This window comes from Lissotriton helveticus, chromosome 10 (assembly GCF_964261635.1).
Source record: "Lissotriton helveticus chromosome 10, aLisHel1.1, whole genome shotgun sequence".
NCBI classification, from domain to species: domain Eukaryota; kingdom Metazoa; phylum Chordata; class Amphibia; order Caudata; family Salamandridae; genus Lissotriton; species Lissotriton helveticus.
Window position 1 is genome coordinate 1180313461 of NC_136071.1, and position 288358 is coordinate 1180601818.

General features: G+C 44.1%; 1 protein-coding gene, 1 long non-coding RNA gene and 1 pseudogene across 2 annotated transcripts; 2 read left to right on the forward strand and 1 right to left on the reverse strand.

Moving 5' to 3' along the window:
• Positions 1-21071: 21071 nt before the first annotated feature.
• On the reverse strand, positions 21072-133485 carry LOC144785671 (uncharacterized). The gene is made up of 3 exons (XR_013602014.1): positions 133393-133485; positions 79264-79441; positions 21072-23544 (listed from the first exon to the last, which is right to left on the reverse strand). It is a non-coding gene; the product is annotated as an uncharacterized LOC144785671 (long non-coding RNA).
• LOC144785300 (uncharacterized) lies at positions 36401-54213 on the forward strand (annotated as a pseudogene).
• An 8251-nt stretch (positions 133486-141736) lies between the features above and the next one.
• LOC144784199 (vomeronasal type-2 receptor 26-like) lies at positions 141737-187088 on the forward strand. Its single transcript, XM_078662857.1, has 4 exons — positions 141737-141913; positions 142248-142388; positions 149887-150049; positions 186181-187088. Exons 1-4 carry the CDS (start codon positions 141737-141739, stop codon positions 187086-187088), a joined length of 1389 nt encoding a protein of 462 aa, XP_078518983.1.
• The last annotated feature ends 101270 nt before the right edge of the window (positions 187089-288358 follow it).

The window sequence follows — 288358 nt, forward strand, 5'->3', positions numbered from 1 at the left end:
CCTCCCTGGGTCCTCCCATAGGTGGGACCCTAGAGTAAGTCCAACCCCTAAACTTAGTATAAGTATAGGAACCCAATCCTTAGGGCTTTAGATTATACCTGGACAAATCTCTGCAACATATATCCCGGAACTTCGACATTCTATTTCGACTAGAAGGCGGAAGAATCTCCCTTGGGGTCAAGGAGTGACTCCCCAGTTCAAACAGGCACCAAGAAGCATCTTGCCGGTCTGCATTTCCGAGGCTCCCGCTGGACCCCGAAGTATCTGTGACTCAGGACATCCAGACTTCTCCGAGGCCGACGCGAGATCCCAGCAAAGCTGAAACCCGCAGCCATCACGAGGGACGTGGGACCGGAACTCCTGGACACCGTACATATTTGCTAATGCATCAACTTCCCGAGCTTTCCTGAAGTTGTGCATTGGACTACTTGTAGTCCAAGCCCGAGCACCATATGCACCAAAGATTGGGGGCCTACACTCCATGAGTGTTCCGTGGGCCCAATTCTAGCATTTCAGCTTGAGGCTCCTTTGCGATCCCTGGTCTGTCAACTGGTGGGTCCCCACAAAGGTAACTCTTCTGTTTCTTGGGTTTCCCTGGTTGCTCCAGATGTACTCTGACTTCCCTCCAAAGGGTGAGTCCCTTAGACCTTACTGGTCTGCACCAAAGCCAATCTTTGCTCTCTGCGTGGGTTGCTGTTGCCAAGGCTTGTTGGGTCCCATCCAGAATCCGACACCGCAGCACTCGACATCCTTTGTGGGACAGCTGGAATCCAGCTCCTGGTCATCGTCAACGCCTCCTGGTCATCGTGGCTGAAGAGTCAAGCTTCACCTTCTTCACCTGAAATCACCCGACATTGGTTCTCATCTTCTCCTCGCCTTCCTGGTCACTGGCTAGTGACCCATACTCTGGCCCCTCTTTCAGGTTCTTCTCAACTCTGATCCATGCTTGGATCCATCCGGACACGTTCGACTTGGTCGCCTCCAGCACTTTTCAGCAGCTCGCCATTGAAAACGACGACGAAACCTGACACCAAAAGACACCTATGCACCCGGCTTACCTGGGTGAGGTAACTCAAGTACTCCAGTGCTCCCTAGACTCTAGAACTGCCTAGTTCTAAAGGGGTTTGCTCCAAGTCCTCTTCTAAGTGTCCTTCCTTTGTAATTCTCCAAACGCGACTTTCCCCATAGAAGTTAATGGTGATTCGCGGCTGTGTTTAGACAATGCACGCGTCCCCCGTGGGACCCCTGTGAAACTACCTTGGGTGGTTCCTGGTGGCCCCAGCAGTTCTGAAGGCTCTAGGCCTTGTCTCTATGACAGTCATGGTTCTTATACCACTTTCTTAATATATGGTTTGTGATGCCCCTAGGGCCAATCATATATTGTGCTAATTTACTTTGTACTAAATAAGTTTACTTTATGTACTTTTGCCTCTAGCCTCATAAAGAGACTGGAGGGATGTGTTTAGAATAAATACATATATTTTATATATATACCTGGTGTGGTTCTCCTTTCATTTGGTCATTCAAGAGATTATAGACTGGTAAAACAAGCTGCTTTACATTCCTTCAAGACTTAGCCTGAAGGCTGCTCCCCACAGCTACCACTAGGATAGCTCTCTATATAAGTTGTCTAGGGAGAGGTGTGGCGCCGCGGCCAGGGCGACTGACGCTTGAATCTGGGGATCACGCTTCGATCCCCGGCTCCGGCGGCAGGTTAGCCCAGCACCATGTGACTCTGGGCAATAGCTCGCTTAATCTCCCCGACGGCCCCCAGCGCCTAGAGACCCTTACGGGTGATTGTGCGCTTTACAAATGTGTATTATTATTATTATTATTTAAACCTACCATCAATAAGGGTCGTTTGGACTGGTGCAAGGTGCCCACTAGAATAGTGGACAGCATATGCCAGGCCAACTTCTCACAATGTTTTTACCAAACGTCGTTGCTTTGATGAATAATAAAGTAATAAACCATTGAACGCAACTGTATATAGGTGTGGTTATTGTCTTTCACTTTCATTAAGGATCTTTTATGTACATTGATGTATTGAATACCAGCTGTTGACCTCAGAGTCAGCACTAATTCATAAAATTCCACTTATTCACTTTGAGATTACTGAAGTGTATATACTTCTGAGGCCTACAGGGCCTGTTGCTAAGGCAAGCAGGCAGAATGCAGTAACATGGAAATGTACTCTCTTGCACAAGCCTTGCTGTGTGTTGCGTTACCAGCAGCTTACTGACAGAGTACAAACTGTCTATCAGCACTGTTATGTGAGCTCAAGCAATGGCCATACATTTGTCTACAATTTCCATCATCATTAAATTATCATAATGTCAAGTTATACAACATGGACGCCATCATTGCTATCTAAACCTAGCTTCCACAGAGTGTGGTGCGATATGACTAATAGCTCATCTCTTTGTCTTCCTTAGGTCAGACTTAGGACCATGGATTACATTTTTAATGTCAGGCATCGTTTCCTATCCTTTTATCGCACTGTCCTCAATCAGATCTACAAGCCATGCGCCATCGGCCAGTGATGCACTTTAGTAGAGTATGGTGGAATATGTCTAATAGCTCATGTCTATGTCTCCCTCAAGTCAGCTATGGTGTCATGGATCTAGTCTTCAATAACAGGCTTAAGTTCCCATCCTTATATTACACGATCTCTAATGAGATCCACAAGCCACATGCCATCGGCCAGAGATGTGCTTTAGTGGTGTGTGGTGCAGTATGTCTAATGGCTCATGTCTGTGTCTTCCATAGGTCAGCTATGGTGCCATGGGTCCAATCTTCAATGACAGGCATTGGCTTACATCCTTTTACCGCACTGTCTCCAATGAAATCCATAAGTCATGCACCATCGGCCATGATGGTGTTAGTGGAGGGTGGTGCAATATGTCTAATAGCTCATGTCTATGCCTTCCTTAGGTCAGCTATGGTGCCATGGATCAAATCTTTAATGACAGGAGTCAGTTCGATCCTTTTACAGAACTGTCCCAAGTGAGATCTACAACCCACGCACCATCAGGCAGTGATGCACTTTAGTGGTGTGCGGTGCAATATGTCTAATAGCTCCTGTCTATGTCTTCCTCAGGTCAGCTATGGAGCCATGGATCCGATCTTCAATGACAGACAACAGTTTCCATCCTTTTACCGCACTGTCCCCAATGAGATCTACGAGACACGCGCCATCGTCCGGCTGCTCAAGCACTTTGACTGGACCTGGGTTGGGATCCTGACATCAGATGATGACAGCGGCAGGAGGGCTGGTGAGGAGCTGGAGAGAGACATCACCAACAGTGGGGGCTGTGTGGCCTTCTTACAAAGACTTCGCAAGCCCCCTCACACCGGGATGGGATACATGCAGCAAATTGTTAAAACAATCCACGGTTATTCTGTCAATGTGGTGATAGTTCACTGTTCCAGAGCTTACATGGATCCAATCCTCATTTGGTACTTAACAAAGCTGCCTGCCAAAGTTTGGATCGCTTCTGCAATCTCATCACATTTGAAAGATTTTAGTTATCACACTGGAGGGAATGTTTTCAATGGCTCACTGGAATTTTCCATTCCTAAGGGACAGATTCCTGGACTGACAGATTTCCTATACAGTGTGAAACCTTTAAACTTCTCAGACAATTACATGTTTGTGGACTTGTGGGTGCTAATATTCATGTGCACTCCTGCTTTGCCGGATGGGACTTTTGCCTATGAACCCTTCCTTCCTCGGTGTAAAGAGAATGAGACGATGAGAACGTTGGACCTCTTTGTATATGATGCCTACAATTTCTACAATACGTACAGTGTTTACACTGCGGTCTACGCAGCTGCTCACGCTTTACACAACATGATCTCAGCCAAAGCCAACTCAGGACATTCCTCAGTTAGTGAAAGTCTGAGGAAGGACTTCCAACCATGGCAGGTAGGAGAGGCACTTTTTTATTTCTAAATATATAAATATATATCAACCAAATATAGTTAGACTCAAATAGTGCACAATTGATGCAATTTCCCAAGAGATAAAACTAATTGACATAATTGCCATTCGGTACAGTGCTGCCTGTCACGTTGAAGTCTCTTCTTGATGTCCTCGTGCCATCTACCCCTGCTACTGGTCTCCTGTCCAGCTTGCCCGCAGTCTGTTATTATCTGCTGCCTTAGGTTTGTGCCTCCTCCTTTCATTTTCTATTTGCTTTCTGCTTTGTTTTCTGATCTCTCTCCGCTAATTTCCTGCTCTCTATTTTTGCCTCTCTCTGCTCGTTCTGCCTGTGCTTTTGCCTCTTTCTGCTTGTTTTTTACCTTTATTTTTACTTTTGCTAGTTTCTGACCTTTTTTTTTCAAGTTTCTGCTCATTACTGCCCGTTTTTTGCCTTTACGCTTGTTTCTGACCTGGCTCTTCGACGGAGACGTCGCATCCACAGCACCCAGATACCGCTAGGGGTGACAGTGCTGCGCTATACAAATGCTGATTGATTGAGTGATTGACTTCTTGTCCCAGCCCAACTGGTAAACACAGGTTTATGATTTACAGAGAGCTCATCAAGCCTTTCCAACAGCGCTGCGCCACAACGAGTGATGCAAACTGGAGCATGTGGTTGAGGAGGGATTACTCTCCAGTGCAAACCTGGACATGAGTTGAAAAGTTGTCCTAAAGTTAGTGAGAGTAGCACTTTGTATGAAGGTGGCATTGCAAGGTGGGACCTGGGCATTCCCATCAAACAACCCAAGTATTTATACACATATAGAAGTTTGTACCATAAATGCATGCCTCTTTCTTCTCGAGGCAGGCATAAAGTTTAAGAAAAGTTTTCATTTCTCAAACTTTGTTCAGCTTTGCATGTGTGCTGCACTGTACAACACACACACAAACTTCAAAAGAGTGTTCAACTTGGCAAAGCACAGTATTTTGTACAGGTAGAATCTCCTTCCAGTATAAACTGTGCTTGACATTAGGCACCAACCCTCAAGAGTGTGCGAGTGTGCACATTGAATTACAGTACCACATGGAGAAAGGAGCAGCACCACGCCTTAGTACATTTAGTGCAGTTCTGCTCCCTATCTTCAACACAATGAAGTGCAGCAAATTTGGTTGCTGGACTGGATGCATGAAAATATAGTGAATCTACTCCTTCCAGTCCAGTCAGTTGGTAGATATACTCCTATGGCCTTCTATTCCTGAATATTTTATGGAATCTTTACATTTTGAAATGTATTTTTTTGAATGTTGGTCATTTAGTGGCCAATTTATAAAATGTCACGCAGCGCAGCAAAGCAAGTCACTTTGCTGTGCTGCGTGCCAGGGAAAGGGCAGGAATGTGAATATCCAAGACAATATGGCACATTTCAGCCTTTTCTTCTGCACTGCTGCCCTTTTGGCAGCCTAGTCTAAATACATGGATTCTTGCATGTTGGTGCATGGGTGCCTGCACTGAATGCAGGATTGTCTTTGCGCAGGAATGAACACCTTCCTGCACAAAAACAATCCAGAGGGGCACATTCCTCCATGTTTCTCAGTCTATGTGTGCAAAGAAGACAAACCTAGAAAGAGTAAGTAATGAGGAGAAATAAAGATATTTCCCCTCGTTACACCTCTCCTAGGGAGGCGAATATTGTTGGGGCATTCCCAGGTTTACCAGTTCTAGTAAACCCGGCAGTGTGGAGTTGAGTAGGATAACCCATGCAATGCCAATGGAACCACTTCCCAGGGCAGAGTAAGGCACTGCAGCAATTTACACTGCGTTACATTACTTCAGATTGATGGAGCCGCTCAGGTCCATGCTAAGTGGCGTGTGTGGCTTCATAAATCTAATTTAAGGTTTGCGTTGCTCTTGCACCACATTGTGTGCTCCAAGAGCGATGCAAACCAGCTGGTAAATAGGCCCCTTAGTTTAGTCTTACCAACAGGAAAAGGGAGTTGAGGCTCTCGACTACCAATATACTTTTGCTTGCTTCAACCATTTGCAGGGGGTTGCTGGATAGAATGTGAAGTTGTGCTCTGTTGCAAGAACGGGTAAGGTGCTGACCATAGCAGGGATACCAGAACTTTGTTCCAGTCAATCTAGACTAAAATGCACTGTATTGTAAACTTGATATTTGATTCTGCCAGTGATGGGCTTTGAAGGCTTTGTTATTGTCAGATTGGTCCATGCTCTCTATTGTCAGAAGGTTCATGCTCTCTAGGAACTTGATTTATATATTTCTGAAGTTGGTCAATGGATTTTTTAAATAGACGCAGAGGTGCAACATTTTTCCAAAGCATGGGTTCTTGCATGTTGACACCTGGGAGTACAATGTTGATGTGAGGATGGCATGAGCTACAAAGCAAAGGTCTGCTTTGAAAGTGATTCCTAGGCTCCTTTCCTTCTATTGGGTCACAGGTGGGGTGTCCATATCTCTTTACTGCAGGGCACATCTATATGTGAGCTTGAGACCCTACGGGTCACAAGGTTTGTGAGATATGGCTCCACTTTGCTGGCAGATACCCATCTGCCTCAGTTGGAAACCCCTATCTTCTAGCTACGGTCCCATCAGCAGCTCCTCTATAGGCTCAGTGAAAATTTTGAGCATGGGCCAAGTTGTTTCGAACCCCACTCAGCATTTCTGTCTGCTCTAGATAAATATACTCCCAAAGTGGGAATTTGTGTAAAAAAACCAACAGCCCAAATGCACAATGACATTTTTTCCTGCATCTTAGAGGGAAATTGATGGATTTCCATACCTGCGACCATCATGATTCCCATGGGAGTCAGAAGAAGGGAAATCTAATGATTGTTGCCTGATCCTAATCAATGGATTCAAGCACCAATAGGACAAATTGTAGACCAAATGTTTAGAGGAACCAGCTGAAACTCCACTGATGGAACCGCAGAGATTTGCTCACCTCTATATATGGTGGCAGAACAGTGAGTTTGGCAGGTCAGAGAATTGCAAATTTATGGCATTCCACTTGCTTCCCCAACCTTTAAATGACCCCCAGTCACAGATCTACCTATGAACTTGTTAGCTCGATTACTTGGCCTCTCCAGTACTATCTTTTAACCTCCCTTACTGCTTTGATAACCCTCTTACATGCTCAATGATCTGATCACTGACTCACTTTCTACTAGCTGACTCACTTTCCACTCACTCACTCACTTACTTTCCACTCACTCTATTTCACACTTGATTTTTACCCTTTATTTGTCTAGATATGAACCCTTCAGTGGGATCAAACCAACTTAGATTTGAAGACATGGCATCATTCAGTGATGAGTGTAGGAAGCTGGCCCTGTATATACTATACCAAAGTGAGGTATAGTATGCACAGAGTCCAGGGAGTCCTCAGAGGGATAGCGGAGGCTAAATTAGACACGTACTAATAGCTCTCTTTGTGGTAGTGCAATACAAACAAGAATATCCTCTACCAAATGAAATAATGCCTCTAGATCAGTATGAATATATCATTTACACTGACGGATCTGCTCAACTGGCCATAGGAAGTAAGCAACAATATAGTGCAGCATGTGCAATCATTAAAGGTCGAATGCAGGATGGAAGGTTCCATCCGAGTTTTACACAAACACGATCTGTAGGAGACTGCACAGCACATTTGGCAGAGTTAAAAGCCTTGATACTGGCACTGGTAAATACGGATTGAGAATTCACCACACTAATTGTGTGCGATTCCTTTTACTGTTTACAGTCATATAATGAATACTTGCAATCAATCTACCCTCTAATTTTTTTCCTCTGTGTGCGGCAGTGGAGGGTCTCTGTGCGCTGCAACCATGGCTCGTGTCTGCAGCGCCAAATGGCACTCAAAACGTTTACAAGTGAAAAGATCATGCATTTTCACACACACAGCACCACAATAAGGGTCTTAAGGGCAGTTTGCAAATTGGATAAGCACGCCATGACAAGTTGTGCAGGAAACCATTACAGAAAAAAGTTCAAAGTTAAAGCAAAGTAGGTTGCTTTATTTTAATGTTAACATCACGGACTTCCCCGACGTATCATAGCGCCCGATTTTAGGAGAGGCTGACCAGCGCAGTGTGTGCTTACAGAAATGCTATGCTTGCATTAAAGAATCCAGAAATACCTCATCCATTCCTGTTTGGAAGCCGGGGACCCCCAAGCAATTTGTACAACTTCCATTTCTTTTTAAAAACGCCTTTTGAAGCAGAGGCAATTTCAAGAGGGAGACAGCCTGAATTAGGTCTATTGGCATGGACATGTATGCATACAGCAGTGTATTATTTATTGGTACGCAAGGGCTTGTGGAAAGTGAGCAATCAGACAGCACGAAAATCAGTGCCCGTTTTCTTCCCTCTGTTCCCCTCGCTGTCCCCATGCTCTTTCTGCCAGGTCTTTCCTTCTGTACCCCTCGCTGCCCGTGTCTCTGCCCAGTTTTCCCTTCTGTTCCCCTTGCTGCCCCGTGGCTCTCTGCCCGTTCTGCCTTCTGTTCTTAGCTTCCCCTATATTTCTGTATTCTGCCTCCTTGCCATTCGTTTTTTGTGCCCGTCTGACCTCTGTGCCACTCGTTTTTCCACCCCTTTTGCCTACTGTTCCACTCGTTTTCCCCTCGCTTTTTGTGCCCTTCTGCCCTCTGTTCCACCCGTTTTTTGTGCCTTTCTGCCCTCTGTTCCACTCGTTTGTAGTGCCCTTATGCCCTCTGTCCCACTTGTTTTGTGTGCCTTCCAGCCCTCTGTCCCACTTGTTTTTTGTGCCTTTATGTCCTCTGTCCAACTCGTTTTTTGTGCCTTTCTGTCCTGTGTTCCACTCGTTTTTGTACCTTTCTGTCCTCTGTGCCATTTGTTTTTGTGCCTTTCTGTCCTGTGTTCCACTCGTTTTTTTGCCTTTATGCCTTCTGTCCCACACTTTCTGCCCTCTGTCCCACGCGTTTTTTGTGCTGTTCTTCCCTCTGTCGCACTTGTTTTATGTGCCTTTCTGCCCTCTGTCCTACTCGATTTTTGTGCCTTTCTGCCCCACTGGTTTTTTGTGCCTTTCTGCCCTCTATCCCACTCATTTTTTGTGCCTTTATGCCCTCTGTCCCACTTGTTTTTTGTGCATTTCTGCCCTCTGTCCCACTCATTTTTTGAGCCTTTATGTCCTCTGTCCCGCTCGTTTTTTGTGCCTTTCTGTCCTGTGTTCCACTCGTTTTTGTGCCTTTCTGTCCTCTGTCCCGCTCGTTTTTGTGCCTTTCTGCCCTCTGTCCCGCTCGTTTTTTTGTGCCTTTCTGTCCTGTGTTCCACTCGTTTTTTGTGCCTTTATGCCCTCTGTCCCACTTGTTTTTTTGTGCCTTTCTGTCCTGTGTTCCACTCGTTTGTGCCTTTATGCCCTCTGTCCCACTCGTTTTTGTGCCTTTATGCCTTCTGTCCCACTCATTTTTGTGCCTTTCTGTCCTGTGTTCCACTCGTTTTTTGTGCCTTTATGCCCTCTGTCCCACTCGTTTTTGTGCATTTCTGTCCTGTGTTCCACTTGTTTTTGTGCCTTTATGCCCTCTGTCCTGCTCTTTCTGCCCTCTGTCCCACTCGTTTTTTGTGCCTTTCTGCCCTCTGTCCCTCTCGTTTTTTTGTGCCTTTCTGTCCTGTGTTCCACTCGTTTTTTGTGCCTTTATGCCATCTGTTCCACTTGTTTTTGTGCCTTTATGCCCTCTGTCCCACTCATTTTTGTGCCATTCTGTCCTGTGTTCCACTCGTTTTTTGTGCCTTTATGCCCTCACTCGCACTCGTTTTTGTGCATTTCTGTCCTGTGTTCCACTTGTTTTTGTGCCTTTATGCCCTCTGTACTACTCGTTTTTTTGTGCCTTTCTGTCCTGTGTTCCACTCTTTTTTTGTGCCTTTATGCCCTCTGTCCCACTCTTTCTGCCTCTGTCCCACTCGTTTTTTGTGCCTTTCTGCCCTCTGTCCCACTCATTTTTTGTGCCTTTCTGTCCTGTGTTCCACTCGTTTTTTGTGCCTTTATGCCCTCTGTCCCACTCGTTTTGGTGCCTTTCTGTCCTGTGTTTCACTCGTTTTTGTGCCTTTCTGTCCTTGGTGCCACTCGTTTTTGTGCATTTCTGTCCTGTGTTCCACTCGTTTTTGTGCCTTTATGCCCTCTTACCCACTCTTTCTGCCCTCTGTCCCACTCATTTTTTGTGCCTTTCTTCCCTCTGTCGCACTTGTTTTATGTGCCTTTCTGCCTTCTGTCCTACTCGATTTTTGTGCCTTTCTGCCCCACTGGTTTTTTGTGCCTTTCTGCCCTCTGTTCCACTCATTTTTTGTGCCTTTATTCCCTCTGTACCACTCGTTTTTGTGCATTTCTGCCCTCTGTCCCACTCATTTATTGTGCCTTTATGTCCTCTGTCCCGCACGTTTTTTGTGCCTTTCTGTCCTGTGTTCCACTCGTTTTTGTGCCTTTCTGTCCTCTGTCCCACTCGTTTTTGTGCCTTTCTTCCCTCTGTCCCGCTCGTTATTTTGTGCCTTTCTGTCCTGTGTTCCACTCGTTTGTGCCTTTATGCCCTCTGTCCCACTCGTTTTTGTGCCTTTATGCCCTCTGTCCCACTCATTTTTGTGCCTTTCTGTCCTGTGTTCCACTCGTTTTTTGTGCCTTTATGCCCTCTGTCCCACTCGTTTTTGTGCATTTCTGTCCTGTGTTCCACTTGTTTTCGTGCCTTTATGCCCTCTGTCCTGCTCTTTCTGCCCTCTGTCCCACTCGTTTTTTGTGCCTTTCTGCCCTCTGTCCCACTCGTTTTTGTGCATTTCTGTCCTGTGTTCCACTTGTTTTTGTGCCTTTATGCCCTCTGTCCTGCTCTTTCTGCCCTCTGTCCCGCTCGTTTTTTTGTGCCTTTCTGTCCTGTGTTCCACTCGTTTGTGCCTTTATGACTCTGTCCCACTCGTTTTTGTGCCTTTATGCCCTCTGTCCCACTCATTTTTGTGCCTTTCTGTCCTGTGTTCCACTCGTTTTTTGTGCCTTTATGCCCTCTGTCCCACTCGTTTTTGTGCATTTCTGTCCTGTGTTCCACTTGTTTTTGTGCCTTTATGCCCCTGTCCTGCTCTTTCTGCCCTCTGTCCCACTAGTTTTTTGTGCCTTTCTGCCCTCTGTCCCTCTCGTTTTTTTGTGCCTTTCTGTCCTGTGTTCCACTCGTTTTTTGTGCCTTTATGTCCTCTGTTCCACTCGTTTTTGTGCCTTTATGCCCTCTGTCCCACTCATTTTTGTGCCATTCTGTCCTGTGTTCCACTCGTTTTTTGTGCCTTTATGCCCTCTGTCGCACTCGTTTTTGTGCATTTCTGTCCTGTGTTCCACTTGTTTTTGTGCCTTTATGCCCTCTGTACTACTCGTTTTTGTGCCTTTCTGTCCTGTGTTCCACTCTTTTTTGTGCCTTTATGCCCTCTGTCCCACTCTTTCTGCCTCTGTCCCACTCGTTTTTTGTGCCTTTCTGCCCTCTGTCCCACTCGTTTTTTGTGCCTTTCTGTCCTGTGTTCCACTCGTTTTTTGTGCCTTTATGCCCTCTGTCCCACTCGTTTTGGTGCCTTTCTGTCCTGTGTTTCACTCGTTTTTGTGCCTTTCTGTCCTTGGTGCCACTCGTTTTTGTGCATTTCTGTCCTGTGTTCCACTCGTTTTTGTGCCTTTATGCCCTCTTACCCACTCTTTCTGCCCTCTGTCCCACTCGTTTTTTGTGCCTTTCTTCCCTCTATCGCACTTGTTTTATGTGCCTTTCTGCCTTCTGTCCTACTCGATTTTTGTGCCTTTCTGCCCCACTGGTTTTTTGTGCCTTTCTGCCCTCTGTTCCACTCATTTTTTGTGCCTTTATGCCCTCTGTACCACTCGTTTTTTGTGCATTTCTGCCCTCTGTCCCACTCATTTATTGTGCCTTTATGTCCTCTGTCCCGCACGTTTTTTGTGCCTTTTTGTCCTGTGTTCCACTCGTTTTTGTGCCTTTCTGTCCTCTGTCCCACTCGTTTTTGTGCCTTTCTGCCCTCTGTCCCGCTCGTTTTTTTGTGCCTTTCTGTCCTGTGTTCCACTCGTTTGTGCCTTTATGCCCTCTGTCCCACTCGTTTTTGTGCCTTTATGCCCTCTGTCCCACTCATTTTTGTGCCTTTCTGTCCTGTGTTCCACTCGTTTTTTGTGCCTTTATGCCCTCTGTCCCACTCGTTTTTGTGCATTTCTGTCCTGTGTTCCACTTGTTTTTGTGCCTTTATGCCCTCTGTCCTGCTCTTTCTGCCCTCTGTCCCACTCGTTTTTTGTGCCTTTCTGCCCTCTGTCCTTCTCGTTTTTTTGTGCCTTTCTGTCCTGTGTTCCACTCGTTTTTTGTGCCTTTATGCCCTCTGTTCCACTCGTTTTTGTGCCTTTATGCCCTCTGTCCCACTCATTTTTGTGCCTTTCTGTCCTGTGTTCCACTCGTTTTTTGTGCCTTTATGCCCTCTGTCGCACTCGTTTTTGTGCATTTCTGTCCTGTGTTCCACTTGTTTTTGTGCCTTTATGCCCTCTGTCCTACTCATTTTTGTGCCCTTCTGTCCTATGTTCCACTCTTTTTTGTGCCTTTATGCCCTCTGTCCCACTCTTTCTGCCTCTGTCCCACTCGTTTTTTGTGCCTTTCTGCCCTCTGTCCCACTCGTTTTTTGTGCCTTTCTGTCCTGTGTTCCACTCGTTTTTTGTGCCTTTATGCCCTCTGTCCCACTCGTTTTCGTGCCTTTCTGTCCTGTGTTTCACTCGTTTTTGTGCCTTTATGCCCTCTTGCCCACTCTTTCTGCCCTCTGTCCCACTCGTTTTTTGTGCCTTTCTGCCCTCTGTCCCACTCGTTTTTTATGCCTTTCTGCCCTCTGTCCTACTGGTTTTTTGTGCCTTTTTGCCCTACTGGTTTTTTGTGCCTTTCTGCCCTCTATCCGACTGGTTTTTTGTGCCTTTATGCCCGCTGTCCCACTCGTTTTTTGTGCCTTCTGCCCTCTGTCCCACTCGTTTTTTGTGCCTTTATGTCCTCTGTCCCCCTCGTTTTTTGTGCCTTTCTGTCCTGTGTTCCACTCATTTGTGTGTTTTCTGTCCTCTGTCCCACTCGTTTTTGTGCCTTTCTGTCCTGTGTTCCACTCGTTTTTTGCGCCTTTATGCCTTTTGTCCCACTCGTTTTTGTGCCTTTCTGGGCTGTGTTCCACTTGTTTTTGTGCCTTTATGCCCTCTGTCCCACTCGTTTTTGTGCCTTTCTGTCCTGTGTTCCACCCATTTTTGTGCCTTTATGCCCTCTGTCCTACTCTTTCTGCCCTCTGTCCCACTCGTTTTTTGTGCCTTTTTGTCCTCTGTCCCACTCGTTTTTTTGTGCCTTTCTGTCCTGTGTTCCACTCGTTTTATGTGCCTTTATGCCCTCTGTCCCACTCGTTTTTGTGCCTTTATGCCCTCTGTCCCACTCGTTTTTGTGCCTTTCTGTCCTGTGTTCCACTTGTTTTTTGTGCCTTTATGCCTTCTGTCTCACTCGTTTTTGTGCCTTTCTGTGCTGTGTTCCACTCGTTTTTGTGCCTTTATGCCCTCTGTCCCACTCGATTTTGTGCCTTTCTGTCCTGTGTTCCACTCGTTTTTGTGCCTTTATGCCCTCTGTCCCACTCTTTCTGCCCTCTGTCCCACTCGTTTTTTGTGCCTTTCTGCCCTCTGTCCCACTAGTTTTTTTGTGCCTTTCTGCCCTCTGTCCCACTCGTTTTTGTGCCTTTATGCCCTCTGTCCCACTCGTTTTTGTGCCTTTCTGTCCTGTGTCCACTCATTTTTTGTGCCTTTATGCCCTCTGTTCCACTCGTTTTTGTGCCTTTCTGTCCTGTGTTCCACTCGTTTTTGTGCCTTTATGCCCTCTGTCCCACTCAATTTTGTGCCTTTCTGTCCTGTGTTCCACTCGTTTTTGTGCCTTTATGCCCTCTGTCCCACTCTTTCTGCCCTCTGTCCCACTCGTTTTTTGTGCCTTTCTGTCCTGTGTTCCACTTGTTTTTTGTGCCTTTATGCCTTCTGTCTCACTCGTTTTTGTGCCTTTCTGTGCTGTGTTCCACTCGTTTTTGTGCCTTTATGCCCTCTGTCCCACTCGATTTTGTGCCTTTCTGTCCTGTGTTCCACTCGTTTTTGTGCCTTTATGCCCTCTGTCCCACTCTTTCTGCCCTCTGTCCCACTCGTTTTTTGTGCCTTTCTGCCCTCTGTCCCACTAGTTTTTTGTGCCTTTCTGCCCTCTGTCCCACTCGTTTTTGTGCCTTTATGCCCTCTGTCCCACTCATTTTTGTGCCTTTCTGTCCTGTGTCCACTCATTTTTTGTGCCTTTATGCCCTCTGTTCCACTCGTTTTTGTGCCTTTCTGTGCTGTGTTCCACTCGTTTTTGTGCCTTTATGCCCTCTGTCCCACTCGATTTTGTGCCTTTCTGTCCTGTGTTCCACTCGTTTTTGTGCCTTTATGCCCTCTGTCCCACTCTTTCTGCCCTCTGTCCCACTCGTTTTTTGTGCCTTTCTGCCCTCTGTCCCACTCGTTTTTGTGCCTTTATGCCCTCTGTCCCACTCGTTTTTGTGCCTTTCTGTCCTGTGTCCACTCATTTTTTGTGCCTTTATGCCCTCTGTTCCACTCGTTTTTGTGCCTTTCTGTCCTGTGTTCCACTCGTTTTTGTGCCTTTATGCCCTCTGTCCCATTCTTTATGCCTTCTGTCCCTCTGGTTTTTGTGCCTTTATGCCCTCTGTCCCACTCGTTTTTGTGCCTTTCTGTCCTGTGTTCCACTCGTTTTTTGTGCCTTTATGCCCTCTGTCCCACTCGTTTTTGTGCCTTTATGCCCTCTGTCCCACTCGTTTTTGTGCCTTTATGTCCTGTGTTCCACTCGTTTTTGTGCCTTTCTGTCCTGTGTTCCACTCGTTTTTTAGCCTTTCTGTCCTGTGTTCCACTTGTTTTTGTGCCTTTCCGCCCTCTTACCTTCTGTTCCGCTCGTTTCCCCAACCGCTGTTGCCTTTTGTTTAAATATTGCTGATAATCAGAGCCCCTTCACGGGCTCCGATTAACAGCAATACTTAAACAAAATGCCACAGTCTGCCCCGCGCTTTACTAACAAAAGTGTAGACACTTTCTAAACACAGCGTGTGCTAAAGTACACGCTGTGTTTGAAAAGTGTCAATGCTTTTGTTGGTAAAGCGCGGGGCAGACTGTGGCATTTTGTTTAAGTATTGCTGTTAATCGGAGCCCGTGAAGGGGCTCTGATTATCAGCAATATTTAAACAAAAGGCCACCGTCTGCCATACTCCCACATAGCCGCAAGCGCCATAATCCCCACAGTCCCCACGAGCCCCCCGCCTCCTAACCTGCACTCCTCACGCCCGCTCTGCCGCCACCACCACTAATGGAAAAGTGCCTCATGTTCGCGCTGCTCGCTTTTTAAAAGCGGCAGGCGGCGCGACTCTCTAGCGACGTCCTGTGTGCGCGCTCCACGCTAGGTGGTGCACGCTGACGTCAGGGAAGGCGCGTGCGCAGCGCGGCCTAGAGGGAATGGTGATTGCAATACTGGGTTCAAAATGGGTTCAAAGACGCAAAAGGTGGCACAATTAAGCATAAAATGCTATGGGAACAGGTAGTGGAATTGAAATCGGACTACTGATGGCTCACATGATATATACTGAGTAATCAGCGCAATGGCGTTCACGTTGAAGGGAAGTAATTGGCTGATGAAGCTGCAAAGGGGGTTGTACGCAAGGCTTCCATAGCTGCAATCACTCATTCTAAAATGAGAATAGACGGTGAGATTATGGTAGCTGTTATTGCTTCACGCAAAACAGTGCAGTACCAAAAAGATTTCCACTCAAGTACTCCTACAAGTTAGAAGCCGATAACATTCCATTTGCTAAAATTCCTGGAATGGGGATTGAGTAATTCCAAATGTGTATCGTAGTTTACTTTTAATTCTAGCAGCGCACAAAGGGATAGGTTCTGCACATGCAGGAGTTACGGCGACAGTTTCTTTATTGAAACAATGCTATTGGTGTTCTGGATTAACCAAGCAGAATAAAGAGTATGTCTTGAAAGCAACATCTACCAGCAGATGAAAGGTTCCACTGTAACACGTCCAGCACAAATCTCATTATTAGAAAGCATCAGACTGTCCGTTTGCATGCATCCTGCTCGAGATTCCTATGGGTGTGGCCCCAGCGCTCAGCTGATGCTCAAACTGTTTGCGAGTCTTCATAGGGACATACACAATTGGCACATTACATTCTGACCAGAACCCTGTGTTTAGCTCGTGGGCTTACGCGAGGATTGGGTGTAGCATTGCGGTAGTTCTCCCCATACCATCCCTAAGGAAATTCCGGTGTGGAGAAGAAAAAACAAGATTTAAAGCAGTCTTAAACAGCTAGAGTATTAGGCATGGGTGAGAGCTGGGTACATCATCTGTATGAGTGCAGTTGGCTCCTAACAATATGCCAAGAAGTTCTCTGGGGGGGTCACTCCATATGAGTTCCTATTTGGGACAAGAATGTGGGTACCTGATCTTGATTGTGAAGGCGCAGTGGCGAATGAAAAACCTTTTGACATCCATGATCGTTTGGCTGTTTTACTGGATGTAAAAGAATCCAGGACGCAACAAAGAAATGTCTGTCACTGGGGAAGTCAAATCAATCATGGCAAGACCTGTCTGGATCACAAAAGTCGGGGATCTGGTCAGAGAGAAAATGGCGGACAAAAAAAAATTGGGGCTGTCTTATAGAATGCCTGTACCGGTCCTAGCCATTGAAGGAACAAGAACTGTACTTCTACCGTCTCTTGACGGAAAAAAGGAGAAAACATTTGTCTCAATCGACCTAATCAAACCACACTATGTGGTCGATACTAAGTAGTAGGCCACGTGGACTCCAAAAGTAGCAGACACCCTCCTCTTGCTCCAATTCAGGAAGTTCAAAAGGAAAGACTCGTCACGTTCGAAGAGCCTTCTGTACTGAATGATGGCCTATGCAACAATGCTATAGAACTCGTTCAACTTGAGCCTGGAGCTCAACTTCAAAATCAAACTCAACAAGATGGACAAATTGCTATTAGACCAAATACTGATGTGTAGACAACATGCCTAGACAAGACCAAAGTAAGATTTCAACAAATCCTGATGCAATTCCAACAATTGATTGAACTGCTTCTGGCTACTTCATAAAGTTTGATACGTTTTCTTTTGATCCAAGTGAACCTGGAACAATGCTAGCCCAAAAATCACGCAAGCAGCAAGTTAAAGAATTTCTGAACTTTGTTAAAAGAAATTACCTGGTCTCACCTTGGGAACAACTATGGATGATTACCGGGATACTTTTAGTGATAGTTTTTAACATGCTTATTTATGGACCATATATTCTGCAAAGCTCTGCAGCCCAAAAGGTGAATTTACTTTTAACCCTTTCCATGCTCATGACGGCTCCACGCCGTCATGAGCCACAGGTGCCGTGTGCTCATGGCGGTGTAGAGCCGTCATCAACTGCGGCTCCGCCCACGCTCCGCCTGCGTGGCACTAATTCCCCCCCTGTGCAGGCGAATTAGTGAGTGGGCGTGGTCATGACGGCTCCAAGCGGTCATGAGCACACGCTGCCCGTGAGTCATGACAGTGTGGAGCCGTCATGAGTAAGGGAGCGCCACGCCTACTCCCTAGCCCCGCCCGTGCCACAGCCGAATTTGTGCCGCGGCGAAAGAGTTTAAACCACATCAATCGTCTCATCGAGACCAAAGAGACTTGTCATCAGTGAACATTACAGCAGTTCCTATACCTGATGGTATAGCTTGATACAAGGTTGATTTTGACATATTCGGCAAGACCTAACTTTTACAAATTCCACATTTATTTAAAATATCATTGAGTGATATCATTACCTCAAGTACATTTTACGATGATTGGGATTTTGAAACTCTTAATAACATGTTGTCTGATTTGTAAAAATCAGTGATTTCTAATAGTGAAACATTGGATGGCACATCAGATTTCGACAGCATGTATTGTTATCAACATTATGGTCATCACTTTTTGCATAAATCATCTAATACTAAAAATATGTTCACATACCACCGGTGGGAACATTGTCCAACACCGTCGAAGGGCAGTTCAAAAACATTTGAACAGAAATGTCCATATTTTTCAGGGTTTAATATGTTTGACCCAGCCTCATAATATTATCAGGTTGCACCAACAATAGGACATACAAACATGTTAACAAATAACAAACAGATCTACTCTGCATCCTTTATTGCCCAGTTGTCTGAACAAGATTAGGACTTATGGAAAGACACCATAGACTTAAAATCAGTCGGGGGTACTAGGGAATGGCAAGTTCAGGGGACAGAAGCTTTATCTAGAGCATGCCTTAGCCCCCAACAGATCATGTTTTTGAACGAGACAGTGCAACAAACATCTAGCTTTGGACTAGCCAAGAACAACGTTTTGAACATACCTTGGTTGCCGAGTCCATCACACACCGAGAGTAACATAACATCACAGGAAGAGATTACACTAGATGACATATTACAATACAACAGTTCAGACCCCGATTGGAAGAAATGGTTGAGTTGGCCCAAAGACACCAAAGGAAAGATTCATGGGTAAAACCGAAGGGTTCACAATCCATACGCCAGATCCTTGCTATGTACAGAGACAACATCCAGGGGTAGTGATGTCATACAGTGTTGGGAAGTTGTACCTCGATTGGCTAAGAACCTCAACACTCACACAGGTGAAACAACACTTATCCTTACTCACACAGGCTATAGATCTTAGGGATTTTCTACTAGGTCCCAGGAAACCATGTCAGAAAAGTTTCATATATGCTGGCATTTATGCTGCCTACAATGAAATATGGAAAATATCCCAACAGGAGGCCACAGAGATTCTATGGGAAATAGACCGTATAAATGTAGAAAAATCTCCGGCTTTGGAAGACAATGGGTTAACTACATTGACCTCCAGGATATATTCCTTAGGGAACATTGTATCTTCCGCATTGACTACTAGAACAGGATTTAGCCATATTACAACACAGGAAATCTCAGTTATGTTATATTATGTTGTTGAGCTGGACACTGCAATCTTTGTGTGCAGGCTATGTACCTTGGCATTTTATCAACAGCACGTCTCTGTTTTCAGAATACAATCCAACAGATAAACAGATAGAAATAGCACAAAGGGTAGCAAAATATACAGTGCTGCGTATCAAAACACTGGATAGATTACCATTTGCAGTGGCAGAATCACCATCCACAGAATGGCTAATCCATGGCCACATAAGTCTACCGGTCACTACTTTTCAGTTTCAATATTGCCTTGAACAAAAACAGGCAGGCAGATATGAGAAAATGGGTAAGAAATACATTAAGGAATCTTGGGAATTACCATACAGATTTCGATGCTGGAGAGGGAATCGAGAAGTGTTTCTAAGCAGTACAAACTGTAAGAATGCTTTAAGTGGATCACTCATGTTCAGGAATTTTTTCAAAACCTTAGGGCGCCCTGAATTTTTTAATTCACCTTCGACTTTGTTTTTAATCACCAGAAAGGCATTAAAGGAATCTTGCCTTGCCCCTCTGGAAGATCGACGCTGGTGCCTAGAGGGGAAAAAGGCCTCTGTTATTCATCACCAATTTCTGCTTCAGCGTTCTGGACTACAGCTTTATCACCCGACCAGACAAGCTATAGCAGAATGCTTTTAGCCCGTTTGAGAACTGGATGCTTTTTTAGGATGTTAACCTTTCCTAACCCAAATGATTGGTCCTCACAATTAACCACCTGTCCATGTGATGATTCTTCTATCCAATCAACCATACATTGTGTCTTGTTCTGCAGATTCTATGAGTGGGGGAGGAAGAGATATCTTATCTATTACCCCTATTTAAGCTCTGGAACTTGAGACAATGTAGACCAGCATTATTTAAATTACTTACTTTGTCTGATGAAATGACTATCATCGCTGTGTCTAGGTACCTGAAATTTGTGATTAGATGTAGATCTACTATGGTATAATTGCAAAACTATATGAATATTAATGACTGTGTTGTTATTTTTTTTACTGTACTATCCTATGGGAAAGGGTTAACTGAAATCGTGATTCATGCTCCTTTGTACACACCTTTTTAAACATTTATTGTAACTGTTTTTCTGGATGTATTCATTTTTATCTGCTTTTATGATTTTATCACAAAATCGAATAAAGCTATCTTTTATTGATTGATTGAAGTGGATCACTCATATGTCAGGATATAATGCTGCACGGGGCTTGTAATGGTTCTGTAGCGAACTTGTCCTGCCATCTGAGGGGTGCCCCAGTTGCAGTGATTACTCCAGCATTTGGGCTACTTTCAAATGGAAGTTACTTGATGCTGAAAAGTCAAGGCTGCAGCGGAATGCTTCTCGGCATCGCATATCTAGTATCCCTGAGCTCCAGGGTTACTTGTTGTATGCAAGTATTGTTTCCACCGACACATACAATCAGGAAGGTGCCATTATGGCCTTCACTGAATGTTTCCGTAATACGGTTTGATACTCTAAGCAGAATGGTAGCCATGGTTTTACAGAAGTCTGTGCCATTAGCCTCTACTCGAGTGACTTTTGTTCTCCAGATCGCAAGGTCTTTGGCAGAGATATAGGCGCTTATTCATACAAACTCCCCTTTCCATTTTGCAGAAATGGTAAATCGTATCTTTAACATGTCTGATACGACAGGCATAGTCCACCTATTTAAGACCATAGGTTCAGGACTTCTAGGCACCTTTCAGATGGTACTTGGAGTTATACCAAACTTCATACACTCCGTATTCGGAAGCATATTTGGAGGACCTCCGCTAATCCTGTTTCTAATAGCGGGTATCCTGATTGTCTTCTATCTGCTATGCAATGGACATCCCAATCACCAAGGAGAAAGCACTCAGGGAGCGTAAATACCGTGACCACTTGGGTCAACATCTAGGCACGCCTCTCCTAAGAGAACTAAGTGCATCTTCGTTCTTGTCATTTCAACCAGTCTGGATAGACTGCATCTTACCTGTCCTCCAATGCATGTTTAGTGGAGAAGAATGCATGTTATACCTTTGTTTAACACTCCCATCATGTGCGCAATCGAATGCGAATGCGTTACTGGACCCAATAATGGCTTATTATCTGCAGTGTTCACAGGGTATCCAATGTTGATGGTGGCATTCCTTGAGCACCTGTTGGTATAGACACCGGCTCTTCCACAGACACCCAGGCTTTGGACGGCAGACCGGCTGCCCCAGAACTGGCTGCGGACACTGTGGAACAGCATCTGGGCTCAATTGACATACTCTGCAAGGTGCAACAGGGGCTGTCTACTGCAAAACCAAGGAATGGAAATGTTGCATCTACCAGCCAGGACACATAAGCAATTGATTTATTTGGGTCGTTGTGTGCTGGAAGAAATTCGCCCTTTTTTAAATAATCTTGATTTGGAACTGAGACAAAAAATTGACATTGACATTCCGTTCATTTAATGGGCATACATGGCTTTCAAATGCTTATAGTGGTTCGGACTATAGCTACGAACACTTTAGAGCTATGGCTTGCACATTTCTTTTCATATTTTAAAGTTTTTTAGACGTTTTAAACATTTTAGCAAAAGAAATGTTTTTAAACTTTGTGCGTACCAATATCTATTTAGGATGGTAGTACAATAATAGGTTACATATGTCATCCAGTCGGAAGAGGAGAGGGTGTTATATTCCATATAGGTACCCTATATAGGCGCAGGTAAAATTGCAACCTTTCACCTATATCCTTCCCTACATCACATACATAACGGTTCATAAGGACTGACCTTATACCTAGTTACGATACTGCATTCAGAATGCGGTTTTTCCTTAGTTCGAATCTCATACATTATTCATGATACTTCTTGGAAGCACAGCAGGACTAACAGCAGGGCTGGTATCTCCTGTATAATATCTCTGTACAAACTTCAGGTCCGACGTCATCCTTTAGGCCGACACAGTAACACAGCAAGGTAGGACCCTTTGAAGCCCTGTGGATATATATGCATCATGTCTTACTTCTAAAGACAGAGGAGAAAGTGACTTCCCAGCTGACACACTGACCAGAGATGCTGAGGTTCCTGCATGCAGACACTCCAGCTCGCAGTGGTCTAGCATCACTCGCTGTGTGTCCAACTCGATGCCAGGATGGGTCCCATATTCTTTCATTCTCAGGTAATGGGGTTGACTAGATCCTAGAGGGATTCTTGGCATAACACCTACACAGATGCTAGGTACATTTAGGTACATCTAGTTAGGAAGGCATAGTAGGAGTACGCACTTTTTATAATGTATTCTATGTACTTGTATATATTCATGATTATTGCAAAATGGTAGAACTGTACCACCCCTTTACTTTCATAGTACTGCAAATCATATATCTATGCTGTTGTCTAATGGTTGTTACAGATCATCTATTCTGTGCTAGAATAACTATTCAATAAATTCTTATTGAAACATGCAGTACGTTTATTCTGTGTATCTCTGAGACAAACTAAGCGAGCACGAGTGACTGAGCAAAAAGCAGTATATTGTTTCCACAATCCTGGGGGATCAGGTTTGTCATGTTCTGAGGTTGCCAAGAACTATTCTCTCCCCAATAAGAGGAGATTCTAGTGGCACTGTGAGCTAGCTGATACAGACAGGCTAACGTTTCTGGTGGGGGTGCATGGAATCAGTCTGCCACCAATCTCACAGTTTATGTTATCCGAACGCACAGATCCTGTATAGGTAATATAGGAACTACATGACTCTATTTGGGATGGGGTAATGTTGGTCTCCACTGGGGTGGGGCTAATGTCCATGATGACTAGCTCGTCATCATCCTCTTCTTCTACATCTAACTCCATAATTCTAAGGCTTTCTAGAAACGTCCTTTTCCCGAGCCTTGTCTCGTGGCATGTCTGAGTCTGAGACTGAGGTGGGATCCAAGTGGCATCTAGATCATCAGAAGGGGCTTGCAGAAGTCGCTGGACTCGCCCTCCTTTTCCTTGCTGGTCATATGGATGACAATGGCTCGCCTGAAAGAGTGGCTTGCTCTTTTTCTTCCTCAGCAAGAAGCTCAATATCTTGAACTACTACCATTGGGGGTCGTTGGGGCTGTTGTTACCCACTTATCTGAGTTCCTTGCATTTATAGGGTACTACTTTGCGATAACGATAAGTCAATTTCAACATCACTGCTCATCGACGTTGTCGTGATTAGACTGGCTGTCTCTGTGACAGACATGGGCTTGGCGTAGGTTGGTGGGGTGGGTCCAGTGATGCGGGGGTGCTGCTCCTATCTTGCTCCCCAGACACTGCTGCTGCAGGCACATTTTTTTGTTTCCAAAAAAAGGTCTTGGGTGACATACCAGTGGTGGCAAGTGGCAGTACCTTCTTCTCACTGGCAACTTTGACTTTCTTGGTGCTGGTACCTTTCTTTGGGTACATCTTAAAAATGTCAGTTAATATGCAGCAGCACTTGTCTTAGATTCGCAATTTGAAGAAATGTCTGTGGTTATACTTCATGTGACATCGTGCGCAGGGTGTAGTCCTTCTGTCTGGCAGTACAATGGGTGATGTTGTCTCCTCTTCTTTTGTGCACCTAAAAGCAAAAAAACAAGAATAACATCAGTGAAATGTGGCATTGTTGTGGCTCAATTACTAGTACAAAGAAATATAATATAATTTACTGTGTGTGGTCACACTTGTAAGTGTTGTTACCTCAGTTATTAAAAAAATTAACACCGTTTGTGAGACTTTGTCAACAACAAGGGCTTTCATGGAGCACTGTACGGTACACTCAGGAAGGATAGGAAAGAACAACAACTATACAAATGTAACAGTTTGGCATTGTGCATCACGTGGGATGCAGCACTAAGGGTTCTGCAGCTGACAAATGACAATGGAAGCAATAAGGCAAGGCAAACAAAGGGAAGACAGACATGCAGGCCTAGATGGCAAAAGCAGACTGACTTCCTTCAAAAAATGGCCACCAGCCACATGTTCACAGCAACAACAAGCAAGAGGCCTGAAAAACAATGAACTCAAGCAGACCTATATGGACACAGCCTTTACAATATGGCCCCCCGGCCACATGGGGAGACTCAGCCAAGGCAAATGCTGGCCAACTATCACAAACACAATCACACAATGTCCAGACAAATTAGGCATGCTAAACAACACATCTTTAATGCAACAATGCTAAAAATGAAAATCCACAGGGCAAAAAGGTTTACAAGGTACTACCACACAAATTCAAAAAAGGCATTTAATTTAACACACATGAAAAAAAGGTGAAATGCCACAAAAAAACATTTTGTATTTTTAATCCAATGCCATCCATGGCCAACATGATGTTTGATTTCAACAGACACAGCAGAAACAGTTGTTTGTTTCATGCACCCATGAATAGTTCTGGGGCTATTGGTTGGAAACACCATTGGCAGACTAGGCCAAAATGGTGAATCAACTCAAATCAATATTGCAAATGTATTTAAAAACATGGAGAAAATGTAGTGAACTGCGCTACATTTTTGTTTACTAAAATAAGAAAAAATTGCATGCAAAACAACAACCAGCAAGAAGACATGGCCACCGCAAAGAAGGCATACAGGACCATGGCAAAAGCACACTGGCGCCCTCTACAAAATGGCCACCAGCCGCATGGTAACAACAACAAGCAGGAGGCCTGGAAAGCAATGAACTCAAGCAGGCCTATATGGTCACAGACTTTACAAAATGACCCCTTGCCACGTGGGAACGCTGAGCCAAGGGAAATGATGGCCTACTATTACAAACCCACTCACACACTGGCCAGACAAAGGAGGCATGCTAAACAACACATCATTAATGTAACAATGCCAAAAGCGAACATCCACAGGGCTAAAAAGGTTTGCAAGTTACAACCACACACATCCAAAAAAGACATTTGATTTAACACACAAAGGTGAAATACCACAAAAACAGATTTTGTATTTTTAACCCAATGCCATCCATGGCCAAAATGATGTTTAAATTCAACAGACACCACAGAAACAGTTGTTTAATGCAGCCATGAATAGCTCTGGGCCCACTTGCTGAGAAAGGTCCATTTTTGACAGACTACTGGGCTACGAAGTGAATTAAATAAATATTGCAAATTGGTTTCTAAACATGGATAATAATGTAGTGAACTGTGCAACTTGTTTCCTTTATAAAAGAAGAAAAACTACTTTCAAAGAAACAACTATTCCCCTACTGAAACTACAGGCCACCCACCACAATAAATAAAAAAATAAAAAATGAAAATTACAAATATATAAATCTTTATTGCGTGATTAAATAAAATCATTGCAATTGTAACTACTTTATATTACTCAGTATCTAACAACTGTACCACAAGAATTATTTTAAAAATTAACAATTCAGCCATAGTTATGTCACAATTCTGGATCAATTCACTGTACATTGAGCATATAAAGATAGATTATAAAATCAGTCTTAGCTAATTACATTGGTAACGCATATAAAAATACATCAATAATTACTATAGCAAGATATTGTTCATATTACAGTTTGAAGTGCCAATGTTCAATAACTACTAATTACAATAATTAAAAACAAAATTTAAATGCAATAAAAATGCATATAGAATGTAATAACAAGGTATTGCACCCATTGTATTTTAAGGTGCCAATGTGCAATAATGAATCCATTGTAAAAAACAATAATAGTGCATGGCACCAACCAAATAAATAACACTAATTTTCCAAATTACTTGTGAAATCCTCAAATCCAATGATATATTAAGCAGCAGACACAAAGAGTGATCCTTCAAGCTCCAAATCAAAATGAAAAGTGACCAGGAGATGGACAAAGCACTGGGAGGAGCATGCTAGACAGGAACAGGACGTTGGAAACTCTGGGGCACTTCCTTCCTCTTGAAAAATAAAGCAAAACAAGAAAAAGGACAACTTGCACAAAAGCAAAGCTAAATGTCAATTTGATGATTTTATCACTCCAAATCTTCATTTCAAGAAGGTTTTCATGCTGCTCGGGGAAAAAACCTTCTCAAGATTGCAGTCCTGGTAGATCCTGCGCGTTCGGGATTGCGATCTTCACAACTCTGCTGGTGTGCTCGACTGACTTGTTCGCAATCGCAAACTCTTGTGGGACCATGTGGCTGCCTAGCAAATCTCATGGCACTCGCAAACGGCTTGGGAAATCTCGTCGGCAATCGCAGGCACTAAGTAAGTTGCTCCTGCGCACACAAAACCACATTTCGGGTACTCAAGCACCAAAGAATTCCGCTCCGTTGCTGAATGTGGAGTTTTTCGGCAAAACGGCGTTCTACAAGGAACGCAGAGTTGCCAAATCTCCACAAACTCTGCGAGCGGTGCAGAGTTTTACCACCAGGATTAATGAAGGACCCAAATAAGGGTATTGACCGCTCCTGGAGGGTGTGTCAAGACAAATTACTTGATGCTGTGGGCCCCTTACCAAAATAGTAGACCTAACTGAACAATCTAAGCAACCAGGGAAACCCTTCCCTGCAGATACCTTAGCTGGTTGGGCACAACAGCCAATGTGCCTTTCGGGCAATGCCAATTGAGATGTTCCCTTCTTTTAAAATAGACCTGAAGCTAGGAGATCTCTCCTCATCTGAAGCGGGAGCCATAGCAGAGGGTAACTTCTTCAGGGACCCTTTTGTGAAGGAGCTGGGTAAATCTGTAGCCACCTTTTCAGCCCTTGATAAGGCCCAGTTTTCCATTGAAAACATTCTTCCCTGGGAAGGTTTTCGCCAGAAGAGTCAGGGGTCGCTGCTCCAGCCGCGGTTCCCAGACATACTCCTACAAAGGCAAGACCTGCCGAAACACTGGCTGGAATGAAGGCAGAGAGGGCACCTTCTACCCTAACAAATGAACTGGAAGAGGCAGAGCTAAACAAGCCAGAGGTGGAGCTAATGCCCTAGGAGATTTTAATGGTAAGATATACCCTTTCTTTCCCTCAAGATTTAGGAGGGAGACTAAACTTGTTCGCTCACAAGTGGGAGGAGACGACATCGGACCCGTGGGTCCTGGAAATGATGTGAGGATATCACATAGAGTTCTAGAGAACTCCGATCTAGTCATCCAGGACGCAACCTTTATTTTTTTAGATGCAGATATGGCGTTGATTGACTCAAGGTACAGGATCTGGAACCCACATTGCCCGTGTTGTTTTTATTGATTAGTCTGCATGGATTTTGTATTCACCACACATGAATACCTGTGTGTAATGTACCGAAACTGACTTTTGCAGTGTTCCCTCTTTTCTCCCCCATTTTTTCCTGTGTGTTTCTTCCTTTGTCTCCAATAGGTTTGAATTAGAGCATACGAATAAGACGCTGCTCTCTAAGACTTCAGACATCCTCACGGAAGGCATGGTAGGATAATAGGGTTTCTTTTTCCCTACTCCTTCCGTTCTTTACTCTTGATTCACGGTCCTGAAGAAGAGCTCTGGGATCCACTAGGGTCCACTAGATAGCGCAAAACATGTCGACCACTCACTTTTAACACACTACACCATATCATCACACGGGTTGAGATAAGTGGGGATCTATTTGTTTTTTCCCACTCCACCAGCATAAAGAGCATCTCCATCCCCGTCCAGATTTTAACCTAACCCTGAGGACCCTCTAATAAATCTATTGGGCACCAATGGGTTATTATACTCTCACTCACTACCTTCACTTGGCCCACACACCCCCATGCACAACTGCGGCAACTCCTAAAAAGATCTCCATCAAAGAGCCCTCTTTGAGGGCCCGTGAGGGACTGCAGTGCCACCCCCACGAGGAGCAGTGCCCAATGATGATGGTTTACAGTCGCAAGTACCTAATTTATGGAGCCTCCTTGCCTTATTTTGCAACCACAAAAGGCTGCAACCTTTCCACTCCCCCTTTGGGAACTTGTACCACCATTAATAATGATCAGTACCAGATTGATGGCATTGGCAGAGATGGAGAAGGACTTCTGGCACTGCTGCCTAGAATGACAGATCTCTGTAACTGCGGAATACCTGCTGGGTTCCCTAAATACGGCGGTGGACCGGAACTCCAGACATTTCACGGATACCAGCGATTGGCAAATGGACCAAGTGATCTTTCAAGCCCTGATGGGATGGTTGGGTCCCTGCTCTGTCAACCTGTGTGCATCCAGACTGAACACCCAGATTCCTCAATTCCTCATTACATTTGTTGGAGACTGGACCTGGGAGCTGCAGCAGTGGATGCTTTCGTGCAGGACTAGAGGAGGGGGCAGGCTTAAGCGTTCCCACCTTTTCCCTTAATACCCAGAGCAGCAGCGCAAGTCCAACGTCCGAAGACATCTTTAATTCTGGTGGCACCAATCTGGAGATCTCAGGCATAGTTCCCCTGCCTTCTTGAACTCCCAAGGATGGTACTACTTTGACTTACATAATTCCCCGTGATCCTGCAGGTTCCCCAGGGCTGTCCTCACCCTTTGGCCACCTTCAGCTAATGGCGTGGAGTATTTCAAGTGATGCTGGCAAGAAAGGCAGGCTTTCGGATGACTCTGAAACACTCATCCTGCAGGCATGGGCCCCAGGCACCACCAAGCACTACAGATCAACTTGGAAAAGATGGATTAGTTGGTGTGTGGAGAGACAGCTGGATCCCATGGGGGTGCAAATTACAGACGTCCTGAATTTTCTCTCTGAACTGGTTCACTCTGATCTAGCTTATTGCACAGTCAATTCCTTAAGCTTAAGACCGGTTGGGGATCACCCCTGGGTGTGCAAATTGATGAAAGGTATCTGAATGTCTCAACCCCCAGAGCCTAGATACTCAGGTTTGTCGGATGTGAACCAGATGTTGATCCTTTTGATGGGCTGGCAAGATAACCAAAATCTATTTAGGAAAGAGATTTCTGCAAAGCTGTCATGCTTCTCTGTCTCATCTCTGCAAGAGACTATCTGATGTCAGAGCCCTAGATATCACAGCACGAGTATTTATCCCAGAGGGGGTGACATTCATCATCTCTAGGAAGACCATGACTACTACCAGGTCTTGAATTATCCTGCTTTTGAAGGGGGTCCTAAGCATTGTGTAGTAAGGTGCCTTAAGGCCTACGAGGAGATGACGGTGGAGGTTAGACCTCTGGGTAAGAAACAATTACCGATCGCCCTCAGGAAGCCATTAGGGCTGTCTCTTCTCCTTCCATTGCCAGGTGGGTACCATGGATGTGGCGGATTGGTATTCATAATCCACCCTTGATAGGTTTAGTTTCAAACCAATCCATTTGCACCGAATCTTTGGTGATAAGTAAGCTTTAGACATGCATAATCCTCGCCTCTGGTCCTGATATAGAATGAGAAATTTCCTAGCTCTAGTCATCTGCGGCCCATGCAGGTAAGAGCGGTGGGGCCAAGTGGGGTGGATTCTGACAGACGACAATGATGGAAAACAAATTATTTATTTCATATTCCCTCGTTGCTGTCTTTTGAAAGACCCCCACCCAGCCCCACTGCTCCCTGCTCTTACCTGCATGGGCAGCGGCTGGCTATAGCTCAGGAAACTTTTATGTTTAGAGTTTTATATAGCGCAAACTCGACCCGAAGATATCAGGTATCAGAGCGCGTTATATGAGCACCACTTTCGTTACAGTTGGACACATTCGTTTTTTTTGTTAGGGGCAGGCAGATTAAGTGATTTGCCCAGAATCACAGGATGTTGAGCGTCCCTGCCGGGTCTCAAACCCAGATGCCCAGTTTTGAGGTCGACCACGCTAGCTGTAAGACTACATTCTCTCCCCAGTTTTAAGTCTATTAAGGAGGCAGAGGCAAGGATTAACCCACCTGGTACATATTGAGGATTTGCTGCCTGCCCGATGGTCTGTATTACAGTAAGTATCTCTTTATTACCTGGGTATTACTGATGGAACCCCACGTCTGGTGGCTAACAGGAAGTATCAATCTGATGATAATTTTTCCTTGATATGTATTGTACTGGTTTCATTATGTTTCATATGTTATATATGGCATTCATGACAGGTCATGTCTGTTGTTATCAAGCTTTTGAGTAAATGTTCAAATCTGTTTATCACGCGTAGATGGTATTAATGGATATGTGAATAATGATCCTCTTAATGAATTAACGTAATGAATTTTTTAATCATTAAACTTTTGTTGTTCAATTTTCTTAATATTGTTACAATATACTAACAATGTTAAAAGAAAGAAAGTTAAAATCCCATGCTTGTTACTAAAGCCTGGTAGGGCATAAAACCTTAAAACTAATATCACAGTCTAGTAATACAGTACAAGTGCAAAATTCATTAGACTTAAAATGGAGGTTTGTCCGGGGCTCCCTTATTTCCTGGCCAACTGTTTTCTTTCTGTGGCTGTGTTTTTGGCAACAGTGCGGCTCGAATTGATTCTATAAATTTCCCCAGCCGTGCAACTATTTGAGCTGTATTGGAAGAGAAACACAAGTCTGAGACTACTCTGCATCGTACAAAACCCTGATATTTTCTTAGCCTGTCTCTTCACTGCTCTTTTCCATGCTGCTACAGGAATATTCAAACTGTCCAAATTTTGCACCTCAATTTCTAACAATTGTGTGGCCGCTGTCAATTGCACCTGCCATGGGGATCCATTTTCTTAAAAAATTGTTTTAATTTGCGCTTTTAAAGATGTTGCTGGAGCTCGGAGGATGCTAATATAGAATTTCAAAGTGTCCCCAAGGCAGGTGATGTGTGGACGAGTTAGACCCAGCTCCAGCCTTACCCTTGCTCTCCTAGCTTGTCGTGGGATGCCTAATACTTTCTTATATACCGGGATTTGGTGGCTCATAAGAAAGTTGGAAAGGACACCGGGAAAGATTAGGTGGCCGTAGTTGATGGAGGGCACTACTTTTGCTTTTAAGACTTTCAGGATAGGTGCAGTGGACGGGCTGTGTAGTCTTCGATTGAGTCTTCTCAGGCTGCAGATGATACCCACCCCCTTGTTTCTTAAATGTTTCAAATGTGCTGACTGTTTAGCACCTTCCGAAAGCCTGATACCCAAATAATTATAGCTTTTGCAAGTTCTGATTTGCAAGTCACCTAGGCGCCATAGGGCTGTCTTCTTTCGGTGATACTTCCCAAATATTATTATCTTGGTCTTCTCCTGATTTACCAGCAGGATATTCTTTTGATTAAATCTGTGCAGCGCTTCTAAGGCTTGCTGTAGGCCTGTCCTAGTGTGATCCAAGATAACAAGGTCATCAGCATATTGGAGAATTTGAGCCGCACGTTCCCCAGCTTTGGCATGAGTAGATTTGCCCCCTCCAGGGCTTGTCCCAAGTCAGCTGTGTAGATTTTAAACAGTAAAGGGGCAAGGACGCACCCTTGTTTGAGGCCATTGTTCGTTGGAACCTTAGTTGTTACTGACGTTTGGCTGGTTTTAATACGCACCCAGGTCCCTTCATAAAGAGCAATTATTGCCTTTAACAGCTTTTGGGGAATACCCCAGTTGATAAGTTTTCCCCATAACTTCCAGCGATCAACTCGGTAAAAAAAAAGCTGCACTGTAGTCCACAAAGCAGCAAAACAAAGGTGGTTGTAAGGGCTGGATCGCGTGTCGGTAAAAGTGTCCCAGTGCTAGGATGTTGTCGTTGGTGGAGCTTTGGGGCCTAAACCAGTTTGGAAGAATGGAAGAATATTGTGATCTTTTACCCAGGTTTCTAGTTCCTTCAGCAACACTCTGGCATATGGGCCCAGAGGCAATTGAGGCCATTCTGAAAGGCCTCTATTCGACCAATGGGCCACTTTCAATTCTGGTAATCAATATTTACCATAATCCGCATGGGTCAATAGCTAAGGACAACTTGCCCACGCCAATAAACCAGCTAGAAGCCCTGCTATTACAATACCCTTTACTGGACTGTATTATTCTTGGTGACCTCAATATACACAACATAGGGGTCATGGCCACAAAAAACAATCATCCTGGGGCCAGTAACGCATTGAACGCCATAATAAAATCTTACAATCTGGCAACAGCTCACTCTGTCCACTTAAAGAACAAACCCGGGGCTTTAGTCGCCCCTACATATAATAATCAAACAACGATTGACTATATTATCCTGAGTGACAAACTAGAACTTTTGATGTCAGATTATACAGTGCATCAGCGAAATGAAAGCGATCATGCTGCCTTAACTCTCACACTGAATCGGACTGCAGAAATTCGGCATAGGATACAATGTATTGGGGCCCCAAACGGGGACGAATTGCTAAAGCTACCTAGAAGTATAAAATGGGGGCCGGTATCAATAACCAAGTTCAACAAATGGACAAACACTTGGGCAGGCTGTGTCATCTAGATATTGCTTACCTATATACCGTGTTAAGTTAGCATGAGCTTATTAAATGTTTAAACGCCATTTTACCTTTTGCTGCTTCTGCACACGACACATAATTGTTGTTTTAGCTTTCAGCCTAGAAGGGCGTTGTGATTTACATGAGAATAATGTGTTATTGCTCCGATATCAGCTTTGCTTGGTACACTGTCTGCACAGTGAGTGCTGAAGCCTTCAAAGATAACTCGACACAGTGTTGATGTGAGGTTTGATCTTCGCACCTTCCTAGACATAACAAAAATGCAGCTTCTGCCAAAATCTGGCTTTACGCGCGTTTTATATTGCTTTGCTGAGGGCACACGTTACAAACTTGATGGTGCTTCGCATGCAGAGAGCTGGTGGAAGATGATGTGATCCTCTGCCACTGAGATCTTGAGGTATGGTCCGCCCTGCTAAAACCCAAAAGAGACCTTCTTAGATATAATATATATTAGATAAGGAGGGTGAGAAATAGGTGTTGTTAACTCCTATGCATTTCAGCATTTTAGCATGCTGTCACCTTTCGCATTTTATGGACTAGTAACTATGCTGATAACTTTGCTTCTTATAATATGTTTGCTTGTATTATCTAAGATACTGCGTTTGAGAACCCTGTATTAGTAAATAAATATTTCAAATGTGCACGTGTCCTCTTTTACTCCACGTTCTGGTTTGAAATGATTGTATAACGAAAGAGTGTTCATGTGTTCCACGATACCTGAGGTGTTCTAAGTTCATGTTCTGGTTTGTCTAAACATTGGGAGATTGTTATGACCAATGAGACACTGTAGCTAGCTCGGTAAGGGGATTTTGGGTACTGAGGTTAGTTTTGGGTCACCCTAATTCACCGAGGTTCCAAATCTCTATGCACAGTTCTGTAGTAGAACGGAATCCCTGCTACATGGCGCCCATACGTTGGTGGTCTTCTTTCATGACACTCGAGTAGTATATCATTCAATCCTTAACCCCTTCACTGTCGTTTCCGGAAAACGGTGGTGTCGGAAAAAACCTACCTATTTTTGAAATAGGTCTTTTAAAGCTTGAATCTTTCTAAACGGTTTCCTTGAATTACTACCCTGTTGTGCTACAAAGTTTACTTTGTCTCTTTTCCTTTCACTGATATCATGGCCGCTGCCGTGGACATTCCGCAGCATAGTCGCATTGCGGTGCGCAATCATTTGCAGAATTATAATGTCCCGGTTGATGACATGGCCGTGATAATGGTGGCGAGTGCGGAAACTGCTTACCCGTACGAAATATTTTATTCGTGGGTGACATTTCCGGCTGTGGACGGAACTTCGGGTGTGTTCCACACGTACACTCCCTCCCTTGTGCCAGCTGTCTATACACCGTATAGGGCACAGGAAGTAACTATTGATACTTGGCAGCATAGCGTTTGGTTTGATGGTGCCCTACCCCATACTTTAACCGCTCCTAGGTTAGGTCGTTTGTCCATTCCAGGCGCTAATTGGCTTGTTTTGGCTGGATTTACTCCTCATTCTCAGCACGGCAATTGTACCCTTGCTGAAATCCGTAGACTACATGTAGTCTCTATTGCCGTAATCCGCGCGTTAGTGCAATACATAACCTGTAATCTTCCGGGTGAGCCCCCTGGGGGTGCGGCGCTTCTGGCCGGACAGGACGATTTGAAGCTCAGTCCCGTGATGGTCAATGCTGTAATGGGCAGGCGTCCCCAGGATAAGGATGATTTTCCTTTCTGGCTTGCCGAGAAATTTGACCAGCAGGAAGCTGTATTTCCTAACACGTCTCCTGGTGAGAAACACAGCATTCTGACAATTAGTTTGCCCAAAGACTTGGCCCCTGAAATCGGTGACTGTGAGACCTGGGGTAAAACGTTCACGGCGGTCTATGTGAGGTGGTACGGCACTCCGTCTATGGCTGTCTTGCCTATGGTCCTTAAACGTGTTCAGGACGAGCACGGAACTGAGGCTGCTGTTGAATTGGGTATGCGCCTGTGTGGCACCTTTGATGTAGTTTGCGATCTCATTCTTGCTAATGTCAAGGGGGATGCAGTGAACTTTCAGGTAGCCAATGCTTTAGCGGCGCTTCCCGATGTCGAGAAACCCCGACAGTTGGCGAGGATTATAGATGCGGCTTATAAAACCGTGGGTCGCAAAAGCAGGGGTCTCAAGCCTTTTTCTACCAAAGAGAAAACGCAACCCCAAGGGCAGAAGTCTGAAACGGACGTTCAGCCCAAGTCCAAGAAACAAAATTGGCCTAAAAAACAGAAACAGGGAAAGCAACAGCAACAACAACAGACACAGGAGTCTCGTCCTGCGTCTCCATTGCCTGCGCCCATAGAACGTGTTTATGACTTGCGTGATCGCGCGAAGATTAAATCGCCTGATCGATTTCAGGTTTCTGATCAACGCTCTCCTCGTTCCTTTCAGGAGTCATCGGCCACGGCGACCGGGGGTGGAGGAGGCGGAAGGGGTCGGGGTGGCCAACAAGGACGTGACCAGCCCCGCCCGAAAGACGGTGCAGGAAAGCAGGACGGTTCTACTCCGAAGAGACCACAGTTTCAAAAGAAGAAAGTCGCCGCTTTAACACCACACAGATATGCCACAGATAGTGAGAACGCAGCTTCGGAATCTGACATGGGCTCTGACCTTGCTGGACAGCGCGGCGGAGATTACCATTGTGAGAGAAGCGCTGGGTCCACTACTGAAGGTGACAGCGACTGACCGTTATGTTGTGATAGAAACAGCTGATACTAGAGTTGCTCCCCCTGATAGACTTTATGAAATTGTCCTGTTAATCGAAGGTGACATACAATGTACCATAAAAGGGGTGTTTTGGGAAAATCTTTCGTCTACGTATGACATTTTGCTTTCAGAGGCTGACTGGCCCCCACCTTTTGTTCTCGCAGCACCGCGAGAGGAGGAGGTAATCCTCCCCAGTTTCGCGCACACAGTCTCGAAAGAGCATACGCTGAAGTTTGCAGAAGAGTGGACTAAGGCTCTAGCACTGGCTCTGTACTGTAACCAATGTGGTTGGGAAAAATTTTCCCCAAACCACGAGATTCCTTTACGGTCTCAGCCGCAGCCTCAACCTCAATATCCCATTCGGCGTGAAGCCAAGGCTTCCGTCGCGGCAATCCTTGAGCAATTGGAATATCAGGGAGTAATTGAAACTTGTGTGTCACCAATTAATAACCCTCTTTTTACTGTGACCAAGCCAGATGGTTCATATCGTTTGGTATTGGATTACCGGCATTTAAACTCGCACTGCCGTAACTGTGCAGTGCAGAATACTCACGGCTCTGCCTTAGTGGATAGTCTTGTGCGTAAGCGTTTTAAGACCACGCTTGACTTTTCCAACGGTTTTTATGCCCATCGATTGGATGGTCTAAGTTCCCAATGGACCACCTTTACTTGCGGCGGTGTGCAAAAACAATTTCGGCGTTTGCCTATGGGATATAGGAATAGTCCTTGGAATTTCTACTGCCCGCATTGTCTCTCTTTTAGAGAGAGTAGACCCAGATGCATGCTCGTATGTGGATGACATTTATCTCACTGACGACGAACTTTGGGAGCATCTGTGTCACGTTGACCGCCTAATTTGTAGTTTTGCAGACATGGGTTACAAATTCAATTTTGCAAAATCGCACATTGCAGAATACACAGTGTTGTTCCAGGGCTACGAGCTCAACAATGAAGGTAGAGGCTTGGCTCCTCACTTCTTGGAGAAATGCGCACAACTGCGCGCTCCGACAACGCTGAAAAAATTACAGTCTTTACTGGGCTTCTTAAATTTCGGAAGGACATACATTCTGGAATATGCCCAGCTTATCAAGCCTTGGTATGCTTTGATACAACCTACTTTTACCAAATCATGCTGGCTGCCTGAGAATTCAGCTAATTTGCAATCCTTGCAGGCTGATCTGCTCGCTTCTAAATTCTTACTGACTCGTGACAACCACACCAACCTGGTGATAAGAATCATCCCTGGGACGGTGGGTTTCACGTACCTTACTTTTAATGAAGGAGACACAGTACCTATTGCTTACAAGTCACACTTATACACTTCGGCTGAAATGCGTTTTTCCACTGTGGAGAAAGTTTTAACAGCTGTACAGATGGCGATTCTGAAAGAACGTGCCCTGTCACAGGGAAAACGCATGTTGGTTGTTACCCCGTGTCCTGCTTTAGAAGCAGTTACGAAAGCCAGTGTACCAAATTCAAAAGCTTTGCACCCTCGGTGGATTCAATGGGCGGCTTCACTGACGTCTTCGGATGTCACATTTGTGTTTGACGCATCCTTACGGTCTCAGGAGTACTTACAGTATGAATTTGTTCATCCAGCTCCTTTAGCTATGCGACCTTTGGAGGATTTCCATTGCATCAGTTACACTGATGGTTCGGCGCAGGTTGCGCATGGCTCTAAACATGCCTACGTTTCCGCATGCGCCATTGTGGTTGGTGCCATGGTGAACGATGAGTTCAAGTCCAGAGTCGTGCAAACGCAGACTCTAGGGGACTGCACCGCACAACTAGCGGAGCTTCGTGCTCTGATGCTTGCGTTGGAGTACGCAGCTCCGAGTGTGACAACTCTAATTGTGAGTGATTCCTATTACTGTGTCCAGTCTTACAATGAAAACTTGTTCTTTTGGATTCAAAATGACTTTTGTGATTCCAAGGGTAGCACAATAAAACATAAAATGATCTGGATTCGAGTGGCTGAGCTCAAAGAGCAGTTGCCACTCGTGTTTGTGATTCATACTCTCGGCCATCAGCGTGTTGGAGTCCACGCTGTGGGTAACTCGCTTGCTGATGAGGCAGCGAAATCAGCGGTATCTACATATTTAGTTGCAGCAGTTACACGGTCCAAGAGTAAGATTGATGATAACATCTTGGCGGCAGTTGCTGCCACTGAGAAGGGAGGTAAACATCCTACGGGGTTCCCTTCGAAGTACACATACCACTTAAGTCCCGATAAGGTTCCTTAGGTGAAAATTCCTGAAGTTGGAGAACGGTTGATTCCCAACTCGGATCGCAGGGCTACCTTGATTACAGCGGCGCATGAAGGTGTGGCATCTGCGCATGCGGGCGTCTCCGCCACTGTAGCTCAATTACAACAACGTTTCTGGTGGCGGGGACTGTACAAACAGACGCGCGACTATGTCCTTCAATGTGACATTTGCCAACAGATTAAACCTTCGACTGCTGCACGTCCGCCCCAGACACAGTTGTACATATCTAATAAACCACTAGGATGCGTTTATTTAGATCACTGCGGTCCTTTTTCTTCTGATACTGCGTATGAGTACATCTTAGTAGCAGTTGATTCATGCACACGCTTTGTGTGGGTATGGCCCCATCGCAGCGCTGATTCACGGACTGTCATAAGAGATTTGCGTGTCTTTGTAGGGATTTTTGCCTGTGGCACCTTCCATTTGGATCTGGGTCCTGCTTTCGCCTCTAAGGCGTATAAGGATGCTATGATTTCGTTGGGGGTCCAAGTCAAGTTTTCGTCTCCTTACAGACCTGAGGGTAATAGTGTAGTGGAACGAATGAACCGTGACTTGAAGCAATCTTTGACAGCACGAGTTATAGGCACTGGCAGAAACTGGTTGGCCCATCTCAATGGCGTGCAGCGTGCTCTAAATAATCTCCCTAGAAGGTCTCTGGGTGGGCGGACCCCATACGAAATGCTCTTTGGTATCAAGATGTACCTCCCGGACCTTGGCGGTCTAGACGGCGTGGCCCAAGCCACAACCTTTGACGTAGATGAACATTGCAATGTTTTACAGGATCTACCAAAGACCAGAGACAGTCTTGCAAAGAAACATATGCCCTCCATATCGGATGCGGAGTTGCAGATCCCGGTAGTTGGCTGGCTACCCCAAGTTGGAGAACTGGTTCGAGAGAAGATCGATAACAAGAAAGAGTTTGGTCCTTCCTATCGAGCTCCGGTTCCCGTGCTTGGAGGGAAGGGCACAAGAACAGTCATTTTACCACCACTTTCAGGTCGTAAGGAAAACATGTTTATCTCTATTGACAATGTCAAGATACACAGAGTGGCCGATTCTTCTTAGTATGACACCGGCGGTCTCCTGTCCTTCGATTGTGAGAAATTCTGTTTTGGCCACTACGTCTAATGCTGATCCTGAAGTGGCCCTCGAGATGCCTGCTGTTTCCAGTCCCTTATTAAGTACTTTACCTGGTGATAATGTTGATGAACTTGATTACACTTACCCAACTGACTTATCTATGCCTGATTTGCAGACATGTTTGGCCACAGAATCAAGATTTTCTTTTGACACTGTTTCACATAATTCAAAGAAGCCCTCACGTTTTGCGGTTTATGCCAGTTTATTTAAAACAACATTTTTTAATTCCCCCTTGGACATATATCTGGCTGGTACTTTTTTAAATTTACCTTTTTATGTCAATTGGTTTTGTGTCTTATTTTTTTCGAATCGTCAATGGACACTATGTCGAAGAGAGAACATACATTCGGCATCTAAATGGAACTTTGGCCCCCCCCTTTCCTCATCGCATTCAGCACACAGACTGAAGAGAGACTTAACTTTTGTTAACATCACTGCTTGGCCTGTCCTTGATGGGATTGTGTGGGATGCGGTTCAATTTCAAATTCATGGCCCTACTGAGGTTGTTAATGTCCCTAATGTGCTCAGGGTAAACATGGGAGATGTGGTGAAAAAAAACATACGGTCTGATGATTGGGATATTCAGGCCGTAGAGGCATTGTTTTCTGATTTAAAATATTATGCGGCCTTTGATGCTGAAGATTTATATTTAGATTCTGCTAATTATGGTGAATTATTTTGCTTCCAACATTTCGGCAACCATTATCTGCATAAAACGAGATCCAGAAGAGGTACTGTAAATTACACACAGTGGGAACTTTGCCCAGCCCCTTTACAAGGCAGTTCGAGTACTTTTTTGAAAAAGTACACTTATTTTACTGACTTTAATCAGTCCAATCTCGAGTCTTTTTATTTTAAAATGACACAGAAGTCCATGTCCAAGCTTAGACTTACCGATACTAAATTGTTGTATTCAAAGTCCTTTCTAGACAAGTTGGCTGTAGAAGGCTACGAGCTACGGAAGGACACCATTGACCTTAAATCAGTTTGGGGTTCTAAAAGTTGGCAGGTACAAGGCACTGAGGCTTTGCACCGAGCATGTCATCCCAAATCATATGTTGTTTTTGAATTCTAGCATTTCACAAACAACATGCTTTGGATTAGCAACTTCTAAAAAATTAAATACACCTACCATCCCTGATTTAGAAGAATATTCTGGTTGGAGTAATATTACACAGTTTTCCAATAGGGAACTTCAAGCTCTATTGCAAAATTCGTCCTTTAACATATCCAGTTTGGATCCAAAAGGTTGGCTGATGTGGCACACAAGTTCTGATTCATGCCAACGTTGTTTTCTGGGTTTAGCTGATGGATTTACACAAGTCAGGCCTGATCCCCGTTTTGAAACTGACCATTCTGTCACCACTTATTCGGTAGGCAAATTATGTCAGAATTGGCTGAAACATTCTACCTTGGCTGCGGTTAAACTGCATCTATCCAAGCTGACTGGTGATGTGGATTTAAATGATTTCATAAAAGGCCAGGCTAGTTGTAGGTCTAAAAGATGGATTTATGCGATTTACCATGAAATCTGAAAGACTTCCCAGATTGAGGCTGCTACACGCCTTAGAGCTATTGATCAAGCTAATTTGGAAAAAGTGCTTGCAGTTGTGGATAATAGTATTAACCCCATGGATGCTCAGCATATTCCCCTGCTGTGCTGAGAAATCGTAAATGCCATAGATCATGACGAGCTGGGCTCGTCATCAGTGTAGCAGCAGGCTACTTCATGACGAGCCCAGCTCGTCATGAGCGTGGAAGGGGTTAACATGCTTTCTTCCCGCATTTACACATTAAATATTATTGTGTCTTCTGTTGTTGATATTGTGCATGATGAAGTGTCTGTGTTATACCATGGTCAAAATCAATTACGTTCCATTATGCAATTTGCGTGGACCCTACAGACGCTTAAGGCTAGTAAGGTGCCTTGGAATTACATGAACGTGTCCTCCCTCTTTGCCCCTTTTAATTTGACTGACAAGCAGCGCATGCTTTCAATGCGAGATGCATCTTTTTCCATGTTACACATAGAGAGATTGGAGTCTTTACCGTTCTCTGTAGCTGAAGCCACTGCTGCGACGTGGCTTATCCACGGGTTAATCACATTACCATTTGCTTTGTACAAATTTACAAATTGTATGCAATATATTGCGATAGGACGATATGAACCACTGGGTAGTTCGTTTCTCCATGAGGCGTGGTCCCTTTCATTCACCTACAGAAGCCTGAAGGACAGGAAAGAAGTTTATCTGAAAGGGGAGGAGTGCACAGAAACACAAGATCACTCGTTAATATGTAGACACATTCAATTGCACGGTTCTTGTAACTAGGAACGGCCAAACTTAGCCTGTGTTTTGAAAGGTACTCCGGTACCCGCAATCGTCTCCACTTTCACATTACTGGCAAACGGCAGGTATTTAGTTTTGAATAACGAAGACTGTTGTGGGTTAATTAGAGGTATCGCTTATGTGGTTACAGTATCAGAACGTGTTGTGTGTTGCAAAAACGTTCTGTATCCTCCTACACATGGGAATTGAGATGTTTCCATCTGGCCGCGAATCCCAACCTTGATGGCAGAGTTCAATGGTATGAGTAGAATAAGAGCCCTTTTGTCTCAAAAAGAGGTGGCCCTGAGTTCGGCTCGTGAAACATTTGTCCTTCACGTAGCAAACACACGCACAGAGGTGCAGGCGTTATTAAATACTGACTTGCCATTGCATTTCAGCGAGCTGATACATTCAATCTTTAATGCCTCCTCCACTTCTGGCCTCGCACACTTCTTTAAAATAGTTAGCAGTGGTCTTGTGACTTCCTTCGAGAAAATATTTGGAGTCATTCCTGCTTTCTTTCATTCTATATTTTCGATCCTGTTTGGTGGTTTTCCTGTTTTGCTGGCGCTGGCTGCAGGCGTTCGGGTGATATTTTGTTTTATTGAAAATGGATGCCCATCCTGTGTTACACGCCGCACAGCCCCGCCTGGCACTGTTTCGCAACAGGATGCTTGACAACTATGGCACGCTGCCGCTTGCGACCTTAAGCACGGCATATGGATTAGTGTTTCGATTTTCCTATTTCACATGTGTCCAGCCTGTGTTTCATTGCCTGAGCTGCGATTTCGACTGGGCCCTTGATTTGTGTCTCTGCAATACGGTGTCTCCTGACGTCGATTTTAATCATCTGATGAGTCCCATAGTTACTCAGAAGTTGGTTTGTTCTGGCAAAAGGATTATGGCCTTGGCAGCGATGCATGGACTAATGGGTCAATGGAACATACTGGCAGCAGCGCAAGATTTCTTGGCACACAGCTATATTGAAAACCCGCCGAGTTGTCCTCTGATGATGCTAGAGGCTCCGGTGCTGGAGGAGCACGTATGTTCGTTCCCACTATTAAATTGGATGGCTGAACTGTTTTCAGATGATGACGGTGACTTCATGCTGGAGGCTGTTGCTGCATATTTTGCATATTCAGTCCTGTCTTAAAGGCCTTCGGAACTTTTGATAATACCCCAGTTCTTACTTACAATTTGTTTTGAAAATAATAGGTACATTTTTCACAACCCAGACCTATTGACTTGAGTAAAAGTGAACAATGGATTGGCAAGTTGGAATTTTTTCAAGTTGACTTATGAAAAGGTATTTTGACCCAATTTTAAAATTTGACCTATCTCATAGTTTTTGAACTCTGCTTTCATACTGTGCCCCTTGCCTTATCTTATCTTATCCGTGCTTGGATCATGGGGGGATGTCATATAGATATTGCTTACCTATATACCGTGCTAAGTTAGCATGAGCTTATTAAATGTTTAAACGCCATTTTACCTTTTGCTGCTTCTGCACACGACACATAATTGTTGTTTTAGCTTTCAGCCTAGAAGAGCGTTGTGATTTACATGAGAATAATGTGTTATTGCACTGATATCAGCTTTGCTTGGTACACTGTCTGCACAGTGAGTGCTGAAGCCTTCAAGGATAACTCGAGACAGTGTTGATGTGAGGTCTGATCTTCGCACCTTCCTAGACATAACATAAATGCAGCTGCTGCCAAAATCTGGCTTTACACGCGTTTTATATTGCTTTGCTGAGGGCACACGTTACACACTTGATGGTGCTTCGCATGCAGAGAGCTGGTGGAAGATGATGTGATCCTCTGCCACTGAGATCTTGAGGTATGGGCCCGCCCTGCTAAAACCCAAAAGAGACCTTCTTAGATATAATATATATTAGATAGGGAGGGTGAAAAATAGGTGTTGTTAACATGCTGTCACCTTTCGCATTTTACGGACTAGTAACTATGCTGATAACTTTGCTTCTTATAATATGTTTGCTTGTATTATCTAAGATACTGCGTTTGAGAACCCTGCATTAGTAAATAAATATTTCAAATGTGCATGTGTCCTCTTTTACTCCACGTTCTGGTTTGAAATGATTGTATAACGAAAGAGTGTTCATGTGTTCCACGATACCTGAGGTATTCTAAGTTCATGTTCTGGTTTGTCTAAACATTGGGAGTTTGTTATGACCAATGAGACACTGTAGCTAGCTCGGTAAGAGGATTTCGGGTACTGAGGTGAGTTTTTGGTCACCCTAATTCACTGAGGTTCCAAATCTCTATGCACAGTTCTGTAGGAGAACGGAATCCCTGCTACAGCTGGCCACCGAGCTCCCATAGGAAGGGCGCAATACAAGTATGGGATAGAACCACCGGGAACTTAGCATCTCTACTTCGAGGAGACACAGCAAGCATAAATCACTGGCATCCACCATCTACACTGGGATTTATTCCGGCAATCAAAGAATGCTCTAAACATCTCAGCGCAAAACAAAAAGCATACCGGAACAATGGCACAGCACCGGACAAAAAACTACTACAAGAAGCAGCAAAAAGCCATTCAAAGAAAGTGTGGGCCGCGAAACGCGAATATTCCGAGGGACAATGGCTGAAAATCTTTGATTTGCTGAGACCTTGCAATTCGCAGGAGTTTTGGAGCTACTTAAACAACCTAACTCGAGGAAAAAACCACAGAGAGAACTCCCTCGACGCACAAACCTGGGTCGCCCACGTTAAAGCCTTATACGAAGAGGATCCAAACAGACCTCACTTAAAGAAAGCAGTCGCAGAAATGGAAGAGTTAGATCTCACCGCTCACATGAAGGCCGCTCCTGGAAAATTCTTAGTATCCAAAATTAAAAATAAATAAATAAATAATAAAAAAAAAATCGGACAAAATGGTGCACCGGGCCTCAATGGCCTCCCGGGCTCTTTGTTCAAGGCGAACGTAGAATTTTGGTCTGAAAATCGGACCCATCTATACACGTAATGCTGGCTCCGGGGGGACGTCCCAAACTCCTGGAGATGGTCGCTTCTGCACCCAATCCACGGCCTAAATCAGACCCGTCCAATTATCGCATGATTGCCCTTCTGGACATCGAGGGCAAGGCCTACGCGAGTACCATCTTGGCGGACCTAGCAAATTGGGCAAGCACAGAAGGACTTTTGACCCTCTTCCAAACAGGATTTAGACCCGGGTCTTCAACCGTGGACAATATAACAGCATTTTCTTATTTAGCCCACCAAGCACGGTCACTTAAAAGTTACCCCCTATTCGCTTGCTTCATAGACTTTTCTGCAGCGTTTGATGGGGTAGACCGTGCAATTCTATGGAAGAAGCTGGCAGTTTGGAACATCAACCCCGCCCTGCTGAAAGCAATCCGGTCGCTGTATCAACGCACGTGGGTCAGAATCAAACTTTCGAGCGACTCCTCATCAGAGAAGATCAAAACGGACCGAGGTTTAAAGCAGGGGTGCGTTTTAGCACAGCTGATATGGACCAAGCCTTGACAGGAGCCGCTTTAGCTACACCTACAACGATAAAAACAGGCTTGTGGCCAACCAATCCAAATCAAAAATTTTAATCTTCGGGCACTACCCGAAAAAAAAACTAGCCAAATGGAGGCTAGGCCACTTGACCCAGAGATGTACGCAGCAATACAACTACCTGGGCATCTGGTACCATGAATCGGGCCTACTTGGTGCTCATCTGAGGACAATTCAATGCAAAGGGAAAACAATCACCTATGCCCTTTGCAAACTACAAGCCACCTTACACAGTCCCACCACAATGGCTATCCAAAAAGTACTAAAGGCAAAACTGATGCCAGCCCTTAATTACGCCCAACAAGCGTTCCCTGGTAAATTAAACAAGGACCTGGAAAAAAATCAACTGTAGCGCATATAAGAGACTATTCCATCTACCCATGTGCACTAGAAATACTCTTGTACGACTAGAATTTTCTTTGAACCAACAAAAGCTGGAAGAGATGGCTGCCTTGAGCAAATACTACTACCTTACAACAGCAGCACACGAGAAGACATTGAAGGCAGTCTTAAAAAACATCTTCCTGGAACCTAGGAACCCTTGGTCAGCGACTCTAAATACGGCAAAGGATCTCTTTAACTTAGCCACGGAGAACTGGGGCTCTGAGCTAGTGAATTATTCTCCAATCAAAAATGCAATCAAAAAACAAGTCCGCATCTGCTCTCGTGCATTGGATTTGGAGTCACTGGCAAAAAGAGGCCTCCACGAGTCCCGAAGTCTGCCGCAAACAGTGCACAACTCTAAATTCCATCTGAAACAGGCAGTGGGCCACCCAGCTCTACATAAGATTTTAGCCTACAGACTTCACCCCCTGCCCCTCAAAGAATTATACACCACCAAAGGGGCAGGTTCAGTGACCAAGGAATGCAGGCTCTGTAAATATAAACAGGAGTCTCTGGCCCACCTCCTATTTTGCTGCCCGGCCCTGCGCACAGCTTGCAGCCTTTACCTTAGGCCTATCATCTTACAGCTGGGGACGCGCACCGCAAAGGAGGCGGTTCATCAATTATACACACTGAACTCAGTAAAACAGATGGCCACATTTGGCAAATTCATTTAACAGACTCGCACTAAGCTGATGGCCACCCTGAGCTAAAACGACTAGAGACTTGGCCGAGGTATGCTGGCCTGCAAGACTTTAGACATTACTCCTCTCAGCTCACAAGTACACAGACTTTAATCACATGGACTTGCCTTAAAGAAGATGACTCCTCTGTTTTTTAACTTTTGTAATTTTTGTACCTTGGTTTTACTGTATTGGTTTTGAGTAACCAAACAATAAATATTCATTCATTCATTCACTCTGGCATATGCTTTTGCTTCTATGTCTTAAAGAGCCACAAGACGATAATTTTCAGGTTTAGTGCGGTCCCCTTTTTTAAGAATCAGGGAAAAGTATTGAGCCTTTCCATGATGATGGAACAGTGGAGGTTTCAAATGCATGCTTAAAAAGTGGAGTTAGCTGATCCACCCAGAACCCGTATGTGGCTTTAAACACTGCCGCTGGAACTCCATTGGGACCTGGAGCGCCGTCTGACCTCATTCTTTTAATCAGGTTGGTTATCTCAACCTTGGTGATAGCTGGACTCCAGTAACGAGGAGCCCCCGCACCGGAACCTGTGACCCGGAAGTAGGAGGGGCTTAACCCGGACAAACAGAATCACAGGAAAACAACTAGAACGTGAAGCACCCGCGCATCAACAGCGTCTTCCTTTATACCGCTGACGACTCCGCCCCCGACTCTCCACCTGCAGCCGCACTGGACTGGGCACAACCTTGACAGTATATCCCCCCTATCGAACCCCCACTGATTTGATTTTCCTGTGGTATTTACGATGAAACAACCTCACCAGACGGGGGGGGGCATGCACATGACCCACTGGTTCCCACATCCCATCTGCGGGCCCATACCCTTTCCAATGGATGAGGTATTGGCGATTAACTCGTACTCTTCAAGAGTCTATAACGGCCCCTACTTCGTATTCTTCTTCCTCATGAACTTCAATAGGTACGGGTTGGACTGGCAATTCAGTACCCGGAGTAACAGGTTTCAATTGGGACACGTGGAACACTGGGTGTATTTTCAAGGTGTTGGGGAGCTCCAATTTCATAGCCACTGGCTTGATTACCTCCACAATGCTGTAGGGACCTATGTAACGAGGTTTGAATTTGCGAACACCTTTGATCTGCACATGGCGTGTTGTTAACCAAACCTTATCCCCCACAACATATTCGGGGCTTGGGCGGCGATGAGCATCTGCACTTCTCTTATACACCAATTTTGGCTTTTCAAGGTTCTCTATAGCTGCCTTTTGTGCTTCTTGAATTTGCGTAATAAACTCCTTAGCCGCTGGCCCAGGTACCAAAGATGCAGTGTGGGAAGGCAAGAACCTGGGATGGAATCCATAAGAAACAAAGAAAGGGGAATATCCTCTAGAGGAGTGTACTGTATTGTTAAGGGAGAACTCAGCCGCCCACAAATACCTATCCCAATCTGCTGGTGTTTGTAACAACTGACATCGTATATATTGTTCTAAGCACTGATTGACTCTCTCTGTCTGTCCATATGTGATGTGATGTGATGTGATGGGGTTTTTGTAAAGCGCAGGTTGCACTCCAAGGAGCATCTTTGCGCTGTAGAAGAGATTAAAGAAACGCCTAGTACATATGGTGGGGAAGGGGGGGAAGTATCTAGACTAGTTTTTTACATTGTTCTTCGGAAAGAGTGAAGATCCAAGTTTTAAGGGCCTTTCTGAAGATAGCTTAGGTGGGGATTTGACGGAGATAAAAGGGGAGAAAGTTCCAGGCTTTGGAGCCTAGTACCGCCAGGGATTTTCCTCCTTTAGTCTTGAGTCTGAATTTGGGAATGGTGAGAAGATTGGACCCTTGAGATCTGAGACATCGTGTGGGGCTGTAGGGTTTGAACATTTTTAGTATGTAGTTGGGTCCCTTTCCATTGAAAGCCCTGAAAGTGATCAGTAGGATTTTAAAGAGCACCCTTTTGTAGATGGGCAGCCAGTGTAGGATATTTATTGCTGCCTTGGCCGAGGTTCTCTTTTTCCATCCTAACACTAATCTGGCTGCAGCATGCTGTACCATCTGTATTTTGTGGCAGACTTCTCTATTGGTCCCTGCATATAGACTGTTACAATAGTCGATGCGGGAGGTGATGAGGGCTACTGCGACCGTTTTCCTTGCGGAGATGGGAATTAGATCGAAAAATTTCCTGAGCCCTTTTATAATTCCGAAGCAGGTCCCTGCTACTGCTGTGGCTTGCTGTTTGAAGCTCAGGGAGGGGTCGAATTTGATCCCTAGGTTGCGGACTGAGGAGGCAGTACTTGGGGGGGCAATGGCGTCCTCAGGCCACCAGGATGTGGGGTTGAAGGTATTTCCTTTGCCGAAAGGTAGAATTTCAGTTTTCCCAGTATTGCACTTGAGATGATTTAGATTCATCCATTTGAACGTGGCGGTAAGGCAGTTTTGGAGCTCTGTTTCGGCTTCACAGGTGTCATTCTCCATAACCAGAATGAGCTGTGTATCGTCCACGTATGCAATGGTATCTATTACAAAAGATGAGATGAGGGTGATAAGTGGGGCCATATATATACTGAAAAGTGTGGGGCTCAGACATGAGCCTTGGGGGACTCCAGAGCCTACTAACTTTTCTTCTGACCGGTACTGTCCTAAGACCACCACTTGTCTCCTATTTGCAAGGAAGCTTTTTATCCAGCTCAGTGCAGTTCCGGCAATTCCTGCCGCGGCTAGACAGTCCAACAGAATGGTATGGGACACCGTGTCAAACGTCGCGGACAGGTCTAGCAGAACCAGGACTGCTTTCTTTCCCTGATCTAGTGCTGCACGCAGGGTTTCAGAGGGGAAGATTAGAGCTGATTCTGTTGAATGTTGGGATCTGAAACCTGCTTGGTTGGGGTGCCAGATGTTGTTGGCTTCCAAAAAAGCGGTAAGTTGTTTATTGACTGCCTTCTCTGTAAGTTTGCAGAAAGCTGGAAGTAGAGAAAATGGGACGAAGATTTGTGAGAGTAGTAGGGTCCCTGTAGTGTTTTTTTTTTGCAAGGGTTTAACTGCTGCGAGTTTCCATTCTTCGGGGACCAGACCGTTGTTGAGTGAGGAATTTATGATGCTATTAATGAATGGGTTGGCAATCTCTATTAGTGTATGGAGAACCAACGGGGGGCAGGGGTCGAAGGGGGAGCCTGATTTAATTTTGAGGATTTCTATCTGAGATTCTTCTTGGCTGACAGGTTGGAAAGAGGTCAGGGTATGAGTTTTTACGCTGGAATTGTTTGCCGTGCTCTCCTCATGGTTATGAGGTTGAGGGAAGTCTTTGGTCAGTGTTAAGATTTTACCCTCAAAGAAGTCTGCAATGGTGTTGCAGAGGGTCTGTGAGGGGGGATGTCTTTCTGCATGGTTTTAGGGTTAGTAAAGGTGTTTACGATGTTGAAAATTTCTTTTTGTTTGTTATTACTTTTATTAATGGCTTCAGTATAGTATTCCCTTTTGGCTGTTTTAATCAAACCATGATATTGGCGACGGGCGATTTTATACATGTCTTTGTCAAGATCTGTATAGTTAAGTCGCAACCTCCGTTCGAGCGCCCTAACCTCACTTTGTTCCTCTTTAAAGGTGGGAGAGAACCAGGGGGCAGTGGGTCTCTGTTTTCTCCTGGTCCTCAGGCAGAGGGGGATAGACTTCTGGCCCTTAATGAGTGTGTTGATCCATTCCCTAAAGGCCTGGCTGTCTTAATCAGGGGATGATGTCCTGAAGAAAACAGAGTATCTATGTGCAAGAGTTTATCCCCCCATCCAAAAGTTGGACACGAATTGGGACTCCCTATCAGAAACTAAAACATTGGGCAAACTGTGTAACCTGACCACATGCTGCACAAATACCCATGCTAACTCTTGTGAAGAGGGAAGTGATCTCAAAGGGGTGAAGTGGGTCATTTTAGTCAACATATCTACTACCACCCAAACTACTGTATGTCCTTTGGCTGTTTTAGGTAGCTCTGTTATAAAGTCCTTAGAAACAGTGTGCCAAGGGCTGGGGGGAGAAGGCATGGGAAGTAGGAGTCCAACTGGAGCTTGATGTGAGCTTTTACCCTGTGCACATACATGACATTTTTGGACATAGGACTTAACATCAGCCACCAAAGAGGGCCACAAGAAGTAATGGTGTACTAGGTTCTCAGTCTTTCTATAGCCAAAATGACCCACAAGTACATGAGTTTGACACCACCTCAAAACTTGTTCCTGCAACACAGAGGTAGGAATCACAAGATTACCTTGTATGTGTATGAAGCCATTTATTTTGATCCCTTGATGCTTCTTTTTCCAAATCTTGAGTTTCTCCAGGTTTTGGGCATTTCTTGCTTTCTGCATAAATTCCTCTCCTAAAGTTAGTGCTCCTAATATGCGTTCAGAGGCTATAATAGGGGGTGGATCAGACGCCTGCTCATCCGTCTCAAAACCCAATTGGGATAATGCATCAGCTTTCCCATGTTTTCTACCTGGCTGATATTGAATAAAAAAGTCGTATTCACTAAAAAATGAAGTCCATCGTAATTGTCTTGTGGACAAGGCTCTGGCAGATTTTAGAAACAACATGTTCCTGTGAACAGTTAAAACAGTAACTGTATGTAAGGCTCCTAACAAATACTGTCTCCATTCTTCAAAGGCTCTTTTGATGGCCAGTAACTCACGGTCCCCTACGGAGTAGTTTTGTTCAGCGGTGTTAAGTTTATGTGGGAAGAAGGCAACCGGATGTAAACACCCAGTGGAAGGGTCTCTTTGAGACAGGACACCTCCGATCGCCACCTGGGATGCATCAGTTTCAACTGTAAAAGGACGAGAGGGATCTGGATGCTTTAGAACAGGAGCCTGCATGAAGGCTTGCTTTAAAAGTTCAAAAGCGGATTCTGCTTCAGAAGACCATAGAAACGCTACATTCTTCGTAAGCAATCTAGTAAAGGGGGATGCCAATTCAGAAAAGTTATTGATAGAAATTGGCGAACCCCAAAAAACTTTTTACTTCTTTCACGGTTCTGGGGGATGGCCATTGTGTAATTGCCTCTACCTTCTGTGGATCCATACTGACCCCAGTAGGTGTTAGAACAAATCCCAAAAAGGCTACTCTGGTCGCATGAAACTCGCATTTGTCTAGTTTGACGTACAAATGATTGGCTCTTAATTTTTGCAGCACTGATTCCACATGTCTTTTGTGTTCTTCCATTGAGGAGGAATATACAAGGATATCTTCAATGCAGGCAATGGCATAGACGTCCAACATTTCTCTCAGTACCTCATTGATAAAGTACTGAAAGGCTGCTGGAGCGTTACAAAGCCCAAAGGGCATAACTAAATACTCATACAGTCCAAACTTAGTACGAAAGGCTGTTTTCCACTCATCGCCTTGTTGGATGCGTACTAAGTGGTATGCCCCTCGTAAATCAAGCTTTGTGAAATGTTTTGCCTCCTTGACCTGGTCTAATAAGGAGGATATCAACGTCAATGGGTATCTGTTTTTTATGGTGTTATTATTCAGGATGCGATAGTCATTGCAACATCTGAGACCTCCCTCCCGTTTAGGGATAAAAAAAAGTGGAGATGACGCCGGAGACCTGGAACGACGGATAAACCCTATGCGTAACATCTCGTCCAAGTATTCACGTAAGTACAAGTTTTCCTTTCCCGTAAGAGCATATATTCGGTTGCAAGGAATATGGGCTCCAGGAATTAGATCGATTCTACAATCGTAGGGACGATGTGGAGGAAGAGTCGTGGCTTTTTGTTTATCAAACACATCTGCCCATTCCGAATAACAGGAGGGGAGTTCAGGTTCAGAATGTGAACAGGGTTCCAGCAAGGGAGCTACTATTTTTAATGGTACTAGACAATGCGTACTGCAGAAATCTGAAGAAAATTTGATTGTTCTATGTCTCCAATCTATAGTTGGATTGTGCTGTGATAACCAGGAAACCCCCAACACAACAGGAAACTGCGGGGATTTATTCAAATCAAAAACCACTTTCTCCGAATGAACCTTTTCAATGCACATGCACAAGGGGATGGTAGCATGTGTAAACGGGCCAGATTTGATGACACTGCCATCTATGCTTTTCACTTCCTCTATAACTGCTTTGGCTTCAACAAGAATACCATTCTTGGTGGCCCATTGGATGTTCATGAAATTACGAGCAGCACCGGAATCAAGAATTGCACTGACTTCAATATGCTGACCTTCCCACTTTAACAGTGTGTCTATATGAAAATTAGTAAACAGTGTACATCAGTTTTCTGTGACTGTGGGTTGGGAGACTACTAAACCGGAACTGCCTGAAATTCTAGTCTCCTTAAATCCCAGGCTACTTAGTTTCCCTGATCCTTTGGCCTCTTTGGTTTGATGGGACATTCCTTCAAGTACTGACCCTGTTTGCCACAATACAGACATAACCTCTGATCTCGGCGCCTCTGCCTTTCCTCACTACTAATAGTACCCCTTAGGCTTCCTGTTTGCATTGGTTCACTGTCCACCACAGGCCTCTCTGTCTCAGTACGCTTTTCTCTGTAAGTTATGAGCCATGCCTCAGACCTCCCCTTCTCTCTCCTTCTCTCATGTAGCCTATTATCAAGTTTCACTGTCAGATCCATGATAGCCTTACAATCCTCAGGCGAGTGGAGAAGCGTGGCTCAGTGGTTAGAGGCGGCAGACCCGGAAGCTGAGATCGGCCGTGGACCAGGGTTCGATTCCCCGCCTCAGCGGGTCTCGGGCTCAAAAATTCCACGGACTCGACAATTCTCGCTCCGGTGCCTACTCGACTCACGGGGTCACACTCTGCGACTCTGGGCAATAGCTTGCTTAATCTCCACTACGGCCCCTCGCGGCGGGATGCCTGGCTTTCACCTTGTGGATACCCTGCCGGGGTATCTCACAGGGGAATACCTTGAGCTCATCTTTAAGCCCTCTATAAAACAAGGCACTTCTTTTTTCTTCAGGCCATCTAGCTTCCACCACTAGATGATTAAAGTCAGCAATATAAGTTATTAGGTCCTTTGAACCTTGCTTCAAATTCAACATTTCTGGGTCTACAGATTGCAAAAAGGAGTGTCTATCAAACAACCTCTTTAGCTCTTCTTTAAACAAACCACAATTATACAAAAGAGGATCATTTTGTTAGACCAACGAATCGACCATGTGGCTGCGACCCCACCCAAGTATGATAACACAAAGGCCACTTTGTCTTGTTCAGTCGGAAAACAAGCAGCCTTGAACATTAAGGGCAGCTGACATTGGTTAATGAAGGCAGCAAATCTGGAGGGATCTCCACTGAATCTTTCAGGGGGTGCCAAAGGTATAGTAGGGGGAGTGGTGACCTGTATAACAGGACTACTGGCTACCGCTGAGGTCATAAATAGAGAGGGACTACCTCCTTCAGCCCCCTTTGGGGCTTCTTGGGCCATGCTTCTTTGTAGTGTATCTACCCTTATAGAAATAGCCTGTGTTTCCTTTTACAAATTCGCTAACATGTGCGCTAAATCTGCTAGAGTAATCTTGTTCTCCTCCATCTCGCCCGGGCAGAGATTCAACGTGGGCTTCGCGTTCTGTCAAGGCTCACCTGAGGTCTCTGCAGGGACGAGAGGCAGGAGATAAGCGAATAGATCCCAACTTCCCTCCACCACTGATCCGCCCAACAAAGTCGAAGCAGAACCAGTGAATGGGGGAAGTGGGGGAGACAAGGGGAAGACGAAGAAGACAGAGGCAGGTCCAGCACACGTCCCACACCACCGAAGAGTCACTGGGGTCCAGAGGAATTCCAGTAAACAGAAGGCTGAATCAATAGGTGACTCTTCGTAAGTGCAACAAGGAATATAACTAGTATTCTATGCATATTTCTACCGGATAGTCCCCCCTCTTCCTGTTGTGTTTACATGAAATAAATGGTGTAAATAAAAGGTGAAGCTTCCTAAATCTAGACAAAAAGAACAATTAACCATTACATTCAACAATACAGGGTTGTACGATGATGGAGTGGTGTACTTAAACAGCTTACCCAAACATATGAGGAAGGTCGTTATTAAGGTGACAAAATAAGGAAACATATGTAATGAGTTGTTAACATCACAACTCTGATAGAAAAAGAGAAAAGCTAAAATCTTTGCCACCTAATTCAGTAGAGCAATGCTGAGGGAGAAATAAAAAGCGAGAATCTCTGTGACCCAATGCTCTCCCAAACACAGCTATGCTCCTAATCAAGGAGTAGAATGAAGCTGTACAATTGATGCGTGAAATATTTTAGCAGTCTATAACAATGTGCCACGTTTCCAAGACCTAAAAAATGACACATCAATTACAATAAAACAGGCCGACAAAGGCGGATCGATTGTGATATGGGACACAGAAAAATACACAACAGAAGTAATGAGTCAATTGAACAATCCTAGATGCTACAGAAAAATTCCAAAAGATCCAACAACAGAATTACAAAATCAACTGAACCACATCCTGGAAAAAGGGTTTGAGGACGGAATTATTGGGAAAAAAGAGTATGAATATCTAAAACCAAAAAATCCACGAATTCCGCTCTTCTACGTCCTGCCAAAAGTCCATAAGGATGCCACTGCACCGCCTGGGAGACCAATAGTCTCTGGTTGTGATTCATTACTAGAACCCATATCTAAATGTGTTGATTTCTTCCTAAAACCCTTCCTCCCCAAAGTAAAATCATTTCTAAGAGACACATCAGATTTTATCAACAAACTGCCGACAATTCAATTTGAGGATAACCAAGATCTATTAGTTACACTGGACGTCACTTCACTATATACCCAGATTCCTCAAAATGATGGACTAGATGCCATACAATACTTTTTGGAAGAAAGAGAATAACCAACTAGGGTACCGACTGAATTTATAATGCAGCTAGCAGGTTTTGCATTAAAGAAAAATTACTTTAACTTCAATGGAGATTCTTTCTACCAAACAAGTGGAGTAGCCATGGGCTGCCCATTTGCTCCAGAATTGGCTGTTTTATTTATGGCACTATATGAAGAGAAATTCATTTACCAAAATAACCCATATTCGGAACAGATCACTAGCTGGAGTCGATATATCGACGATATTTTCATGACATGGAAAGGAAACATAGAGGAACTTAAACAATTCCACGAATGGCTAAATTCAAGAACACAAGAAATCAAATTCAGCCTCAGCTACTCTAAAATCAAAATGGCTTTCCTCGACGTCGAGGTCTATCCAACAGAAGAAGGGCTAGTGACTACACTATACAAAAAGAAAACAGATCGCAACAAGGGATTACATTTTAAAAGTAATCATCCTCGCAATTTAAAAGAAAATCTGCCATTCGGACAATATCTTCGGATCAAAAGGAACTGTCATTTCAAGGATGAATACTTGTTTCACGCAAACAACCTCACTGACAACCTAGCAGCAAGGGGCTATCCTAAAAAGCTCCTTAAAAGAACGATGAAAAGGGCATGGTGGGTACCAAGAGATACCCTCTTGGAAAAGAGAGAAAAACCTGCACTTAAGAGAATAGTCTGTGTCTCAACATTTTGTGCAAACTCCAATCAGTTAAAAAAAACGATACTTCAAAATTGGCATCTGGTGGAAAATGTTGATGACTCTCTGAAAGAGAAGCCCTTATTTGCCTTTAAGAAAGACCAAAGCGTGGCAAATCATCTGGTGAGAGCAGCCATAAAGAAAAAAGAACAACCAACAGTCTGCTCCCTCTTAGGACTGCCACCTGTACAAGGACATCACAAATGCGGCACCTGTACTTGTTGTGCAAGCACAGAAGAGGGGACCCTCTTCTCACATAATCTGATTCATTGGAAACATGAAAAATTCACCAATTGTAAAACACGATTTGTTGTGTATGGGATAAAATGTCCTTGCAATAAATTGTATATTGGTAAAACAAGCCAAGAGATCTGAAATAGAATAAGCCAACATAAATCACGCATCAAAAACAACGTAAATACTGCGCCATTGGTAAATCACTGGATTTCTAACAACCATACGGTAGACGAGTTAAAATGGACAGTCATAGCCAAAATTGAGAAAGACCAACGTGGCGGCGACATTGAAGAAAAACTGGCACGGCATGAGGCTCTATTAATTGTGAAATTTAATACAGCCATTGATGGATTAAATGAAATGTCAGAAATCTACCGACTATAAGAAAAGTGTTTGCTTAAAAATGGAGAGGTTTCCATTGAGATCTCCCAGAACGTGAACACAGAAACGGCTGCACTTCCACCTCCTCAGAGACTATATCCTAATTTGTAAATTTCGACAAAAGATACTACAATGGATACATTCTGTCGAAAAGATATGACTATCAAAGCTTTTTCCAAAAAATAAACTTCGAATCCCACAATTCCCCACAGAACGAACCCACTTTTCCTTTTAAATGTATACATCAATCCAAACACACGTACAAAAAAGGGACACCTGGCACGCCTAACGGAAATTATGTGCGACATAGCTGCGGAACATCCCAACTCAGATTGCATTGCCACGGGGGATTTTAATACCAATCTATTTCAGGGGGAACTAGCAGACATCAACGGGCCCTTCTTATTCCCCATCACTGAGGCCGCGACACAAACCAAACCAACTAACCTAGCCCACTGTGGTCTGGGTGAGATCTGTGTGACGAAACTTTACAGCGTCGGCTACCTGGTAATGAATGGTAGGTCGGCGGGGGATACTCCCCTGAACTGGTCCTGGACAAATGGTAGCAAACACTCCTATCTGGACTATACCATTTGCAACGCTGATCTGCTTCACTGTTTGTCCGACTTTCGTATTCACCCACGTCCTGAAAGTGACCACAGGCCTCAGGTCATATCTCTTAACATAAACCCAGTGAAGCACAAACCCGCACCTCCAACGTGTCGGGGAACATATACGGAAAATCTTAAGCGCCTCAAGTGGAGCGAAGACATCAGCCCGTCCATCTTACAGGTATGCATGGAACGTATAAAAAACGGAAACGAACATGATGCCTCCCCCATTGTAACATGGACGACACTGTGCACCCACCTGACTAAATGTTTTCCAGTAGAACAGCAGGCCCAAAGGACAAACCAGCGCTACAAATTTAAACTCTCACTACAGTCAAAGGTACTTAAGAAAGCCAGGAATAACGCCCTGCGGTCACTTGCAAAACACCCTGGGAACAGTGAATGTTTAAATCTTTATAATGCTGCCCAAAAGTTATTCAGGCTGGCGATCATCAAAGACAAACAAATACACGAAAATCAATTTTGGTGCAAATTGGTGTGGGAGAGTAAGAGCAAAAACCCCCAAAAATTCTGGGCCCTAGTTAACCACACCAACCCGAGTACCTCAAGCTTTGGATCAGCAAATATACAAAAGTCTGAATGGGCATCATACCTCACAGAACATTTCAGGTCCTCAGAACATCTAGGTCCCACAGGAGGTGGCCCGCCAAGAGTGACTGATACTGAGGCCAGCATTAAGTGGAGTGCACCCACTAAGCTGCCAAGTCCTCTTAATATGGGCTTTCAGGTGTCCCAAGACAGAGTAGCGTTGACTATGACTAAAGCAAGATCAGACGGAGCACCAGGCCCAAATGGCCTACCACAGAACCTCTTTAAATCTGATATTCCTTTTTGGTCAGGAACCCTAACAAACCTATTCAACTATGCCCTGAGAACCGCAACTATCCCAGAATCATGGCGGGGTGCAATAATACACCCAATTTATAAATCAGGAACCCGCGCAGCCCCCAACAACTACAGACTCATTGCTCTTTTGGACATTGAGGCTAAGCACTATGCAGGCCTCCTTCTGGAGGACCTAAAGCTATGGGCAAAGGAACACAACCGGATTCCGATTAATCAAACGGGGTTTGTCGCCAATTCAGGGACTATGACAAATCTTCTAGCAGTGTCAACCATTGTCGATAAAGCTCTTTTAACATCTAGGCAGTGCTATGCTGCTTTGTCGATTTTAAAGCAGCATTTGACAGGGTTCCCAGGGCGGCCTTATGGGAAAAACTTAGGAATTGGGGGATTCCAGACAAACTATTGGAGGCAATTATCCAACTTCACTCTCGCACCTGGGTCCGAGTGAAGCTAGGGTCCGGCACGCATCTCTCGCGCAAAATTATGACAACGAGAGGTGTCAAGCAGGGATGCGTGCTGGCCCCCCTGCTCTTTAATCTGTTCATAGCAGACTTGTCGTCGACCCTGGATGAAACCAATAGTCATCCCCCAAAGGTGGGAGGCACGGCACTTAGCAATCTGTTATACGCCGATGATCTTGTTCTTTTCAGTCTTACCAGGGTCGGGCTGCAAAGGCTTCTTGACTCACTGCTTCGTTATACATTGGCGAACCAATTAGAAGTCAATTTAAAGAAAACCCAAGTAGTTCCCTTTGGGAAAAAACGATATGTTGGTGGTGGGTGGTCCTTTAACAACATAAGCCTCGTGATAGGTCAATCGTATAAATATCTTGGCGTCCACCTGGATTCAAGGGGCAACCTTATAAAACAGCGCCATGAGATAGCAATTAAAGCCACGACTCTTGCAGTATCTCTAACTAAGCTTTCGAAAAATCTCTCAGGTCCAACTTTTTCGCCACTCTTGGAAGTCCTGAGAGCGAAAATCGGCCCCACCCTATCATACGGGATAGAGACATTCAAGGGCAAACTGAATACGGCCCTAAACCAACATACCACCAAAATCTATAAAAAGGTCCTCCAGTTGCCAACCTCTGCATCTGCCGCACAGATAAGATTGGAGATGGGGCTACCAAACTATGAGGTTTCCCATATTGGTGTATACCTTAACCTGTGTCACAAGCTGAGACAGGCTGACCCAGATTCACTAGAATCCTTAGTCTGGCTAGAAATCGCCCAGAAAAACCCAGGAGGAACGTTTGGTCGCCTCTTCAAGGACTATATCCAACAAATGTCAGCAGGAGACCTATGGGCTCTTAACCCTAGTCAGACAGCGTTTAAAACTGCTATCAAAAAATGTGTAAGAATGAGATCACTCATTACAGACAAAGGACTCTTTTCAAAACGGAGCCATTCTTGGGCCCTTGTAAACTCCTATAGTCGGCTAGTTCCTGCCGCTTATCTCTCTTGCACATACCCACTGTTTCTAAAACGTAGCTTTATAGCCATTAGAATGGGTGACTGGCGGTTCCTGCAAGACTTACCCCCCCCTGGAGACGCACGGCGGAAGATCTAACATGCAGAGGGTGCGGTACAACAGCCGAAACACTGTTACACGTGGTTTGCCTTTGCCCAGCCTTCAACTCCCAATGCAGGTGCAAACTAAAAGCAGAATGGAACAGGCTGGGCGCTCGAACCTGCAGGCAAGCCATTATTGTGGCCTTGAACCCTGAAAACACTGACTTAAATATAAGACTAACAAGGTTCATTCTGCAAGCATATTGCAATTTTAAGTTAAAGAAGTCCTGTTAAATCCTCTCTCTTATTTTCTTTCTCTTTTACCACTTAACGATCGTTATGATACACGCCAAATTTCTAGAGGGATGAATTGAAAAGAATACGAGCAGTACCCCTAGGAAATTTGGGTCGTCTTTTAAATGTATGATATACAAGTCAGTGAGAGTAAAGAAAAAGGAGTGAAGTTCCTTGTATATCAGGTTTTAACTTTGGTATTATATTATTATTTATTTTTATTTTATTTTATTTTTTCTTGGTTTTTATCTTTCTTTTATTATTCTCACTACGGCTGACTTACCGACTGTTTTGCTGTCTTCATTTTTAACAAGTTGCACATGAAGTTAATAATGTAACCCTCTTTTAAAGATATCTATGTTATATCTAAATAAAGAATTTTCTACTTCTACTACTGAACCCACTTTAGAGTTGCCACAGAAAAAACTACGAATCCCACAACTCCCTGCTACCAGGAAGCAGCAGGACACGCAAAACGTCAAAACGACAGCAAAGCGTTGCGGTAAGCAGTCTCGAGCAACAAGAGATTGAGACAGATGGCGGTGTTCTCCGTTCTGCTTCACTGATCGGGCAAGTCAGGTAAGCCCAGACATTGAGCACAAAATAGCAGCGCCAGACGCTCAGCCCTCGCGGACGGCTGACTGACCTCGTCTCTCTTTATCCCTGACAGGCGTGACCCACGCGCGCCCTAACAATCAAACCCCAGGTTGTGGACTCCGCTATTCTCACAAGTAAGAACAATCCCGCTCATGTTCCGCACACACGTTGCTTTCAAAAAAATAAGTCCATTGGTTTCTGATACACATTAATTGTTTCCCCTTCACAGATTACTCTCTTCTCGACAAATAGGCTGATTTGAATGTGAAGCCTGTGAGTATTTTTCTGATTACTTTAGTGGGCCGACACAAGATGTGTTTTGGGAAGCTACAGATACTAAGTAGAGTTTGTTATTGTTCTGTTTTCAGATTTCATTCCCCAAGAAAAACGAGCACCTTTGAGGTAGGAGTAGAACCCTTATGCAATATATGAAGAGTTAGAGGGTGGGTCTTCTAGCAGAGTGACTTATTCCTCTTCTTTTGCATTCGCAGCTACGTGGTCCTGACGAGATTTCCCTAAACCAACGGTCATCGAAACGCGTAGACCTTTTGTTCCACAGTATTAGGATTCCTATTTTGAAAAAGAAAAATTCTCCTAAATTTATTCCTTTGCTGTTTATTTTTCAAATTGTGAATTGTAAATATTTTGTATTAACTGATGTACAGCTTTCTTCATGTTTGTGAAAACTGCAGATGCCCACTCGCGGTATCCAAACATGTGCCCATGTGGATTTATCAGCAATGACATCCACAGAGATGCCAATGCACACAGCGCAAGCGCGTTACCACCCAGATACAAGTAATCCGAAGATAAGAGCCAGAAGGAATTTCAGGGCCAAGGAAGATCCCCATGCCCCAACAGGATTGCAGAGGCAGCAGCACAGAGGATCACCATGGCGCCAAGCGAGGGCCGGCGTCAGGAACGCGACCAAGGAAGACAGACTCCAGTAACGAAGAGCACCCGCACCGGAACCCGCGACCCGGAAGTAGGAGGGGCCTTACCCGGACGAACAGAATCACAGGAAAAAATTAGAACGCGAAGTGCCTGTGCGTCAACAGCGTCTTCCTTTATACCGCTGAGGACTCCGCCCGACTCTCCGCCTGCTGCCGCACTGGACTGGGCACAACCTTGACAGTCATTTTATTTGTAGACTGATTCCAAAATGGAGTAATGCCGCATGACTTAACTTCCTGCAGCAAGAAAGAGGAAGAACTGCTGACCACAAGGAGTTATATGCTGGGACAGACTGCACTGCTATTGTCTCATGGTTGCCATGGACTCCTCACAAGGACTCATGAGAGTTGCAGTGTAGACAGTGTTTTTCGTTCATTTAACTTTAAATCTGCTGTGAATAAAAAGTGAAGAAATTTATGCATAATCCTCGCCTCTGTGTCCTAGAATTAAATGTTTCCTTCACTATAGCTAAGAAATTTCTAATTTCCATCTGCAGCCTCTATCAGCTGATACCCAGTGTACTACTTCAGCCTCCCAGAGTGTTCTAAAAAACAACTAGAGCGCTGACAGTGTAACCTATGACAAACGTGTGGCCCACCTGAAGCCATTTTGGGTGAATTAAACTGGTAAAACATAAAACATTTCATTTGGAAAGAAACACAACATAGAAATGATGGTTTGTGCTGTAAAAAGAACAATTAGGACATGTTGTAAATGAGTTCTCAAATATCTTACTCTTCTATTTAATTAAACCATACAGAATGAAACAGGCTCTTTCATCCCCAGCAGCAGACTGCCAATTAACTGCCTGGTGATCAGCAGCTTTATCATAGTGTTCTAATGAGGAACTAGATTAGTAACATTCTTAATTTATGCTGTGTGTGACAAATCTGATAGCTATCTTGATGGAATCAAAGTGGAACGCTGAAAGCATTTTCTACTGAGGATGCTGCAGTAAATGAGGAAATTGACTTCCAATTAAGGCCCCAGAGAAAAAGAGCCCAAATGTAGCAAACATATTATCCAACTGTAGCTCAAGTATGCCCAATGACAGAAGTGTGATAAAGGCTTTCAAATAGCACAGACATGACCCAAAGATATTGGCATGCTTTACTTGAGTATTGGTTACATTATACAAATACGCATTTATTCTGTTTTAGGCATGGGTAGATTAGGTGATTTGCCAAGAACCAGGATGTTAAGCTGTAGTGTAGTTCCTATTATCCCAATAGGCTCTGCGCATTGGAATAATACCTTCAATAGTATAGGCCTAGACCAGACGTTAACTAGGTCTTCTATTGTCGATATTAGACTTAAAGTTTTGGGTTTGCCAGCTAGCTCAGAGTTCACTAGAAACTTTCTCGAATAGGCAAGGAGGAGTTGAACCTCCCTGGATAGACAAGAAGGGATTTAGTTTCTGACAACCATAGAACATGACAACTTTGCTCTCCCCTAATCAAGAGTGTATCTCTAGAGTCGTGTGAAAACAAAAGACAACTTATTTTACTCAGTCAGTACGTGCATTCTTAGTCTCACCAGATTGTAGAGAAAAGGAAGAGACGGGCGTGTTCAATAAAAGATGGTATTTATTGATCAGTCTCTTTTCTCATACAAGAGAAATGAATCGATATTATCGCAATACTTATGGTTAAGTAAAGTGCATATAATAAAAGCAGAAGTATAAAATAATACTGTAAAAAACATTTATATGGTTTCTAAGCCATAAGGTGTTTTAAAATGGATAAAATAGATACATACATATATACATTTGACTAATCGTACTCAACTGGTGTTTCTAACTACGCCTACCCCAGTGTACCTGACCTAAGCCTAATACGTGGGCGGGAATAGAAAGTAGCAGTTTAAGTTAAGTTTGTTTTGCCAAGTGATTGACTTAAGAATTCTCTGCAAGGGGTTATTCAGTTCTGTACCTGGAATCTAGGATGAATGAGGGATGGTATCTCTCGTCTCTGGTCTCGATATTCCAAGCTGCCTGTGAGGGCTGCTCGGAAGCGCCGGAGCTGGATTTCTCGGCAGGAGTAAGCAGCGTCTCGTTCTCAGCGCGTCAGGAAGGCGGGGCTGCGCCAGCGGGGTCTGCTCTGCTCTGGGCTTCGGCAAGTCTGGCTGCTCCGATCTCGTCACCACCGCGTGTGTTTGCTTAAGGCAATACCGGTAATATTTATACCTGTAAGGTGCCGAGATTGACGTAAGGATGGACATAGATACGTCAATAAGGATGTCATACGACTTGGTCGTTAGCACATTCTTTTGCTGAAGTTCTCGATGAAATCAAAACAATGGCCGCAGGGTTTTTCCCAGGTTGTCATAGGTTTGATTTGTTTTGAGAACTCCGTATGCCTTATCAGGGTCTGGAGGAATATCGCTTGTCTAATTAGATGGCAAGCGTTATGACCTAATCAGATAACACGTTCCTGTGCCGTGGTGTGGCTTAATCAGATAACGGTTTCTGCATCATGGGATGGCTGCTAGTTAACTTGTTAACCAGAACAGGGTCAGGAATAGGGGGATCGATACAGAACCTATAGGAATACATCACACCCACTCCACGCTAACTATGGCCATGTTTACGAATCTAGGCATAGTAAAACATACTGTAGAGTATCGTGTATACCTTACCACCCCAAAATACATAAAATGCATTTTGAAATTATCTAATATACGGAAAAAACAGTCACATGTATTATATGCACTCAAGCTGTAGAATAATGCTAAAGTAATCACGCATATGTATACATTATTGCTAATTGGTATATGAGAATTTACACATGAAATGGCTCTTAATACAGAAGAAAAAAGTTCGAGACCATTTCATCACAGAATAAAAATAATTATGAACATACCAGCGGGCAGCTAATGTCTATAAAGTTTCTAAAAATAGAAATGTTAGTTCTCTAAGAATAGTTCTTACTTTAAGGAGAAGATAAGTGTCCCGAAAAAATTGTAAAAATATTTTGGGGCTGCTGAAAAAATTACTGTCCGTGAACTGGAGGGGAAATTGTTCATGTTATTATGCTATTCTAGTTGAAGGCCAAATTCAGGGAACGCCGTGTGCTAGCTTGCTCAAAAGTCTTTATTTTTGCTCTGGTGAGAACATCATATCATTTAGACTGTCGAAAAAGCTGTCAACAGCTTCCTGGGAGAGTTCCACTAACTCGGAAAAAGGTGTAACCATGCATTCGTGCGCATGATTGTCTCCATTGACGTTTTGATTAGTATTGCTGACAGAAGGTCGTACCTGATCGATGCTGCTTTCATCTTGAACTTCACTACCCCTTAATCGTAGTGGTGAAGTTTCCACGAATGCCGTCATCAGGATTGGTAGCCGTTGAGGGCAGCACAAAGCATGAGCCTTTATCGGACTCAACAATGTTTCTGCATCCATTGGCGCATCTGATTGTAGCGTCAGACAGGTGTCCAACACGCATTCTTCTCCGCACAGCAAGCACCTTAATACAGGTAAAACACATCGATGCCACATTGGTCGAAATGAAAGAAACCAAGTCATGTTCAGGTCTCTAAGCCGGGAAAGTCCCAGGATTTTTGATATCCGGTCCCGGTATCCAATGGCTCGGATTGTTTCTTCCCTTGTCGCAGGTGTTTTGTCTGTGACACGGTTTGCCATAACGAAATATAAGGACTAAGAATAGGATTCCTGCAATTAGTCCCAAAATGAGGGGAAGTCCGCCAAAAATCGAATGGACGAAGTCTGGAAAAATACCCAGTATGGCTTTGAATGGTGTTAATGCCATTGAAAATACTGTCTTAAATACTTTTGAGACTCCACTGGTATCAGAAATATTTAAGATTTCATTCAGGATTTCTGCAAAATGTATGGGGGAATTAGTTGATAACAATGAGTGAATCTCTGCAGTCGTCCTTGCGACTAGGAGATCATACGTTTCTTTTGATGACGTGAGCCTGGTCGGCGTCTGAAGAAGCACTGTTTTCATTCTGCTTAAAGTATCTACTCGAATAGAAGTAATTTTCAAGTTAGGCCATGCCCTTGCCTCCCTGTCTGGAAAGGAGCTGGGGAACAATAAGCGTCCACAGCACTTGACCTTCGCAGTCGTAGTTACGAGATAAGGAGTCCCGGGCATAAGACTACAACATCTGCGATCCACAATTAGAATGTAACTCCCATTATAGAGTCTTTGAAAAAATGGTTCTATCTCTGTTGCAGGTGTGCCTAGCTGGTGACATGAAAGGTTATTTGAATTCCCTTCACAGGCTCCATGCAAACTAATTCCGTTACACAGAAGTGTACTGCTTAGTGACATCGCACAATTATTGCCACTAAGAAACACTTTCTGTCCTTTATTACTGACACATGCATGTGAATAGGGCAAGTTCCATGTTGTCTTAATGTACCCTTTTCCCAATTTTTCGTACATGCCAGCCTGTATATATTTTTGGCAGTATTGAAACCTGAAGGTTGATATTGGAATATTAATTATCCCATGTATTATCCATTCACTGACAGGTCGTTCTGACATTGTCACTGGTAATCTCTCGAGTTTCTCAATGCTCAGGATTGTATAATCAGCACCCTTTTGTGCCATACTGATTTGTTTATCAGTAAGGTTAAAGATATTGAATAGTGACGTTGTGTTGATTAAACGCCAAGGCACATAGCCTGAACGCAGATTTTGTAACGTCCAGCCAAGCTGTACAATAGAACGCAATTGAGACTGACCGTGTTGTAACAACAGTAAGTCTTGCGATATTATGTCGATTGCTGAAGACACAATGCTGTCCAAAGAAAAAATTCTGGAGGACAGAGTCATTAACCCATTGTCCACTACAGAAAGTGATTTTTCCAAATTAATACGGTCAATTTCCCGTATACTTTCTGCTGTCTCAATTTGAGTCACCTTCCAGGCCTCGTTGTAAGCTGCATATACAGAGGCTGCTATGAAGCGTTTTTGACGCTGTTTGCGTGGTCCCATAATGAAATCACGCAAGTCAGCACCATCAGTAAGTAAAGTTAGGTGTTGCTTAATTTCTGCCAGTGTGGAAGTTTGTAGCCATTGAAGGCATAATTTGCCCACACTGTAGGTGGTTATTATCCCTGGGTGTTGTCTTTGGGAATATCTAGGGTCTGGCCTGGTCAATTTGAACCCCTGTGTTTTGTTCAGGAATCTGTCTTGACAGTTATTAGTATCTGTGGGCCAGATCAACCACTGTTTCCAATCAGGATGTGTTCTGTTTTGTTTTAATACATAGTTCACGTCTATCTCTTCATCTGTAGAACTATTGCTGTTCATTGTTGGCTTTGGAATAGACGGTTTATTTAAGTCTTTGATTTTGGCTAAGCCAAGACAGGTAGTTTGTTGAACAGTGTCATTTAAAAATATAATTTGTTCTGGGATCATGCAGGCTCTAAACAATGATTCTATACCTTGTACTTGCCTTTCTTTTGTACCCCAAACACTTTTTACTTCAACATTTTTGTCCCAATAATCAAAACCAAAAGTATTCATTCGTTCAAAAAATGAGTCTGAATATATCAATTTTGTGTTTGTTAGCATGGTCTTTGTCCCTGTCTTATTTGACAATTTGAAATAAAATGTTTCAGCATTACTTGTGTTGAACCCTGAAAAGTATGAATATTTGTCATAAAAGGTTCTTGAGCTTCCTTTTGGAGGGGTTGCACAATGTTCCCATTGATTATAATTTAAAACATTTCTAGGTTGTGCAGATTTATGTAGAAAATGGTTACCATAGTGGTTGTAACAGTACATACTATCATAATTAGACGAACCCTGCAAATAATCATGTTTGGTAAATTTAGCAGACATCACTAAGTCAGACATCATATTATTTATACTTTCAAAGTCCCAATCATCAGCAAATGAGCTTCGTTTTACAAAGTCACTCAATGAGATCTTGATTTGGTGTGGATATTTCAGGATTTCGACCGGACCATAAATTTCATAGTCAGTATTGTCCCATGCTACCCCACCCGGTATAGGATTGGCTGTGAAGTTGACTGAAGAAAGTTCTCTTTTCTCGACGTGTGAAGACGTGTGTGGTTTGAGGATCAAGTTGATTTTCTGACTTGCTGTGTCCATTTTAGCATATTTTCCCTCAATGAAGCGTCCCAAAGTTAGTACCATGATGAGCCAAAGTATGAGGATAAATGCACCAAAGCCCACCCAAAATTCAATCCATGGAGAAATCAGATAGGTTTCTTTCAGTTGTTTCAAAAGTTCTTTAGCTTTATCTTTAAAGGTTTTTGTTGAGGGCTGTGTTTTTGATTCACTGAAGTCTTCAGAGGAATCATCGAAGTTTATGAAGTAGCCGGATGCAGTTCTGTCAATTGTTCCAATTGCTTCAGGATTACTGTTTCTTGCATATTCGTTTGTTACTTCATTGTAGGTTGGTGTGTCTTTACTAAATGTTTTTATTTGGGTTTTCAGAGGTTTAAGTTCCATTGCATTGTTGCACAGTCCTTGTTGTTCTTCTGTAGGCGTTTCGAATGTGATTAGCCTCTTAGTTAGGACCTCTGTATTGGTAGCAAACCTTGGTGTTCTACTACTTATCGGGAGTCCACTTGGCCTACTGTTTGTTATCGGCCACATGATTGTGGTTTTACCAGGTCGATGGATACAACTCGGTTCTCCTTTTTACCAGCAAGCGGCGTTAGTACAACTGATCTTGTCCCGTTGATAGACAAGACAGGAACTGCTTTTCTGTAAGAAGGCCCAAATTCCTTCTTTACCGCTATCTTTTCTCTGACTAGATCCCCGACTTTTGGAATCCAGACAGGTCTTGCTGGGACAGGTGGTGGTTCTTCAGTGGTTGTTGGCTGCTGTTTCAACTTTATGTTGCTCAGGTCTCTTCTTGTTTTGTTTAAGTCCTGCAAAATAGCCAAACGATCTTTGATATCAAAGCTTTTTTCCTTTACCACTGAAGTCTGACTGTCAAGATCTAAGACTAACATCCTAGTTCCAAACAATAATTCGTACGGACTGAATCCCTTCAGAGAATTTCTTGGCAGGTTATTTAGACTACGTTGGACACTTATTAGATGTTTGACCCACCCAGCTCCCGAACCTAATATCCTTTCTGTTATAGATAGCTTTATGCCTTGGTTTTTTCTTTACACCATCCCGTATCCCTCAGGAAGGAAGTGAGAAGAATCCCGCATCGCTATGCTCATTTGGCCGTGCTTCCCCACAAGCTTGAGGGCTAAAGTGAAAACATTGGTCAAACGTAGCATGCTCCTAGCGTATATGCCATTTAGACTCGCAAATCTTTGTATAACAGTCCAGACGTCAGCCGAGTGCTGGGGATCTACATTATAAGTGGAAACTAGCCTGTATATGTTAATCGGACGCTTTGCTTTTTACTGTTGATCCTTTCTGGAGTGAAACGCCACGGTAGTATACCGTTTCTCTCGCCACTGCGATCTCTGTTGCAGTCCGGGCATTTTTTTACAAAAATGTGATGCTGCAGGCTCATGCCTGGCCACCAGTACATTGATTGTAATTCTTCCAGAGAATCTTTTAGTTTGAGGTGTCCGAGACCCTCACCCATATGTGCGTCTGCAATTAACAAGGTTCTCCTGTCCATGTTTGGAATTACTCTATCCCCCACTCCAGGGATTCGAGCAAAAGGGACGGAGTTTGCATCGATTATGTATGTATAATTGAGTGGATAGTTGATCGGTAGCGCTGAGCAGTCGCCTTTTGATTACGTTCTCACCGCCAGCGCTGTTTCACCGTCAATGTATTTTATTGTACGCTTTTTTCTAGCTACGGAAGCCGATTTAGTTGCTACCGCTGTGGCTGTCTCAGCCAATGAATTCCCTGCAACGTGAACGCCATCACGCTGATGACTCAGTGAGTGTGTCACGTGAGTCTTTGGTAGTTCTTTTTGTAACAGAACTATTTGTTCCCAAAGCAGTTTTTGCTTTATTGTTGCACCTGTGTCATCTTTGTAACCGTTTTGAATCCATTTCTGCAAATCGTTGTTATATGATTTGACGCAGTAATATGAATCGGACACTATAAGTGTCGGGAATTCGCGATCCGCATTATCTAGCGCCATTTTCAATGCTATTATTTCAGTCTGTTGTTCTGAATTAGTTTCTACTGAGTGTGTTTTTGTTAATAGAGGTCTTAGTTTACCTCCGCGCCACACTTCTTTTGTAATCTCACATGTGGGGTTGTATGCTTGTTCTCCCCAAACGGAGGGTTGAGCATGTCCGTCTGTATAGATTACACAAGCGTATTGTCGTAAGGGCAGAATGTCGATTGGCAGAGGGAATGTTCTTTCATATTCTAGATTTTTTAGTTCCTCTAGTTCTGGATCAAAGTAGTAGTTTACTTTGTCCATTGTAATGGAATTCACCCATTGTATCCATTCCGGATTCAATGCTGTTGTTGGTAAATTACACGGTGTTGTTAATGCCTCAAAGGCTGATTCTGCTGTTCTGGCTGTGATCCGTCTACCGTCAGCTTTATCTTTTTCTCTAGCTATTGCGGTTTGAACTGCATGAACAATGTTTTCTTTAATGCTGAACTTCTTTTCAGCTTCTGTGTACAAGTGTGATTTGAATGCAATTGGTACCTTTTCTCCCTCATTAGAGGTCAGGTATGTGAATCCGCATCTTCCTGGGATGACTCGAATCACAAGATTGCGTGTGTTATCACGTGTTCCTAATTTTGTTTTAATTAACATGTCTGTTTGTAAGGATCTCAAAATTTCTGTGTGTATTTGAGTCCAATTGGTTCTTTTAAAATCTGGTTTATTAGATCATAAAGGGGCTTGACCCTTTCTGCGTAATTTGCAATGTATGTTCTTCCGAAATTTAGGAAGCTTAGAATTGACTGTAGGTTTTTTAGTGTTCTAGGTGCTTGGAGTACGGCACATTTCTCTAGGAAATTGTCAGCCAGGCTTTTGCCTTCACTTGATAATTCATATCCTAAGAACAGGACTGTTAGATGGGCAATTCTAGATTTTTTAAAGTTGAATTTGTAACCCTCTGCTGCGAACCCAAGTATTATGGTGTTCACTCTCTTCAAGTGAGTATCCAAGTCATCATCTGTTAGGTATATGTCTTCGACATAAGATAATGCTTCGTCATCATATGTTTGTAGTAACTCTGTTACTCTCGCTGAGAATAATCCTGGGCTGTTCTTGAACCCCTGGGGTAACCGACAGAATTGTTTTTGAGCGCCATTTATTGAGAACGCGGACAAATATCTGCTCTCTGGTGCTATGTTTTGACAAAAGAATCCATTAGAGATGTCTAATGTTGTTTTGTATTTTTTGCGCACTATGTTATTCATTAGTGCTGCACTATGCGAGTTTTGCACTGCAAAAGTTTTGCAACATGAGTTAAGGTGTCTGTAATCCAAAACTAGACGATATGAATTGTCTGGTTTGGAGACAGGAAACAAAGGGTTGTTCATTTGTGAGGTGCAAGTTTCAATCACCCCCTGGTATTCTAGTTGATCTAGGATTTCTTTGACCTGTTTTTTAGCTTCTTGCTTAATTGGGTACTGTCTTTGTGCAGTAGGTTGTGATTTTAACTGGATTTTGTGAGGAGGAGAGTCCTCATCCCATCCTACATGATTTTTATATAAAGCAGGAGCTTGAGCTACTGCCCACTTTCTTGCAAGTGTATATTTTTTATGAATTGGGATATGATTTGAGAAGGCAGGCATAATTATTTCTTCGCCATGAGCGCAGTCCCTGACAAACTCTGGTGGCCAGTCTTTTTCAGCTAGAAGGATGTCATAGCCCTTGGAGAGATTATCCCAAAATAGTCCCCTTATTTTTCTAGTCTTATCCCCTTCTATACGTAAAGTTATTTCATATATTTTGTGAGGTTTGCTAACTCTGGTGTCTGCAGTTTCCACTTGAAGGTATTCATTCGTGTCCACTGTCTCCAGATGATTCATAAGGACTTTGCGAGCTATGCTCACTTCTGCTGCGCTGTCTAGCATTTTCTGAGCCCATTCTCCGTTTTTCAGTTGTGTCCTCAGTATTCTCGGCATTGTTAACTACTTTAATACTGGCTACCTTTTTTTTTGGAAATTGTAATTTCTTTTTTAGATGAGCAGGTTCCTTGTCTTTGGACTTGGCGTGCTCTTCTCTTTGTTCTGATCGTCCTCTTCTTTCCGATTTCTGCGAGGAAGTCTGAAAAGATTGAGAGGGGCGTGTATCAATTTCTTGATATCTATCAGGCTTCTTTATATTATCCCTATTTCTAAGGTTGTATTTTTTCCCAGAGGGCTCACTTTGGGGAGACCTGTGTCCTTGGTTTGGAGATATTTCTCTCCGCCGAGGAGACCTTCCTCTGGACTGGAATTTCTTTTCTTTAGGATTGGATTGTTTGTTTCCATCCCAGCTCTTTTTTTGTGATGTTAAATTATTATTAAAAAATAGTTTTTCAGGACTTTCAATCAGTCGGGGTTTTACTGGTATTCCACCTAAACTATCTCTACCTAGTTCCTCATAGGATTTTTCTATGATTATGGCAATTTCAGCTGGTTGGTCTGCTATATCTGTTTCTTTTAACCTCTGGCGGATCGCCACGTTTGCTGCTTCTCCCTTTATGTTGGCTAGTAATATAGCCGAGACCTGCTTGAAGTCTTTCAGTAATTTCATACCAAGAGTTAAAGCGGGTTCTGGACCGTATTCATCTTGAATTTGTTTTAGCACATCTGGTATTACCGAGATGGATGGAACACCATGCGTTTTTGTGTAAATGGAAGCAAAGACTGTACCCCAAGTGTCACAGTCCTCCACGTGTGGTGCGATTCCCATTGGAAGACAGATAGTCAGAATCCTATGTTTTTCTAACGGGGTGGTGTCTGGAAACACCGCCTCTATTTGGGTGATTTTTTGTGCTAACCAGAATGGTATTTGTTCCCGTTTAGTTGGTACTTTACCCAGGCAGGATTGTATGTTCTGTGGTGTAATTTTATTTGTGTTCCCCTGATGAGGGGTCAGCTGTGGAATTTTAATTGCTGGTTGGATTGTTGAAGTCCGCATTACATATTGGACTAATTGTCTATGTACTTTTATTAATTGTTTTAGTTGTATTAAAAGGTTTGCTGCAGACATCCCATCGATGTCTGGATGTGGTGTGTATCCGGCTAGGACCGGCCACGTTGCTCCTGGTCTACCTAGTGGACCGAGCCTGGTGATGTGATTATTATGTTTTAGGGCGCCATTAAACAAGAGCAGGTGCTCTTGAAATTTAAGTGGTACTTCCACCTCCTCGAAAGGAGTGTACTCATTAGGAGGTTCCTCTGTTTTGTAATAGTGGAAGACCTTTGTTACAGCGTTTGCTGCTGGAAAGTGTATCCATGAGTAGAACACCTCTGTCTGCCGATATTCGTGTGCCTCTATTACGAATATGACTGTGCCACCTCTAGGTGTCAGTCCATTTTCTATAAGTTTTAAAGTTATAGATTTTCTTATGTTGACCGCGATGAGTATTATATTCGGGTCTGTTTCTTGCATAGCATTATCAGCTGCTACGAGTTCAGCTGCTATTCTAGCTGCCTCTCTTTCTCCTTCACTGTCTGACATTGTACTGTCCAGAAGGTTATTCCGTTTGTTTGCAGATCAGGTTTCTTATGGAAACAAAGATTAGATGCACAATATTTTGGAACAGTGTATCCTTCAACGTTGACTAAACCAAGAACCATACATAGGAGTTTCCTCCTGCGAGGTTTGGCGGATATTACCTTTCACCCACTCCAGACGTCTTTGGAGTATTATGGGAAAAAAGGGGTCTGAGTGAAAAAGCACGACTGAGTTACTCTAATGTCTTGCGTTAGTTTTATCGCCTTTCCAAACGTTTGGGCGCCATGTAGTGTAGTTCCTATTATCCCAATAGGCTCTGCGCATTGGAATAATACCTTCAATAGTATAGGCCTAGACCAGACGTTAACTAGGTCTTCTATTGTCGATATTAGACTTAAAGTTTTGGGTTTGCCAGCTAGCTCAGAGTTCACTAGAAACTTTCTCGAATAGGCAAGGAGGAGTTGAACCTCCCTGGATAGACAAGAAGGGATTTAGTTTCTGACAACCATAGAACATGACAACTTTGCTCTCCCCTAATCAAGAGTGTATCTCTAGAGTCGTGTGAAAACAAAAGACAACTTATTTTACTCATTCAGTACGTGCATTCTTAGTCTCACCAGATTGTAGAGAAAAGGAAGAGACGGGCGTGTTCAATAAAAGATGGTATTTATTGATCAGTCTCTTTTCTCATACAAGAGAAATGAATCGATATTATCGCAATACTTATGGTTAAGTAAAGTGCATATAATAAAAGCAGAAGTATAAAATAATACTGTAAAAACATTTATATGGTTTCTAAGCCATAAGGTGTTTTAAAATGGATAAAATAGATACATACATATATACATTTGACTAATCGTACTCAACTGGTGTTTCTAACTACGCCTACCCCAGTGTACCTGACCTAAGCCTAATACGTGGGCGGGAATAGAAAGTAGCAGTTTAAGTTAAGTTTGTTTTGCCAAGTGATTGACTCAAGAATTCTCTGCAAGGGGTCATTCAGTTCTGTACCTGGAATCTAGGATGAATGAGGGATGGTATCTCTCGTCTCTGGTCTCGATATTCCAAGCTGCCTGCGAGGGCTGCTCGGAAGCGCCGGAGCTGGATTTCTCGGCAGGAGAAAGCAGCGTCTCGTTCTCAGCGCGTCAGGAAGGTGGGGCTGCGCCAGCGGGGTCTGCTCTGCTCTGGGCTTCGGCAAGTCTGGCTGCTCCGATCTCGTCACCACCGCGTGTGTTTGCTTAAGGCAATACCGGTAATATTTATACCTGTAAGGTGCCGAGATTGACGTAAGGATGGACATAGATACGTCAATAAGGATGTCATATGACTTGGTCGTTAGCACATTCTTTTGCTGAAGTTCTCGATGAAATCAAAACAATGGCCGCAGGGTTTTTCCCAGGTTGTCATAGGTTTGATTTGTTTTGAGAACTCCGTATGCCTTATCAGGGGCTGGAGGAATATCGCTTGTCTAATTAGATGGCAAGCGTTATGACCTAATCAGATAACACGTTCCTGTGCCGTGGTGTGGCTTAATCAGATAACGGTTTCTGCATCATGGGATGGCTGCTAGTTAACTTGTTAACCAGAACAGGGTCAGGAATAGGGGGATCGATACAGAACCTATAGGAATACATCACAAAGCTGAAGTCGAAACTCAAACCCGGTTCCCCAGTTGCAAAGTAGGTAGCTCTGGCCGTAATTCCATATCCTCTATCCTATGTGCAACAAGTAATCAAGTGATCAACTGGAAACAAAAACATTGATATACAAAATAATTTAAAAGCGCTTTGTTGCTATTTGAGAACTCAGAAAAGTGTGCTCATATTAGTTCTTTCGAGGACTAATCATAATTTATATTTGAAAAGACGCCCTGATGGTTGTAATTTGTAAAGGAAATGGTTTAGGTATTACAGTTTTGATTTCATCAAGATGACATCAATGCATACCACACTTTTAGAATAAACATAGAATGTTAGTGATTTACTGGCGGATGCATCAAAGTAAATACCGGGAGCAAATGGGCAGATTCTCAGAATCTGCACTTTTGCTCCCGGTATTTTTCCATTTGGGATGCATCATCCCATATGCAAAAATCGCAATTTAAGGAATCTCTAAATTGAGATTCCCAAATTGCGATTGCATTTAAGGAATCCCAAATTGAGATTCCTTAAATGCAATGCATGAAAGTAAAAAAAATAGCGAATTCGCTAATAGGGGGAGCAAATTACCATGAAGTTGGACTTCATGGTAATTTGCTAAAACTTTGAAAAAAGCACTTTTTTGCATTTTTCAAAGCTTCGTGTTGCGCACACACATGCCCTTAGGGCATGTGTGTGTGCAACATATGTGCATAGATCAATTTCAGGGGTGCAACAGGGTGTCATTTTGACACCCTTGCACCCTTGAAATTGCATGAGCAATTTGCGAGTACCTACTGGTACTCGCTAATTGCTCATGCAATCGCCAATACATTCCTGTCCATGGCCACGACATGGAAAGTATTGCCCACACAACTCACACGTGGCTTGGGAACGCAGCAGATGTTTGTCTGCCTCCTTCCCACTTTAAAGGCAATATTCATCGCCCCCCAGCTCCGTGGTTTAACGAGTCTCTGACAATGGAAAAATCTAAGTGTAAAGCCCTTGAAAGGCAATTGCGGAAAAACTATGACCCCATAAAGAAAGAGTTATATCGAAAGGCTAGGAATATTTACCACACTGCCTGCATCAAGGCCAAAGCCCTCTACGTAGCAAATACTATTAACTCAGCTCCCAATATGGCCTGGACGCTTTTCAATACCGTTAAGGAATTGGCAGGTGAAAAATCTATTGCTGCGGCCTGCCCACTAAACACCCAACAATGCCAAGATCTGGCCTTCTTTTTCACAGAAAAAATTGAGAAAATCATTACCGACGTTAATAAGAATATCCCAGTCAATGACCCACAAGAAGAAGATACCACTCCTGTGATAACAGAAGGGTGCATGTTAGAACACTGGCCTTCTATCACCCTCGAGACTCTGAGGTCCCTCCTCAAATCCATCAAGTCAGGCTCCCCTCGTGATACGATTCCCATTAGTGTCATAAATCAACTGGACAATCCTTCCTTAAGCATCATTGCCGACACGCTTAATTCTTCCCTCCAACTCTCTACGGTCCCCTCGCCGTGGAAACACGCCATGGTCAGCCCACTATTAAAAAAACCAACAGCCAATACCGAGATCTTAGCTAACTATCGGCCCATATCCCTTCTCCCGGTTTTTTCGAAAATTCTTGAAAGACACATCCATTCTGCCCTCACCACATTTACTGAAGACAATTCCCTCCTACGCCCTTCTCAATCGGGTTTCAGGGCAGGCTACTCCACCGAAACTGCTCTTCTTGGAGTAACTGAGAGGATTAGGAAACTCCTAGATGATGGCCAAACGGTCGCACTCATTCTGTTAGATCTGAGTGTGGCCTTTGATACCATTTCTCACAATAAACTACTAGCCACGCTCAGGAGAAATGGTATCGGTGGTGCGGCACTCGAATGGATCAGGTCCTTCCTTTCACAACGTACGTTTCAGATCGTTTCTTCCCTCGCATGTTCTGATACGTTTGGTGCCCCACATGGAGTGCCCCAGGGCTCGATCCTGAGCCCTTTGTTTTTTAACCTTTACCTTCGCCCATTAGCTGATTTAGCAGAAAGGTCTGGACTCACCCTAATGACTTATGCGGATGATTCGCAAATCATTTTTTCATTATCAAAGTCCGATCCCCTTGCCCCTTCTCTACTTAAACAAGGTCTCCAAAAAGTCTTCTGCTGGATGTCTAACAACAAAGATTTATGGAGTTCTTCACACTAGCCGCCTATCTTAGGCAACCTCCCCACACCAGCCACTCAAGTTAGAAATTTTGGGGTTACCATCGACAATGCACTTTCAATGAAGCAACAAGCAAACAAAGTCGTTGGCCTATGCTTTACCATCATGAAATGGCTGCGTAAAATCTTGTGGATGCTGCCCCCTGCTACGCAGAAGACCGTAGTCAATGCACTCATTACATCTCGGCTTGACTACGGCAACATCATTTACCTGGGCTCAAAATCAGGCTGTCCTAAGACGGCTTCAACTTGTCCAAAATTGCGCCGCAAGATTACTGTGTAAAATCCCGAAAACCGCCAGGGTATCGAAATACCTTAGGGAACTTCACTGGCTCAGGGTCGAGAACCGGGTCAGGTTCAAAGCCCTGAGCTACATGTTTAGGATCAAAGCCGGCTCGGCACCTAAATATTTGCAAGAGCTAGCCAGTCCCTACCTTCCTACACGAAATCTGCGCTCCCTATCAGCAGCCAACTTTGGGGTGGCCAGATTTAAACTGGCAAGAATGGGAGGGAGGTCCTTCTCCCATCTAGGGCCCACCCTATGGAACTCACTCCCTTCTCACATCCGTAAAGAGGACAACTATGCAAGATTCAGGAGAAACATTAAGACCTGGCTTTTTGAGAAATGATTTGTCCACTCTTCTGCTTTCCATACCTTTTGCTCAGCTATAATGTCTCGGCGCCGGGAAACCCTTTGTGGGTAGCTGCGCGCCTTACAAATGCAAAAAAATAAAAATAAAAATAAAAAATAAAATTCCTATGGGCCTGTAGGCCCATAGGAATGAATGGGACAGCATTCCTAGCGATTTGTGAGTAGCAATTAAGGAATGTTAAGGAATCGCTATTTTAATAGCAATTCCTACATGCATAGGCTTTTGCTATTCCTAAATAGCGATTCCTTAAAAATCGCTATTTAGGAATAGCAAAAGGCTACGTTGATGCATCTGCCAGCTAGTTGTGCATTGGAACACAGTGGGGATGCATAGGTCAGGGATTTGCACTTGGACAATTGAGGACAGGGAGAAGTGGCAGTGGCAGCAAGTTGACCATGCTGGGCGGGCGGGAGGGGTAGTGGCAGCCCAATGGACCATGGAGGGCAGGGGAAGGAGGACAGGGGCAACAAACCAACATTGTAGTGAAGGCAAGAGAGACTGCGGCAATACCATTGAGTGGACCTAATTCAGGCTGGAAACACAAAATGTTTTAAGCCCAAAATGGACTTTATTTTCGTCATCTCCTGCCTAAAATCTCCTCTTTTTCAACCTGAGTCAATGGAGAAAATCAATTCTCCATATTGTTTTTCAAAATCATCCTCTTACCAAGTTCATGTTGTCAGACTTTAGAGGGCAGAGGGGAAGTGTTCAAGGGCACCATACTGACCTTACAGGGCAGTCACTAGGGGCTGCTGCAGCACCATACAGACCAAAGGACAAGCGAGAGGGCAGTGCAGCCCAACGGACCATGGGAAGCAATCGGGATAGGATGGGGTGCCAAATGGCAAAAGGAGGGCAGGGGGCAAAGTGGTAGGGTCGGTGAACCAACCTGACAATGCAGGGTAGGCGGGATGAGCATTGCAAACACAACACACCATGGAGGACAACAGGGAGACTTTAATAGCATTCACACAGACAACTTAGGGAAGGCGGTACAAGTCAGGGGCAGCAAGCTGACCGCACAAGGAAGTTGGGAGGGGCAATGACAGCACTAAAGACCATCCTTGGAAAGCGGGAGGGCTAGTGGCAGCACAACTGCCATTGTGGGAAAGAGGAAGGGGGCAAGACCATGTGCAAAGGACCTTGGAGGGCAGAAGGGAGAGAGAGGTAGGGGTTTGATACAGACAAGTGAGGGCAGGGGAATAGAGCAGGCACTTCCCAACACACCACACAGTGTGGGCAGGAGGAGCAGTTGCAGCACAACTGAGCATGGAGGGTAAAAGGGAGTAGCAGCCAAATTGAGCATGGAAGACAGAAGGAAGTGGATAGGGTCATGGAACTCGGTCAATGGAAGGAAGGGTGGAGGGGTCATGGATAGGTGACAGCCATCTTCCCATTCTGGGCAGGCAGGAGGGCCAATGGAAGTTCAATAGGGGTTACTAAGAGTATATAGGAGGGGGAGTGGAAGGAGCAGGGACATGCACACAGACATCAGAGGGCAGGGGAAGGAGGGTAGGGGCAGCAAGCTGAGCAAAGAGGCTAAGCAGGAGGGCAATGATAAAAGCATAGTCTCTGGCAACAGAGGGAGGAGGAGTGGGCAGGGACACCAAGCTAACGGGCACGCAGTGGCAGCACATTGGACCATGCAGGACAGGAGGAAGGGGGCAGATGTATGGACTCAGACAGCAGAAGGCAGATATAAAGTGGGTACTAACATCAAGCAAACTGTGCAGGGCAGGTCAGAAGGACAGTGGCAGAACAATGACCACACAGAAGTGAATGAGGGTGAAGAAGTATGGACTTGGACAATGGAGGACAAGGAAGAGGGGGGTAGGGGCAACAAGCATTGACAGGGGCAGCACAACGGACAATGTCATCCCAGACCCTGCATCCAGCCCCCCTGCCGTGCATTACAATGGACATCTTATTTTATATTTAAAAAAAAAACAATTCACTAAAAAAACAAGGGTTAAAGTGGCATTATAGTTCAAAATTTTAAAAATATCTAAATTTATGTAAAAAAAATACAAAGAAATTAACTAAAGAAACCAAAGGTTAAAGGGATGTTATAGTTCGGTGCAAAGGACATGTTAAACATACCATTTGAAACTAACAAAACAACTGAAATTCAACAGTTATAGCTATCTCAAATAACTATAATTCCAACCCAAAAGCAACTGTAATTTGCGCCCTCACCATGCACTGCTTTTACCCTTCCATATTAAATCACTAATGGCATTGTCATTGACTACATTTATAACATCCCTAATCACATCTTAAATGCCTTCATTGTTTTTTTGTTATTGTCCTCATTCACCTCGGAAAAAAAAAAGGAGAAGAATGTCCATTTTTTCTGCCCGTATCATTTGTGAGGGTTACCGACCGCCAACGAGCATACTCCAATAGACCCCAACTTTACTGCGGCTATGTCTCCAACCCGGTATTATACCGGCACTGCTTTGTTTTCAAAATAATCTGTGATGGCCCTGAAACAGTCCAGGAGTATTAGCCGGTGTAATCATTGGACATGAACTGCTACCAATATCACAAGTCTGGTCTCCATCTTGCTTTACACACCCTCTAACCAAACGGTTAATGGTTTCCAGAAAGCTTTCTTTTTGGACATTCTCCCCAAGAGATCCATTCTAGACATGTATATTAGGGATTCTAGCCAATCCGAGTGTTGTGGAATTTTATATTGCTTACCCATTTACTGCACATTTCCCTTCTGGCCAGCAATACAGCATAAAACAACAAGTCTCTAGGGATTCCTGTTAACTCTTCATCCACCCCAAAGATGACCAGAAGAAGGCTTACCTTTATTAGCCGATCCAAAATACCTGTCATAGTTGTTTCTTCTTTGCTCCAGAACTCACTGATTTCTGGACATAGGAAGAACATGTCGACATCGGTTGCCTTTTCCAACCCACATTTCGCGCAACTGGTTCGGCTTCCTTTCCCCATCTTAGATGGTTTCCCAGGTGATACGTAAGCCCTATAGAGTGAGAAAAGGTGGTTTCTTTTTTAAAAAGCAGGTTTAACTGTGTTATAGAGTGCGCACAGATACTTGCCAAATATTCTGCAACTGGTCGCCAGGCAAGTGCTTTCCCCACAACTCCTCCACCAAAATGAATTCTCCATCCATGCTGTTTTGAAGGTGCCAATACCACAGAGATACTTCTTTACTTACCAGTGGCTTACTTATCAGTTGGTCTTCCAAGATGTTACTAGTGCCCAATGACGATGCCTTGCTTTCACTGTTTTTCAACTTTAGTCTGGCTGGGGCCCTGCTAACCAGGACCCCAGCCTAGCTGCTTCCTCTCTAAATTGATTGCATGTACATTAGGTACACTCCAGATTGGTTACTGGGTTACCTTTGTGAGTTCCTAGTATATGGTACCTTAGGTACCAAGGGCATAGGTACCCCAGAGGCCTACCAGGGGCTGAAGCATGTATTATGCCACCCCTGGGAAGCCTTCCAAAATGGCACCATAGGTCTGCTACTGCAACCTGGGTAAGGTGGTGCTTGCACCCCTTACTAAGATATAGGCTACCTATATCCACCTTATATCACTGACACATATCTATACTACTATTATAAAGGAAGAACTTTGAACCTTGGAGGTGGGTAAACTCGGGAACCACAGCGCCAATTCACACACCCGATACATCGTTGTAATGGTCAGGGTGTGCAGATGGACATAGGCTATATAAATTAAAAAAAGAGAAGTTATTTAAAAAATTTACGAGAAAAAAAAAAGTAGTCCCATGGAAGTAGCGCCGGCCGTGACGTGCGTCCTGACATCAGGAGCGCGGGGAGGAGCGGCGTCCAGGAGCACGAGGAGGAGCGGCGGACATGATCGCGGGGAGGGGCGGCGGGCAGGCGGGGAGGAGCGGTGAGGAGCTGCGGACAGGCGGGGAGGAGCGGCGAGGAGCGGCGGACCGGTGAACTCAGGAGCGCGGGGAGGTGCGGCGGATGAGGTAAGGCTCCGGGGGACCCACGGACAATGTCGGGGCGGGCGCCCTGAAGCCAAGGTCGGGACGGACTGCTACTCCAGGGGACCCACGGACAATGTCGGGGCGGGGGGGGGGGGTCCTGAAGCCTGATTGCTCCCGGACAAGGTTGGGACGGGCTGCTAGTAAACCTATAAGTCACTCCTATGTCAGGCCTTAACAATCCTGAAGGCAGAGTGCTTGGTTTTGTGTGAGAGTGTGCCCAAGCATGAGCTGAGCCCCTCTGCAGCTTTCGGAATCACTTCTCTGTATCTGTTCTGTGATGCAGCCAGACCATATACTCTTATGTGCATTATAACCTCGAGGTAAATGCTAACTTTGGAATGGCTGCATGGAAACATGTCATGTTTGGTGTCAAACACTTTGGAATCCTCCCCCCCCTCCCCCCCACCAGTCCTGGTGGCGGGGGCAGAATTCCACCCTTCTAGAGGGAGAATACTTGTACATACTTACTTAAACGGTAATAGTTTAACCCCTTGGGCGCGGCCACGATTCTGCGCCTGTGCGGGCAATTTAGAGAGTGGGCGAGTTCATGACGGCCCTCAGCCGTCATCAGCACACGAGCACCATGATGCATGACGGCCGGGGGGCGTCATCAGCATGGAAGGGGTTAAAGAGCCCTGGCATCACAAAATGGATGCCACAACCACAGACATGGGTCTGACCTCCTGCTGCTGGATGAAGCTCCGGCGGGGGAGGCCTGGTCAATAGGTTTCCTGTCACAGGGAGGTTGTAACCACCTCCCAGACAGGCTTTAGTGTATTGGGGCTGGGTGGGTGCATTCATATAATGCTTTTTCAGACAGTGCTGGGGGCACACTTGGTGTCCCTGTGCATACCCCAGTTCAAACCGGTTGTAGGGGCACTCAGCACCTGCTCTGGCGCAAAACTGGACAAAGGGAAAGGGGTATAAGCACCCCACCCTGGCTCCTCCCATAGGTGGGACCCTAGACTAAGTCCAACCCCTAAACTTGGTATAAGTATAGGAACCCAGTCCTTAGGACTTTAGATTACCCTGGAGGAAACTCTTCAACATATATCCTGGAACTTCGACATACTATTTCAACTACAAGACGGAAGAATCTCCCTTGGGGTCAAGGAGTGACGCCCCTGTTCAAACAGGCACCAAAGAAGCATCTTGCCGTTCTGCATTTCCATGGCTCCCGCTGGATCCCGAAGGATTTATGACACAGGACCCAGACGTCCAGACATCTCTGAGGCCGACACGAGATCACAGCAAAGCTGAGACCTGAGGCCATCACGAGTGATGTGGAACCGGAACCCCTGGACACTGTGCACATTTGCTAGTGCATTGACTTCCCAAACTTTTCCAAAGTTGTGCTCTGGGCTACTTATTGTCCAAGCCCCGATGCACCATTTGCACTGAAGATTGTGGACCTACACTCCACATGTGTTCCGTGGGCCCGCTTCTAGCATTTCAGCTTGAGGCTTCTTTGCAATCCCTTGTCTGTAGACTGGTGAGTCCCCACGAAGGTAACTCTTCTGTTTCTTGGGCTTTCCTGGTTCCTACAGACGTGCCCTGACTCCCCTCCAAAGGGTGAGTCCCTCAGACCTTGCTGGTGTGCACTGAAGCAAATCTTTGCTTTCTGCATGGGTTGCTGTTGCCAATGCTTGTTGGGTCCAATCCGGATACCGACACTGCAGCACTCAACATTCTTTGTGGGACAGATCGAATACAGCTCCTGGTTGTTGTCGACGCCTCCTGGTCCTCATGGCCGAAGAGTCAAGCTTCACCTTCTTCACCTGAAATCACCCAACATTGGTTGGCATTGTCTACTTGCCTTCCTGGTCACTGGCTAGCGACCCAGACTCTTTCCACTCTGCTTTCAGGTTTTTCAGATCTTTGATCCACCTTTGGATCCATCCGGACACTTTCCACTTGGTCGCTTGCAGCACTTTTCAGCAGCTCGCCATTGAAAACTACGATGAAACCCGACACCAAAAGACACCTATGCACCCGGCTTCCTTGGGTGAGGTAACTCGAGTACTCCGGTGCTCCCGTGGGTATTGACTCTAGAACTGCCTACTTCTAAAGGGGTATGCTCCAAGTCCACTCCTAAGTGTCCTTAAACTGTAATTTTCCAACCTTATATTTTCCCCTTAGAAGTTAATGGTGATTTGAGGCTGTGTTTAGACCCTGCACGTGTCCCCCGTGGGTCCCCTGTGTCACTACCTTGGGTGGTTCCTTGTGGCCCCAGCGGTTCTAAAGACTCTAGGCCTTGTATCTATGTCAGTTGTGGTTCTTATACCACTTTCTTAGTATATGGTTTGTGACGCCCCTAGTGCTAATCATATATTGTGATTATTTACTGTGTGCTAAATAAGTTTACTTGTATACTTTTGACTCTAGACTCATAAAGAGACTAGAGGAGTGTATATAGAATAAATACATATATTTTATATATATATACCTAGTGTGGTTCCTCTTTCATTTGGTCATTCACGAGATTCTAGACTGGTAAAACAAGCTGCTTTACATTCCTTCACGACTTATCCTGAAGGCTGCTCTCCACTTCTAACACTAGGATAGCTTTCTATAACGTTGTCTTTAACCTACCATCAATTAGGGGTCGTTTGGACTGGTGCCCACTAGATTAGTGGACAGCATATGTCAGGTCAATGTGGTGTCCTAAGTCAGGAGCCTAGCACAAAAGCAGACAGGACACATGTGGCTGTATAGTGGGTGGCTAGCAACAGACTAGACCACACCCAGGTCCCTGGGCTCTTTATTCAGTTCCTTACGTGCTGGCCGAGCATAAGCTGGGCCAGCCTAACATAATAACGTTGTTGGGGTTACGGGCATAACACCCCTCTCAACAGTTGCCGGGTGGGCCGACCCATTAAAGGTAACATTACATTCCTCCTTTACCCAAAGAACAAACAATCAGGCATCAGGAACATTACCAACAACTGGAAACATTTGTCTCTAAAGAATAAAGTAGCTATGGAACAGTCTTACTTGGTCTGCAGGGATTCACCAGGCTTCTTCCCACAGGTGGCTGACAGCAGGCCACAAAGTCCTGGTACTTCTGAGATGTCTTGAGGCAGGGCCAGAGGTTGTATCAGCTCTGACGGTTCCTGGCAGAAGGGGTCAGCGACACTTCGGCCTGGCAGTCAGTCTATCCTGCTGGCTGACCACTTCGAGGGTCCTGGTCTTGCGTAGTTTCTGTAGCGGGAGTGGTCGGTCTATTTCTCCACTGACGTTTGTAGGATGGTCCTCGTTCCCTCCTTGCTTGTGAGGGCTGTCCGGTCCCACAGCTCCAGGTTCGTCGGGCATGGGGAACTCCTCTGCATCATCAGCTGGGACCCTCTTGAAGAATGAGACATTGCGGGTTACTCTTTCTCTTCCTCACTCAGCTGTCACCATTGTGCCCTTGACTTCTGTCACAGTCCAGGGATCTATCTCGAATGGCATTCTGAACTTCCCGCCAGGGTGGAGGTCTCGCACAAGCACTTGGTCGCCAGTGGTGATTGGGCTTTCCACTGCGTGTCTCCTCTGGGATGCATCTTGGTTGGTTTTTATCCGCCGTGCTAGTGACTGGTTCGGAAGGATCGGGGACTCGGCCCACACTGTATGGTGCGGGATGGTGTCCGTCACAGTTCTACCAAAACACAGGCGGCTCAGAGCGACTCCGGTGGTACAGTGAGGCGTGAGGCAGTATTCCCGAAGGAACTGGTACAGGGCTTGTTCCAGAACATGGCCATCGGTGAGAGCTATTTGGATTGTCTTGTTTAGTGTTCGCATTAGTCGCTCAACCTCTCCGTTTGCTTGGGGTCACCTGGGAGTCACCCGGCGATATTTGATCCGATGGGACGAGAGGTATTCGGAGAGTTCTGTGTTGGTGAAAGGTGGGCCGTTGTCCATTTAGAGCTCCCCAATGAGGCCGTGTGTTGCCATTATTTTTTCGAGTTTGGGAATGACATCTCCGGCGGCTGTGGAGGAGAGGATTTCAACTTCCGGGTATCTTGAGAAATCTTCGACGACGACTAGCATCTATTTCCCTCCAGGGAGACTGCCGAAATCCGCGCTGGCCTTTTCCCATGGGGCATTGGGACCTGCTTCCTTGATGACTGGTGCAGGTCAGCTGGGGAGGCTGGTTGCTAGACAAACAGGGCATCGCTGGATGATGTACTCGACTTGCTGGTCTGGGCCTGTCCTGTTTGGGAGGTTTTACTTCTGAGGCGGTTCTTCGTATTCACTACACTTTTGTGTGCTCTGTGTTCCAGGAGAGCGGCCCGGTGGGTCAGGCGCCCTGGTAGGACAAGGCGAGGGCCCCTCAGAAGGCAGCCATTGGTGGGTACTGACAGCTCGTGGTGAACCTGGTGTAGAGCTTTCAAAGTGGTCTGTGCTTCCATGGTGGTGGGTTTTGGAGCGGCTTCCAATCTCCTGAGAGTGCTTGGATGGTGATCTGGAAGCAGTCGTCTTCTTTGGTTGCATGTATTAAATTCTTCTAGCGAGATTGGGAGAGGTCTGGACCTTTCGATGTTCATCCCCACATATTCCTCGGTGGCTGTTGCTTCTGCCGCTTCTGGCTCTGTGATCGGTCTGTCGTGCCTGGATAGGAAGTCGACTGGGTTGCGGGTGCCAGGTCTGTACTCCACAGGGAACTGAAACTCATAAATTTGTAGTACCCACTTCTCTATCCTTGGGGGAGGACACGACGATGACCCTTGAAAGAGTAGAATGAGGAGTTTGTGGTCAGTCACCAGAGTAAACAGGTGTCCGTACAGATACAAGTGGAAGTGGTGACTACCCCACGAGATCGCGATAGCCTCCTTCTCGATTTGCTCCATGGGCATGAGGGTCCTGCTGGCGTAGGCGATGGGGGCCTGTTCACCACAGGCCTGCTGCTGGGCTAGCACTGCCCCTAGACCCGTGGGGCTGGCATCCACCACCAGCTGGGACTCGTGTCTGGGGTCGAAGTACACCAGAGTCGTGTTAGCAGATAGGGCGGCGTTTGTCCTTTGGAAAGCTTCTTTATGCTCTGTCTCCCACTCCCAGTGGCTGGCGGTCTTGGTGAGGTCACATATGGGGCCCGTCAGGTCCGACAGGTTTTTGATAAAGCATCCGCAATACGTGACCATGCCCAGAAAGCTGCGGACTCCGGACACTGATGTCGGGGCAGGAGTGTTCTGTATGTCCTTTACTTTGTCCGGGTCAGGGCCAATGCCTTTGTCAGAGAAGCGGTAACCAAAAAAACTGGATGTCTCTCCTGAGAAACTTGCATTTTTCACGATGGAGGGTTAGTCCACTGTCTCGGAGTCGGGTGAACACAGCTTGGATGCATTGGATGTGCTCTTCCAGAGTGAGCGCATGCACTAAAATGTCGTCGCTGACAATGAGGATGCCTTCCAGCCCTTGGAGGATAGTCTTGACTATGTTTTGGAAGACTTTAGTGGTGCTGGAAATTCCAAAATTGAGGCGAGTGTAGCACCTGAGGCCTGCATGGGTGGAGAACGTCGTGATTGGGTGAGAGTCTGGATGAAGTGGTATCTGGTGGCATCCAGAACGGAGGTTCTTTTTTGAAAACCATCTGGAACCAGAGAGTTCACAGATGATGTCGTCCACCGTCGGGGTCAGGTGGCGCTCGCGCTTAATGGCGAGGTTCAGGACCCGCATGTCCACACAGATGCAGACTGCATCAGGTTGTTTCAGCTTCTTGGCGACGACGAAGGGCTACACCCAGGGGGTAGGGCCTCGCACCTGTTTGATGATTCCGGCTTTCTCCAGAAGACGCAGCTCTGCTTCTACTTTGGGATGTAGATGGAAGGCAATCCTCCGGTGGCGGAGGGTGATCAGAGCGACAGATTTGTCGATGTGTAGTTGGATGGCAGGGCCTCTCAGGCATCAGATTCCTTCAAACAATGTCCCGAATCCATGCATTAGGTGGTCCAGGTCGTTGGCATGTACGTTGAAAGAAAAATGAATCAGGTTGAGGTCCTGTGCAGTCTGGCAGCCTAGCAGAAACCTGGAACCTTCTTGGGACACATACACTTTGGCTTGCTGGTGAATGGCTTTGTGAGAAAGATCGTCCTGGAATACGCTGCATAGCCTGAGTGGAGACCTGGTGCCGTAGGGGTAGACTTGTACCCTGGTGGGGCAGAGCGTTGAGGGATTTGGCAGGTTCCTGTAGACACTGGCTGCCATGAGGTTGATGGTGGCCCCTGTGTCAATGAGGGCTGCAACCGCTTGGTCTTGGCTTGTACTCTGACGTTGCACATGGGCATGGCAGGTTGAGCGGCCAATAGAGTGTTCAGCATTCTGACCACGTGGACGGTGGCGGCATCAGCTTCATCGTCATCCATGTCGCTGCTAGCAGGACCATCTGTGGTTTGTTCGATCGTGAAAACTCTTCGAGGCGGACTACTCTGTCTTCTCCTTGGTGTAGAATGGCATACTTTTCCGCAGGCACTGCAGGTCTTGCCTTGAGCTGGGCAGGCACTGTCATGGGGAAAGGGGTCCCCGCACCATCCGCAGGGGCGACTGTGAGCGCTCTGTTGGGACGCTGTGTTTTTCGGCCGGGTGACTCTTGGTCGTGACTCATGGGCATCGGTGTGAAGGATGCACTCGGGTTCTTCTTTGACGGAGATGCCTGGTTTGGGGTCCATGTGTGCCACCCTGGCCTTTGACAGTTCCTTGGAGCGTCCCTCATCGACATGTTGTGTTCCTGCAGGACTCGTTCGCGTAGTTTGGATGATGCGCAGCCTTGAATGAACTGGGCCCGGCTTCGTCGTCCTCGTCTGGGAGGGTGCAGGTACTTGCTAGCTCTTTCAGCCTGGCATAAAATACATCCACTGACTCTTCTGGAAGTTAGCGGGCTTGGCGGAGCAAGAACCGTTCGTAGTCGGGGCTGGCTCGAAGTAGGCCGTAATCGCGTCACAAATCGAGGCGTAGTTCCTGGGGCGACCGGCCTATCTTACCCTTTTGGAGATCTTATGGATGTCTGCTCCACCCAGGTGGAGGAGCATGGGCCTCCTCCGTGGGGCCGGGATATCAGCAGCATCAAAGAAGCTCTCCAGGCGCTCTACCCACGCTTTCCAGCGTGCCACTTGGGACTTTGGACGGCCAGTGATGGTGAATGGCTCAAGAGGGGGGACCGTCATCATGTTGGTGCAGATCTGGGTGCTACTGGGAGAACTGGGCTGTGGCGTCGGTGTGCCAATAGGCACAACACATGGTTAGAGGCAGTGCTGGATGGCGTGCTGCGCAGCGATTATCAGGGGCGGCTGTGAGCTGCAGTGAAGAGGTCTGGCTGCTGGATGCGTGCCACTACAGGGGGGCACCGTGCGGGAGCACACGCAGGCTGGACTGCTGCCACGTGCTGATGCTGGGAGCAAGCACGCCGTTTCAAGGAGCCACATGGGTCGGACACGGGCCTGCTGGCGGCCTCCTGCTGGCGGTAAGGTGTTGGGCACTGCGGGTGTTAACAACGGTTGCTTGTAGCGTTTTTTAACCATTTACGTGAAATTTGGACATCGTTTTGAAACTTTGTTTCAGGGGGGTTTCTAACTAGAGATTCAACTGGGAATTACTACAGGCACTCTAACACTCTTAACACGCTTGATCCTATCTTTCCTACCTCCGTTTTCGAACAGCTGCTCAGCGTCTGGCGGCGGTGGGCACCATCTTGGGGGTAGCGGGGTCAGCGCTCTAGTCGCGCAGGACTCCCGCCCTCCCAGTATACTTAAGGCAGGCTACCCGGTGGCCGCATCGCCTTAGTAGCTCTCCCCTGTGATTGCTACAGGGGCTGCGAGCTAATAGCTTGTCATCAATATATCAGAATTGAGATTGCACTAATTTTAATAGCGTTTTTTAACCATTTACGTGAAATTTGGACATCGTTTTGAAACTTTGTTTCAGGGGGGTTTCTAACTAGAGATTCAACTGGGAATTACTACAGGCACTCTAACACTCTTAACACGCTTGATCCTATCTTTCCTACCTCCGTTTTCGAACAGCTGCTCAGCGTCTGGCGGCGGTGGGCGCCATCTTGGGGGTAGCGGGGTCAGCGCTCTAGTCGCGCAGGACTCCCGCCCTCCCAGTATACTTAAGGCAGGCTACCCGGTGGGCGCATCGCCTTAGTAGCTCTCCCCTGTGATTGCTACAGGGGCTGCGAGCTAATAGCTTGTCATCAATATATCAGAATTGAGATTGCACTCATTTTAATAGCGTTTTTTAACCATTTACGTGAAATTTGGACATCGTTTTGAAACTTTGTTTCAGGGGGGTTTCTAACTAGAGATTCAACTGGGAATTACTACAGGCACTCTAACACTCTTAACACGCTTGATCCTATCTTTCCTACCTCCGTTTTCGAACAGCTGCTCAGCGTCTGGCGGCGGTGGGCGCCATCTTGGGGGTAGCGGGGTCAGCGCTCTAGTCGCGCAGGACTCCCGCCCTCCTCACCTAGCTATAGAATGTGCGTTCCCCCCAGACGGCGCAGCGGGCTGGCGCAGCGGGCGCGCCGGGCGCGCGCCGAAGCCGCGCCTAAGCCAAGCCCGTCTGCGCCCGTCCGAGCCTGGACCGAGCCCAGGGCCACCCCCCTTACACCTGAGTCTACAAAAAGGTTAGTCTACACAGCAAACGACCTGCACTACCTAAATAAAACCCTACATAAAATACATGACCCCCCCATATGCCAAATATCTGATCCTACCGGAGGGCCTTTTCTCTGCACTCTCTGCACAAATAGTAATTTGGCTATACCTACACCACAAAAATTGATACATGCAGCACTACTTAACGCTCGCTCGCTTCCATGTCACAAAATTGAAATATTAGAGTTGCTTAATACCCATGCCATCGATCTCCTATTTCTTACCGAAACATGGGGAGACGATGCATCTGGACCAGATTTTAGAGCTGCCATGCCAGAAAACTATTGTGTCTATAGACAGGACCGCTTTTCTGTACATAAAGGCGGAGGGATTGCAATTATATACCGTAACAGCCTCCGCGTCAAAGCCATCGACCTAAAGCACAGGTGCTGTGAGGCACTTGCCTTTACGGTTACTCTTACCACGAACCAATCTTTCACAGGCACTCTTTTGTATCGACCTCCTGGCTCACGCACTACTTTTCTCTCACAACTCCATCAATTGAGTGAGTTAGCCGTGGATCATAAACACTTCACAGTTTTGGGAGATTTTAATTTTCATCTCGAATCCCAAACTGACAAAGACACTGACCAGCTTATCAGCGATCTGCTTTCAGTAGATCTTGTACAACTGATAACTGCTCCTACTCATAAGGCAGGACATACGCTTGACGGTATTTTTACCAACAATCCTTATATCATCAAGAACAAAATTCTTCCTCTAACATGGTCAGATCACTTTGCCATTCTATTTGATATTAAAACCAAATTGACAGCTTCTACAACTTCCTCTCAGAATTCCTACCGAACTGCCAGAGATTGGAAAAACTTAGATTACAATCAGCTCACTCAGATTCTCACTGACGCTTTCAGGGACATGGACAACGAAACTGACCCCAATAATGCCGCCACCAGATACACCTCCATTCTTGAAGGGGCATTTTCCGTACTCGCACCTTCCAGGACTTCCAAACATAATAGAAAGGTCCCTTCAGCCCCATGGTTTACTGAAAATCTTAGACTTCAACGACAACACTGTCGTAACCTTGAGCGCCACTGGCGCAAACATTACAATTCTTCAGACAAAATAATATACAAAGCTGCACTTCATAATTACAAGCAGAGCATAGCAACTGAAAAAAATATCTATTACACCACCCAAATAGATCAAGCTAGGTGCAGCATGAAGAAATTGTTTGAAGTCGTAAACCACCTTGCCGAACCTTCCAACCCTCCCCCTGAAACATCACAAACACTTTGTAACAATTTGGCTGACTTCTTTTCCGATAAGGTCACATCTATATTTAAGGATTTCACTCCAAATTTCAACAATACGGACCCACTAATCACTCAGACAAATTCGGTTCCCACTGCCCTCACGGAATTTACTACTATACATCCACAACACATTCATAAACTAATTCTGTCAATTAAATCTGGTTCCCCACTGGACCCCTGCCACCCCTCCATACTTAATACTATTCCAGACATCATCACTTTACCTCTGACACACATTTGTAACACTATGTTTTCAACAGGTTCCTACCCCACTATTTGGAAAAACACTGTAATCAGGCCACTTCTCAAAAAACCGTCACTTGATCCTTCATTGCCATCCAGTTACCGTCCTATTGCATCCCTACCCTTCCCAGCTAAGATCTTTGAATCCGTCATGAATAAACAACTGTCTGACTACATTCAAAATAATGACCTCTTAGATGACACCCAGTTCGGTTTCCGACAAGGTCACGGGACAGAAACTGCCTTGATCAAGGCGGCAGATGAAATAAGGACCACGATGGATAATGGCGGACAGGCTGTCCTGATTTTGCTGGATCTATCGGCGGCTTTCGACACGGTCGATCATGCTACTCTGATCGGCCGTGTCGAGGCCATCGGTATCAAACACATGGCCAGAGACCTTATTTCATCTTTCCTGGCCGACCGCAAACAGGCAGTTAAGCTAGGTACCTTCACGTCTCCTACTTTCAGCCTTCCTTGTGGAGTCCCTCAGGGTTCCTCGCTAAGTCCGACCCTTTTTAATATCTACGTTTCGGACTTAGCGAGGGTAATCAAATCTTACAACATCAACCTAACAACATACGCCGATGACACCCAGTTGGTACTATCCATACACAGAAATGGACTCGAGGTTGCAGCAAACTTTAAGGACGGCATGAGGGCCATTAGCAGTTGGATGGCATCCAATTGCCTAAAACTTAATTCAACTAAGACAGAGGTCATGCTTTTTGGAAGTATTCAGCCTTTGTGGTCCCCCTTATGGTGGCCGGAGGAAATGGGAACTCCACCGCAACCTGTCAGCAAAGTCAGAAATTTGGGAGTAATATTTGATGATAAACTCCTTTTCCATCATCACGTGAACGCGGTAGTATCATCATCATTTAACATCTTAAGGAAAATAAAAAAACTGCTCCCATATCTACCCATGACTGCTGGAAAAACACTTATATCTACATTGGTGTTTTCACGCACTGACTATTGCAACACCCTTTTCCTCAACGCACAAAAAAAGATCATCTCTAAACTACAAATGGTACAAAATGCCTCTGCCAGAGTTCTTCTGGGCATCCCAAAATCTAGCTCTGTATCGTGTTACCTGGACCAACTGCACTGGCTTCCAGTCAGAAGTCGTACGAAGTTTAAAGCCCTCTGTATTGTCTATAAGGCAATACACAATATGGGACCTAAATTCCTTACAAGTTCCCTTAAGCCTCTGGCTTCCTCCAGAACGCTTCGATCCAACACGGCCCATCTGCTTCAGATACCCAGAACAAGGAGAGTTAAATGGGGAGACAGATGTTTCACCATAGCAGCTGCAAAGCTATGGAACTCCCTTCCTTTGAATATAAAATCTAGCCCATCTCTTATCACTTTCAGAAAACAGCTAAAGACATGGCTGTTCTCTCAACGATACGATTAATCACTTTCTTTCTAATTGCTATCGAGAGTCCTGATTGTTGGCGGCAGCCCTTAGCCCTCAGCGCCGAGACACCCATGGGTAATTGTAGCGCTTTAAAAATTGCATAAATAAAATAAATAAATAAAATAAGGACTGCCTGGAGGATGCTGGCTGCAAGCGGGCCCCCGCGCTCTTACCGGTGCAGAGTGTGAGCCTGGGTCCATGGTGCGGGAAGACTGGCTGCTGGCAGGCACTGGGCCGGATCGCATGTGCACATGTGCGCATGCGTGGCCGGCAAAGCAGCGGACGGCTGCGTCAGTTGCAGGCCGCACCACGAGGATCGGGCAGCTGTAGGCGCGGTATCGAGCACGCCGCTGGACGTGCTGCCGGAGCGAGGGTCTCGGCAGGAGGGCTCCCGCTGTGAAGGTGCGGGTGCTGGTGACGGGCACAGCAGCTGTGGCAGAGATCGGTGGGTGGGTAGACCACCTCGTCGCTAGTGTGGTGTCCTAGGTCGGGGGCCTAGCACAAAAGCAGACAGGACACAGGTGTCTGTATAGTGGGTAGCTAGCAGCAGACTAAACAACTTCCAGGCCCCTGGGCTCTTTATTCAGTTCCTTAGGTGCTGGCCGAGCGTATGCTGGGCTAGCCTAACATAATAACATTGTCGGGGTTGCGTGCATAACACCCCTCTCAACAGTGGGCGGGTGGGCCGACCCATTAAAGGCAACATTACAGCCAACTTGTTACAATCCTGATGATTAAAATGTGTGCAGTAATGTTTTGGTGTGGGGCTATGGGCTAGGGAGGTAGTGTTTGGAGCCTATAGTCATGTTCTAATGAAAAAAACCTGGAGAGGGCATTGGGCTTCAAACTGTGCATTATAAAGTCCTACAGGAAGAGTACAACACGTGGCCCTGCTGCACACTCAAGGACCCCACTACTCAAATACTGTTCCTTCTGGAGGAACCCTTGTAGTCTTCACAGCTTGCCATCATCATCATATTGTCTTTCATTAAGTGGTTCCCTTGACACCGAAGGGCCTTTTTAACAGCCTTTAGTGTAGCCAGCGAGGTCTCAGTCTCTGTGACCCTTTCACCCATTTTCTTGATGTCAGTCTGCAGTAGAGAGTCTATTCCTCCATGTCAAAGAATCTATTTGTGAATCCAGTAAATCCTGCACTCCTTGGACAGGCACCATTATATAAGTTATGGAGGTCTTCATTTCTTGCTGTGGTTCTGTTGTTTAGAGATGGGGTGCCTGCTCCCCCTGATGTGAAAGAAGTGCCGAGGATGTAGTAGACATTGCGGGCCAGATTGACAGAACTAACTTAAGACAAAATCCTAAACTTACTACTTTTGGTATTCACAGAAGTTAGGATTTTGTCTTAAGTCTGTCACAAGTCTGTCTTAAGACAAACTTAAGACAAAATCCTAACTTCTGTGAATACCAAAAGTAGTAAGTTTAGGATTTTGTCTTAAGTTAGTTCTGTCAATCGGGTCCACTATATTTATTCATTTTGTTTTAGTTGGTTCCCCGTTCCACCCCTTACGCCATATATTGTAGTCCCTACGGAGGCCCCTCTAATAAGGTCCAGTGTGCTTCTACAACCCTCCATAATACCCCCACCTAAAAATCTCAGAGGTGGGATTCACTGTTGCCTGCCAATAGCACTGGAGGTATCGGTGTTGCACCCCTGCAGCCTCCCAGCCTTCCTTATGGCGCCCTAGACCTCATTGTCCAGTTCTGGTGTGGCTGAGAGTGTAGCTTCCACATCTTGGCATTTATTTCATAGTCTTATCATGGTCCACACCCCAAATTTGTCAGCGGCATCTTGGCAGGCCGGATAATTAACCTGGCTGCCACAATTGGTCTGACATTTGGAGCCTGTTGTCAGCAGAACATGTTGACCCTGTGAGCCCGGGCTCTATGTAGCTTTTCCTCCAATGGCAGCTCCTCCGCTATGGTGGAGGTGCGTCGCTCCACTACTTTTAGGCAGTGCAAAGTAGGAACATATTATGAAACTAACTTTGAGTTATTATCATATTATGCTTTGTGCTGCTCTACGGGTGGGTGGGTGGGAGATGCCACTCCGTTCTTGGAACAGGGCAGGATAGGAGTGGTTTGCCTACTCCTAAGTGCACATGACTGCTTGGCTGGCCCTCTCGGGTCACCCAAAACAGTCATGCGCACTTTCCCTGTTCTCCATGCAGGCTGCATTACAGCTTGCGTGGAGAACATGCCCAGTCCCCCATTCCTTGGCTGAACGCTGAACCATGACCCTCAGACCAAATGTGATTGGTCAGTGGGGCCTGGTTGTGCCTCCTGTTCCTTGAGTTCGATGAGGAGATGAGGAGCAGAGATGTGAGACCCGGGGGCAAGGTAAGTTAAAAAAAATATATATATTGCGCAATGAACCACCCCTGCCCCGCCACCCGTGAGCTATGCGGCTGCCACTGGTTTCCTCCATCATTGGACAGCTCTGGTCAATCAATCAATCAATCACTCAATCAATCAATAAATCTTTCAGGGAATTGTAAGCGTGCTACTTACCAGTGACGGTCTCAAGGCACTGGTCTGCCCTCTATGGCCACCACTGCATGCCCAGCCTGGCGCACGCTGTTCCCTCGAGCTGCGGTGGTACTGCCCTTCCACTACCACTTAAACTCAGAGATTCTCAAGGAGACGCATTCTGCTTTCCACTCCACCTACTCAATTACAGTTCCACAGTTTCTTCTTCTGCAACTTCCTGCATCTTGCTGCAGCACTGCTACTGCTGGTGTCAATGCGGGCTAGATTTCAGGATAGATGCATCCGTGCTAGACAGCCACAAGTGCACCAATGCTGGGAGAAAGCTCAAGAGCTTCATATCTTAGTAATTATGATGGTTTTTAACTCTCTCCCATTCACGAAGCACTGCACAGCAAGTTGCCTCACTGTGTGTATTGTAAGTAAACCTGCCATGAATGTCAAAATCGGTCATTCCTTACGATCTATTCTACATGTATAGAGGTCCTCTAAAAGACTCAACATACTAAACCAGCCCCATTTATTCAGAAGTCTGCTTTTAGGCCTATCCTGCTGAGTAGACTCTAACTTTTCTATTTTTTCTCTTTTATGTCAGTGCTTTGATGCATCCAAATGGAACTTAGTGCTTCCTCACAAAACCTCTGAATTAATAAAATAAATATATTAATAAGGAAGCCAATATCGAAATACCTGGGCGGTTAGAGCCAGATCTACCCTGGTATTTTTTCCCACATCACTCTGTGATCTTGGGCAGCCATGAGTATCTCTGTGATGACCTGTGCAGGAACACAACAGATTCTACCCACCCATGCTTCACCTCCCTCTTCAATAAATAGTACACAACCACAGACATAGACAGTTTGGGGCAGATTTAGTAAGAAGTCATGCAAAGCAACGCAGCAGGACAACTTATTGTGATGCATTGCATGACAGGGAGAGAGCAAAAATCTGCCATATATACTGAAATATGCTGCATTTCTGCTCACTCCCTGCACTGGCACCAACCCAGGCACCCGTGCACCAAACTGCAAGTCGGCCTGTGTTAAGAGAAGGGTTATTTATGTGCAAGAGTAGACACCTTCCTGCACAAAACCAATCCTTTGAGGTATTTTCCTCTTTATATGTGCGCCACAGAATGCAGTAGAAGTTGAACAAGGATATAACAAAGATAAATAAAGATATTTCTCCTCATTATGTTTCACATAGAAAGGCGTGCCATTTTAACACAACCAGAGGTTTACTATTTTTTATTAAATCTGGGATTGCATCAGTATTCATGGGTGGATACATGGGACGGTTCATGCTCCACATTTGAAATGCTTTCTCAATGCAGAGTACTGCAAGGCAGCGATTTGGACTGACATGAGTTAATCAGGATTTACTAAGCCACGCGAGGTGGCTCTGTGTGGCACAGTAAATACCATCCCAGGGCTTTGTATTGCCTTGCGTCACCTTGCATGACACGCAAGCCCTATGTAAATCTGCTGCTTTGTAACCAAGTCCTGCCACCCCTATCCTGGCACCGTCCACTGAGTGACTCCAGTTATTGCCATCTTTGCATAACCAACTCCTGTAACACCTATCACTTCAATCGCACCCGTCTGCTGAGTACCAGCACCCAACGCCCCTTCAACAGGCATGGTGTGGTCTCTACCATCTTGTTATTTCTACAGCATAATTAATGCCTCAGTCTAGCATGGTAGCGGCTCCTCACAGCATTGTCTGTGTGCAGGACTACACCTGGACAAATGCAGTTGTCCTGGCTGCATTGGGTTTGACCCTTTATGACCTCTGACCCGCAAAACATGCTTTATTCCCAACCTCTTCTGCAAAAATGGTATGTCAATAAGTAGCTGCCCACTGCTGTAGGTATTATTGAAGCCAATAGTTCTTTATTCGCTGTGTCCTCTTTCAATCTCCCTGTCTTCTTCCAGTTACATCATTACATGAGGAATCTTCATTTTAAAACTTCCTCCGGTGATGAAATCTACTTTGATGATGGAGGGGACCCTCCCACAACCTTTGACATTTCCAGTTGGATTTTCTACAACTCCAGTTATGCCACAAGGACCAAAGTGGGAAGCTTCCAAATAAACCCTCACGGAGAAGAACAGTTCATCATTGATGACCGAGCCATTCGTTGGCACCACGACTTTAAAGAGGTAATGGCTCCTGTCTGATTTGAGTACAATCTTGAAAAAAGGGTGAGGATCATATGGATGTGAAAGGACAAACATGATGAAATGGAAAAGTAATTGTTTACTCCTTGACAGTTTGTACTAGCGGGTGAACCCCAGTAAATTGCAGTTCAGCGGCCCCACTAATCTCTGAGGGGCTTATATACTTGCTTTGGTGCAGGGCAGCACAGCACAGCACTTTGCTGCACTACTCTGCATCAAAAGAAAAGGGCAGGAATTTGCTGTATCTATGGCATAAGGCACATTCCTGTCCTTTCTCCCTCCGCTGATGCACAATTGGCTGCCTAGCTCCAATGCAGGCACCCTTGAAACATACTAGATGGGATATGCAATCTCACAATTCATTAATCACAAAGAACATTAAAACCATGAGTGGTGTTGCAGGGATTCTGATCAAACACAGAACTATGCGTAGGATTATGGGACCTTAGTATATAGGGACTGAGTCATCCCACTACCTTAGTACCCATGAGCCCAGGATCGACTAGCTATAGTGTCTCACTTGCCCTCCTACTTACTTACAGAGTACAGAGTGATTAGACATCCCAGAGCACAACTCTTCCGACTCTCTCAGGAATCCCAATTACAAAACACACCCTTTCACTCACACTCTTGTACTTGTCCACAATAAGATCTGACAGACACAAACAAGTTTAAAAAATGTATTTTAACTAACATCCAATGAACATGCCGCAATAAGCAGAAAAATGCATAACACAACTTCGGTCAGCGTAGCAAGTAGTCTGTAAATCATAAAAAGTGCTGCCATAGTGAGAGACAGCGTAGCCTAACCTCCCTCTCCTTGCACAAAAGCAGGATGATTATATATTAGAAGATCCCTGTGTGTTATCTGCAGACCCCGTGCCTCAGCCTATAGATGGAAGATCTACATCATAGGTGCTGTCATGCTCTTGTCGTGTGAGCTACCTATCCATGTATTCCAATATGACCAAAGTACGTATTCTCAAACAACAGCTGCATCTGTATGTTTTGTCTAGGTGCTAAGGCCGGACCAGAACAGAATGACAAGTGGCATTGTTGTTCGAACTTGTTCACGAGGTTCAGACTAAATCCCAGGAATATGCAATGTGTGAACACAGCAATAGGTTGCAATAGGTTCTCCTGTGTAAATATTGAAAATACATTTGCAAAATAAACTCATGTAGTGACGTGTGCAAAGCAGCGGACAGGTTGCAGCAGGCTCATGCTAACTTAGGGAAGACGACACTGTCCCCCTGGGTCACTTGACAGTGGGTTTACTCCCATCTACAGTACACTCTCTTTTTTGTGGAGCTGAAATTAGAAATATGGAAATTGAAGAAACCATCAGCCTACTTGTGTCAGTGCAGAGAATTCTATGTGCCTCCATACATCGCCAGATCTACTAGTATATGGTGCTCTTCAGCTCCCTTAAAGTGCGGGCGCACCCTGTGCTGCCTAGCACCAACACGGGCATACTTATACCATGCTGTAAGACAGCCTGCGTTAGGGGCAAAAAAACTTTTTATGCGTGAAGGTATACCTTCCTGCACAAAACAATCTTGTAATGAAATTTCAACTTCCTATTGGTGATGGAGAATGCATCACACCTCGCAAGAGAAAGTAAAGGGGCGAGATGAATGTATTTCTCCTTATTACACCTCACTGAGGAAGGTGTAGCATTTCTAACTGTGGTAAATCTTGGAATGCACCAAAATCCATTAGTGGATGCTTGGGAACACCTATACTCCACCCATGGAATGCCTCCCAGGTGTAGTGTAACGCAACACCGCACAAGGGGCTGCATTGTGTTACATGTAATTTACCAAGCCACGCAAGGCGGTCAGCCGTTGAGTGGCTTAGTAACTAAATACCAATTAACATTTTGTGTCACTGATGCATCTAAAAAGTGGCACAACCACAAAAAAAATGATAGTAAATCTGGGCCATAGTGCAGTCACTTCCACCGCAGCAGCTACATGAGGTTTATGACAGCATCTGCAGAGAGGACCCCACGTTCTTGAACAGCAGAATACAATAACATCCAGGGCGCCGAGCAGGCAGGCATTTACAGATTGTCAGAAGCCACATTGATCCGCAGGATTGCCCTTTTGAGCTGGAAGCATTTAATGCTGAATATGCAGCAGACAATGAATAAGATATAATATGCGATATACAACCTTTACAACTAAACTTTTACAACGAACTACCATTACAACGCAACTTTTACAACGCAAACTATTACAACGCATTGCTCTGGGGGGCGCCCTAGGATAGGGAATAGGTTAATTTACTATCCAATAACCTTCCCTACTATCCACGGGGACTGGAGTTGGAATAGTAAATTAAACTATTCACTATCCAGCGCCCAAAAGTATTATGCGTTGTAATGGTATGCGTTGTAAAACTTACGATGTAAAGGTAGGCGTTGTAAAAGTATGCGTTGTAACGTCATACATCCATAAAATGCTGGTTTATACCTTTTAGCAAAGATATTAATTGGAATCCAGAGGAATTTGCTCATCCCTCCAATCTTTGCCTGTACTTAAAGTTAGCACTGTCTAATGAGAATTGAAGGCTGTCATCATCTCTTTTGCTTGTAAACATATATATCGCCCTGGGAAGTCTGTTAATATTTTAGTTGATTCCATGCTTTTATTCATTCATAGCATTAGTGTTCTGAAGCAATACCATTTGGTTGTTATTGTAGGGGACTTCAATGTTAAAGTTTCAAAATCTGCCTGCATGACCTCTGGCAACACCAAAATGGATGAGGCGGTCTTACCTGAAAATGCTAGATCAGACAGGCAGAGTTTACGTTTCCTGGAAAGCCTGAGATTACGCAGATTTATTTTCCTAAATGGCAGATTTACAGAAGACTCTCCAGTCTCTAACACTTTTCACTCACCTCTAGGGCAATCCCTAAACGATTATATGGTGGTATCCCATCAAATGTTTGCAGTGTGTACACAATTGTAGGTATTGGGGTCTGATTAAGAGACCTTAGTATTCTTTCCATGTCTATTGATTTAGAGCTTAAACCTCTTGAGTCCTGGAACTTCGGGAAAGACGGTGTAATCTATAACAAATCTAATGAGCGCACTTTCTGGCCAAATGACAACATAAGGAACCTTGTTGATCATAAGTTGACCTTTTTTTTAAATGCTTGGTCGTAAAGATAGAGGTAAAAGTGACAAGTTACTTATTAAGATACCTTGGGCTGTAAAAAAGGTGAATTGTAAATAAACTTCCTAGCAAGGAAACAAAGAAAATGTTCTTTGATTCCGAAGCACAGGGAAATAAACCACCTTAAGTGTATAAGAACTAGACTGAAGGTGTCTGAATGAAGGAAGTGGGATTATTGGAAATGGATCAATCTAAGGGAAGCTGCTACTTCATTTAATTCTCGCAGTGGCTGTGCGTCCATTAGGGCGCTGGGGCGTTGCCCTACAAGCCGCCCGCAGCTCCCTCAGCGGCTGGGACTTAAGTAAATTGACAATGCATGTCAGTCAGCATGATACCTGACCTCCCACCCCTTCAGAGTCTGAAGGGGGTGGACGGTTCGGCGTCATGCTGACTCACCTGACTGACATGCATTGTCAGATCAGGGGGTGGCGCGGAGTGCACAGCAGGTAGCAGCACAAGTGCGCATGCTGAGTTAAGGTCGGAGAATTTTTCCGACCAGCCCAGTCATCCGCACTAGTGTTGAGTCTGGCTGCATTAGGAGAGCGAGGGTTGATCAACGCCGCAACCCTCGGTCTCCTAATGGGCAGGCGGCCGGCGAGTCTCCCTGCTAAGCCAGTCCTGGTGCTGCTGGAGCAGCGTCAGTATTGGCTTAGAGGGTTTGCCACTCCAGCGACGCAGTTGTTCCTGTAGAAGAGGTAATGTTGAAGGTGCCAATGCGGGACCCCGGCCCAGGAGCAGTCATAGGCGGACCCAGTCAGGTAAGTTTCCTTTATTTTATTTTAATCTCCCCCGGCCCTAACGCCCACGCGTATTGCGAGCGTGAGACGCGACTGTGTACTTCTTGTCTCAAGTAACAGATGATCATCTAAGGCCAGGGTAGCGTGTGCCCTGGTTAGCTGATCGTGACTGTGACATTCCCCAGCTTTCTTCAATATTCATGTGCAACAGCAACAACGAAAACGTCCGGATGTTTGCAGATGGCATCCAGTAGCTACCAGTGCAGCTGGTGATTGGAAAAAGGGCCCTTGCTCAAATACCTAAATTACTTCTTGGGTTGCAATGCGGGGGTTTGTGGGATACACAATCTATGAGGGATATAAAATTGTAAACATCTGGTGTGAGGGTGAACGTCAAGACCTTAGGTAAGCAACCGAATATAAGTGGGAATTTTGACTCTCGGATTGGCGGCAATCCAAGAAATCCATGACAGTTTAGCAAACCAGTCCTGCCCCCCTGATGCTCAGGCAGCCCCCCTGTAATGTAGTGAGCAGGGCTGGGCGCTAGGACCTGCTCGGCCATTTGTAAATGTAGGAATGAGGGGGCGTAACAGGAGGAGCCTGTAAGGGAAGCAGGCAGATAGTAGGCAGAGCTTGAAGGTGTAAGATGTAATAAAGAAGCTCCTGACCTAACCTGTGTCTGCGTTGTTTGTGATGCATAGATACGACCACTGGCGACGAGTAGTGGTCACGATCGTCATGGAGTGCGTTTCTGCCACAAGACTGGCGTCAGAGATCACACGTCTGGCGTTTCAAAAGTTGCTGTGAGAGTTGTGGTGCGAGCCTTGGCGGCTCGTTTTGCAGATTGTGGTCCGGGAGCTTACCCCGGCCGCGTATATCCTGGCATGGTCTGCGGGAAGTCCGGTAGCCCACCCCGGTTATAAGGTGCGTGGAAACGCCGCGCTGTAAAGTGCTGTGACGCGAGCTGGGAGCCCACTCCAGTCGCGTGTGTCGAGGGTAGCGATCTGGGAGCCCATCCCCAGTCGCGTACTGCGCCTGCACCTGCACCTATCCCCTGCAAGGGTTCCCTGGCGGCCATTTTGGAGTCAGGCGAAGAGTTGAAAAATCATCAATCCTTGGCAAATGCAACTCGGACATGTCTTTTCAATACAAATAGGAGCAAGTGTGTGTTTAGAAATAAAAACAAACTTAGCAAATACAAATTGGACCATATACAGTAAACTGTTAATTGCAAGATCATCAAGCGGTGTTTCTCAGGGAGGTTTGCTGTGTGCCCTGTGTCTGTGAATGACGTTTTCACATCTGGAAGTCCTTGCCCTGTTACAATGTCCAGTACACCTCCGCCTCAACAAGGCCCAGCGCCACCCAACACTGGTCACATGGGGGTGCTGGGGGTCTCGTTCCTGCGCCCGCCTGACGCTTTGGTTCTTGAGACGGGAGGAGGAATGGGCCTTCGATGGAAAGAATGGCTTGAGGACTTTGAAGACTTCATGAAAGGGTCGCACGTGTCTGATGTAGGACAGCAGTTGATAGCGTTGCGCAATCTAATAGGGAAAGATGTTGGCCACATCATAAAGGAACTACCGGCGGCAGTGGCGTCATCTTACACTGATGTGTGTGAGGCACTGAATCGGAAGTTTCTGCATAAAAAGAACATTGACTACGAGAGATATACATTTAATCTAGCGGCTCAGGAGAAAGATGAGCCCATGTGCGTTTTCATCACACGCCTGAGACGTTTGGCTCGCTATTGTGAATTTGACTCATTTTTGACAGAGGATGCTCTTCGCCTAAGAATTATTGAAGGGTGTCAGTCGGAGTCACTGCGCAGGAGGCTACTAAAGAAGAGTTATTCATTAGATGAAATTGAAGAAATGACACAAGTACATGATCAAGCCAAAGAACACGCTAAGAAAATGGAAGCGGGACGGAGTGAAAAAAGGGACCAAGCATTCAGCCTCCAGTCTCATAACACACGTACATATTCACCTAGCAAAACCGAGGTCATCCAGGTCCAAAGTTCAACGTCTCCCGGCTTATCGACATCGCAGCCCGAGCACAACCAACAAACGACAAGGACGTCAACTCAAGTGCTATCGCTGTGGGTATGACTTTCCCCACGCGGATGCCTGCCCTGCGCTGGGTCAAAGATGCAGAAAGTGAGGGAGAAAAAAACCACTTTGAGAATGTGTGTAGCTCATCGAGGAAAGGAAAGCAACGAGATCATGGAAGACCATCTATACCCACGAGCAACCGACATCATGCCAAAGCGGTACGAGATCGCAGAGATTTGTCTACAGGATCGTCTCACTCCAGCTGACAGTCTCACAGAACATATCGGTCCCAGCCCTCGTCTTCACAAGAGTCAAGATCACTGTCACCCATCTCGCAAGACAGTGACGAATACATATGTATGGTCGCTGACCCAGATCGCCTGAAGAAATACCCCCGGCTCAATATCAGAATTGGTCATCACTGGGCAAAATTTGTGTTGGACAGCGGAGCGTCTCTCAACTACATACTGGTGGCTGAATATCATAGGATGGAAAGACCACCCCAGCTAAGCAAAGCTCATGTGCGAGTCTATACCTGGATGTCCAAGAAACCACTTCCGTGCCTAGGACAATTTTCAACCAATCTGACATAGCAAGATCACACAATACCGGCGTATATTCATGTCATTGATGGGCCTGAGGCAGACTGCCTTCTAAGTCTTCCTACTGCTGAACGACTGAAATTAGTGGATATACTGTACAAAGTTGATGATGAACTTGATTTTGTTCCGGAATTTCCCAAATTGTTCAAGGGGCTCGGAAAAATGGCTCATTGTCAGATCAGGCTACAAATAAATGAACAGGTCACCCCGGTAGCCCAACACCACTGAAGGGTCCCTTTTCATCTTCAGCATTCTGCAGAAAAGGAACTACATGATCTACTCGAGGCTGACATCATTAAACGAACAGAAGGGCCCACACCATGGGTTTCTCCAGTAGTAGTTGTACCAAAGAAGGGAGAGCCTAACAAAGTCCGTTTGTGTGTGGACATGAGGGCACCTAACACTGCCATTGAGAGGGAACGACACCCAGGACCTCACATCAGTGATATGAATGCCTCCCTAAATGGTGCCAAGATATTCTCCAAATTAGACGTTAACAAAGGTTATCAATCAATTAGAACTGCATGAAAGAGATCCCGTTATATTACCACTTTTTCAACCCACATAGGCTTGTTCAGGTACAAAAGACTAAGCTTTTGAGTTTCTTCAGCGGCTGAAATCTTTCAGGAAACCATCAAAAAAATCATTCATCATATTCCAAATGCTCTAAATTATAGTGACGATATCCTGATTTATGGATCAACACAAGAACATGACACCGCCCTGAACCGCGTCTGTCATGCCCTCATGGAAGCCAATCTGACGCTAAACAAAGAAAAATGTGAGTTTCACAAGTCAACTCTGAAATTCTTTGGGCACATCTTCTCTAGTGCAGGAATGAGACCTGACCCCGAAAAAGTGGCTGCCCTTAAGGACACTCCCAGTCCCCGTGATGCTGGGGACGTGCGTTCATTCTTGGGGATGGCAAGTTACTGTGCCCAATACATCTAAGATTATGCGACCATCAGCTATCCCCTCAGAAAACTTACCAAACAAGGGCATCCGTTTCAGTGGTCCTCCCGATGTGAACAAGCCTTCAAAGAAATCAAAATGGCGGTCGAGTCAGCAAACAACATGGCTTATTTTGAGCCAAAAAAGAAGACTGAGATCATGGTTGATGCTAGTCCTGTAGGACTGGGGGCTATCTTAGCTCAATACAACACAGACAGTGATCAACGATACATCATTGCTTATGCCAGCCGAAGCTTAACGGACACTGAGAGAGCATATTCTCAACCAGAGAAAGAAAGCTTGGCCGTTGTGTGGGCTTGCGAGCATTTTCACATATTCATATATGGCAAGCACTTTACATTAATCACGGATCATCAAGCTCTAATCACAATCTTTGGCATTCCCAGGGCCAAAATGTCACCAAGGATAGAGAGATGGGGTCTTCGTCTCCAAGAGTACACATACACCATTGTGCATAAGCCGGGAAAAGCTGCAAACCCTGCTGACTACATGTCAAGACACCGCAAGGAAACAACCAAGTCCAGACCTTCAATAGCTGAGGAATATGTACACTTTGTAGTAGCTCATTCAAGACCTCCGTCAGTTCCTCTTGAAGCCATCTGCGATGCCACTCGAGATGACAGTACGCTCGAGATGACATTACGCTGCAAGATAAAAAACGCTGCATACAGACCAGCAGCTGGCGACACCTAGATGACCAAGAGCAAGATGAACGGATTGACGTACAAGAACTGGCCTCTTTCAAGCATGTGAAAGAGGAACTGTTGATTTCTGCCAATGGCCTGATAGTACGAGACAATCGGCTAGTCATCCCGAAGCAACTGCGTCAAGGAGTCATCAACCTGGTGCATGAAGGTCATCGAGGCATTGCAGCCACTAAGCGAGCATTGAGAGAGCGAGTCTGGTTCCCGCTGCTAGAACAAATGGTTGAGCTCACGCTAAAAGACTGCCCCCAGTGTCAACTGGTAAGTCAACCTGAGTTGGCCGCACCTTTGCAGATGTCCCCACTACCGGAAGGTGTATGGCAGCATGTTGCAGTGGATTTCTTTGGGCCATTTAAATCTAGCCAGTACATTCTAGTCATCATGAATGAATACTCACGTTTTTTCCATTGCACGTTTTATCACATCAACCAAAGCTTCCAGTACCATACCTATTTCGGATGAAGTGTTTGCAGCCTGGGGCATTCCAAAAGTCATGAAGACTGACAATGTGCCCCCATTTAACAGCCAGGATTTCGCAGACTTTGCAAAGTACCTCAATTTCAGACACCATAAGATCACTCCCCTATGGCCACAGGAAAACGGTATGGTCGAAAGATTCATGTCTACACTCAAGAAAACTATTCAACAAGCTGAGCTATCTCGGAAAGATACTCAAGTAGCATTAAATGAGGTATTGCGAGCATACCGAACCACGCCTCATTCCACCACTGGCAAGTGTCCGGCAACCTTCATGCTGGGTCGTCAGTGCGCACCCGAATACCCATGTTAGAATGGACTGATGGACTGGCACCTCGAGACTCCGAGCATGCAGAGGTTGCTGTCAGTGATCACCTGAAGAAAGAAAAGATGAAGGCCTATGCTGATAACCAAAGGAGAGCTGCACCCTCATTGATCCAGGAAGGAGAATGGGTGTTAGTTCAACAGGAAGAAACAAAAGAAGACAGATAGCCGATATCATGATACTCCTTTGATGGTGACACGACAGAAGGGAACTATGATTACTGCAGAGTCTGATGACAAAAGAATTACTCGAAATGTGTCGCATTTTCAGAAGTGTACTCCTAAAGTCAAAGAGATGTTGAGCAGTCTGTAGTATCATGGATTGCTACTATTTATGCTGTGTCAGTGGAACCCTGCCTGAGTGATGCAAGATGGAATGTTGGGAGTAGGATCTCACAGTTGGAGAAGGGCTGAGCCCCAGCTGGGTGCTCCTGGTGGGGCTATTATCTACTGTACTACTATGCTCTAACCAACCTGAATAAATCCTCTTGAAATACTACTTCCAGCGTTGACTTGGTTACTACATTTTCATGGCGATTTAAAGAAAGAACCTGCGTCTACCTTGCAACTCTTAGTGTAAGTGTCTGGGAACCTCAAGCTATCTTCACTGCTGTCAACCAACTGTCAAGTTAGCCCCACCAGTGACCTCTGCACCGGTCGCCCTCATCAAACTTCAATTTTGTTCCCGTTATGTGCCCTCAGCGAGAGAATGCAATACACTCTACAACCCCTGTCATCAGCGGTGGTTTCTATGAGAGTAAGAAGCCACTCCTCAACAAAGTTGTTCTTATGCTGAATCTTCAAAACAGGGTGAGCCTATCTACATTTGTCTCATCTGCTTGTTCCAGTTTCTTCTATGAGGGTAAGCCTGCCAACCTCTGCGTTTTGTGTGGTCAGTCTGCCATCAACATGCCAACACTGTCTGGTGAAGGAGTTTGTCTTCCAATGATTATGCCTGTTACAGTCTCCTCGCACCTCAAGTTTTGGCCAGCTGTTCCTACAGCGTGTGTAAAAGTCTATCCTTTCAACGCAAGCAGCATCTCAAGTGTCCCATAAGCTAGTTACTGTGCATCCACAGTGTCCCTACATGCAAGGAACAAGGATTTACAAGTCACTGTCTATGCAATAGTGCCAATTCATTATGCTTTAAAAGTCCCTATGATGTCTCTATGATGTTCATGGAAGATTGGTGAGGAGCACTTAATTTTTTTTTTCTTCTGAAAAAAAAAAAAATTGGCATTGGATACGAAATCACAAACCTTGGAATCATAAACTTACTTTTAACCGCATGCGCGCTAGCGGTTTTCCCGTTGTGCGCTGGGTTTTTAAAAAACGCGCGGTTCATGACGAGCTCAGCTCGTCATGAGCGTACGAGAGGCGTAACTCATGACGAGCTGAGCTCTGATGGAGCAAGAATTCACACGTAAAGCGGCTTGCTTGTACTCATGAACCTCAAATAACTATAATGGACTAATTCAACATGTTTGTCTTACTAATTTCCCCTTTTTATTCTGACATTTGGGTGTCCCAGAGACGCTTACATATGTGTTTATTAACCTTAACAACGCTTGTCATTAAAATGGCCGCTGCTTGGCGGGGTTTTCTTCTGCGCATGCGTTGGTCACACTCACGTGACGTGACGTACTCGCAGTTCTGGTGGGAACTTTTCGCGTTTGCGCACTTGACTTAAAATGGCCGCTTGGTGTTCGCACATGCCGAAGCTTGTCCTGCCGCTTTATGCTTTCTGTTCGTATCGCACTAATAATAATGCTATAGTTAATATAAAGTAAGGGGAGTCATATAGGGATTCCTGGTATACAGTGTAATAATTTATTTTCAATGTTCTAAATTGTTTTCGCTTACTTTACATGTATTGAAAATCCGTGAGCATGAGGGATGGAAATACTCCATATTGAACAGCCTTTCTGCGCATGACAGTCTTCTGCCGGTGGCATTGAAACCCTGCCATCCTGAGGTCCCAGCCAAGATGTGCCTGGGAAGATGCACCTTCGCCTAGCAGAAGAAGCTGAACTGTTCTAAATGTATCATATTTCATAGATGCGCTATTGTAATGTTGAGATTTATGTCATGGGAACCCCGAATTCAATAGGCGGTCCCAAATCATGTAAATTAGGTCTTGTAGAAATGAAATGTGGTTGGTGTGTTGACCTATCCTACTTGTGGACCAATCGAAATTGGGGATTCTTACACCTGCAACATTTGGGGGGTGGTACACTGTCCCGAAAACAGTATACCTAGCCTAGGTTTAGCTAGAGAAATTGTCCGACTTGTCTGAATAGCTGACCTGTCACTGACCCAACGCACTCAATAGGTGACTGTTACAGAGAGCTGCGGAGCACTCTGTCCGAAATATTCCAGAGACCCAAGGGGGGTTTGTTGGGAAACCTTAAGTGCTGGCGGAGCACTTTGCTGGAGAATTCGATAACCCAATCGGGGTTCTGACTGATAGCTGCAGAGAGGGTGGAGCGCAGGCGTTGCTTCCGAACTGCGTGTGCTGGTCTTACCTTGGTGGTCCTGTCCTGATCCTAATCTGGTTTTCCTGTCCTGTCCTGGGGTGTCCATTCTGCATCTGCTGGCCTCCTGTCCTTAACTGACCCGTGGCCAGGGTTGGTCTTCACACCATACTAGGTAAATATAGCGCTGAGAAATCTATTCTGCAATCTTTCACTTTTCTCCCTTTGCTTTAATAAAGTCATACTCTTGCATATTTGATTTTCCATGCTTTTCGCACTACTAAATGAAAAGGTCATACATTATTGTTGTTATTCTAGCATGTTCCTATTTTTCCCTTCCTTTAAGTACAATTCTCTATACCGTTCATGAAATATATATGTTTCTTATCTTTATCTATCTTTAAGCTGACTGAATGATGGTTTTGGAATTCTAGCGCGTTCCACTTTTACCTTCCCCATAGTTATATGGTATCCCAGAGTTCTCGTAAATTAGTTATTTCTCATACCCATATCTCAGGGGTATTTTTCAACTGTGACATTCTAGTATGTTCCTTATTCTTCCCCGTCTTTAGTTACTCCATTTAAAGTCTAAACTCTGAAATTTTTAATTAGCATGTTCCCTGTTCTTACCTTCCTTTAGAAATTTAAATGGTTGGCCTGATTTATTTCTTATATGGATACGTGTTCTTTATAATTTTAGTTATTGACAGTTTAATTGCTGTGAACCTAATGTTTTCAGAACTTGATGAAATTTAGATAAAGGTTTTTAAACTTTCTTGAGTCTGTGGTCATTACATGAGTGCAAAGAAAATATGATAGTTGGTATTTTGTGTCTGCCTTTCTTTTACAGCTAGCTCTCTGATCCATTGTGATCATAGGTACCCGTAACAGTGGATTGGTAAGTCGGGTACACTGGAAATAAAATAGGAAGGAACAAGGGTTACTGGTAGTATAGTGTAAGGTCACCTGACTAATGAATATTGTAATTTGGAATTTCTATGGGCCCGATACCTATATGGTAAAATTATAGTCGGGTGACCTGCGCGCTCTATCAATAATTTTCTGGTAGCAGAGGTGATGGTTAGGGACTAGTTAAAGGTAGGTAGGACTAGTTAAAATAGGTAGGTAGGTTATTTGCTGCTAATTGTAAAAATGTTGCTGCTAAAAGAATTTACAAATGTTTTATTGCTTTGAAAATTATGAAATGTTTTAAATTGTTTTTCTTGCTGCTATATTGATATATGTTCTAACAAAACCTCGTTGGTGATTGTTATATGTTTGTCTGGAATCCCCGGGGAATTGAATAGCGGGTGGTGAGGAGAATCCACGCCGTAGTGAGGTCAGTGGCTCAAGGAAAATTGGTGCAGGTTAGGCAGAACTGGAAGCACTGATTAGGGTTTTCTGAATGTATGATTGAATAAATGGTAGCAAATAGTTCGCTGGCAAAACTTCTATTGTGATATAACCTAGTAAGGGTCACACGGAAGGAGTAGCAGGTTCGTCTAAGCTTGATTGGTAGCAATGGAGTTCACTGGTGAAACTTTTGGCTTAGTATATATCCCGCAGTGGAGGAGTCAAAGGAGTAGCAGGTTCACTAATTCTTGTGTGAAGAGTAGGCAGAAGGGATCTACTCGCAGTATTTGAAAAGTAAATAGAAGAAGTTTACTTGCAGTGAAACAAATCTTTTCTTTCTAGACACTCGAGTACAGTGGCGAATGTGTTTACGTTGTGAATTAAACTGAGCACTTGCACTTTAAAGGGTAGAAATCGTAGAGTTTCTTACCTTGTGAAGGAGGGAGTCAGTTGCAGAGCTGCGCTGATGTCACTCCGTGCCGCGCTGGTATTGGTCGAGACAGCGGGCGTGTAGTGGTGGAGGAATTGTGAAGGAGGGGTGAGCACAGGAGCGTGAGAACTCGCTTGCGAGAAACGCCGCGCACCCATTGGCTGAATCATTTTGATTTCACGCATTGGATTGGTTGCATGAAAATAAAAGACGCTTTTGTATTGGAAGTGTTTTTGTAAACAAAGAAAACCGCGGAAAAGTATATGTGGTATCCCGATTTCTTACCTGATCCGAAAAAATTAGGGTTTGCTAAAGATCAGATGCTATGGGGCAGACCTTATAATATGTACGGAATCAAGAGAAAAATGACTTTAGTAGACAAAGTAAAGAATTATTTCAAAAAGGATAAGCCTATCAAAACTAGAGAAGGAGTTGTCATTCTACCACCTAACACTCCTGCTGTGGTTCTGAAAATTCTGGACTTGAGAATAAAACTTCGTCGTAACATGACGAATTTTGTGTACGGCAGCCATTTTGTGGGTTGCCCTGACATAGGCTTATAATACAGCTAAATTCGATTCCAAAGGACACTGCAGGACAAGAATTTGGGGACTTCGCAAAGGGTTTTCTGCCGTTCTGGGGACCCATGGCTAACAGCAGGAACATAAGACAACTGACAAGGGTGGTTGAGTCCACCGTAATTGAAACTGCTGGTGCCCTTAGTAACTTGACTGCTGAGCTCCAGCCGGATCGTCTTATGACCCTTCAGAACAGGGTCGCATTAGATGTCATACTTGCAGACCGAGGTGGGGTATATAGATTGATCCCATCGAGTTGCTGTGTTTTCATTCCAGATAACGCTCCAACAGTGTACCAGGCCATCTCTAAACTGCATAAGATTTCCGAATCTATTCATGTGGAAAAAGGAGATTGGTCGTTAATGGGATGGTTCTGGGAACTGACATCTGCCTGGGGATGGAAAATTCTGATGGTCATTGGGATGGTCTTAGCCATTCTTTTCCTGTTTTGTCTGTGCGTGCAGTGTGCTCCTGCAATATGTGGCCTCTGTGCTACATCATGTGTAAGGATACCTGTATCAAGAGACGAGCTAAGTACTAGAATGATGTTACAGCAACATCTCAAAGGGCAAAAGGAGGGTTTGTGGTTCTGAAAATTCTGGACTTGAGAATAAAACTTCGTCGTAACATGACGAATTTAGTATCAAAAGACCGAGAATGACGAGTGCACTATGTACAAGCATTTTCGTCATATTCGAGTGACGATTTCACCTCGAAATCGTCATTTTCGTCTCGAACCCGTGGCTTCCATTTTGTGTACGGCAGCCATTTTGTGGGTTGCCCTGACATAGGCTTATAATACAGCTAAATTCGATTCCAAAGGACACGTACACCTTAATTGACTTTTCTCTGACCTGGGCAGGTTAAAACCATTGCCTCAGGCCAAACCTGTTTGGTCAGTTCCTCTCCCAGTGGCCGAACGAGATAGCATCAAGGCACAACAGGTCATAAACCCTTTTCATCGCACACACACCCTGCCAAATCTTGCTCACACCTGTCCCTGCTCTTTTCTCTCTCACTTGCTTTATGATGGGGAGGTGCCCGTTTTTATTGGGGGGTCCACCGATATCTGATGAAACTGTTGGGCCTTGCCGGGTGATTTATTATGGGCTGGACGAACTGTAATGTGGGCTTGTCATCATGACTCTGCTTTTTCTTTGTAGAGAAAATATGTGAATGGCCTACTGTAAATTTAAGAATGTTTGCCTGAAGCACAATATTTTGTATAAAAAGAGAAGCCTGGCTTTGTAAGATTGAGCAGTCTCCTGAGAATATACATCCCGTGCTGTTGTACTTCTAGGACGCCTGTTACCTTGGTTGCAGCCAATAAAATCGATCCTTGACTTCACCTAGAAGACTCTGAGTTTTTGTGATCTGAATCAGGAAAGTACTCGAGGTCCTTGGGTGTACCCTGACACCGCTGGGTTACCGGTTCGGTACCGGTTCTGAAAAACCCAGTACCTCAGTTGGCGCCCAACGTGGGGCGATACCAGCGGTACCGGTCCAGCCAGAGGTTCGTGAGGAGCTTCGTGTGAAAATTCTGGAGGAAGGCCAACCACTTCATCGACCCCTGCATGTCGACGTGGTCCGAAAGTCTTTGCTGCGAGGTTCCCCGCTTCCCGACGGCTACAAAGGACTGCTGCCCTGGCTATCGCCCTGATTTGGACCCTTGAAGTTTGGTAGAGCGAAACGATAAGACGAGTCTTCTGGTGACGTCATGGATATCTCAGTTAAGTATAAGTGGAGTGTCTCCCAGTCCTTAGTTGGTCTTAGTTTGGAACTTGCAAGTGCCAAAGCCAAAGGACTAGTGTATTCACGAGAAATATCGTAATCGATAAATCCTTTGAAGTTTGAAGCTAGACTAGTGAGCAAAGATGCCTGGTCTTAGCAGACTTGGAAATTTGTTTTGTCTTGGTTGTAATAATAGGGACTCCCGATTGGAGGACTCGTGTCCGGTTCTTCCGATTGGAACTCCAACCTATGAATTATATGTAAAACATGGAGTAGGCCCCATCACATACAATGAAGTGTGGATCAAATACACCAGAAAAGATGGTGTTTTAAAATGGCCCCAATATGGTAGCTTTGATACAGAAATCTTAGATAACCTCGAAGTTAAACTTTTCAAGAGGAAAGCCCGGCCGGCGATGTTTGACTCTTTCCGCCTATGGCGTAAGGAAGCCAAACAGAAGGAAATTAAATTAGCGAAGAAAAATAAGTGAGAAAGGGGTATTTCGATAATGCAAGCTGCTATGCAGTTTAAAGACAATGAAGAAGAACAGATGAGTGAGCAGTTGCACAGGCAACGTAAAATGGTGATAGATAAATGCTATCCAGTTTTGCCGCCTCTTCAGCAAGATGCAGCAAAAGAGCTTGAAAAAGATCCGTTAATGGCGCATTTATTAAGTTCGCCACCTCCCTATGCGCAAAATGCCACGGCACCTCCGCAACCTTTAGTTGCGCAACCTGTGATTGCATTGCCTCCTGCTCCTCCACAGCACCCACCAGCCGTTCTTCGGCTGGCTCCTGCTCCTTCGGTGCAGCCTCCTCAAGGCCCACCGATCACATCTGCTTCACCTGTGCTTTCTACGACTTTGCCTAGTGCACCTTCTATTTCTCCTAATGCTCCCTCTGCTATTGCCTCTGCTCCTGCCTTATCTCACCCTGTTTTTCTGCCCGTTCTATCATCAGTTTCTCCTTCCGTTCGACAGAGAATGGCCAACACTGTTACTAATCTTCTCTCACCCTTCTTCGGGTCGCCTAATATGACCCCTAACACGGAACGAAGACAGTTGCGGAGTCAACTGCCTGACTATCAAGAGAGAGATTTACTGAATCGTTTAGCGCATAAATGGGTTATTGACGCTGTAAGGTATGATGTAGAGTCTGTCATGGAAGTCTTCCGTCAATGGGAAGCACCGAAGCAGAGATATGTTTTTGAACAAATGTGTGTTTTTCTCTGTGAAGATTTGGAAGACAATGATCTGGAATACAACCCGCCCGAGTTGTGTCGTGTGCGGTTCGAGTTCGCAGAGGGCATGATCGTAGGTCCCGATGTCGAGAGAGCGGTTGAGACATTGTTGTCGTATCGGAGTAAGGGGGGCACTTCTCTATCACTATTTGAGCGTGACGCATCTGGTAGGAAAAAGGCGCGACAGTACCCCATGAGAGAAGTTCCTCCAGTATGGAAGGAAGAAGTAGCAGCTGGTCCTGGTAATGTTCCACCACTTGTGCCAGCACATTTCCAGCGTGTGTGGGTACATGTTCCTTGGAAGCGAGCTGAAGTTTTGGCCCTTAAACAGACATTGCCTGATCCCCGTAAAAATCCCGCAGGGTATTACAAAGAGTTGTCACAAACTGCTGGATCATGTATCATGAATTTAGCAGACATAGACATGTTGTTTGGGAACGTTGTTCCACAGCCTTTGTGGGGAAAGATTCGTCATGCAGATCATGATCAGGAGTTAGGTGACACATGGGCTAATATTGCTGCTGCAGATGACCGACAAGTTGGTGGTGCTAAACCCGAGCCTTTAGTAGCAGACCTCCCTGGTAGGATTATTAATTACATGAAGACTTTAATGCCTGCCATGCGAGTAAATTGGGATAAATTGTCTGCATGTAAGCAGAAGAAAGATGAAACGGTCTCAGATTTCTTCACCAGGTTTGAAGACACTTTTGTCGACCACAGTGGTCAAGATATGAGCACAGAAGGTGGTCAGCGACTGTTCGTCGATAAATTTGTGCACAATCTGCTTCCAGAGTTGTGTAAAAAGTTAAAAGACTCAGAGAGTTCTTGGGCAGTTTCCTCCTCAGCACAGATATTGGCTACTGCACAATATTACGAAAATCGAGACAAAGACGAGAAAGATAGAGCAGAAAAGAAAACTAAAGAGTTGAAAATGAAGGTTCTGTTACAGCAAGCATATCCGCCACGTGGTGGTGGTGGCCAGAATAATGGTGGTCAGAATAACTATCAGAATAACTATCAGCAGCCTCAACAGTATCAGAAGAACTCGCAAAGAGTCGAGCATACTCAACCACGTGTCCCTGTAGGCCCCAATCAGTGTTCATATTGTAAGGAAGAGGGTCATTTCAAGTATAGTTGTCCTATTTTATTACAGCGTGCAAATGGTGTTTCTGGTGTAAGAGGTCGAGGTGTTCAACAAGCATCTAGAGGTAGAGGACGTGGAAATTTCCCCCAGAACACACAGTCTCTTCCACCTCAAAATTCGATGAATAGGTTCGATCAGCAGAATAACGCATCTGGTAGGACGGCTCAGTACTATGCTGATGATTACTATGCAGAAGATGAGCATTGGGAAGGTAATGATTGCTAGGACAGCCATAGACAAAGAGAGGGAGTTGTTTCAGTTTCAGTAGATCAGAGTGGACCCTATGTTGAGGTAATTACATCAGGTGTGTCAGAGCCTTTTCTGTTGGATACTGGTGCCACAAAGAGTTCTATTATGCACTCCAAACTCCCTGGCGCACCTTTGTCTGGCGAAACGAATATATCAGTAGGTTTTTCTGGCGCCCCAGTTAGAAATCCGATTTCTGACCCTTTGTCCCTTTCTGTTGGACCTTGTGAATTCGAAGCACCCCTTATTCTGACAACAGGTTGTGGTGAAAACTTGCTAGGATTAGATTTGCTGAAAAGACTGTATGCGACTTTGTACTGTTCTCCTTCTGGAGTACAACTTACACTGGGTAAGAAAGTGATTTCTCCAATGTATTTGTCAAGGGATAAACTTCCAACAGAATTGTCATCTCTCCCTAATATTCTTTGGGCTACTGGTCCTAATGATGTAGGTCTTTTAAAAATACCGCCATATGTTGTAACATTGAAAGCCAATGTTAGAATGCCACGAATTCCCCAATACAAAATCTCTAGTGAAGGTGAAAAAGCTTTTCTAGCGATCGTTTACGATTTGATTGACAAGGATGTGATTGAAGAGACAAGAGGCAACGTTTGCAATAGCCCTGTTCTGCCTGTTTTTAAACAAACTGATCCCTCTCAACCACCTGTTTACAGATTCGTGATTGATCTTAGAGAGGTGAATAAAATAGTTGTGCCACAGTTTCCAGTTGTTCCTGACATTACTGCCCTATTGACTATGATTCCAGCTTCTGCCACCTGGTTTTCGGTGATTGACTTGAAGAATGCTTTCTTCAGCATCCCGATTGCTGAGGAGAGTAGGGATATTTTTGGTTTCAGTTTAGGAGGTCGCAGGTTCCGCTTTAAACATGCTCCCCAGGGCTACTGTGAATGTCCATCAATATATAGTCAAGCTTTAAAAACACAGCTTGATACGATTGTTTTACCTGATGGCGCTACCCTCATTCAGTATGTAGATGATTTGCTTGTTGCTGCAGATACTGAGGAAATCTGTAAAGAAGCCACGTTCTCATTGTTGCGTCATTTGTGTGATTTACATCACAAAGTGTCTCTCTCAAAATTGCAATATTGTCGACAAGAAGTGACCTACTTAGGTCATCTCTTATCGAAGGAGGGAAGGAAACTGACCCCAGAAAGAATTCAGGCAATAGCGAAATTGAGTGTGCCAAGAACACAGAGAGGAATACGTGCTTTCTTGGGCATTACATCATATTGCAGGCAATGGATACCAAATTTTTCGTTATTAGCCAAACCTTTGGTGGCATTAACGTGTAAAGATACACCCAATCCCATTCCTTGGTCTGAAGAGTGTCAGGAAAGTTTTTCTGAATTGCGCACAGCATTATGTTCGGCTCCTGTGTTGGATACCCCCAACTACAGTAAGCCCTTTACATTGTATGTCCATGAGAAACAAGGTTGTGCATTGTCAGTTTTGACTCAGTTGTTTTGAGACAAGCAGCGTCCATGTGCATATTTTTCGTCGACTTTGGATCCGGTAGCTAAAGCATTGCCGAGTTGCTTAAGAGCAACAGCGGCAGCAGCTGTTTCTATTCGACAGTCTGCTGGTCTAGTGATGAATAATATGTTAGTCGTGATGGTTCCACATGCAGTGGACACGTTGTTAAACAGAACCAAGACACAGCACTTAACTAGTGCTCGATTGTCAGGTTACGAATTAACCTTGTTAGCAAGTCATGTGCACATAAAAAGATGCAACTCCCTCAACCCAGCTACGTTGTTGCCAATTGTAGAGGAACTAGATGCTTCAGAAGAGCATGATTGTTTTCTTAGAACAGAAGAAGAAACGAAAGGGAGAATAGACCTCCAGGACACTCCTCTTGCAAAGTGTGATGGTACATTATGGGTGGATGGTTCATGCTTCAAGCTCCCGAATGGTGATACGACTGCAGCATATGCTGTCACGACTTTGCATACAATTGTTGAAGCTGCACGTATTCCACAGAATTCAGCCCAGGCAGCGGAATTAATTGCACTCACGAGAGCATGTGTGTTGTCGAAAGGAATGAAAGTGAATGTCTACACCGACAGCCAGTATGCGTTTGGAGTGGCTCACAGTTTTGGACGATTGTGGAAAGAACGTGGGTTCCTGACTTCGCATGGAGCTAAGATTCAGCATGGTCAGTTGGTGAACGAGCTTCTTGAATCACTGACCTTGCCTCTGCAAGTGGCGATTGTGAAATGTAGTGCTCACAAGAAGGTGACTGATGATGTTGGTCGTGGAAATGCATTTGCTGACGAAATCGCAAAAGAAACTGCAAGGAATGTAATGAGCCAAATGTATGTTGCAGGCCCTGCAAGATGGGTTTGTGATGTTGGAATGTGTGAGGACACGATAGAGCGTGTGAAGTCTATTCAAGCTGAGGCTACAGAGAAAGAGTTGAACATGTGGAGAGAAAGTACGGGTAGAATGGATGCAAAGGGTTGTTGGGTTGAATTGTCAGAGCATCAGAGATGGTTGTTACCCGATGCATATGTGCTTGCAGTGGTTACAATGGCTCATGGAATGGCTCATATCAGCGTGAAAGGGATTTGCAAGTTGTTGGCTCCAGTATGGCAAAATTCAGGAATTCCCAAGTGTGCAGAGAATGTCGTCAAGAATTGCATGGTGTGTCTGAAACACAATCCTGGTAGGGGAACCCCAACTCCAGCTGGACTTTTTGCACCTCCTACGTATCCGTTCGAGGTTTTGCAGCTAGATTTCATCCACATGGAAAGGTGCAACAATTTAAAATACGTACTCGTTGTTGTGTGTGCCTTTTCAAGATGGGTGGAAGCCTATCCCCTAAAAGACAACACTGCCTTATCCACAGCTAAAGCCCTTGTGAAAGAGTACTTCCCCAGATTCGGAATGCCTAGAATGGTCTGGAGTGACACTGGAAGTGAATTCGTGGGTCGAGTGATGAAGAGAGTATGTGAAGGGCTAGGCATTCAGCAAAAGTTCCACGCTGCAAATCACCTCCAATCAGCTGGACTAGTAGAATGTTACAATGGCACGCTTAAGTTAAAATTGGCCAAAATTCAAGCGAGCACAGGTCTTAAATGGCCTGACACTCTACCCCTAGCACTCCTATCCACCAGAATGACTGTGCATTCACGAGTGAAACTTAGTCCCTATGAAATAGTCTTTGGCCGCCCGGCCAACATATGGGGAGTGCCAAGACCCACCAAGTTCAGTGAAATTGAACACCCTGTTTTGCTTGATTATCTGTACGAATTGACGGCTAAATTGCGTGTTTTACACCAACAGGTGCATGATTCACTGCCTCGAGTCTCTGAAGCTCCAGGACACCAGATTGACCCTGGATCCTGGGTGCTGGTCAAGAACTTCCAGCGAACCAAGAACGACCAGCCTAGGTGGACCGGACCGCACCTCGTCCTTCTTTCCACAAGATCAGCTGTTCGAGTGGAGGGGAAGAAGAACTGGATCCACGGGATCCACTGCAAACGGATCCCTTTACCTCTGCCGTACGACCGGTGGGTCCAGGAGGGTGTCGGCGACTCAGAGACTGAAACCGTGCCACGTTTTCTGCCTTTCAGTGATGCACGTGTAAAAGGAACACTTACTGAACAGGAGAGCGACAATATTTTGCAAACACACTGTATCACCGTCAGTCCGATTGGACACTACAGAACCTGAACTCCTTTTCAAAGACCAAACAGTACCTGGAAAAAGCGCTATAATTTGAGGCCGAGACCTATGGACAAATAAATAAAATTCTTTTTTTATCCTGCTATTTTTGAAAGTGCAGCTCTCCCATCTGAGAAACTTGCTAATTTTTGTTTTTTCGAACCGCCATCCGGGTTCCGCTGCTAGGGCCGCTATTGCCCAAAGTCTTTGGGGTGCAGCTGACGACGTTAGGTCGGCAGTTCTGGTTGGTCTAAGGGAGTTGCCCTGGACTGACAGAAGCATTCTTTAGCAGAAACAACCTCCCATCGCGGGCAGCACTTTAGAGAGGATGGAGTTTTCCGAGATGGAGAGACCTGCCAAAAGAGTGAACTTTAAAACCAGGATCTGTAATATAATGACAAAGAAAAGCTTTTTGATATTGTGCATTTTCATGTTATTCAGTGTGATGATATTTTTAATAAGTTATGTGTTATTCTCTTTTCGAGTAACATTTGCACCCACTACATCGCCTATACCTCCTCCTTCTACTGTTTCCCCACACTCTTTTCAACCCCTTCCTGAACACGAATCCGCTAGGTGATTAGAGTTTATTAACAACTCCTTTGTTCAGCTTTTGCACCAACACCAACTAGTAATGAACACAACTAACTGTTGGGTGTGTGGTCTTGTGCCTCACACAACGGATAAAGGTATCCCTTATCTGGTACTGCCTTTCAGCCACAATGGTTCTGTGTGGGCATACAGAACAATGTTCATATATGCACATAAAATCTACCCCCTACGTTCTGTAACAGACAATCCTAAGAATAGTGCTCTAGTTAAGGGTATAGTAGATATGATTAAGGAAGACATTTCTTATGAAACTATCCCGAGAGATGAGACACTAGTATACATAGGATGGAACGTAACCGGATATGGAGCTACTCCGAGTGAGAAACAGCAAGCTAAGAGATCTTCCCCGATTTGGATTGTACCCCATCAGGGTCACCTGTGTCTGCAAGGTAATGGCAAGAATCCCAGAGCTCAGTTAGGAAAGAGTATCTGCACTAAAACGTATGTTTTTGCAGCCCAGACTTCCCCTTCGTTTTTAGCAGCTAAGGGTACCTATTTCATCTGCCATGATAGAGCCTATACATGGTTGCCCCCTGATTTTTCGGGCACATGTTTTGTTTCGTTCCTGTTGCCTCCCACCTACACAGCAGCGGCAGATTACCACAAGACAAGGATAGTTAGAGGTGTCTTGAGTAAAGAGGACACTGCAGGACAAGAATTTGGGGACTTCGCAAAGGGTTTTCTGCCGTTCTGGGGACCCATGGCTAACAGCAGGAACATAAGACAACTGACAAGGGTGGTTGAGTCCACCGTAATTGAAACTGCTGGTGCCCTTAATAACTTGACTGCTGAGCTCCAGCCGGATCGTCTTATGACCCTTCAGAACAGGGTCGCATTAGATGTCATACTTGCAGACCGAGGTGGGGTATATAGATTGATCCCATCGAGTTGCTGTGTTTTCATTCCAGATAACGCTCCAACAGTGTACCAGGCCATCTCTAAACTGCATAAGATTTCCGAATCTATTCATGTGGAAAAAGGAGATTGGTCGTTAATGGGATGGTTCTGGGAACTGACATCTGCCTGGGGATGGAAAATTCTGATGGTCATTGGGATGGTCTTAGCCATTCTTTTCCTGTTTTGTCTGTGCGTGCAGTGTGCTCCTGCAATATGTGGCCTCTGTGCTACATCATGTGTAAGGATACCTGTATCAAGAGACGAGCTAAGTACTAGAATGATGTTACAGCAACATCTCAAAGGGCAAAAGGAGGGTTTGTGGTTCTGAAAATTCTGGACTTGAGAATAAAACTTCGTCGTAACATGACGAATTTAGTATCAAAAGACCGAGAATGACGAGTGCACTATGTACAAGCATTTTCGTCATATTCGAGTGACGATTTCACCTCGAAATCGTCATTTTTGTCTCGAACCCGTGGCTTCCATTTTGTGTACGGCAGCCATTTTGTGGGTTGCCCTGACATAGGCTTATAATACAGCTAAATTCGATTCCAAAGGACACGTACACCTTAATTGACTTTTCTCTGACCTGGGCAGGTTGAAACCATTGCCTCAGGCCAAACCTGTTTGGTCAGTTCCTCTCCCAGTGGCCGAACGAGATAGCATCAAGGCACAACAGGTCATAAACCCTTTTCATCGCACACACACCCTGCCGAATCTTGCTCACACCTGTCCCTGCTCTTTTCTCTCTCACTTGCTTTATGATGGGGAGGTGCCCGTTTTTATTGGGGGGTCCACCGATATCTGATGAAACTGTTGGGCCTTGCCGGGTGATTTATTATGGGCTGGACGAACTGTAATGTGGGCTTGTCATCATGACTCTGCTTTTTCTTTGTAGAGAAAATATGTGAATGGCCTACTGTAAATTTAAGAATGTTTGCCTGAAGCATAATATTTTGTATAAAAAGAGAAGCCTGGCTTTGTAAGATTGAGCAGTCTCCTGATAATATACATCCCCTGCTGTTGTACTTCTAGGACGCCTGTTACCTTGGTTGCATCCAATAAAATCGATCCTTGACTTCACCTAGAAGACTCTGAGTTTCTGTGGTCTGAATCAGGAAAGTACTCGAGGTCTTTGGGTGTACCCTGACACCGCTGGGTTACCGGTTCGGTACCGGTTCTGAAAAACCCAGTACCTCACTGCATCATTCATGATGTTTGATAAAGGGTACCACTCTTGCGTATGGTTGGAAAATTGGGTGGAATATACTAAAAATGACGGAGTTTTGGCCTTTCTGTTAGATGGTACTTTTAATAGTCTGATTCTATTTAACCTGAGAACCCGAATGAATGATTTGCATCCCAGACCTAGACTGACGTAATATGAGGCCTTAGAAGAATGGGAGATAGAGGCCTTTGAACGAGATAGATGCAGAATTGACAAAGGAATAAGTAAATGGTATCCGAAAATGCGTGGAGAAGCTAAAGAGAAAAAAATGAAGCAGTGGAGGCAGAATATGATAACCGAAGGACTATACCCTGTAATAACCCTAGAAGCGCCCCCGGGAGAGAAAAGGGCCGAGAAAACTAGACATTTGATGACCAGTGGGGATTCTGATGATGATTATTTGGAGGAGATATTAATGAAGAACCCACCTCCTTATAATGAAAGTTCGAGACCCCTCAGTACGAGAGACACCTGTCTGAGACCACCTTATAGTGAGGAGTCAAGGTATCAGAGTGAGAGAGACTCCTGTTTAAGATCTCCTTATGAGGAAGAGCCAAGACCCTTAAGCACAGGAAGCTTATTCCCGAAACCTAACTATGGTGAAGGACCAAGTATGACACATCTGACTGCCCCAACTTATACTCCAACCCTGACTCCGCAGACATTGCATGAAAACTCCCTGGAAAGGGTACTGCAGGAGAGAGAGCGAGAGGCCCTAGCTAAACAGATAACAGAGTTAATCCAGAAAATCTCCCAACTAAATACAAGTCCTGAAGCCCTGACCATCCCAGTAACTATTGGACCAGTGGTTCCTTTGGATGGGGATAAACAAGGGAGTCCGAAGACTCCGATCATTACCCCAGTTGTAGTGCAGCCGAGAAAAGAGCCTTTAATTGTAGATGATCAGGCAAGTGAATGTGAATCCGAAATTTCTTTAATGGATTTACCAATCAGGGAACCAGAAAAGAGTTCACAGAGAAGAAACACTCCTTTCACTTCAAGAGAAATTCAAATGGAATCAACTTCAGGTACTAAAAACGTTACAGTAGTGACTCCTGATGAAATTGAAAGATGGAGTCGAGAATTAGAGAAACAAAACCCCCAGTCGAAACCCTTAGATATTTATAAATTAAGAATAGAATTGGAAGAACTGATGGCTGGAAATGTGGGGTTAGACAGACTGAATACCTTTTCTGAGGAAGAGTTGCTGTTTATTTGTAAGAGTATCACCCGTAATACCAGAGTGTTCCATGAAAAATTAATGGACACCGCGGCTAGTATGGGAATAGATATTGGAAAATCCAAAGTGTTGCAAAAGCCTTACAGAGCAGAGTTTTCAGACAAAGACTTGGAAAACATGAATGTGTCAGGAAAAAAGGTACAGATCAGGGAATTGTTAAACTTGTTGCAAAAATGGGGAGAGTTAGAGAAATGGAAAGCCAGGTGGGCAAAGAAAAAGGAGGAGATTAGGTCAAAACAGATGGCTTCAGAGTATGTTTTAAAGGAAGCTGACAAGGCAGAGAAATTATATCCTATGCGAGAAGTGCCAGGTGGAAAGTATGTGCACGTTCCATGGTCCCGACAGGATATTGTGTCCTTTACAAACGATTTCCCAAAATTGCGAGAGAAACCTGTAGATTGGTACAGACAGGTTGAGAGATTTGTGAAAGTCCAGAAGTGTCTTTGGAAAGATTTGGATGGTTATTTCAAAATTGTAGTACCTGTAGATCTGTGGACAGAATGTAAAATTGCTATTGATTGGCCTAGTGAGGAATACCCAAGAGACCCAAATACAGGAGCACCCTCTGCTGACGTGATGAAAAAGTACAATCAGGTAATGCTGTATCTGAAAGGGAAGGTGCCTGCAAAGGAAACTGATTGGACACGAATAGACAGAACTACCCAGAATAGGGATGAAACTGTACACTCCTATTATGAACGATTGTTACAGGTGTTCAAAACATACAGTGGCCTAGACAACATTGAAATGAAGGACATGACCCATTTCATTTACAGGTTTGTATTAGGACTAAGACCTGAAATTTCCCAGTGGATCAAAGACAATAAAATCTGTTGGCAGTCTAAGCCCATTGATGAGGTTTTAAAATATGCTAAGTATTGTGAGGATGAATTGGCAGATAAACGAAAAGAGTTAAAGGTTATGTGGGCCCAGGTGAAATTAGCCGAACAGGAGCAGCAGTTAAAGAAAATGGCCAGTAACCAGATTCAAGGCTCTGGGGGTGGGGGAAAGCCCAGAGTTAAGATGAGTAGAGAAGAGGCCAAAAAGAAGTTCCCCTGTCACGGATGCGGCCAGATAGGTCATTGGAGAGACGAGTGTCCACATGCACAAAATGGTAATATCCAAATTAATTATTTAAATCCACAGACGCAGAGTGAAAAACTACGAAAGACCCAGCAACAGGTAAAGCAGAATCAGTTGCCTCGTGCACCTAGGCAGAATTATAAAAGCAAAGCACAGCCGAGTGAAGACACTGAAGTGTGGGAAGGAAGGGAAGATAGAAATGCAGCGGTTTCACAATTTCTGTTGAATGACACATTTCTCTGTGATGACACATACTGACGGTGCCTGAGAGGGAGGACGAGGAGTGCGTGCTTGGCGCCTCCTTGCCGGTGGACCAGTAAGGACCATATATTGAAGGAAAGGTTGAAGGAAATGACGTCACCTTTCTGTTGGACACTGGTGCCACTCGTTCTACTGTGAGAACAGCAGACGTTCCAAACCTACCCCTCTCGGGAGAAGCAATCCAAGTAGTGGGCGTTTCTAATCAGCTAATTAGTACCCCAGTTACAAAGCCCATGGAGGTTAAAATTGGAAATTTTAAAGAGATACATAGATTTGTCGTTTGCGACACCAGTCCTGTAAATCTGTTAGGGAGGGATTTGTTGTGCAAAATAAATTGCACCATCTTTTGCACACCAAATGGCGTTGAAATTCAGACCCCAGATGAAGATGGAATTTACAAATTAATATTAGCAAGACCCGATTCAGAGATTAAAAGGTTGACCATAGCAGATTTACCTGAAGAACTCCAGGAAACAGTGAAACCAGAAGTATGGGATTTTACTGGAAAAGATGTAGGATTAATGGCAAATGTAGACCCGATTAAAATAACCATAAAAGAGAATGCAGTGTACCCAAACATTAAACAGTACAAAATGAGTGCAGAAGTGAAAGCAGGAGTTGCCATTGAAATAAAAAGATTGTTAGAAGCCAAAATCATACAAGAAGTGATGAGCAGTCCATGCAATTCGCCCATAATTGGAATCAAGAAACCTAGCGGTAAGTACAGGGTAGTACAGGATCTGCGAAGGGTTAACTAAATTGTGGTTCCCTGTTGTCCTGTCGTGCCAAACCCTGCAGTGATTCTATACCAAATTCCATGGAATGCTGGATGGTTTACCGTCATTGACCTATGTCATGCATTCTTTTCGATCCCATTGCATCGAGACAGCAAATTTCTCTTCTCATTTGAATTAGACAGTCACGTGTTCGTCTGGAATCGCGTCCCTCAGGGGTATACAGAAAGCCCCTCTATCTTTAATCAGATTCTGAAAAAGTGCCTTGAGACCCTAATTTTGCCTGGAAAATCAGTTCTGGTGCAGTACATAGACGACCTCTTGGTGGCGATTAAGAGTCGAAAAGACTGTGTGACTGACACAATTGCCTTGCTGAATCATTTAGGTAAGGGAGGGCATAAGGTATCACCCGAAAAGTTACAGTTCTGCACCACATCAGTGAAGTATCTGGGGCACCAGATAGAGAGAGGTATCAGGAAAGTCACCTCGAAAGAATCAGGATAATTCGAAACATGGAATTGCCAAACACTCAGAAGGAAATCAGAATGTTCCTTGGAGTTGTAGGTTACTGCAGGCAATGGATTGTGGGATTCTCAGTCCTAGCAAAACCATTGATAAAAATGACCAGGAAAGGAGCAAGTGACCCAGTGGAGTGGGATGACGAAAGCATGTCAGCTTTTATCAAATTGCGAGATTGTCTCTGTACTGCTCCTGCATTAGGTATGCCCGATTATTCCAAAGATTTTGCACTGTTCTGTGACACACGAGACAATTGTGCACTTTCAGTCCTGACCCAAATTCATGGTATGACTCGACGTCCAGTGGCATATTTTTCTTCCACGTTGGACCCAGTAGCAGCTGGATTACCAGGGTGTTTGAAAGCTGTAGCTGCAACCTGCATGAGTCTTGAATAGAGTGAGTCCATTGTGATGGGACATCCAGTAACTGTATATGTTCCACATTCTGTTGTGATTTTACTGACAAGAACGAAAACCCAGTATCTCACACCTAGTCGGCTGACTAAGTACGAAAGAATCCTTGTAGGTGCAGGAAATGTAACCATAGAGAGATGTAACATTTTGAATCCTGCTACCTTGCTACCTAGCTCATTTGCAGACGAAGTGAGGGAAGAATTTGCACATGATTGCATTGACTTAACTGAATTCAGTACAAAACCACGCCCAGACATTAAAGAGCACCCTTTGTACCATGGAGATTATGAGCTGTTTGTAGACGGCTCATGCATGAGACACGAGGACTGTGGCTTAAGTGCTGCCTACTCTGTGTGCACTCTGGATCGTCCGGTGGAAGCATCTTACTTGTATGGGGTTAAGTCTGCACAAATAGCCGAATTAATTGCATTGACAAAAGCCTGTACATTTGGGAGAAATTTGAGAATAACCGTATATACTGATAGCCAGTACGGTTATGGGGTTGTGCATGACTTTGGCCAATTGTGGCTACAGAGGGAGTTCCTGACTTCTTCAGGTAACCCTATCCGAAATGGAAAATATGTGCAGGATTTACTGGAAGCAATCCAGTTACCAAAAGAATTGGCTGTGGTCAAGTGTGCTGCTCACAAATCTGGCAACGACGATGTGACAGCCGGTAATTGTTATGCTGACCAGTTAGCCCAACTTTGTGCAAAATACAAAATCTCAATCAATAGAAGGGTTGGGGGAAATGGAAGCAGCTGCCAACTTTTGATACTAGAGGGAGTGAATACATGGGAAGAGGTGAGAGACTTGCAGGAAGCAGCAGAGCCACAAGAAAAACAGAGATGGAGAAACTTCAGGTGCCGCAGGAGAGATGAAGATGGTGTCATTGTTTACCTTGATGGGTTGCCTGTGTTGCCAGACTGTATGCTTGCTCCTATGGCTAGGCTGATACATGGGGACACACATGTGGGCAGAGATGCGATGATTCGCATGTTCCGCCGAACATGGTTCAGTTCGAATTTCAGAAGAGTAGCAGAGGCACTCTGCCAGAGGTGTTTGACCTGCCAGCAATTTAACCCTGGAAAGAAAACCATAGTGTTGCCAGGAAAAGTTGGAAAGGCAGAAGGCCCCTTCATTAGACTGCAACTTGACTTCATTCAGTTGCCTCCTTGTCGAGGAATGAGATACTTACTTGTCATTGTCTGACTGTTTTCAAAATGGGTGGAAGCTTTCCCTGCACATAGAAATGATAGCATCACAGTAGCCAAAATATTGCTTAGGGAGCTTATACCTCGTTACGGTTTCCCTGTCTTAATTGAGTCTGACAGAGGAAGTCATTTCTAGAATGAAATAATAAAACAAATCTGTGAAGCATTCAAAATCACGCAACATCTGCACTGTGCATATCGTCCAGAGGCTTCTGGAGTGGTAGAACAGATAAATGGCACAATCAAGGCAAGATTGGGAAAGATGTGTGAATACACTCAACTGCAATGGACAGATGCTCTGCCTCTTGTACTAATGGGACTTAGAAGTATTCCAGATCGGAAAACAGGTTTGAGTCCACATGAGATCTTGATGGGAAGAGCGATGCGGCAGGCATGGGTGCCAGGATACAAAATAATAGGCATATCTGATGATTTGGTGCTGGAGTATTGCAAAGAGCTGGCTGACCAAGTACGTTCTATCTCTCGCCAGGTAGGGGGAGAAGACGTCGCCAAACCAACGACTCCAGCACATAACCTGAATCCTGGTGATTGGGTCGCAATAAAGAAGCACACTCGGAAGAGCTGCCTTGAGCCCAGGTGGGGAAAGCCACGACAAGTGATCCTGGTAACCACCACAGCTGTAAAGTGTGCAGGAGTACCTTGCTGGATCCATGCCATCCACACGAAGAGAGTGACTGAACCAGACCTAACTGAAGCCGAAGGTTGCCCAGCTGAAGGATCTCAAGATATCAATCCTGAAGTAGCTGAAGAGGAACAACCGAGCTCCAGTCAAGACGATTGGGTTCCACTCATCGATCTGACAATCGACCCAATCCGAACAAAAAAATCAAGCCCCGCTAGACAGACAGTGGGATAGGGAGGACGAGACAGGTGAAGAAGAAGCTACTCAGATCATCGAAATCCATGTTAGAGCTGATTCTGAGGAGGACCAGATAGAGGAAGAGCAGGTAATTGACACTCCACCAAGAACACCTGCACCTGAAGAGGGACAGATAGAAACTAGGGCGGAAGTTCATGCGGAAGAAAATCAAGAGTTCGAAGAGCGTGAACAGGAACAGACAGGATTAGACAATTGTGTTCAGGAAGAAGAGATCGAAACAGATCAAAGCCAAACTCAACAGACACCTGAACAAGGCCAGTTTAGGGACCAGGCGGAAGAAACAGAAGAAAGACCTGGACCTAGTCAGTTAGGGAACACTGCTGAAGACGAACAAGATCCCATTGTGCCACAACTAAACGAAAACAAAAGAATATTGGACAAAAGCCAAGAGACAGTGCCATTTAAAAGACTCCGAAAGGGTGATTCAGTACCTCGATTTGTGAAAAGGCTGAGACTACGTTTGAAGACGATAAACGAGGAGCCTGAACAAATAAATGAGGTTTCGAGTCAAACTGACCCAGTCCACACAAAAATAAAAAGAAGAAGTGCTCGCCTAAAGAAACTGAATAACAAGTACGCGAGTCCTGAGTGGACATATTACGTATTGGAGGAGTTTGAGAATTTGGAAATAAGTGATGAAGAAGTAATTGCTGAATACATTTTTGAAGAAGCAAACGCAACCTGAAAAGTTATCCGAGTAAGCAAACTGTGTAGATTTACAAAGAGGGGTTATGACCTCTTTTGAGCTAAAATGTCTGATTCTTCTTAGAATGGGAGACCGAGACGAGGTTGTTGTAAAACATGCTGCAAAGTGTGTTTTTGTAGTGTAGCCATAGTACTGATACTGTGGATAGGACTAACAATAGCTATTCCTTCTATGATGAGCAAAAACCCGAGTTTGTACTCAAGTAATGACTTACCTGATGACACTGTAGAAAAGCACACTAGAAGAACCCCACAAAGAGTAGACGCACTAGAAAAACCACTTAGCCTGAAACAAACTAACATATGTTTAGAAGCACCAGAGGAGGAAGAATTACGTTTTCACAGGATTAAGAACAAAACTTATTTAAATGTTTTCGCAAACCTGTTAGTACATTATGTAGAAACTATGGAAAGAGAAGATTGTTATGTCTGCATGAAGCTACCCACTTCCGTAGCTGAAGGTGTAACTTATCACCACTTGCCTTTAACCTATGGAATTTCCTGTAGCATTTTAGCTAGTGTATTTTACAAAAGAGGACCGTTACAGTACTATTACTCTAACTCAGATGTGATATTTTCTGAACTCCCTATACGTGGAAAGCTGAATCCTGTACATACTAAGAGTGATGTAACACGTTATATGGGAGAATACTTTCTAACTATAGGCACAATAGATTTAGGAGAAGCTCACAGAAATAACTTGACCTGTTCATTACATGAACAAGAGAAAATGTTTCTAAATATGGCAGAAAAGAGAAGAGAAAGTTTCCAAAGAAAAGCGAATGACAAAAAGCAGAGAACCCCTAAATGGGCTGAGAGTATAGTGAACACCCCAAATGGTGGAGCTAATGCTGCACTACTTCTGGATTTCGAAAAGAAAGGGAAACTTTGTCTTCACTGAGAAAAGACTAGTTATTATAATAACATTTTCATTGGTTCCAGTCATTGCGAACACAATTATATGGTAATTGGAGGATGGGGTTTCAAAAATGGGTCAGAACCTGTGTTTCCCGGAATATATTATATATGTGGGAACAAGGCTTAATTCAAATTGCCGGATCACTGGTATGGAAGCTGTTATTTTGGAATTGTCTTCCCGAAAATATACCATGTGAATGAAATTGGTGGAAGCCGTGAAAACACTAATGGTTTAGTACGTAGTAAAAGAGAAAGTGTAGGAAAAATAATGGGTGATATATTTAGTGCATTGATACCTGCAGTGGGAGTGGTTTTGAACACACACAGAATTTGCAAATTGTCAACAGTAGTGGATCGGTTATCTACTGACACTGCTGGAGGATTTCTGATGATCAATACCGAAATGGTTGCGGTCAGATCGATGGTTTTACAGAACAGGCTTGCTCTTGACACTCTATTGGCAAAAGAGGGCGGAGTCTGCAGAATGTTGAAAGCGCAACATTGTTGCACTTACATACCTGACAAAAGTGTGGAAATTAAAAGGTATGTAAGGAACATTACAAATTTGGAAAAGGAACTCAAACCACTGGAGGTTGACAGTGCCTGGAAGAGACTTACTGATGGTCTCTCCACTGTAGGTCATTGGTTTTCTAATTTAGGTAAACGTTTTTTGATTAAGGTACTGATGCCAATTGCGGGAATAGGATTGGTAATATTCCTCATATTTGTCTGCTGCAAATGTCACAAACACCAAAAGAAATATATGTGAACAAGAGAGGAGTGAAACGGAATGTCGATGAACTTGAATTAGAGGAACTGAATAATCAGATTTATAAAAGGGTGAAAAATTCTCACCCTAACAAAGAAACAAAAGAGAAATTGAATCGAATGTTGGAAGAGATTGAGTTGGGAAAAATCTAAGTTGGCATCTGGTTCTATTGTTTTGTGATGATATAAAATATCATCAAAGAGGGGATTGATGGAGCAAGATTTCGCACGTAAAGCGGCTTGCTTGTACTCATAATAACTATAATGGACTAATTCAACATGTTTGTCTTACTAATTTCCCCTTTTTATTCTGACATTTGGGTGTCCCAGAGACGCTTGCATATGTGTTTATTAACTTTAACAACGCTTGTCATTAAAATGGCCGCTGCTTGGCGGGGTTTTCTTCTGCGCATGCGTTGGTCACACTCACGTGACGTGACGTACTCGCAGTTCTGGTGGGAACTTTTCGCGCTTGCGCACTTGACTTAAAATGGCCGCTTGGTGTTCTCACATGCCGAAGCTTGTCCTGCCGCTTTATGCTTTCTGTTCGTATCGCACTAATAATAATGCTATAGTTAATATAAAGTAAGGGGGGTCATATAGGGATTCCTGGTATAGTGTAATCATTTATTTTCTATGTTCTAAATTGTTTTCGCTTACTTTACATGTATTGAAAATCCGTGAGCATGAGGGATGGAAATACTCCATATTGAACAGCCTTTCTGCGCATGACAGTCTTCTGCCGGTGGCATTGAAACCCTGCCATCCTGAGGTCCCAGCCAAGATGTGCCTGGGAAGATGCACCTTCGCCTAGCAGAAGAAGCTGAACTGTTCTAAATGTATCATATTTCATAGATGCGCTATTGTAATGTTGAGATTTATGTCATGGGAACCCCGAATTCAATAGGCGGTCCCAAATCATGTAAATTAGGTCTTGTAGAAATGAAATGTGGTTGGTGTGTTGACCTATCCCACTTGTGGACCAATCGAAATTGGGGATTCTTACACTTGCAACATTTGAGGGGTGGTACACTGTCCCGAAAACAGTATAACTAGCCTAGGTTTAACTAGAGAAATTGCCCGACTTGTCTGAACAGCTGACCTGTCACTGACCCAACGCACTCAATAGGTGACTGTTACAGAGAGCTGCGGAGCACTCTGTCCGAAATATTCCAGAGACCCAAGGGAAACCTTAAGTGCTGGCGGAGCACTTTGCTGGAGAATTCGATAACAAAATCGGGGTTCTGACTGATAGCTGCAGAGAGGGTGGAGCGCAGGCGTTGCTTCCGAACTGCGTGTGCTGGTCTTACCTTGGTGGTCCTGTCTTGATCCTAATCTGGTTTTCCTGTCCTGTCCTGGGGTGTCCATTCTGTATCTGCTGACCTACTGGCTACTGTCCTTCCTTGGGGTTTCTCCTGTCCTTAACTGACCCGTGGCCAGGGTTGGTCTTCACACCATACTAGGTAAATATAGCGCTGAGAAATCTATTCTGCAATCTTTCACTTTTCTCCCTTTGCTTTAATAAAGTCATACTCTTGCATATTTGATTTTCCATGCTTTTCGCACTACTAAATGAAAAGGTCATACATTATTGTTGTTATTCTAGCATGTTCCTATTTTCCCTTCCTTTAAGTACAATTCTCTATACCGTTCATGAAATATAGATGTTTCTTATCTTTATCTATCTTTAAGCTGACTGAATGATGGTTTTGGAATTCTAGCGTGTTCCACTTTTACCTTCCCCATAGTTATATGGTATCCCAGAGTTCTCGTAAATTAGTTATTTCTCATACCCATATCTCAGGGGTATTTTTCAACTGTGACATTCTAGTATGTTCCTTATTCTTCCCCGTCTTTAGTTACTCCATTTAAAGTCTAAACTATGAAATTTTTAATTAGCATGTTCCCTGTTCTTACCTTCCTTTAGAAATTTAAATGGTTGGCCTGATTTATTTCTTATATGGATACGTGTTCTTTATAATTTTAGTTATTGACAGTTTAATTGCTGTGAACCTAATGTTTTCAGAACTTGATGAAATTTAGATAAAGGTTTTAAACTTTCTTGAGTCTGTGGTCATTACATGAGTGCAAAGAAAATATGATAGTTGGTATTTTGTGTCTGCCTTTCTTTTACAGCTAGCTCTCTGATCCATTGTGATCATAGGTACCCGTAACAGTGGATTGGTAAGTCAGGTACACTGGAAATAAAATAGGAAGGAACAAGGGTTGCTGGTAGTAGAGTGTAAGGTCACCTGACTAATGAATATGGTAATTTGGAATTTCTATGGGCCCGATACGTATATGGTAAAATTATAGTCGGGTGACCTGCGCGCTCTATCAGCTCGTCATTAGCCTCGAAGGGGATAAACATCCTTGTATCCTGGATGTTTGAGGCATAGTGATATTTGTTTAACACGTTGAATGCTATGGGAATTCCCCTGCTGTGCTGGGATTCCTGGATCTTCATGCTTTCATGACGAGCTGGGCTCGTCATCAGCGTGCGAGCAGGCTACTTCATGACGAGCTCAGCTCATCATGAGCGTGGAAGGGGTTAAAGTATCTGGAATTGGGAACTTTTCGCCGCATTCCTAAGCTGTTTGGCATTTAACTAAGCTGTTTAAAGGATCTTCGATGCGGGCTCATCCCGAGTTCTTATTTAGCCAATTGAAGGTTTTTTTGGTTGTTGCTCCATTATTCTGTGCCACTTTTTCTGTACCAGCAGAGTCTAATATTAACCACTGCTAATTTGAAGTGGCTGTTGAAGAAGTGGTAAACTTTCCTAATGTTAACTTCTCTAAGCCTTGGAAATCTTAGCATCTATATGTGTTTTTCATCGTGCAGTTAAGAATAAAGAAATTGACTGAAAACAAATCATGCGTGAAGGGAATTGAAAGTAAACAGGAACTTGTTCAGTGTGTTTAACACAGTTAAAGTGTAAAGAAACTGACTGAAACCAAGCCAAGCGTAAAGAGAATTTAAAATAAACTATAGAGCAGTTATTGTGTTTAACCGAGCATGAAGAGAAGTCTGTTTCAAAAGCTCGAGCAAATATAGCCAAGTGCGTGAACCCTAATGCTTGAAATAATTTAAGAAAAGCCGTCTGAATTATTTCCATGTGCGAGGACAATTTACTGTGTGGAAAAGTAATGCTGAATAGAAGTTGCTGTGCAAATGCCAATTAAGCGTGAAGCGTAACGACTATATTTAAAAAATAAATGACGCATTTGGAGTTGAGCTCGTGAACATTATTTTAAACTTACGCAGTTGGAGTCTTCCAGAGCTCGTGTTCTACTTCGAACGCCGTGATGAAGGAACATTGACAAGCTGATTGGACGAACCTGCCTAGCAGTCTGTTGGAGAGCGATTTGAAGTGAACGTACGTGGATCCCGTAGTCTTGTGGTGCATGACGTCATAACGTTATGCTTCTCGGACATTTTAGATTCTGCAAGTTAACTCTATTGTATTGTCTGCTACTTTAAGTTGAGCTCTTTGACTTATTTTGGGCTCAAAAACGTTTCCTTTTTGCTAAAATAATATTCACGAGCTCAACTCCAAATGATTTATTGGTTTCCTTTTTGCTTTATTTTTCTTCATTTCATCTAATATGGACATCGAGTGCATTATGCTTCGCATGTAGACTTGAGGTATTTTCTATTGCGAATTGTATGCATTGGTTGTGTTGTGTATCAGTGACACCTGGTGGATCTTTATGGTTACAACATTAACAATTTATGAGATCTTATGGTTACAACACTGATCATTTATTAGTGTTTCAGTCATATTTCATGTACATTGCACAATATTTTTTTGGAGTATGTGTAATAAAGCAAACGTACCACACTGACGCTGGAAGTTTTGTTTCAACTTCTTTATTCCCCGGAGCGCCGGGAACTATGACCGTTAACTACAGCGGTCGGCGCTGATCACAAGATGGCCGCCTTCCGCTTCCCGTCCCCTCGCTTCCTGTTCCGGGGACGGAACACTAGACCGTTACCACATATCTCCCCCCTTTATGCAATAATCAAACATTGTACAATAAAGTCCTTACTTTCAGTTCATGTCATAGTCCTTGAACTTCTCAGGTACCTTTACAGTCCTTCCAACTCTGGTTCTCACCACTTCAGTACTTCCTTCCTCTTCCGGTTCCCTTCTGTCTGACCTTCTCCCTGCGCCTTCTCTTTCTCTGTCCATCACGTCCTCACTGCGTTCTACCTTGCACCCGCTCCTCGTACCTTCACTCGTCCCGCCTTCTCCTTCGCTGTCTTCCACTTGCTGCACTCCTTCTTCTACATTCTCGTTACACCTTCCACTACGTTCTCCTTCGCTTTCATCACCTACTTGCTTTGCTCCTTCTTCAGTTTCATCTCCCCACTTCAAGATCTTGCTGCATTTGGCCATTCTGTCCTGTGACCACACCTTTCCGTCACTGAGCAGGGCAGACCGGGCGTAAGGCTCCAGCACTTGCAAGGGTGGTGAAAATTTGCTTTCCCCCTTCTTCTTGAGGATGGCCAGTTTCACTCTCACCCAGTCTCCCTTCTCCAGTTCTACTCCTTGAACGTTGCGTCTCTTGTTAAAGTGCATTGTGTATACTTCTTGTGCCTTCTCTAGATTTCTTCTGACCACGGCCGGTGACCATTTGCTTTGCACCACTAATTTCCTCCATGCCATGTTGTCCTTCGTGAAGGCTTCTCTTCCTCTCAACACCTTAAATGGGCTGTATCCCGTGCTTCCCGGGGTGATACGATAGGCCCAGATCATCTTCTCCAATTCCTTCTCCCAGTCCATACCATCGTTGATGGCCGCTTGAATGGTGCCCATGATCACCCGATTGAAACGTTCCACCTGACCGTTTCCGGCTGGATGGTAGATGGGCGTATGTTTTACCTCTATGCCGTTCCTGGTCGTGAAGGCGATCCACTTCGCCGAGGTGAATTGCGGCCCATTATCACACGTGATGATTTTTGGGATGCCTTCTCTGACGAACGTGGTACGTAAGAAGCGCACCACTGCATCAGTGTCCACATTCTCCATTATCTCCACCTCTGGCCACTTGGAATATTTGTCGATGAGAACTACAGCATACTTCTGTGTTCCTTCTTTGTTGAGGATGGGGCCCATGATGTCCACTGAAACCATTTCCCATGGTCCATCCGGTACTGGGAATTTTCCCAAGGGTGGTCTTAACATGCTCTGTGATTTGTCCGCCTTGGCACATGACTCACATCGCCGCACATGTCGTTCTATCTGCGCATCAATGGCTGGCCACCAGTACGCCTGCCTGGCGAGAGCTTTGGTCTTGGTGATGCCCTGGTGCCCTTCGTGCAGTAGAGTCATCAGCTGATCCATTATGCCTTGTGGAGGAATCACCTCGTCACCTCTGAGCAGAAATGTGGGGTTCTCCGCCAGTGATAGTTCATCCCTTACTTCCCAGTACTTCCTCAGTTCTTCCTTGAGGTGTCTCTTTTCTGGCCACCCGTGGACCACGTATCCTTTGATGGCCTCCAAGTCGACGTCTTCTCTGTATGCTTCTTCCCACTCCTGGGCACTGATCACTTCCTCCGTATCCTGGATGGTGGCTACCACATATCCTTCCCACCTTTATTTCTCACTGCTATCCGCTTCTTCCATTGCCGCTGCTCTGCTCAGGAAGTCCGCCACTTTGTTCTGCGGCCCAGGAATGTGTTCCACCTCGTACACAAAGTCCAACAGTCTAAGAGTCATTTTGGCAATTCTAGGGGTCGCGTGAGCATGGCCACTTGACGTCAGTACTCGGACCAAGGGCTTGTGGTCCGTTCTGACCAGAAATTTCGCTCCCCACAAGTACTGTCTAAATCACTTCATCGCCCATACCACTGCCAGCATCTCCTTCTCTATGACACTAAACTTCTCCTCGTTGGACGCAAGCGACCTTGAGGCAAAGCTGACCGTCGATGTTTCTCCGTTTTCCGATTTCTGCATTAGGACCGCCCCTAGGCCACGGTCACTGGCATCTGTAGTGAGGATGGACTCCGCACTGGGGTCGAATCCTTTCAGGGGAATGGCGGTACTCATTTCCTGTTTAAGGGCTTCAAACTCCGTCTGTTCCTCCTGGCTCCATAGGAATTTGTTCTTTTCCTTCAGGAGTTGGCGTAGGAGATGCGTTTTCGTGGCAAAATGGGGAATGAATTTACTGTAGTATTCGGCCATTCCCAGGAATGACCGAACATCTTCTTTCTTGTTAGGTGTGGGGGCGCCCTGAATAGCTTTCATGTTGGCTCTTTTTGGCTTTATCCCGTTTTCGCTCACCTCATGGCCCAGGTACGTGACGGATTGCACTCCGAACCTGCACTTTGTCCATTCCGCTGTCAGACCATTGTCCTGCAGCGTCCGTAGCACTTTGTGGAGCTTCTCGTTGTGGTCCTGTTTGGTTCTCCCCATTACCAGGATGTCGTCTTGAAAAAACTGCACGTTCTCCACGTTCTTCAGTAACCTGTGCATCAGCTTCTGAAAGACCGCCGCTGCAGATGCTAGTCCAAATGGCATTCTCACGAATTCGTAGCAGCCGAAATGCGTGATAAAAGATGTGAGATGGCTGCACGATGAATGTAGTCTTACTTGGTGGTACGCCGACGACAAGTCCACTGTGGAGAACCACTTGATGTCTTTAGTCTTAGCTAGCATCTCATTTATTCGTGGCAGGGGAAATTTGTCGATCACAATGTTTTTGTTCAGTTCCCTTAAATCGACACACAGCCGTACTTTACCATTGGGCTTCTGGGCTACCACCAGAGGTGAAAGCCATTCGGCACTCTCTATGGCTCTGATCACTCCCTCCTTTTCCAGCCTGTCCAACTCCGTTTGCACTGCTTGGCTACTGCGGAACGGGATGTTCCTCACCTTGTGCACCACGGGTTTCGCTCCCTCTTTTAGCTTTATGAGGTGTTTGTATTTCGTCAGTTCACCAATTTGTCCATTGAACACTTTGGGGTACGCTCTCTGCCATGACTCCACGTCGTCCTTCCTTTCCATGTCCTTTAGCAGGATTTTTTCAATGCCCCCCGGGTTGAGTTGTATACCCAACGCTCCTTGGTCCTTCCAGCTCAATACTGAGGGGCCTTTCTCGGCGATGTACAATTTGCAATGTGCGTGGCGACCCCGGAACTCGAACAGGAGGGGGCAATACCCCAACATGGGAATTCTTTGTCCCGTATATGTGACCGGCCTCAAATCCATCGGGTGCAGTTTCTCCTCGATCTTGGGTGCGAACTTTTCTTCCCATACTTGTCGTTGTATGATGGAGATGGGTGCTCCACTGTCCGCTATCATTTCCAGGGGTATCCCACCGATGTGCATATTCAGTCTGGGTTTGTCCGTTCCTTCTCCTTCCATTTCCAACACCTGGACATCAATATATAGGAACTCTTCCTGGTCTTCCGCGTCTTCTTGGTCGTCTGCATCCTCTCTTTGTTCCTGGTCAACATATCTAACCATCGCTCCTTTGGTTTTCCGGCGGCACACCTTCACATAGTGCCCAAACACGCTGCAATATGAACATTTTGCCCTTAACGCAGGGCACGCTTTGTCATTGCCCAGATGTGAAGTACTGCCACACCTGTAGCAGCTCGGCCTACCACCTTTATTCGTCCTATTGTCCATCTGGGTGTTGTTGTTGTTGTTTGGTCTTCTTCCGTCTTGATTCCTTTGCAGGTCTCTCTGCCTTGGTCGTTCACCTCTCGACGGCGTCATTATCTTGCATACTGTTTGTGTCCCACCTGCTTCCTTCTTGGCCGCTTGCGCACAACGCTTTGACAATTCCGCCTTCTTGACCATCGCCCATATCTCTTTGAGGGGAGCGTCTCCATTTACCCACAGTTTCTCTTGGACGTGGGAGCTGGTAGTGTGCAACAGCACGAGGACATCAAGTATTCGCTCTCATGCTAACAGATGAATTGTAGTTTAATAACATGAATGGACCAGTCTATTTACTGTGGTCGCCAGTATATGATAGACATACAGACTCAAAAACTGTGCCTCGCTCTTTCCACTCTTATGTCTCTAAACTGGTGTGATACTGAATATGTAATTCTTGTAAAGATATGACATTAATTTCACCAGGACTAATTTACCACTCTAAATACATGTCCGATATGACTCATTGCTTTAACCCTTAAGTTAGTACTTCCTGATTTTTCAAATGGTCCTGCTAAGACAGATGAGTGGAAGATAAGATGCGAGTCCAGCATTTAAACCCACATTGTGCTGTTAAAGCAGATAAGTGTTAGAGAGGTATGAGAGAAGCGTTTCATGTGGGCAACAGTTTCCCGAAGGCATACAGTCAAAGTCAAGCCTTTCAACCCAAACAGTGCTTTTAGGCAAACGAGAGTAAGAGGAAAGTGAGACAAGCTTTTGAAAGTAGGTAGGAGGTTATGTTGCAGTGATATAATTTGCCTACCAGGGGTTTGTGATGCCGCTAGTCAATTGTAATAAATCATTACAAGGGGCTAGTTTTTTTTGGATATTAAAAGTTAATTGAATATGAATTTTCATAATACTAATATGGTGGATTTTGTTAATCCGGTGGATTGTATTTTGTATTTAGAGTTTTCCCAAGAAATTGGAGGTTTCCAGTTCCTTTAAAAAATATAAATAGGGGGGGGCGTGGCCAAGATGGCGGCGTAGTCGGACGCGAGTCTCGTGAGCTCCCCGGCCCGTCGCCCCTGTACTTGCCGTTCCGCACAGTGTACCCCCCTAACAAGGGCCACTTTTGCCGGCGGAGCAGTCCCGGGAGCCTTGGGGACCCAGCAACGACGCCCGGAGCGCACTCGACAGCGAGAGTGGGGCGCGGTTCGCTGGCCGCGATCTCACGGCGGCCGCCGGGGGCTTGCGTAGGAAGGAGCCTACGGTGAGATCGGGTCGCCCGGCCTGTGCTGGCGCCGAGGAGGTGCCCGGGGGGAGCCAGAGACTGAGGCGGCTCGCTGGAACAGCCGGAGCGAGGCCGCGGCGGACCGAGAGCAGCGGGTTTGTCCCCCCTCCCCCTCCGACTGTGGTGCCCTGGAGGAACCGAACCTCCTGGCGGCCCATCGAGTACATCGCAGACCCGGGCCCCGGCTGACGAGGTGAGGAGGCGGAGGAGCGGGGAAGGGGAGGAGAAGGCCGCTCCAGGGGCAGACCCCCGGGGGCACAGTTGGTCTTGGCCCGCGACGCCGGTGGAGAGTGCGACAATCCGGCCACAGAACTGCGAATGGGCCCACTCGGCCCCAGACCTGGAACAAGCACTGCACTGGGCCGCCCCCACCCGGCACACAAACTCTGGTGTAGAGTACTGCACACAAGGGGCCTGGTGACGCTGTTCCCCGCTCCCCGGACCCTGGTCTTCTGGGGGGGCGCTGGGCCCTGGACACCCTGGTCTGCAAGGGCCTGGGGCGACAGGTCGGGCCCCCACCGCGAGCCCAGAAACTTTATGGACCAGACACGACTGAAGGCTTGCTCACTGCCGCACACGCAGGTCCCAAAGCACAGAACCCGCACTGGGCGTGCACCGGGGCCCGAGTCAACATGGCGGGTCAACGCAGGACTGGAAACCGCCCACTCCCCGAGATGCTGACGAAGGGCCAAACGAAGTCGGAAAAGGGGCCACCGTCACCAGAGACTGTGAAACAACAGCCTAGCCCCTCCGAGACGGACGTCCCGATCACTAAATCCTTCCTGGAAGCTCTCTTCAACTCGCTCAGGGACGATTTTAAGACGCTCCATCAGGAAGTGGCGGGAGAAGTCAAGGAGATCAGACGGGAGGTGGACGGCCTAGGAGAACAGGTGGCGGCTATTGAAGAGGCGGACCAAAGCAGAAGCGAGGAGGTAGAACAACTGCAACAGGAGGTCATCCGTTTGAAAGATCAGCAGCTAGACCTCCAAGCACACGCGGAGGACTTGGAAAACCGGTCCCGCCGGAACAATATACGGGTCCGTGGGGTCCCATCGAAGGAAGAAGGAACTGACATCACCGGCTATTTACAAGCTCTCTTTCGCGATATCCTAGGGGAGACCTCCGACTTTGACGTGCGGATTGATAGAGCGCACCGTGTGGGTCTTCCCAGGCGCTCACCAGCTCCCCCGCCGGACATCTTAGCCTTTTTGCCGGACTTTCTTCTCAAGGAACGAATCCTCAAGGAAGCAAGACAGAAACAACCCCTGCGATTTCGCAACTGCCCGATAGCCCTATATCAGGATCTATCGAACATTACCCTCCAGAAGAGGAAATCTTTCAGGGTAGCTACAGACTTCTTGCGCAAGGAAGAAATACCATATTCCTGGGGCCACCCTTTTAGGTTGATTTTCAAATGGAATGGGGAGCTGCGACAGTTGCGATCATTGCAAAACACTTGTGCACTTTTGGAGATTGAACAACCGGAAGTCCAACCACCTATACGGCGACCACAAGAGCATGCCTCAGGAGGATGGCACACTGTCGGGCGGAGGCGAACACCCAAATGTCAATCGAAACCTGATGCCCACATCATCTCGCAGGAAAGGGCCACTGCCATCCAGGAGGTGGCCAAAGAAACGGCGGCCTTTGAATAAGCACCATTGGGGGGGACCACTCAATTCATTCACATTGCATGTGCAGGGGGGGCGGGCAGGGGGCCACGACGGCTGTCACTTGGATCTGTTCCACACGGTAGAGACACCACAGCCCTGCGATGGTATGGCAGGTCTGGGACATTGACAATTCATTGTTGGGGTGTTGGGGATGGGGGGGTTGTTGTTTGGTGGCTTTAAGGGGGGATTGGGGGACAGGATGGGACGGGGAAGGAGGTCTCCGGGTGAATGCAGTGGTACACCAAGTTGGGGTTCAGGGTGGTGGGGGGGTGTTCGGGGGGGGGCTCTGGTGGGTTCGGTTCAAACAGGCAGCAGGCATTGAAGCGCGGGGTGGGTATGGACCTCGCCACAGAGGGTTGAGACGCACATCCACTCATGGCTGACGAGATCATCCAAGTTCTTACTCTAAATGTTAAGGGGCTTAACAACCCAATCAAGAGACGGGCAGTCCTTTCCTATTTAGAACACTCAGGGGCGGCTATATGCCTACTCCAAGAGACGCATTTGCTGGCCAAGGATTGGCACCGCATGAAGTCCAGGGCTTTCCCGACTCAATTCTACTCCTCCACCACAGAGAAGAAAGCGGGGGTGGCCCTTCTATTCTCCAAACACTTTAAAGGGCAAGTGGGGGATAAATTGGCAGAAATCAAAGGCAGACTCTTGGCCTACACTGTCCGGGTTGGAAACCTGTCGATCACTGTTGGGTCCATCTACGCTCCCAACACTAAACAAGAGGTCTTCCTTAAAGGGGCATTGCCAGAGGTTCTGAGTCGAGGCACGTTATTGTTGGCGGGAACTTAAACCTGGTCATGGACAATGAGAGAGATAGGTCGGGCAGGAGGTTCGGAGACTCAGGGGCACTCTCCTCTGAAGGGAAACACTGGCTCACCACTAGGGGATTCCTGGACACATGGCGGGAGATACATCAAACATCTCCAGGGTACACTTTTTACTCGCACATGCTTCGCACTTACGCCAGAATAGATCACTTTCTAAGCTCCACAGATTTGGCCCCCTTGGTTCGAGACATGGATGTCGCCCCTGCAGCTCTCTCGGACCATGACGCAGTGGTGCTTCACCTGGAGGTCCCGTATATACAGCCCAATAAGGGTAAATGGCGCCTTAGAGAGAACTTGCTTTCTTGCACGGGGTCACACAGCAGCTTTCCCAAAGCATCAAGGATTATATACGCCAAAACGATACAGGTGAGGTGGCTATACCGGCGGTTTGGGGGCGCTTAAAGCGGTTGTCAGAGGGGAACTCATAGCGATCTCGGCGGCGGATAGTAGAGAACGGAAGGAGCGCCGACAGGAGTTGGCGGAACAAGTGCTGGAGCTTGAAAGAGTTCACAGCCGGACGGGGGCCCCCAGAAACAGGCGCAAGTTGAAGGCAGCCAGAGCGCAACTGGCGAGCCTCGATTTGGATCGGGCGGAATACGCAGCATTGCGCCTCCGGCACACTTACTATGTGGGGGAGGATAAGACTGGCCGCCTCCTGGCTAGTAAACTTAAAGCTAAGATCGTCTGCTCTAAGATCCAGGTCATCCGTGAGGAGGACGGCAGGGAGCTCCGCGAAGACCACCACATAGCAGAAGCGTTCCGGGCATTTTATGCCCAGCTCTACACGGCTGATCCTGCCCTAGATGTGGAAGCAGGGATGACCTACCTGGCTGAAGCAAATGTAACAGCTCTTAACGCGGCGAACGCCCGGGCGTTAGATGCCCCCATTCGTCCGTACGAAGTAATTTCCGCGATAGCGCGTCTTAAGCCGCTAAAGGCACCGGGCCCAGACGGCTTTTCCGCGGACTTTTATAGAACATTCTGCCCTTTATTGGCCCCAATAGTGACAAAATTATTCAATTCCTTTCAGGGCCCGGGCTCAATCCCACAGGAGATGCTTGAAGCCGACATTATCGTCCTGCCGAAACCGGGCAAGGACGAGTCCCTCTGTGCGGCATACAGACCGATCTCACTCCTCAATCTCGACGTGAAGCTCTTTACGAGCATTCTGGCCGCGAGACTAGGCCCATGTCTCCCAGGTATCATTGAACCGGACCAGGCGGGCTTCATCCCTTCCCGCCAATGTGCAGATAATACCAAACGCCTGATGCATGTAATTGATAAAGCGCATTTTAACGCTACGGACGCAGCCCTATTATCCATCGACGCCGAAAAAGCGTTCAACAGGGTGGACTGGACGCATCTAGACATGACGTTGGCGAGATTTGGCATGGGAGATAGATTCCGGGCCTGGGTGGCTAGCTGCAATGCCTCACCCCGGGCGACGATCAAAGTGAACGGGATAAGTTCCAAACCATTTAACATTCGGCGCGGCACGAGGCAGGGATGCCCGCTCTCACCGCTGCTGTTCACCCTCTATATTGAGACATTCGCCCAACACATACGGGACAACTGAGACATCACGGGCGTCACGTTTGGGGGCAAAGAGCAAACGATCAGCCTTTACGTGGACGACATTCTTGTCACCGTAGACAACCCCAGGGCTTCGATACCGGCATTTTTGGAGGAAATTGACCGGTTTGGGAGGGCGTCAGGCTTTAAAATGAACGTCGGGAAGTCGGAGGTTCTACCTTTGGGGAGCAACGCCCGACAGGCCCACAGCGGTTCGCTCACCATGGGAGGGTTGCCACACAAATGGCGCTGCCGTACCTGGGGATTCACTTGACACCCATGACATTCCAGACAGTAGAGCTCAACTACTCTAAACTCCTAACACGCATTCAGGGGGACATTCAGCGATGGAGACAGATGCCACTCACTCTCTTCCAGACCATCCCGGTCACCCCCCCTATCGGCATGCTTAAAAAGCTGCAGGACACCATACAGCACTACATCTGGGCTGGTAAATGACCTCGGTTGAGGCGCGTGTACCGGCAGAGGGAGGGCTAGGCGTGCCTGATATGCGGCGTTACTTTCAGGCATCACAACTGCGATACATCTTGGAATGGTCCCAGACCACCTCCGAGAAACATTGGTTATTCCAAAATAGAGCTATGGCGGGCATGCCACTTGGGAGGGTCCCCTTTCTGGCGCGTCCAGATAGACCGGCCTACATCAAAAAGTCACCCATCACTAGAACACTCCTCCAGGTGTGGGACCCAGTGGCGGTCTCGAGGGGCCTCACGTCCTTTCCATCGCCGATGACACCCCTGCTGGATAACCCGGCGTTCCCGCCGGGGACGGCCCCAGGCTCCTTCCCACAATGGCGGCAGACGGAGTGTGACTCGGCTGGGCACCTATTTGATCTGCAGGGCTTCATGACTTTAGACGTAATAAAGGAAAAGTACAGAATCGACAAGCCACACACCTACCAATATTTTCAACTAAGACACTGGCTCACACATAAAGACATTATTCCTCATGTGGGCCGCCTACTTACACCATACGAAAAATGGCTCCTTTCCAAGTCCTCAGACAAGCGGGCGATCACTGAACTGTACAAGCTCCTGTAACCCCCCCCCCCCCCGCCTGTGTCTAAATCTGCGGGGCAGAAACGGTGGGAGCGTGAACTGGGGCGCACGCTCTCTGATGGAATGGCAGGACATCTACTATAGGGCGCACCACACGGCCCGAAACATGGCCAGCCGCGAATCAGTGGTCAAGGTAGCCTATTACTGGCACCTGACACCAGAGAGACTCCACCAAGGTAACCCTAGAAGAGATTCCACTTGCTGGAGGGGATGCGGGCACACGGGGACCATGCTTCACCTGCTATGGGAATGCACGGAGGTACAGGAATACTGGGAGGCGGTGCTCCGAGATATAGACCAGTACTTCGAGACGGAGATCCCCGCTTCCCTGCCTATACGATCCTGGGCCTCCCTAACAAACTCACATTCCCGCTCAAATCCATGAGGGGGAAGCAGATGGGACTGGTGATGGGGGCAGCGACTCAACACATCCTCTCACTATGGGGCACCAATAGGAAACCCACACACACGGGGAGGCTCCACTGGCTATGGTACATAATGGGGATGGAAAGGATTCAAGCCTCCCTCACGCAAACGTCAGACACCTTTAGAGAAACGTGGTTGCCACTGCTCACTTTGCTAACCCAGGAATTCAACGAGCTTACTTGCCCAAAATATCTAAAAGTCCTTAGACTAGCGGATGAGTTCCACAAGACTCCAGGGGATGAGCGAGAAACTGTGTAACTCAGATCCATTGGACTACTCGCGGCTAATCAGCGGACACCACCAGAGAGGGAGGGGGGGTTTGGGGGGGACTATCAGGGGTTGGGGGCAGTTGGGGTTAGGTTGGGCTCGGGGGGGGGGGTAGACATGGGAGTTTCATTTTGCACCATCTTGACGGGTATCACCAGCACCAGCATTCATGGACACACGGCACCCGTTCCCGGAAACCAGGACTATACTGCGGGAGCCAAGAAGGGGATAGAATTGTGCTTCCTATGCTGTGTTTTTTTATTTGTTACCATGTTTTGTCTCAACAAAATAAAAACAAATTTGTGTCTGTAGTTGTAGGTCTGCCGATCATATATATTGCAATTTTACTGTTAGCCTTATGCCATGTGTGCTACATGGAATCATGGGAGCCCCATTAACGTGTAGCACTGTGCACCCCCACGTTAGTGACACCCCAGTGTGGTGCTAGCACTGAGCAGCACCTGCTCAGCATAGAAATGGCCATATGCACAAAAGTCCTGCAATAAAGCAAGTCAGCATATACATATGCATTGTTAGAAGCGTCTGAGTGTCTGATTCTACACGAGAACAGAGGCTACCATCTACTCGGTGCACCAGTTTACTAGTGTGGATTCTGCTCCCTAGGTGGACCCTCGTTGGTAAATATTTGACTGGTTGATGTGTGAGGACTTGATGAATTGAAGCCCTTTGATGCTTTTTAATAATTAGATATTTTCATGATTCACTTCTGTGTGTGCAGGGCTTTAAGTGGGACGTAAAAAATGAGGGGGTCTCTCATAGGGGCAGCCAATGTAATTACGAGCGTGGCTTACAACTGTTAAGTAACAAAAAATCTGTACTTAGCATAGTGTGCTGCACCACTGGTATTGGGCTTCTTCTGTTATTGCCTCCAGATATATAATATGAATGACATTAAACCTACAGCCAGACAGGACTATAGGCTTTGTCAATGGTTGTAAGTTGCATAAGATAAACAAGAACAAACTGCAGCATTTTCATTACTATATACAATGAAAACATAGGTGGTTCAGAGATGTGTTACAGGTGGGAAACACTTAGAGGGCCTGTTTCTGTTGGTTGTATGTGCTTGGCTTGGGGGTCATTTTGCAAGCAGATCAGTTTGAGGATTGGGCACTTTTTTGATTTGATTCTGTTTTCTTCACACTTGTGCTTCAAAATGCTATATTTGGATCCCCCTTTTTTCAACAATTTGCAGTAAATATGTGGTGTAAAACCCACCTTGTGAATCTAATTTTTTTTTCCTTGGGGGGGAAGAAGCCCCCCGCTCCCTCATTTTGCAGTTTGGGCTCGCTCGCTTCGCTCACTCGATTATTACATTAGTCCACTAAATTCTCATAAGAATTGTGCTTTACTAGCCAACTACTGCAACACTAGAGTTAAAGCAGAGGCTATTTCAATATCGGATGATGAGTGAATGCAGTACATTTTCCAATTATTTGCCATTAATTTAAGCTGCAGAGACCAGTTTGTCCTTAGTGTTGAAACAGACTCACTGGAAATATATGGGCGCCTTCCTATGAGGAGATTGAGAGATTCAATAAGGCTTCAAGAACTTTAGGTGCTATGGGCCCTGAAGAACTCCTGATAGCACGCATTAAACATGAAGCCGCCTTATGTGAAATCTCTTTATGTCCACTGTTCCAGTACTGCTATCTGTCCGGCGATAGTCCATCTTCTTGAAAGGGAAGTATTGTTGTACCCAAATGTAAAAACAATTTGAAACCCTATTCTGCCAGCTACAGACAAATCACCCTCCTGATGTAACTGGCAAAATATTTGCCAAAAGTATACTACTTCACCTTCAGGAATAGGAATTTAGAAAAACCTCATGCCTGCTGAGTAGGCTGGCTTCAGTAAGAATTGTGATACCCTTAATAATATCACAACCCTGATTGAACAGTATCCCTTGGCTAGGGGAAGGCCCACGTATTCTACCTTTATTGATTTCTCCACAGCGTTCAACAGGGTTGACCGAGGGATGCTGTGGAGAAAACTGTCTGCACTAGGGATTCCTGCTCATCTTCGAGGTTAATAATTGACTTGCACTTTTCTACTTGGACTCAGGTCCTGATGGGAGGGAATAAAGTTTTTTCCAGTGAAGTGGCAACAAATAATGGTCTAAAGCAGAGGTGCCTGCTTACACCTCTTCTTTCCTCACTCTACACTCATGATTTGCCTCATAGAGTTGGTCAGACAAATGTGGATCCACCTAAATTAGGTTTAATGAATGTTGGTTCATTGTATTCACCAATGTTATTGCGTGTTTACACTCAATAAGGTTGTAAATATTCTCAGTGAAGGATGTTTTGTATTTGATTTGTTAATTACACAGTTTTAGTTCATCTGAGGGATACCTTTGTATGGATAAACCAATTTATCTTTCAACAGTAGTGGTATGTTTTTCTTGTTTGCTTTAATTTTGTTGCATTGCAGATGAGGATGAATTTCTATATTCTTTATATGGAACTCTGTTGAGTTCAATATTACAATAAATAAGAATGTAATTGAATTACAAATGCCTATTATTCATATGTTGGCAGATCATCTTTGTCACATATCCCTCCAAGGACTTGTTCTGTGACTGTCACAAGCACAAATTACACTGTAAACACTATTAAACAAGTTCATCCTTGTATTTGGAAGAAGTAATTATTTTTGGGGAATTCCTAAACATTTTCAGAAGTACTCTTAGAAAGCAAATGATGCTGAGAACCACTTCCTCTGCATTTTCACCATTACTGGAGTTGTTTTCTGCACACCTGCACTCTGGAAGTGAATTTACTCCTGCTCATGACTGATGTAAATCTCCACCATTTAAAAGGTGGAAATGAGTCAGCAAGATCTTGTCAATATCCACAAACAAGTATGCTTAATATGAAGAAAATCTTATTTTTAAAGTGGTTTTACACATTCAAATAGCTCTGTGGATTGGACACCCTGCGTAGCCTGCTAAGTGCACCCAGTCTCGTTACCTCATTGTCCTTAGAACTCCTGTATCTATATTAATAGGGCATGTACCTTGTGTCTCTTCCTCCACAAGACCCTCGCTCTGTAATACCATGTGCCCTTAGGTATTTTCTCCCTGGATCTCTCACCAGAAGTTATCACATGTCTCCTACATCTCCCACTTCCTAGATCCCTTGCACTGATTCAGTGACATGTACCCCGCATGTCTCCCTACAAGTATCGCTCACACTGATGCGATCACATGTGCCCCGCATCTCTTCTTCCTGGATCCCTTATACTGATGCTATGACATGTGCCTCTCATCTCTTCCTCCATGGATCCCTCGCACTGACACAATCACATGTGCCCGCATCTCCTCCTCCATGGAATCCTTGCATGGATGCAATCAGATCTGCCCTGTATCTCTTCTTCCTGGATCCCTCACACTGATGCGATGACCTGTGCCTCTTATCTCTTCCTCCATGGATCCCTTACACTGATACATACACATGTGCCCTGCATCTCTTCTTCCTGGATCACTAACACTGATGCAATCACATGTGCCCTGCATCTCCTCCTGCATGGATCCTTCGCACTGATGCAATCACATGTGCCCTGCATCTCTTCTTCCTGGATCACTAACACTGATGCAATCACATGTGCCCTGCATATCCTCCTGCATGGATCCTTCGCACTGATGCAATCACATGTGCCCCACATCTCCCCCTCCATGGATCCCTCTCTCTGATGCTATGACTTATGCCCACATATCTCAGTCCCTGATCCCTTGCACTGATGCTATGACATGTGCCTGAAAGCTCCTCCTCCATAGATCCCTCGTAGTAATGGTATCAGATATGCCCTGCCTGTCCTCCTCCCTGATCCCCCACACTAATAGTATGACATGTGCCCGCATCACTTATTCCCTGGATTCCTCTCACACTGATGCAATCATATGTGCATTATATCTCCTCCTCCATGGATCTCTTGCACTGATACAATCACATGTGCCCTGCATCTCCCCCACCATGGATCCCTCACACTGATGTTATCTTTTGAGCCCCGCATCTCTCACTTCCTGTATCCCTGGCGCTGATACTGTCACATGTGCCCTACGTCTCTTCCTCAATGTATCCCTCGCACTGAGGCAATCACAAATGCCTGCATCTCTAACTCACTGGGGGGCATATTACCAAGCAGGGCAATAGGCAATTATCGCCGCTTTAGCTTCTGTTTTAACACACTAAGCGGCGATAATTCTATCGCTCTATTAGCAAGCTGTCGCTAACAGCAGTTAGCGACAGCTTTAGGCGATAGCTAGCGGTTTGGGTCCCGCTTTGCATGTCAACAATATTTATCGCTAATGACATGCAAAGTGGGCGTACCTAACCGGTTAATGACTGAAAGCAGTCGTTAACGTCGCTATCGCCTATTAGCAAGGCAGGCGTAGCGATGGAAATATTCCCGCTATCGCCAAAAACTAACGCCTGCTCTGACCAGTTCTTAGCCATGTTATCAAATGGGAGGTGGATAACATGGCTAAGAGCATTTTGTCGCTAATGCGTGAATATCGCTGTATTCTCAGCGATATTCATGCTATCGCCGGAAAATGTATCGCTTTGGAGATAAATGTAGCAAATAGCATGTTATCTCAGCGATAATTTCCGGCGATGCTTAGCGATAAAAAATTAGTTGCTAAGCCTAGTTAGCGATAAATATCGCTAATCGTTGGTAATATGCCCCTGGATTCCTTGCTCTGATGCTATCACATGTGCCCCGTGTCTCCCCCTCCATGGATCCCTCGCACTGATGCGATCACAAGTGGCCTACGTCTCTTCCTGCAAGTATCACTCAAACTGATGCACTCACTTGTGCTCCACATCTCTCACTCCCTGGACCACGTGCACTGATGCTATGACAAATGCTCTTCATTTCATCCTCTTATCTCTCATATGAGCATATATAACGTTGTCTCTCAACCTGCTGCTTGTGTGATGAAGTCACATTGGATATTTGCCTCTTCCCCAGTTTATTTCTCACAAAAGCCCTTCTCCGCCTCCTCTCCAGGTCCCGCGCTCTGTGTGCAGTGAGAGCTGTCCTCCTGGGTACAGGAAGGTCCCTCTGGAGGGCCAGCCCATCTGCTGCTATGACTGTGCCCCCTGCTCAGAAGGAGAGATTACCAACAAGCGTGGTAGGTGATAAAACACTGCATGCCAACCAATGATCCTTTCCAAAGACCCAAAGGAGAAGACTTGCACATGTAAATTACTCACAAGTGTAAGTTACCTTTGTGAATCGCCTCCGTAGTTTGTATTTATTTAGTTTTCCTATATTCCCTCTGGCCGGAACATGGAAATAAAGTTATTTGAACAGAATGACGCCATTATTTTAGGATCTGCCAAAGCCAAAATGAGTCCATTGTTACCATTCAATCTCTCTTTCTCTTCCTCTCTATTACTCTCTTCCTACCTGCTCCCAACCAGTGCTGGCTTCAGGGTAGTGTGACCGACATTATCGCGCCAGGTGCCAAGATCAAGGGTGCGCCCTCTGCATGGCAGGCTGAACCGATATTGGAGCAGCCTGCAGAGATCTTTATATGCATAGAATTGTTCAGGGATATTTGTAATGGGATGATAAATCTGGTTGTTAGAGCACAGCAGGGAGAGATCTGCTTTTTGTCTAGTCACAGTTTTGACTCATGATAAGGTAGCCTAGGGCCACATGTACCACCAAAGCATTTTGTGAGTACCTAATTGTGACATTTTGCGACTTGCAATTAGAAACTCACAAATGCAATATATACCAGTGTCCAAGACACTGTTTGGGAATTCCAATAGGGTTGCAATTGACCTGCATCATCAATATTCATGAGGCAGGTTGTAATTTGCGACCCACAGGGAATGTCCTGTAATCACAGGGATGGTTGACTTCTGGGGTCAGCAGACCACCATGTCTCTTATTGATGTTTAAATAGAGCATTTTTTTCATTCAATGCAGCTTGTTTTCCTTAATGGAAAACAGGATGCATTTCAAAAATAAAAAATGAAAAGCTCCCTCTTCATTTTTTTAACAATAGTCGGCGGTCCATGGAACCATTGCCTACTCTTAAAAAATGTTGCCACTCACATTCGCAGCCTCCTTCATGGAGTTGGCAAATTATGAATGTTTTGCGACTACATTCCGCTCGCAAAACATTCATACGTGTCCCTGCGACTCGCCATTAGGAAGAGATGCACTTGGCATGCCCCTTCTTAATACCAGCCCGCAAACCCTATTATGTGAGTCAGTAATAGCTGATAAATTCGCGAAATAGGGTTGGTACATGCCATTTTAGCGTTCGCGAACTGCCCAATTCTCTGTTAGCGACCACTAAAACTTGTCGTACATGTGCCTCTAGTGTTAATATTTCTGATACAAAGCACAACAATGTGTGACATGCAGTACACAGATTAGTATTTTCTGCAGACAGCTTAGTGGGTTATTGCTTTTGTAACAGAGATCCTTTTAGTATTTGGAGTTCATAAGTAATAATCCTTTTAATGCAGCACATTGAGCATTGATGCAGCATCAAAGTGCTGCATGTAAACAGAAAGGCATAGATTCAGAACCTTATTGTTTATTCCCCTCAATCTTCTGTTATTCTAATAACAATCATTGTGTGACGCTTATGGTGCGGATTTACTAAGACTTTGTTCCTGGTTTGCATCAGAAAAGTGGTGCAAACCTGGTGCAAAGTATTATTTTGAGGCTTACTTTCTAGTGCAGATCCTGAATTAAGTTGGACAGTAACCCTAAGTGGCATAAAGTAGCACTATGAGATAGTTTACGCCACGGAGGCATACCATGGGTGGTACATGAATGTTTACATGCACTCACCCATGGATGTTAACACTAATCCCTATCTACTAACATTAATAGAAAGGAATAGGCAAACAAATATGCATCTTCAAGGCAGGTGTAAAGTTGGAGAAAATATTTCCATGTGTGCTGCACCCTACATTAAGCATACAAAGTGGTAAAATGTTAAACTTTGTCAGACTCAGACAATGAATTGTGTGCTGGAAGGGTACACTTTCAGCATGCATTGACAGAAGGCAGTTCAGGTACGCAAGTACTAGAGGACGGAGCAAAAGCACCATATCTTAATAACTTTGGTTGCTGCTTATGCGAAAAAAAGTTTGGCTAATTATTTAGCGAAGGCGGGGGGGGGAGGTAGGAATCAAAAAAAGTTCACACCCAAAAGAGTAAGTCAGAAAGCAGTTGTAAATGCATTCCAGATCAGCCTGGATTAAGCCCAGCACCAAAAATTTAAAAATAATTCCATTAAAATGAATTATATAGAATATTTTGGTAATGTTACTACATAAGAAATAAATATCAACATGCTATTTAAGTAGGAATTTATCAAATAAATGAAAAAATATATGTCATTTAAAATTAATATATTCAAATTTCTAAATATTTAATTCAAAACTAAGTTTTTTGTGCTGTAGTTGTTTTTATTGTTCTCCACTGTTAAAGTACATGTATACACTTAATTTGCATTAATGTTTAACATTGAAATATTTATATAATTTATTTTAAAGATTAATACACTTTAAAAAAATGTCCTAAACTTTACAATCAGGAGATCTCTGCCCTAGTGGCTATGGCTTTGTATCAAATGTTACTAGTAGCATCAATACATTCTTGAATTGAGGCTCTACCACCTGGTTTCAAGGGATAGGGACATGTAAGTCCAGACTATGTAGTGTATTTACACTCAGAAATGGTGAATAGCCAAAGCTAGTAAATGTACTGCACACTACAACTCTAAATTTAAACATGTATCTTTGTATATTTGACTTGTGAATAATGAGCATAGAGCGATTCTTACATTTTTGTGTGAATTTCATACTTTTGGGTATTCACAATTTCCTAGTCAAATAAAAAAATATTTTTTAAACAAAATAATGAAAAAAACACAACCTAACAATTACATTTTAATTTAGCAATGAACACATTTAATTAAAGCCTGAGTTTAATTAACGTAAATTACATTTTAAATATATATTTTTAATATGGTTAATATTAATCTGTGGCAAGCACTGAATATAAAAAGGAAGCACCATGCCTGAAGGAGGCAGGAGGTGGGAGAGTAGAAACTACACAAATTATTTGTCTCCAGGTTGTCCATGATAGCACTCAGTTTCTGTTGCATACTACAGAACCATGCACACCCACCTCATCTGCAGTACAGTACAGGGCACACTGAGGCCACAGATCTCAAGTTTCTGCAGTACTGTACGGTTTTGTGCACACTCAGGGCACATAATTCAGTTTTCTGCAGCACAGAACAGCACCTTGCACAGTCAAAGCACAAATTTCCATTCTGCAGCACAGATATCCAATTTGTAGGTCCATAGCTTAGGGATTTCGGGGGATGATTGGTGTCTGACACCCCTTTCCCAAATAAATACATTCTAGACCTGCTAGTTGGGTGTAGGGGACCCTGAGTGGGTCTGCTGTGTATGTGTCAGTTTTTCTTGTCATCCTTAAGTGCATCAACGTGCTGTTCCTAGGGACCCAAGCAATTTGCCTTAGATACCAGCTAGGTGGTGAAAACTTTTAGCATACGCTACGGCACTGTTGGACCCTCACAACGTATTGGGAAACAGTGGTATGCCAAAGGCCAGAATCTCAATAGGACTTAGGCTGTCTGTTTACTGAGATTGTTCTCCACACCCCAATCCATTATTATCAGTTCCAAATTTGCAAACTTAGCTCATGCCCTGGCTCACTGACACATCTATGTTATGAGAATCCCCTACCAGTCCCTCCATACAGGGGTGGAGATGGAAATGTTTCAAATGGTCTGAATGTGAGAGCATTTTAATGAAGCTGGAAATACAGAAAGGATGGTGTAATACAGACCACACAGAGTCATGGGATGTAGTACTGAAGGACTACCCTTTTGTAGCTAATGCTGGCAACTACTTTCGGCTCCTGGATGAAGAATCGTCTGATGAGAGTTGAGGCTCCTATCTCTGCCAGTTGGGTCTTTAGCCACATATTGACCACACTCTGATTTTCAATGACCAGGATGAAAACTCACCGTAATCACTTCCAGGCACCCTCTGCACTATACCCCCACATATTGGAATGATCTATCATATATATGAGTATGGTATCACCCTTCAGTTGATAATTGGGCCCTTATTTTTTGGTATTTGGTGTGGGAAGGAAAGCAAGGCATCTTGCTGTACTGCCCTACTCTAATGTGCAAGGGCAGCAATGCACCGCATTTATGCAACACAGTGAATTCCTGTCCTTTCTCACTGCGTTGGTGCAGTTTTGGCTTACTGGGGCAAACACAGCCACTGTTATGGCCCAACGTTGGGCACTCCTGTCATGTACTTCCTACCAATCTGTAGGATCTGCATGTTTGCTGGACAACATAAACTTTGGGCGAGGTGCCTAGACTGAATCCGGGCACCCCCACAGAATATGTTGGCCTATAGACCAGCTAGCTCTCAGTGCCACCATAGGCATCCCTAACAATGCCAAGGAGATAATATTTTCTGGCAACAACTGACCATGACAACCCTGACCCCTCAGGGATCATGGAAACAGATCAGAACCTTTTGCTCAGTAACTGGTGTTTTCTTGTGCTCGGAGAAATACACAGAATACAGAATGGGACATTTTCAATATATTTATTAAACCAATGGTTTTCTGGTATAGAATGCATGTGCTGCCATAATCAGTAAACAGAAGCAGATGAATGTGATTGCAAGCACCAGAAGCATAAATAGTAGATGCAGTTCTACCATGGTGCTAAACAATGTATATATGTAGGGAAATATACCAAGCAATAATCTGGTGTACTCCCACTATGCAAAACCCTACTCTAAGTGTATCTAGAGTGTATGTAGGTGTGGAGCCAATAATCCCCCCAAGGGACGATCCAACATCATTACCTAGTGGGAGACAATGTAAGACCCCATCTTGGTCACAAAGTGGACACCCCCTCACAGAGATGTCAGACCAGTGCGTGGTGAAGTCTTAGCATGCAGGGACTCTCGGTGTCAGCTGAAGTGCCTCCCCTGCTAGAAAGCAGCCTTGCGATGTACATGTAGATTCCAAATGGTAGACGCAACATTGTTGTTGTCCACATCAGCAGACGACGGTTCCAGAGGACACCTTGAAGCAGGTTTATGGTGCAAATGTGATCCCAAATAGTTGAATGACTTTTGAGGCTTTTATAAATATTTTAAAGGAAAGCTTGCTTTTAAATGATTTTAAAGATGCTTTTAGATTAGATTTCATTAGGACATGTTAAATTCCTTCTTCTGGCTTCAATCACGGGTCATCCTCCTAAGCCCAAAAATTCTGTAAAGAGCCTACAAATCATCATTGATAAGAATGTATTTCTGAAACCCCATCTGGGAGCAGTCACATCTGCCTGCTTCTCTAAACAATGAAGAATTATGAACATTTGCATATTCTTAATTTTTGATACCCTGATTCAGATTGTGCTGGCTTAAGTTATCACTACATTAGAATATTCCCATTCCCTCCACCATGGCTAAAGAACTTAATCATTGATTGTATCTGGTTCAAAATGAGGCAGCAAGGATTATTTGTCAATAGCCTAGATGGTGCAACATCTCCCCCTTATTGAAAAAACTCCACTGGTTTCCTGTGGTACAGTGCTCGATTTTTAAGTCAAGCTGTCTCATTTTCAAATCTATAAATGGTAAATGCCCAGCCTTTATATCTTCTTGAGTTAAAAAATGTATACCAAATTGCACCCTGAGATACAGGGACAAGAATTTCCTCAGAATACCTTCATTACAAAGCAAGAGATTGGGTCGGTCTAGATTCTGTGGACCCCACGAACTTCGAAATCTCTTCCCCTGGAGATCAGATCTAATGCAAATTACATTCATTTCCATAAACTATTGAAGACTTGGCTCCTCCGACAAGCCTATGATTAACCGCATGCGTGCGGCGGCTATTTTTGCGCTACGCGGCTTTTTTCAAAAAGCCGCGTTACATGACGAGCTGAGCTTGTCATCAGCGTGCGAGCGGCACGACTCATGACGAGCTCAGCTCGTCATTAGCGCCGAAGGGGTTAAATTATCTCCGGCAGTATGCGGTCTTCTGCTGCCCAGCACCAAGGAACCTCACCGGGGATTTGGAGATTTATGAAACTCATATAATATAACATGACAATTTTATTTTAAAAATGAAACTCATATACTATAACCTGACACTTTTATTTTAAAAATAAATAGTCATTTGTAGTTTGAGAATTATGAGTGGTTGAGGATCCAGGAGTTAGATAGGGAGCTCTGTGAAATTGTATTTTTAAATTCTTTATGAGAACTATTAGCAACAAATCTAGCTGAGGAATGCCTATCAAAACAGAGGTAGATTAATTGATTACAATCTCTAACTACTAGGAAATGAACACCAGAATGTTCAAGTATTTAGGTTGAAATGAGTTTTCAAAAAAGTGGATCCGAATGAGTAGGGCCATATATATTCATTATTAAAAGGATATTGTACTGTATTTTGAGTTCTTCTGAAATCCACTATCCCTCAGAATCATTTTCCTGTGAAATAAAAGAAATAGGTAAATTCTTTTGACAAGTTATAGCAACACCATACTTATTAGAGACAGAGGAGGAGAAAAATACTTCACCGAGCCATTGCTTCTTAAGTTTAACAACCTCAATATCAGAAAAATGTGTTTCTTGCAATAATACTAGCTGACCCTTAGGTCTAGTCAAATGAGAAAAACCTATCTGACTCTTAATTGGGTTTCAAAAACTCTTCACATTTTACATAATAATTCTAAGATTCATAACAAATAATGTGATTGAAAAACACTTGACTTAAATAAACACATATTATTTAACATTCCTAGAAAAAAGGAAGAAAAAAGAAAAACACGCAGAAGTAATATGAAAGAAAGAAAACAAGAAGTGGAGAACAATCCCCAACACACTAACAAAGACATGAATGTGAGAAAGAGGAAAAGAAAATTCCCTAGTCATAGTTGAAACAATGCAAATATGAATTTAAACACTCAAAAGGATATGAAAGTTGTGGAACAACCTACATTCAGAAGTGCAGACTGTGACTCTAATGGTTAGAAAAGGAATAAAAAAATATATATACCAGAGTGATGAATGAAAATGAAAGAAAAAAACACGAGGAAGTGCAAGAAAAATGGGCATCATGCAGCTCAATATTAAAATGTAGAATGTAGAAACATCGAAAAACAACATAATGGTCTCCGAAGGTAGACATAATGACATAAAGATAGGTAAAAAATTAACTGGGAGATGAACAACAAGAGGAGGTGGAAATAGGTCTCGGATCTATTCACTAAACTAGTCTAAAATATATATTTTAAAGCAATGAGATACAATTTATGAATAGCCATGGGGATGCCTAAAATCTACTTGATGCTGGTCGTGATTCTACTGCCACATCGTTTGGGACCCATCAGCCACCCTCAACCACCCGCTGCAGCCACCTGGACTGTCCGGGACTACAATCCCCAGGAGGCAGTGCGCTCTCGCGGAACTTGCAGTGATACTGCCAACCTTTAAAAATCACTCGGGGCTCCCGCGGTGCGGGACGCCTAAAATCTACTTGGTCGTGATTCTACTGGCACGTCGTTTGGAACCCATCAACCACCCTCAACCACCCACTGCTGCCACCGACCGCTGAGCGCTAGACTACCCGGGACTACAATGCCTTTTTAGGTCGAGTCTGGGCAGCGCATGCGCTGCTCTGCGAGGCATGCTGTATTTGAGTGTGGACTTGAAGCTCCGCTCACTTTCCGCCCATATTTTTCATTGACTTGTGTCATTATCCTTTGTAAATGCTGGTTTCTGGTTCGTCAATATGCTTGTTAGTACTTCCTTGTCTTCATTTGTAACCTCTCATGAGAGATGGCTTTTTTATATATATTGTTACACCTTCTGCCTTATTTCGTTTGTAAATGAGGCACAGGGTCGGAGCTGATTTGCATATAGCCAGTGTCTGACCCAGGGTGGTGTGGAGTGCAAACAAACGATGGATTTAGGCCCAGATCCTTGTACTGGGGTGAATGTATGACATTGTTCTACCTTCTGTCCATCAACTGTGGTTTTTGCAATTTTCACCCCGAGTGGGCTGGGTATGCTCAGACGTGAGTCCCAGGCTCTCCACACCACTGGAGTCAAGCTATCCAGGCTGATGAAGGCTGATAGCCAGAAACCGGTCCTTGGATGCTTGATTCCGGTCTGGGAACGACATGGCTTGGTAGTTCGGACTGGACTGTTCCCATGAGGCACAGGGTCAGAGCTGATTTGCATACAGCCAGTGTCTGACCCAGGGTGGTGTGGAGTGCAAAAAAACGATGGATTTAGGCCCAGATCCTTGTACTGGGGTGAATGTATGACATTGTTCTACCTTCTGTCCATCAACTGTGGTTTTTGCAATTTTCACCCCGAGTGGGCTGGGTATGCTCAGACGTGAGTCCCATGCTCTCCACACCACTGGAGTCAAGCTATCCAGGCTGATGAAGGCTGATAGCCAGAAACCGGTCCTTGGATGCTTGATTCCGGTCTGGGAAAGACATGGCTTGGTAGTTCGGACTGGACTGTTCCCATGAGGCACAGGGTCAGAGCTCATTTGCATATAGCCAGTGTTAGACCCGTCTGCTTCTGAGAGCCCCCTCACCACTATGATTGCTTTTGTTCCCCTGTACCTCCCAAAATTTGTCGCTTTTTATTTGTCTACCAGGACTTTTTATGTGTTGTCTCATGGGGTTAGATGTTCCTTGATGCCCAGTTGCTCACAAGGTTTGTGGCACCTATTTACAAGGCGCCTGGCCCAAACCTGTGGCATTACAAACTGGGGTTGTCAACCTGTATAAATGAACCTAAAATGGTGGACACCCTTTTTCCTCATGTGAAGTGACTCCCATTGGAGCCTTCATGAACCCTGGCCTTTTGAGATTTTGGCGCCCTTTGTTTGGCGCGCATTTCTGACAGGAATTCCTTTATTTTCCTCAGGTACATAAAAAATGGCTGCTCTAGAACCCCAGTACGGTGGCTGTGAGTGTCCTAAATACCCCTCAAGAGTGCCATGTCATTGTCACAGCCAGAGAAGGTTCTAGAACCTTCTGGCTCGTGCCAGTACCCCAGGGCACTGGCTATATAAGGCCCAGTCCCTGGCGGCCATTTTAGATGAAGATTGATTAGACTAGAGAAGAAGAGATTCCAGACTTGACACCAGATTGACACCTGCCCTGTTGACCCCTGAGGTGGCTGGTAGCGCAGGCAGTAGAGCAGCAAAGGGTTGCAGGCGTTGTGTCTGACTGGCGTTCCAGTCAGCTACGTGAGAAGTGATCTAGCGCCTACAGCGCCTGCCCAGCGAGTACCTCATTGCCCCCAAAGACTGTGGCCAGATTCGTGTGCCTCCCCGCCCCCCCCGGTGGTGAACTGTGATCGATTTATCGAGTCGCGAGGCGAGAGCAAGTTCGCCGCGACCGTGATCGTCAGCTGAGCCCCCTTCGCGACAGGTGCCTCTAGAGGGGATCTCTGACGTCTCCGAGCCCCACCAGCGTAGAGCGCTGCCTGCGCAGATTGAAGGTGAGGTGGTGCGCCGGGGCGGGGAAAGGCCGGCCTTCGTTGGGCGGGACTAGCGTCTCTGTCACTCCCCAGTGACCCGGGAGCTGTAGCTGTGGGCGGGAACCACCCTGTATGCGGAAGTCGGGGGGAGGTCCGTGGAGCCCCTGAGAGCTCCGTCGCTGACGAGAGAAGTGCTGTGCCCGACTGAATCGTATTTTGATTGCAGCCGATGTGAGGTGGGCCCGTTTCTTCATAGTGAATGCAGCGTTGTGAAGGAACTGTGAACCGGCATTCATTTGACTGTGCGCGAAGGTTGTGTGACCTCTCCGGCAGCCCGTTCGTCAGTCTAAAGACTTTGAACTGGTGCCGCCTGTGCTCTAGTGGTGCTAAAGCCCGTAGGCGCGCATAGACTTCACCGGCAAAAGCAGATGTCATGTATTCCTATAGGTTCTGAATCGATCCCCCTATTCCTGACCCTATTCTGGTTAAACTAACTATCAAGTTAACTAACAGTCAGCCCATGAGGCAAGACAAGCCCCCATGATGCAGATACCGTTATCTGACGCAGTCACACTACGGCACAGGAACGTGTTATCTGATTAGGTCATAACGCTTGAGATCTAATTAGACAAGCGACATTCCTCCAGCCCCTGATAAGGCATACGACGTTCTCATAACAAATCAAACCTATGACAACCTGGATAATCCGTGCGGCCATTGTTTTGATTTCACAGAGAACTTTAGTAAAGAATGTGCTAACGAGCAAGTCGTATGACATCTTTATTGACGTACCTATGTCCATCCTTACGTCAATCCCGGCACCTTTAAGGTATAAATATTGCCGACCTTGCCCTATGCAAACACATGCGTGGTGACAAGACGGAGCAGCCATACTTGCCGAAGCCGAGAGCAGAAGCAGACCCCGCTGGCAGCAGCCTCGCCTTCCTGACGCGCTGAGAGACGCGCTGCTATCTCAAGTCGAGAGACCCAGCACCGGCGCTTATGGGCAGCCCTCGCAGGCCGCCTGGAATATCGAGAGCAGAGAAAGAGATACCATTCCTCATTCATCCTAACTTCCAGGTACAGAACTGAATAACCCCTCACAGAGAATTCTTTAGTTATTCACTTGGCAAAAACAAACTTAACTTAAACTGTAACTTTCTATTCCCGCCCACGCATTAGACTTAGGTCAGGTACACGGGGTAGGCGTATTTAGAAACACCAGTTGAGTACGTTTAGTCAAATGTATATGTGTATGTAAATATATTTTTATCATTTTAAAACATCATATGGCTCAGAAACCATATCAATGTTTTTACAGTATTATTTTATACTATTGCTTTTAATGTATGCACTTTACTTAACTATAAGTATTGCAATAATATCAATCCATTTCTCATGTATGAGAAAAGAGACTGATCAATAAATAACACCTTTTTATTGAACACGCCCGTCTCTTCCTTTTCTCTACATTCTGATGAGACTAAGAATGCACGTACTGACTGAGTAAAATAATTGCCTTGGGCTCACACGACTCTTGAGATTGACTCTTGATTAGGGGAGAGCAAAGTTGTCATGTTCTATGGTTGTCAGAAACTAAATCCCTTCTTGTCTAATCAGGGGAGGTAATTCTTTCCTGAACATTCGAGAAAGTTTCTAGCGAACTCTGAGCTTAGCTGGCAAACCCAAAAATTAAGTATCGACAGTAGTAGACCTAGTTAACGTCTGGTCTAGGCCTTTACTGCTGTAGGTATTATTCCAATGCGCAGAGCCTATTGGGAAGATAGGAACTACACTACATGGCGCCCAACGCGTTTGGAAAGGGCGATAAAACTAACGTAAGACATTTAGAGTAACTCAGTCGTGCTTTCTCACTCAGACCCCTTTTCCCAAATACTCCAAAGACGTCTGGAGTGGGTGAAAGGTAATATCCTCCAAAACCTCGCAGGAGGGAACTCCTATGTATGGTTCTTGGTCAAGTCAACGTTGAAGGATAAACAGTGTTCCAAAATATTGTGCATCTAATCTCTGTTTCCATAAGAAACCTGATCTGCAAACAAATATAATACCATCCGGTCAGTAAAATGGCTGAAAGTGATGATGAAAGAGAGGCAGTTAGATTAGCAGCTGAAATAGCAGCAGCTGACAATACAGCACTCGATGCAGACCCGGATATAATACTCATCCAGGTCGCCAAAAGGAGATCTATAACTCTAAAACTTATAGAAAATGGACTGACACCTAGAGGTGGTACAGTCATATTCGTAATTGAGGCACACGAATATCGGCAGACAGAGGTATACTATACATGGATACATTTTCCAGCAGCAAATGCTGTAACAAAGTACTTCCACTATTACAAAGTAGAGGTTCCACCAGAAATGTACACTCCTTTCGAGGAAGTGGAAGTACCACTCAAATTCCAAGAGCATTTGCTCTTATTTGATGGCGCCCTAAAACATAATAATCACATTACAAGGCTCGGTCCTTTAGGTAGACCAGGAGCAACGTGGCCGGTCTTAGCCGGATACACACCACATCCAGACATCGAAAGAATGCCTGCAGCAGAGCTGTTAATACAGCTAAAACAACTACTAAAAATTCATAGACAATTAGTTCAGTATGTAATGCGGACTTCAACAATTCAGCCAGCGATTAAACTTCCACAGCTGACCCCTCACCAGGGGAACACAAATAAAATTACACCACAGAACATCCAATCCTGCCTAGGTAAAGTTCCAGCTAAACGGGAACAATTACCATTCTGGTTGGCACAGAAAATTACCCAAATAGAGGCGGTGTTTCCTGACACCACCCCATTAGAAAAACACAGGATTCTGACTATATGTCTCCCAATGGGAATCGCACCACACATAGAGGACTGTGACACTTGGGGTACAGTCTTTGCTTCCATCTACACAAAAACGCACGGTGTTCCATCCATTTCGGTAATACCAGATGTGCTAAAACAAATTCAAGATGAATACGGTCCAGAACCTGCTTTAACTCTTGGTATGAAATTACTAAAAGACTTCAAGCAGGTCTCGGCTATATTATTAGCCAACATAAAAGGTGAAGCAGCAAACGTGGCGATCCGCCAGAGGTTAAAAGAGACAGATATAGCAGACCAACCAGCTGAAATAGCCAGAATCATAGAAAAATCCTATGAGGAACTAGGCAGAGATAGTTTAGGTGGAATACCAGTAAAACCGCGACTGACTGAAAGTCCAGAAAAAATATTTTTTAATAATAATTCACCAAAAAAGAACTGGGATGGAAACAAACAATCCAATCCAAAAGAAAAGAAATTCCAGTCCCGAGGAAGGTCTCCTAGGCGAAGGGAGAAATCTCCGAACCAGAGACACAGGTCACCCCAGAGTGACCCCTCTGGGAATAGATATAACCTTAGAAATAGGGATAATATTAAAAAACCTGATAGATATCAAGACATTGATACACGTCCCTCTCAATCTTTTCAGAATTCCTCGCAGAAATCGGAAAGAAGAGGACGATCAGAAGAGCACGCCAAGTCCAAAGACAAGGAACCTGCTCAACTAAAAAAGAAATTACAATTTCCAAAAAAGAAGGTAGCCAGTATCAAGGTAGTTAACAATGCCGAGAATACTGAGGACACAACTGAAAAACGGAGAGTGGGCTCAGACAATGCTAGACAGCGCAGCAGAGGTGAGCATAGCTCGCAAAGTCCTTATGAATCATCTGGAGACAGTGGACACGAATGAATACCTTCAAGTGGAAACTGCAGACACCAGAGTTAGCAAGCCCCACAAGATATACGAGATAACATTACGTATAGAGGGAGATAAGACTAGGAAAATAAGGGGACTATTTTGGGATAATCTCTCCAAGGGCTATGATATCCTTCTAGCTGAAAAAGACTGGCCACCAGAGTTTGTCAGGGAGTGCCCTCATGGCGAAGAAGTAATTATGCCTGCCTTCTCGAATCAAATCCCGATTCATAAAAAATATACACTCGCTAGAAAGTGGGCAGTGGCCTTAGCACCTGCTTTATATAAAAATCATGTAGGATGGGATGAGGATTCTCCTCCTCACAAAATCCAGTTAAAATCACAACCAACTGCACAAAGGCAGTACCCAATTAAGCAAGAAGCTAAAAAACAGGTAAATGAAATACTAGATCAGCTAGAATACCAGGGGGTGATTGAAACTTGCACCTCACAAATGAACAATCCTTTGTTTCCGGTCTCCAAACCAGACAATTCATATCGTCTAGTTTTGGATTACCGACACCTTAACACATGTTGCAAAACTTTTGCAGTGCAAAACTCACACAGTGCTGCACTAATGAATAACATAGTGCGCAAAAAATACAAAACAACCTTGGACATCTCCAATGGATTCTTTTGTCAAAACATAGCACCAGAGAGCAGATATTTAACTGCATTTTCAGTAAATGGCACTCAAAAACAATTCTGTCGGTTAGCCCAGGGGTACAAGAACAGCCCGGGGGTATTCTCAGCGAGAGTAACAGAATTACTACAACTATATGATGATGAAGCATTATCTTAAGTCGATGACATTTACTTGACAGATGATGACTTGGAGACTCACTTGAAAAGGGTGAACACCATAATACTTGGGTTCGCTGCAGAGGGTTACAAATTCAACTTCAAAAAATCCAGAATTGCCCATCTGACAGTCTTATTCTTAGGATATGAGTTATCAAGTGAAGGTAAAAGCCTGGCAGACAATTTCCTAGAGAAATGTGCCGTAATCCAAGCTCCTAAAACACTAAAAAACCTACAGTCAATTCTAGGCTTCCTAAATTTCGGAAGAACTTACATTGCAAATTACGCAGAAAGGGTCAAACCCCTTTATGATCTAATTAAACCAGACTTTAAAAGATCCAGTTGGACTCAAATACACACAGAAATTTTGAGATCCTTACAAACAGACATGCTAATTAAAACAAAATTAGAAACCCGTGATAATACACGCAATCTTGTGATTCGAGTCATCCCAGGGAGATGCGGATTCACATACCTAACCTCTAATGAGGGAGAAAAGGTACCAATTGCATTCAAATCACACTTGTACACTAAGGCTGAAATGAAATTCAGCCCAACGGAAAAAATTCTTACAGCAACACAGACAGCTATAGCAAAAGAACGAGCCCTGGCACAAGGTAAACGAATAGTAATCGTGACACCGATACCAGCCTTAGAGGCGGTGACAAAGGCAAGCATTCCAAATGCTAAAGCACTACATCCAAGATGGATACAATGGGCTAACTCTCTTGCTGCAACAGACGTGGTGTACGAATTCGATCCTTACTTAAAAACACAAGAATTTCTCCAATATGAATTTGAATGTCCTCCGCCAACCGAAATTCTGCCTCTAGATCACTACGGCTGTATAATATATACAGACGGATCAGCACAACCCGCAGTAGGGGGTAAACAAGCTTACAGTGCTGCGTGCGCGATTGTTAAAGGTCGTTGGCACGAAGGGAAATTTAAACCAGCCCTCACTAAAACACAATCCCTAGGAGATTGTACGGCTCAGCGAGCTGAATTACTAGCATTCAAGATGGCGCTTGAAAATACCAATCGAGAATTCCCCACACTCATAGTGTGCGATTCGTATTATTGCGTTCAGTCTTATAATGAATACTTGCAGATCTGGCTTCAGAACGGTTTCAAGGATGCTAAAGGTGGCACAATCAAGCATAAAATGCTATGGGAACAAGTAGCTCTTTTACAAAAAGAACTACCTAAGACTCACGTGATACATACACTGAGTCATCAACGTGATGGCGTTCACGTTGCAGGGAATTCATTGGCTGATGAGGCCGCGAAGGCAGCTGTGCAAACGGCTTCCGTAGCTGCCGTCACCCGGTCAAAAACAAAAATAGACAGCGAAATATTGCAAGCTGTCAGCGCTTCAGAAAAGGATTCGATAGAACCACTCCCTAAAGGCTTTCCAGTAAAATACTCATACATAACTGATGTAAACAATGTTCCTTTTGCTCGAATCCCTGGAGTGGGGGATAGGGCAATTCCAAACATGGAACATAGGTTAGGACTAATAATAGCGGCACACGAAGGGCTTGCTTCTATCCATGCTGGCGTCTCAGCCACAGTATCATTATTAAAACAGAGATACTGGTGGCCACAAATGAGAAGACAAACAAGGAACTATGTTCTAGAATGTGACATATGTCAAAAAATGAAAGTATCAACGGTGAGACGTCCAGCTCAAACGCCCCTTCTAATCTCGGATAAACCATTAGCCTGTGTTTATCTAGACCACTGCGGTCCCTTACAAAGGGATGGTAACTATAAATATATCTTGGTTGCAGTGGACTCATGCACGAGATTTATATGGATGTGGCCCCAGCGAACGGCTGACGCCAGAACTGTTATAAAAGATTTGCGAGTCTTTATCGGCACATACGCAATTGGCATGCTGCATTCGGACAATGGTCCTGCTTTTAGCTCTCGGGCTTATAAGGAGGCCATGGTCAGCATGGGCGTGCAATTGCGGTACTCTTGTCCATTTCACCCTGAGGGGAACGGAATTGTTGAAAGAAAAAACCGTGACATAAAGCAATCTATAACGGCAAAGGTATTAGGTTCGGGAGCTGGGTGGGTCAAACATCTAATAAGTGTCCAACGTAGTCTAAATAACTTGCCAAGAAATTCTCTGAAGGGATTCAGTCCGTACGAATTATTATTCGGAACTAGGATGTTGATCTCTGACCTTGATAGTCAGACTTCAGTGGTAATAGAAAAAACCTTTGATGTCAAAGACCGTTTGGCTATTTTGCAGGACTTAAACAAAACAAGAAAAGACCTGAGCAACATACAGTTGAAACAACAGCCAACAACCACTGAAGAATCACCACCTGTCCCAGCAAGACCTGTCTGGATTCCAAAAGTCGGGGATCTAGTCAGGGAGAAGATCGCGGTAAAGAAGGAATTTGGGCCTTCTTACAGAAAAGCAGTTCCTGTCTTGTCTGTCAACGGGACAAGATCAGTTGTACTACCGCCACTTGCTGGAAAAAAGGAGAACCGAGTTGTATCCATCGACCTGGTAAAACCACAACATGTGGCCGATAACAAACAGCAGGCCAAGTGGACTCCCAATAAGTAGCAGAACACCAAGGTTTGCTACCAGTACAGAGGTCCTATCAAAGAGGCTCATCACATTCGAAACGCCTACAGAAGAACAACAAGGACTATGCAACAATGCAATAGAACTCAGACCTCTGAAAACCCAAATAAAAACATTTAGCAGAGACGCACCAATCTATACTGAAGTACCAAGTGAAAATGCAAGAAACAAGAATCCTGAACCAATTGGAACAATTGACAGAACTGCATCCGGTTACTTCATCAACTTCGATGATTCCTCTGACGGCTTCAGTGAATCAAAGACACAGCCATCATCAAAATCCTTTAAAGACAAAGCGAAGGAACTTTTGAAACAACTGAAAGAAACATATCTGATTTCTCCATGGATTGAATTTTGGGTGGGTTTTGGTGCATTTATCCTCATACTTTGGCTCATCATGGTATTTACTTTGGGACGCTTCATTGAGGGAAAATATGCTAAAATGGACACAGCAAGTCAGAACATCAACTTGGTCCTCAAACCACAGACATCTTCACACATCGAGAAAAGAGAACTTTCTCCAGAACTTTCTTCAGCCAACTTCACAGCCAATCCGATACCTGGTGGGGTAGCCTGGGACAACACTGACTATGAAATTTATGGTCCGGTCGAGATCCTGAAATATCCACACCAAATCAAGATCTCCTTGAGTGACTTTGTAAAACCAAACTCATTTGCTGATGATTGGGACTTCGAAAGCATTAACAATATGATGTCTGATTTAGTAATGTCTGCTAAATTTACCAAACATGATTATTTGCAAGGTTCTACAAATTATGATAGTATGTATTGCTACAACCATTATGGTAACCATTTTTTACATAAATCTGCACAACCTAGAAATGTTTTAAATTATAATCAATGGGAACATTGTGCTACACCTCCAAAAGGGAGCTCAAGAACCGTTTATGACAAATATTCATACTTTCAGGGTTTTAACACAAGTAATGCTGAAACATTTTATTTTAAATTGTCAAACAAGACAGGGATGAAAACCATGATAACCAACACAAAATTGATTTATTCTGACTCGTTCTTTGAACAAATGAATACATTTGGATTTGATTATTGGGACAAAAATGTTGATTTGAAAAGTGTTTGGGGTACAAAAGAATGGCAAGTACAGGGTTTAGAAGCTTTGTTTAGAGCCTGCATGATCCCAGAACAAATGATATTTTTAAATGACACTGGTTAACAAACCACCTGTCTTGGCTTAGCCAAAATCAAAGATTTAAATAAACCGTCTATTCCAAAGCCAACAATGTTTAGCAATAGCTCTGATACAGATGAAGAAATAGACGTAAACCATATACTTAACCAAAACAGAACACATCCTGATTGGAAACAGTGGTTGATCTGGCCAACAGATACTAATAACTGTCAAGACAGATTCCTGAATAAAACACAGGGTTTCAAAATGATCAGGCCAGACCCTAGATATCCCCAAAGACATCACCCAGGGATAATTACCACCTACAGTGTGGGCAAATTATGCCTTCAATGGCTACAAACTTCCACACTGCCTGAAATTAAGCAACACCTAACTTTACTTACTGATGGTGCTGACTTGCGTGATTTCATAATGGGACCACGCAAACAGCGTCAAAAGCGTTTCATAGCAGCCTCTGTATATGCAGCATATAATGAGGCCTGGAAGGTTACTCAAATTGAAACAGCAGAGAGAATACGGGAAATTGACCGTATTAATTTGGAAAAATCACTGTCTGTAGTGGACAATGGGTTAATGACTCTGTCCTCCAGAATTTTTTCATTGGACAGCATTGTGTCTTCAGCAATCGATATATTATCGCAAGACTTACTGTTATTACAACATGGTCAGTCACAATTGCGTTCTATTGTACAGCTTGGCTGGACGTTACAAAATCTGCGTTCAGGCTATGTGCCTTGGCGTTTAATCAACACAACGTCACTATTCCAAATCTTTAACCCTACTGATAGACAAATCGGTATGGCGCAAAAGGGTGCTGATTATACAATCTTGAGCATTGAAAAACTAGAAAGATTACCAATGACAATGTCAGAACGACCTGTCAGTGAATGGATAATCCACGGAATCATAAATATTCCTATCTCAACCTTCAGGTTTCAATACTGCCAAAAATATATACAGGCTGGCATGTACGAGAAATTGGGAAAGGGGTACCTTAAAACAACATGGAACCTGCCCTATTCACATGCATGTGTCAGTAATAAAGGACAGAAAGTGTTTCTTAGTGGCAACAATTGTGCTATGTCACTAAGCGGCACGCTTCTGTGTAACGGTATTAGTTTGCACGGAGCCTGTGAAGGGAATTCATACAACCTTTCATGTCACCAGCAAGGCGCACCTGCAACTGAAATAGAACCATTCTTTCAAAGACTCTATAATGGGAGTTACATTCTTATTGTAGACCGCAGATGTTGTAGTCTTATGCCCGGGACTCCTTATCTAGTCACTAAGACGGCCAAGGTCAAGTGCTGTGGACGCTCATTGTTTCCGAGCTCCTTCCCAGACAGGGAGGCAAGGGCATGGCCCAATTTGAAAATTACTTCTATTCGAATAGATACTTTAAGCAGAATGAAAACAGTGCTTCTTCAGACGCCTACAAGGCTCACGTCATCAAAAGAAACGTATGATCTACAAGTCGCAAGGACGACTGCAGAGATACATACATTATTATCAACTAATTCCCCCGTACATTTCGCGGAAATCCTGAGCGAAATCTTAAATATTTCTGATACCAATGGGATCTCAGGGGTATTTAAGACAGTATTTTCGATGGCATTAACACCATTCAAAGCCATACTGGGTATTTTTCCAGATTTCGTCCATTCGATTTTTGGCGGACTTCCCTTGATCCTGGGACTAATTGCAGGAATCCTATTCCTAGTCCTTATTTTTCGTTATGGCAACCCATGTCACAGATCAAACTCTCGCGACAATGGAAGATACGATCCTAGCCATTGGATACCGGGACCGGATATCAAAAATCCTGGGACTCTCCCGGCTTAGAGACCTGAACATGACTTGGTTTCTATCATTTCGACCAATGTGGCAAAGGTGTGCTTTACCTGTACTAAGGTGTCTGCTATGCGGAGGAGAATGCGTGTTAGACACCTGTCTGACGCTACAATCGGATGCGCCAGTGGATGCAGATACACTGTTGGTTCCTACCAAGGTTCACGCATTGTGCTGCCCTCAAAGGCTGCCAATCCTGATGACGGCATTCCTGGAATCTTCACCACTACGATTGAAGGGTAGTGAAGTTCAAGATGAAAGCAGCATCGAACAGGTACGACCTTCTGTCAGTGATGCAAATCAGAATGTCAATGGAGACAATCATGCGCATGAATGCATGGTTACACCTATTTCCGACCTAGAGGAACTTTCCCATGAAGCTGTTGACAGTTTTTTCGAAAGCCTGAATGATATGATGTTCTCTCCAGAACAGAAATAGAGACTTTTGAGTAAACTCGCACACGGCGTTCCCTGAATTCGGCCTTCAACTTTAAAAATAAAGTCACATGAACAATTACAATCCAGTTCACGGACAGCAATTTTTTCAGCAAGCCCCTAAAATATTTTTCTTCCTATATTTTTTTCCGGGACACTGATCTTCTGCTTAAAGTAAGAAACTATTCCTAGAGAACTAAGATTTCTATTTTTAGATACTTTATATAGACTTTAGCTGCCCGCTGGTATGTTCACAAATATTTTATTATGTGATGAAATGGTCTCGACCTTCCTTTCTGTATAGCCATATTAAGAGCCATTTCATGTTTATTCTCATATACCAATAAGCAATAATGCATAAAAATGCGTGTTTATTTTTGCATTTAATTCATAGCTTAAGTGCATACAATATATATGACTGCAATTTTTCAGTATATTTGAAAATTTCGAAATGCATTTATGTATTTTGGGGTGGTAAGGTATACACTATACTCTATAGTATGTTGTACTATGTTATACTATGCATAGATTAGTAGATATGACCATAGGTAGCGTGGAGTGGGTGTCATGTATTCCTATAGGTTCTGAATTGATCCCCCTATTCCTGACCCTATTCTGGTTAAACTAACTATCAAGTTAACTAACAGTCAGCCCATGAGGCAAGACAAGCCCCCATGATGCAGATACCGTTATCTGACGCAGTCACACTACGGCACAGGAACGTGTTATCTGATTAGGTCATAACGCTTGAGATCTAATTAGACAAGCGACATTCCTCCAGCCCCTGATAAGGCATACGACGTTCTCATAACAAATCAAACCTATGACAACCTGGATAATCCGTGCGGCCATTGTTTTGATTTCACAGAGAACTTTAGTAAAGAATGTGCTAACGAGCAAGTCGTATGACATCTTTATTGACGTACCTATGTCCATCCTTACGTCAATCCCGGCACCTTTAAGGTATAAATATTGCCGACCTTGCCCTATGCAAACACACGCGTGGTGACAAGACGGAGCAGCCATACTTGCCGAAGCCGAGAGCAGAAGCAGACCCCGCTGGCAGCAGCCCCGCCTTCCTGACGCGCTGAGAGACGCGCTGCTATCTCAAGTCGAGAGACCCAGCACCGGCGCTTCTGGGCAGCCCTCGCAGGCCGCCTGGAATATCGAGAGCAGAGAAAGAGATACCATTCCTCATTCATCCTAACTTCCAGGTACAGAACTGAATAACCCCTCACAGAGAATTCTTTAGTTATTCACTTGGCAAAAACAAACTTAACTTAAACTGTAACTTTCTATTCCCGCCCACGCATTAGACTTAGGTCAGGTACACGGGGTAGGCGTATTTAGAAACACCAGTTGAGTACGTTTAGTCAAATGTATATGTGTATGTAAATATATTTTAATCATTTAAAAACATCTTATGGCTCAGAAACCATATCAATGTTTTTACAGTATTATTTTATACTATTGCTTTTAATGTATGCACTTTACTTAACTATAAGTATTGCAATAATATCGATCCATTTCTCATGTATGAGAAAAGAGACTGATCAATAAATAACACCTTTTTATTGAACACGCCCGTCTCTTCCTTTTCTCTACATTCTGATGAGACTAAGAATGCACGTACTGACTGAGTAAAATAATTGCCTTGTGCTCACACGACTCTTGAGATTGACTCTTGATTAGGGGAGAGCAAAGTTGTCATGTTCTATGGTTGTCAGAAACTAAATCCCTTCTTGTCTAATCAGGGGAGGTAATTCTTTCCTGAACATTCGAGAAAGTTTCTAGCGAACTCTGAGCTTAGCTGGCAAACCCAAAAATTAAGTCTAGTATCGACAGTAGTAGACCTAGTTAACGTCTGGTCTAGGCCTTTACTGCTGTAGGTATTATTCCAATGCGCAGAGCCTATTGGGAAGATAGGAACTACACTACACAGAGATCCTATCCCGGTGACCGCCGAGTGCAAATGATGTATTTACTGTGTTTCCTTGCCTTTTAGATATACGCGCATACGCCCTGAATGATTATTAAAGAGTCCCAAACCTTATTTTGTGCTCAGAGAAGCCGTATACCCGGTCATTGAAAACAGCATAAACTGTAAGAGTTATCTTTCCCATTTGAAACGTATTGCACATGTGATGATTCTAAAGTATTTAATTGGTGGCAGCGATACCAGAAGAAACATGTGGTTGTTTATTTAAATGAACCAATATTTATTCTGATATTTATTCTGATATTTATCCTGATATTTATTCTGATATTTATCCTGATATTTATTCTGATATTTATTCTGATGCTCATTCCTGAAGTTATTCTATTTATTAATACTATTTATTACCAGAACTGTATGACCAAAAGAAATGTATATGTGCTTTCCCAGTCAACCCTATTTACAACAAAGAACTTTTATATAAAGGAATCATATTTTTCTACAGCAGTGGTGTGGTGTCCTTCTTTTTGGTGTGGATGTACAAGGAGTTATTATTGGGTCAGAGCCGGCTTAACACTACAGCCTTCACTTGCCTTGTCACTTGAGCCAAGCTACCCCCTTTGTGCTGGGCTTGCACATCGCAGGTCCAACATAAAATTGGTGCTCAGCGGGTGGGATTGCGAGCCGTGCTTGTTTTGTACCCCATAATAATTCAGTGTGCACCACAGGTACACACCCGGAGTTTTCTCCTAGCGGCCCTCAAATTCAACGTTTTGCTTTTTCCAAATTCTTTCCTGGAGGTGGGTGGAAGTGACCCTCAAAGTTCTTATCCTGGTCACCTACTTCGGGGTGGTTGTCCACACTTTTCACTGACAAGATGGAATTCGAAATGTCAGAGCTGGAGACCTATACTGTGGCACAGCTCAAGGATTTCTGTCAGGAGAGGGGAGTGTTTGTCAGGCGAGGGGCCAAAAGAGAGGAGCTCCGTACTAGTCTGCGAGCATGGGTGGAAGAAACACGGAGGGAACGGTGGAGGAGGAGGAATCGGACAGAGGTACTGTCATTGATAGGACTGCGGAATGTCCCCCGGGGGTGGGTGAGATGTGAATCAGCCCCAAGGCAACCTCACGGGAGGGCAGCAGTGTGTCATCGAGAGGGTTGTCAGAAACCGAGTTAGCTGACAGGAGAGAGGAAAGACTGTTAAGGTGGGAAATAGCAAAAATGGAGTTGGAAGAAAGGAGGGAGGGGAGGAGGTTGGAACATGAGTCCAAGCTGGAGATAGAAAGGAAAAGGATGGAACACGAGTTCAAGCTACGAGAACTCGAATTCCAGGCCCCTAACATCACTCCGAAGGGTGTTGAGTCAAAGGAATTTGCCAGGGAGCCCAGGCCCCATTTACCCAAGGACGTAGTCGCCAGTTATACCGCTGGAGACGACATAGCCAAGTGGCTGGCAGCCTATGAGGTCTCCTTAAGAGCCCATGGGATCCATGAGAAGCATTGGGGTGGTGGATTATACCGGTACATGCCTCCGACAGGTAGGGATGCCCTATTGGCCCTAGACCGGGTGGAACAGGTTAATTACCCCGCCATGAAGGTGGCGCTCATCAGGAAGTTTGGGTTGACCCCCGAGAAATACCGGCAAAGGATTAGGGGCAGCCACAAGCTGAACTCACAGAATTGGGTTGACTTCCTGGATTTTGCTAAGAAAGCCCTGGATGGGTGGGTCCAAGGTAATGAGGTGGAGGACTATTGAGGGTTGTACGACCTGATACTCAAGGAACATCTACTCGAGAAATGTCTTCCCGAGCTGAGGCAACACCTGGTAGACAGCAAACTTACTTGCCCCCGTAAGCTTGCTGAGGAGGCGGACATTTGGGCAAGTACCCGAGTGTCCACGAAGGGGACGGGAGGAGATTCTCAGAAGTCCGGACAGGGCGCTCCCCAGAAGAAAGAGGGGGGAGATAACAAGAAGCAGGAGTTCTCCAAAGGCCCCCAAAATACCTTTAAGGAGAAAAGTTTCTTCTCCACTTCTAAGGCTAACCCGCAGAAGAACCCTAATCCTGGCCAGAGTCAGCAGCCAAGGGTTATCCATTGCTATGAGTGCGGTGGTATTGGACATTATAAGGGAGACGTGAAATGCCCAAAGAGACCACCCCCTCCCACTGGAGGAAAGGCCCCGGGAGTCGCTAGTATAGCGCTCGAGGAGGAGATGCCCTTAGTTAAGGGGGGGGAGTGGGCGGGTGTCACCTTAGTGTCCCTGGGTGATCGGGAGGTGGTTCCAAAGATCCAGGTGCCCTCAAATACTATCAAGTATGGGCAATGGGTCACCATCAATGGCCATAGAGGGGAAGCTCTGAGAGATACAGGAGCCAGTATGACTATGGTAAGGAGTCATCTGGTGTCCTCAGAGCAGGTGATTCCAGGCGTACTTCATCCAGCCGCGATGGCTGACGGCAGAATGGGCCACTATCCTGTGGCCGAGGTTCCCTTTGAGTGGGGAGGGGTTGCAGGTTCACTTCGAGTTGCCGTAAGCCCCGCCGTGCCAGTCGATTGTCTGCTGGGCAATGATATGGAGCACAATGCTTGGAAGGAGGTGGAATACCGGACTCATACTGAGATGCTGGGTACACCTGATTGGGCCTGTGTGAGTACCAGGTCTGCGGCTGCTCGGGAGGAGAAGTCGCGTGGGTTGGAGCCTGGAACAATGGCCCACCCAGCTGCTAATGAGGGAACATTTCGAGGACAGGAGGAGCCTGCCTCGATGTCCATGCCCCGTGAGACGGATAGGCCGCCTGTGGAGGTGGACCCGGAGTCCGCGGAGGAGGACATGGTTCCGTTGCAGGACTTGCCTATCCCCGCTGAGTGGCGAGTGGAAGGAGGACCATCTAGGGAGGAACTGAGCAAGGGACAAAGGGAATGTCCCACCCTCGAGGGTCTGAGGCAACAGGCTGAAGCCCAGGCAGCAGGTAACGAGTCTGGGAACTATCGTGTTTACTGGGAGGATGGTCTCCTCTACAGAGAACCCAGGGCGCCAGTGCACGGATTGTCACGGGCCCTGGTAGTCCCACAGTGTTACCGAGCCTTCCTATTAGAGTTGGCTCATGAGATTCCCTTGGCAGGACACTTGGGTCAGGACAAGACCTTTGCCCGGCTTGTCCCCCACTTTTATTGGCCTCGAATGAGGGTGGCGTCCGACACATACTGTCGGTCGTGCGTGTCATGCCAAGCCAGTGGGAAAACAGGGACGAAGCTGAAGGCTCCCCTGGAACCACTTCCTGTCGTTGGCACCCCCTTTGAAAGGGTGGGCATCGACATTGCTGGGCCCCTAGATCCACCTACATCATCGGGTCACAGGTTTATCCTGGTCCTGGTGGATCACGCCACAAGGTATCCAGAGGCAATTCCTCTGAGAACCATTACTGCACCAGTAGTGGCCAAGGCCCTGATGGGGATCTTTACCCGAGTGGGATTCCCCAAGGAAGTTGTGTCTGACAGGGGGACCAACTTCCTGTCAGCATATATGCGGGCCATGTGGAAGGAGTGTGGAGTGACTTACAGGTTCACTACTCCTTATCACCCACAGACCAATGGTCTTGTGGAAAGGTTCAACCAAACCTTGAAGGGTATGATCAGAAGTCTACCCGAAAGCCTGCGGAGGAAATGGGACGTCCTCCTACCCTGTTTGCTCTTTTCCTACAGGGAAGTGCCGCAAAAGGGAGTGGGCTTCAGCCCCTTCGAGCTTTTGTACGGGCACCCTGTACGTGGACCTCTCAGCCTGGTGAGGGACTCCTGGGAAAAATCTCCCCGGAAAGTTCCCCAGGATGTGGTGAGCTACATGCTGGCCTTCCGAAGCCAAATGGCAAAGTTGTGGAAGCAAGCTTCTGACAACTTGGAAGCCAGTCAGGCAGTCATGAAAGCGTGGTATGACCACAACGCTCACCCAGTGGAGTTGGAGCCTGGCCAGAAGGTGTGGGTGATGGAGCCTGGAGAGCTGAGTGCCCTCCAGGACCGTTGGACAGGCCCCTATGAGGTATTGGAGAAGAAGGGCAAGTCTACTTATCTGGTGGACGTAAAGACCCCTCGGCATCCGCATCGGGTGTTACATGCCAATCGCCTCAAGCCTCACTACGAGAGGCCCGAAGTCATGTTGGTTATGGTGACTGACGGATCGGAGGAAGAGGACACAGAGCCTCTCCCCGACCTTTTTGCGTCTCAAGAAAAGGATGGGTCAGTGGAGGGAGTGAAACTCTCACCAACCCTGACTTCTGAGCAGCAGGAGGAATGTCGCCAGGTCTTGGGGTCATTCGCTCCTCTGTTCTCCCTTGTCCCGGGTAAGACCCACCTGTGTACCCATGACGTGGACACAGGGGACAGCCCACCTGTAAAGTCAAAGTCTTACCTGCTGTCTGACAAGGTGAAGGCCAGTATCCAAAGCGAAGTAGCTAAGATGCAGGAGCTAGGAGTCATCGAACCTTCAAGTAGCCCTTGGTCTACCCCGGTGGTGTTAGTTCCTAAAGCTGCCCCACCTGGCACCACACCAGAATTGAGATTCTGTGTGGACTACCGAGGACAAAATTCGGTAACCAAAACGGATGCTCATCCGCTCCCTCGGGCGGATGAATTGATTGACCGGTTGGGAGCTGCCCAATATCTCAGTACCATTGACCTCACTGCAGGGTACTGGCAGATTCCTATGTCTAATGGAGCCAAGGAAAGGTCAGCCTTCTCCACACCTGATGGACACTACCAGTTTTGCGTCATGCCCTTTGGGCTCAAGAACGCTCCTGCCACTTTTCAGCGGCTGGTGAACCCGATCCTCACCGGGATGGAGTCATTCTCTGCTGCTTACTTGGATGACATAGCTGTCTTCAGTAGCAGCTGGGAGGATCACTTGCAGCACTTGCAAGCCATTCTCCAGGCCCTGGAACGGGCTGGCTTGACGATCAAGGCCAGCAAATGTCAGATTGGACAGGGATCGGTAGTGTACTTAGGACACTTGGTGGGCCGGGGAACGGTGCAGCCCCTTCAGGCGAAGATTGAGGCAATCATGGCCTGGAAACCCCCCAAGACCCAGACTGAGGTCCGAGCCTTCCTGGGCCTCACAGGTTACTACAGACGATTCGTGAAGGGGTATGGCACTATCGTGGCACCCCTTACAGAACTCACGGCCAAAAAGCAACCCAGGAGAGTCATTTGGACGGAGGCTTGCCAGCGAGCCTTCGACACTCTGAAACAAGCATTGTGTAAAGCTCCAGTCCTGAAGGCTCCAGATTTTTCAAAAGAGTTCATTGTCCAGACAGATGCATCCGACATTGGCATTGGGGCGGTGCTATCGTAACTCAATGAAGAGGGTCTGGATCAACCCGTGGTCTTTCTGTCACGGAGACTGCTTCCCCGGGAACAGAGGTGGAGTACCATCGAGCGGGAAGCCTTTGCGGTGGTCTGGGCACTGAAGAAGCTGCGACCATATTTGTTTGGTTCACACTTCCTTGTTCAGACAGACCACCGACCCCTTCGTTGGCTCATGCAAATGAAGGGGGAAAATCCCAAACTGTTGAGGTGGTCTATCTCCCTACAGGGAATGGACTTTCGGGTGGAACACCGGCCCGGAGTTGACCACGCCAATGCAGACGGTCTCTCCAGGTATTTCCGCCTTAGTGTTGAGGACTCCCAAGGGGTTGGGTAGCTCTCCCCACTTTCAGCTGGGGGGGACGCGTGTTAGACCCGTCTGCTTCTGAGAGTCCCCTCACCACTATGATTTCTTTTGTTCCCCTGTACCTCCCAAAATTTGTCGCTTTTTATTTGTCTACCAGGACTTTTTATGTGTTGTCTCATGGGGTTAGATGTTCCTTGATGCCCAGTTGCTCACAAGGTTTGTGGCACCTATTTACAAGGCGCCTGGCCCAAACCTGTGGCATTACAAACTGGGGTTGTCAACCTGTATAAATGAACCTAAAATGGTGGACACCCTTTTTCCTCATGTGAAGTGACTCCCATTGGAGCCTTCATGAACCCTGGCCTTTTGAGGTTTTGGCGCCCTTTGTTTGGCGCGCATTTCTGACAGGAATTCCTTTATTTTCCTCAGGTACATAAAATGGCTGCTCTAGAACCCCAGTACGGTGGCTGTGAGTGTCCTAAATACCCCTCAAGAGTGCCATGTCATTGTCACAGCCAGAGAAGGTTCTAGAACCTTCTGGCTCGTGCCAGTACCCCAGGGCACTGGCTATATAAGGCCCAGTCCCTGGCGGCCATTTTAGATGAAGATTGATTAGACTAGAGAAGAAGAGATTCCAGACTTGACACCAGATTGACACCTGCCCTGTTGACCCCTGAGGTGGTTGGTAGCGCAGGCAGTAGAGCAGCAAAGGGTTGCTGGCGTTGTGTCTGACTGGCGTTCCAGTCAGCTACGTGAGAAGTGATCTAGCGCCTACAGCGCCTGCCCAGCGAGTACCTCATTGCCCCCAAAGACTGTGGCCAGATTCGTGTGCCTCCCCGCCTCCCCCCGGTGGTGAACTGTGATCGATTTATCGAGTCGCGAGGCGAGAGCAAGTTCGCCGCGACCGTGATCGTCAGCTGAGCCCCCTTCGCGACAGGTGCCTCTAGAGGGGAGCTCGGACGTCTCCGAGCCCCACCAGCGTAGAGCGCTGCCTGCGCAGATTGAAGGTGAGGTGGTGCGCCGGGGCGGGGAAAGGCCGGCCTTCGTTGGGCGGGACTAGCGTCTCTGCCACTCCCCAGTGACCCGGGAGCTGTAGCTGTGGGCGGGAACCACCCTGTATGCGGAAGTCGGAGGGAGGTCCGTGGAGCCCCTGAGAGCCCCGTCGCTGACGAGAGAAGTGCTGTGCCCGACTGAATCGTATTTTGATTGCAGCCGATGTTGCAGCCGATGTGAGGTGGGCCCGTTTCTTCATAGTGAATGCAGGGTTGTGAAGGAACTGTGAACCGGCATTCATTTGACTGTGCGCAAAGGTTGTGTGACCTCTCCGGCAGCCCGTTCGTCAGTCTAAAGACTTTGAACTGGTGCCGCCTGTGCTCTAGTGGTGCTAAAGCCCGTAGGCGCGCATAGACTTCACCGGCAAAAGCAGAGATCCTATCCCGGTGACCGCCGAGTGCAAATGATGTATTTACTGTGTTTCCTTGCCTTTTAGATATACGCGCATACGCCCTGAATAATTATTAAAGAGTCCCAAACCTTATTTTGTGCTCAGAGAAGCCGTATACCCGGTCATTGAAAACAGCATAAACTGTAAAAGTTATCTTTCCCATTTGAAACGTATTGCACATGTGATGATTCTAAAGTATTTAATTGGTGGCAGCGATACCAGAAGAAACATGTGGTTGTTTATTTAAATGAACCAATATTTATTCTGATATTTATTCTGATATTTATCCTGATATTTATTCTGATATTTATCCTGATATTTATTCTGATATTTATTTTGATGCTCATTCCTTAAGTTATTCTATTTATTAATACTATTTATTACCAGAACTGTATGACCAAAAGAAATGTATATGTGCTTTCCCAGTCAACCCTATTTACAACAAAGAACTTTTATATAAAGGAATCGTATTTTTCTACAGCAGTGGTGTGGTGTCCTTCTTTTTGGTGTGGATGTACAAGGAGTTATTATTGGGTCAGAGCCGGCTTAACACTACAGCCTTCACTTGCCTTGTCACTTGAGCCAAGCTACCCCCTTTGTGCTGGGCTTGCTCATCGCAGGTCCAACAGCCAGGGTCTGGCCCAGGGTGGTGTGGAGTGCAAAAAAACGATGGATTTAGGCCCAGATCCTTGTACTGGGGTGAATGTATGACATTGTTCTACATTCTGTCCTTCAACTGTGTTTTTGCAATTTTCACCCCGAGTGGGCTGGGTATGCTCAGACGTGAGTCCCATGCTCTCCACACCACTGGAGTCAAGCTATCCAGGCTGATGAAGGCTGATAGCCAGAAACCGGTCCTTGGATGCTTGATTCCGGTCTGGGAAAGACATGGCTTGGTAGTTCGGACTGGACTGTTCCCATGAGGCACAGGGTCAGAGCTGATTTGCATATAGCCAGTGTCTGACCCAGGGTGGTGTGGAGTGCAAAAAAACGATGGATTTAGGCCCAGATCCTTGTACTGGGGTGAATGTATGACATTGTTTTACATTCTGTCCATCAACTGTGTTTTTTGTTATTTCGTTTGTAAGCAGTAGTTTCTCCTAATGTAGGCACAACATGCTTTTCTGCAACATTCAGCAAGCGGTGCGCTCTTTCACTTTCCAAGCAGTCCGGGACAATGGCGGCCACTTCTTTGTAATGAAATAGGTCTCACAGTTACAAGAGTTTGAGCTATTGGCATTTTAAATGACAATGCCTTTTATTTATGTGTTAAATTATTAAAAAAGATAAATAAAAGGCATTGTCCCGTTCAATGCCAATAGCTTGAACTCTCACAAATTTGAGGCGTCTTGCATTGCAAATACTTGTTTAATGTTGTTTGAATGCTCCTTAAGGTATTTATCTCTTGTATGGGTATTAAGTTATTATCTCTTAACCCGTTGGGTGCTCAAGACGAGGTCAGCTCGTCAGCCACGGCGCTCCGGTGCTCATGATGAGCTGAGCTCGTCATGACTGCGCCCGTTCCGTGGAACGCTCGCACGCTGGTGATTCCCTGCTGTGCTGAGCGTTCCATGGGAACGGGTGTGACCATGACGAGCTCAGCTCGTCATGAGCACCGTAGCGCCGTGGCTCATGACGAGCTGACCTTGTCATGCGCACCGGGGAGCTGTACGTGCCCCCCGCCCCCCAGCACAGCGGGGGAATGTGCCCCGCATGGAAGGAGTTAATGGTATTACATTGAGTGGGTTGAATCCTACACTACCTGCCTCTTTGCTTTCCACATGAGACTTGGCCCAGGCTACTCAAGAAAACCATACATTAATTTCCACAATAAATTCAGAAAATGCCTCAAACACTCCCTTGTGAAGGGAGCCTTTTTGGTACACCAGGCAGAAGAGAGCATCCCACCTTTGTGGCTAAGGGATAGGCCCAAGCCCCCAACATCTGTCAAACCAAGTACGTTTGTACTTCCAATAGTCAAACACTCTAGGAGATATTAGTTCTAATTGGAAAGTAAAATAAATCACAACCTCTTAAAAGCACTCTTTGGTCTAGAAAATACCTAACCTAATAGAACTCATTTAAACTAAAGTTGACCAAACAACCATGTTTTTTAATTTCCCTCTATAATGAGGATGACCTTCACCAGAAGACCTTGGTCTCTACTCAGATGAGGCCAGAGATATTGTTACTCCTCTGCGGGGCATCACCTGGCAGATGACGGTCCCTGTGACTCTTGCCTTCCTCTTTGTCACCTCCCTATGCTTCCTTTTGGTGAGATCAAAAATGTTATGTTTAGATAGATGAACCCTCCCATGCCTTGGCACATTCAACAGTTCAGAAGGTACCGTTTTGCTTTGAGGTCACATGAATCAAAGTAATGGCAGGAGCTTCTAATAAAAACATAGCAAACAGTTGTACACAGGATCATTGTGAGAAGGGAACCTTGCAAGACTCATTGAGAGTTATGGGACTCCCGAATCTTGAGGCCAATGCAGCCCACCAGAGATGAATTACTACATCTCTGTAACACTGAAGATGTTTCCACCAACAGAGTCCCATTTTCAAGAAGTGTGGCAGAAACAAAAAGTAAAATGTTGGATAATGCAAGTTAGTGAAATGTTATTTGTATTTATAAAGAGCAAACAAATTATCTCCAAGAGTATCTCTCAGCGCTAATGCACTCTAAAACAGGACAGGAATACCAAAAGGAATTAGAAGAGCCAGGTGTGGAGGATTTTTTTTAAATGTGTTCGGTCATTCTTGTATGTACGAAGGTAACTTGTTCCAGTGATGGGGCCAAATATGTAAAGGATCTTTCCCCATATCTGACAGTACCGATATGGCGGGAATGAAGTAAGAGTTGCCCACTGGATCTGAGGTTGCACATTGGTGTATGAAACTGTACCTTCTTTCATAGATAGAGTAGATTGTTCACAAAGAGGGACTTATGTACGAGGCGGAGGAGTTTAAAAAGGGAGCGCTTTTTTGATTGGGAGCCAATGCATAAATGCCCATTTGGGGCCCGCTGGGGAGACGGAAGGCAAATTGAAGATCAGGCAGCCAGCTGTGTTTTATCCCACCTGAAGTTTGGCTAGGGGAGCTTTGTTTGTAGCTACCAAAAGGGCATTTGCATAGTCTAGGTGACTTACAATAAGTGCCTGAGTGATGGATTTCCAAGAGTGAAAAGGTAGCCATTAAAAAGCTCTCCTGAACAGTCGCATAATTTCAAAGCAGGACCCAAAGATGGGATTTACTTGTTCTTTCAGAGAGAGGAAATCATCAATCAGTATGCCAAGATTTCAAACAAACTTTTTGGGGTCAGGGGCCAGCCCCAGTTCCAGCGGCCACCAGTCTTAGGACCAAAAGGAGGGGGAATTTCAGTCTTTCCTGTGTTTAATTGAAGGCAATTGGATAAAATCCAGAGGGTTAATTTCTTCATACATTCCCTGAAACTGATTTTAGTAGATTCAGGATTTTTCCCCATTGGTATTATAAGTGGTGTGCTGTCCGCATATGTAGTTACTTCGAACCCACAAGATTTTTTCACCTAAGGCCAGGGGTGCCACATAGACATTGAAAAGGGCGGGGCTCAAAGATGAGCCCTGAGGTACCCCCTGTCGAAGGCCAACTCAGAACTTTTCCACCAACACCAACCTCAACCAGTCTTTGGACTAGAATAGAATGTGAGATGGTGTAGAATGCTAAAAGCAACAGCGGGCCCTTTTTAAAATAAAAAATGTATGCACTGGAACAACACGCAATGTCATAATGAAACTCCAGGCTCGGGACGATGGACTACGCGATGTAATACATGCAGTGGCCAAGACTAGTATTCGATAGTGATATCATCCAAACTCATTCTCTGAAATTACTACTACCCGTGCATCCATATAGTGACGCAAATGGTGCCTGAAACTGCTAGCTATCACCGTGGCCTGCACCCGATGTTCCGGCTCATGACTTAATAGGGGTTTCGTTCTGAATGATTTTATTCTGTTGCTGTGGCGCCGATCCTTGCCTGTGGACGCTTACTGTTGGAACCACAGGGCGGGGCATCTGTGAGAGACCATTCTGAGCCGACTCACAGTCGTCACCAGCCCCTGGAACCGAACTTGATATTTTAAACGTCCAGGACTACTTGGATGACGGCAGGCCTTATTATTGTATACTGGTCCAACTACAATTGGAATTGCGAGATCATTTGACATACTAACTGTTTTGGGAACTGCGATCGGACCGACTGCTATTGTTTGCGCCCTGAGGAAGCTCTCAGTGTGGGAGCGAAACTCATTGACTTATATTGTGATCTGATTGATTTTTAAAGCAAAACAATTGTTCCAATAAAGAAGTGACTTTTCCACATAACTTTGGCTTCCTGTACTTTGTGAACTGGGCACCCCCAACGTAGTTTAACTATCTTCTGATATGGTGTTGAATGCCGGCGATAGATCTAGTAGTACCAGCATGGCAGGGTGGCCTTCATCCAGGGAGAGTCTAATGGTGTCCAGAACATCCACCAATGCAGTTTTTGTACTATGGGAAGCCCAAAACCCAGATTGGGAAGGGTCTAGCACCAATTGGGTTTCCAAGAAAGACATCACCCGTTTGTTACCAGTCTCCATAATTTTTCTGATAAAAGGAAGAAGTGATATTGGTCTATAACTTGCAAGGTCTGAAGGATATGCCATGGGTTTCTTTACAATAGGTCTCACCAGTGCTCCTTTCCATTGCTTGGGAATGGTTTCCATATTCAGGGATGATTAAATGAATCCATAATAGTAGAAAGGAGTGCTGGGGCCAAGGTCGCCATGATGTAAGGAGGAGCAGAATCCTCCGGCGAGCCCGATTTGATATTGAATGGGCTAATTAGACAATGAAAAGGCAGGTGAAGCCGCCATCCCTGTGTGAGATCATTTGACAGAGTGTCATAAAGTTTTGAAATTTGTTCTTCAAAACTATTGGCAATGTCATCACAAAGAGACTGAGATGCTGGTATAGATTAGGTACATGTCAAACGTTTGGTAAATTAATTTACAATCATATATAATTCCTTTGGCGTGTTTCCAATGTTGTTAATTCTGTTCACTATATGGGACTTCCTAGTTAATTTGATGTTTCTATGGTAAATGCCTATGGCTGCTTAGTGAGTTTGCCCGCACAAGTTTTAGTTTTTTGCCACTTGCGTTCCAACTTTCTACAGACTGCTTGTTCTGCCTTTAGAGACTCTGAGAACAAGGGAGACATGTCCTCCTAAGTTTAGAGGTGGATAAGGTTTTCGAGAGCGATGATTTCTAATGCCTGGGTAATGCTTCCTCAAAATCTTTAAGAGAAAGATTAATATCTCTGTGAGCGGTTGGGAGGGAAGCAGTAAAATCTAAAGTAAAGGACTGTAGAGACACCTCTCTCCATGGTCCGACCTTTCTAGGTGACGCGGTCTTGAGGTTCAGGATTCTCCAACATGGAGATGGAAATTGATAGAGAAATGGTCTGTCCAGATCTGAGACATGGTGGATTCATTCTGTAGGTTAGAAGAGTTTGTGAATATGAGATGCAATGTGTGCCCATCTATGTGTGTTGGACTAACTGCATTTTGAGAGAGGCCAAATGAAATGACACTGTTGCTGAGGTTTATTAAGTCACTTGTGTCTGAGAAAATTTAACAGATTGGCAAAAATACAAAGTTTGGCTATGCTCATTTCTTCAGTGTCCAAAAAGTTTTAGACGTTTGTGGTTTATAGTAAGATATTTACCTATTAAGGGGTTCAATGTTTATAGTGGGAATGTTATTTCATGCAAAGGAGAGCTGTGAATTGAGGTATTGGGGTTTCCAGAAGAAGGAGAGGAGTCATTTCAAGATTGTGTACCTACTGCAGTGGAGGGACTGTGAGGTTTATGATTATGAGTTGTACATAAGGTCAGGAGATTAGATTGAAAAACTGGGATAGTCACATAATGTAGCAGAAGGGGCAGAAATTCAAAACCAGCAGTATCAGTAAAAATATACCTTCCATTATAAACATTCAAAGCGAGATACTATTTTATTGCTTTAGGACATGCCTCTGTGAAAAGGAGAAACTTCCTGTTGCATGCCCCAATTACAGACCATTATGCATTCATGCATACTTTTATGTAGTCAGGAAGAGTGTACGCACATTCTACAGCCAGTGGCGGCCAGTAAGGTATCGGTACGGCTGGGGGTTTTGAATAAAAAATGAAAAAAACACTTACCTGATCTTGTTGACATCTCACCACATTAAGAGAGTCTCTTTTGGGGACTGGGAAGCACCCAGGCTCCCTGCAGCCAATCACAACACTGCAATGCAGCTTTGTAATTGGTAAGCACCCAGACTCCCCTGAGCCAATCACAATGCTGCATTGTTATTGGTCTGAGGACCGCGGTTCAGCGCTCAGCTAGGGAATGGGGACCTGGCCATGTTCTGCAAGCAGGCTGTAATGCAGCCTGCATGGCACACATACAAAGAGCGCATGAATGTTTGGCTGGCCCGAGAGGGCCGGTCAAACATTTATGAGCACTTTACAGAGTGCACAACCACTCCTACCCGATGTCAGGGGAGCCAAGACCCGCCCCACCCTGCCTTTGCCTGAACATACAAAAAATAAAATGAGAATAACTTCAGTTATTATCATTTTAATATTTTGTTTACAACACTGCTCCATGAGCAGTGGGGACATGCTATTCCACCTTAGCGGATGAACCGCCAGCCGGTAACTTAAAAAATATTCTGGAAGTACTCTTATGTTTGTGAAGGATTTTCTAACACGCTCAAGGGTTGGAGAGTGTCCATCGCAAGCTGTCAGTTGTTCCTCAGACTTTCCTCCTGGAAGCCTTTTTGGAGATGCTTGGTCAATGTGTTTTTGTTAATGAGGTGCAAGGCCCAGTGTGTATGTTGCACAGACAGTACACCAACCCACAGGTGCATAACTAGCCATAGGACAGGTCATAATAACATCACTGTGTCATATTCCATTCATCTGTCTCATCTTTCCCCACTTGAAAGCATCTTCTGTAATACTGAACAATGTTCTTTTTATGCAGATATGCCAAACTGCCTAACATGCCCTGAAGACCAGTGGTCCAATCAGAAGAGAGATTCCTGCATTCAACGGGTGGTAGAGTTCCTGTCCTTTGAGGATCAGCTGGGAGTTGCCTTAACCTTCATTACAAGTTTGTTCTTCATCATCACTGCTGGAGTGCTGGGAATCTTTACTAAATACAGCAACACACCTCTGGTTAGAGCCAATAACCGGCATCTCAGCTACATCCTCCTCCTCTCCCTCATGCTGTGCTTCCTCTGTTGTTTTTTGTTTATTGGACACCCTTCCCAGACTTCCTGTCTCCTCCGTCAAACTGCGTTTGGGATAATTTTCACTATAGTTGTTTCTACAGTTCTAGCAAAAACCCTCACAGTTATCATTGCCTTCAATGCCACAAAGCCGGGCAGTAAACTCAGAAAGTGGGTAGACCCTCGATTGTCCATCTTTGTGATGCTTGGCTGCTCACTGGGAGAGCTGGTGATTTGCACTGTGTGGCTCCTTCTCGCTGCTCCATTTCCAGACACTGACACCAAATCAGAAATCGGGAAGATGATCTTACAGTGTAACGAAGGTTCTGCCGCTGCGTTCTTTGCTGTGGTTGGTTATGTGGGATTCTTGGCTCTTCTTAGCTTTGTTGTTGCCTCAATAGCTAGAAAGTTACCGGCTACTTTCAACGAGGCCCAGTTTATCACCTTCAGCATGCTGGTGTTCTGCAGCGTCTGGGTCTCCTTCATCCCAGCGTATCTGAGCACCAAGGGCAGGTACATGGTGGCCGTGGAGATCTTCGCCATCCTTACTTCCAGCTCTGGACTACTAGGCTGTATCTTCATCCCTAAAGTCTACATCATCCTCCTTAGGCCTGAGCTGAACACCAAGGACTATCTAATGGGAAAACAAGTAAACATCTGAGACTTATGGCACAATACTAAGTGGTAAATTATCGACCTGCAACAATACCAAGCACAGAATATTTGATAGCACGGTCTCATCAATGTAGGTATATATAAGCGAGTGTTTACATTTACTATTCTTAACTTTACATCTATGTATCTTGACAACATATATATCACCAAAGCACATCGGTGTGGAGGTAAAAATATAACGGGGCTTATTCAAGTAGGTTTTGCGTCGCCCTTTCACCATGAAAAGGGGCCCAAGGGTGATGCAAAACCTCTGATTTATCAAGCCACGCAAGCCCACCTTGCATTGCCCTGAGTGGCTTGATAAATCCAGAGAAACACAACATAGTGCAAATCGCTGCATTGTGTTACTCTGCCCTGGGAAGGCCCTCCATGGGTGGAGAGCGGGTGCTCCCACGCATCCACCCATTGATTCTGAAGTATTCCCATATTTATCATTACTGGAAGACCTGGGAATGTGTCAGCATGCTTCGCCTTCTCACATGAGGCGTAACAAGGAGAAATATCTGTATTTCTCCTTGTTACTCCCTCGTTCTATCTGTGCTCCATTCTGCAACCCACATAGAAAGAGGAAAATACCTCGGGGATCGTTTTCGTGCAGGAAGGTGTCAGTTTCTGTACAAATACAATCCAGCTTACAATGCAGGCGCCATCACACCACGGTGCAAGGAGGCCTGCATTGGCGCCAGGCAGCCCATTGTGTGTGCACCAGCACTGGGAAATGACAGGAATGCACCAAATAGTGTTAAGTGTGATGCATTCCTGCCCTTTCCCTATCACCTAGTGCAGCACAGAGAGGTGACGCGCTGAGCTGCATGAGATCTTAGTAATTATGATCCTAAATCTAGACTTACCAATGTACTCGCCTTGACAATACAGTTACAGACCCCTTCCTGACTTGATATTTTTGCAGCCAATATTCTGCACTCAAGTTTGTGCTAGAAAATCCACTGAAAAACGAGCAAACAGGTGTCATGTTGCACTGGGGTACTTTCACAGTCCACCATTTACACACATATAGCTTGGTCTTGTATACATCACAATTCTACTGCCTTGAACATGTGATCCTTGAGGGAATACTTTATCAGCTTAGCATTCTAGCAATAAAAGCTTTACTGCTGAGAGAGATGATTTTCAATTATGTAAATTTGTGTATATCGTTATATTTTTGCGCTAAAACAAAAACTGCGCTTTGCAAAACTGTATTTTGTTGAGCTTGTGAAAACTAGGTGCAAACTTGACAAACTCCATTTTAAAAGCAGCCATGATGTGTGTTTTCATTTTTTCTCTGTGATCACATGCTGTTCTTGAAGAATGCTAGAGTAAGACCTTACAACATTTCAAGGCTCCTACTGACTGCACTACTGTGGTCCACTTTCTTTTTTTGATGATATTTTTACTGTAAGATTTTACTTCATGTCATTCTCTTTGCTGTATTAGACTGAGTCTCATGCAAATAATTACCTATATTTATTCAGTGTGGATTTTGACTAATATTTTTGGCTTCCGTATTGCAATTTATTATTAGATAAACCTTCATGGTTTCAAAACCTACTTGAAGGCTCAAGCCCCTTCTTGATTTAAGGCTTATTCAATCAACTAGGCTGATTTATTTGCCATATGCTATCTTGGCACATTGCTTCATATGTTCTTGAGATTAACACAGTCCCAGATCCTGCATAGGTGCTTTCTCTTAGATTATCTGATAAGATGGGTTCAACACTGTATTAAATTATTATTAATATTTGAATAGGAGGTCTATTAGTGACTACATTAACTGCATATCATTTGGAGGTGAAGTGTTGCAGCTTCTATTGGTACTTCTAGAAATGTTCAATGAAGTTACAAAAGAATGAGATGCTGTTGCCTGGTTCTCTCGAAATGGCTGTCCAAGGGGATGTACCATCTGCCACAGTGTTTAAGAAACTGAATAAAAGCTCCATCCCCTAAGCTGGTCCCATCGTGGTGCTGCAGCATTACAGAAGCAGAGTTAGTGCTTGTTGACACTGAAGACCCACAAGGGGATTACAATCACTGCTTACTTTGCTCTTTCATGATGACATAGGGGTGAAGAACAAAGCCAGTGACAAGTCAACTCATCATCGCACACGGTCTGACACCTATTGTCCAGGTATTGTGTATTTTTGTGTTTCAGTGTGACAACACTTGTTTATGTTTCTTATAACTACACTGAAGCCCAGTAGCTATCATGGAGGTCCCACCAGGGAGGATTTCTGTAAGGTGCAGAAGGAGTTCCCAACTCTTGTGTGACACATTGTTATCTTGTTCTATGGCATATGCTTGTTTACTATAGAAGTCCGACCTCGCCCTCTCCTCGCACCTCCAATGTGGTTATTCACTAGGAACTAAAGAGTCATGTCTACTTCAGCAACAGCCTGCATGCCTGTTCCAGGTTGCCAGTGGTGACGACCTGGGTCCTGTTGACGGTGGCCATTCATGAGCTGAGAGGCTTGACACAGTTAGCATATTAGCATGAGGTCATTAAGAACACTTGTATGCCAGATAGTCACATAGCTATGAGCTGTGAATGACTATGGTGAGGTTAGCGTACTTGCACTCCCCCAGGCAGGAGAAAGGGGAAGCCAGTGGATTCCATAAAGTCTACTGAGGGGATAGAGTTCTCTTTACTGAGGCAAGAGACCTCAAATAAAGGGGCATATATGCCCTGGTGTCTAGTGGGCTTTCTACACCCCCCCCCCAAGAGTGGCAGATGGGGGGAAATGACCCCCATTTACTCCCAGAGAGGGCAGAAAGGCTTTCTGCTTTGTTTTTAAGGGAAAGTGTATATGGTGGGTAGCCCCCACCCTATAGTCTTTGCCCCGGCATCTAGTGGTCTTTCTGACCCTCTTCCCAGGAGGCGGATTGTGGGTAATCACCCACATCTGCCAACCAGGGTTCAAAAAGACTGATGCCCTATTTTGCTGTGGTGGGGCATGGTCTTGCCCATGGTGGACAGCCCCCACCCTTATCTTTAAAATAACTCTTTCCTTGGTGTCCAGTGGGCTTGTTGTTCCCCACCCCCAGGGGGACAGATCAGGGGTAATTACCAACATACACCCAGCAGGGGGGAGAAAGGCTGTAATAATCAAATATATTGGAGAAAACACAAGCCTTTGATTAAGAGACTGCTTATGCCATCCCAGGTGTCTTTTGGATAGACCCCTGCAAGGGGATCACACTACTGTGGTGATCTCCAAGCAGGGATCCACTGGCCAGAGGTAGCAGTGGAAACGGAAGATTTTCCCCAACTATACCTCTCTCAAAAGAATCAGCAAGGCTGAGATCTGCCCCCAAGCACTGATTCAGTGAAAGTAAAATGAATCCATTGGCTTGTTTTACTTTCATTTTCCTGTAATGGCCCTGTGTGCTGATCCTCATTATAGATGAAATAAAAAACAATCAGACTGCACTGGAAGCTCTTCCTGAGCAGCCTGATGTAAAAATGAAAACATAAAGGACTCCATCTTGTACAAAAGGGCCTTTATATACCTGCCCAGTGTTGGCACATAGCACATCTAAAACAAAGGCAGGCCGGTTGAAATAAACACTTTTTAAGTAAAGTGTGTTTTTCTTAGTGCTATTTGTGTATGTGAAGAACGAAACAGGCTTGCTTCCATTCACCATAGTGTCCCTTGATCCATTAAGGGACTGTTAGGAAACCAAAGCATTGATACCACTTCAAATATGTATTGGGTGGGATTCTCCTGGGCCATAAAAACCTGTCAGCCAGAGACCCTGTTTACTCAACAATGCGTTCTACACACAAACATCTCTATCAGCGTCTTCTATAGGAATGTCTTCTGTGGATGATTTCATGGCATTTCAAGATGTCCTGATAAGAGGGGCCATGAAGCTGAAAATATAAATGGAGGCCCCCAGATAGGCTGTCACAATATTAGTTGATACTTTGCAACCACAAGCTTTCATTTGACCCATCATACCATTGGTCTCAGGTTTTGCAGAGTTAGCTTAAGAAGAGTCCCAGAGTCCAGCTACAATCAGGTCTGCTACTACAAGGCTTCTCAATAAATATTGACCCTCAGAGCAGGACCAATTTATTTGAAACTAGAACCTAAGTCAGACTAAGTGATAGTCTTGACTGTAAGAAAGAGAGGCCCTTCTTCTCCTGAAATTAGATCCACCAGAAGGAGAAAGTCAGAGGCTTGATCCTATAGGAAGCTAAGTGAATGTGGCTGTAGCTTTCATAACAGCTAGCGCATCAGCTTTGTTGGGGCAATATGACTGAGCTCTTTAAGAATCACTTACTACCTTTGCAGACAACTTGCCAAAAGATAGAAGACAGGCCATTTTGAAGGTAATACAGGAAGGCCAGATAGTCTTCAAATAGGTGCCACTATTGCTTCTGCAGGTTGTGCTATCTCAGAGGTTTATTCACAGAATCTCACTCCTTTAGTCTTCCTGGCTGAGGTTAACCACACCAATCTAGACGCAGAACAAAAGAAAATGAATCTCCCCTTTACCGGGGCAGTCCTTTTAGGTCCTCATATGGATAAGCAGATGGAGGGTACGAAGAAAGAGGATAAAATGCTACTGCAGTGGTGTAAAGGAGAAATGTTACTGATTTCATTTCAGACACAGACATAATAAGTACCAACCTAGGATTCAGTCCCTTCAATGGTCCTTGTATCCTCAGACTCAATGACAGCAACAGAAGCAGCAAGCCCAGTACCAGTGCTGAACCAGTCGAGGAAGAGGGCAACAGCAGCATTAATACTAATTAGGGAAGTCTCTCATCAATCCTTGGACAACTAGTGGAGGACCTGTTTCAAAAACACTTGGAACCGTTATTTTCCACCCTTATTGATGACACTTCTAAAATATGTAAATCAATGACCAATGAGCTGGTGGGTAACATGGCGCACATAGAGACCCAAATGATGATTTGGAACAAAAGGGGAGTGGCGGTTAATACGCCTGTTGTAACTGGTCTGCCAAATGGGGCCCTTAGTAGTATGGAGCTGGGGATTTTGCGGACAGGGCGGGAGATCATCCCAACAAGGATTCGGGGACTCTAGGTAAAGCTAAGCTGGAGGTTTGTCCTGGGGGCGGGAGGCTGAAAGGAATTGCAAGAACATGGGAGAACGCACCCCTTTGGATAATCATCCCCCAGCCAGATATGGCAAGACTAACATAAAAAGGAGTGAGAATGGGATCACAAATAGCTGTAGGTTGCATCAGCCCCCTGAAGCAACTCCCCTGGCAGCAGCATTATTAAGGGTTCCCCCACTCAAAGAGAGGTGTATTGAATCAACTTAGGTGCTTATGCACATAACTAACTTTTGGTGCAAACAACTGTCACACAATGAGGCCCTCGCGTCCACTCACATTATCATGGCTAGATGGGTGGGCTGGGTAGGAAGAAAGCCAAAATAAGAAGAGAATGATTGTATCATTATTAACTTTGACCAGAATTGCATTGCAGGGAAGTTGTTCCAGGGAGGGCCAAATAAGGGCCCAGGGGGTATTAGGGCCTTACCTCTTGGCTTCTTTTATGCCCAGCCTGAGGTGCCCCAAAGGCTTAGTTTAAGTGTGTCTGTCAGGAAGTCAGGGTTTCGAGCCAGCGAGGGGCCGCCCAATGTGCAGACCAAGATCTAGAGACAACCATCCTTCTTGTCTTATTTCTCCTACCGCTTTTTTAACTCCCTACCCCTATGTTCTATACTGTAGTGAGGATACGATATTGCCTGCAGACACTGCCATGTTAGCATAAGTAAAATATATGCTTAAGACACCATTTTGCTACTTTTGCACACAATACTACATGGCTCTGTTCTCGTAAATATACTGCTTGCTTTTCTTCACATGAGAACTGTCTGTTTTTCACATATGTCAATGTCAATGGTATTTATAAAGCGCAAACAATCATCCTAAATAGGATATCACGGCGCTATCATGACAGTAATGAGTGGTTGACAGATAACAGAGTCGTAATTAAAGTTTAATCAGATTTGGGGAATAGAAATGTTTTTAGTTGCTTTCTAAAGGACAAATAACAGTCTGTTAGTCTAAGTATCTAGGCTTACACTGTGACCTCAGTCTGCAGAGCATGTTCAAGGTCGAATAACAATGGGGTATATTATCAAGGGGGTTTATCTCCGCTTTTTTGGCTTTAAAAGCCAAGAAAGGGGAGATAGAATTATCTCCCTATTACCAAGCTGTCGCTAACACCAGTTAGTGACAGCTAATAGGAGATAGCGACCATCTTGGGCCCCGCTTTGCATGTCAGTGATATTTATCACTAATGACATGCAAAGTGGGCGTGCCAAGATGTTAGCGACTGGAAACAGTCGCTAACATCGCTATCTCCTATTACCAACTTTTGGAGATATTCGCGCTAAGCGCGAATATCTCCAAAAGCTAACACCTGCCCTGAGCAGTTCTTCACCATGTTATCCAATGGGAGGTGGATAACATGGCTAAGAGCATTTGCTCGATAATGCATGAATATCGCTGACTTTTCAGCGATATTCATGCATTGCGGCCGTTTTTTATCGCATTTGCGATAAACCTTGCTAATAGCAAGGTTTATCTGCGATAAAAATCGCCGATGTGCGGCAATAATTTTTGTCTCTAAACAAGTTAGAGACAAAAATTATCGCTAGTTGTTGGTAATATGCCCCAATGTATGCTGTTAATTCATGTTGATCAGTCCCACGCACTTAGACATAACAGAAACTCAGCTGCAAATAACTGAAACTCGGGTGCTTTTAATATTGCATTGCATGCATGAGGGGGCACTTGGAGAAAACCTTTCCATCTACAGAGAGCTGTGCTTGCCCTGGGATATGATTCACTTCATCTGATCTTGGAGGTATGGGGTTCCCCGTTCAAGCCTAGAGGTCTTCTATTATTATAAAAAGCTAGCTTCTAGCAAGGGGAGGGTGGTACAAGGCGCTATAGTCCTGTTTCCACTGTCATTATAATATGATTTTCTCCTTTGTGTGTTATGGAATTGTAACAATGCTGATCGTATCATTCTTATGCATCTTTTTGTTAGTATTGGCGAAAGTACTGCATCTTAGAGCACGTAGGTAATATAAACATTTTAAACTATATGTTGCCTCTGATTACTCACGTTGTGGAATAATATGAGTGTAAAAACGAAAGAGTGTTCTTGATTCCCACTATTGCTGAGGGTTCACTAAGTCGCTTATTCTGGGTTGTCTAATCATTGGTAGCTTCGCTGTAGCAAGGACAACGAATGAGACACTGATATTAGTTGGATTTGGGTTCTAGGCACTGAGGTGGGTTTTTTGATACAGCACAATACACCGAGGTCCTGGTTTCCTGTGCATAGTTCTGTGCATGAGCAGAATCCCTGCAACATGGCGCACCTAACGTTTGGTCTTATATACAAGACACTTTAGTAGTGCTTATACTTGTCCACAATACCCTCACTCCTGTTTCTGGATAACAGTTGTGAAGGCATAACTTACCTATGTAGATGAGCTATAGGTTCATTCAAGCTTGAGATTTAAAAAGGTTCACATTTTGAATTGCTAACCCTTTTTGTGCTACCATTCATATAAGTTGTTTTCCTTTTCTTTTTCCTTATGGCTACAATTGATATTGCACCGCATAGTCGCGCGGCACTCCGTCGTCATTAGGCGCAATATGGAGTGCCTGACGCAGGTATTGCGCTCATTTTTGTGGTTGGTGCTACCGCAGAGTACCAATTTGAGCTTTTTACTCTTGGGTTACCTTTGAGGCTGTGAATGGAGATCATGACTTATTCCATTCATATACTCCCACAGCGGTACTGTTTGGTTATCCGCCATATACGACACTCGTAGTTCTGATTTCGGCATGCGAACACCGTATTTAGTTTAATGGTGCCCTTTCCCACTTAGTGACTCCGGTCCGTTTAGACCCTTGATTGACCCCTGGGGCCACTTGGCCAGTTCTGGCCGGGTACACACCACATCCTGCAATATATACAAGCCCCTGTAGATGATTTACGTGTCGTACATACCTCCTTATTTGGGGTACATCGGGCTTTAGTACAATATATTTCTTTCAATCTCCAGGTGGGGGCACCTGGGGTTGCGGCGCAACCAGTTGGACAGGCCGGGATGTCAATTAGTCTCGCGATGGTTAATTGATCCCATTCTCACTCCTTTTTATGTTAGTCTTGTGGAGTGCCTTGTGTGCGTAGATGAGGAGCTTGAAGGATATCCTCTTGTTGACGAAGAGCCAGTGGATGTTTCTCAGGTGGGGGGTGATGTGATCATGGCATGGTACGTTGAGGATCAATGGTGCCGAGGCGTTTTGGAAGCGTTGTATTCGTTTGAAGAGCTTGGTCAGGGCTCCCACATAGAGAGCATTTCCGTAGTCGAGCCTGCTGCTGAAGAGGGCCTGGGTGACTGCCTTTTTTGTATCTGTCGGGATCCATCTGTAGATCTTTGCGGAGCATGCAGAGTGTGTTGAAGCAGGAGGAGGAGACAGTGTTGACTTGCTTGGTCATTGAGAGCGTTGAGTCGAGGATGATTCCCAGATTGCGTGCATGGTTGGTGGGTGTCGGGGCTGCTCCCAGCACCGTCGGACACCAGGAGTCATCCCAGGCTGAGGGGTTGGACCGAGGAAGAGGAGCTACGACTTGTCCGAGTTCAGCTTCAGACGGCTGGTCTTCATCCAGTCGGCGACAGCCTTCATTCCTTTGTGAAGGTTGGCTTCGGCGGTGAGGGGGTCCTTGGTGAGGGAGAGGATCAGTTGAGTGTCTTCGGCGTAGGAGATTATGTTGAGGTCATGCTGTCGGGCGACGTGTGATAGCGGGGCCATGTAAATGTTGAACAGTGTCGGTCTGAGGGAGGATACCTGGGGTACGCCGCAGATGATCTCGGAGGCTTTGGACCAGAATGGGGGGAGGCGGACGCTCTGTGTTCTGCCAGAGAGGAAGGAGGCGGTCCATTCCAGAGCCTTGTCTTAGATCCGTGCGCGTAGTATGTGGTGGCAGATGGTGTCGAGGGCGGCGGAGAAGTCTAGGAGGATCATTGCTGCGGTCTCACCGTTGTTCAGCAGGATCCTCATGTCGTTGGTGGCGGCGATGAGGGCAGTCTCAGTGCTGTGGTTGCTGAGGAACCCTGACTGGGAAGGGCCAGGATTCTGTTTTCTTCGAGGTATTAGGTTAGCTGTCTGTTGACGATTTCCTCGATGGCCTTGGCCGGAAAGGGGAGCAGAGAGATGGGCTGGAAGTTCTTGAGGTCTCTTGGGCCTGCCTTGGGTTTTTTCAGTAGGGCGTTGATCTCGGCGTGTTTCCAGCTCTCTGGGAAAGTCACAGTCTCGAGGGAGAGATTGATGATGTTGCACAGGTGGGGTGCGATGGAGCTGCTTGCTTTGTTGAAGACGTGGTGCGGGAAAGGGTCTGACGGAGAGTCGATTGTGCTTATGGTCTTGATGGTGTTATTGACGCTCACGCTGGTCCAGGCTAGCAGGGGGTCGTGGTCGATGGTGTTGCTCTCTGTTGAAGCTGACGTGGATGTCTCCTATCTTGTTTTGGAAGAAGGTGGCGAGGGAGTCGCACAGGGCTTGCGACAGCGGGATGTCATTGGTGTTGGAGCTGGTGCTGGAGAGTTCTTTCACGATGTTGAAGAGCTCCTTGCTATTGTGTGCGTTGTTGTCGAGGCAGTCTTTGAATGAGGTTCTCTTGGCGGCCCTGATAAGGTGGTAGTGGTAGGAGTAATTGAGACATGTATGTCACCAGTGACTAATCCTTTTTCACTCTAACCAAACCAGATGGGTCATACCGCCTAATTTTTGAATATCAACATTTAAACTCCCATTGTCGAACCTGTGCGGTTCAAAATACCCATAGTTCAGCCCGCGTGGATAGTCTTGTAAGAAAAAGATTTAAAACCACTCTTGACATTTCAAATGGCTTTTTTAATCATAACCTGTCCTCTATAAGTAGTCAATGGAGAGCGTTTACTTCCCGCAGCAAACAAAAGCAATTTAAAAGGTTAGCCATGGGCTACAAAAACAGCTCAGGCATATTTACTGCATGTGTTGTCTCTTTGTTGGACGAAATTGACCTTGCTGCGTTCTCGTACGTTGATGATATTTATCTCAAGGTTGACGAATTATGGCCGCATCTCAATCGCGTGGACCATATCATTGTATGGTTTGCAGACTACGGTTCCAAATTTAAGTTTGCCAAGATAACACATTGCAGAGTACACAGTGTTGTTCCTGGGCTATGAGCTCAACAATGAAGCTAGAGGTCTGGCACCTCACTTCCTGGAGAAATGCGCACATTTGCATTCTCCTACAACTCTGAAAAAATTACAATATTTGCTGGGTGTTTTGACTTTTGGTCGAACTTACATTCCCGAATATGCCCAGCGTATCAAGCCAGGGTATGCTTTGATACAAGCTACCTTTACCAAAGCCTGCTGGCTTCCGGAACATTCAGCTATTCTGCAGTCTTTGCAGTCGGATCTTCTTGAATCTAAATACTTGTTGACATGTGACAACCATACAAACCTGGTAATAAGAATTGTGCAGTGGGTTTCACCTACTTGACATTTAATGAAGGGGACACAGTACCCATTGCTTACAAGTCACATTTATACACTTCGGCTGAAATGCGCTTTTTATCTGTTGAAAACGTTCTGACAGCAGTCCAGATGGCGATCCTGAAAGAAAGGACGCTGTCACAAGGAAAATGCAAGTTGGTTGTAATACCATTACCTGCTCTTGAAGCAGTAACGAAAGCCAGTGTACCAAATTCTAAAGCAGAACATCCTCATTGGATACAATGGGCTACTTCACTGACATCGCCTGATGTCACGTTTATCTTCGAATCCTCCTTGCAAACACAGGAGTTCCTACAGTAGGAATTTGTTCATTCTGCTCATCTGTCTATGAACCCACTTGAGAAGTACAATTGTATAATTTACACCGACGGTTCTGCGCAACCGGCGACGAGATCTAAGCATTCTTATTCAGCAGCCTGCGCAATTGTGGCTGGTATCATTGTGAACAGTGAGTTCAAGTCCAATGTAGTGCACACATAGGCGCTTGGAGACTGTACTGCCAAGTTGGCAGAACGGCATGCTTTTGCTGATCCACAAGTGACTACTTTGATTGTAAGTGACTCTTACTACTGTGTTCAGTCCTTCAACGACAATTTATTCTTTTGTACTCAGAATGACTATCGTGATTCCAAAGGTATCACAAAAAAGCATAAAATGCTATGGGTGTGAGTCGCAGACCTTAAAGAACGTCTTCCTCTCACGCAAGTAATTCACACTCTTGGTTACCAGCCCATAGGAGTACACGCTGTTGGCAACAGTTTAGCTGACGAAGCAGCAAAAACAGCAGTAGCCACTTACTCAGTTGCAATAGTTACAAGGTCCAAAAGTAAGATTCATGATGACATTTTGGCAGCGATCGCTGCTACACAGAAGGGAGATAATGAACCCTTAGGTTTTGCCTTCTAAATATTCTTATCAATTAAGTCCTGATAATGTTCCCTATTTGAGAATTAATGAGGTTGGTGACATGTTGATTCCCAACTCGGACTGCAGTCTTTCCTTGATAAAAGCTGCACATGAATGCATGGCCTCGGCTCATGCAGGCATTTCAGCGACTGTTACTATCTTTCAAAACATTACTGGTGGTATGGATTCTATAAACAAACCCGTGATTATGTCCCCTCATGTGACATTTGTCAGCAGATTAAAGCTTCGACTGCTGCATGGCCACCACCAACACAGCTGTACATTTCTAATAAACCACTTGGTTGTGTTTATCTAGATCACTGCGGTCCATTTTCATCTGATACTGCGTATAAGTTTATCTTAGTTGCAGTTGATTCATGCACACGTTATCTATGGGTCTGGTCACAACGCAGTGAGGATTCACGAACTCTCATCAGGGATTTGCGTGTCTTTGTGGTAATTTTTGCATGTGGCATCTTCCATTCTGACCAGGGTTCAGCGTTTGCCTATAAGGTATACAATGAAGCCATGAGGTCATTGGGGGTGAAGGTCAAATTTGCGGCTCCATACAGGCCTGAGGGCAACTCAGTTGTGGTGCAAATGAACCGTGACCTAAAGTAATCATTGACTGCTAGAGTTTTAGGTACTGGCAGGAACTGGTTCGCCCATTTATATAGCATACAACGTGCACTCAATAATCTCCCTAGAAGATCTCTGGGTGGGCGGATCCCATACGAAATGCTCTATGACATAAAAATGTTTGTCCCGGACCTTGATGTTCTAGACATGGCGGTGACAGCCGCAACCTTTGACACAGATAATCATTCTGCTGTATTACAGAAGCTACAAGAGACTCGTGACTGTCTTGCTAAGGAACATTTTCCCTCCGCTTCTGAAGCTGTACTATAGATTCCGGTAGTTGGTTGGCTACCTGGAGTTAGTGACCTGGTCCCTGAGAAGGTTGAGAACAAGAAGGAGTTTAGCCCCTCTTATCGTGCACCGGTTCCAGTGCTTGTCATGAAGTGTACTCAAACAGTCATTTCACCTCCACTTCCTGGTCGCACGGATAACAGGTACATGTCCATTGACAGTGTCAAACTACAACAAATGGCTGATTCTTCTTAGTATGACTCCAGCTGTTTCCTGTCAAGCAATGTTAAGGAATTCTGTCTTGGACTCAGCAAACACCATTAGGCCTGACATTGCCATAGAGATGCCCACTGTTACTAATCTATTGTTGAATCTTCCAGCTTGTAGTCTACATGGAGATACTGAGTATGCGTATCACTCTGATGTGTCATTGCCTTGTATACAAACTAATCCAGTCAACCAGTCACGTTTTTCTTTTGACACTGACTCCACAAGATCGAGTTCCCCCTCAAAATCTTCTATTTTTGGTCACCTGGTTTAAACGAAATATTTTAATTCCACCATGGACTTACATCTGGTTGGTTCTCATCGCCATTTTTTTATTCATGTCAATTGGTTTTGTGACATTCTTTTTCAATCTAATCAATGGTCACTACCTTACTGAACACTCTGCTGTAAAGGTAATTGATGGAACGTTGGCACCACACTCTTCTTCACACATCATGAAGCGAGATCAGACTTTTGTCAAAATTTCTGCCTGGCCAGTGTTGGATGGGATTGTTTGGGATGCTGTAAAGTTCCAAATTCATGGCCCAACCGAGGTGGTTAATGTCCCAAATGTACTTCGTATTTCTATGGGGGATCTATTGAAACAAAACATGCGCTCTGATGATTGGGACGTTCAAGCCGTACAGTCTTTATTTTCTTATTTAAAATAATATGCTGCTTTTGATGCTGAAGACTTGTATTTGAATTCTGTAAATTAGGCTGATTTATTTTGCTACCAGCATTATGGCCACCATTTCCTACATAAAGCTAATACATTTAGAAATGTGGTTAATTATACACAATGGGAACATTGCCCAGCTCCCATTGAAGGCAGTTCAAAAACCCTTTTGAAAAAATTTAAATACTTCACTGATTTTAATAAATCCAATCCTGATTCACTTCCAATTCTAAAGTCAGGCTCACCCACAGAAAGTTACTGTATTCAAAATCCTTTATAGTTAGCTATAGCTGGCTATGAGCTATGGAAAGATACTGTCGATCTTAAATCTGTTTGGGGTTCTTGATCCTGGCAGGTACAAGGCACAGAGGCTTTACATCGAGCGTGCCTTATCCCACACCACATGTTGTTTCTGGACAGCTCTATTCATCAAACGACCTGTTTTGGATTGGCAACTTCAAAACAAATGAATGCCCCTAAAATTCCTCATCGGTATGCTTATCATACATGGAACAATCATACAGATATATCCCTGGATGAATTGCAGTCATTAATTGCAAATGTTTCATTTAACGTTTCTAGTCTGGACCCACTGGTCTGATTGGTATGGCAAACAAGTTCTGATTCATTCCAACACTGTTTTCTAGGTAAGGCTCCTGGATACACGCAGGATAGACCAGACTCCCGTTTTGCTAGCTCCCATTCGGTTACAACCTATTCAGTAGGTAAATGATGTCAAAATTAGTTAAAACATTCCATCCTGATGTCAGTTAAACATCATTTGTCTTTATTGACTGAAGATGTTGATTTAATGGATTTTGTTAAAGGCCCTGCAGTTGGTAGATCAAAAAGATTATTATATGCTATTTACAATGAAGTCTAGAAGCTATCCCAAATTGAAGCTGCTTTGTATCTAAGGGTGAGAGACCAAGCTAATTTAGGAAAAGTGCTTGCTGTCGTTGATAATAGCATTAACACTCTGTCCTTTCGAATTTACACATTAGATAATATTGTTTCATCTGTTGTTTCATCTGTTGTGGACATTGTACATGATGAAGTATCTGTTTTGTACCATGGTCAAAATCAATTGCGTTCCATCATGCAGTTTGATTGGACTTTGTAAACATTGAAGGCTGGAAACGTTCCTTGGGACTACATGAACACTTCATCTTTATTTTTGCCTTTTAACTTAACAGAAAGACAACAGATAATGTCCATGAAAGATACACCATACCCACTTTTAAACATTGAAAAATTAGAACTGTTGCCATATTTAGTAGATGAAACTAATTCTGCAGTATGGCTCATCCATGGGGTAATAACTCTGCCATTTTCCTTGTTTAAATTTAGTTCATGTATGAAACATTATGCCCTACGAAGGTATGAACCCCTGGGTGATGTTTATCTCCATGAAGTATCGTCCTTGCCTTTCACATACAGATGCCTAAGAAATGACAAAGAGGTTTACTTAACAGGGGAAGATTGCAATTCCACACCTGATCATTCACTTGTGTGTAAAAATATACAATTGCACGGCGCTTGTAATCTACATGCACCACATTTGGCTTGTATTTTAAAGGGTAATCCAGTGCCAGCTATCACACCTACTTTCACACTGCTTGCAAATGTTAGCTATTTGCTTTTAAATAATGAAGCTTGCTGCGGCATGCTGGCTGGAATCCCTTACATTGTAACTGTCTCACAACATGTAGTTTGCTGTAAAATTAGCTTTTTCTGCCCCCACATGGGAGGCTTGACATCTCAATTTGGCCTTCCATTCCGACCTTAAAAGCAGAGTTCAATAAGCTGAGCAGAATAAGAGCACTATTGTCCCAAAAAGAAGTTGCTCTCACTTTTTCCCTGGAAACATTTGTCCATCACGTGGCTAACACCCGCACAGAGGTGCATGCACTTTTAAATACCGATCTCCCACTCCATTTTGGCGCCTTAATCAATACTATTTTCAATGCCTCTACTACTACAGGCTTGGCCCATTTTTTTAAACTTGTGGGCTCCGGCCTTCTGACCTCATTCCAAACTATATTTGGTGTGATACCAGCATTTTTTCATTCAATTTTTTCCAGTATCTTCGGCGGCTTCCCACTAATTCTAGCCTTGGCTGCCGGTGTATTGCTGTTGATTTGCCTGCTTCGGAATGGCTGCACTATTTGTGCCACAAAACAGCTGAGCCCAGCTGATACAGCTTCATAGCTGTATGCTTTAATACTACGGAACTCTGCCCTTGGCCACTCTGAGCATGGCATATGGATTGTCTTTCGGATTCTCATACTACACGTGCGTACAACCTGGCTTCCACTGCCTAGAATGTCCTTTTGAATAGGCACTAGATCTCTGCCTCTTCAAAATGATGTCTCCTTCCCTGGATTATGATCTGCTAATGAGTCCTCTTGGGGTGCATGAGCTGGATTGTTCGGGTGTTGGGATCATGGCCTGCACGACTGCGCATGGAGTGCTGGCTCAGTGGGATATCTGTGCGGCTGCACATGACTTCCTGCAAAGAAGTTTTCTTGAAGAACACACAAGTAGTCCTCTGATGGTGCTAGAGACTCCTGCAATTGAAGAACGAACATGTATGTTCATTTTCTTTGCTTGATTAGATGGAAAATCTCTTTTCTTACAATAACAATGACTTCCTCTTGGAGGCTGTTGCAACATATTGTGCATATACATTGATGGATTGAATTGGCTACCATCCATCTTCAAATCGAGACCTTTTAGTGAGTTTTTTTTTCTTCCTGGCTCTTGCCCGGATTTTTTTCTTTTAGTTTATTTTCCCATTTGACATGGCTGAACTTATTTCTTGCTCACTCGAACTTGAACTCTGCGTTCTGTTGAGTTCTTTGTCCGTTAGCCCACTCAAGGGGAAGGTGTAGTGAGGATACTATATTGCCTGCAGACATTGCTATGTTAGCATAAGTAAAATATATGCTTAAGACACCATTATGCCGCTTTTGCACACAATACTACATCGCTCTGTTCTCGTAAATATACTGCTTGATTTTCTTCACAAGAGAACTGTCTGTTTTTCACATATCTAGGCTTAGACTGTGACCTCAGTCTGCACAGCGTGTTCGAGGTCGAATAACAATGTATGCTGTTAATTCATGTTGATCAGTCCCACACACTTAGACATAACAGAAACGCAGCTGCAAATAACTGAAACTCGGGTGCTTTTAATATTGCATTGCATGCATGAGGGGTCACTTGGAGAAAACCTTTCCGTCTACAGAGAGCTGTGCTTGTCCTGGGATGTGATTCACTTCATCTGATTTTAGAGGTATGGGTTCCCTGTTCAATACTAGAGGTCTTCCATTATTATAAGAAGCTAGCTCCTAGCAAGGGGAGGGTGGTACAAGGCGCTATAGTCCTGTTTCCACTGTCATTATAATATGATTCCCCCCTTTGTGTTTGAAGGAATTGTAACAATGCTGATCGTATCATTCTTATGCATCTTTTTGTTACTATTGGTGAAAGTACTGCATCTTAGAGCACGTAGTTAAAATAAACATTTTAGACTATATCGTGTCTCTAATTCCTCACGTTGTGGACTAGTATGAGTGTTAAAATGAAAGAATGTTCTTGATTCCCACTATTCCTGAGAGTTCACTAAGTTGCCTGTTCTGGGTTGTCTAATTATTGGTAGCTACACTGTAGCATGGAGAACGATTGAGACACTGAAGCTAGTCGGATTGGGGTTCTAGGCACTGAGGTGGGTTTTTTGGTACACCACAATACACTGAGGTCCTGGTTTCCTGCGCATAGTTCTGTGTATGAGCAGAATCCCTACAACAATACCATCCCTATTGTTTAAAGAATTTCCCAGAAAGGAGGTAGGAGATAGCAGTTTAGTGGCCACAAAATGACTCTTTCCTTTAAGCGAGCTGGATAATAATGATTGACTGGACTTATCTCCCCGGCTCCAGAATCACTGCTCCAAGGAGCCTAGTCCCACTATTCACAGCTCCAGCCCTATTGATAGGGCGGGTCAAGGTAAAAACCAATATCTAAGTATTCTCAGCTGGAATATAGCTGGCTTGAGAAACAAAAAAAAATATTCCAAGTAGGTAGATTTATTGAGGGAGTATGATGCGGTGGGTCTACATGAGACCTGGGACAGGTAAAACGTTTTTGGATAAATGGGTATAACAGTTATTGGGAACCAGCAAGGCCCTCATAAGCTGGCAGAGCAAAGGGCGGATTACTAACGCTTAATTCACTTAAACTATTGGGAACACACTGCCTGGTGGATTCTGGATCCTGCAACTGTTTAGTGGTTCAAGTTAACCCAGCCCTTACATCCAAATTCCTTATTGTTAATTTTTAGAATGTTTTTGAAAGCAGTGTTATTTACACCGGTATCGGCAAGATGGCGGCTGTGTGACCTGAGCGGATGTCACTCCCCGACTGCGGCTATTTTTAAAATGAAATTGGAAGAAGAAATGTAAGCGGTATACCAAGTTGAACCACGGTGAACTACCGGGGATTCTAGTGAAGCAGTGGGCTTGAAAAAAAGAAAAAGCTAGCGGATGATCGGGCTTCTTGAAAAAGAAAAGCCGTGGCTCCGAGCAGTGTGGCTCAGTATAGCTTTCTCCAGAAGCCGCGCTCACCTGTGGACCTGGAGGGTGTGGTCTGCGGGGAAAACACGGCCTGACCAGAATTGGGGCCAGATGCCGCCTTGGAGGAATCCAAATCAAGTTGTGCTCAGCACCAAGGCGGCTGCGGCAGCTGCAGCGGCTATGGTGGCTGGAGCAGATGAGGAAATGCCGCTGGGCAAGGACGTGGATGCTGTGCTGTCTCCCGGTGATGAGAGGGACGAAAGGGCTGGCGATAAACACGGTTCTAAAGTAGCGGCGGCGGTGAACTCCAGAAAAATCAGCGCAAGTAAGGCAAAGGGCAAGGAGGTGGCTCAGTCCCCCTCTCATGTGAGAGATAAGACTGCAAGTAACGAGAGGATTAGCTAGGGGCGCATTGCTACAAACTGACGGTGGTGGGCAAAGGAAAGTGCCAATTGTCCCAGGAATGTTTTCGGGCAAGCTCACTAGTGCCAAAGTGGGGACCAAACTCCTTATTAACACAACTAATGTGTCCGAAGGTCAGTTGAAATATATTAAACCATGCAACAACGCTGGCAGTAATGGTGAAGCGGCTGTCACAGAGAAAGATTCTATAAGTATGGCTGTTACTCTAGTGAGTTCTGAGATTATGAACCTCCCAAAAACAGTAGTAAGGGGGGCTGAGGGGAATATTGGAAAGCAAATGCAACAGGAGGAGATAAACTCTGCTGCTTTTTCTTTTCTCCAAGAGGCGGATGGGGGCCCACTGGACATCAGGGGGGGCGCACTGGATATTCCAGATGGCGAGAACTTCTTTTCACTCGCAGAGGAGTCTGATTCGGTCAATAGCACTGATCTAGATAACTCAGATGGGACGACTGGTGAAGATAGCGATAGCCCCCCCACAACTGCGTATACTTTAAAAAGGGCCACTCGACGGCATAGTAGAGCTAACAAGAAAGCCTCTGCTAGTTTACGATGAGAGGGCCTTCACTCTGAAGTCAGTGACAATCTTCAATGGGACTATACTACAATTAATTTAGCTTTAATGGGTGAGCCGGGATTTCAAGAAGACGATCAACGGGCCTCCTGCAGTAAATTGTATCCACCTCCCTCAATCAGCTTGATTTATGCTACACTAAAAGCCATGCAAACTGGAGCGCGTCAAGAGCACAAAAGAGCACAGCTGGCAACTAAGAAGATTCAAGGGGCAATTCGTAAAAACACCAAAGTCTGCTCAGAAGTGGTAGCTCAGACTACTGTCCTTGAGGAACGAATAGTCGGCCTGGAGGCTGGGCTAGAAAATACCGAATTAAAGACCACTGCAAATAACGCAAGATTGGCATATATTATGTGGAAGCTTGAAGATTCCAAAAATCGACAGCGTAGAAACAACTTACACCTATTAGGGATTGAAGAAAAGACAGAGGGGGATGATGTAAGGGGGTTCATATCGAAAAAATTTTAATCTGCATTTCCAGAACTATCGCATTGGAACTTGGAAACAGAAATTCAGCGAGCCCACATATTTCCCCTAACTATGAAATACAATCCAGGACCCGATTCTAAACCCCGAGCAATTCTCATTTTTTGGGGGGAACTTTTTGCTGAGTTAGGCCAGATGCCAAGAAAACAGTGGAGGGGCATACTTTTTTCGTGTGGCCTGATTTCTGCCACTCAACAATGGAGAGGAGATGGCGGCTACGCCAAATGATTAGCCCCTTTCAGAATACCAGATGCGAGGTGTATCCGATGAATCCTGCACGGTTGAAGGTCATATACCAGGGGAGGATTTGTGTATTTACTTCCGAGATCCAAGCCAAAAGTTATTTGAAAGAACTTACTGCTGTAATTGACTTTAGCTGTTCAAAGTCGATTGGGTACACCCGGGCTCTGCCTTTGCATTATATTCTATTATGTAACCATGCTTGGGTATTGGGAACTCTACAAGAGAAGGACGGATATGATTGATGTGGTTTTTGGGGCTTTTTATTGGGTGGGGTTCCTCTCTTGAGCTCTTTGTTAATCTTAATACCGTTGGGCTAATTTGTGTTTTTTTTCAGGGGTAGGTTGTTTCTTTCTTCTCCCTTTTTCTCTTTCTCCTTCATTTTCTTGATGGTCAGGGAGTGACAGAGGCTTCACTCAGGAACGTGTGAGGCATCACAAGGGTCTGAGGGCCTTTTTTGCCTTAGTGGAGGGTGTGGGGGGTTGGGTGGGGAGGGGGTGGGGGTGGTGGATCCGTTCCAGGGAAGGGGAGGGTGGTCATAATTGCAGTACATTTTAGGGGTATAAGGGTAGTTTGGAGGAGGGGGGTTTTCTTTTTTCCGGGTCCAGTTCTCTTTTGGAATATATGTTTATACAAAATGGGATGTATTAGGATAGCTTCTATCAATATTAAACAATCCAGTGAAAAGGCGCAGGTTAGGAGAAGATGTCTGGTTCTTGAAGGCAGATATCATCTGCCTCCAAGAGACTCACATCAAAGCCATTCGTCATAAACTTTTGGAAATTGAGGGGTTTCAATTAACTTCTTGGACTAAGCTGGAAGCAAAAACGAAAGGGGTTGCAGTACTAGTACGTCAGGGGTTGGCGGATATTGTTCGTTCTTCTGCTGATGGGTATGGTAGGTGGGTTATTATACAATGCAACATTCAAAATAGTATGTTCACACTCTGTTCTATCTATGGCCCTATATTAGATGATTCCGAACTTTATAACTGGCTAAGTCTAGAATTGGTTGGTTGGCCCTCCCCGATTATACTATGTGATGATTTCAATATCAACATAGCAAGACGAGTGGCTAATCATCCAGAAACTGGGTATTCAGGGTGGAAGCCTAAAGTTTTTAAAGGTCTGGTTCAAATGAAAGAACTACACGGCCTGGTTGATATGTGGGCTAAAGTTATTGGCAATGACCCTGGATTCACCTATTTCTCTGCACCACATAGAACTCATTCTAGATTAGATTATTTTTTTATCTCTCAATGTTTGATACATGGCGCCAAAATATCTAAGTATCCCAGAGTAAGGTCTGATCATAATCCGCTTGTATTAGAGGTTAATATCCAAGTTAAGAAAAGCAAGATATTTGGACTTTTAATCGGGGTTTGTTGAGAGATAAAGTATATACAGAATACATGTCGATGTGGATAACTAGATTTTTAAAAGAAAATATCGATAGCACAGATATTTGAAATGTTTGGGACACTCTTAAAGCCGGGATTAGGGGGGAGACCACACGCTATGGGTGAGAAACTCAGAAAGAAAAGATGCTGGAGCTATATAAAGTACTTGAAGATGCTGAGAGTAATCTTGTTAAGGTTCTATTTGTGGGTGGAGAGGCTGAAATTGCACAAACCAGGATTACAATCGCTAGATCTGCCATAACCGAAATTTCCTTAGCAAAATCTACAGGCAAATATTTAGCCTGGCGATCCAAATTATATGAGAGCAATTATAGGGCAGGCCATATGTTAGCAATAAGGTTAAAGGAAAAACTAGCTGTTTCACGGATTACAAATATAATTGTCCCGGATGTTGGTATGGTCATTGAGGAAGAGGCAATTTTACTGGCCTTTCAGAAATAATATCAAAAGCTCTATTCAGAAGATCTTAGGGAAATTAATGAAACACAGGCGGCAATACAAAGTTATCTCAGCGAAATTGAAGTTGATTTATTACCACTTGAAGATCAGGAAATGCTCAACGCCTCAATTAATCCGGGAGAACTTTCTTTCGCTATAGATTCTCTTCCATCCGGGAAAGCTGTGGGTCCAGATCTCCTACCTGGAGATTTTTATAAACTGTTTCAACTCCAGCTCATACCTATTATGCTTGAGATGTTCAGAGCCGTTCAGAGCAGGGTAAACCCCCAAAATCCTGGTGGATGGCTAGGATTGTTATGTTTTTAAAGAAAGGTAAGATAGCGACAGATACCGGCTCATATAGACCTATCATTCTGATCAATAGTGACATAAAAATATATTCTAAGATATTTGCCAATAGACTAGCATCGGTTATTAAAAAAATTGTCTCTCCGCAACAACATGGCTTTGTTCCAGGGCGAGGAACTATTGATCACATACGTCGAACAATCTCTCTGTTCGATTACACCAAGGTTACAGGAGACCCTATGGCTTTAATTCTGCTAGACGTGGAAAAAGCTTTCGATAGGGTCTTCGGGCCTTTTTTATGGGCCACTTTGAAGCATTATGGTCTAGGGGATAAATGTATTCAAGCTATTCAGAGTATGTATCAACATCCTATTGCCAAAGTGTCAGCGATGGGGGTTCATTCGGGGATAATACAAATAATGCGAGGAACAATACAGGGGTGCCCGTGTTCCCCCTTGCTATTTGCCATCTATATTGATCCCTTAATTAGGAAGATACTGGAGGACCCGATAATTTTACCTGTGCAGGCCAAGGGGGAAGACGTTAAAATTTTAGGTTACGCTGATGATTTAGCCATTTTGACTTGTTCTCTTCAGCCGGCCCTACTTGACATTAATATCCTAACCTCAAAGTTTGGCATGATCTCCGGCTATCATTTAATTGAGGGTAAAACTTAAATAATCTGTAATGATAAAATTAATTCAACGGACCGCCGGATAGTAGATAACGCCAAATATTTAGGTGTAGATATTAGCTCAAAACCTGAAGAAATCGTGGAGATCAATCTTAAGCCACTAATACAAAAACTAGGTGTGGACGCCCGTCGAACGAGTAATCTACATTTGACATTGATTGTCAGATGTAATGTTGTCAAAATGATATTCCTCCCCAAAATCTTATATTGTATTAGGGCAATTCCTTTGCTGATAAATCATGGTTTAAAAAATTGGATCTGATTGTATCAGGTTTTTTATGGGCCGGGAACGCCCAAGAAGAGCCCTCAAATTTATGACTCTGCCTAGAGATATGGGAGGGTGGGCAGTACCCAATTTTCTAATTTATTACTGGCCTATTACTTTGAAACAAATAGGTGAATTATTGAATGGGGGAAACTCAGATAGTCTGGACACATCGATATATTATTCAATTTAAGGGGCAGAGGCTAGGGGACTTTTTTTTTGCATCACATAGATTTTGCATATTTTAAAAGGGTGAAATTCAAGGTTTTACTAAGCGCCTATAGGGTTTGGACGGTGGTCCGCAAACTGTTTGGAATTGGGCGGTTTCATGTATACTCTCCCTTTACAAGGAACACTTTATTCCCTGAAATATTTCGGGATGTCTATTTTAAAGAGTGGGTAGACAAGGGGGTTCTCTGTATAGGGGATATTATACCTGATACTAATATAATGACCTATGAGCCCATTAAACAGAAATACGGAATCAAGAATAAACCATTTTTTAAATATCTACAGATTAGGGACTTTCTCTGTAAAAGAACTGTTATTTAAACACACATCCCGTTAATCAATTTAATTAATGGAGGTCAATCATTAATATCTCCTTTATATAAACTTTTAAATGAGTAAAGGAAGGATGATTTAGCGAAGCATTTTGACAGGGGGCAATCGGCTTTACAAGCAGGACAAGGCGAGTGTGAAGATTCTCTCCAGCCAAACAGCGTGTATATCTGCCAATTTACAGGTACAATGTTTTAAGACTTGGCTAAATCTTTATATATCACCTGCTCGAATTTCTAAATGGGGGGGAACTTCTGGGATAAATTGTTCAAGATGCGGGCTGCTCGCTGCGGACAGTCTGCATATGTTTGCCACCTGCCCTAGTTTGTTTCTATTGCTGAGTAAAATTCAACAGCGTTTAGAACAAGTCTTGGGATACTCAGTAATGTTGACCCCTCAGGTTATTATGTTAGGAGTCTCCAATCAAAGCATGTCTGTACAGACCGTAAGATGTTTTTTGTTGCAATGGCTGTATTACGGCTTTGGTTAGCCACGGCGTGGCTCGACCCGACCCCCCCATCAATTCATGTATGGTTCAGTAAAGTTTTTTTGTGTATCACTGGGAGATTTCGGTGTACAGGAGAAGAAGAAATAGGGCTCGGAGGGAGGGAGAAAAAATATGGAGATCCTTAACTAATTGGCTGAATCAGGTAGAAGGTTGAGTTTGATTGGGCTTGTGCACTTATTTTTTTGTTTTTTATTTTTTTGATTTTATGCTTTCCTTTGTACCCTGAGGGGATCCACCAGGCGGTTGGGGGGTGGTTGGTATATATTCAAAAACAGGACCCAAGGCATAGCTGTATATCGTTTGCTTTTTTCTATTTTGTTGTTGTTACATTGTACCTATGTCTGACACCGTAATAAAGATCATTAAAAAAAATGAAAGCAGTTTTACTAATGAATATTTATTTAATTTAAAATATTTTTTAGAGGACTATAGGGAGAAACAAACCACTTTTTATTTTATAATAATCTTTAGGTGATTTTAACACTCACTTATGTTGAGTGTTAAATAAAGAACTGTCATGTCACAGATTTTATTGGCTCTGTTAACTGTTCTAGTTCGCATTTTGAGCACACACAGCAAGGGGATGCCTTAAGGACCTTCTGGCTTATCTAGACCTTGTACAACCCAGCATAAAGTTAGGAGAGCCTAGGATCCCTACCTTCAAGGCAAGAGGTCAGGATTCTATAATTGATTATAGGCCTTATTCACAGAACTAATTTAAGACAAAATCCTAAACTTACTACTTTTGGTATTCACAGAAGTTAGGATTTTGTGTTAAGTTTGTCTTAAGACAAACTTAAGACAGACTCAAGACAGACTTAAGTTAGGATTTTGTCTTAAGTCTGTCTTAAGTCTGTTTTAAGACAAACTTAAGACAAATTTAAGACAAAATCCTAATTTCTGTGAATACCAAAAGTAGTAAGTTTAGGATTTTGTCTTAAGTTAGTCCTGTGAATCGGTTCCTATATTTTTATTTCCCCAGGCCTGTTACCTCAAGTGGTTTCGTATAATGCTCCCTGGTCTCACCTTAGTGATCATAATCCCATCTACCTTACACTGGGTGGCGGTACCGGTCTAACTAATAAATCTGGGGTAGCTCTGACTGAAAATTGCCTAAAGGTTACTGACAAGGGCCGCAGGCTGAAATGGTGCTAGGTAGTCCCAGACCTCTCCTTTCAAGACCTTTGTGGTAATGCAAATGAGGACCTGGAGTCTGTCTTGACCATTTTAAGTTGGGCAGAAACTCTCAGAGCATTCAAGAGGATCTGTGCAAGGGTGGCGAAGGGTTTTATATTCAAGAGTAGAAAATATAGGGCTGTAGGTGAGAAATGGTTTGATCACAAATGCACGAAGCCCACAAAAATCTCCTCATTGCCCTGAAGAAATACCCCAAGATATACCCCATATAGCTGCATTAAGAAAGATTGATAAGGGTGCTCTGGAAAACTGTGAAAAATAAAATTAAACATGTAGCCTGGGGTGATTTACTTTCGGTGGATTTTCTTAAGAACAGTGCCAGGTTCTGAGAGATAGTGAACAAAGCCTTTTTTTCCGATATTTGCAATTCCCCATTTGAATGCAATATTACGAAAGATAAATTGTACACTCACTTTAAACTCATCTACGATGAGCAGGTAGACGTGGGAACTCCAACTCCTTCTCCCAAAGTGAGGATTCACATAATTTGGCTTTTAATGAGGAATAGGTTGGGTTGGAAATTAGGCAAATGTCCAGTAATAAGGCTCCAGGTCTGTCCAGTGTCCTGGTACACCTTTATAAAATGAAGGTAACATTTTGAGCAAAAATCTTAATTAATGTTTTTAATGGTGTCACTCAGTACGGGTTCCCAAGGTCTTTGTACCAAACCACTATAATCCCGGTATTTAAACAGGGCCAGAGGGATGACCCGTGCTGTTGTAGGTCAATATACCTGATAGATTCCACGGTGAAAGTGGGGGGAGGAGTGATTCTCAGCAAATTAACAGTTTTGCTTGAAGAGAGCGGGGTACTGTCTAATTTGCAGTATGGTTTTAGGAAGGAAATGAGTAAAATTGACCAGTGCCTAAACCTGCAGATGTTAGCTGGGAATTATACAGTGGCCAAGACCGGGACATTATATCTTGCCTTCATGGACCTGTCCTCGGCCTTCATCGAATGAACAGTTTGAAACTATGGGTATTATTAATAGATATGGGCATGGACCGCTGTATAGTTAACTTTCTGGCGGACCTGCATAGGGATCTCCATGCTAGGGTGATATTTGATCAGAGGGGTAATAACACTTAGCCCTTTCGTATTGGAAGGGGCCTCAGACAGGGCTGTATTTTAGCTCACCCTCTTTTCACCCTATATATTAACAATCTGGAGACCTCATTGTGCATGGCATGTCAAGAAATCCCGGCGTTATTATATGCAGATGAAACGGTTCTATTAGCCCGCACAGCTGTGGGGCTTCAGAGACTCCTGGATTCCTTTGTGGACTTCATGGGATCCTTTGACCTAAATTGAACACTATGGTGGTTGGTCAGAGACCTAAAAAGCTTAAAACCTTTCACTGCCAATGCTTTTAATAAACAAGGGTGACCTCATTTATATATATAGGAGTCTTGTTCGATGAAAAGGGCTCATGGGTGCTGCAACAAAAAGCAAAAAAGCACGCTATGGCAAGATCTACAGTAGCCCTCCTTGGTTTTCACAGAGGCTCAGGCCAAGCCAATTTAAGCCATACTTAACATTTATAGGTCAAAATGCATTGTCATTGCTAATTATGGGTCTGCTATTTGGGGCTATAATCCAGTAGAGGATCTACAAATAGTGGAAAACAAATTTTTCAGGAATTTGTTGTTGGTCCCACAATCCACTCCCTCGTACATTATTCACCAAGAATTAGACTCCGGATTTGCATCTGACCTGTCTCCCCTTATATGTTGGATATGTTGGATAAAGATATGGACAAGCCTGAATTGCTGATGAACAGAGAAATCACCCGGGATTGCTTAGCTTTGGATAGAACTAGTTGCAGCCTATGGTTACAGTACTTAAAGACGATCACAAAGAAATTAGAACATCCCGATCTTTTTGATAATCCAGACAACGTTAGGAAAGAGTATCTATCATGGGTCAACAAACATTTTTTAAATATGATGTACCTTGGGAGAGAGGCAAAAGAGTAAATGAAACCAATGGTACAAGCTTACCTTTTGTTAAAAATGTCACCATCGAAAGAACCAAACATGAAAGTTGTAACAAAGCCATACCATTGCTTTCTTTTAACTAGATTCCATTTTAATCATTTGCACTGTACATTGGCTGAACTGCAGGGTTTGAGCTTGGTGAAAGATCTAGGGACACATTATCAAGAACAGGCGATAAAATGTTCGCTGCTTTATTGGCCGGAAACTGCCAGTAAAGCGGCGAAAATGGGCTTGATAATATGCCCTTGTGAATTCCCATAGCAGCCCAGGTTAACACCAGAACCTGGACTGCTATGGAAATTCACAAGGACATATTATCAAGCCCATTATCGCTGCTTTACCGGCAGGTTCCTGTCGATAAAGCGGCGATAATTATATCGCCTGTTCTTGATAATATGCCCCATTGGCCTTGCTCTTGAGATCATTTTTTCTACATAAGACACTATGCACTTTATTATGTTCTGTAATTATTTTTATGAAATTCGTAAAACGTCTTTATTGCCAATACTAAAGGGAAAAGGCAGGCATTGGTGTACCTTCAGATGCTGAATGATACCTGGGAGATTTTTTAACATTGCTAGCTTTTTATTAGCTGCTGTCAGGGAGAGGAAAAGAAGGCCCTTCTTGCCTAGAAATGCTGCAGTTCTTTTAGAATTTGGTTAAAAGATGTTCTTAATGTTTTCTCTTTTTAAATGTGGTGTATAATTTTAGGACATGAATGAAGGAGAATTACCTTTAGGCATGATTGTGCTCCTTGTTTTAGAGAACTTATAAAGATACCTTTGCTTGGATTTATATCAATTGAACTTTACTTTTATGGTGACCAAGATTATTTCAATTATGATTCTTGTGCAATTGTGTTGTATATTGTTTATGTTGTATACTTTTATGGTTTTTATTCACCAAATAAAGTGGATTTGACTGACTGACTGCAACATGCCAGTAGTTAGTAAAGCACAAATTAAGCGCATTTGTTTCTAATTCTATAGTTTGATGGACATCAAAATAGGATCACCACCCCCTTTTTTACCGCTTTTGGCCGCCATAGGTGTGGCAGGGTATGCTCAGACGTGAGTCCCTTGCTCACTTTGCCACTGGATACAAGCAAGCCGGGCTGAAGACGCCTGGAATGTCATAAACTGGTCCTCGGAAGCTTGTTTCCGGTCCAGGGAAGGCATGGCTTGGCAGTTCGGGCTGGACTGTTCCCATGAGGCACAGGGTCAGACTGATTTGCATATAGCCATGTCTGAACTCGGGTGGCAGAGTGGGCTAAAGAACGGTGATGGATTAAACCCAGATCTTTTGACTAGGTTTGAGTGTTTGATTGATTCAGATGCTCCGTCCATCACCACCCCCTTTTGTACCGCTTTTGGCCGCCATAAGTGTGGCAGGGTATGCTCAGACGTGAGTCCCTTGCTCACTTTGCCACTGGATTCAAGCAAGCCGGGCTGAAAACGGCGGGAATGTCAGAAACCCGTCCTCGGAAGCTTGTTTCCGGTCCAGGGAAGGCATGGCTTGGCAGTTCGGGCTGGACTGTTCCCATGAGGCACAGGGTCAGACTGATTTGCATATAGCCATGTCTGAACTGGGGTGGCAAAGTTGGCTAAAGAACGGTGATGGATTAAACCCAGATCTTTTGACTAGGTGTGAGTGTTTGATTGATTCAGATGCTCCGTCCATCACCACCCCCTTTTGTACCGCTTTTGACCGTCATAAGTGTGGCAGGGTGTGCTCAGACGTGAGTCCCTTGCTCACTTTGCCACTGGATTCAAGCAAGCCGGGCTGAAGACGGCTGGAATGCCAGAAACCAATCCTCGGAAGCTTGTTTCCGGTCCAGGGAAGGCATGGCTTGGCAGTTCGGGCTGGACTGTTCCCATGAGGCAGAGGGTCAGACTGATTTGCATATAGCCATGTCTGAACTGGGGTGGCAGAGTGGGCTAAAGAACGGGGATGGATTAACCCAGATCTTTTAATTAGGTGTGAGTGTCTGATTGATTCAGATGCTCCGTCCATCACCACCCCCTTTTGTACCGCTTTTGGCCGCCATAAGTGTGGCAGGGTATGCTCAGACATGAGTCCCTTGCTCACTTTGCCACTGGATTCAAGCAAGCCGGGCTGAAGACGGCTGGAATGCCAGAAACCGGTCCTCGGAAGCTTGTTTCCGGTCCAGGGAAGGCATGGCTTGGGAGTTCGGGCTGGACTGTTCCCATGAGGCACAGGGTCAGACTGATTTGCATATAGGCATGTCTGAACTGGGGTGGCAGAGTGGGCTACAGAACGGTGATGGATTAAACCCAGATCTTTTGACTAGGTGTGAGTGTTTGATTGATTCAGATGCTCTGTCCATCATCACCCCCTTTTGTCTAACCCAGGGATGGTCAGTACCCCATTGACCCAGATACTATTGTTCTGCCACAAGGAGATCATACATGAATCTAGTTATCTTGCACTTTCTATCATGGTTCAGAACCATGTCTTGCAAACAACACTCCTTGCAGGTGTTGTGAATCTGTGTTCTTGCCAAGATCCTCCGGAGACTTCCACATTTAGAAGTGATCATCCTTGTAGCAACTCGAGCTCCACCTGCGTCCTTAAGAGCCCTTCAGGACATCAAGAGGATGAGGGAATGATGACCCTTCATTTAATAATAAACATTTATGTCTTATTATTCTTCTCCTGTAATTTGGTACCGCTAAGAGACTGAACAGCCAAACAAGTCCCTCTTAGATCAGCACATGAAAGTCCTCGGGTTTTATGTGTATTTAGAGTGTGTCGATTGGGAGAGTGAGAGGGGGGTGTAAGACAGCACTGAACCATTTTATAAACAGGCACCAGAGTCACAGTCTGCAAATGCTAATATTATTTTCAGACCAAGCCACAGGACACAGCCAAGAAGGAACGAATCAGAGTGAAACATTATTTTCAAGTTTTGAGACTTTTAATATAACTTTGTAACTGTGTGTTGCTGCTTCCCGCCCTGAGGTAGTTGCTTAATTACTGGCTGAATTACAAGGTGATTTTAAGTCAGACTACAGTTTATTTTTGAGAAGACCTGTCTCCCACCAATGTTCGGTTGGATCCTGTTGGTGCTCAGCCAGTTATATTTATTTTTCCTGACTCCAGAGTGGCTGTTCACGTTTATTGATGCAGGTGAAGTGCGTGAAACACTAAACCACAGCTGTGTCTTAGAATCAACCAAGGAAAGGACATCAAGAAGAGATGGGACCCTGATCCTGGGTGCAGTCATGCAGTTTGGAGATGAGGGTCAAGGTCCAATTCCTGACTTTAAAGATAAACCTGTCTTAATTGACTCATACATGTATGTACTGTATCTCACACTGATGTGTGCTTGTTGGTCATACGGGTCTCTGTGACCAGAACATCGCTCTGAAAGAGGCTTTGTGTTTGAATACCAGACGAATGATGGTAACATTTAAATAACATTAAGTAAATTCTTCTAAGGGATTAGTGAAGTGGGAGAATACATTAAAAGTTTTCATGAACAATCCAGAAAGTGATTAAATCTGTTTTAAAAAGGAAAAAGAACTAAAAGATGGTGATATTCGCTACCAGATAGACACAGACACCCTCCTTCCTGTCATCATAGATAACCATAAGACAGTTTTCCATTTTCAATGTTATGTTTTTCTCCCAGATGTATTTACTCTTCCTCGGTAAATAATTTATGATACACTTGAAAATGCCCCCTTGGTACCTCTCTTCTTAACTGACCTTTTTTACTTCCCTCTGTTATGCTCTCACCTACTCTATCACTCTCTATCCTCTCTACCCCTGTTAGCTCATGTTATCTTCTCCCTCACCTTATCACTCATTCTCCTCCCTATACACTTTATTTCATGCTGTCCTCTCACCATCTCTGTCACCCACTCGCCTCTCTACACCTTTTAGCACATGTTACCCTCTGCTCCCTCTATCACCCACTCGCCTCTCTACACCTTTTAGCTCATGTTATCTTCACACTCACATTATCACTCTCCTCTCTACACCTTATAGCTTGTGTTATCTTCTCTCTCACCTTATCACCCACTCTTGTCCCTACACATTTTAGTTCATGTTATCCTCCCACCATCTCTGCCACGCACTCTCTTCTTGCTCACTTTATCACTCACATCTTCCTACACTTTTTAATTCATGCTTTCCTCTAACCCCTCTATCATTCGCTTTCCTCACTACACATTTTAATGCAGGCTATCCTCTCACCCATATCGCTCGCTCCCCTCTCTATACCTTTTAGCTTATGCTGTCTTCCTACCCCACTCTGTCACTCACTCTCATTTATACTTTTTATCTCATGATATCCTCTCACCCCTCTATCACTCACTCTCCTCACTGCACCCTTCAGCTTATGTTATTTTCTTGCTCGCATTATCACTCACTCTCCTCTACACCTTATAGCTTGTGTAATCTTCTCGCTCACTTTATCACTCACTCTTCTCTCTACACCTTTTAATTCATGTTATCCTCTCATCATTTCTATCACTCACTCTCCCTCTAAATCATTTAGCTTATGTTATCCTCTCACCCCCTCTATCACTCACTCTCCTCCACCATCTTGTAGCTCGTGTTTGCCTCCCCTCATGTTATCACTCACTCTCCCCTTTACATTCTTAGATTATGCTGTCCTCTGCTCCCTCTATCAGTCACTCTCCACTCCAGATCTTTTAGCCCATTTTATCATTTCCTCCCTTCATCACTTACTCTACTCTCTACACCTTTTAGTTTGTGTTATCCTCTGCTCCCTCTGTCACTAACTCTCCTCCACCATCTTTGAGCTGATGTTTGCCTCCTCTTCTTGTATCGCTCACTTTCCCCGCTACACTCATAGATCATGTCACCCTCGGCTCCCTCTATCACTCACTATCCACACCTTTTAGCACATGTTATTCTCTCCATCTCTCTATCTCACTCTTATAGCATTTAAAAACAGCACCGCAATGATGAAGTAAGTAGGACAGTTTATTTTACAAGTAGTAGTCCCTACAACAGGACTGCAGCTATCCATCAACCGGCTTAAGCATAACTGTCTTCACAGGAATGTTTGCACATGAACCAGAACACAGAAGGCAAGCTAATCATACATTACAAGCTCTGCTACAAAGCTCTAACAAAGCACAACACATCTTCCCCCTTATAATTGATTAATGTGAACACTACATTTATGCATACATAAAGATGTTTAATCACTAATTGAGATACATCATTGGACATAATCTTTCAAGTACGCAGGTGGTCTGTGGCTACTAACATTTCTCAAATTATATTTACTATCATTCGACACTGTAATTTCAACCACAGCATCTCCTGCACCCAACCATGGAGCATTACTGGGTCACCAAACAGATCTGATCATATCCCCATCAAACATTAAAATGAAAGCACTATTGCCCTTCTCCTCACCTCCGCCACTTTGACCACCACTCTGGTATAAGGCTGCACATCTGTTGTTCATGCTTTTGCCATTGCCAAAGATAACTGAGAAACGGTGGACATGTTTGACCTTAAATGGCCCCCTGAACTTTGACAATTCACCTCCTTTCTGGGGACACTTAATTTTCACCCAATCACCCACTAGGATGCGAGGACTGATTTTTTCCTCTTGAGCACTCGTTCCCCTCTGTGTGCTAAGAACCATTTTTCCTTTCAACCAGGCAGTAATTAACTTAGATCCTGCCAACCTCCCTGTTATATTCTGCTTCTCTCTGCTCTTCTCTCTTTCTTGTCCTTTCTTAGTCTCTTGTACTCTGCTGCTCAGCCTGTCTCTATGATGTCATCCTTAGTTCTATCTGTGTATGTTTAAGTGTACTTTCAGTTACCATGGAGGCTGAGCAGCAGGGCAGCTGCTCCCAGTGGGGCCTTTACTGAAGCTTTTATTGGAACTTACCATCTATATTATAAGCTGTACCTGTCCACTTTGTAATTTAATTTTATTAATAAATCTACCCCTTGGACACAGCAATTAAGGATCCATCTTTCAATTAATTGGATATTACACTGGCGACGATTGAAGGAAGAAGCCATGTGTGACCATGAAAGAAACTGCTAAAGAAACTAGAAGAAACTAACTGAACCTTATGCTCAACGCTCTCTTTGCCCCACCGGTGTCGGTAACATCTGACAGCCTGCCAAAGCAAGTTAAGCATTTGTATGTGATTTGGAACATGCTAAAAGTCTGCCTACTAGTTGGATGTTTAAATTGTCATCAACTGCTTGAAATCTGCTATTACATGGAATTTGCAGCTTGATGTCAGGACTTGCCGCCTTACACACGTCTTTCAAAGAGGTGATTTGATTGGTCACCTGCTGTTTGAAATCTGCTACATGTGAAGACTCCCGGCCTTGTAGTCATCTTACAAAAGGAAGTGATTCGATTTGTATTACTTTAAAGGAAGTTTCTGCCTCCCGATGGTATTGTGAGCCTGTCTACATCCATGTAAGGGCTGCTCCATCTAGTGATGGCAAATGGCTGAACAAAAACAGCCATTCAGATCACATCACATCTGACAAATGAACTCGGATTTGGATGTGCTCTGCAGTGAGATCGGTAGGGTACTGTTACATTAATTTTATTGGAGTACTTTGGAAATTAATGTTAAAGCAAACTGTCTAGTTTAACTGATGTGATGACATTCAAACATTTAAACTAAGCTCACGCTCCTCACCTTTCAAGTGGACCAGCTGTAGAACCTTGTGTGACGTTTTCTCTTCGTTCCAATTTTCATTGCTGCCTGTAGAGGTCTACCAGCAGCAGCATGTCTGTAGCCACTCGGCGTGCGTTTCCTGTACGTGCCGCCATATTGTACTTGGAAATAGCACATAAGGGTGTAGTGTGTTACGTGGTATTCTGTGGAGGGGTTCGTGACTGCCAACCACGTAAAAGCAATCGAAATGTCGTGGCATTTCTATGAGTAAAGGTGATTTTAGGATTAGCATACAAGATTTACCTGCTTGCATTTCTCTCGCCTTGTGGACACATAAGTCATCATCAACAGTCTGAATTTAATTAGTTAAAGAGAAATCCAGCCTACGGAAGTTGAAGAGCCGTGCTGAAAATGCCAAGGCTATTTTGTTCCGAGCATGAGGCATAGTCACGTTTTTTGCAGCTGTCTGGCAATAACTTGAACTGCTCTACCCTTTGAAGAAGATGATGCGACCGATGGAGTTTGATTCATAGGCAGGCATATGTTTCCTCCGTTGAAACACATGGAAGACACTGAACTTTGGGCAATGGTTTCACAGCAGTGAACATTCAGTCTCCATATTTTAAAAAATGTATTTACACGACAATTATCCTTCATCCACACACTATTCAGGGAAGGAGCTGTATCTGAAGGTTTGACAACGGTGACTACATTTGTTATTTTAATTTATTATGTTATAATATTGTCAACTTATGTACGTTCTGTGCTATTGGTCTGATTATTTATAGTTTATTGTTATTTATTTCCTTTTTGTGATACATTTGCAGGTAATTTCATGCATGTCAATTTACAATGCTTCCTTAGAGCTGGGCATCCAAATGTAATTGTTTGAATGGCGAGCCATTTTTGATGCTCAATAAGTACATATTGAGGTGCTCCATATTTTTTTTGCTTATTGTTGATGAGCTATAGTGATGCTCAGTTGTTAGTTCTTGTTTCTTGGGAACCACTCTATAAGTGCTCTGTTATGTTAGAGGAGTACATGTGCATTTTGGTTAAACCTCTTAAGTGATCTATTTTATAGAAGGGTTCTAATGCTTGCTGTCAGGAGCCTTAGGGGCTCAGTTTTATTGTCAATTCTTATGAACCATTTAAGATGCTCAATTTATTTGAGGTGTTCATTTCCTTTTGTATTTTCTGGTAATGTGTTTTGAGGTATTTGATTTTCTTAACGCGTTCTTGTGCGGAGCCATTTTCATGCTCAATTTTTATTGAGGTGCTCCATTCTGGTTATGCTTATTGGTGATGGGCATTAGAGGGCTGTGGTGATATCTTCATTAGTAAAGCGTACTCTTCGAAGTGGTATATAAGTATTTATTTGAAACGTAGTTCATAAGATAGAAAATGCATGCAGTAGAACCAGCAGGAAACAGCATAATAAATCATAACATTCCTACAAAGCTCAGTACAGTACAGAAGGTTCCATTACACATAATAGTTCTAAAAGACCTTAAAGAGATATGCAATCACCACACATCTCCCTTTCTAAAAACACAAAAGAAAGAAAATAAATAGAAAAGTTAAAGACGAACAAAATCATCATATTTGTTGGGAATGCGAATAGGCCTACCAAAACTGCTAGACTTCGTTACACCAGCATTATGTGTGTCCTCTGCAGAAGGAAAATCGGAAACATCCTGCAAAGGCTTGTAATGTCGGTGCTTGAGCAATATCCTTTTTTATGTTTTCAAACGCTTGCTGGCAAGCATCACTCCATTCAAACACAACCTTATTTTTCATCAAAAGACGCATTTCGTACGTCTTTTGGGAAAAATTATTTACAAACTTCGCATAGAATTCTGCTAGGCCCAAAAAGGATCGCAGATCATCCTTGGATTTGGGTGCAGTTGCTTTAAGAATGGCTTCAACCAACTCCGTCTTAGGTCTGATACCAAAAGTGCCAATCTCATGTCCCAAATATGTAAGGGATCTTTCAGAGAACTTTCATTTAGTTCCTTCAGCTACTAATCCATTGCTTCTGAGAATTTCTAAGACCTCTCTAAGGATGGTGTCGTGATGTGTCTTATCTCTTCCCATGATCAAAATATCATCCTGAAAAAACACGACTTCAGGTATATGGCTGAAGAGATTAGACATTCTGCGCTGAAATACTGCAGCGGCTGATGCTAGCCCAAAAGGCATTCGCTTAAACCTATAACAGCCAAAAGGTGTGCAAAAAGATGTTAGATGCCTACTCTTCTTGTCCAGAACCACCTGATGATAAGCAGCTGATAAGTCAAGCATTGAAAACCATTTAGCATTTCGTGTCAAGGAGAGCATTTCATCAATCCTTGGTAGGGGAAACTGGTCAACCAAAATGTTATTATTTTGATACCTCAAATCTACACACAAACGGGCCTTGCCATTGGATTTGCGAGCTACGACCAATGGCGAACCCCATTCAGCTGCCTCAACAGGTTCAATAACCTTATTTGCTAACATTTTGTCCAATTCCCCTTTAACCTCATCACGTATTATAAAAGGTATATATCTAGCTTTATGGACTTTCGGGATTGCACCTTCTTTCAAATGAATACAATGAGTAAAACCCTTGAGTTTTCCCATATGATTCGAAAATACTTCAGGAAATTCCTTAAGTACCCACTTCTTTGTATCCTCAGACTCACATGAAATTAAAACTTGTTCTTTGCTATTGGGATTCAGAATGATATCTAACGATTTCTGGTCCTTCCACCCTAAGACAGATGGACCAACTCTCGCTACATACAGTTTTCCTATAGCTTTTCTTTCTTTAAAATGAAACATTAAGGTTCTAAAACCTAAGAAATCAATGTCATTCCCCGTATAGCTTTCCGCGGAAACATCATTGGTTTCTAACCAAGGACCTATTTTGTCAACGAACTGATCCCTCCAAACATCTTGAGAGACAATTGTGTAAGGAGATCCAGTTTTCCTATAGCTTTTCTTTCTTTAAAACGAAACATTAAGGTTCTAAAACCTAAGAAATCAATGTCATTCCCCGTATAGCTTTCCGCGGAAACATCATTGGTTTCTAACCAAGGACCTATTTTGTCAACAAACTGATCCCTCCAAACATCTTGAGAGACAATTGTGTAAGGAGATCCCGAATCCGCAGCCATCTGGATGACTATACCTCCCATTGATATTAAACACAAAGGTTTAGATGAGGAAGAACCTGTAATGTTTACTACGACATCTTTTCTTTTTATAAGATTAACATGTGAGTCATTCTCTGATGAAGATGAATTGTTATCACTATCTTCTTGAACACAAGCTATCTTGCTTTTCGGTTTTTGTTTAGATTTGCGATTACAGACCCTTGAAAAATGACCAATTAAACCACACTCCAAACACTTAGCAGCTTTGGCTGGACATCTTTCATAAGTGGCGGAATGTGCATAACTGCCACACCTGTAACACACAACATTACTAAACTTTTTCTGTTCCCTGCTTTCATACTTTTTCTTGTCAAAATTATTTGGCTTCTTTTTTTCAAATTTTTTGTGATTGGAGTAGAAATTCTTTTTTTCTACAATTTTACCAACCACCTCCTCCTTTTTATCTTGCGAAAGAGTAACTTTGGCACATCTTTCTGAAAGTTCAGCTTTTTTCACTAAAGGAATAATATCCTTCAAGCAATTATCACCTTCCACCCACAATTTTTCTTGCAACGTTCTATTTTTAGAATACATAACAATCTGATCTCTAATTAAATCGTCATGCAATTGTGCGAATTTACATTTTGCAGCTAATTTTTTTAAACTAGAAACATATTCCTCAATGGATTCATGTTTTTGTTGCTTCCTGTGGAAAAAAGAATGTCAGGTGACAGCAATACAAACTACAGGAGAGAAATGGTCATCAAGATCAACAATAGCTGCTTTAAAAACATCCAAATCTCCTTCCGCACTTTGATGTTTATGCATTTCATTAAAAATGCGAAGCCCCTCAGGACCTAAAGAGTACAATAGCATTCTTTTTTTTCTTTCAGGAGTAAAAATGCCATTGACATCCTCCAAGTTCGCTATATAGTTCAAAAAGTACTCCTTCCAGTCTAACCATGACACCACTGGTTCTCCCGGGATTGATAAGAATTCTTTAGGAGAGTTAATTTGAAGATAAGGTAGATGGGTGTCTCTATTTAGATTGGTATCTCCTGTTGGGTTGGATCTTGAAGGAGTAGCTTCAACAGACATGTTGCAAAATGTCACAAAATAAAGAAATTATTTGTTGAAAAATTGACAATAAAATTGTTGTCTTTTATTTTTAAAGAAAACGAAAAGAATGAGCTTCAAGGATAGACTTCACGCTGCATGCATTTTAAAATAATGAAACAGAAATGAAAAGCTTCAAGTAAAATGCGCTAACCGACCTGTTTGCAGTAGAAAGCGCTTGAAAATTTGAGAAGAATGAGTCATAAATACCCACACGAAGTCTGGAGAAAACGCTCTTTGTTTCAGTGGTAGCGTTGTCCTAGCAACCACAAGATGGCGGTGGCGAGCGTAATGACGCTTGCAACGTCGAAGAAACACACGTAGGTGCGTGTAGATACACTGGACGTATGCGCGCGTAGAATTGAGTCATCAAAGGCGTTGCCGCTGCGTGAATCAAAGCTGTGAAGAGCGAGGCTGCACTCGTGCATTCGGTAAGCGTTAAATGCTTTTCAAAAGATACACACAGCTAATCAAACCGACTCGCACGGTGGTATTTAGAGTCATGAGATATCGTCTTAGCACGATCGGGTTTTCAGTCTAGTTTTGTCTTTTTACCAAAATAGTCAATATGGGTGTACACGCGAGGGTAACCCTTTTTAAATTCAGATCAACGGTTAATAAACGAAGAACGTTGGAGCTACAACATTGTAATCCACAAACGAGTTAGAAGGGAAGGTGCTTCCATAAGAAAATTCCTTTGGTTTACTCACGATTCACGTTGAGTGGAAAAATAGTAAACGGTGAACGGTGTCGGTGAATTTTCGAAGCAGAAGAAAAAGTTGTAGAAGTTGATGTTACAAGTTGTGCCCATCTCGTTGCCATATCTGTGGTGATATCTTCATTAGTAAAGCGTACTCTTCGAAGTGGTATATAAGTATTTATTTGAAACGTAGTTCATAAGATAGAAAATGCATGCAGTAGAACCAGCAGGAAACAGCATAATGAATCATAACATTCCTACAAAGCTCAGTACAGTATAGAAGGTTCCATTACACATAATAGTTCTAAAAGACCTTAAAGAGATATGCAATCACCACAAGGGCTCAGTGTTTATGATGAGCTATTGGGGTGCTCAGTTTTATTTTGTATTGCTACTGAGCCATTTACTTGCTCGACTTATCTTGAAGTGCTCAGTGTTATCTATGTTTACCTCTATTTTGTTAGAAGTATTCATATTACATTTTCATGCTCCATGTTTATGAGGAGCCCTAGATGTGCTCCGTTATATTTAAGCTTACATGTTTTGAAACACTTAGGTGGTCTACTTAGCTAGAGGTGTTATATTCATATTGAGATTCTCTGTTCTATTTATTTTTACTGGTGATGAGCCAAGGGCTCAATTCTGTTGGGGCTTATGTATGCTGAACCACTTCGGTGCTCTATATTGTTAGAGGAGTTCAGAGTTTATTTATGATTGACGGTACTGAACCTTTATTGCTCAATTTTCATTGAGGTGTTCATTTCCGATTGTCTGGGGAAGAATGGTTTTCCTCCCATTTTCGTTATAATGTTGATTTTGTCAAGTGGTGTACCATAACCACTTTCAGTCATTCTTGTATTATTTTGTTAGCTCATTGTGTTGGTACAACTTTAGCACCCTCGCCCTCACCTCTTCTCTCCACCATTGTGGAGGGTGTTTATTTTTGTGCGTTTTATGTTGTTCCTTTATTTTACTCTTCTGATCTCTGTTTTATCTTCTTCAACTTTTCGTTTAAAGGGGGAAGGTGTGTTATATCCTGCTTCTCTCTGCTCTTCTCTCTTTCTTGTCCTTTCTTAGTGTCTTGTGCTCTGCTGCTCAGCCTGTCTCTATGATGTCATCCTTAGTTCTATCTGTGTATGTTTAAGTGTACTTTCAGTTACCATGGAGGCTGAGCAGCAGGGCAGCTGCTCCCGGTGGGGCCTTTACTGAAGCTTTTATTGGAACTTACCATCTATATTATAAGCTGTACCTGTCCACTTTGTAATTTCATTTTATTAATAAATCTACCCCTTGGACACAGCAATTAAGGATCCATCTTTTAATTAATTGGATTTTACACTCCCCCTCACAACTCAAATGGAGTCTTCTGTGTGACATCATGAACACTGGTGCAGTGGGCCGCCACCATGTCCATCACCATACATCTAACTTCACACCTTCCAGCTAAGGTGATCAGAATCATACTCTTAAATGTTCTGATCACGCTCTCCACAACACCATTGCTTTGCAGGTTGTAAAACAAGGTGAGATTATGCACAATATCACATGACTTTAAGAATTTGAAAATCTCCCCAAAATCAATTGAGTCCCATTGTCAGTTATAATTACACAAGGAGCACCTTCTTCCGAGAAAATCTCCTTCAATAGAGCAATAGTTTACCTAGTGGTAATCTCTCTCATAAATTTGACAATCAACCACTTAGAGTGGACATTCACTTTCACCATAGCATATTTCCACTCACTCCTCTGCCCTCATTGTCCTCATGGACCAATAAAGTCTAAACTCAATGTATGCCATGTTCTACCAGAATCAGATATGTGATCCATGCCCAATTTGGGCCATACTTTCAAACATCTTTCACCTTCTTTACATATCATACAATTCTCAACCCATTTATCTACCTGTCCATCCATCCCAGGCCACCACAAATTTTCTCTCAACCTTTTCCTGGTCTTAGTCAGCCTAAGGTGCCCCTCGTGAGCCTTACCTATTACATTTTTCTAATATCCACCTGGGGATATGAACCTCTATCCTCTCATCAATAGTAAGTCACCACAGAAAGATAATTCCTTGAGAACTTTCAAAGAAGGTCTGACAGCCGTAACTACTGTACTCTCCCACATTTCACCTAACACCAACAAATGTTTCACTTCCTTGAGTCCTTGATCTAACACCATTTCCTTGATCCAATCACACTTTGTGACTGTGCACTTCCCTTCTAATTCCAATGCATCCTGAAAGGAAGCCACAGCACCTTCCTTTTCTTTGGCCTACACTGCTGGCCCATTCACATCCTACCAATTCAATGGCATTTGGGACAAACAGTTTGCTTGACAGTTTTTCCACCCCTGAATGTGCTCAATAATGTAACAGTAACAGTGCTAGCAAAACTTTGATCAGGGGTTTATGATCCATATGCAGAAGGAATTTGGTGCCCCACAGATATGTCCTGAAGCATTATGTCCCCAGAGCAGCTGCTAATGCTTTGCGTTCAATCACTGAGTAATTCCTTTCTGAGGAGGTCAAAGTGAGGGAGGCGAAAGCCACTGTTTTCTCTCACTTGCTGTGGATTTGAGACGAAACTGCCCCAATTGCTATGACAATGGCATCTACTGTACAGACTTTAATTTTGTGACAAAAGGCCCTGAAATACCCACATTGCAAATGTCATTCTTGATTGCATCAAAGCATTCCTGTTGTTCCTGCCCCCAATTAAAGACAGCACTTTTATTTACAACAATCTCACACACTGTCTTGTCAGAAAATGTCTCCACAAACTTAGCATACTACTCAATGAGGCCCAGAAAATACCTCAACAAATCTTTGTATTTGGGGGAAGGAGCCAATTTTATGGCACTCAATAAATTCTCTTTCGGTTTGACTCCACCCACAGTAATGCTCTAACCCAAGTAATCAACCTGTTCACTAAGAACTTGCATTTTTCGTGGTGTAGAGTCAAACCAGCATCCTTTACTCTGTGCAGTGCCTGCCTAAGAACCATGTAATGCTGATTTATTGTCTCACCAAAGATCAAGATATCGCCCTGGAAATACAAGATGTTGGTAATGCCTTTAAATACTTCATTCATCATCCTTTGGAACACACTCACTGCTGAGCACAATCAAAAGGGCATCAGTGTGAACTTGAAGGTATCTTGCATAGTTATAAATGCTATGAGGGATTTGGAATCCTTATGTAACCATATTTGGTGGTAGGCCTTATTACAATCATGTTTGGAAAAATACCACCACTCAAGGCCAATATTAAGTCATTTATGTTGGTTAGGGGATACATATCAACTACTACATTCTGATTAAGTGTTCTCAACTCCATACAAAATCTGTAACACCGATCTGACTTCTATGTAATAACTACTGGAGACACCCAACTCGACCGTTTCACAGGTTCAATAACTCCATTCATCAACATGTCATCAAGCAAATCCATCTCCTCATCACTGGCGACCAACTGAATCATTCTCACCCTGTGTTGCACAGGCACAGCATATATATATACGTAGCCTTTGAGAAGACCTAATTCCTAATCAAAAACATCTTGTGCTTACTCCAAAATGTAGGCCAATGTTATCTCTTCTACAACCGCCACTGACATGTCCCTCTAGGATTTATGACTGTTAAGGTCGTATGGGTGGTCCATCCTTCGCAACATACACTTTTCCTGTTGTTTCTCTACCACCAAATTGTATATAACCTACCAAGGGCCATATTATCAAGAACGGCGATAACATTATCGCCGCTTTAGCGGCAGGAAATTGCCGCTTAAGCGGCAATAGGGGACTTGATAATATGCCCTTGTGAATTCCAATAGAAGCCCAGGTTTGATGTCCTTCACACGAGAAACTGGGCTTCTATTGGAATTCACAAGGGCATATTATCAAGCTCCTTATCGCCGCTCTAGCGGCAGTTTCCTGTCGCTAAAGCGGTGATAATATTATTGCCGTTCTTGATAATATGGCCCCTAGTCTGTTGTTTCCCCTTGATAACCAGCAGGGTTAATATCCTTGGGTAGTAAATCAGTTTCTGACCAATGCCACAAATACATACCCCTGGGAATGATGGTGTACATAGAACCACAGTCCATCATGAGCTCAACATCCTCACCATTGATCATTAACACTGTCCTTATCCACTTGCCTTTCAGCACAGTGGAGCCTTTCATACAAAGAATGCGATCTTGATTACCTTTTACTTCACCCTCTCTTGCTTTAATCTCGTCATACACAGTAGCTACTTTAAAGTTTCCACTTATAAACTGATGCAAAGTGGCCACCACAACCACACCTTCTGCACTCCCTGTTTAATGCTATACATTTCCTGTACTCCATAGTCTGAAACTTGCTTCCACAGCGATAACAGGTTTTGTTAAACTGCCTAGACTTGCTAAAGGCATTACAGGATTTAATCACTGCGCCCACATCAGATTCATTTTTAGACACACTCAACACCTCTACACCTCCAATTTCCTTCTTCTCCATCTCCCTCTTGCACATTTTCGATTGTTCCACAACTTTGGCCATATCTATAGCATCCTTCAGTGATGGGTTTCTAGCAGCTCATAACCGCTCCTGAATTTTCTTACTCTCAGTGAACAATACTTGGTCATGCACAAGTTTGTCAGTCATTGCTCCAAACTTGCATTTCAAAGATAGTTCCCTCAGTTTACCAACAAATTCATCAATAGATTCATTCTCAAGAAATGTATACAATTTTTGTATTACAATATTAATCTCTTTGGTATCCCTATGATCATGCCGTTTTTTGCCTCAACATACACTGCTTTGATGTGGTCCCTATTGTGTTCCTTGAACACAGGTTGGTATTTAAACACACACTGGCCCTCCTTACCAAGTGTTTTCAAAAGTAAAACTTTCTCCCTTGCAGCACTAAGTTCTTGCCCATTCAGTGCCTGTATGTAAGTCTCAAACATCTCTATCCAACCCTCTCACTATAGCCTTATAGCCCGCCGTAGCAGGCTATACCGCCTATTTAGGGCCCTCTCCAGCGTTTAACAAGGGAGAGGGACTTTAATAGCCAGTATAGCCCAGCTACAAAGAGCTATAAGGCTATTAGAACATTCTGCCACTAGAGGGTAAAATGTTCTAACAAATAAAACAAAGCCTTAAGGGAGCGCGAGGGGATCGGAATCCCCTCAGGCTCCCTGAAGCCTTTGTTCACAGCCAGAGCAGTGAACAAAGAAACTTTGGAATGTTGGAGCTCCAGGCTTATACCAGCCATTATAAGCCCAGAGCTACTCTATTGTTTTCAATGGAGCTCCCAACATTCCAATCTTCTAATTTATACTTAAAGGCCTAGGATGAGGTAGAAAGAGAGAGGGAGTAACAATAGCACTATGTGTTTGCATGATAACAACCACTCTGTAATATGCCCTCCACTGAGAATGTTACTACAAGCCAAAAACAAGGTCAAAGGAAATCAGAACAATGCTGTGTTAAAATATAACTTGGGAGCTTGGAATGTGAAGTAACAACGAAATTTGTTGTAAATGCATGAATGGTAAAATCATGTTTTTTTTTCATATGTTAGGATAAGGTAAGTATGGGTATAGGGGTATATGTTTTGGGTTCTGAGGTATATGTTTTGGGGTGATTGGGTATTTTAAGGGTTCAGGTATAGGTTTGGGTATTGGGGTACAGGGGTATTTTTAGGTTTCTGTGCTAGGTTTGGGTTTTGGGGTACAGGGTTTATTTTTATGGTTAAGGGATAGGTTTGGGTTTTGGGGCACAGGGGTATTTTTAGGGTTCAGGACTAGGTTTGGGTTTTGGGGTACAGGGGAATTTTTAGGGTTTAGGGATAGGTCTGGGTTTTGGGCTACAGGGGTATTTTTAGGGTTCAGGGCTAGGTTTGGGTTTTGGGATACAGGGGTATTTTTAGGGTTCAGGGCTAGGTTTGGCTTTGGGGTACAGGGGTATTTTTAGGATTCAGGGCTAGGTTTAGGTTTTGGGGTACAGGGGTATTTTTAGGGATGAGGGCTAGGTTTGGGTTTTGGGGTTCAGGGGTCACTTTTTGTGTTCAGGGATAGGTTTGGGTTTTGGGATACAGGGGTATTTTTAGGTTTCTGTGCTAGGTTTGGGATTTGGGGTACAGGGTTTATTTATTTATTATTATTTTTTTTTTTTAAAGACCTTTATTGTCCAACATACATAGTACACAGCATCATGGCTTACAACCCAGCCGGGCCAGCTGCAGAGAATAACCTTTGTGGCACAGAAGGTAAGTGAACACAGCTTAAAGTCCGGCAACCCTGGGGTCCGGCAGCATATATCAGTACTTCACATCACACCATAGCATATATACATTCAATGTCCAGTAAGTGTGCGGTCTATGAGTTTTCCCGTATGGAGTCAGTGGATCAAAGTGGCTGTGCTGAATCTGCCCTCATCAGTGGTAGCGGTGGCGGCCGCGCCCGTCATGTCGAATGTGTGGCATTGGTGAGTGCTTCTGTGTGGGTCGACATGCAAACGGGCTTGGCGTCATGTGAGGGAGTGTTGAGGGTGTTCAGCGACTAAGCGTGTTTAGGGCGCGTAACTATTTTGTGTATCCATTCCGGTGGAAAGGGTTGTTCTGCACCTCAGTGCCCAGGTGAGGAGTCCAAGCTTCGGCTGACACACCCGAGGGTGTCCCGTGGCGCAAAGTGGAGGAAAGCATGAAGTCGTATGTGTACGGACATGGTCTAAGGGAAGATGAAACCAAGGCAACAACTAACTGCAAAAACAGGGACATGGGTTATACAGGAGGTAGGTAGGGGCAGGTATGTGTAGAGTTTGCCATAGCATCGAGGGGGTGGAGGTCTGAACCAGCGTGTCAGTCGTGTCTCGCGGGGTGGGTAGGCGGGGGGGGGCGGGGTCCGGGAAAGCGCAAGCCGTCCGCGCAGCAGAGCCATCAGGGGGGGGGTCATGAGTGGTCGGTGGGCGCGGCGTTTCGGTGTGAGGCTCGGGCTCTCGTCGCAGCGTCACATGCGACGGTGCGTCTCCGGGGGTGGGGCAAGTGATCATCAGTGTGAGACAGGAGAATACAAGTCGGACAGTGCGTCGAGCCTGGCGGCGATGGGAAGGTATATGATGTAGCGTGTGTGTTCATTAAGGTGTCGTAACAGGGAGTCGGGGTGGCAGCACCTTGTTCTTCACGTAATTCCCTGTTCCGTACATTTCTGCAGGAAGGAGTGCAGGATGTCCTCCCATTGTTGTGCAATGGGAAATTTTCTGAGTCCTGCTGTCTCTTCCCGCTGCAGGACAGAACTCTCGGCCCGTGCCCAGTTTGTCATCGACAGGCACCAGTGTCGGAGGTGTGGGGGTGTGGCTGCCTTCCATCTCTTGGTAAGTAGTCTTTTGGTTGTGATAAGTCCAAGGTCCCAGTACCTAGTCTGGACCCTATTTAGGTGTGTGCGCTTATACAAACCCAATATACAGGCTTCCCACGTGCACGGTACCTGTTCCCTAGTGCAATGTCGGAGTATCATGGTCACTCCGTCCCAGTACTGTTGGAGGGCAGGGCAGAGCCAGAGCATGTGGAGGAGATCCGCGCCTACAAGAGAGCAACGGCTACAGGCAGTGTCAGCTACTGAAAAGTATTTATTTATCTTGTCAGGGGTGAGATACGCGCGGTGCAGTATATAAAATTGTATAATTTTAAAGCGAGGGCTGCGGGGGATGTTTACTGGACCAGCCAGGATCATATCCCACTCTTTGTCCGTCCAGTCCCGCCCTCTGTCTGTCGCCCATTTTTCCCTTAAGCGCACCGTTGTCGGGTGTGTATGTAGAAGGAGTGCTTGCGTTAACCAATGTATAATGTGAGTGCCGTTGCTCATGACATGCAGGTATTGCATGAAATGATGCGTCGGTGGTTCTCCAGACATGTCCCCCCAAGCGGTGGTCAACGCGTGAATGAGGGACGCGTGTGTTAGGAACTGTCCAGCTGGGAGGGACGTATCGTCTACGAGGGCTGCAAAGGGCAGGAGGGCGCCGTCAGAATAGAGGTCGCCCATCGTCTCCACCTCTGCGGTGATCCAGCTATCCAACTGTGCAGTGGTCAGGGTCCCCGCCGTCGTCGGGGTGCCCAACAGTGGCAGTATCGGCGCATATGGTGTCGTTGCACGTGTTAGGCGCAAGCAGCGGAGGAAACATCTGCGTGCCACTGCGAGCAGTAGTTGCGTTGGTCGGGGAGTCCGAGTCAGCGGATGGAATAGTACCTGAATCTGGAACAGGGACCAAACGGTGGTGTCTGTGGCCGTGTCGCTCAGGTTCTTACCACCCAGCCAGCTTGACACCCACTGCATTTGTGCTGCTAGATAATATAGCTCCATGTTTGGAACTGCTAGTCCGCCCTCTGCAGTGGGCACGTAGAGTTTCGTTAATGCGACCCGAGGCCGACCTTTGTTCCAAAATCCAAATCAGGTCTCGTAGCAGGACCTCGAGGTCGCGGAACACCCGAGTAGGTACATATGTTGGTATGTTCGCAAAATAATATAACAGCCGCGGTAGCACTATCATTTTAGCTAAGGCTATGCGACTAGGGACATTGAGCGGTAGTGTGTTCCAGAACCCCACCTGTGCTCTGGTAGAAGCGATCGCCCTCATCAGATTACCTTCCAAGATGTCCATTGGGTCTCGGTAGATGCGTACCCCAAGGTACCTGAACGTGCTTGGGTACCACTGCAACCTTCCACCCCCGATGTGTATGTCACATTCGGGAACGTTCGGGCTGAAGGAGTAGGCTCCCGATTTGGCCCAATTCACTCGTAATCCCGACACGTCCTCAAAGGTGCCGAAGATGGTAGTAAGGGAATCTGGGATGTCGTTGAGGTCTCTGACGTATAAGAGCAGGTCATCAGCATATAAGGACACTACATGGAGTCCGTCCGCCAATGGTATTCCCCAATCGGCTCCCCGCCACCGGAACACCGTGGCTAGGGGTTCCACTGCTAGGGAGAACAGTACAGGGTTTATTTTTATGGTTCAGGGAAAGGTTTGGGTTTTGGGGCACAGGGGTATTTTTAGGGTTCAGGACTAGGTTTGGGTTTTGGGGTACAGGGGAATTTTTAGGGTTTAGGGATAGGTTTGGGTTTTGGGCTACAGGCGTATTTTTAGGGTTCAGGGCTAGGTTTGGATTTTGGGATACAGGGGTATTTTTAGGGTTCAGGGCTAGGTTTGGCTTTGGGGTACAGGGGTATTTTTAGGATTCAGGGCTAGGTTTGGGTTTTGGGGTACAGGGGTCACTTTTAGTGTTCAGGGATAGGTTTGGGTTTTGGGATACAGGGGTATTTTTAAGGTTCAGGGCTAGGTTTGGGTATTGGGGTACAGGGGTATTTTTAGGGTTCAGAGCTAGGTTTGGTTTTTGGGGTACAGGGGTATTTTTAGGGTTCCGGTCTAGGTTTGGGTTTTGGGGTGCAGGGGTATTTTTAGGGTTCAGGGCTAGGTTTGGGTTTTGGGGTACAGGGGTATTAGGGTTCAGGGCTTGGTTTGAGTTTTGGGGTACAGGGGCATTTTTAAGGTTCAGGGCTAGGTTTGGGTTTTGGGGTACATGGGTATTTTTAGGGATCAGGGCTACGTCTGGCTTTTGGGGTACTGGGGCATTTTTAGTGTTCAGGGCTAGGTTTGGCTTTTGGGGTACAGGGGTATTTTTATGGTTCAGGGCTAGGTTTTGGGTGCAGGGGCATTTTTAGGGTTCAGGGCTAGGTTTGGGTTTTGGGGTACAGGGGCATTTTTAGGGTTCAGGACTATGTTTGGGTTTTGGGGTACAGGGGCATTTTTAGGGTTCAGGGCGAATTTGAGTTTTGGGGTAGAGCGGTATTTTTAGGGTACAGGGCTAGGTTTGGGTATTGGGGTACAGAGGTATTTTTAGGGTTCAGAGCTAGGTTTGGGTTTTGGGGTACATGGGTATTTTTAGGGTTCAGTGCTAGGTTTGGGTTTTGGGGTGCAGGGGTATTTTTAGGGTTCAGGGCTAGGTTTGGCTTTTGGGGTACTGGGGCATTTTTAGGGTTCAGGGCTAGGTTTGGCTTTGGAGTACAGGGGTATTTTTATGGTTCAGGGCTAGGTTTGGGTTTTGGGGTACAGAGGCATTTTTAGGGTTCAGGGCTAATTTGAGTTTTGAGGTACAGGGGTATTTTTAGGGTACAGGGCTAGGTTTGGGTTTTGGGGTTCCAAGATGTCCATTGGGTCTCGGTAGATGCGTACCCCAAGGTACCTGAACGTGCTTGGGTACCACTGCAACCTTCCACCCCCGATGTGTATGTCACATTCGGGAACGTTCGGGCTGAAGGAGTAGGCTCCCGATTTGGCCCAATTCACTCGTAATCCCGACTCGTCCTCAAAGGTGCCGAAGATGGTAGTAAGGGAATCTGGGATGTCGTTGAGGTCTCTGACGTATAAGAGCAGGTCATCAGCATATAAGGACACTACATGGAGTCCGTCCGCCAATGGTATTCCCCAATCGGCTCCCCGCGACCGGAACACCGTGGCTAGGGGTTCCACTGCTAGGGAGAACAGTACAGGGTTTATTTTTATGGTTCAGGGAAAGGTTTGGGTTTTGGGGCACAGGGGTATTTTTAGGGTTCAGGACTAGGTTTGGGTTTTGGGGTACAGGGGAATTTTTAGGGTTTAGGGATAGGTTTGGGTTTTGGGCTACAGGCGTATTTTTAGGGTTCAGGGCTAGGTTTGGGTTTTGGGATACAGGGGTATTTTTAGGGTTCAGGGCTAGGTTTGGCTTTGGGGTACAGGGGTATTTTTAGGATTCAGGGCTAGGTTTGGGTTTTGGGGTACAGGGGTCACTTTTAGTGTTCAGGGATAGGTTTGGGTTTTGGGATACAGGGGTATTTTTAGGGTTCAGGGCTAGGTTTGGGTATTGGGGTACAGGGGTATTTTTAGGGTTCAGAGCTAGGTTTGGTTTTTGGGGTACAGGGGTATTTTTAGGGTTCCGGTCTAGGTTTGGGTTTTGGGGTGCAGGGGTATTTTTAGGGTTCAGGGCTAGGTTTGGGTTTTGGGGTACAGGGGTATTAGGATTCAGGGCTTGGTTTGAGTTTTGGGGTACAGGGGCATTTTTAAGGTTCAGGGCTAGGTTTGGGTTTTGGGGTACATGGGTATTTTTAGGGATCAGGGCTACGTCTGGCTTTTGGGGTACTGGGGCATTTTTTGTGTTCAGGGCTAGGTTTGGCTTTTGGGGTACAGGGGTATTTTTATGGTTCAGGGCTAGGTTTGGGATGCAGGGGCATTTTTAGGGTTCAGGGCTAGGTTTGGGTTTTGGGGTACAGGGGCATTTTTAGGGTTCAGGACTATGTTTGGGTTTTGGGGTACAGGGGCATTTTTAGGGTTCAGGGCGAATTTGAGTTTTGGGGTAGAGGGGTATTTTTAGGGTACAGGGCTAGGTTTGGGTATTGGGGTACAGAGGTATTTTTAGGGTTCAGAGCTAGGTTTGGGTTTTGGGGTACATGGGTATTTTTAGGGTTCAGTGCTAGGTTTGGGTTTTGGGGTGCAGGGGTATTTTTAGGGTTCAGGGCTAGGTTTGGGTTTTGGGGTACAGGGGTATTTTTAGGGATCAGGGCTAGGTCTGGCTTTTGGGGTACTGGGGCATTTTTAGTGTTCAGGGCTAGGTTTGGCTTTTGGGGTACAGGGGTATTTTTATGGTTCAGGGCTAGGTTTGGGGTGCAGGGGCATTTTTAGGGTTCAGGGCTAGGTTTGGGTTTTGGGGTACAGGGGCATTTTTAGGGTTCAGGACTATGTTTGGGTTTTGGGGTACAGGGGCATTTTTAGGGTTCAGGGCGAATTTGAGTTTTGGGGTAGAGGGGTATTTTTAGGGTACAGGGCTAGGTTTGGGTATTGGGGTACAGAGGTATTTTTAGGGTTCAGAGCTAGGTTTGGGGTTTGGGGTACATGGGTATTTTTAGGGTTCAGTGCTAGGTTTGGGTTTTGGGGTGCAGGGGTATTTTTAGGGTTCAGGGCTAGGTTTGGGTTTTGGGGTACAGGGGTATTTTTAGGGATCAGGGCTAGGTTTGGGTTTTGGGGTACTGGGGCATTTTTAGGGTTCAGGGCTAGGTTTGGCTTTGGAGTACAGGGGTATTTTTATGGTTCAGGGCTAGGTTTGGGTTTTGGGGTACAGAGGCATTTTTAGGGTTCAGGGCTAATTTGAGTTTTGAGGTACAGGGGTATTTTTAGGGTACAGGGCTAGGTTTGGGTTTTGGGGTTCCAAGATGTCCATTGGGTCTCGGTAGATGCGTACCCCAAGGTACCTGAACGTGCTTGGGTACCACTGCAACCTTCCACCCCCGATGTGTATGTCACATTCGGGAACGTTCGGGCTGAAGGAGTAGGCTCCCGATTTGGCCCAATTCACTCGTAATCCCGACACGTCCTCAAAGGTGCCGAAGATGGTAGTAAGGGAATCTGGGATGTCGTTGAGGTCTCTGACGTATAAGAGCAGGTCATCAGCATATAAGGACACTACATGGAGTCCGTCCGCCAATGGTATTCCCCAATCGGCTCCCCGCGACCGGAACACCGTGGCAAGGGGTTCCACTGCTAGGGAGAACAGTACAGGGTTTATTTTTATGGTTCAGGGATAGGTTTGGGTTTTGGGGCACAGGGGTATTTTTAGGGTTCAGGACTAGGTTTGGGTTTTGGGGTACAGGGGAATTTTTAGGGTTTAGGGATAGGTTTGGGTTTTGGGCTACAGGCGTATTTTTAGGGTTGAGGGCTAGGTTTGGGTTTTGGGATACAGGGGTATTTTTAGGGTTCAGGGCTAGGTTTAGCTTTGGGGTACAGGGGTATTTTTAGGATTCAGGGCTAGGTTTAGGGGTACAGGGGTATTTTTAGGGATGAGGGCTAGGTTTGGGTTTTGGGGTACAGGGGTCACTTTTAGTGTTCAGGGATAGGTTTGGGTTTTGGGATACAGGGGTATTTTTAGGGTTCAGGGCTACGTTTGGGTATTGGGGTACAGGGGTATTTTTAGGGTTCAGAGCTAGGTTTGGTTTTTGGGGTACAGGGGTATTTTTAGGGTTCCGGTCTAGGTTTGGGTTTTGGGGTGCAGGGGTATTTTTAGGGTTCAGGGCTAGGTTTGGGTTTTGGGGTACAGGGGTATTAGGGTTCAGGGCTTGGTTTGAGTTTTGGGGTACAGGGGCATTTTTAAGGTTCAGGGCAAGGTTTGGGTTTTGGGGTACATGGGTATTTTTAGGGATCAGGGCTAGGTCTGGCTTTTGGGGTACTGGGGCATTTTTAGTGTTCAGGGCTAGGTTTGGCTTTTGGGGTACAGGGGTATTTTTATGGTTCAGGGCTAGGTTTGGGGTGCAGGGGCATTTTTAGGGTTCAGCGCTAGGTTTGGGTTTTGGGGTACAGGGGCCTTTTTAGGGTTCAGGACTATGTTTGGGTTTTGGGGTACAGGGGCATTTTTAGGGTTCAGGGCGAATTTGAGTTTTGGGGTAGAGGGGTATTTTTAGGGTACAGGGCTAGGTTTGGGTATTGGGGTACAGAGGTATTTTTAGGGTTCAGAGCTAGGTTTGGGGTTTGGGGTACATGGGTATTTTTAGGGTTCAGTGCTAGGTTTGGGTTTTGGGGTGCAGGGGTATTTTTAGGGTTCAGGGCTAGGTTTGGGTTTTGGGGTACAGGGGTATTTTTAGGGATCAGGGCTAGGTCTGGCTTTTGGGGTACTGGGGCATTTTTAGTGTTCAGGGCTAGGTTTGGCTTTTGGGGTACAGGGGTATTTTTATGGTTCAGGGCTAGGTTTGGGGTGCAGGAGCATTTTTAGGGTTCAGGGCTAGGTTTGGGTTTTGGGGTACAGGGGCATTTTTAGGGTTCAGGACTATGTTTGGGTTTTGGGGTACAGGGGCATTTTTAGGGTTCAGGGCGAATTTGAGTTTTGGGGTAGAGGGGTATTTTTAGGGTACAGGGCTAGGTTTGAGTATTGGGGTACAGAGGTATTTTTAGGGTTCAGAGCTAGGTTTGGGTTTTGGGGTACATGGGTATTTTTAGGGTTCAGTGCTAGGTTTGGGTTTTGGGGTGCAGGGGTATTTTTAGGGTTCAGGGCTAGGTTTGGGTTTTGGGGTACAGGGGTATTTTTAGGGATCAGGGCTAGGTTTGGCTTTTGGGGTACTGGGGCATTTTTAGGGTTCAGGGCTAGGTTTGGCTTTGGAGTACAGGGGTATTTTTATGGTTCAGGGCTAGGTTTGGGATTTGGGGTACAGAGGCATTTTTAGGGTTCAGGGCTAATTTGAGTTTTGAGGTACAGGGGTATTTTTAGGGTACAGGGCTAGGTTTGGATTTTTGGGGTACAGGGGTATTTTTAGGATGCGGGATAGGTTTGGGTTTTGGGGTACAGGGGCATTTTTAGGGTTCAGGGCTAGATTTGGGTTTTGGGGTACAGGGGTATTTTTAGGGTTGAGGGATAGTTTTGGATTCGGGGTGCAGGGGTATTATTAGGGTTCAGGGCTAGGTTTGGGTTTTGGGGTACAGGGGTATTTTTAGGGTTCAGGGTTAGGTTTGGGTTTTGGGGTACAGGGGTATTTGTAGGGATCAGTGCAACGTTTGGCTTTTGGGGTACTGGGGCATTTTTAGGGTTCAGGGCTAGGTTTGGCTTTTGGGTAAAGGGGTATTTTTATGGTTCAGGGCTAGGTTTGGGTTTTGGGGTACAGGGTCATTTTTAGGGTTCAGGACTAATTTGAGTTTTGGGGTACAGGGGTATTTTTAGGGTAGAGGGCTAGGTTTTGGTTTTGGGGTACAAGGGTATTTTTAGGGTGCGGGCTAGGTTTGGGTTTTGGGGTACAGGGGCATTTTTAGGGATCAGGGCTTGGTTTGAGTTTTGGGATACAGGGACATGTTTAGGGTTTAGTGATGGTTTTAGGGTACAGGGGCATTTTTAGGGTTCAGGGATAGATTTGGGTTTTGGGGTACAGGGGTATTTTTAGGGTTCAGGGATAGTTTTGGATTCGGGGTGCAGGGGAATTTTTAGGGTTCAGGGATAGGTTTGGGTTTTGGGGTGATAAGGTTTATTGAGGGTTTAGAGGGTATTACAGTTTTGGGGTACAGGGGGATATTTAGGGTACAGGGATAGTTTGGGGTTTTGGGGTACTGGGGCATTTTTAGGGTTCAGGGCTAGGTTTGGGGGTCCAGGGGTATTTTTAGGGTTCAGGGCTAGGTTGGGTTTTGGGGTATAGGTTTTTTTTAGTGTTCAGGGGCATTTTTAGGGTTCAGGGCTAGGTTGGGGTTTTGGGGTACAGGGGTATTTTTCGGGTTCAGGGCTAGGTTTGGCTTTTGGAGTACTGGGGCATTTCTTGGGATCAGGGCTAGGTTTGGGTTTTGGGGTACAGTGATATTTTTATGGTTCAGGGCTAGGGTTGGGTTTTGGGGTACAGGGGCATTTTTAGGGTTCAGGGCTAGGTGTAGGTTTTGGGCTACAGGGGCATTTTTAGGATTCAGTACTATGTTTGGGTGTTGGGCTACAGGGGAATTTTAAGGGTTCAGGGCTAGGTTTGAATTTTGGGGTACAGTGGTATTTTTAGGGTACATGGCTATGTTTGGGTTTTGGGGTACAGGGGTATTTTTAGGGTTCAGGGGTATTTTTAGAGTTCAGTGATAGGTTTGGGTTTTGGGGTGATAAGGTTTATTGAGGGTTTAGAGGGTATTAAAGTTTTGGGGTACAGGGGGATTTTTAGGGTTCAGGGATAGTTTTGAGTTTTGGGGTACTGGGGCATTTTTTGGATTGAGGGCTAGGTTTGGGTTTTGGGCTACAGGGGTATTTTTAGTGTTCACGGCTAGGTTTGGATTTTGGGGTACAGGGGTATTTTTCGGGTTCAGAGCTCCATTTGGGTTTCGGGGTACAGGGGTATTTTTAGGGTTGAGTGCTAGGTTTGGGTTTTGGGGTACAGGGGTAACCTTTAGGGTGCAGGGCTAGGTTTGGGTTTTGGGGTACAGGGGTATTTTTTAGGGTTCAGGGATAATTTGGGGTTTTGGGGTACAGGGTTATTTTTAGGGTTCAGGGATAGGTTTGGGGTACAGGGGAACTTTTAGGGTTCAGGGATAGGTTTGGGTTTTGGGGTACAGGGATATTTTTAGGGTTCAGGGCTAGGTTTGGGTTTTGGGGTATAGGGGTATTTTTTGTGTTCAGGGATATTTTTAGGGTTCAGGGCTAGGTTTGGGTTTTGGGGTATAGGGGTATTTTTTGTGTTCAGGGGCATTTTTAGGGTTCAGGGCTAGGTTGGGGTTTTGGGGCACAGGGGTATTTTTAGGGTTCAGGACTAGGTTTGGCTTTTGGAGTACTGGGGCATTTTTAGGGTTCAGGGCTAGGTTTGTGTTTAGGGGTACAGTGGTATTTTTAGGGTTCAGGGCTAGGTTTGGGTTTTGGGCTACAGGGGCATTTTTAGGGTTCAGTACTATGTTTGGGTTTTGGGGTACAGGGGCATTTTTAGGGTTCAGGGCTAGGTTTGGGTTTTGGGGTACAGGGGTATTTTTAGGGTTCAGGGGTATTTTTAGAGTTCAGGGATAGGTTTGGGTTTTGGGGTGATAAGGTTTATTGAGGGTTTAGAGGGTATTAAAGTTTTGGGGTACAGGGGGATTTTTAGGGTTCAGGGATAGTTTTGGGTTTTGGGGTACTGGGGCATTTTTAGGATTCAGGGCTAGGTTTGGGTTTTGGGCTACAGGGTATTTCTAGTGTTCACGGCTAGGTTAGGATTTTGGGGTACAGAGGTATTTTTAGGGTTCAGGGCTACATTTGGGTTTCGGGGTACAGGGGTAATTTTAGGGTTGAGTGCTAGGTTTGGGTTTTGGGGTACAGGGGTAACCTTTAGGAATCAGGGCTAGGTTTGGGTTTTGCGGTACAGGAGTATTTTTTAGGGTTCAGGGATAATTTTGGGTTTTGAGGTACAGGGTTATTTTTAGGGTTCAGGGATAGGTTTGGGGTACAGGGGAACTTTTAGGGTTCAGGGATAGGTTTGGGTTTTGGGGTACAGGGGTATTTTTAGGGTTCAGGGCTAGGTTTAGGTTTTGGGGTACAGGGGTATTTTAGGGTTCAGGGCTAGGTTTGGGTTTTGGGGTACAGGTGTATTTTTAGGGTTCAGGGCTAGGTTTGGGTTTTGGGGTAAAGGGGCATTTTTAGGGATCAGGGCTATGTATGGGTTTTGGGGTACAGGGGTATTTTTAGGGTTCAGGGCTAGGTTTGGCTTTTGGGGTACTGAAGCATTTTTAGGGTTCAGGGCTAGGTTTGGCTTTTGGGGTACAATGGTATTTTTATGGTTCAGGGCTAGGTTTGGGTTTTGGGTACAGAGGTATTTTTAGGGTTCAGGGCTAGGTTTGGGTTTTGGGGTACAGGGGCATTTTTAGGGTTCAGGCCTAGGTTTGGGTTTTGGGGTATAGGGGTATTTTTTAGGGTTCAAGGCTAGGTTTGGGTTTTGGGGTACAGGGGCATTTTTAGGGTTCAGTGCTAGGTTTGGGTTTTGGAGTACAGGGGCATTTTTAGGGTTCAGGGATAGGTTTGGGGTGATAAGGTTCATTGAGGGTTTAGAGGGTATTAAAGTTTTGGGGTACAGGGGGATTTTTAGGGTTCAGGGATAGGTTTGGGGGTGATAAGGTTTATTGAGGGTTTAGAGGGTATTAAAGTTTTGGGGTACAGGGGGATTTTTAGGGTTCAGGGATAGTTTGGGGTTTTGGGGTGCAGGGTGTATTTTTAGGGTCAGGATGAGTTAGTGTTTAAGGGTGCTGGGGTATTTTAAGGAGTAAGGGTGGGTTAATGTTATGGGGTGCATTGGTATTGAAAGGGACCAGGGTGGGATTAGTTTTAGGGTGTAAAGCGTAATTAAAAAAAAATATATATATATATATAAATATATATATATTTAATATTAATATATATATATATATATATATATATATATATATATAAATATACATAAATAATACAATGTAATTACTATTTAATATATATATATATATTTATATAAAATACCTACTGGCGGTCGCCAGTAGGTATATATAGTTAGGACCTAGTTTCCGCAACATTCTATTGGGAATAACTTTGGCGCCGGTTGATGAATCTTCGCAAATTTCTCAAAGAGGATGGCCCGCTCCGCTCTGGTCCTTCCCTGAAAGTTTTGAGGGGATTTGTGAAGTGGGGGCTGATAAAAAAGGGGGGTTCCAAAACGTGTTTTCCCCATGCAATTTTCCATAGGACCTTTAGACAAGGCTACAGCCCGAACGGCTGAACGGAATTCCAGGACATTTGGCAAAAAGGTGGAGTCTGATTCGCAGATCACCCTTTTGTTTAAATGGTGTAAATTCCTCCAGTAGTTGTTGAGAAAATTGAATTATATATCTATAGGCGCGCACCATGCGCGCACCCGTGGGCGCACCAGGTGTGTGCGAGCAGAATTCTGATTTGCTGTTAGACGTCTGTCAACATTCCATTTGGACGAAATCAGGTAGTGTTGGCCGCCATTTTTTGTCCGAGGCAAAGGCCAAAAGTGGAAAGTGTGAAAAGGGGGCAGGGTAGAGTCTCCCTGACCCCCTAGGCCTTCTGAGGGGGTCCCAAAAGGACCACCAAAGGCAAAACAACATTTAAAAAAAAAAAAAACGTGAGGTGTGCGCACCCCGGGGCAAAAGTGAGAAGAAAATAATAGTGGAGAACGTGATAAAGGAGGCAGTGAAGAGACTCCCTGACCCCTTAGGCCTTCTCAGGGGTCCCTGAAGGACCCCTGAAGGTAAAAAAAATAAATATATTTTTTAAATAAAAATTGCGAGGTGCGCGCACGGTGCACGGATCCCCGGGGCAAAAGTGAGAAGAAAACAATAGTGGAGAACGTGGTAAAGGAGGCAGTGAAGAGACTCCCTGACCCCCTAGGCCTTCTCAGGGGGTCCCTGAAGGACCCGTGAAGGCCCCAAAAAATATATTTTTTAAGTAAAAATCGCGAGGTGCGCGCACGGTGCTCGCACCCTATAGCCGCCATTTTGTGTAGTTTCAGAAGAAAGTGAAAAACAAAAGCGGAGAACGTGGTAAAGGAGGGAGGGTAGAGTTTCCCTCACCCCCCAGGCCTACAAAGGGGGTCCCTGAAGGACCCCCGAAGGGCCCAAAAATGTTTTTTTTACAAAACAAATCGTGAGGTGCGCGCACGTAAGAATAAAAAACAAAAAAAAATCATTCAAATAACAAGTTTGTGTGTTTAGATGTTGGTTGGCTCTCAACAGAGCCGTTGTGTTCATTGAGTGTTTTTTGTACCTACAAGTAAGTACCGATGCAGAGTCTAAAGTTTAAAAGGAAGACTCTATTCCCCTCATCTGTGAAATGTACACCTTCTCTCCTATAGATGCCTTGCATGTTGTAACGCAAGTTGTTGTGATATATAGAACCCATACCATAGTCTCTGAGGAAAGCAGAAACAGACTTATTCACATGTTTCCTTGCTTTCTCAATCTGCGGACAATATTGGTTGGACCAGTTCCATTTTTGCCTTTGGCATATATTAGAATATACCAGGGCAGTTTGTGGAAAAAGTGTCATCAATTGCCCAAAGATGTCCTTTAAAACCATTTCCAGACCTACCCCAGTCAAAGTGCCTAGGTCATTGCCACCACAGTGCACAATTATGAGGTCAGGGTGTGGGAGATGCATAAAGGATTTTACCAATGGCATCAATTGGTGATATCTCAATCCTCTCTGGCCAATCCACATAATATCCACATTTGGTAAATCAAGGTTGAGAACACATCTATTTGCTGCATACCTTTCACTCCAGAAAATATAGCTATGTCCTACAATCCATACTCTAAGCATCTTGAAGGCAGATCTGGTTGTACTCAGATGGGCTTTGGAAATGAATGGCAGTTTGAAAAGTAGGAGTTTAGAAAATAACGTTGTTGAGATTCAGTGCACTTGAAAAACATGAAATGATTGGTGGTTTCTGATTATTTAACATAGAAAACTAGGGTGCATACTACTGTTTTTTAAAAGGAATTATAGTATTGGTTTATAACTAGTCATTAAAAAGAACATTGCACAGGATAAGCTGGAATATTGAGAAGTCAAACACACTTGCTGCTTTGGTTTGCAACATTGATGAACTTTTCACCTTTTGACTTCAGTTAGGTGGTCTATGGAGAGTTACCATGGTAACAGGCAGAGAGAGCAGTGGGGGAAGGTTAAACATTATGTGAGTTTGAAAGTGTTGAAATGTACAACCAATTAAAATGTTAGTTTGGTTTTGAATTTGTGTGGGAAGAAATTTCATTGGTTATCTACAGAGATATGTGTGTTTAATGAGAGGGGGTGCCGCAGCGCAGTTGCTTGGTTGAGGCTTGGTCCTGCGGTGTGTTTCTCCTAATTTGCTGAACGTCTACCCTGTTGGAACTGAACAAACTAACCTGCACCTAAACGGGGTCTGAGACCCTTCGTCCACAGCGCCCTGATTGAGAGCAGCGCTACCTTTGGCAGAGGCGGAATCACTAGGGGACTACAACTCCCAAGAGTCCCTCTCATCATTCACACCTGGCCCGGACCACCGGCACGCCCCCAGCTTCAGGCGCCTATTTACGACCTCGCCGCACCCGCTGTAGCGGGTGCCGCAGCGCAGTTGCTTGGTTGAGGCTTGGTCTTGCAGTGTGTTTCTCCTGATTTGCTGAACGTCTACCCTGTTGGAACTGAACAAACTAACCTGCACCTATGCGGGGTCTGAGACCCTTCATCCACAGCGCCCTGATTGAGAGCAGCGCTACCTTTGGCAGAGGCGGAATCACTAGGGGACTACAACTCCCAAGAGTCCCTCTCATCATTCACACCTGGCCCAGACCACCGGCACGCCCCCAGCTTCAGGCGCCTATTTACGACCTCGCCGCAGTGCCGCAGCGCAGTTGCTTGGTTGAGGCTTGGTCCTGCGGTGTGTTTCTCCTGATTTGCTGAACGTCTACCCTGTTGGAACTGAACAAACTAACCTGCACCTAAACGGGGTCTGCGACCCTTCGTCCACAGTGCCCTGATTGAGAGCAGCGCTACCTTTGGCAGAGGTGGAATCACTAGGGGACTACAACTCCCAAGAGTCCCTCTCATCATTCACACCTGGCCCGGACCACCGGCACGCCCTCAGCCTCAGGCGTTATATAAAGTACCAACTGCACCCGCGGCGCGGGAGTGTGCGGGAGCGTCCCGGGAGAAGCCCGGGCAAAGGGTGGGCCCTCTTAGGCCCTCAGAGGCCGAGTGAGGCCAGGCAGGGCTTATTCCCTTTCATTGTGTTTTTTTAGCATTTGTACCTTTCAATAGCAATGTCTGTTATGGCCTTGAGTCACGATATAGCCAATTCAGAAAAGCCGAGGGGGGGGGGGGGGTCGTTAAATGGCACTCTTGACAATTATTTTATAAAGGCTTCTATCGACCTAGATAAGGAAGCAACACTAGCAGAGCGAAGGGCGGAGCGCCGTCGCTCGGTCGAAAGTCTGAAAAACAGGGCTTCTACAGATCTCACGCTTCATGCCCTTTCCATCAGTGGAGGTGGTCCCAGTGGCGATGAAGATCTTATATCACTAGAGGGCGTCCCAATTTTGTTACGCGACTGTACACCTACACCCTGTGTCTCCACTGGACAGTCTTTGAGCCACACTCTCCTCCAAAAGTCCCATTAGTATAACTGTCAACCCGATTACCCCGATCCCCACTCGTGATAATTCTGTTAGAAGTAAGACGAGGAAACCAGTAGCGCTTAAGGCCCTTGGATCACCACCAAGTAAAAAAAGACGTAAGGGGGGGGGGACTGCAAAAACCCAAGATTAGTCATTCTGACATTGGCAAACCTTCTAAACCTGTCATTAAAACCGATCAGGTCTTAGTGGCCGCAACAGTCAACTTGCCAAATTTGGCAGTCCCCACTATATCTCCACACATTGTAAAGGATGCTAGTATCAGTATATCTACTGCTAGTCATGTGAATCCCTGCTGAAACCAGCACCCTCTACCGTCTCACTGGATAGCATGGAACACCTTATTAGGTCTCTCATCCTACCCATCATTGAGAGGTTAAAGAGGGTGGAGAAACGACTCGAGGATATCAAGTCCGGTATTAGCAGTAAGGATGGTCCAACTAAGGCTCTGGTGAGTGTGGCGGTGCCACTCGCAACCCTGGCTACACTACCCACCATCATTTCCCCTAAAGTTCCATTCAAATCCCCCAAAGTCTCATCACAACCTCCCAAATCAGTAAATCCTAACCAACAAGGGTCATTTCCCCCAAAGCAGGCAAACAAACCAGTTGTAATTCCTGTCAGCAAACCTATGAGGGGATTGGAAAAGGTACCCACAGGGAAACCACAGGAAGAGCGGGGAAGCAATAGACACGTAAGGGCACCAGCGAACAAAGGTTCACTAGTTGAACTTCCCCCTGAAGCTGTGCCCTTCGTGGTTGTTTTGACGGGGGTCCCCATGCTGCCAGACAACAAGAGGGAAGGGTTCACCCAGCTGAAAAATAAAATCATGCATTGGCTCAGTATATATAGACCAATGACAAATAACATCAATGGCGAAATAGTGCATGTACGGAGACTCCCATGGCTGGGTGGTAGAAGCAAAGACATTGAAGGAGATGTAGTTGTAGTTAATTTTAGAGATCCCCGTGCAGTCAATTACATATTAAATTGGCCCACAGGAAATGGCAATAACTGCATCATCCCTCGTGCTTTGACATATTTCTATCCCAGATCCCTAGTGTTCCCTCCAACTTACATAAGAGGACAAACACATACTTATACAAATTTCTCAACACCGTATAACACTAGGCAATTGCTACACGCACAATACCCAGCACATGTTGCTGATCCCTATGAGTGGAATATTGTACCCCCTAGATTTAATACAAATACTAATAGGAGAATGGACCATTTAAAACCCTTTACACCCCTGGAGACAGCAAACAGGTTTGATGTGTTTACTGGTTTGGATGACTGCGACTGAAGATTACAGTCCACGCGGGGCATGGGGGGCCGATCATACGCCATTAGCCCAGAAGGTATAGACCATGGGATCCCCATAGAAAATACATCTCAACCGATGTTACATCAGCCCCTGGGGGGAAATAAGGTAGCCAGTTACATCTGGGAAAAATTAACCTGTTCATCTTTAGCCTCCGCTGAGGGTATTACCCATGTGAAACCACAATTTATTGAACCCTCCAGCACACAAAGAGTTCAAAAAGTAACGGCTTTGAAAGAAGCTATAGTGGGACCACAAGACACGACTAGAAAATACCCTCAGGTAGTCAGCAGGGGGGTACTAGTGAAAGGTAATATAAAATATGGTTCAACATCCCATAAACATAATAGGAGGACTATAGGCACAACAGAAGTAGCTGTTACAAGACTAAATGATAGCTTACTGAGTAATAGGTCCACTGACCCCACTGACACCTCTCGAACTACTATCTTTGGGAGGGATGCACAAGTACAGTATGACCAGGCTCAAAGAGAACAAAGTAATGACCAGTCTGGTCAGTTTTTAGTGTCCTGGAACGTAGCTGGTCTCAGGAACAAGATGGTTTCCAAGGATTGGTCACATTTTATTGATAGTTACACTGTAATCATCATGCAGGAAACTTGGGTAACGGAATCCCAGTATCGGCTGGGTTATCTAAATTTCTCGTTACCCGCAACCCACACGAATAGAGGAAGGCCAATGGGGGGCCTGACCATTTGGGTTAAGCAGGATGACAGGTACACTACTGTGCAATTGGATTCTAACTCCAATGCTATCCTAATTGTAAAGCTACACTCCCTTGTCTTTGGAGATTTAATAGTTTTTAATGTCTATGCAAGGGGAAAACCGGGAGGAAAACCCTCTGAGACAGTTAGTCAATTGGGACATCATATAAAAACATATAAGGGGAAAGCAAATGTACTGATTGGTGGTGATTTCAACTGCTCTTTCGAGCCCCTGGACCAATTTGACATCGATCTTACAGAGGCAGAAGATGGTAGCTGGCAAATTCCCCAACTAAATATACTCCCCATAAAGAGGTGGACCCAAGCAGCTCTCCAACTCAAGATCCTAAGCCTTGAGCATGGACTCAGAGCAGCAAATGGAAGAACAAAAGGGGATAAGGACGGAAGTCCCACATTTGATAATGGTAACAGCTCAAGCAGGATAGACTATAGTTTAGTTAACCTGGAATTCTGGTCAGCCTTCAGAGATATGACCATCATAAAAAGAATAGAGAGTGACCATAATCCTCTTAGTCTAGAGCTACAGCTTTTTAAGGACAAGGCAGAAGTCGCCAGGGATATAACCAAAGATATCGTTATTGCGAACGACTCAAGAAGACTTAAATGGGCTGAATGCTTAGAAAAATTCCAATGCATCACAGAAATGGATGCACTGGTATTAAGTGCAACCACTGAGCTTCAGGGCTGCACATCAAATGATGATATTATGACCAGGGTGGTTCCAATTCATACAACCCTTTTTATAAATCTTAGTACATTTTTCGTTAAGGAAAGAAAGGATCCACTCCGCAAAAGTAGAAAGAAGCCAGAATCCTGGTATGGCAAAAGCTGCAGAATCGCTTACAAATCTCTAGCACTAGCAGTGCGATCAATGGACAGGCACCTAATACGCGATGCTAGGCGTCATTATAAAATGACCCAGCAGGAAGCGAAAAAAACCTGGGACAACAAATACTGGGAAGAGCTTTACGAAGCAAGTAAGTCTAGAAACATGACAGGCTTTTGGAATTTAGTGAAATGGGGCAAGGGGTGTCATAGGCCCCAGCCAGAAAACTCTGTCCCACCTGAACGTTGGGTTTCACACTTTAAATTGCAGTTTGCACACCCCGTACGGGTATGTGCAGAAAGTCTGGCTCACATTATAAACTATGCAGCTATTACTCCGTTAGTGTTTAGCCGGATAGACATTGAACATGCTTTAAATACAATTCCCAGAGGAAGAGCCCCGGGTCCGGACATGATTCCAGCAGACTTTTTTCTTCATAGCAAAGAGGTATGGGTGCCGTATTTAGAGCTGCTGGCTAATGCCATTTCCAGGGGCTCCCCTATACCAGAGGTCTGGAGGGGAGCGGAAATAATTCCTATTTTTAAAAAAGTGGACCGTGCCGATCCTGCAAATTATAGGCCAATTAGCCTAATTGCATGTATCCAGAAGGTGGTGGCCAGGCTCGTGCTCCTTAGGATTCAGCAATGGATAGACGACTCCGGGGTCATGTCCAAGCTACAAGTATGCTTTCGCCCATTTACGAGTACTGTGGATCAAGTTTTTAGATTCTGTACCATATATTGGAAATGGGTAATCCTTGGAGGGGGCACTCTCTACGCTGCCTTTGTCGATTTGAAATCGGCTTTCGATCTCGTGCCGCGCACTAGGCTGTGGCGAGGGCTTCACGAGCAAGGAATGCCACATGAAATCCTTGCCTTCCTGATCAAATTTCATGAAAATAATTATGCTCAGGTTAGGTGGGGAGACCAGGGCCAGGTTACCGATAAGTTTGTAACGGAAAGAGGAGTCAGACAAGGGTGCGTTCTGGCACCAACATTGTTTACGTTATATATAAATAGGGTTACCGAATATTATAGGGAGGTACATACAGATGCACCTAAACAAAATGGCGTCCCAATACCCCTGCTAATGTATGCGGACGACACCCTTCTAATCTCCAAAATGCAAGAAGGGCTTCAAAAAGCAATTGGTTGTTTTGAGGCTTTTTGCAATGACCATGGATTAATTATCAATGTGTCCAAAACTAAATTCATGGCAATGCATACACACAAGAAGGTGAGGGGCACAGTCTTTATGAACGGAGAGATCTTAGAACAGACCGATTGTTTCAGCTATTTGGGTATTACACTGGGTTCTCGGTTGGAGTGGAAGCCATACATGACTTACTTAACCACAAAACATGCACAGCTGGCAGGCGTCCTTTTGAGAGAAGTAAGATCCTCAGTTACACAACCAATAGCCCCAGCCCTAAAAATATATGAGACGAAAGTTAGGGCATCAATGTTATATGGGGCTGAACTGTGGGGGACTTCTGATGTCTCAGCGCTGACACACACACAAAATAAATTTTTGCAGTGCCTAACAAGGCCTCCACCATCAACACCACTGATACCTTGTATATGGATCTGGGATGTCAGAAAATTCAGGACATAGCTAGCTTTAGATCAGTTGCATGCTGGAGGAGGCTATGGGTTGTGCCTGAACTTTCTCACTATGCTCTAGCGCTACTGGAAACCAGAAATATGGATACTGGGGGTAAAATACCATGGTTTAGACAGGTCAAGTTGTTATATAAAGCCTTAGGAATGATGGAATTATGGGAAAATCCATCTGAAAATATCTTTCCCTCACGAAAGACCCTAAAAGAGATGTATTGGGCAATGATAGCTCAAAGAGAGTTTCAGAAACACATTGATCCATCATTTACTAGGACTTTTCTGGAACAAAAACATACTCCTGCCTACGAACGTTATTGGGACCTCATTACCATCCCTGCCGATAGGAAACTTTTCCATCAATACAGGGTGGGAACTCTTTCTATCAATACATTTACAAGCAAATGGTCAACTAACAAAGATCAGTATTTGTGTCCTTTTTGTGTTGCCCAATCTGAAAGTATAGCTCATGTTCTGTTTATATGCCCAGCATATAAAGCCCCCCGCCTTAAATGGATTAGACCAATTTGCATACAGAAAGGCATCCAAAGCAGCACCAAAGCGCTAAGGATTGTAAAAACAGACTGTATGGATAGCATGGTAATTGCACTTGCAAAATTCTTAAAATGGATGTGGTCAATACGCAGGGATAGACTGAAATTATTGTAGACTGCATTGTTTTAATCTGGCCCTAAAAACAAAAATGTTTGAATTATAAAATTGGTAATACATTTTTTTACATTTTTATATCCACAAATATTTATTATTTTAAATTGTTATGTTTGGGACACCCTGTACATGGTATCAATTGGATGGATTAACCAATGAATCTTCTCAGCTCAATACGAATAATGGATGTAATAAGTATGAAATGTCGAGCTTCTTTTATTGTTTTTACTGTGTTGTCTTATATGACTTGTAGTCGAAATAAAGACTTATTTGACTTGACTTGAGAGGGAATCAGGGCCATTTGTGGTTGCATTGTCTGAGGTACATTTCAGAGATTCTGCTTAAGAAAATCTGGTGTTTGATTGACAATGTTTTAAATCTTCAAAATCATTTTTAAAGGTGAGTTATTAATTTGTGAGGGGATATATGTTGTGCATTTTAAGTTAATAATAAAAATTAGCTGCAATGTGGAAGTTAGTCACTCTCCTGCTCTTTCACTCTTCCTCACTGTCTTCCTTTCTCTCCAACACTGTTCTTTTTCCTTCTTCAGTTTCTCTATAAATCCTTCTATTTTACTTACACCTTTTTCCTTTTTCTTAATATGCTTTTTTCTCTCACTCTCTTTTCCTTACCCTCATATCCCTTTCCTTCACTCCTGTTTTCTAACTGCTTCTCTCCATCTGATTTACTTCCTTTTGTTTATTTCTTCCCTCTCATTTTCTCTCTCTTTCTGTTTCCTTCACCTTTGCTCTCTTTGTACATCACTACTAGCAAGGTCCCCTCCTCCCCCCCTTTCACTGTAGTAATCATTTGACTGAATTGCAAGGATTTCTGTTATGTGTTTAAGGTCACAGTGTGAGTCTCATGTTTGGATGTGCAATGACCCATTTAATATAGATAGAGTGCTGTATACACTATGGGCAGATTTGCCATCATATTGGGCGTCTCCTTTTTCCTGTATTGTGTCTCATGTTTGGATGTAATGCTGGCAAAAAACTGATGGTGCATATTGGAAATGAAATGAGTTAGGTTTCTGCATTGTAATGTAGTGCTCATTTACATGGGCTGTGTTCTGTGTCTTAAACGATTTACTATGGTATATGTGTTTTGGTGAAATGTATGGTTTTAACATTTTTGACTAGGATCACACTGACTGTCTGTGTAATTTAAAGAAATATATTTGCAAATTTTTCTATAATGTCATGAGTGTCTCTTTACAGTTTTCATCTCTCTGCTTATAGGGTACTCTTTATTTTGATATTGTGTCTCATGTTTTGATTAAATGCTGGTATAGAAATAGTGCTGTAAATTGGAAAAGATGGTGCAGAGAAAGGGTGAAATGGGTCAAACAAAGACACAGATAGTGCAAGCAGACACAGACATGGTACACACAGAGGATAGATGGTAAAAAGGCCTTTTTCCCTTTTCTTAATATGCTTTTTTTTCTCTCACTCTCCTTTCCTTACCCTCATATCCCTTTCCTTCACTCCTGTTTTCTAACTGCTTCTCTCCATCTGATTTACTTCCTTTTGTTTATTTCTTCCCTCTCATTTTCTCTCTCTTTCTGTTTCCTTCACCCTTGCTCTCTTTATACATCACTACTAGCAAGGTCCTCTCTCCCCCCCTTTCACTGTAGTAATCATTTGACTGAATTGCAAGGATTTCTGTTATGTGTCTAAGGTCACAGTGTGAGTCTCATGTTTGGATGTAATGCTGGGAAAAAAGTAATGCTGCAAATTGGAAATGTATTTTGAAAATGGCTCATGTTTCTGCACTGCAATGTAGTATCTTAATCATTGTAGTGTGGTAAATGTGTTTTGGTTTTATATTTTTTTGTCCAAGATCACAAGAGTGTCTGTGTAAATTATAGAATTATATTTGCACCTTTTTGTATAATCTCCTCACAATCAGAGGATAGATGGTGCAGGCCTGCAGGCAGAGGGACAGATGGTGCAGTCACAGAAAAGATGGTGCAGAGAGAGGGTGACTTGTTTCAAGCAGAGACACAGATAGTGCAAGCAGACTCAGACATGGTGTGAGACTACAGGCAGTGAAGGGAAAGATTTAATATGGTAGCGCTGTGTAATACATACCAGCAGGCATATCATAATAGGACTCTGTAGATGTATATGAGAGGGTGCAGGTAGTGGGAGAGGGTTGGTGCAGACAGAAAATGAGATAATGCAGGCAGAGAGTAAACTGTTACAATTAGAGGACAGATGGTGTACAGATGGTGCAGTCAAAGCAAAGAAAGATGTTTTAGAGAGAGGGTGAGATGGTTCAAGCAGAGACAGAGATAGTGCAAGCAGGCACAGACATGGTACACACAGAGGATAGATGGTGCAGGGCTGCAGGCAGAGACACAGATAATGCAAGCAGACTCAGATATGGTACACACAGAGGATAGATGGTGGAGGGCTGCAGGCAGAGGGACAGATAGTGCAAGCAGATACAGATATGGTACAATCAGAGGATAGATGGTTGAGGACTGCAGGCAGAGACACAGATGGTGCAAGTAGACACAGACATGGTACAATCAGAGGATAGATGGTGCAGGGCTGCATGCAGAGGTACAGATGGTGCAGTCACAGAAAATATGTTTCAAAGAGAGGGTGAGATGGTTCAAGAAGAGACACAAATAGTGCAAGCAGACACAGACAGGATACACACAGAGGATAGATGGTGCACAGCTGTAGGCAGAGACACAGATTGTGCAAACAAACACAGACATGGTACACACAGAGGATAGATGGTGTAGGGCTGCAGGCAGAGGGACAGATAGTGTAAGCAGATACAGATATGGTACAATCAGAGGATAGATGGTGGAGGGCTGCAGGCAGAGACACAGATGGTGCAAGTAGACACAGAGATGGTACAATCAGAGAATAGATGGTGTAGGGCTGCAGGCAGAGGTACAGATGGAGCAGGCACAGAAAATATGTTGCAGAGAGAGGGTGAGATGGTTCAAGAAGAGACACAGATAGTGCAAGCAGACACAGACCTGGTACACACAGAGGATAGATGGTGCACGGCTGTAGGCAGAGACACAGATAGTGCAAACAAACACAGACATGGTACACACAGAGGATAGGTGGTGTAGGGCTGCTGGCAGAGGGACAGATAGTGCAAGCAGATACAGGTATGGTACACACAGAGGATAGATGGTGCAAGGCTGCAGGCAGAGGCACAGATAATGCAAGCAGACTCAGATATGGTACACACAGAGGATAGATGGTGGAGGGCTGCAGGCAGAGGTACAGATAGTCCAAGTTGACACAGACATGGTGCAATCAGAGGATAGATGGTGCAGGGCTGCAGGCAGAGGTACAGATGGTGCAGTCACAGAAAATATGTTTTAGAGAGAGGGTGAGATCGTTCAAGAAGAGACACAGATAGTGCAAGCAGACACATACATGGTACACACAGAGGATAGATGATGCACAGCTGTAGGCAGAGACACAGATAGTGCAAACAAACACAATCATGGTACACACAGAGGATAAATGGTGTAGGGCTGCAGGCAGAGGGACAGATAGTGCAAGCAGATACAGAGATGGTACAATCAGAGGATAGATGGTGGACGGCTGCAGGCAGAGACACAGATGGTGCAAGTAGACACAGACATGGTACAATCAGAGGATAGATGGTGTATGGCTGCAGGCAGAGGTACAGATGGAGCAGTCACAGAAAATATGTTGCAGAGAGAGGGTGAGATGGTTCAAGCAGAGACACAGATAGTACAAGCAGACACAGTCATGGTACACACAGAGGATAGAATGGTCCAACAGAGTGGAAATGCTGCAAACAGTTTGAGAAAGGTTACATGCGGAGTCTAATTGAGCACATGGGGGGGGGATAGTGAAGACAGTGATTAAATGGTACATGCAGGGGGTGTGAGACTACAGGCTGAGAAGGAAAGGATTTAACATGGTAGTGCTGTGTAATACATACCAGCAGCCATATCTTAATAGGCTTGTGCAGATGCAGATGAGAGGGTGCAGGCAGTGGGAGATGGTTGGTTCAGACAACAAATGAGATAATGCAGGCAGAGATTAAACTGGTACAATCAGAGGATAGATGGTGCAGGGCTGCAGGCAGAGGGACAGATGGTGCAGTCACAGAAAAGAGGTGGCAGAGAGAGGGTGACATGGTACAAGCAGAGACACAGATAGTGAAAGCAGACTCAGACATGGTGTGAGACTACTGGCAGAGAAGAGAAAGATTTAAGATGGTAGCGCTGTGTAATACATACCAGCAGGCATATCATAATAGGACTCTGTAGATGTATATGAGAGGGTGCAGGTAGTGGGAGAGCGTTGGTGCAGACAGAAAATGAGATAATGCAGGCAGAGCGTAAACTATTACAATTAGAGGATAGATGGTGTACAGATGATGCGGTCACAGAAAAGATGTTTTAGAGAGAGGGTGGGATGGTTCAAGCAGAGACAGAGATGGTGCAAGCAGACACAGACATGGTACACACAGAGGATAGATGGTGCACGGCTTTTAGGTAGAGAGACAGATGGTGCAAGTAGACACAGACATGGTACACACAGCTGATAGATGGCGTAGAGATGTAGGCAGAGGGACAGATAGTGCAAGCAGATACATATATGGTACACACAGAGTATGGATGGTGCAGGGCTACAGGCAGAGGGACAGATGGTGCAAGCAGACTCAGACATGGAACACATAGAGGATAGATGGTGCAGGGCTGCAGGCAGAGGGACAGATGGTGCAGTCATAGAAAATATGTTTCAGAGAGAGGGTGAGATGTTTCAAGCAGAGACACAGATAGTGCAAACAGACACAGACATGGTACACACAGAGGATAGATGGTGGAGGGCTGCAGGCAGAGGGACAGATAGTGCAAGTAGACACAGACATGGTACAATCAGAGGATAGATGGTGCAGGGCTGCATGCAGAGGTACAGATGGTGCAGTCACAGAAAATATGTTTCAGAGAGAGGGTGAGATGGTTCAAGCAGAGACACAGATAGTGCAAGCAAACACAGACATGGTACACACAGAGGATAGATGCTGCACGGCTGTAGGAAGAGACACAGATAGTGCAAGCAGACACAGACATGGTACACACAGAGGATAGATGGTGTAGGGCTGCAGGCAGAGGGACAGATAGTGCAAGCACATACAAACATGGTTCAATCAGAGGATAGATGGTGGAGGGCTGCATGCAGAGACACAGATGGTGCAAGTAGACACAGACATGGTACATTCAGAGGATAAATGGTGCAGGGCTGCGGGCAGAGGTACAGATGGTGCAGTCACAGAAAATATGTTGCAGAAAAAGGGTGAGATGGTTCAAGCAGAGACACAGATAGTACAAGCAGACACAGTCATGGTACACACAGAGGATAGAATGGTCCAACAGAGAAGAAATGCTGGAAACAGTTTGAGAAATGTTACATGCAGAGTCTAATTGAGCACACAGGGGGGGAATAGTAAAGACAGTGATGAAATGGTACATGCAGAGGGTGTGACACTACAGGCAGAGAAGGAAAGGATTTAACATGGTAGTGCTGTGTAATACACACCAGCAGCCATATCTTAATAGGCCTGTGCAGATGCAGATGATAGGGTGTAGGCAGTGGGAGAAGGTTGGTGCAGACAAACAATGAGATAATGCAGGCAGAGATTAAACTGGTACAATTAGAGGATAGATGGTGCAGGCCTGCAGGCAGAGAGACAGATGGTGCAGTCACAGAAAATATGGTGCAGAGAGAGGGTGACATGTTTCAAACAGAGACACAGATAGTGCAAGCAGACTCAGACATGGTGTGAGACTACAGGCAGTGAAGGGAAAGATTTAATATGGTAGCGCTGTGTAATACATACTAGCAGGCATATCATAATAGGACTCTGTAGATTCATATGAGAGGGTGCAGGTAGTGGGAGAGGGTTGGTGCAGACAGAAAATGAGATAATGCAGGCAGAGAGTAAACTGTTACAATTAGAGGATAGAGGGTGTAGGGCTGTAGGCAGAGGGACAGATGGTGCAGTCAGAGAAAAGGTGGTGCAGAGAGAGGGTGAAATAGTTGAAGCAGAGACACAGATGTGATGTAGTTGTAAAAAGTCCTATGCACTATGTGTTTCAGGCCTCTTAATTTTCAAATTGTGTTTATGCTGTGCAATTTAAATGTTTGGTGTGCTGTTGAAATACAAAAGCAACTGTGTCTGTAGCATGTAGTAATCATTTTAGTAAATTTCATTTGTACATTCTCAGTCACACCTTGACTCACTACACTGCTTTAAATTCACTTAATTGTCCTAAATCCTGAAACTCCATTCCTAGAAAAATATTGTAAACTCTTGCAACACAACTGCAGTGTTGTAAACTCTGAAAGAATATTTCCAGCAAGACTCCCTTTCATTGTAGTAATCATTTTACAGTGTGAGTCTGTTTTCATTTAAGAGGAATGTGGCAGAATTATTTGTGTAGTTAGTGTGTTTAAAAATATGGGAATACATGTACTTATCTATACTACTATTATAAAGAGAGAACTGTGAACCTTTGAGGTCGGTAAACTCCAGATGTACATCACCAATCACGACACCCAATACAGCGTTGGAAAGGGGAGTTCCAGGAGATGGTCATAGGCTATACAGATGGACACCATATACATTACAAAGTGCAAACAACATTAGGGGTAAAGTAGTTCCCTGTGGGCGTTGTAATGATGTTAGGGAGTAGCATGGGCGTGTCAAAGTAAACTTGTGGGTGGCACAAACTCATGGGCTGAAGATTGAAGCACACACAAAATCACTACGAATTCAGGCACAAAGATTGCAAAAGCACTCGGCGGTTTATCAATAACACAACAAATGATATGCCACTTACATGGGCAGTGACTTAACTCGCCGATACATTAATGGCGTGTTATCAGAGGGCCCGTGAATGGCATAAACAAAGGGGCGCGGCAAAGGGTGCGGCAAGAAGTACAAGAGGCGCGGCACACGCACGCTGTCATAAGGGGTGGCTACAACTGAAAGAGGGCTGCAAGTTTTAGCCACTCTGCCTTCACGCACACAAACATTTGCAAAAGCACTCGGCGGTTGCAAGGCGCCAAATATACAAATAATGCCATTGGACTTACATGCCCAGTGATTTCAATCGCCGATACATTAATGCCGCATTATCACAGGGTCCCTGAATGCCATCATCAAAGGGGCGCGGCAACAAGTAAAAGAGGCGCGGAAACATTTGTCACACACGCACGCTGTCATAAGGGGCGGGGAGTACCTGTTCACTACGCGTTCCTTCTCACTGTGCTCAATGTTAAAAAAGGGGCGCGGCTTTCAAAAAAACCAATCATGCTACATTTAACACTTTTCACACAGTACTTCCAAAAATAACTATGCAAACCCTTCACGGATTTCTCTAACGAGCACCTTCGTAATAGGGGGCTAGCCGAGGGAAACGACACACACAAGCTTCGAACGCTAGGAAAAAACTTGCATTGACTAACAGTCGCATTGCCATTATTTCAAGCAGTGCCACTCTCTACCTGCATTCTCAGTCACAACACTTACTTACCGAGTGCGGCCCATTACTTAGGAATTACAAAGAAAGGCTTGCTCGCAGGGCCACTATCTTCTCGCATTATTATTCACACCACTTCACGAAAAAAAGAAATAATACAAAGATGACGGACTTTACTTCACAATTACAAAGAAAGGCTTTATCGAACTGCCAATCTACACTCGCATTTGCATTGACAACACTTCAAGAACAACCCCACAATCACTGAGTGCCGACTTTCAATCACTATTACAAACAAAGCCTTTCTCGCAGTGCCACTATCGAAAATTGCATCGCAATACAAAACGGACTTTAAAACATTAAATTACTTCAACAGGTCAAACAAAGGCTTGCTCAAAGTGCCACTCTATACTATAGCTGCGCAAAACAAAACGGACTTACAGCATTTGGACTACATAAAACATTCACACGGGGCTCACACAACAAAACACTTGACGCATTCATTCACTCTATTTACACTTTCACACACACTGTGCTGTAGGCTAACTGTACACTTGTATCTCTTGCGCCATTCACGCTGAGAACGTTTGTCACTTGCGTCGCTGTCGTGCACATCACTTGCACCATGTTTGCAACAAGTACAACTTGGGTTGTGTAATTTTAACTTTCAGTGCTGATAGTACGCTCCATTCTAAATTGTTTGTGTTATTTTGATGCCATCGGCACATAAAAACGGATATATTGAGTCTCTTTTGTCTGTCAATGATAATGTTTGTACATATATTTGTAATTGTCTAAATGAATGATACCTGTTGGGATACTGTTTGTTTACTCACATATTCTTACCCCAATCCCAATGTGGTTGATGGGTCATACTCCTGTTCTTTTCCATAACGTAGGCTAATTAACGCCACTTTCAGCAACCGCACTCTTTTCTCGCCATAATTGGATAGATTTCAGCTACACTATTCCCATTTAAAAAAAAAAATCAGTTACATCAGAATATTTAACTTTGACCTGGGGGCAAACACAAAAGCAATACCTGACATAACTCTAACGCCCTTTTACACTTTGTAATACTTCACTAATAGGGGGGCAACTGTAAACAAAATAGCCATTTCAGTAACGGTAATTAAACTGGCACATTCTGGGCTGCTGTATACCAATTAACTAAGCTTTGTCAATCACACACTTCACTTGCCTTTATCCACTCAACTAGTCACACATTTAAGGAACATTAACTCGGCTGTGCAAATCAGACATCTACATAGTAGCTAAACAAGTAAGGGAAACAGGGACAACATAAACATTAAAGCACATATACAACACTTCAATTCAAAATTAAAGTTACCTGCACTATCATTACACATTTGTTTGCTTTCACAATCTACATCTATACTACTATTATAAAGAGAGAACTGTGAACCTTTGAGGCGGGTAAACTCCAGAAGTACACCACCAATCACAACACCCAATACAGCGTTGGAAAGGGGAGGTCCAGGAGATGGACATAGGCTATACAGCACCACACCATATACATTAGGGGAGGGAAAGAACGTTAGGGGAAAAGTAGTCCTTGGGCGTATGCATACAGTGATCTGAACACGGCGTTCGGCGTCATGGGCGCATACAACGCTTACGAGAGGCGCAATGACGAGAGGCGCAATGGCGTGTGGGCGTGGCGTTACGTAAACGCGGCGTCTTGACAGGAGCGCGGGGAGTAGCGCGGAACCGACACCCGGTTCACTGCAATGTCCGCCACCATCATGGTGAAGAGAGCGGCGGTGACAGTGGAGCCATGGGGAGGAAAAGTAACGCTGCATTCGGCAACCCTGTCGGTGAACGTAAGTCACGCCTGACATCTTTGCTGTAAGCCTGCATGCATGCTCGCAGCCCAAACAACTAGGCCCTGCGGCTGGACCCAGCTCCCATGTGCTGCAGGTAGGGTGGGGGCGCGGCGGGGCAGAAGCTGAGGGTTGGGGAGCTGGGGGAAAGTGTGGAAATAGCTGAGGGCTGTGGAGCTGGGGGAAACTGTGAACATTGTGTGGATGGTCTGAAGCTCTGCGATGGCGCCTTGGGGAGGAAGAAAAAGGCACAGGGAACTTTGGGGTATATATTACGCGTAGCGGACGACTAGAGTGCATGCAAGGGGAGTGGCCCAGTTCACTCGCTCTCCCGTGGAGCGTCGAGGTGGGGGAGGTGGGGGTGGGGGGAACTGCTTTCTCAAATGAAAACAAGCTGCAGCCGCCACATTTGTTTTCAGAACTCTCCCTCCACCTGACTTCCCCGTGGGAGGAATGGCAGGTATGTATGTGCCTGGGGCGCCTCCCGCTTCATATGATGGGGGAGGGGAGGGGAGTGTGATGGGGTAGAGAGGGGGACACTGCCTCTCTGGTGAGAGCCGGTAAACAAACAGATTGACAGCAAATTGAATGGCCGGGACAGGTGAAGCTGAGGCTCTCAAAACAGAGGGCCAGGTAGTTTGAGGGGAAGTGGGCAAAAAGGGGTGATTGGTAAGAGAGAGAAAGGAGCTGCCCATCTACGGGGTGCGCAATGCTGGTGAGTACCTTTCTCCTTGCAAAGCCTACCCGGACAACGTCGGGACGGGCTGCTAGTAAAATTGATAAAGGTAGTTTTTTATTATCTATTAGTGAAAATGATATAATTAAGTGTTTATATTTTTTTGCAAGGTGCAACAAATTATCATATTGGTGCAATGGAACAGCATCAGGAGAACTTTGCTTTAAATTTTGACATCTCAAATGAAATAATAGAGGAGTTAAATGGACCTTTTGCTGAGGAAATTAATAAAGAAAATACAGATTTCTTTGATGAGACTTTGGACAGTGAATTTCTGGAAGATATTGTATTTGAAGATCAAAATTTTGAAATTGAGGAAAATGAAAATGAAATACAGGATGAAGTGATGTTGGAGGTTTTATTGGAATACGAAAAGTTTGATGAATAAATTTATAATTTATAATTAAAAAAATTTCAAGTGAGTATTTTTGTACTATTGTAATAATTTGGATCGTTGATGTGTTTAAAAAATATGGGAATATATGTTCTGATGATGTGTGTTAGGGTTTACGGTATGTAGTAGTAGAAACTGCTATGCAGTATGTCTGTTAGGGCTTTTAATTTGCAAATAGTCTCCATGCTGTGTACTGAAGATCCTGGATGTGTTGTAGGAATGCCATAGCAACTCTCTCCGTAGCATGTAGCAATCATTTCACTTCCTCGGCGTATGCGTTTTAAGACATGAGAATACATGTACTCATGGAGTGAGTTAGACATTAGGACATGCAGTGCTTTATAGTCCTTGCCCTTGCATGATACCATACACTGCCGAAGCACAACTGTATTGCTCTAAAGTCAGAAAGATCTATCCCTCCATGACTCTCTACACTGTCTAAACACTACTGCACTGTTCTGAACCCTGAAACACCATTCTTAACAAATTACCCTACAATTTTAAACCACCAATGCACTGCCATAAACTCAGAAACAGCACTCACTGCATGATTTCCTACACTGCTCAGACACTGTTGCTGTATCTTCATCTTACTTATGAAGTGAATCAGTGTTTACATCATATAGTTATTCTAATTGCTATGTAGTATGTTAGTAGTGGTCTATAACATGTTTTTTTTCTTCACAATAGATTTTTATTATCTACAGAAAGAAAAACCAAGATGCCTACCAAGGATGCTAAAAGAAGAAAATATAAACAGGCTTACTTTTCCAAGACAACACAATTGCAAGATGTTTCTAAACAACATTGTACAGAGAAAAAGAAGAATGCTCCTGGTAAGACAACAAAGGATTTATAAGGAAATTAACTGAAAGAAAAAAAAAATGTGGATAATGTGGAAAAGATTAACAAAACATCGGTAAGAGGAAAGAAAAAGGACATAAAAAAGAAAAATGTCGCAAAAGTGTCTGGCGATGAAAATGGCTATAGTAATAGACGCAAAAATCAGTTTGTTGAAATTCGTAAGAGAATGTTTTATAACAGAGTAGTATTAAATTTATTGAAAAGTGGAAATACTTCTAAAAGGAAAACAGCTTTTTATAAGCAAAAAAAAAAGAATAGAAAGTATTGTTGATCAGGCGTTTGAATTAAAAAATAAATTGTTTATTTTAGTAATCAATAGACTTCGTACACTAGACAAGGCAATTAATCTTTTGAAAGTGAAAAGTAAGTGGAAAAGAGTAATTAATAGAACTCATTTTTGTAATGTTTTTTCTGGAGAATGGAAGCATAGTTCAAGTTCTGAGCCATTTTTTAATGAAGAGGCTTATTTTCACACTAATGATTTGTTGCATGCAGTTGACACCAGTGGTCGAGCATATGAGGTGAAGGATGGTTGTCCGATTGAAAAAGAGAAAATTGTCCCAAGAAATTCAGAAGAGGTGTTAGCTGATGAAGTGTTAAGGAGACGTCCTAAGACTCCAGTGACACTTGGAATTGTAGTAGTATTTGTAGTGTACGACAGGATACAATTGATTTTTTCCGCAATTTCTTACGTAAGTATACTAAGAAAAGTATTAAACAGAAGATTAAGATGTTGCAAGAATTAGACCCCTGCCAAGTGAAAGAAAAAACAGGTTTGCAAGGTCATTCTCTGGCTTGTCTTTCTAAAAAAGTATGCCAGAGTGTTTTTCACCATTTTAGGATGTTAGCAGTGCATTCGGAAGTGAGGAAATTAGTGAGAATGATGTATTAGGCAAAAAGTCCAGCACATAAACTAAAACAGTTAAACTGTGCTCTTTTACATGGATCTGTATTAGATGTAAATAATATTTGTGAAGAAATTGAGGTTCGTTACTTTTGTGAAAAAGAGGACAGTGCAGAAACTGATACAGTAATAGAAGGAAATGTGGAAGAAAATGTACAAAATTTTAGTACAGAACATTTTGACCAAGAAATCACTAGGTTTAAGGTCATTTCAGAAGAAAGGACCAATTTTCCTTGTATTTGTTGTAGAAGAATTCATTATAAAAATCAGACCAGATTAGTTGATCTATATTTAAAAAGTGAAAAGGAGAATAATAATGAGTGGAAGGAATTTGCAACTTATTTGTTGGTAGAGGATTGTTTTGATTTAGGTTCTGATCAATGTATTTGTAAATATTGTTATAATAAATTAAATGAAAACAAAATGCCAGCTAGAGCTGTACATAATAATCTTGAGTTGGTAAATATTCCTTCTGAACTGATGGATTTAAATATTTATGAGTCTATTCTGATTGAATGTGTGCATCCATTTCAGGCTATTGTTCATATGGAGCCTAAGACAGGGAAATTGCCTCCTTCTGATTTACAGAGAGGATTAAAGGGAAGAGTTGTATATTTGCCTCTAGATTTAAAGAAAAATATTGAAACAATTGGTGTTGAAAATGTGGAAGAGGAACCTCTAGTTATTCTAGTTAATGGCGTACCTACGAAGAGTAAGAAAATCTGGAAAGAATTAGTAGATGTTAGGAAAGTCAAAAAGGCAACGTTGTATTTGGTAAAACACAATGAATACTACAAAAATGTATATGTAGGAGAAGAGGAAACAAATATAGCTGGACAAATTGGAAAAGTGGATGTGTCCAGAAGTGAACAAATTTATGAACATTACAGTGTTCATCCACTGCATTCAAAAGAAGTAATGGGGAATGCTATTGAGTTATTCCAAATGAAAGAAGCAAAAGGAAGTCCTATTAGTGTATGGGAAGAAAGCTTGGAAGCTCGTTGTTTTCCTCAGTTATTTCCAACAGGTCGAGGTGGACAATATGATGACCGACCTGTGCAGATACCAGCATCTGAATACCGGACATCAAGATTGTATGCAGAAGATCCAAGATTTTGACAATGTATTCCATATTTGTTTCACCTTCTGTTTGAGAGTGATTTGTCTGGACTTTCTTATGCAGTGAACCACATACTAAAAAGTGGAGTACATCTGCATAATGTTTCGGCAAGGGACTTTATGAATAAAGTTCAAGAGAAAGACCCTGTTTTGGAATCTCAGCTAATTAATCTCATGGCATGTCAGCGTGGTACTAACGAGTATTGGTACCGTCGTCATGGGGAATTGAGATGTATGCTAAGAAACTTAGGAACTCCTAAATGGTTCCTTACTCTAAGCTGTGCAGAGTATGCTTGGGAAGACTTACTTCAATTTCTTCGAGAGGCAAATGCAAACATAGAAAATATAGAATTCAAGACACCTGGAGAACTGTGCTCTTTGGATCCAGTTAATTTATACAGGTATATTAATCATAGATTTGAAGCTATGATGTCTTTTATCACAAACAAAAAAAAATCCTCCTCTTGGAGAGGTTCTGGATTTCTTTTGGAGAAAGGAGTATCAAGCAAGAAGTGTTCCTCACATACATATGCTGCTATGGATCAAAGATGCCCCCAAATTTGGAACTGATTCGGATGAGACAGTGATGAATTTTATTGAACAGTATTCTACATGTGCTGTTCCTAAAAACACAGAAGAAAAGAATTTAAAACATCAAGTCTTGCGGTTTCAAACCAATCATTGTGGAAAATACTGTCATCGAAAGTACAAATCAAAGGACAAGTTCTACACAAAATGTCGTTTTGGATTTCCACGACCAGTAACATCAAAAGGAAGAGTGAACAATTTTATGTCATCTTTGCGACATACTGTGACACGAAAATCACCGAAAAATGCCTATAACTTAAGAAGAAATGAAGAGTCTAAGTATGTAAATGACTATAACCCAGTCTTTTTGTCCATGTGGAATGCAAACATGGATATTCAATATGTTGCAGACAACTCCATTGCTGTGGCTCGATATGTAACTTCTTACATTACAAAATCTGAAAAGACGGAACTAAAGGAAATGTCGGAGGAAATTTCTCATGAAAAGAACCTAAGCAAGAAATTGTACAGCTACAGTTTGAAGATGTTGTCTCATCGAGAAATCAGAGAATATGAATGTTCAGATCGCTTATCATCTGCAAGTCTATATGCCGAATCTAGAACAATCATTTGGGTGAGTTTAGGTCTTACAAGAACACGAAACCGAGTTTTGAAATCTGTACAAGAAATTGAGTATTTAGCGGAGAGAGAACCAAACAGTACAGATATTTTGAAGACAAATATGTTGGATACATACTATCCAAATAGAAGTAGTCATCTTGAGAATGTTTGTCTCTATTAAGTACTGCAAAGCTATACTTTTAAGAAGAACATTACAGAAGATATCAATAAAGGAGTATATGCTGTGATTGGATCTGAAGGATGTCTGGTGAAACAAAGAAAAGGACATTTGATTAATCATCGAAAACTGAGTTGCGAAACTCCAGACAAAAGGGAATTTTACTATTTAGCTCTTTTGCAACACTTTAAGCCATGGCGTACAGAAGAGGAACTACTTGGAGATGTTCTCAGTTATGAAGATTCATTCAACGCAATCAAAAATACTATAGAATGTCCTGTTTTTACTACTTATCTCCAAATGTTGAACGAGGAAATACAGCAAGAAGCTATAATTGCAGCAGAGATTGCTAGAGACTGTTCTCAAGTCAGGCAAAGTTCTGCTTCATTGAGTCAGAATCCACTAGGAGGACCAATTATCCAAAATGAAGCAGCCTCTGCCATGGATGAGGTGGAAAGAGCAATGGAACAAGCTCAGGAGGATGCAATAAACTTAGAAGAATTGGAAAAACAACTAAATGTTGAGCAAAAACAAACATACGATGAAGTGACAGAGCAGATTGAGCATGGTTTATGTCATGAGAAAAAAGAGTGCTCATGTACGTCATTTAAACCTGTCCGACTGTACGTGAGTGGAGAAGCAGGAATTGGAAAAAGTTTGTTAATTAAAGCAATTACAACTTATCTACAGAAAAGAACTCTCTTGTGGTGTTACCGCTCCAACTGGGTTGGCAGCACATAACGTTAAAGGGATTACTTTACATTGTTTATTGATGCTGCCAGTAGAGCCTGAAAATAAATTAGAATACCACAAGCTATCTGGAGAAGCTTGTTGTGAGGTTTCCAGAGTCCTGAAAAAAATGAAACTTCTTATTATTGATGAGGTAAGCATGGTATCAAATGTAATGCTTTCCTTTGTACATTTAAGAATGCAACACATTCTTAAAACAGAGTATGATGTGTTATTTGGAGGCAAACATATCATTGTGTTTGGAGATCTACTACAGCTAATTCCTGTGAAAGGACAACCAGTGTTTAAAACCGTTACACTTGAAGATACCAGAAAGTGCCTGGGAAGCATTGGAAATGTTAATATATGGTTATATTTCAAATATGCAGAACTCACTCAAAATATGCGACAGGCAAAGGATGCAGATTATAAAAGTATTCTTCAAGATATAAGAATTGGAAAACTAAGTGAACATGGCAAAGAAGCTTTACAGGCACGATTACGTTCAAATTTGTTTCCAAAGGAAAATGTTGGTGCAGAGAATATATATAGAAAAATTGCTGAAAATAAATCAATGATATGCTTAATGCCAACTCTGCTGCAAGAATGTGCAATCTTCAATGAAAAAATGTTGAAGTTAGAAAATCAAGAAATTATAAAATTGGAAGCTATTGATAGAATAGAGCATGAAGGAGCTACTATTATTTTGTTAGAAAAGTTAAAGTCAAAATTGGATTCTTTAGAGAAATCAATATCTAAAACGGCTGGATTAGAAAAGAATCTATATGTATGTTTAAATTGTCGGATAATTTTACGACGTAATTTACATGTGGATAGAGGTTTAGTAAATGGAGCAATGGGACATATTGTTGGTTTTGTGAATTACCCAAATAGAGATGAGATTGAAATTATGAAAATCAAATTTGATGATATTGAAGAAGTACCACAATTGAGTCGTTGTTCGACTCGATTTTTGCTAGTAAAAGATTTATATGTCCGCCGAAAACAGTTTCCTGTTTGTTTGGCATATACGGTGACTATTCATAAATCGCAAGGTTTGAGTGTAGATAGTGCTTTGGTGAATATTGGAAGCACTGTGTTCAAAGAGGGTATGGCATATGTTGCTTTATCTCGAGTCAGAACTTTATCTGGATTTTTTACTTGCTTGATTTTGATGAGACAAAGATTAGTGCAGATATGAATTGTGTGAAAGAGTATAATAGGTTAAGAAGAGAATATGCTCCAAATTTACCTCAATATCCTTTATTTGAAAAGGTTGTGGTACGTCGAAAAAGAAGATTGGAAAAAAATTGTAGTGAGGTTGTAGAGAAAAGAAAAAAACTAGATCAACCAGTAATTGCAAGGAAAACGGATAGTATTGAAGAGGTTGTTGGATTTCAGTTTGAAAACAGTACTGGTGTCAACTGTTATGCTAATGTAGTGGTTAATGTTGTTTTTTTTCTTCAAACTTTACCGCAACAGATTATTGATAATAAGGATAAAAAATGCTGTTTGTTGAATTCTGTCTTTGAGAAATGTAGCAGTGATAAAACAAAAATAGAAAGTGTTTCTGATATTCAAAATGTTTTAGACATATGTTCTGGAGTAAATCAATTTTCACAGAATATTCAGCAAGATGGTCAGGAATTTCTTATGTATATGCTTGTTGTATTGCAAGATGAAGGTATAGATATTGAAAATATATTCGGTGTATATTATAAATGGCAACATGACTATGATAATTGTTCATTTTCAAGTAGTACTCAAATAGACACAGAAAGATGTATATATTTGACATTACCAGACTGCAAATCAGTGACTTTTAATAATCTAGTTAGAGATGCAAATCAAAACATGGTTTGTACCCAATGTAACTCAGAAATGTTATCAACATTATTTATACAAAGATATGGACAGTATGTAATTTTAATGCTCCAACTATGCAGACCTGATGGAACAAAATTGACAACTTTAATTAAAAAGTTTCTGGCTTCTCAAATATCAATTTCAGGAAGAACTTTTGTAACTGTAGCAATTATTTTCCATGATGGTTCTTCTACAACATCAGGACATTATACAGCTTACTTAAAATGTGCAAAAGGCTGGACTCATTGTAATGACACTCAATTAACTTCTAAACAACGTATGCCTTTTGACTTACCAAATTCTTACCTAGTGTTTTTAGAACCCAAATTTTAGGGGAAAACAATTGGCCTAAGAAGATTAGTGCCGTAAAAAAAGTTAATCTGCTGCTGAGAATTACTTTATAAGTCAGGGTGATCAAGATAAAAAAAAACTTAAACTTGTCATAGAGGTAATGTAAGTGTATCATATAGTGAGTGATAGGAGTATTACAGGAAATGTTGATCATGAGTGAGGCAGTGGTGTTTTAGATTTGTTGTAGTTGTTGGAGATGTTGGTGACATTTTTTATTCCCTTGTAGAGGTTTCTTTTAATGGTATACAGCTCCTTGGTGAAATAAAGGATGAGGAGAGTGTGATCGCAATACCAAATGGTGTTGAGGTTCTGATAGCATGCTATTTGTTTAAGGTTCTATGTTCATGATAAATACTATCGGGTGGAGATATAACCATTGTTAGATGGTCCAAAAGATGTGGGTGCTTTTGTTTCAGAAGGTCGGGAGATGGATGCTTAAGAGTACTATTAAGTAACTTCCAAACTAAGGATTTTGCAGATACTATTTGGCCATGAGGAATAGTATCACAAACAAATGACTATTTCGAGTAAATGTTATTAGCATATGTTTGGACATTACTTTATTTACAGTGTATAAGAAAGAAGTAGTATTGTTTTGTTACTTTGTGAATGTTTTTCACATTCTATACTCACGTCTGAAATTGCTGTTTGAAAAAGACATTTAAGATATGTTTTTTTCTAATTGTTACATTGTCAATGAAAATGTTGAATGGGTTTTTTAAACAAAATCTTTTTGATTGTGTTTTTTTTGCCTGCTGTCGTATGATGAGTTGTATTGAACTCACTGTTTTTAGTGAAATTCAATATATTCTGAGAACAGCAAAATAAAATATATAACATATTGTACAAATTATTTTGTATTTTGTATTGTGACAAATATATTATAACTCAATTGTTTCTTCTCTTCCACAGATATTATATTTAGGTAAGTACGACAAAAAATACTTTTTCATTACTTTTGTACTTCTATTTCTCTCTATCCTTTCTTCACTGTCTCTCTTACTTCTTTACTTTTACTCATCCTACTCCTCTTCCCTCATTCTACTTACTCCCATTCATTCACCTTTACACTGCTTCTCTCACCATCAGTACTCTTCCTTCACCCTCACTCATTTTGTCCAACTCCCTCTTTCCTCTATCTGTTCCTCACTTCTCTTTCTTATCTTCCACCACCACTACCCGTGTCTTGCTGTATCGATCAGTCTCTTGTCACTGCCCCTTACTCTCTTTCCTTCATATGAACACTCTCATTAGTAGTATTCCCTATGGAGAGCTGTTAAGGATTAAACGTAACAGCTCCCTTGAGAGAGACTTCACAATTGCAGCAGAGAGTAGCATTAGTCGCTTTGAATCCCGCGGCTACTCCAAGAGAGTCCTCACAAAGGCAAAAGGAAGAGTAGCACAAATTGAAAGGGAATCTCTTCTGAAAGAGAAACAGAACAAGAATAGTAAAAGTGACAATGGCATAATACGACTAATTACCAACTATTCGGTGGCAGCGAATAAGATCAGAGCTATTATGCTTAGGAACTGGAACATCCTTAAATCAGACACAGTCATTGGCAGGGAGTTGTCGGACCATCCTATGATAACTTTTAGGAAAACTAAGTCCTTGAAAGACAAGTTAGTACGAAGCCACTTGCCTAAAATGAGACCTAAAAAAGAACTGCAGTCTATGCATGGATCCTTCCCATGTGGGAAATGCAAAGCCTGCAGTTCAAGCAAGAGAGTGTTGTCCTACAAAGTTCCCCACAAAGAAGAAAAGATCAGAATTTCTAAATTTATGACATGTTCAACACCCTTTGTTGTTTACTGCTTACAGTGTCCCTGTGGACACCGTTATGTAGGGAGCACCACTAAGGCAGTCAAGCTGAGGATATTAGAACATCAACGTGCCATCATGAATAAAGATGACAACTATCCAATGGCCCGTCACTTCGCATTACATCATGGTAGTGACCGAAATCTTCTAAGCTTCTTTAGTTTAGACTGCATTAAACAAGATCTGAGAGGAGGAAATTATAAATGCCCGTTGAGACGTTTGGAGTCGAGATACATTATCGAGCACCAAACAAAGTCCCCAGGAGGTATGAATTCAGGAGAAGAACTGCTGTCACACCTGTAGTAAATGCGAGCAATAGTATTGAATGAAGCTGAGTATCTAGCTGCGCGAGAACCTGAGTCCACTATGTCTGTGCTTCAATGTAAATATAAGTATATGGTCAAGGTTGGAAGAATGCTGTCTTAAAATCTTTAAGTAGACGAACAGGAACGATTCTATTTAATGATGATTGAACAAATGCTAGCTTCATAAGAATCACCTATTATGAGGTGTCTTGAGTTCGTGAACTGTAAGGAGAATATGCTCTTCCACAATCTGATTACGATCATTAAGAAATGTGTATACAACTGTCACGATTGTTGTTTAATGAATTCAATCATTTGAAATATGATGTATGCCCATCCAGGGCCAAATGAACTTGAAAACGATTAATTAATGAAGACAGCGTTACACGACGTTACAAATTGATTTGTGTTAAAATTATGTGTTTCTTACTACTTTAAGATGGCGCCTATGATTTTGGACTTGTAGTCCTACTTTTATGTTTCTTAATTTCGCCACTATTTACGTTTGCCTCACCGACGCCAGTTTGAAACTGACGAAGGCAAGAGCCGATACGCGTTTTTCCTTTTGTGTGCAAAATAAACCAAACGGTTTTACTCACTACGAGTGCTGGGTTTTCTGACTTTGTCACGGGAGCTGTTTTATATATATATATATATATATATATATATATATATATATATATATATATATATATATATCCCGCTCCAAGTTTTACACCAGCTGCGGGGCACTCGCGATACGGGTGCCGATGTAGCGGTGGTGCACCACTTAAATATCTTGCTCCAACTTCCGTTCTTCTTTGTAGAAGAAAAACGTCACTCACGGGGCTTCAGTGTGGCAAACAGCGATGTTTATTTACAGACGCGTTTCGGAGTAACCTCCTTCGTCAGTGTCAGTTGCCACTGATGCGCTGGTGGCCGCCATTTTTAAAATACACAATGTAAACAAATGGAGATCGACGGGGGACTAGCGCACAAAACCAGAATAGTAAGCGCCACATTTAAAAAGTAGATCCTGAACATTTTATAATGCAAAATTCTATAACCAATCCGAAACTTCAGGATATGGAAACATTTCATACCATTATTTTTAATGTATGAGTTAATGAGAGAATGCTCATATTAATCTCGCCGTGGATCAGCATAGGCAGCCCATATATAGACTTCCAAAGAAAGGTCCCCTACCATATCTCCTCAATCATGCCGTGTATTGGCCATTCAGTGGGTGTTCATTCAATAATATACACTTTTTCTCAAATCAAAAATATTTTTCATACACAGTTATACAAAACAGATCATAAATTTCAAGTTAAATCAAATACAGTATATCAAACACATCACTTTCCCAAATGGACAGTTAATTCCTCCCCCCTATTCAGTCCATTGGGAGATTTTGTCTGCAAGTCTATGATATATCGGGACTTGAGTCTACGTAATTTGAGAACTCTGTCTCCTCCTCTTACACTAGGTAGTATGCAGTCTAAGCTAAAATATTGTAACAGATCCCTGTTACTATTGTGCTTGATCGCAAAGTGCCGTGCCACCGGGTAATTCAGATCCTTTTTTGTGATGGCGCGCATTTGTTCTAAAATTCTCAATTTGACACTATGGATCGTGCTCCCTATGTAGCTAAGCCCACAGGGGCACTTCAAACAGTAGACTGCGTGTGTTGTTAAACATGTCGTAAACTTGTTAATTCTCTTTTTCTCCTTCATTTCTTTGATGTTATAGGATAGAACTCTCTTGCTGAAAGCGCACACTTTGCATTTGCCACAGGGATAAAATCCTTTCATATCATTCAAGAACCCCTGTCTGGATGATGAAATCTCCAAATGGCTGCTAACAAGGCTGTCTCTTAAGGAGCGTGCCTTAGTGGAAGTGATTAATGGGCTTGATGGAATATCTGCTCCAATAATATTGTCAGTTTTTAAAATGTGCCAATTTCTCCCCATGATGTTTCTCAGGGTTCCAGCGTCCTCAGAATAAGTGGTGATCATTCTAAATTGGCCATCCCTCTTCTCCAGTTTTTTAGGTTGCAACAGAAATCCTATATCAGGGACACTACGGACTTTATGGTGCACATGGAATCCGTAGAATGGCAATCCTCATATTGTCTGGTGGTGCAAGACATCACTAGTCTATATACCTGTATTGAACATAAAAGGATCTGAATTACCCGGTGGCACGACACTTTGCGATCAAGCACAATAGTATCAGAGATCTGCTGAGAGCACCGCCCGACACAATGCTAGCAATGCAGGATGTGCCCGCCACTGTGGCGGGCACATCCTAATACCCCCCACGGACCCCCAACCTTATGGCGGGCAATCCCAATCCCCGTGAGGATGGCGAGCGGGCGGGTAAAGTCCGCCCACCATCCTAATGAGCCCCTTAGTGTGTTATAAAATCACTATTACAAGTATACAGTTATCCATACAGTCACTCATACAATCACTGAGTCTTATGTATACTTATTTAGATACAACAACTGACACATACACTGGCTTTTATTTTTCTAGTTTGTTGGACATGTACCATTGAGACATATATTGGATCAAGACCACACCCATAAAGATATTCACTCACCCAAACAACTGTTATGACATGTAGTTTTAACTTCATATACCTACTGAATCAACTATTCACATATCTTTGAGCAGTCACACACCCCCCACCGAACCACACACACACATTCACTCTCCCTTACAAATACTCAGTTAACTGATCGATAACTAATATAGACTTTCACATAGCTAGTAACCAACTGGAGAAGCAGTTTACACAACAACTGACAAAGTGATACAGATATTCACACAGTTAGTCACTATCCAATATATTTAGTGAGACACTATAAATTAGTCAAGTAAACAGTCAATCACACTGCTACTAAATCCTCCATCCAGATATTTATATTTATATATCCACTCATTCTTCAATGCAAATTGCTATATATATAATACATATTTAAATAACTAACCAAACCACAATCACTGGATGGTGTCATCAGTGATGTCATCAGTGATGTCATTTGAGATGTCATCAGTGATGTCACTGACAATGTCATGAATTATGTAATATGTGACATCATCAGCAGTGGATTGCGGGCGCGCGAGATATAGTTGGGACAACTAACTATATCGGAGGAATTTCAATGGTTTTGTACGAGTGAAATGTCCATCTAACTATAACACCCCTCAAACCTATGGTTTTTTTCAGTGAATTTCTAAGGATTTTTAAATGCTAATTCTTAACTGTATCAGGTCTGAAACCTATGGTTTTTTCAGTGGATTTCAAAGGTTTTTTAAATACTAATTCCTAACTATATCAGGCCTGAAACCTATGGTTTTTTCAGTGAATATATTATATATAATATACAAATATATATTTATAAAGTACTTTTACAAAGTATATGCCTTCACCACGCATACCTTTGTGTTGTAATGGCATGCGTGGTAAAGGCATATGCAGAGTAAATATTTGCGGGGTCATGGTATGTTGGAGTAAACGTACTTGCGTTATGAAAAATGCAGAGCAATGGTATGCGGGATATTCACCCGCGGAATAACAGCATATATTCCAAATTTACTACATACAAATTACATGAATTGGACTAATTAATAAAAACAGAGAAAGCAAAGCAAAATAAGGGAAATATGAATATCACTAAAATATAAGAAATTTTTTAGGAACATTTGGGGAAATCAAGGTGGTTTAACATTTTCTTGCTGAGATGGTTGTAACCAGGAAAACCTTTTGGAACTTGTATCAATGTACAGTGTGACGGGTGACCATAATTCTAGGCGTTTCGTTGCCATATGTATAGGGTAAACAAAGGATGTATCTAACCTATGATTATGACATACAGCATACCACCAGGCCTTATAAGAGATTTTTGTGAAGTCTTTCCAATTTACTGTAATTTGCTGAAAAGCAACCACTAATAACAAATTTTAACATGAAGTGTAACGTTTTCCCAAATAGATGATAGACTTCCTAAGAAAACATGGATAAAGGAAAAAGAGAATTTAGTGCCAAAAATTAGATTAATTTGAGACCATACTTGTTTCCAAAAATTGTGTACATGTGAACAAGAGAATAACATATGAAATAAATCAGCATTTGACGATGAGCATATCCAACAAGAGTCCAATGCAGTAGAAATCCTATTACTTAAAGTTTTTGGAGTTAGTAAGAGTCTGCTGTATACAAAAAATAATGTTTGCGTTGTGTAGGCCGCTCTGGAAGACTTTCTTATCTTAGTCCAAATGTTCTTCCAGAGTGACAGTGGCCAAGATGTCATAAAATCATGTTCCCATGCCTCTTCTATTTTAGTTTTCTGTCTAACAGTGTCATTACCTTGTAAGTAGCTATAGATAGTGGATGCTTTAGGCAGGGTGCTTAACAAAGTGTGTCTAGGCATTCAGAAGGGTCAGGAATAATAGCAGTATCAGGTACAGAAGTAAATTGGGTGCATGTATCTATCACAGTTTTCTTAAGGAGGTTATATTTATGATTAAAGGAGGCAGGCAGATTGAATGATTGGCTAAGTAAGGAAAAGGGCAAAAGTTTCGATCGTGAAAATAGTTGATGAATCCAGATTAATCCCCTTTGTCTCCAGGTCTTCCAATAGAAGGGCTTATTTCGAATAAGCAGATTTTTGTTGTGCCAGATTGTTGAGTTGAGAAAGGAGTCTAGAGTACCGTGTGCTATAGGAGAAGTTGATTCCAGGAGTCTGGAGCTGAATTTGACTATGGGAGTGGAGAGGGTCTGTGGTTTGCGTGAGAAGGAGAGATATTCTTGAAAGGAGAAGGGGGATAAAAATAGACGTTCAATTGAGGTCCATAGAGGGCAGTCTTCTGTGGAATCAAACAACCAGAAAGAAGCCTGACTTAAAAGGAATGCTTTTTGATATGCCTGAGAATTAGGGAAATTAACTCCTCCTTCTGTCTTAGGACGAGATAATTTTGAAATAGAGATTCGGGCTTTCTTGTTGCTCCACAAGAAGGAAAAAAGGATGGAATTAACTTTCTTAAATAATTTCTCTGAGATAGGGACTGGGATGTTGGAAATAGTATATAGAGCTATGGGGGAAGCATCATCTTTATAGTGTCTAAACTACCCCACCAGGATAAGTAGAGGGGATGCCATTTGGCGGTTAAGTCTGAGATCTTTTGAATACATTTATTCATGCATAATGTTACTGTGTCTGTAATTGAAGAGGTAAAGTGCAATCCTAATTACTTAATATGTTTAGGACTCCAAATTAAATTAGAAGGGGTGTAGTCTGAGCTAAAAGTTTATTTGGTTAAGGGCAAACTCTCACATTTACCATTAGGTAATTTGAAGCCAGAAATAAGGGAGAATGACTGTACTTCTGCTAAAAAAGCTGGGATTGAGTCATTTGGTCATGACAAAAAAATATTATCAGTGTAAGATGCAAGTTTAATACGAGAGGTCGACGTTTGGAAACCATGTATATCTAGATTTTGACGCATTTTAGAGAAAAATGGTTCTAGAGCCAAATCGAAAAGGAAAGGGGATAAGGGGTAACCTTGACATACTCCTCTATCTAAATCAAAGAATGGAGAAATTAAGCCATTAGCGCAGACTGCAGCATGGGCATTGGAATAGAGGAGAGATATTAATGATATAAATTTAGGGCCAAAACCAAACCATCTAAGGGTATAGAAAAAGTAGGGACACTTAACTCTATCAAATGCTGTTGCCGCATCCAATGCTATTGCTGCAAGGGGTTGTTTTAGATGGGAAGATTTAGAAAAAATATATTAAAAAGGTTGTGTGTTGTCTGTTATGAATCGCCCCTTGACAAAGCCAGATTGCTCTTTGCCTAATAAGTTTGGTAGATAAGAATCTAAGCATAGGGCTAGCGCTTTAGAAACATTTTTGTATTCAAAGTTAACATGGGAGATGGGTCTGTAATTTTTACAATATTTAGAGTCTTTGCCCTCTTTAGGGATGAAGCAAATGTCACCTCTGAAAAAGATCCAGTGGAGCTATTTATGGAACGAAAAGAGTTTAACAGGGAGTACAGTTTGGGTAACAAAAGTTTGGAAAAGTGAAGATAGAATGCGACAGTAAAACCATCCAGACCCGGTGCTTTATCTTTTTAAGGTGTTGGAGAGCAGTTAAGAGTTCCTGCTGTGTGAGATCGAATTCCAAGGAAGACATATCAAGAGGAGTGCGTTGGGGTTTTTGGATATTAGAGAAAAATTGTGACAGTGAATGATCTGTAGATTGTGTTTCGGATGCATATAATTACTTTTGAAAAAGAGAAAATTCATTCAATATCTCAGAATCTTTACATTTTAAAATAGAGTATTCATTGTAGATGGATTCAATATTTAGTGTGTTGTGCCGGATTTTTAAGTAATTGGCCAGTATTTTCCCCGCTTTTATTTGGCCCCCATGGAATTTTGCACTGGATTTTAGCAAGTATAATGAGGCATTATCTGTTGACTTCTTATTAAATTGCATCTTAGCATTTATGAGAGCTGTTAAACAATCTTTTGAGTGAGAAGTATAATATGAATGCTCCAGTTTCCTATATCTTGAAAGAGATTATTAATCAGTTTACATGCATTTTTACGTTTCTTGGCAACAAAACCAATAATGAAACCTCTTGCTGAGGCGTTAAAAGCATCCCAGATAATTGAAAATGACAGAGACTCATTTTGGTTTGTCACAAAATAATCATTGAAAAAGGTGGTAAAGGTAGAGGTGAACACTGGATCTAAAAGAAGAGCATTATTAAAACGACATCTTCCAGGAGCGTTTACCTTAGGTAGTATATCAAGGCCAATTGAGATAGAGGCATGATCTGATAAAAGGATAGGACCAATTTCTGCATTTGTGAGGGCTTGCGAAATATTGTGTGATACAAAAAGTAATCTATTTGTGACTGAATGTGATGGACAGGGGAATAAAAAGTGTATTCTCTGGTGGTCGGGTTACATAATCGCCAAGCATCAAGAAGTTTATGCTGAGTGATAGTATGAAAAAAAGATTTGTGGGATTTATTAGGAACAAAGGTTACTTTGGATTTTCTATCTATAAACGGGTCAAAAATGTGATTACAGTCACCAGCTAGTCCAAAATTATCTTCAATATAATGGGTCATTTGCTTAGCCAATATGGGCCAAAAAGAGGCGTCACCACCAGTGGGGGCATAGACATTAAGAAAAAAAACTGGAGCACCCTTTAGTAACAATTTAACATTAAGCCATCGACCATCCACATCTGATTCTTGTGATATAAATTTAACTGGAAGCGATTTACGGCAAAGAATCATAACTCCATTCCGTTTACCATCACCTTGAGAACAGAATACTTCCCCCACCCAACCCTTTTTTTAGTTTTAAAGATTCAACATCTGTAAGATGTGTTTCTTGAAGAAATACTATATCAGCATCTAATTTAGCTAGATGGGTTAAAACTCTCTGCCTTTTTTAGGAGAATGTAATCCCCTAACGTTCCAGGAGATCAATTTTAATGGCATAACGTATTAAAAGAAGAAAAAAAATAGAAAGATTGAGCAAAAGTCCAATTCATTGAAACAACAGTAGAAGATGTAAAGAGAAAGGAAGAAGAAATAGGTGATCATGTCAGTCATGAGACAAAGGAAGAGAAAAGGATCAATTAATCTAAGCCAAGGATATAAACCAGACAGAAAAATACGGAGGAGAATTGGTTTGATAGACAAGAAGGGAAAGAAGGGAGAAATAGGAAAGGCCAGATATGTAATGACAAGTGTATTTATGGAAATGAGTAGAAAGGAGAAAATGGAAATAATAGAGACACCAAGAGAGAAGAAAACAAGGAAATGCAAGAAATAATAAAAAGAAGACAAAACAAACAACATACCTACAAAAAAGGAACATAGATGTGGGTAGGGTGGGGCCACATGGAGCAGACGAAACATCCAAGGATGACTGGACGGAACCGAGGGAGGATCACGCCACAACGTAGACATAGCTGTGGAGGCGAAGAATAACAAATTTAACGTTAGTACATAAATTATACAATGAACAAGAAAATTGTGAAACCAATTAACACAAATGAAGATTCACAGAAACAACAGTAAGTTGTGAACCTATTAATGGTCAAATACCATCCTATAAATACGACGGACATTATATAACCTGCAATAAAAAGAATGGTGGTGACATCAATGCAAAGTTCAGGATAATCAATAAGTATGTGAAGAGGAAGATCATGAGGAATCCATGTGATCCGTTCTGTGTGAGTTGATGAAGCTTTGCAGTTGTATTGGACCTTAGTATGTTGTTGTTCTGTTGTTGTATGTAACCTTAAAAAGACAAGGGTGGAATAGATCGTACCTTGCTCCCATTCAGCGAAGGTCCAGACTCATGCTTAGGAAGGCTTTGTGTCTGGCTGAAGTGGCTTTGGAATAATCTTGTGCAAAAAACAGTGTCAAACCAGAACAAAAAATCCATTGAATAGCTTTAGCGGCAGCCAACACTTTAAACAGATCTGTGTACTCTAGAAAATAAGGGATGACTCCTCTTGGTCACTGCAAAGCTGAAATGTTAGGGGGGATGCAACCCAGCCTATGGGCGTGTTGTATGTTGAGCACAGTGTCCTCTGGCATATGAAGAATTTTGGGGAGGAAGGATTTAAAGAATGCAAGAGAGTCCATGCCTTCAGCCCCTTCCACCAAACCGTAAATACGTATGTTGTTTCTCCTATTACGATTTTCAAGGTCTTCAACCTGATTTTGAAGTGTTGACACTTGAGAATGAAGGAGAGTAATGTTATTAGTGGTGTCTTTAAAGGAGGAGACATTCTGTTCTACTGCTATAAGTCTTGAATCGAGTTGAGACCAGCTGTCTGAGAGGGCCTGCAGTTTGCAGTTGGTTCCCTCAACAAAGGGTCTAAGGGCTCTTATTTCCTGTGATAACAATTTGATTGAAACTGGTGAGGCAGGTTTAGGCGGCAAAGGGGGATCTTTTTTCAGGCGTTTCACATTGGACTTTCCTGATGGTACTGGAGTGGGTTCCATTGTTATATTATAGCCCTCTGGCGCTAGAAATCGTGAATCTTCCGTGTTTAGAAAATTCGGAAAAGAGTTTTGAGTTTTTGATAAAAGAGCGTTGTGGCTTGGATGTAATCGAAAGGGAACCTTTCGTACCTCCCATCAGCCTGAGGTTGAATAGAAGGGAGAGTCTTGGTCTAAAACTCGAGAGTTGTTAGATATGCAGGCAGCAAAATGAGGAGCAAATTCAATCCATCAAGAAAAACAACTTGAGCAAGACTGTGCAGCCTAGGTACGTTTTCACATTGAGGACCTCTGTAACCACTGTAGCGTTAATAAAATATATAGTCCGTAGCGTGCCTTTTACGTCATATTCATATAATGCATAGAAACTAATTTAGAAAGGTAAGGGAGGAAAAAATAAAGAAGTACCTCCTTGTTGAGAAGATATGCAATGAAAGAATGCATAAAAGCAGGTATACGTTATATAAGAAACTCATAGCAACTAACTGAAAAAACATTCTGCAAAATGGCGGTCGCAACCACACCCCCTTCTTCTTCAGTATATTTGGTGAGTACTTGTAAATTCCTTTGTAGGCCGAACTGGGAAAGATCTAATATAACCACATCGTCGGCATACATCACAATGTGGAGTTTGCGTAGTAATATTTTTGGCGGAAATTGATGGCTTGTGTAAAACATTCCAGTAGATCGCTGAGATATAAAGAGAACAGAAGGGGAGCTTAAAGGCAACCTTGCCTAAGACCATTTGGTGTCATTATTGGATGTGTGAGTCCCTTCTCTTTCCCCATTTGTACTTGACACCATGTTTCCGAATGGAGTGTAATGATGTAATTATATGAAGCAGATTGTCTGTGATTCCAAATTTTCTAAGCTTACTCCAGAGTGTTGGTCTATCAACTCTGTCGAATGCCGTTGTGAAGTCGACAAAGAAAGAGTAGACGACCTGTGATTTTAAGACCATGTATTTGTCAATTATTGTTTGTAACACTGCTATGTTGTCCATCACAGAGCGTTTGTGTCAGAACCCAGCTTGATTTGGGGGGATCAATCCAGCTGAGAACACCCAAACAAAAAGCACACTGTTCATCTAATTACAACAGCAGCATGCCAAAAGTGATGGGACACACAATCACTGGCGTTCTTGCGGCCATCTGCTCTTGTGCCCAATGTCACCAGGTTCAAAGCTGTCTCACAATGCTGCAGGGAATAGCTGGATAACTTGTTGCCAACTCTTGTAGCCCGTAATAACAGCACCACAATGATGAAGTGAGTTGAACTGTCTATTTTACAAGTAGTAGTCCCGACAACAGGAATGCAGCTATCCCTTAGCCAGCTCAAGCATAACTGACTTCACAGGAAGATTTGCAAGTGAACTGGAACCACGAACGCAAACTAATCCCACATTCCAAGTTCTGCCTCAAAGCTCTTACAAAGCACAACACTCACACTTTCCTCTCTATACCACTTTGATCATTATATCATCTTGCTCTCTTTATCCTTTACTCTCCTTCTTCCAACTTTAAAGTCCTATTATCCTCTCCGGTCCCTCAATTATTCACTGCCCTCTCTTCTTACCTCACCTATTTCTGAAGACAATTATGTATTAATTTTTTTATGCATTGAACAGTTCTATATAGTGCTCCTGTACCATAAAGAATTAGTGAACTTTTCATTAACCAGTGACAAAATACAACCATAGTGAACATTAATGACAGGGAAGCCAAGTTCGCACAATCATGTTCTGAAAAATCCACGAGGTTTAGTGGGTGGCGCGGTTGTTGAGGTGCAACCAGACAGGGTAAGATTCAGTCACTGTTATTTCCTTAGTGTTTGCAGACTTGGCACAGTTCATAGTTTGCAGTGAGAGAGTATCCAGAGGTATGCAGCAGCACCCACACAGTTTAGGGGCAGCTCCTGAGAAATCTTAATATTAGCAGTGGCCACATGGAGAGTCCACTTTTGCAGCCACATATGTTATAGAAAATCTCGACTGATAACTAGAGCAGAGGTGTAAGTGATTTTAAACATGATCTTTGCTTGGAGGGAAAACAGTGGAATGTTTCAATCTGTAGTGATATTTATTAGATGGAGACATAATGCATGCTGTTCAAAGAAGTCCTACCTTGAAGCTAGTGCGGAGATCTGAGGGACACCAGCCAAGTTTCTGGTTCCATAGCCTGGCTGGGCAAGGAGAAGGGTAAGTGTAGAAGTGTTTAGCATAAGTGGAGCAAGAACCTTTATTTGTTGGTGAAGAAGTGATCCCCTGCTTGACCCCAAACATTAAGAGCCTGAGGTTGCTTAATCACTCCCTCCATCATGCAGTTGGAGCGTTCACCAGTTCCTGAATAAGCTCCAGGAATAAACCAGACAGAAGCTCTTTGTCCTTCAAGAGTAAAGTCTGCACCATGTGCATTAGGACCAAAGGAACAACATGTATCATAAGCCAATATAATGAGAAGAGGGCACATTTTCAGTCTGGAGCCCTGCAGTGCTTTCCACATGCAAAAGCATCATATGCCAGAAGAAGAGGTGCGGTTACCTGTAAGCGTAATGTCAGCAAGGCAGTCCTTCCTTCGAACAATAAAGTTGTGAAGCAAAGACATGTCTACCAGTCAAATCAAAAGATCTTTTATATGAGGTTCTCTGGAAGCTACCAACTATGATTTAGGATCAAGCAGCAATGTAAAAGTGGGATGACCTTTTCCAGGGAGATGTTAGTCCAGTTCATACCAGTAAAGATGTGCCTGGTGGCTAACATCACTGGCATGTTCTCTAATGCATGTTGGTGGAAAGAGCGCCAGAAAGGTGCCAAGTCAAAGCTTCAATTAAATATTACAGAATGGACCTGTATCACAAGGTAACTATGCATGTGTATTATTACTCATGTGCTTATTCACTCCTGGACCTAGGTGTAAATATCCCCTTTTTTTCTATTCAGGATTTTCAAGTGCAGATTTTCACTTAGGTGCAGACTTTCATTCTCCAACACTTGGAATGAGTGGTGGCTGTCACCAAGTAGCACAGGTGGGGCAGGGGCGGGATAGAAAAATACATTTAAAAAAATGACTTACCTTGCTCCCGAACCGCAGCCTTGCGTCATTCTCTTCTGTTTCTCTTTGAAGCAGGTAGCACAAACACATTCCCCCAGCAATGCAGCATTGTGATTCAGCTCTCAAACAGGCACTGGAAGCCTGTGCATGTTCCTCACCAGGTTGTGCATTACAGCCTGGTGGGGACCATGCAAAGTGCGAATGGTTGTTTGGCCGGGCCAAACAGCCGGCCAAGCAGTCATGCCCACTTAAGTGTCCACCACTCCTTTCCTTGCTGATTGTGACTCAGCCAAGCCCCGCCCTATAAACTGTAAAAGTGAAAAGATAATAACACAGTCTTATTATCATTTTCTTTTTCCTTTATCCACTGCTTAAAATGCAGCGGGGCGAGGCTCCTTCGCTTTAGAGGAGGAGCTGCTGCTGAATGAGTGGGTGGAGCCTACTCACATAGTGTTTTGAACCAAAATCGAATGAAAATAAACTCCATGATCATCTTTTATGTAGAGTCTATTTGGCAGAGACCTCAGCCACCTTGGTAGGGACCACAAATGGAAGAGAACAAGTAAATACTGTAAACCAAAACCTCATACACCTCCCACTAGTTCACTTTAAACCGTGTACGCACAGCTCACTCCCAATGCCCTGTTCTTACCCTTTAGATTGCTTGCCCTAGCAGCCATCAGGAACCACCATCAGCCTCAAGTCTGCAGACAACACTGAAGAGTAAAATTAACTGTATTGAGAACGAGGCACCCCCTGTAGAGAAACCTGTGGTTTGAACGCTACACACAACTACATAGTCTTAATCCTTTCACTCTGAAGTGTGGAAGGGGGACTTGTGTCAGGAGGTCAGGGACTGTTAATGGATTGGGAGAGGAGCCATGCACCACGGGGGGACATGGCAGCATGGGACGAGTCTGTCCTCTAAGCTGTGTGCTCTGACCTACTATATGTGGCCTATTGCAGACAACCTTAATTTAATGGCAGGTAAGATTCCAACACTCTCTCTTTCCATAAAAGTGATACTACAGCCATTCTCGTAACTCTGTCCTGAATTTCAGAAATTAGCATGCATGCCTTTACAATGCATGTTTTACAATGTGTTGACCATAACAACACATCATGGTACTTTGACGCACATGCAGAATGCTAATGATCTATCTATCTATCTATCTATCTATCTATCTATCTATCTATCTATCTATCTATCTATCTATCTATCTATCTATCTATCTATCTATCTATCTATCTATCTATCTATCTATCTATCTATCTATATATCTATATAACTATCTAGCTATATATCTATCTATCTATAAATCTGCCAGTGTTTGGACACTATATTGAGTTAACAATATCATTTTTTGAGGTAAGTAATAATCTTTTATGTATAATTAATGTTTTTAATATTGTTTCCACTAATATAGTGGTTAACATATAATCTTTTAATGATATATTCTTTTTATGAGTTGTTTCATATAGATGTTAATATTTATTGTTAATATGCAGCATGTAATTTTAAGTGATTTAGAATTTTTCATGTAATACTTAGTGGTTTATAGCGTTGGGTTGTTGCATTTTTTGTGGGATATGTTGGGCAGGTAATTAGGTAATAATGAATAATTATTTAATACATTTTAATTAATTATATATGTAATACAGAGTTTGTTTTAACTCTATGTTATTTGGGGACTATTACCTTCGTTGCAGTGTAAGTAGGAGGTTAATTAAGTAGTAATTAATTAACAATTAATTGTTAATTCATTATTTAATTGATGTATAACTATGTAATGTATAGAAAACATATATTTTACTTATCTGTGGGCTGCTAAGTTTCCAGGCATGAAGGGTGGCAAGTTAATTAATAATTAATTATGAGTAATTATTTGTAAATTAATTATTGAATTGAAATGTCAATAGGTAAACTGTGGACTAATTTATTTTATTTTCAATTTATTTTATCTGTGAAATGCTACATTTCTCAGGGTCTCGGGTAGGAAGTTAATAAATAATAATTGAATAACATTTATTTATTGATTGATAATCATTTTTAATATCTATAAATTGATTAGGTGTTTTTAGTCTTGTAAATACATATGTATTTTTTATGTTAATTTGTATTATTTATATTAGTAGTTTATATTAGGAGTGATGTCATCAATTATATCATCAGAGATCTCATCAGTGATGTCATCACTGATGTCACTGTCCATGTCACGATTAATGCAATATGTGAGATCATAAGCAGTGCATAGCGGGGTTACAAGTTATAATTAGTTCAGGTAACTATAACGTCAAAATGTTTACGGGTTTTGTGCATGTATAATCTGGACCTAACTATAACGTCCTGTTTTTTCAGTACATTTTTGCATTTATTAAAATTCTATTTTCTAACTATAATGTCCCCTATATTTTTTCAATATATAGATATATTTTCTACGTACTAGTTGGTAGTAAGTATGGTCCAAAAGTCCGTTCCGCTCGCATAATTTGCGGATTTTCGGGAATTTCGCAATCCGCTAATCTTGCGAAATTGCCGGAATATCCGCAAATCCGCTCGCGGGCGTATTTTTTTATTTTTTGCACTTGCCCGAGATTCAGTGACGTTTAATCAGTCCAAAAAATTTGTGAGCACTGTCGAGGCTGGGCAAATCTGCTTTATCCCCATATCTGCAATCGAAAATTAGCTGTAATCCTTGAGGGAGGTCTTTGCATCCATGAGTTTCTCATCATCTTTGTGGACAAATATGCAGGGCAGGATACATTCTGGCACGATGCCCCTGTCACAAAAATTAAACCTCAACAGGAAGCACTTACAGATCGAGTGCCATCCCCGTGTAGTTCCTGGGACTAGGAGGCTGCTTTCTCCTAATTTGCTGCTCTGTTCGCTCTGTGACCCTTTACACAAGAGGCATGTGAACTCGCATAGAAGCCCTGCAAGTTTGGCCCCGCCCACCACACACTAGTGGTATGAAACGTCTTCCCGCCCTTTCCCCACTATGATGGCCAGCTCACTCAAGGGACCTCGGCGCCTATTGGCGCGGTGGCAAAGTTACAGGCACATATGGTCACTGGGGGCAAATCTTCCGGACCTTTACGCAGCTACAGTGTAGGAAAATCACTATACATTTACCCAACGAGGTAGCACTTACTGATTAGCATGTAGAAAGTACTCCAGTTGAGTAGTGGTATTGCACAAAATGGTGGCATATTCGTTGACAAATATGCAGGGCAGGATTCATTCTGGCACGATGCTCCTGTCACAAAAATTAAACCTCAACAGGAAGCACTTAGAGATCGAGCCCCATCCCTGTGTAGTTCCTGTGAACAGGAGGCTGCTTTCTCCTCATCTGCTGCTCTGCTCGCTCTCTGGGCCTTTACACAAGAGGCATGTGAACTCGCATAGAAGCCCTGCAAGTTTGGCCCCGCCCACCACACACTAGCGGTATGAAACTTCTTCCCGCCCTTTCCCGACTATGATGGCCAGCTCACTCAAGGGACCTCTGCGCCTTTTGGCGCGGTGGCAAAGTTACAGGTACACATGGTCACTGGAGGCAAATCTTCTGGCCCTTTACGCAGCTGCAGTGTAGGAAAAGCACTATACATTTACTCAATGAGGTAGCACTTACTGATTAGCCAGTAGAAAGTACTCCAGTTGAGCAGTGGTATTGCACAAAACTGTGCCCTCTTTGTGGACAAATATGCAGGGCAGGATCCATTCTGGCACAATGCTCCTGTCACAAAAATTAAACCTCAACAGGAAGCACTTACAGATCGAGCGCCATCCCCGTGTAGTTCCTATGACCAGGAGGCTGCTTTCTGCTCATCTGCTGCTCTGCTCGACTCTCTGACACCTTTACACAACGGTGTTGGATCTAGCCCTGATCTCTTGACTGGGTGAGAGTACTCTGCTTAATTCAGAGACTCTGTCCATCACCACCCCTTGTTGTAAATATTTTTGTCCACCCTAAGCGTGGAAGGGTATACTCAGATGTGA

What these genes read in the sequence shown, in the direction of transcription:
- LOC144784199 (XM_078662857.1), top strand. Translation starts at nt 141,737, where the DNA reads ATGGATGTCGCCCCTGCAGCTCTCTCGGACCATGACGCAGTGGTGCTT. An exon ending in TATACGCCAAAACGATACAG is followed by an intron (nt 141,914 to 142,247) that starts GTGAGGTGGCTA and finishes TCTAAGATCCAG; the next exon opens with GTCATCCGTGAGGAGGACGG. An exon ending in CCTACCTGGCTGAAGCAAAT is followed by an intron (nt 142,389 to 149,886) that starts GTAACAGCTCTT and finishes CCTCTTCCCCAG; the next exon opens with TTTATTTCTCACAAAAGCCC.